Source organism: Staurois parvus, unplaced genomic scaffold (assembly GCF_062004578.1).
Source record: "Staurois parvus isolate SC_StPar_1 unplaced genomic scaffold, SC_StPar_1.0 ptg000438l, whole genome shotgun sequence".
NCBI lineage: Eukaryota > Metazoa > Chordata > Amphibia > Anura > Ranidae > Staurois > Staurois parvus.
The window spans coordinates 7,511,700-7,796,197 of record NW_028318234.1 but is presented as its reverse complement, the minus strand read 5'-3'; the positions used below and the strand labels follow the sequence as shown (position 1 = coordinate 7,796,197).

General features: G+C 41.9%; 1 protein-coding gene across 4 annotated transcripts; it reads left to right on the top strand.

The window, feature by feature from the left end:
• The first annotated feature begins 88,728 nt into the window (after positions 1-88,728).
• Positions 88,729-281,571, top strand: NIPBL (NIPBL cohesin loading factor). 4 transcript variants are annotated; one of them, XM_089687841.1, is made up of 48 exons: positions 88,729-89,267; positions 157,070-157,213; positions 159,687-159,852; positions 162,315-162,445; positions 164,387-164,486; positions 167,503-167,654; positions 167,756-167,916; positions 170,946-171,039; positions 175,439-176,050; positions 181,876-183,807; positions 207,505-207,687; positions 209,260-209,439; positions 211,245-211,316; positions 211,829-211,918; positions 212,354-212,457; positions 212,542-212,628; positions 213,894-214,125; positions 217,799-217,950; positions 220,615-220,695; positions 221,065-221,165; positions 222,100-222,232; positions 222,322-222,404; positions 222,491-222,623; positions 225,581-225,724; positions 227,978-228,067; positions 228,181-228,392; positions 228,469-228,571; positions 229,692-229,790; positions 229,872-230,018; positions 234,707-234,841; positions 235,211-235,309; positions 235,399-235,452; positions 235,538-235,646; positions 235,752-235,888; positions 238,955-239,095; positions 244,079-244,172; positions 248,385-248,551; positions 248,750-248,840; positions 250,850-251,023; positions 251,145-251,335; positions 253,268-253,375; positions 253,458-253,658; positions 255,869-256,015; positions 262,651-262,931; positions 264,358-264,532; positions 277,753-277,938; positions 279,765-279,825; positions 280,168-280,305. In XM_089687841.1, the coding sequence occupies exons 2-47, from the start codon at positions 157,150-157,152 to the stop codon at positions 279,804-279,806; spliced, it is 8,370 nt and encodes a 2,789-aa protein (XP_089543967.1). In that variant the 5' UTR covers positions 88,729-89,267; positions 157,070-157,149; the 3' UTR covers positions 279,807-279,825; positions 280,168-280,305. The 4 variants fall into 4 exon arrangements, with proteins under 4 accessions (XP_089543967.1, XP_089543966.1, XP_089543965.1 ...); XM_089687840.1 differs by lacking the exon at positions 279,765-279,825 and having other exon boundaries at positions 88,735-89,267; positions 248,385-248,539; positions 280,168-281,571; XM_089687839.1 differs by lacking the exon at positions 279,765-279,825 and having other exon boundaries at positions 88,737-89,267; positions 280,168-281,571.
• Positions 281,572-284,498: the final 2,927 nt, after the last annotated feature.

The window sequence follows — 284,498 nt, the reverse complement described above, 5'->3', positions numbered from 1 at the left end:
ACAATTGGCGTTTCAATTCTTCTGTAAGGTGTTCAGTAGGGTAGAGGTCTGGGCCCTGTGCAGGACATTTGTGTTCCTTCACACCTAGTTCATCAAACTGTATCTTGATGGAGCTGAGTTATTGTACAGAGGGGTAAAGTCCTGCTGGAACAGAAAATTGTCCTCTCTGGTAGGTGAACATACTCCAGCCAAGTGGTGGCGTACCTATAATAAAAAGCTTTATTTTCTGTAATGTTAGTCTGTTTGCATTTGATTTTTTTACTGTAGTAACAAAACATCCTGAACGCACATTGATATGACTAAAAAACACTGAAAGCAATTAAGAAATAGTCTGTGGTTTGCAGTGATTAACAGTGTCATTTACTAAAACCGGAGAGTGCAAAATCTGGTACATCTGCATGGTAGCCAACCAGCTTCTAACTTCAGCTTGTTCAATTAAGCTTTGACAAAAAAAACCTGGAAGCTGATCGGTTTCTATGCAGAGCTGCACCAGATTTTGCACCCTCCAGTTTTAGTAAATTAACCCCAGTGTACATGGTCATACAGTACATGCATCCATTATTTAACATATTACTTTAGCCTTTCAAGTGCTCATGTGAAACCAAAACACAGGCGCAAAGTATACATCATAAGATTTTAAAAGAATTGTAAACCTTAATGGTCGTCTCACAGCAGGAATCACACAGGAACACGCTGTGCATTCCTGTGTGATTCACATGCAGTTCTGTGCGTTGCAACTTCAGCCCATGCATTTTGAATGGACTGAAATCACATTGCACCAAAGGGAATGCATGCATTACTTTTGGAAAAACTCCTTTGTACCATGCAACTTCCTTTTTGGGCAAACGCAATGTATTTTTGACCTGTGTTTGGGGTGTCATTAACTTAAACACTTCAGAACCGGCCACTTTCACCCCATTTCTGCCCAGGTCAATTTTCAGCTTCCAGCACTGTCGCAGTTTGAATGACAATTGCGCAGTCATGACACGCTGTACCTATATTACATTTTTGTCCTTTTTTCACACAAGTAGAGCTTTCTTTTGGTGGTATTTAATCACTACTGGGTTTTTTATTTTTTGCTAAATAAATTAAAAACAACCGAAAAGCTTGAACAAAAAAAGTGTTTTTCTTCATTTCCGTTATAAAATTTTGCAAATAAATAATCTTTCGTCATAAATTTAGGCCAAACTGTATTCTGCTACATTTTTTGGTGAAAATAACTAAAAATCAGTGTTTATTATTTAGTCTGTAGGAAAGTTATAGCATCCACAAACTATGGGATATATATATATCTGAAAATCGATCAATCCTGATGTACTGGTGGCCTCATTCAGATCTCATTTCTTGAGGCACTAAAATGCCAGGACAGTACAAATATCCCCCAAATTACCCCTTTTTGGAAAGTAGATACTCCAGGGTATTTAGTAAGAGCCATGGAACATTTTTTCCATGTAATTTTGTTTGTTATAATTTTTTGGGGAAATAAAGGAATTTAAAAACAAAAAAAAAATCACAATTCTTTTTTACATACTGTCACCAGTACAGTACCTTGTCATCATAACATTCATGTGTCAGTGATCGGGGAAATTGGCTGGTGACAGTATGTTAAAAAAAAAGGTTTTAATAATGTTTACATTTTATTACATTTATTATTATATATTGCTCTGTAGAAGTGATCAGGTTTTTTTTTTACAGATTATGATTGCTTATACCTGTGATATTCACTGTTATTTATTTCAGGTACTTATATAGTGCTGTCAATTTACACAGCACTTTACACATATATATTGTACATTCACATCAGTCCCTAACCCTCAAGGGGTACAATCTAAGGTCCCTAACTTACATTCATACATATATTAGGGCCAATTTAGACAGGATCCAATTAACCTACCAACATGTATTTGGAGTGTGGGAGGAAACCCACGCAGGCACAGGGAGAACATGCAAACTCCAGGCAGGTGGTGCTGTGGCTGGGATTTGAACCAACGACCCTAGTATTGCCAGGCGGAAGTGCTAACCATTTAGCCACTGTGCTGTTATAAGCAACTATTTTTACTGAATGAAATTGATTTATTCAGCATTTTCTATTGTGGTTAGCTGTGATCAGCCGCAGCTAATCACATAATGCACATGGGCTGTGATTGGCCCTGTCTGTACCATGTGATCACTGTGACCAATCACAGAGATCAACACAATAGTACACAATGGATAGCATGAATGAAAGCCATCCATAATGTACAATTGTCATGCGATCTGATGGTGATTGAACAATCACAGCAGATCACATGGTACTGGCAGTGTCCAGTGGACATAGCGGGTGACAAATTGCGCCACAGCGTAGCCCATGGGGTGAGGCGTGTTCCGGCAGGACATTTTATGATGTCCACCTGGAAAGGTCAATGTCCCACCCGGCTGTCATTTGTCTATAGGCTGGGTGGAAACTGGTTAAAATTGATACCCTCACAACTGCAGTGCGTTTTGAATGTGGTGTGGGAAATGCGGCCCTAAGTAAAAAGTAGGTGAACAGTCTATAAACCTTTCACAAATATATATGTAAAAGTTTTCTTATCTGCAGAGAAATTACACTTTTTCTTTTTAATTTGGAAATTAGATAAATAAACTTGGCATGTAAATTTCTAACATCTCTCTGTGATATGATTTCCTTATAGCAGGTCAAGACATCAGGCAAGGATTGGGAAACAAAGAAATTTCCCAGAACAGGATATCAGACTGGGAAATAAAACCACAGGTCCGCAAGTATTTCCAAAGCAGAAGGATATCAGTATCCCTGCTCATGAATCACATTTTCAGCTCTGCACATTAATTACCATAACATTCATGCATCCATGTCTTTAATGAATGGCAAAACATTACGCATGGGGAAAAAAAAAAATACAGAATGGACATGTTCATTAATTACCATAACATTCAGGCACATTAATTACAATGCACATTAATTACCATAAAATTCATGCATGCCATGTCTTTAATGAATGGCAAAACATTACTCATGGGGAAAAAGAAAATAATTATAGAATTGACATGTTCTACAGGAAGGCACAATGTAGATAGTACCGTTCCTTAGCTAACGGAATATATTTTAGGAAACCTTCAGGGCCCCATTTTTTATAACAGTGGTATGGTCTTACCATGGTCATACTGCTGTTTTAAAAAAATGAACAGGCACATTTATAAAGAACAGCTCTGTGCTTTACGAATGTGAATTATGGTCTACGTACTTCAGAACTCAAGCAGAGCACCATTCAAATTCATGAATGGAATTTTCAAAAAGCCAAGAGAGCATTGTCATGTGACTGGGATCTCTTCCAATTACCAAGTTCTCTCTACAGTTTTAAGCAGAGACACTGGGACACTGCAGGCCCCACACCACAGGCTGCATATTATGAATAAATGGTAAAATGTGGGCACAGTGTGGCGTAAACACTACAGTATTCAGGGGAAAGGTATCCACTCTTTGTTGCATCTGCCTCTCCCAAGACCAGTTCCTCCGCTATGGTGGAGGTAGACTGTTTTGCCCACCGATAATTATTTGAGGCTATACTTAGGTTTCGGTGGCAACAAGCAGTGTGCAGGGCAGGTTCCTACTGGTATTACAGGTTATCTGAATTTCTGTGGCCTTCAGCTTTGTGTTTTTGCATTTTTGTGGCAATCACCCTCAGAGCTTGCAATCTGTGGTTGGGGAAGGACCACATTTTGGGGAATTTTTGCAGATAACAGCCTCCTGAAGGATATTATAATAGTAAAGCGCGTCACAAGAATATTAATTACACAAACGAAAGTGCAGCTCACAGTCCAAGTCTTTGTTATGCCAACAGAAGCGCACCACTTCATGCTCCAATCCTCTTATATTCCCATTGTGATCTCCTTTTATCCGAATGTGTTGTATAAATTGGTTGCCTATGAGAAAGTCGATCTATCCTGCCGTCAGCTAATAATAAAATCTACTACTCTTCCTAAAAGTCCATCCCCCACAGTTACTACCTTTTGTACCACTAGCCCCTCCCTCCTAGATTGTAAGCTCCGAGGAGCAGGGCCCTCCTAACCCTCTTGTATTGAACTGTACTGTTGCTGTATTGTCTCCCGTTATATTGTAAAGCGCTGAGCAAACTGTTGGCGCTATATAAATCCTGTATAATAATAATGTCCAAGGCGGATGTGACGTCATACGCAACCGAAAGTGCGGCCATTTTGAGTATTGGAAAAATCAAGCTGCTTGTACTCCAAACACATGTAAGCACAATTTTGATATTATTAAACTGGATTTTAAGCAATGTTGCACTATGGGAGTATGTTTATTTTACATGGTCCCTGAGAATTTGTGAAGAGTTTAGGAGGCGATTGGGCACGTTAACATTTGATTGTGTAAAGGCTATTTACAAGATATGCAGGGTAAAGTGCTTGACTGAAGAGGAAGGGATCGAGCACATTCGTTGTATCTTGACACACTGGTGGTAGACAAAGGACGGTGACACGTGTTGTGGATTTGGTTCACGGTTAAAAGTGAAATGTACATTTTTCACCCATAGAGGGTAAGAGTGTTTAGGGGAGGAGTGGCACTCATTTTGTTTGTTGCACTTTTATTGCACATAGTTACATATGCAATTCTTGAGTATAAGAAATAGTACACTACATTAGTTTCTTTTTTTTTGGAGCTTTGGATCAGCACATTGGAAGATCACAGGAGAGAGAGAGATTGTATGGCATACAACACATACGGATGAAAAGAGATCATGATGGGAATATGAGGATTTCGAGCACGAAGTGGTGTGCTTCTGTAGGCATAATAAAGTCTCCTGAGGTAGACAGAGAAGAGACAAAAAACTGTATTCATGTTGTTGGGGCTTTGGAGTTGGGACAGGGAAAGCTTGGCTGAGTTTGGTTGGGTTACCTGGCCACCATATTAATCCAGGTGTTTCACGTGGCTGAAGCCTTAGGATACTTGTTAGATGAAGCCTTAATCAAAATGCCAGGCCTGTTTAACATATCAGGCTTCTTAACCCCAACCTAAAACGTGCGAAGAAAAGGTGGAACACATACAGTACTTACTTTCCACCCAGCTTTTGGTGAGATCCTGATAAAGTTGAATATCCCAAGTTTCACACTGTACTGGGTTCTCTTCATTCCCAGGGTCTTCTGGAGGAATCGTGATGTCACTTTCACCTAGGCAGCATGGATGGAGGCTGGGTGGTAGATAAGTATGTTTTCTAACCTAGCTTTACAGGTTTTTTTAAAGCATATAATGCAGAAATGTTATCAGTTTAGTTTGTGACCTCTAATACTTTCATGTTTTGCAGCACAGAGTATTAGTATAGCGAACACTTAATGAAAATTAAAGTATATGTAATTCTAATTACTAAAACCTCATATAAGCGCTAACATGCTCATGCAATTTTTTTTTAAGAAGGCTGATTTTAGAATCTACATTTAATTTTATTTAATTTCCAGAGATTTTCCCTCACTTCCTATTTTGGCTATGGGAACGGAAGCAGGTAATATCTCCCCATTGGGACACAACAAAACAACAATGATAGCAGGGGCTATAACCCTCCATTACTCTATCCTATAGTTCTACTTTAAATTGGTGTAACACCCTGCTATTATTCAGACTGCAGGCTGTTAAAAGAGATGGTTTGGATTTTGTAGGCTGAACTGCATTAATTTGTTAGAAGACTGCTAATTGGGAGACTACATTTCCCAGATGAGCTGGCGTGTGGGCGGAAGCATATAAATGTAGAAGCCCTGGAACAGAGGTGGAGGAGAGCTGGTAGGAAGGTGTGAGGAGAGAGCTGTATGGAATGCCAGAGGACCAGACCAGGTCGCAGAGCTAGGGAGGAGAGAGACTAGTAGGAGTCCCTGTCCTCCAGCCATGCCACCCTGTTCAGAGAGACATTCTGTCAGCAGGTGACCTGGAGCGCTGTGTCTGGAGGGAACTCTGCTGGAGGGACCGGAGAACCTGTGGGGCCCCCATCTACAGAGACCTCCGGGACTTGAGTGATGCCACAGATTGGGTGAGAGAGTCCCATATACCAGCCAAACAGGTGAACACTGATATTCCTTTCAAATCTGCCACTTTCCTGCACAGTTGTGGAAATTGCATATAGTTAACACGTAGTTGAACACATTTGCAGCATAGTTCAATCACCAGAGCTGACTGCAGTACACACCTTCTGCAGGATAGATAACATCATTGCTCCTTTAACCATCAGCCTATCCTCATAAAAGAACATCCACCACCATTGCCATTAGTTACTGCAGCCCAGAGAGGAGTTGCCCTTTGCCAGCCAGTGCTTCTGCTAACTTCTGACACCTTTTTGCCTAAAATTTTCAACCTGCTCACTGCATTAAAGGGGCACCACCCAAGTCAAGTGCCACTTAAAAGGATAGTACTTGTTCTTTTTTTTCCCCTTGTATTCATGCTTTGAGGGGCTGCCACCTTCATCTCTTCCCACATAAAACGTCTGGATCATTGTAGTGTACCAACTGGGCCCCAACAAGCGTGCAGAAGATTCCTCACAACATATAAAGGGACATGGACTACCTTATTTAAAGGAGATCCTTTCTATTTTAGATTTAAACCTTGCCATCAGATCCTGAGGGCCCAAAGTGAGCTAGTTCAACCTTTGATAGTGTTCCTTGCTCATTTGGGACTAGAAACACCTGGGTTAAATTCTGAATAGCAGGCCTGCCAAAGCTGATCAAGATTTTACTGTATGTGTTGTTTTCTTTGCTTAGAGTTGCTAAGAGTGGTAATTTCCATTATGTACACATATGCCACTTTATGCTGTTTGACCAAGCCTGCAGCCAAGATTAACCACTTTTATGTACATGGGCCAGACGGGAGCAGTGCTGAATCGGGTGGCCGATTATAAACGGCCCCCGCATGCACTGCCTGTGGGCACTCCCTGGGAGCGCGCGGCACCACTATCCGGTGCCCGCTGTGTCCTCCTCAGTGGAACACCGATCGCTGTACGGGACCTCTGTGTGAGGTCTCAATCATGTGATCACTGATTGGCCAGTAGTAATCAAGATGTCACTTCCTGACATCATTGCTTACTATTTGTGAAATCTGTGAATGATCACAGAGTTCTCATGGTACAAGGCTATTCACAACAGCCTTGTACCATGTGACAAGCTGTGACCAATCACAGCTCTCACAGTATTTCTCAATGACTGCAAGAATGCAGCCAGAGAGAAGGAGAAATGATTGCTTTTACAAAAGCAATCAGTGTAAAAAAAAAACCTTCATCACCCCCCACAAGTAGTACAGTGTCACTATGGTGACACTGTACTGCTAGGGTGACAGTATGTAAAAGAAAAAAACACATAAATAATAATATAAAAAAATAAAATAAAAATGTAAAAAAAAATTTTGAAACATTATAATATTTCGTTATAAACTAATTTGGGTTTTTTTTTAACTAAAAAGATAGCTGAATACATTTTGGCCAAGAAAGATTATTTATTTACAAAATTTTATAAGAAAAACACTTTTTTTCAAAATGTTTGGACTTTTTCATTTATATAGCAAAAAAATAAAAATTCCAGTGATGAATAAATACCACCAAAATAAAGTTTTATCTGTCTCAAAAAAATGCAAAAAAATTCATATGGGTACAGTGTTGCATGACCGTGCAATTGTCGTTCAAAGTGTGATAGCGCTGAAAGTTGAAAATTGGCCTGGACAGGAAGGGGGTAAAAGTGTCCGGACTTGAAGTGGTTAATATAAACATCATATCAGTTCACTCTAATTTGTATGCAAGTCTATTTTCTGGTGATAACATATGGTGGTGTCATCAGGGGTTGGGCTTTCAGAGAGGGTCCAGGGCAACAGGGAGCCGAAAATAACTCGGCGACTCCTAAAGGGGTAGTGCTACATTGGTTTTAAATCCAAAATTAAAAATGTACTATATTGCAGTCAGTAGATGTGATGGTTGCATTAGTTTTCTTTTTACCCCTCTGTTTTTACCTGGTGATCTGGCCAGTTACACACCTCCTGTATTAGAGGGCCCCCACTCTGGGTGAAGATGATTTTCACATGATTGGATAACTTTGGCAAATATTCACACAATTTCAGCAGTGATCCTGCCATGAAAGTCTTTGGTTGGGCACTTCCTGTTATGGTTTTTCAACACTCTTTCTCTCAATTGTTCTCCTGTGTTGTCACCCTTTGGATGGAGACTACAGTTATTAGTATGTTTAACATACATATTATACAGGTATGGGTGACTGTTGTCACCATCAGGAAACTTGCCCTGCGAAATGCCATACAGTCATCGCTGGAGTACATGTAGACATTAAGTGGCTGCAACATGGCTGTAGCAAATCAGAAGGAGCAAAAAAAAAAGGGGAAATCGGCAATTTTGTGCTTGGAAATAGTCTATTATACTGCATTAGAAAACTAAGTGCCATCGGGTTAGTGTTACCATCAAGTTTAAAAGACTGACATGAAAGTCTGTAGTTGCTCCATTACATCTACAGTAATTGGTGTCAGTTCTGCAATGCTGAGGGTCATATGAGTGCGGTGTGTATGTTTGTCAGGCACAGGGCAAGCTGTGATCTCATGGCTACCTGCTGAGCACATTTTACACAGACTGTGGCTGTTTCTATAGAATTTATAATAACTGACTTTTTTCCCACAATGGGATGACCTCATACATTCCTCCACATGCTGTCACTATTGTTAGTATTCTACTATTCTGCCTTCCCCTACAGAATATTTATTTTTGTTCCAACCTTAATTTCCATTAAAGGGGAAATCGACTTATAATATGCTGTTAAGAAACAACCAGATAAGGTCTGGACTTTTTTCTAAGAAATGAACTGCTTGTGTTCAGGTACCTTCAATCCTTTAGATTGGAAGCTCCATGAGCGGGGCCCTTCTATTCCTTCTGTGTTGAACTGTATTGTAATTGTACTGTCCCCCTTTATATTGTAAAGCGCTGAACAAACTGTTGGCACTATACAAATCCATTATAATATTAATAGTCACACACAGAGCCACAATGTAGATTTACTGCTGGTTTGTGAGAAATAATAGCATGATCAGTGAGGTGGTTTAGCTGTTAACATCTGAAATGAAGGCGGTGGAGGCTCTGCTTTTTTGAGCTGCTTGGCTACCAACCTTTGGGAAAATAAAAAACATCAAAACCTGTAAATCCTGTGCAAAGTAGAACTTTTATTTTCCAATACATGGAACAAACATTTTAATTATACAGAAGCGTTGGGCTGGATGGAATTAAAGGGAATATATAATGGGTTTAGTTAAATGTAATGCTAAACCTGGATTTCCTGGCATCTCATAAAAATGAAAAGGCAGCTCTGGCTACTACACTCCTTCCAGGAGCTGCCCCCCATGGACTCAACCATTATAAGTAGCATAAGTACTGGCCTCGGTTGGCCAATCCATTTCCAGGGCATGAAGGCTCTCCAGCCCCCTCCCTGGACACAGAGGAGAATGCTACACGAAGCTGTTACATAGAGCTGTTTTCTGCGGCATTTAGGATCTGCCCACCAATGGAGGAAGAAGTGATTGAGCAGGACCTGAAATGTCATCAGAATGGGCTAAAGGCACATGCAAAAAAAAGTTATGTATATAATTTTTTTTTAATGCTACAGGGGTGCTTCAATGTTGGAAGGACAGAGGGGTTTTTTAAATGTATTATTCTATTTCAATGGTTTTTATTAATTTTTAAACAGTATAAAAGAGAGGCAATAAAACACGCCCACGCAGGGGCTATCAATTGCACAGATAAAAAAAATGCAAAATAAAAAAAAAAGGAAAAACGGTGCTCTAATGCCAACAGGGCAAAAGGTACGCCCACGCAGAGGCTATCAATGGCACATAAGTTACAAAACATTACTGTAACTGACTATAACAACTAAATGCAGCAGTCCAGTCACACCAAAACAGAGAGAGAATGAAAAAAGAAGAAAGAGGGGAAGAAAAAAAAAAAGGGGGGGGAGGGGCAGGGGTCCAAGAGCGCCAATACCGAACGCCATTACATCCCCAGACTAGCCGGGGAGAGTGTGGGAAAGGCATATTGCAACCACGGCTCCCATATTTTCAAAAATTTATGTTGGGAGTCGTTGCGGATACTTGACATCTGTTCATTGAGCATCATAGTGGTCATACGATCCCGCACCCCCTGAAGAGGGACAAACGGACTCTTCCAGGCCTGAGCAATTGTTCTAGTGGCCAATAAAAACAGATAGGAAGCCAACTTCTGCTGATGAGCCAAGAGGCCCGGTATGGGGCAATGAAGCAAAGCATACCGAGCATCCCGACGGATGGAGAGATGGAACAAGGTGAAAAGGAGGCCAAACACACGAGACCAATAATGAAACAGTCTCGGGCATGACCACCAGATATGCAATACATCTCCACGATGGCCACAACCCCGAAAACACTGATCACTACAGGCAGGGTTAGCCCGGGCCAACCGAGCCAGAACCCAGTACCAGCGAAACAATACCTTATAGGCTGCCTCCAGCGTGGTCGTATTAAATGTATTATTAAAAATATTTTAATCATCACCAGTATTCAGTTTTTGTTTTACAGATTTGTATTTATTTACAATTATAGCAAACTTGTAGGCAGGTGCAGTTAGCTACATTGCCACTACGTGGCACTGTACCAAAACAGTGTCAGGTTACAGCAGATAGTGTCATCAGGTGCTGGGCCCCTTTTAGGTAGAGCCCTCCTGCAGCGATGTCAAGGGTGAGACAGGACCTATATTTAAGTCAGGTGGGTGTGTGAATGTAACCAGCAGGTGTAGGCCCTAGACAGGGCAGGAATCCGGACGGAATAGACCGGTGCTTGGGAAGAGCTGGCTGTGGTCCTGGGAGAGATGTACCCAGTAAGGAAGTGACTACTGAGAGCACAGTCTTGTGAGTACTAATGACCCTGGGCAGAGGAGAGACTGTGTGAGGGACCTCCGAGCGGCACCACTAGCACTCCACTGGTCAGGCGTGCCCAGAGCGAGGAGTCTAAGCCCCAGGGTACTTGTTCACCAGGGCCCCTGATGGTGGGGATGGACTTGTAGTACCCCGAGACCAGGTCGCCACTACTGAGCACACCTGTCAGTGGTAGGGGTGTTTGCCAGGGGCTTCAACCAGGGAGAGCCAGATGTGAGGAGGTCGGGTGACCCCGATGGGATGGATGGATGGATGGCTGAGCAAGTGCGAAGTCAGACAGGCCGAGTTGGTAACGTAGAGGACGGTAAGGTACAAGGGAGCAGGCAGAGAATCGTCGGGTCACACGCCAGGTCAGCAACAGTAGGTCAGATCTAATGAGGGGCATCCAGGGAGAGAGGTCAGGCAAAGCAAGGGTCTGGGCAGGAGAAATCAGCAGGTCAAGAACAATCCGGGTCAATTAACTTACAAGGCACAGGTTCAGAATCACAGGAAGCAGGTAAGACCAGAAGGCAACGAAATGACAGCTCAGGGACATTTAAATATCCCGCCCTGCGCTGCCATTGGTGCCCAGCGGGCAGCCGCGGCTTCTACTGCGCATGCGCGAACTCGAACGCCGCGGCCGGCCCGGACCTAGTGCCCGTGTCCCTGCACAGGGCGGAGCAGTGCGCCTGCGCCGGGACCATCGCGGCAGGGATCGAGGGGATCCTTGACAGACTGTATGGGAGAATGCTGCTGAGGTGTTGCAAATGCTTTCACTTGTGACTGCTGCTGACTATCCACTAAACGTGATTGACTGTGTAAAGTCAAGAGACTCCAGAATGTATATACTTGTGATTTAACTCTTATTCCAATTTCGGTAAAGCACAGCAAAACTACTTACTGTATTTGGACATGGGTTTTTAAATGTCAATGGCCGAGAATGTTGCATGGAGGCCACTGGCATGGAGCGGGGCACAAGTTTGTGGAGGGTTCACCTTAGAGGGGGAGGGCAGTGTTCTAGCACCACAGGAGCAAAAGGTAGGGGCTTGTGCTTTTGGCACCTTCACTAGCCAGTAACAAAGTCTCTCTTACAAACTCATGGGCCAAGATTACAGAAGGGAATAGTACTCAATGGTGGTTAGCTCAACCTCCTACCAAATCCCTACAGCCTTTTTCTGGCATTTACTAAGTTGTAAGTAAACAATCAGTAAACACCCAGGCTAAATCCGACTAGCAACACAGAAGCTGCCACAATGCTAACAAAACAGACTTTGAAAACGTAACAAGATATTACTGGACTGTGTTCTAAATGCTTTACACTGCTGTCCAGCCCTCACAGATCCAAAACCCTCAGCTGGTATAACACAATTTAAATCTCATGTAGGAGTGTTCTCCCTCTGCTTGTGTGGGTTTCCTTCGGGTACTCTGGTTTCCTCCCACAGTTCAAAGACATGCTGGTAGGTTAATTGGCTCCTGTCTAAATTGCTCCTAGTATGTGTATGTATGAATGTGAGTTAGGGATCTTAGATTGTAAGCTCCTTGGGGGCAGGGACTGATGTGAATGTATAAGATATATATATATATATATATATATATATATATATATGTGTGTGTGTGTGTGTGTATGTATGTAAAAGCGCTTCATAAAATTGATGGCGCTATATAAGTACCTGTAATAAATAAATGGTAAATAATGTAACAAATACAAAAGGTTGCACTTCAATGACATCACTGACAGATCAGTTTAATTAGTCCACAGCAACATTATCCACCTAAAGACTGTTCCTCTTTTGCATGTTTCATCCAGAAGGCCTTAATCATACACATAGGAGATAGGAATGGTCTGACAAGGGGTGTTTACATACAAGAAACAATCAAAACAAGGAATTATATTAAAAGGTACATACATGACACTGAGGAGCATGACCGGATATAGGACGCTCCGGGCAAGAGATCCAGCCATCCTACTGCCTAACTCATCCTGAATCTCACTGTTGGGCGTTTTTAGCTTACCCTATCCTCCTGGCTGGTGTTGTGGCTACAGAGGTGTCTCCGGGCATGCTGCCCAAGGGCAAATCTTCAGCTCCCACACTGCACAAAAAGAATCCCACTGCTTCAGCCGCTGTTGCAGATGCCATCTTGACCGGAAGACTCCATGTGCTGCTAGATGAGGTGGAAATGGCGGACAGCCTGGAGCAGTCTGCTGCTACATAGGAGCCTCCTGTTGTGGCAGACATGGCCATTATCCTATTGGCGATCGAGGAAAGTAAGTCCTCACTGCTCTTCTGCCTAGACCGCCTCACAAAGGAATGTAATTTTTTAAGGGCAGATCTTGACAAAATCCGGGGCTGCCTAACAGAGAGACTGAGTCTTGTATCTCATCTGCTGAGGATGTCACTGCCACCCACACCCAGGAAATTTCCAGCCTAGACAGCACCATCAAGACCCTACTGGAGAAGTCAGATGATGCAGAAAACTGCCTTAGGTAGAACATTGTGAGGGTGCTTGGCCTACTGGAGGGCGCTGAAGGGGATCATCCAGCTGAGGGCTTTTTCAAGAATATCCTAAACTAGCAATCGGTTCCCCCTATTTATGTGGTGGAGCAGGCATACCCTGTTCCTATTAGCCAGTGGCCTCCTGGAGCCCATCCGCGCCCCTTCCTAGTGCAGTTCCTCAATTATTGGGATAGGGAAGGAATTCTAAGTGAGGCTAGGAAGCATCCTACTTTGTGTACAAGAACACAACCATGACTTCTCTGCTGAGCTCCAACGAAAATGGAAAACCTTCCAGGATGTACACAGACAGCTCCAGAAAAAAGAGATGCCCTAGAGCATGCTATATCCTAGCCGCCTAAGGGTCCCCCATGCTGGTACAGTAAAATTTTTTGATTTTCTAGAAGATGCTGAGGCCTGGATCTCCACGTTGCGGTAAGAGGGCTTTCACTTCTGGCTGATGTTGGTAATGGTCCGGCCTGTGGACCTACTGCCACCCTTCACCTTCTATGCTTACCGCTGTTTCCTTTGCAGTGCCCCTGTCTACATCCCTCTTTCTTGCTCATGGGCAAACGCTTGTAAGGGGCCTACAGTTTATTGTACTGCCTAAGATTGGGCCTGTTTAACATCCTACAAGACCACAGTGGAATCCTGGTGCTGGAGCCTGAATTGCTACTTTGTCTCCCACTTCTTCTACCATCTGTGTTGGCCCTTGTGCTACATATGTTTTCTACTTTTTGATTATCCTCTGTGAGGGTGCCAGACACCAGCGGACCTTCTGCTGTTGAGCGGTTGAGCCCTCCCAAGTCCGTCTTTGGCTTATGAAGATTTGAGAACTTCACTTCTACATTAACTAGTTTTCTTTTGTTAAGTTGAAGGTTTGACTTTCTGAAGACGAGGACTCTTTGATTCTTCGTTTCAGGGATGAGACTGACCTGCTTGTTCTTGTTAAGTGGGTTGGTAGGGAGTTTTTTGCTTGCTACTTACTGGGTTTATCCCACTTCTTGCTCTGTTCATAGATTCAATATCTTGTTAGGGTGTCCTACTGTATATCATATTATTTTATAATATATGTCTGTTAAGGAACTGTCCTATGTGGCGTGGTTGGCCCACCTCTGACTCCTCCCATTTCATTGATCATATCAGCACCATAGAGCTTAAATTGATATGGAATTTACTAATATCTTACTACCAATCAGTTTATTCCCAGGTAATCATAATAAAAGCATAATTTTTTTTATATTCAAAACATTTAAAAACATTTTAGAATTCAGCCACAAGGCCAATTTTGAACATAGTGGGAAAACCAAAAAAAAGAATTTCAGGGGATAGAAAGGGTTCTGCCTCCAGCAGGGACATTCAGCCTGCAATATTAATTCTGGCCGCTACATGGAGCCCAGAATAAAGTTACTGTTTTGTAAAAACCAGAATCTATTTGGTTAATGAAAGCTCTCATCATCTTCCATTCTGGGAAGGGGAGGCAGGCGCACCCTGGAAACTCAGACACCATCTTAAAGTGGTTGTAAAGGCTCCAGGGTTTGTACCTTTATGCATTTTATGCATGAATATAAAAAACCGTCTGTGTGCAGCAGCCCCCCCCAGCCCCCAATAATACTTACCTGAGCTCCCTCTCCATCCAGCGATGTCCACGAAAGCCTCGGCTCTCTGGGAAATCTCACTGCTGATTGGCTGAGGCAGCAGTGGGAGCCACTGACTCCCACTACGTTCAATCAAAGCCAGTGAGCCAATCAGGAAAGGGAGGGGATGGGGCCGAGCCACAGCTCTGTGTGTGAATGGACACACAGAGCCATGGCTTGGGAGCGTGCCTGCTTGGGTGCCCCCATAGCAAGCTGCTTGCTCTGTGGGCACTCAGCAGGAGGGAGGCGCCAGGTGTGCAAACGGGGGACCTGAGAATAGTAGGATCCGGGCTGCTCTGTGCAAAACCACTGCACAGTGCAGGTAAGTGTAACATGTTTGTTATTGAAAAAAACAAAAAACAAGACTTTAAAATCACTTTAAGAACCAAGGGAAAGTAAACAGCCATAATTCTCTGCAACACATGTCATGGACTGAACTTACATCCCTTACAGGCAGCATCGCTAGTGAGCATGGACTTATTGTCATCTACAGCCTAATCATTTTATTGTGTTTGTATATTTCATATATTGATTATATACACTTATCTGTGTTTTCCTAATAGTTTCACCCCACCCTGTTTTGTTAGCTTCAAAATTACATTACGTCTGGCTTATTGCAAAATAGGAAGGATTAGCTCCATGTCAAGTTACACACAGTAAAACATATAGCGAGGACAGAAAGGAAGAAACGAAAAGGGGGGACAGAAAGAAAGGGGAGGAAGAGGAGTTTTTGGGGAAAGTATTATGGAAATGGAATTATGGTGAACAGGTGGGGGAGTGGAGTGAAAATGTAGAGAAGGAAGGAAAAAAAACAGGGTGATAATCTTGCTCCTCTACAGCTCTTCATTACAATGGGTCTATCATAGCTTCACTCTAGGATCCTCTCCCCCATCACTGCCACTTTCCTATCAAAATCCTGCAGAATGAAACAATTGCTTCTTACCCTGATAAATTGACTAATGACATCATCGGAGTATGACCTTTGGTGTTTCTTACATGCGTGCAGAGCGCGAATAGATTCCCGGGATCAGCATCATCCACTGTTTACACACATACATTAGAACAGCATCAAAGTAAAGCTAGTGCCTTAAAGTTTAGTATCTCAATCTCCTTTCTAACCTTATTAGTGATTAATTATTATTTATTAGAAGTAGCAAATAGTCGCTAAGCAGATGGAACAGATGTTCTCTATGGAGTAGGTTACATGAACTGCAAACAGAAGCATCTTGTACCGATCAAGTAAGCATGGTTGGAGGATTGTGTGATAATTAACCACTGCACACTGTTACCTGCTATGTGTGTAGCTTGCTCAGGAGAAGACATTTGTTTCTTCTGTTTAATAATCTGAATGAACGACAACTGGATCCTAAATTAGGGTTTATAATAATAATTCCAAATAATATATTTTTTAGAATTATTCTAATAATTTATAAAAGGTATAGCACCCTCTTAGCTAGCCAGAGCTAGCTAATTATGTTTTTTAATTAGATGGCTGAATAGCAGCCTGTGTGATAATTAGAAGGTCAAAGTTGGGTCAGGGCACAAAGGCTCTGCAGATCAGCTCTCTGATATCTCCCCCTGATCAAGAGACTTAGAGAAGTCTCTAGAACTCAGTGGGTGGGGGTTAGGAGGAGCTGGTCTGCACTGTTAAGGGATCCTTACCAATCCCCAAACAGGAGGCTTGGCATGGGGTCAAGACAGCCCTTAAGAGTGACTGAGCCTGCTCAGAGGCAGGAGAGTTCGGGTGGCAGATGGAGTGTGAGGAAGAGCTGTAGGAGCCTGGGAGGGGGTCCAGTGGTTAGGAGCGTACCTGCAGGCAGGAAGCATGAAAGGAAAATCATTCAGACCTCAGTGCTCCCCAGAGCAAGGACCACCCGTGGAGCAGTGAAGGAGCCAGCCCAGCGGAAGGCCCGAAGGCAGCTACCAACCCACCAGTTCACAGGAAAAAAGGGATGAGTAAGTAATCCTACACCCCCTGGACCAGTTAGGGGGAAAGGAGCATTAGTTGGGAAACTTGACTCGCTCTATACTCAGGACTGTTTATCTGGAAACAGCAGGCACTGGATCCCCTTACCCAGGGATTCCCTCAGGCAGCTGGGTGATGAGAAGATTTCATATGGAGTCAGGGGTGGTACACCTGAAGGGCTGGAGAGCTCTCCCAGAAGAGTTTTGCTGTCTAAAAGACTTGTCAGGAAGCTGTCCTAAATTTACTGTTCCTTGGGCATCCCATATACCCCTCAACCCTATCCAAGTTCAATACCCCTTAATAAAACTGGAAAAAAAACAAGCTCAGGGACTGTTTACTGTCTCCAGTGTGCAAGATCTAAAGCAGCGGTTCTCAACCTGGGGGTCGCGACCCCTTTGGGGGTCGAACGACCATTTCCCAGGGGTCGCCTAAGACCATCGGAAAACACATATTTCCGATGGTCTTAGGAACCGAGACACCGCTCCTCCGTCTCAGGCGATGTGTGGGTGGGATGATACGCTGCTCCTGTCACCTGGCCACACCTCCGGGATCGCTCAGCAGCTCCGCCTCCTCGCCGCTGATTTGCCACCGGAACTGTAGCTCAGGAGAGGCACACAGGCGGCCAATCACCGGCGAGGAGGTGGAGCTTGGAGAGGAGGAGCCGAGCGGCAGCGCGCGTACATCAAAGAAGATCGAGGGAGCTGCCGGAGTGAGTGAAGAGGAGAGCGGCCAGAGAAGGAAGACAGCTGACAGGTAAGTGAGAGAGCGAGCCCAGGCTGGAGCAGGGGTCAGCAAAGTAAGTATCATTGGTGTCAGTGGGAGGAATAGTGCCCCATCATTTGTGTCACTAATACCAACGATGGGGCACTATTCCTCCCCCCACTGACACCAACGATGGGGCACTATTCCTCCCACTGACACCAACGATGGGGCACTATTCCTCCCACTGACACCAGTGATGGGGCACTATTCCTCCCACTGACACCAGTGATGGGGCACTATTCCTCCCACTGACACCAGTGATGGGGCACTATTCCTCCCACTGACACCAGTGATGGGGCACTATTCATCCCACTGACATCAGTGATGGGGCACTATTCCTCCCACTGATACCAACGATGGAGCACTATGCATCCCACTGACATCAGTGATGGGGCACTATTCCTTCCACTGACACCAGTGATGGGGCACTATTCCTCCCACTGACACCAGTGATGGGGCACTATTCATCCCACTGATACCAACGATGGGGCACTATTCCTCCCACTGATACCAACGATGGGGCACTATTCCTCCCACTGATACCAATGATGGGGCACTATTCATCCCACTGACATCAGTGATGGGGCACTATTCCTCCCACTGATACCAACGATGGGGCACTATTCCTCCCACTGATACCAATGATGGGGCACTATTCATCCCACTGACATCAGTGATGGGGCACTATTCCTCCCACTGATACCAACGATGGGGCACTATTCATCCCACTGACACCAGTGATGGGGCACTACTCCTTCCACTGACACCAGTGATGGGGCACTATTCCTCCCACTGACACCAGTGATGGGGCACTATTCATCCCACTGATACCAACGATGGGGCACTATTCCTCCCACTGATACCAACGATGGGGCACTATTCCTCCCACTGATACCAATGATGGGGCACTATTCATCCCACTGACATCAGTGATGGGGCACTATTCCTCCCACTGATACCAACGATGGGGCACTATTCCTCCCACTGATACCAATGATGGGGCACTATTCATCCCACTGACATCAGTGATGGGGCACTATTCCTCCCACTGATACCAACGATGGGGCACTATTCATCCCACTGACACCAGTGATGGGGCACTACTCCTTCCACTGACACCAATGACATGGCACTACTCCTCCCACTGCAAAATTACAGTTATGAAGTAGCAACGAAAATAATTTTATGGTTGGGGGTCACCACAACATGAGGAACTGTATTAAGGGTCCCGGCATTAGAAAGGTTGAGAACCACTGATCTAAAGGAAATGCTTGTTGCCTGGCTGTGCAGGACTATAGAGGGACCCAAAACTCAGAAACTCCTAAGGGGGTAATGCTACAAAGGTTTCTTTACAAATAGGGACAGACATAAATTCTGATTACAAGTCAATCATAACCATTCTTATTATTACCCACATACCAGGTCTCTGTCCAGTCTGGGAACACTGCTATAATATGGGTCCCAGAGAATCACATCCATGTGTAGCACTCCACTGACCCGTAAGCCAATCAGCAAGCTAACATTTTATCCCAATGGCTAAAATGGGAGATTTAGACAGAAAATTGGGAGCCAGTCACTTTTTGACTTTTCAAAGTTTTAATGTTGAACTAATGAGGAGGTAAAGGGAATGAGGGTTAGGGGTCCAGATACCATGACAGATCACTTACAGACTCTATAGATCCAGATCAGAATCCAGGTTCACAGTGAATGAACCTTTTAGCCAATCCAGTCTGGGCTGGGCTGGGCTGGGCTGGGGTGGGGTGGGGGGGTTGTGGCATTCAGGTTTTTTTCCTCTCCCCAGCTGAGAGGAGGGAATCTCTCATTGGGAGAGCCCGCCACCAAGTACATAGAGGGCTAGCTTCAGCAGGTCTCTCCAAGGAACGGTGTCCACCTGGCTTCAGCCTTGGTAGACCATGGAGTACCTTGCCCCTGTCAGGAGCCTTGCTCCCCACAGGGTTCAGGGTCCGAGGACCTTCCTCTTTGGAGGTTTACTCATTTCTGTAGCATTCTGTGTGCGTTTTTTGGGTGCTGTGATTTCACAGTTCACTTTTCCCAGGGGTTTGAGAAACAGCACTGTGGAGCTCCAAAAAGAGAAAAGAAAAAAAATACCTATAGGCCCATTCTGTCATGGTTGGACCCTCCCAACTACAATGGGCCCCAACCACCTGCCAAAGTCACCTTATGGAAATATGCAAAATATGTGCATACTGTCAGCTGGACTACTTATACATAAAAAAATATATGAACCCTCACCTTGTTAAACAACCCATTCAATTTAAAACAGAAATGAAAAGTAAAACATTCATGTATAGATATAAAAAAAATATAAGTATCTTTTTTCCCCTTTTTTATAAATGATTACAGAATCTCTGTTCTCAACTGCATGAGGAGTTTAGGGAGGAGAAACAGCATAAAACTGATCTTCCCAGTGAATGGCTGTGCAGAGGAAGTGTGTGAGCAGAAGTCTGATCACACTGAGTTTCCAGCACAGCTAGAGAACTGACCACGTTGTGCTCTCCTGCCCAGTGTGCTCAGTTTTTAATAGCAGAGCAGAGGGAATGGCAGGAACATCAGGGATTTTACACAAAGGAAGCAATACAAAGAGAACAGGATACTTTTTCATACAAGTACATGGTACAGCAGACACATATCAGGAATATGAAATGTTGGGTTTACATATTCTTTAACCACTTCCCGTCCGTATATAAAGGCTGGACGGGAGCAGTGCAGGAACAGGTGGCCATTTATAAACGTCCTCCCCGCTTCACTGCTTGTGCGCACTCCCTGGGACTCAGTGGAACACTGATCATTGTACGGGACCTCTGTGTGGGATCTCAATCATGTGATCACTGATTGGCCAATCAGTGACCGCATGAATAGTAGTATGCAAGATGTCACTTCTGACATCATTGCTTACTACGTGTGAAATCTGTGAATGATCACAGAGATCACATGGTACAAGGCTATTCACAACAGCCTTCTACCATGTGACAAGCTGTGACCAATCACAGCTCGCACAGTATTTCTCAATGGCTGCAGGAATGCAGCCAGAGAGAAGGAGAAATTATTGCTTTTACAGCTTTTATGGGTGTAAAAGCAATGTGTAAAAAAAAAAAAATCTTCATGACCCCCCCCCCCACAAGTAGTACAGTGTCATTATGGTGACATTGTACTGCTAGGATGATAGTATGTTAAAAAAAAAAAAAATAATAATAATAATAAAAAAATATATTTTTTTTTTAAATTATAATTTTTGGTTATAAACTAATTTGGGTTATTTTTTTTGTTACTAAAAAGATAACTGAATAAATTTTGGCCAAGATTTATGAAGGAAGATTATTTATTTGCAAAATTTTATAAGATAAACACTTTTTTTCAAAATTTTTGGACTTTTTCATTTATATACCTGTAGCAAAAAAATAAAATAAAAATCCCAGTGGTGAATAAATACCACCAAAATAAAGTTTTATCTGTCTCAAAAAAATGCTAAAAAATTCATATGGGTACAGTGTTGCATGACCGTGCAATTGTCATTGAAAGTGTGATAGCGCTGAAAGCTGAAAATTGGCCTGGACAGGAAGGGGGTAAAAGTGTCCGGACTTGAAGTGGTTAAATATGCTTTGCTTTTGGGTGCACTTGCTTTGTATAACTTTATATATAAATCGTATTCTTTAAGAAGACACTGTTACATTTAAACATCCTCCCAAACACAACATCCTCTATCCAGGTTAGTCTGTGAAGTGACCCAGAGAAAGCACAGCCAAATGCAAAGCCCAAATCCAAGCATGCTAATGTACAGCACTATAGCTGTGGGCAGCGCCATTGCAGCTCATAATAACATCCCGTATTCCCCACTTCCCATGGGACACTAAACTCTGCAAAATTAACCAAGCCTCCGGTTTATATAGATAATAGGAAGCTTGTATTTTTCAAACAAAGTGACCCTCTTCTGCAAATCTGAAGAACTGGGAGGTATAATTTATTATAGGGAGGCTCTGAAAATGCTCCAGCCAAAGAAAGCAGAACAATCGTGTGTGCCTGATCATTAGTTTTATCTGGCAAAACGAAGATTGTGGCAAACAAGCCTGTGATATGACATAAATGTAAAGTGTCTGCTTTCCCTCCCATTATGTATCCTAATGATGTTACTGTTATGTCACTGTCACGGCTGACCCTTGTGTCCTTAGTATGCCTTACCTGCTGTTTTGTTGGACAACACTGCCATCTGGCCGTGCACTAAAGCAGGGGTAGGCAACCTTAAAGTGGAGTCTCAGCTGAAAAAAAAAAAAAAAAGTCAGCTGCTACAAAAACTGTAGCTGCTGACTTTTAAAATACAGACACTTACCTGTCCCTCGGTCCAGCGGTGTCCTCACCACGGCTGATTTCACCGGCCATCTTCTCTCCCTGGCGCCAGCATCTTCAGTATGGGCACCCGGCTGTGACAGCCTGCGGCTTCACAGCCGGGTGCCCACTGCGAGAAGTACTGCGCTTCGTGAATGGCCCCATAGTCTTCTGGGACCTGTCACGTGTCCCAGAAGACTACGGGGAGGGAGGGGGGAGGACAACTTTCGCCTCCGATCGCCTGTACAATCGCAGCGGAAGTGGGAGCGGGTACCTGTCCAATTTGGGTACCCGCTCCCCCCTGCTCCCTAAAGGTGCCAATCCTTAATGGGGAGCCGGGAACAAAGCATTAAAGTGGAACTTCCCCTTTTGGGTGAAACTCCGCTTTAAAGAGGATGAGATCTAATTGAACAACATGGGAGAAGTCAGAGATCACAGTGTCACCTCGCCACAGCTGATTTAAACCTCTAAATGTCGTACTACCATGTCACAATCGTGTGCATTTCATGGCAATCATGGGTTTAAATCAGGTGGTGAGGAAGCAACATATCACCTCCTCACCACCTGTCAAACATTCTCGGATTGCTTTGCAGAGGATCAGCAGTGCCTGCTGCACTTGTGAGCCCTTATAGAGAACTCTTATGCAGGCCATAGACGGGGAGAAAAATCGGTCATTCAAGCAGCCGACGTTACCAGCAATGGTAAAAAAAAAATCGGCCGATTTTCATCCCGTCTACAGCCGGCAAAAAGTGTCCCTGCAGAGAGCTCTGCTATTTCTTTGACAGTTCTTTGACATTTATAGCGGTTGCAACAATGTATCTATTTGTATCCGTTTAGGATACAGATGTTTTTATTCGGAAACAAATAGATACATTGTTGCAACCGCTGTAAATGTCAAGGAACTGTCAAAGAACTGTAAAAGAAATAGCAGAGCTCTCTGCAGGGACACTTTTTGTCGGACTGGAATTCCTCTTATTTTTCATCCTTCTTCTACTTCTTCTTCTTCTTCATCATCATTATCCTCTTCTTCTTCCTCATCATCATCATCCTCATCATCCTCTTCTTCTTCTTCATCATCATCATCCTCTTCTTCTTCTTCTTCTTCTTCTTCTTCATCATCATCATCATCCTCTTCATCATCATCATCATCATCATCCTCTTCTTCTTCATAATCATCATCATCCTCTTCTTCTTCTTCTTCATCATCCTCTTCTTCTTCATCATCATCATCCTCTTCTTCTTCATCATCATCCTTTTCTTCTTCTTCTTCATCCTCTTCTTCTTCATCATCATCATCCTCTTCTTCTTCTTCTTCTTCATCATCACCCTCTTCTTCTTCTCCTTCTTCTTCTTCATCACCCTCTTCTTCTTCTTCCTCCTCTTCTTCATCATCATCCTCTTCTTCTTCTTCTTCCTCTTCTTCATCATCCTCTTCTTCTTCTTCTTCTTCTTCTTCTTCTTCCTCTTCTTCATCATCATCATCCTCTTCTTCTTCTTCCTCTTCTTCATCATCATCCTCTTCTTCTTCTTCTTCTTCTTCTTCTTCTTCATCATCCTCTTCTTCTTCTTCATCATCATCATCATCATCTTCTTCTTCTTTTTCATCATCATCCTCTTCTGCTTCTTCTTCTTCATCATCATCATCCTCTTCTTCCTCTTCTTCATCATCTTCTTCTTCTTCTTCATCATCATCATCCTCTTCTTCTTCTTCATCATCATCATCCTCTTTTTCATCATCATCATCATCCTCTTCTTCTTCTTCATCATCATCCTCTTCTTCTGCTTCTTCTTCATCATCATCCTCTTCTTCATCATCATCCTCTTCTTCTTCTTCATCATCATCTTCTTCATCATCCTCTTCTTCCTCTTCTTCTTTTTCTTCTTTTTGTCTTCCTCTTGCAGGTCACTGCTCATGCGCAGATTTTTTATTGGTAAAAAATCGGCCGATTTGCCCATCATTGCTGCGAAAATCGGCCGAACAAATAGCCCACTAACGATCCGAAAATCGGCCGATTTTATTTTAGGCCGAAAAATCGGCCGATTTTCGACCCATCTATGGCCTGCATTAAGGCTTGTTCAAATGTAAATTTGGGGGGTAGTAAAACCCTGCAGTTGAGTCTTGGTTTAACCGTCCCCAATCCCTACTCCCTTTAGCTGCTGAGGCAGCAGCCAAACGTGTACACATGCCGCAGCGGGAATTACACTGCCTGTTGCTTGTGGTGGGTGCTATCGCCTGTCAATAGAGACCCATTCAAGTAAATGGGGCCACTCTACAAGTGCCCCATAACTGCATGCTTCTGCGGGGTTAAAGCAGCACTACGGAGGAGGCATCAGCTTATGCGGCTCTTGCTCCCTACTACAGCTCCAACTTTACAAGTAGTCCCTCAGCGTTGCACTCTGATGCTCTGGGATGGCGGGTCAGTAAGCCCAGACTGTGATCTACCAGACACCTGGCCGAGATCTAGTGGTAGACCATGATCGATTCTACTGGCTGCTGACCCCTGTGCTAAAGTAAAGCAGTTGCAAATTGCATTAGGCTCAACTGACAACAACCCAGCAGGATAAGGGTTCTTATTCTTTTAAAAAAAAAAAAGCAACAGGTTTTTCCAGCTAAAGCTCCATTCAGATCTGTGCGGCTGCGTTCTGTGTGTAAAGCAGCCCATTCGTTTCAATTGGCTGCCCTACCCACATAGACATGGAGAAAGAAGTCCATGACCCTTTTTTTTAAACATGCTGCACCAAGATGTATGGTGCTGTGTTGTCATATGGTTTAGTGCCCAAAAAAAGTGTGTCGCAGGTGCCGATGCATAGAGGGGTGCCATTAGGAATTAATGGCACCCTTGCTCGTGTGCTAAAGTGCAGTGTGTCTCTCTGTAGGTCGTGAACACGTGCAACTGTGCATATGCTCCCAATCCACATACAGTTGCAAGAAAAAGTATGTGAACCCCTTTGGATTACGTGGAGTTTTGCATGAATTGGGCATAAAATGTGCTCTGAACGTCATCTAAGTCACAACAATAGAAGAACACAGTCTGCTGAACATAATACTACACAAACATTAGATGTTGCCATGGTTTAATTGCATATAACATGTAAACATTCACAGTGCAGGGAGGAAAAAGTATGTGAACCTTTGGACTTAATAACTGGTTGACCCTCCTTTGGCAGCAATAACCTCAACCAAACGTTTCCTGTAGTTGCAGATCAGACCTGCACAACGATCTGGAGTCATTTTGGACCACTCCTCTTCACAAAACTGTTTCAGTGTAGCAATATTCTTGGGATGTTTGGTGTGAATCGCTCTCTTTAGGTCATGCCACAGCATTTCAATCGGGTTGAGGTCAGGACTCTGACTGGGCCACTCCAGAAGGCGTATTCTGTGCTGTTGCAGCCATTGTTTTGTTGAATTACTTGTATGCTTTGGGTCATTGTCCTGTTGCATCACCCATCCTCTGCGGAGCTTCAGTTGGCGGACAGATGGTCGTACATTTTCCTGCAAAATGTCTTGATAAACTCTGGAATTCATTTTCCCATCAATGACAACAATCCATCCAGGCCCTGAGGCAGCAAAGCAGCCCCAAACCATGATGCTCCCTCCGCCATGTTTCACAGTGGGGATGAGGTTTTGATGCTGGTGTGCTGTGCCTTTTTTTCTCCACACATAGTGTTGTGTGTTCTTCCCAAACAACTCAATCTTGGTTTCATCTGTCCACAGTATATTTTGCCAGTAGTGCTGTGGAACATCCAGGTGCTCTTTTGCAAACTTCAAACGTGCTGCAATATTCTTTTTGGACAGCAATGGCTTCCTCCGTGGTGTCCTCCCATGTACTCCATTCTTGTTTAATGTTTTCCTTATTGTAGATGTGTCAACAAAAATGTTAGCATGTGGCAGATATTTCTGTAGGTCTTTAGCTGACACTCTGGGATTCTTCTTTACCTCATGCAGCATTCTGCGCTGTGCTCTTGCAGTCATTTTTACAGGACGACCACGCCTAGGGAGAGTAGCAACAGTGCTAAACTTTCTCCATTTGTAGACAGTCTGTCTTACCGTGGACACAGGAACATCAAGGCTCAAGGAGATACTTTTGTAACCCTTTCCAGCTTCATGCAAGTCAACAATTCTTGATCGTAGGTCTTCTGATAGCTCTTTTCTGCGAGGCATGGTCCACATCAGACAGTGCTTCTTGAAACCAGTAAACCCAAAACAGGTGTGTGTTTTTTAAGGGCAGGACAGCTGTCAGCAACACATCCAATATCACCACACTGATTGGAGTCAAGGTTGGCTCACTCCTGGCTCCAATTAGCTCTGGGAGAAGTCATTAAGCTAGGGCTTCACATACTTTTTCCTCCCTGCACTGTGAATGTTTACATGTTATGTGCAATTAAACCATGGCAACATCTAATGTTTGTGTAGTATTATGTTCAGCAGACTGTGTTCTTCTATTGTTGTGACTTAGATGACATTCAGAGCACATTTTATGCCCAATTCATGCTAAACCCCATGTAATCCCAAGGGGTTCACATACTTTTTCTTGCAACTGTATATGTGAATCTAGCCTGAGTCTAAGTTTGAGATGTTATATTTATCAATGATTTATTATTTATTGAGTGCTACAATTAAAATTCCCCTTATATGTTCTTTCTTGAAACATTGTTGGGATGATAGGACTGTGACATAATTATACGTCTATATACCATTCCTTTTAATTATAAAAAAATATATTTAGAATATGTATAAGCTTCATATAGAGATGTAAGCAATCTTAGCTCATAGAACATGGCTGTACATTGGAGTTGTCCTGGGATAGCCTCAAGGTCACTTCTGCTCTCAATTTAGCAATTTCTACACATGGTCTGTAGGCACACAAGAGGTCTTCAGCTGCCCTGGGCAAATGTCAACCTCAAACATGTCACAGTACGTTGAACCCCTTCCCAACTGTTATCTGTAGATTAAAGTGATACTAAAGGTTCAGCTTTAAAAGAAAAAAACAAACAAACATGTCTATACTTACCTGCTCTATGTAGTGGTTTTGCACAGAACAGCCCTGTTCCTCCTCTTCTTGGGTCCCCCACCGGTGCTCCTGGCTCCTCCCCCCTGCTGAGTGCCCCCAAAGCAAGCTGCTTCAGTCCATAAGACACACAGAGCGTGTCTTGGCCCTGCTCCTGCCTCACTGTCTGTAAATTGACAGCAGCGGGAGCCAATCACTCCCACTGCTGTGTCTCAGCCAACGAGGAGGGAGAGACCCAGGAGAGCCGCTCCTCTCATGCACATCGCTGGATCGGGATCGGGCTCACGTAAGTAATAGGGAGGCTGAGGGGGTAGCTGCACACTGAAGGGTTTTTTTACCTTCATTCATAGAATGCATGAAGGTAAAAAATCTTCAGCCTTTACCACTTTAAAGAAGAATTCCAATCTAAACTTAACTAGTCTTACAAATGCTCACTCCCCCATCCTAACACCTTTTCTGGCTAGTCTGTGTAAATATAATATATATAGTTAGTCTGGATGAAAAAAGACAAAAGTCCATCTAATTCAACCAGTAAAAGGAAAAAAAACATTATAATCCTATATCAGTATATATACTTACCAGTCTTCAGGCTGCTTTGGTCCGGTCACATGACCCAGCTTTCTTGTGTCAGCCATCGGCAGTAGTGTTTGGCTTTATGTTCGAGTCGAACATTGGCCGTTCATGTAATAGCTGAACACACGAACGGTAAGGGCAGACTATTTGCCACTGCGCCCTGACAGTGCATTGTGATTGGTCAAAGCAATCCACCTGACCACATAATGACCACCTGACCAGCTGATGTCATTACAAGGGGATGGGGAAACCCCAGCTGATGTCATCACAGTATTTAAGAACTTGTCATCACAGCTCATGGGGACAAGGTGCTGTGGTGGGGGAGCTCCCTTTTCCCCAAAGCACCCCTCCAGTGTTGAGGGCATGTGGCCTGGTATGGTTTAGGAGGGGGGGTGCTCACTCGCCCCCCCCCCCTTTCCTGACCTGCCAGGCTGCATGCTGGTATGGATTTTTTTTTTGGGGGGGTACATAATTTTTTTTTTATTTTAGCATGGGGGTTTCCCTCAAAATCCATACCAGACCCAAAGAGCTTGGTATGGATGGAAGAGGGGACCCCATGTCGTTTTAGAAAAAAAAAATTTAATTGTCAGGCAATGCCAGGAATTGTTTTGATATTCAGCTGTCAGTGGGGAACTATTAAAGAATGTTCACTCCAAAATACTGCATTACTTAATAATATAACTCATGCTGGATTTTAGTAACTGAGCGGTATCTTCCCACATAAAATCAGATGCAGTAAGATACCGCTCAGTAAATTGTCCCTGTTCAAAGTCGAACCTTTGGCAGGTTTGAATGTTCATCCGCGAACCGAACAGGGGGGTGTTTGGCCCATCACTAATCGGCAGCTGCAAGGGAGAGGAGGGAGTGCTGTCAACAGATGGGAGCCTATGAGTGACATTTCAGCCATTGTATGCACTCTCTCCTCTCCCCTGCAGCCACCACTGGCTGACACAGAGGATCCTGTGACTGGAGCAGACTAAACGTAGGTGAGTATAACATCTTTCTTGCACAGGTTAGCCATCAGCATAGGTGTTAGGAGGGGGAGGGAGCAATTTTAAGTTTAGCCTGGAATTCTACTTTAATGATTCTCCACATGATGCCCCAAACTGAGTGAACATATTCGTACACATACTATATTGCCAAAAGAATTGGGACACCCCTCAAAATCACTGGATTCAGGTTTTCCAATCACCTCCATGGCCACAGGTGCATAAAATCAAGCCCCTAGGCATTCAGACTGCTTCTACAAACATTTGTGAAAGAATGGGTCGCTCTCAGGAGCTCAGTGAGTTCAAGTGTGGTCCCGTGATAGGTTGCCACCTGTGCAATAAGTCCATGCGTGACATTTCCTTGTTACTAAATATTCCACGGTCAGCTGTTAGTGGGATTATAACAAAGTGGAAGCAACTGGGAACAACAGCAACTCAGCCACCAAGTGGTAGGCCACGTAAAATGACAGAGTGGGGTCAGCACATGCTGAAGTGCACAGTGTGCAGAAGTTGCCAACTGTCTGCAGAGTCAATAGCTAAAGACCTCCAAACTTCATGTGGCCTTCAGATTAGCACAACAATAGTGCGTAGAGAGCTTCATGGAATGGGTTTCCATGGCCGAGCAGCTGCATCCAAGCCTTACATCACCAAGTGCAATGCAAATGCATTGGATGCAGTGGTGTAAAGCACGCCGCCACTGGACTCTAGAGCAGTGGAGAAATGTTCTTCCAGTGAAGGGAACTCTTAAGGCATCAGCATACTAAGAGATTTTGGACAATTTCATGCTCCCAACTTTGTGGGAACAGTTTGGGGATGGCCCCTTCCTGTTCCAACATGACTGCGCACCGGTGCACAAAGCAAGGTCCATAAAGACATGGATGAGTGAGTTTGGGGTGGAGGAACTTGACTGGCCTGCACAGAGTCCTGACCTCAACCTGATAGAATACCTTTGGGAGACGGTGAGCCAGGCTTTCTTGTCCGCCATCACTGCCTGACCTCACAAATGCTCTTCTGGAAGAATGGTCAAACCTTCCCATAGACACACACTCTTAAACTTTGTGGACAGCCTTCCCAGAAGAGTTGAAGCTGTTGTAGCTGCAAAGGGCGGGGCCAACTCAATACTGAACCCTACAGACTAAGACTAAGATGCCATTAAATTTCAAGTGCGTGTAAAGGCAGGCGTCCCAATAGTTTTGGCAATATAGTGTATGTTCTCTGTTTGACAGCTAGCAGTGTGCACCGAAGCCCGCTACTGTCATATCACACTTTGTCTTTGATCTAAGGAGACAGTCCGGTAGATGTCTTCTCTGAATAGACTGCAATGTCACCCTTCTGCCTTCTCCCCTATGTTTGTGCTACAATGTAAATTACAATTTCAATGAGAATAGAGTAGTGACTGTTTGCCTAGCAAAGTGAATGTTCACTTAGCGAATAAGCCAAAAATTTGTCATTAGCAAGCTATTCTTGTTTTTAATTTCCTTTGCACGCTTGGGTGTTTGAAGCGCAACTCCATGTTTGGTGGAGCAGACAGCTTCCCTTATTTATAATGCTACATATACAGTATTATATATATATATATATATATATATATATATATATATATATATATATATATAATACTATATATGCATATATTTTTATTGTGAACAGTCTCTGCTTTCACTAAGTCATAGTTTGTTGTCTAAACCCCTACAAAGCACCTATGAGTTGATTTTAGTTATACTTTGGGAATGTATTGATGCTATCGAGAATTGATTTATACATGGTATAATATGGGCCAAGTAAAAAACAAATCAAATATCTAGTTTAGTGTCTGTGTTACAAATAATAAGCAAGTGGAAATATTATTTTTTTTTTAAATAAGCAAATTATGGACACAATTATATATGTGGTGTGATTGCACCATCTTGTGGCTAAGGTATTAACTGACATTTGACATAGTATGATCACACATCTCCATGAAGGTTAAAGTCCTGCATAACTAAAGACTTTTTTGTGGAGGGGAGATGGATCAGACCCTCTGTCAGATCTCTATTGCTGTCTGTGCCCGTTAGGGAGATTTGCTCTCTCTATTTGTCCTGGTTACCGTTATCATTGAAAATGAAAGCAAAAGAAAATCTAAAATTTTGGGTTGCCATCAGAACACTAATGGAGGGAAATCTTTCAATGGGGATGGCAAAAAACTGACAGCGGTTATATCCCTCCCTTACTCTATCCAAAATTTAAAAAAAAAAACTTTAGAAATCCATTCAGCCTTTACCATGTTTCACATACAAAGAAAACAGTAGAAATAGAGCTTTACATATCACACAACTACATATGTTAAAGCCAAACTACACTGTATCTGAGAACCACAAACCAAAAGCTATTTCATTTATTTTTAATATTAAAAGCAAACTCTGTGTTGAAAAGAGAGAACGAACAAAGGGAAAAGATGTGGATTGGTGTTACTAAGTGCACTGGGACCATCAGTAACAGAGGTCAACGTCTTTTGGTGAGTTATGTCTTTCAGAAGGAGCACTTTTGGTGGTGGTCATCTCTAGGCCTGTGGTTTTGGGGCACTCTTGAAAGAAGCACTTTTGTACTTTATTTTATGTTTTTGCACTGAAGTTTCATTAAAGGAGTGATTGCTTGCTGCTATCATATATTCCCTAAAGGATTGGTTATGCACTATTTCCACTTTTGTTGGTATTGATGAATTTTTCCTGGACCTGTTTGTGAAAAAAAAAACTTTTAAATAGCAACAAGATCAATAAAAATGAAAAATTTTAAGCACATTAAATGATGTTACAGTAATAGAAATGTTTTTAAATATAGAGTTTACTATTACTCAAAGACCTTTGTGTGTTCTACCCAGAGGAGGAAGATTGGAAGATGAGTTGGGGACAGTGGAAGAAGGGGAGGATCAGAGAAGACAGGATTAAACATCCTTTTTACACAATGCAGAGGATTAACCCCTAAAACTACCAATAAATGGTGTATTACGTGCTGTTCATACGCACTCATTCTCTATGGTAGGGTAGGGCAACTGTGGCCCTCCAGCTGTTGGTGAACTACAAGTCCCATCATGCCTCTGCCTTTGGAAGTCATGCTTGTAACTGTCAGTTTTGCAATGTCGTGGGACTTGTAGTTCTACAACAGCTGGAGGGCCACAGTTGCCCACCCCTGCTCTATGGGATTCGTTTCCTGTATTCTGCAAAAAACCTCTTTGATCCTGCTGTTCTCTATCTCCCTCTTCTGTCCTTGTCCCCAATGCAGCTGGGGATTTTTCAAAGCAGTATTGACAGCTACTGCACATGCTCAGTTTTCAGTGAGTTTATATGTTGAGCATTTCCTCCCTATCACATCTGAGCAGCCCATGTGACTATAGTCACATATGTAGGTGTATACACGTTGGTAAATTACAGCCCACTCCCTCCCTCCTCCTGCTTTATGCCTACTAACCAGCGAAACACAACAGGGGCAGGATATTACATCTTGATTAACAGAGGCTTCACCTCCGGTTATTCTAAGACACAGGCTGGAGGGGTGTGATACAGTCTGTGACTGGTAGAAATCCACCCTCACCGTGCTATTGCCAAAAAATAATAAAGATTTTATTTCAAGCGTATATTTGTATGACAATTTAAAACAGTTTATTGATATTATTTATTTATTTTCACTCTGTATCCCAAAAGTTGTTCATTTTATTTTGAACATGTGACAAGTAGCAGAGGGCTAGACTAGACTAGAACTCCTCCTGCTTATGTTTCCCTGCAGACATGATGGGAAAGAGCTGGGTCATGTGACAGCTGTATATTGATTAGGAAAAAGGTACTTAGATTTTTCTTTTTAATTAAAATAATTACAGTGCCATCAATCACATAGAGAAAGAGAAAGGAAAAAGATAATTTAACAGTGTGTGTTTAGCATCATTTTAATAATTTCTGGTTTAATGAGTTTCATACGAAAGTATATAACAGCATAAAGCAGTGTATGAACAAAAAGGGCCAACAGAAATCAAAAATGAAAAAAACCTAAGACAAGCTCTGCTTTTTTCAGTACAATGGCAATGTGAGTGCTTTCCAGCAGACGTACTATAACAGGAGGGCAAGAAATATAAATGAATGCCATTGCCATAAAAATAAAATCAACATAAAAAGGTACAAACCCGTGTCAGTTCTAAAGAATCACAGAATATGAGTCATGAAACAATGTAATTGAGTACACACCCAAAACTGCTGGTAATGGAGTATGTTCAGTGACCCTTAACGGGGTGAAAGAGGAGAGCCCGTGGTCACCTGGGCTTTCCACCCAAGGGTGTGTCTACTTCAAGACTCAGCAGCCTTGCCAGAGTACTCCAGCCACGGAGACCAAACTTTGTTAAATTTAGGTGTCCGTTTATGACACAGAGAATAGCTGCGATTCAACAGATCTCAGCTATTCTCCGGTCATTCACAGTTTATGACACTCAGGAGATCATGTCAGCCCTTCTCTGGAGATCTGTGTTCTCCCTCCAGATTCTCCAGCCCAAAGCTGGAGAATCAGAGGGACCGAAAACTAAGCAGAGATAATTTACCTCTGTTTAGTAAACTGATCTTTTACTATAATCTCGAGAGATTATAGTAAAATCAGCCGTTTTCCAGAGTTTGTAGACCGTTCTCCAGCGTTTGGAGACCGCTCTCCCTTCGTTCGGAGAATTGCTTCATAAACTGCATTCACAGGAGAACTGTGTTCTCCGAGAATGCCGGAGAACTGAGCAGCGATCTATTACCGCTGGTTCATGAACGGACACCTTAGTCGGGTATCCTCAAGTGTTGTAGGAAGCTCTATGTAGAGGAAGGTCAGCGGTAACAAGGGATCTCCATTTATTCAAAGATGGGTGAGTGGGAGGTTTGCAGAACAGGACAATCGCTTTCCTAGCATGGTATAACATTGCACTTAGAAGGATTCTCACAACCTTTTTGGGAGCTAGAGGTTCCACCAAGTCCAATAAGTAGACATGCAAGTCCTGAGGAATCTGAATATCCGTTATGGCTGTAATAAATTGTATGATCTGTGATCAGTAACTATCAATCGCTGGACAAGTCCAGAAGATATGGAGAAACTCTGTCCTTGAGCTGGAACAACGTCAACATAGCCCAGAATCAGTAGTTGCAAATGTCCCCACTGTATCTGGTGTAAGGTAAAAGTGGTGAATTACGAGGGGCGTTCGAGGACAAGAGGGCACTCTCTATGTCTGGAGGAAAAGAAATTTAATCTCCAAATACGGAAAGGTTTCTTCACAATAAGAGCTGTGAAAATGTGGAATAGACTCCCTCAAGAGTTGGTTGTGGCCAGCTCAGTGGATTGCTTAAAAAAAGTCCTGGATTCTTTCTTGGATACACAGAATATAACTGGATACTAACTTTTATAAGTAAAGTTGATCCAGGGAATATCCAATTATCTCTCGGGGGATCAGGAAGGTATTTTTTCCCCTGCAGGAGCAAATTGGATCATGATTTGCTGGGTTTCTTTGCCTTCCTCTGGATCAACTGTGGGTATGGGACTATAACTTTTTTTTTTTTTTTTAATGGTTGAACTGGATGGACTTTTGTCTTTTTTCAGCCAGACTAACTATGTAACTATATAAAGCTTTGGCATAGAAAGATTTGTCAGTACACCTGAACCATCCTAGAACAGCTTGCTTCACTTTGTCATTAGTGCTGAAATGCTGACCTCCAAGGAACAGTTTTAAGGGTCCAAACAGGTGGAAATCACTCTGAGCTCATTCCAGGCTGTAAGAGGGATGTGGCAATACCTAGCAGCCAAGTTGCTGTAATGTGCACCTAGTGTGGTGAGCAGTATGAGCTCATGCATTGTTCTGGAGAAACAGGACACCCTTAGTGATCAAACCAAGCCGTTTTTTCCGTAGACGTGTATGCACATCACTCAGAACTCGACAGTAATATTCACTGTTGATAGTGGCACAGACCAGCATGCGCTAATTTTTCGAAAATGCAAATGGTCATGAATGATTGTGTTCACCGTTCCCAGAGAAAGATTCATGTCTTGTGCAATTTTAGGACAGGTTATGTGTCAATTATCCAGGATCAGTTGTTCCACGTGCTGAATGCTCACTGGAATGACTGCTGTGAGCTGGGAACCACCATGCCCGGGATCATCATTGACGGATGTACAGCTATCTTTGAAACGTCTACACCAAGCAAATGCTTTACTGTGCCTGAGCGTCTCATCGCCGTAATGTTCTTGAAGTCTTCTGTAGATATCTGCGGGTTTTACGCCTTCGTTCACAAGAAACTTCATCACCACACGCTGTTCCATGCTCGCATTACACTGTTGTCTGCCATATTGATTAACGGTCTCTGGACTGGCCCATAACATGTGCGCCGCCTATCAGTAATAGGACACACTTGCCACTTACTACTGCGTGTAGTACTGCCACGGTAGCATCCCTTTTATACCTGTAAAATTAAAAGTCCCAGTTTGACTTGAACTCCCCTCGTATTATGAATTGAATCAATCAGTCCTTCACAGGAATAAGATATTGGAAAGGGTAGTCCGAGACATCCTCCCAGTCATCAACACAGGGGATGCCTAAGTCTAGGTTCACACATATGCAGGTTGTGTTTGATGCGTTTCTGCATTGCGTGTTGCATTTTTGCACTTGCCATTTTGCCGCATTTTGTGGTTTTTTTTTTCATTTTTTTTCTTGTTACTAGGCAGATTTTAAACACAAAATGCATCAAAACCGTGGCAAAACACATCAAAAACACAATACATGCTTTTCTGCAGCGTTCCCATTGAAGTCTATAGAACAAAAAATGCAATGTTTGGCATTCAAAAAAGTCCCTGAGCCTTTCCAAAAGGAAATCATGTTAAATGGACTGTACTGCATTTCTGGAAAATGCGGCAGAAAAACGCTTAGGTGTGAACCTAGGGTAACAACCACCGCTCTCTACATTTGCACAATCCTTGGGATAGCGGGGGTTGCAGGGCCTAATATAATGTAGAATATGCTATAGCAAGGGTTGCAGGATAGAGCAAGACTTCCAGGACCATAACTTGAAGAGTGACATTGACAGAGCCAAATTGTGACAAGCAAAGAAAAACCATTTGGGTAATGGTTAGCTTGTAATACTGCAAATGATGGAAGTTGTCCATCAGTTGTTATGTCATCCAGCTTCCTGAGGCCCCTAAGCACCCAAATGACTGGCTCCCAGAACCAAAACAACTGTGGAAGGCTGTTGAGGTAGAGTTCGACCCAAACTTTACACTTTTGCAGTTTGAGGAAAATTGTGAACTGTTGAGTTTGTTTACCACTGAGCCAAAACCTGATTAACCATAGTGCATTTCATAAATGGTGAACTGTGGTCAGGTGGCATAGTATGACCTATAAAAGTCAGCTCTCCCATATAAAGTAGTTGGAATATAGGGGCAGCTGACAGAGTGGTTTCAGGGAAAGGTAGTTGCTGTTGTATAGTGCTACATAGAGAGCTATACCGTGCTATATACAGTGATGCATAGTGCCACTGCTACATTACTAAATTGCAGTGTGTTGGACTACAAGAAGTGGAGAGTATCATCTGTATTTACTGCGCTTCATAATTCCCCATTACTATGCATTGCATAGCAGTGGGTTACATATTATTATATTCTCATTGAATAGACCCAACAGAATAGACCCAACAGTCCTCTTTGGGGCTACCTTACTGTGTCAGCAACAACTTCTGCTGTTTAAATAGAGCTCCCCATTATCTTACAGCTTATAAGAACACAAGTATAGATACCTTAACTCGACTGTGAATTATTATTATTATACAGGATTTATATAGCGCCAACAGTTTGCTCAGCACTTTACAAAATGAAGGTAAGAAAAGACATGCTGGTAGGTTAATTGGATCCTGTCTAAATTGGCCCTAGTATGTATGAATGAATGTAAGTTAGGGTCCTAGTATGTATGAATGAATGTAAGTTAGGGTCCTAGTATGTATGTATGAATGTAAGTTAGGGCCCTAGTATGTATGAATGAATGTAAGTTAGGGTCCTAGTATGTATGTATGAATGAATGTAAGTTATGGCCCTAGTATGTATGAATGAATGTAAGTTAGGGCCCTAGTATGTATGAATGAATGTAAGTTAGGGCCCTAGTATGTATGAATGACTGTAAGTATGGCCCTAGTATGTATGTATGAATGAATGTAAGTTATGGCCCTAGTATGTATGAATGAATGTAAGTTAGATTGTACGCCCCTTGAGGGTTAGGGACTGATATAAATGTACAATATATGTATGTAAAGCGCTGCGTAAATTGACAGCACTATATAAGTACCTGAAATAAATAAATAATAAATTACAATACAATTTGGTACAAGAGGAAACAGACGGCCCTGCTCATTAGTTTACAATCTAGGAGATTAGTATCCCAAAACCATTTAGTGGAAAATTAATTCAATGTATTGGTACAAGCTAGAATAAATGGTGGTTTGAGCATAAATGAGCACACAGAAGGTAAGTTCAGACAAAGCACGCTAGACAGTATATTCACTATGCCAAGGTATTTTAGAATAGAGTTCTGTACCACTAGATTGGGATTAACTGGTGAATCAACAAAGTCAATAATGAACAGTGTATATAAGCATTAACGTAAAGTGTTACTAAACCCAGGACCCTGCATTCACTATATCTGGTCTCCCACAGTACACACTACATGGAAATGCAATTATTTTAGTAAATATAAACTGCTAAATACCTTTTCTCATCAGCAGTTAGAGCAGTCTTGTGACTTCTGTCAGTGTCCAGCACAGCACTGGGTAAAGCTTGTAGAAGGAGTTTTCTTTCTGCTCTAGGAGGATGCAGAACCCCTGACCTCTGTCTGGACAGTGCTGATTGGCCCTGTGCTCATCACATGCACTCTCCCAAGAAAAAAAAACCCTCTCTAGTAATACAAACCAGACTGAGCATGTGCAGAGTGTTTTTACATGATCAGCAGGTAAGAGAGGGGCATTTGAAGAAGGGGAGGATTAGAGAAGTTAGGATCAAAAAACCTATTTACACAATGCAGACTATTAACCGTTCCACAGTGAGTATAACAAGCATAACCGAGACTTCAGTGCACATCGCTGGATCAAGAGGGGGCTTAGGGAAGTATTAAGGGGGAGGGGCTGCTGCACAGAAAAGGTTTTTTAAGTTCATGCATAGAATGCATGAAGGTAAAAAACTTTCAGCCTTTACAACCACTTTAAAGTGTTATTAAACCGAGGACCCTGCATTCACTATATCTGGTCTCCCCAGACCCTGCATTCACTATATCTGGTCTCCCACAGTACACACAACATGGAAATGCAATTATTTTAGTAAATATAAACTGCTAAATACCTTTTCTCGTCAGCAGTTAGAACAGTCTTGTGACTTCTATCAGTACTGGTTAAAGCTTGTAGGAGGAGTTTTCTCTAGGAGGATGTAGAACCCCTGACCTCTGTCTGGAGAGAGCTGATTGGCCCTGCGCTGATCACATATACTCTCCCAAGAAAAAAAAAAGCCTCTCTAGCAATACACACCAAACTGAGCATGTGCAGAGTGTCTCCACACATATGTCTTATCAGGAGATCAGAGGGAGACACTGGAAGAAAGGGAGGATCAGAGAAGTCAGGATCAAACATCCTTTTTACACAATGCAGAGGATTAACCCCTTAGGTTCCCCAGTGAGTATAACAAGCATGCTTTACTGCATATACAGACTGATTTTACTGTTGTGGGTTTAGTAACACTATAACTATACATGGTCTAAAGTGCATTCTAGGAGAAGATATGGTGCAATGTCCCCTGAGAGGTACCTCTTAGCAAAAGCAAATGATAAAGGTCTCTGTGTAGCAGCGGTAAAGGGACAGTCTTTAGTCCTAACTCTTGAGCCGGCTAGCCTTGGGGCCCATCTGTACCGTTGATGCACAAGAGAATAGTCTTAGTCAAGCCTGCTGACAACAATAAGGCTATTAGATGGCTGTATGGCCAATTCCTAAAGGGCTCTCTCTCTAGCAGCAGATGGGAAATCCCCACAGCAGCAGCTCACCAGTGATATTGCAGCTCACCATCTGGTCACACACAGCGATTAGTCTACTCTCAGTCCCAGGTGACTGTCTATCAGCACCCCTGAACTCAGCACTCCAGACTGCATTTAGACTGCTGATTTTTAGCAGTGGTGATGCATACAGGTCAGTGATGTGCACTCTCCAGTCTCCCTCATAGCAAGCGGAAGCTGTGTCCTGTACAGCCTGGGAAGATGCAACTCTTTCCCTTCGTCCCTGAAAATTCCTCTCTGGGGAATGTAGTTCAAAAGCTCTTGATTACAGTAGAGTCTTTCCTCATCTCCTCATTTCTCCCAGTGCATTGCTGCCTGACTCAGTCTGTTGGACTCTTCCTGCTCCACGGCTCCCCCCTCAGCTGTAACCAGTGTTTCTCTCATTCTCATTGTTAACCAAACACTTGGCCACAAGTATAACTGTTGTCAGAAGAACAGGAAGTGAGGGCAGATCCCTAGATTGCAGTAGATTCAGGCGGGGAATCTAACCTAGGGAACTGCTCTATCCAAAAATAGGAAACAAGATTTTGGCTTGACATATGTACCAATAAACCTGATAATAACTGGGCCATAACCAACCAATCAAAGACCATCATCCAAGATTTAGACCCTGTTCACATTTTCCACAGCGGGAACCTCTCTATGTGCATTTGAAGCGCACTCAGCCAGGTGCTTTTTGGCATTATTTTTGCGTGTTTTGTTGTGCAACAATTGCAAGCAAAATCGCACTGCGTTTGAGGTCCTATCTAGATTGAATGGCACCCAAATGAACATTGCACGTTTTGCTGCAATTTTAGGTCAGTTTGGAAACGTGGGCAGAATCAAGCTGATTCTGCCCACGATTCCAGATCGCTCAGATGTAAATGGAGCCTTACAGTCCAAGCAATTGAAATTCTACCAGCAACACTGTCATTGTCATATGATATTTAGTAGCTCTAGGTCTCGGTTCACACTACCGCGACCTGAAAGTCGCGCAACTTACAGTGCTACTGTGCCAGGCGACTTCCTGGCGACTTGAGTACTACTTTGATGCGACTTAATGCGACTTTGAAGCAACTTACAGGGAATGTCTGGGTAATCTTCCTGTAATGTCAGACCCAAATCACATCAATATAGATGAGGATCTGACTTGGAGGCGGCTTCTATTAAAGTCTATGGGCACAAGTCGGATAGACGTCACCTTGAAGTAGTACAGGAACCGTTTCTAAAGTCAGACTTCAGTAGTACTAATTAAAACAGCTCTCATTGACTAACATGGGACTTCACATGTCATGTGACTTGAGGTCTTACAATTTGGATCTCAAGTCGCGGCAGTATGAACCGAACCTAATACGTATCTTTCTAGTTGACAGACTGAAGCATTTGAAACAAGTACCAATGTTTACCACTAGAGGGCAATAACATTCCTGTATGAAATGACTGTCACTGGTGTATGTGCAGGATATGTATGGTCAGCATTGCATGGACAGACACTTACGGGCAGACACTAATGGGCAGACACTGATGGGAAGACACTAATGGGAAGACACTTACGGGCAGACACTTACAGGCAGACACTAATGGGAAGACACTTACGGGCAGACACTAATGGGAAGACACTTACGGGCAGACACTTACAGGCAGACACTAACGGTCAGACACTTATGGACAGACACTTATGGACAGACACTTATGGACAGACACTTACGGTCAGACACTTACGGACAGACACTTACGGACAGACACTTACGGACAGACACTTACAGACAGACACTTACAGACAGACACTTACGGGCATTTTTTTGCCAAAGCTCCTAAACTCAACTCCATAAAAGCCTATGTGTCCATGTACACACAGGCATTTAGCAGAGTTTAGGAGTTGCTGCATTTAGGTGAGGTTAAACCTCCCTCTTCTGAACGTGGAAGAATCGCGTTCAGGATAGGAACCTTTTCACCGGTGACGTGAAAACGCAGCAACCGCGGTACCGCATTTTTGCCACGATTTGCATTTTCCTGCAGCTGGCAGTCAGGGTAGGCTTGTGTACATAAAGCGTAATATAGATGAACAAAAGCAGAAGTGCAGCCAGTGTGACAACCATGGATCCTTCCATATATACAATGGAAGATTGAACAAAGCCACCCAGGCACAGAAAGCGTGTTATATTATATGATTTACAGGTGAATATACAGAGAAAAGCGGGGGCAAAGAAAACGAATGCAACCACCACACCTAAGGACTGGTAAGCAGAAATAGATTACATTTTAGTTTTTTTTTGTTTTAGATAATCTTTAAGGTGTTACTACACCCCAGACCCTGCATTCACTATATCTGGTCTCCCAGGACCCTGCGTTCACTATATCTGGTCTCCCAAGACCCTGCGTTCACTATATCTGGTCTCCCAGGACCCTGCGTTCACTATATCTGGTCTCCCTGGACCCTGCGTTGACTATATCTGGTCTCCCAGGACCCTGCATTCACTATATCAGGTCTCCCAGGACCCTGCATTCACTATATCTGGTCTCCCCGGACCCTGCATTCACTATATATGGTCTCTCCAGACCCTGCATTCACTATATCTGGTCTCCCCAGACCCTGCATTCACTATATCTGGTCTCCCACAGTACACAGAACATGGAAATGCAATTATTTTAGTAACTATAAACTGCTAAATCCATTTTCTCATCAGCAATTAGAGCAGTCTTGTGACTTCTATCAGTGTCCAGCAGAGCACTGGTTAAAGCTTGTAGGAGGAGTTTTCATTCTCCCCTGACTGTCCTATGAGGCTGCTGGACCCCTGACCCTCTCTCCGGATAGTGCTGATTGGCCCTGTGCTGATCACATGCACTCTCCAAAGAAAGAAAAAAACTTTTTAGCAATACACACCAAACTGAGTATGTGCATGTGACTACAGATTCAGTCTGTATCAGGTGGTCATTTCAACAAGAGCAGGATCAGAGAAGAAAGGATCACACGGCCTTTTTACACAATGCGGGATTAACCCCTTAGGTTAAAACCTCTTTAGTAATACACACCAAACTGAGCATGTGCAGCTTGCCCTCAAGATTCTGTTCTATCAGGAGATGGATTGAGGACAGTAGAAGAAGGGGAGGATCAGAGAAGACAGGATCAAACATCCTTTTTCACAATGTGGAGGATTAACCCCTTAGGTTCCACTGTGAGTATAACAAGCATGTCTAGGTTCACACTGATGCGTTTTCTGTTGCGTTTTGCAGAAATGCACAGCAGTCCAGTTAACATGATTTCCTATGGGGCAGGTTCACATCTCTGTGTTTTCACTGGTGCATTTTTTGGAAAGGGTCAGGGACTTTTTTAAAAGGGCAATACAGTGGCTAAATGGTTAGCACTTCTGCCTGGCAGTACTAGGATCATCAGTTCAAATCCCAATCACAGCACCACCTGGCTGGAGTTTGCATGTTCTCCCTGTGCCTGCGTGGGTTTCCTCCCACACTCCAAAGACATGCTGGTAGGTTAATTGGCTCCTATCTAAAGTGTCCCTAGTATGTGTATGTATGAATATGAGTTAGGGACCTTAGATTGTACACCCCTTGAGGGTTAGGGACTGATGTGAATGTACAATATATATGTAAATTGATGGCGCTATATAAGTACCTGAAATAAATAAAAATATGTATAATTAGTGCATGTGTGAAGTTGTACTTTGCAATAAACTATTGAGTTCTAAACATAATCTTTTATAATAAAATACATCAGATTATGCAGAGCATGAACATACATTATATTGATGTGGAAGGATCCTGTTATTGTTTTTCTTTCTACATTTTCAACATTCAATGAATAAAAGTGGAATACACTTCTTCAGTATATTTCAGAGAATCTTGCCCCTGCAATCATAGTCCGTCCCCATGCCTCCTGTCCATGGTACTGAAATGTTAGGAGTATATGCTAGCTGTCTGTAACTGTAGAGCATCAGTGAACCATTGCTCCAGGTTCACACCTAAGCCTTTTCTGCACTGTCCATTTAACATGACAGTCATGGCAGTCCATTTAACATGATTTCCTATGGGACATGCTCACATCTCCGCGTTTTCACTCGGTGTGTTTTTTGGAAAGGATCAGGGACTTTTTTGAAAGCAAAATGCTGCATTTTTGGTTCTATAGACTTCAATGAGAATGGTGCAGAAAACCATGTATTGCATTTTTGCTGCATTTTTTACGCATTTTTTCCCCGTTTTTTATGCTTTTTTTATGCATTTTGTGTTTAAAATCTGTCTAACAACAAGAAAAAAATGTGGCAAAAACGCAAGTGCAAAAATGCAACACAAAACGCAATGCAGAAACACCTCAAAGGCAACCTGCATAGGTGTGAACCTAGACTTAAAGTTCCACTTACCCTGTCAAAAAATAAAAGTCAGCAGCTACAAAAACTGTAGCTGCTGAATTTTAAAAAACAGCCACTTACCTGTCCCTCGGTCCAGCGGTGTGTCCCTCACAGCCCGTTTCACTGGCCATCCTGTATTCCAGGAGGCCAGCATCTTCAGTGTGGGCAACCAGCTGTGATAGCTTGCGGCTTCACAGCCGGGTACCCACTGCGCATGCGTGAGTAGCGCTGCACTTCATGAATGGTCCTGTAGTCTTCTGGGACCCGTCACGTGTCCCAAAAGACTACAGGGAGGACACCTTTGCCTAGGCGATTGGACTGGAAGTGGGAGCGGGTACCTGTCAAACTCGGGTACCCGCTCCCCAAAGATGCCAATCCTTAATGGGGAGCGGGGGAGCAGTCCTTAATGCAGAATGTCCCCTTTTGGGTGGAGCTCCACTTTAAAGCTGAACTCCAGACAGATATAAAAGATACAAATGAATGGAGCCCTGTGTTCATTACCCTAGCATTCACTTGAGGGTTTTTCTGCTTGTTTTCCTACGCCTGACTACACTTAACAGAATCCCATTCTTTCTAATTGCCTGTCTCCGCACCTGTACACCCAGGCACCCTACACTCTATGCCCTACGCTCAAAACGTACTTTTTTTTCTTAGCGTATTCAGGCATTTTTGGCCCCATGGCAACATAAAAGTTGTAAACATGCAATACAAGCGCCTGAAGAACTGCTCTCCTCCTATTGCCCAGCCCAGTATTCAGCCCAAAACAAAAATGTCATATATTGCAGCTTGCCTATCCTTAGATGTGGTGGCTGCATTAGTTTTCTTTTCTTTTATTTTGAGCTGTTGATCTGGCCAGTAACACACTTTGGGGAGGTTTACTAAAACTGGAGAGTGTAAAATCTGGTGCAGCTGTGCATGGCGGCCAATCAGCTTCTAACTTCAGCTTGTTCAGTTAAGCTTTGACAATAAAACCTGGAAGCTGATTGGCACTCTCCTGCGTTAGTAAATCAACCCCTTTTTGTCTTAGGGGATCTTTACTCTAGATCAGGGGTCTTTCAAACAAAGGGCCGGTTCATGGTCCTTCAGACTTTAAGAGGGCCAAAGTGTGCCCAGTGGGGGTAGAAAATGTTTTGGACCCAGCATCAGTGAGAATAAACGTGGCCTCGGGGATGGTGGTCAGCAGGAGGAAGAGTAGTGCCCCATCATTGGTTTTAATGGGAGGAATAGTACCACATAAGTGTTATCAGTAGAAGAAATAGTGCCCCAGTGTTGGTGTCAGTGGGAGGAATACTGCTTCATGTTAACGGGAGGAATAGTGACCCAAGGGCCAGATAAAGGCTAGTAAAGGGCCACATCTGGCCCTCGGGCCGCAGTTTGGAGACCCCTGCTCTAGATGGAGGAGCAATGGGGACACCTTTGGACAGCAGCATTGTCAGTCTGGAGAGAGAGAATATTTATCTGTACTAGCAGAATACAGAGTACAGAGCAGCAGAATGTGGGCAGAGAAAATGCTTGAAGCTTGAAAATTCATCTAAATGCACCTAAACACGTGTTAACGCTAGATGCGTTTAGTGCTTGAGCGTTAATCCGTGTCAATGGCCAGAATAAATTATTTATTTTGGCCAATGAAATGAATTAATGCCCAATAGCTTGATGCCTGTAAACACACCTAAAAGCTTGTTTTTTTCTTCAAAATTGCTGCTGGATTCTAAGAGTTAAAAAAAAGTCCAGTGTGCACAAGGCCTTATAAGCAGTGACACCAAACCGTTGTTTTTTAAATTCTTTATTTATAAACAAGGAAATTAGATACACTCCATATACAGAGTCAAACAATATAGAAGAAATCACCAGAGGACAGGGCTTGAAATTTCCACTCGTCTGCTCGCCAATGGCGAGTGGAAATTATGGTGGGGGCAAGTGTGTCCCCCAGGGCCGTCTTGCTGAGCAGGCTCAGAGCTCAAGCTGGATTTGTCATTGGCTCTGGGAGCCGTCAGACTGCTCAATAGCTGAGCGCAGTGTGTGCTGTGCTCTCTGCCTCCCCCTAGAGGGCAGTACCCGGATTTGTGAGTGAACAGCGAAGTACTGCAACTTTTTATGGGGGGGTGTACGTGTACATGTGTGTGTGTCTGTGCATGTACAATTGTACATGTGTCTGTGTGTATGTACATGTGTATATCTGTACATGTGTCTGCGTGTATGTACATGTATGTGTGTACATGTGTCTGTGTGTGTGTACATGTGTCTGTGTGAGTGTGCATGTACATGTGTGTGTGTGTTTGTGTGTATGTACGTACATGTGTCTGTGTGTACATGTGTCTGTGTATGTATGTACATGTGTCTGTGTATGTATGTACACGTGTCTGTGTGTATGTACATGCGTCTGTGCGTGTGTATTTCTGTGTATGTACATGTATCTATGTGTATGCGTGTCTGTATGTGCCTGTGTGTGTATACATGTGTCTGTATGTGTGTGTGTGTGTGTGTGTGTACATGTGTTTCTATGTGTGTGTGTACATGTTTCTGTGTGTGTACATGTCTGTGTGTGTGTACATGTCTGTGTGTGTGTGTGTACGTCTGTGTGTGTACATGTCTGTGTGTGTGTGTGTGTAGATGTGTTTCTGTACGTGTGTGTACATGTTTCTGTGTGTGTGTGTGTGTGTACATGTCTGTGTGTGTACATGTGTTTCTGTGCGTGTGTGTACATGTTTCTGTTTGTGTACATGTCTGTGTATGTATGTACATGTGTCTGTGTATGTATGTACACGTGTCTGTGTGTATGTACATGCGTCTGTGCGTGTGTATTTCTGTGTATGTACATGTATCTATGTGTATGCGTGTCTGTATGTGCCTGTGTGTGTATACATGTGTCTGTATGTGTGTGTGTGTGTGTGTGTGTGTGTGTGTGTGTGTGTGTGTGTGTGTACATGTGTTTCTATGTGTGTGTGTACATGTTTCTGTGTGTGTACATGTCTGTCTGTGTGTACATGTCTGTGTGTGTGTGTACGTCTGTGTGTGTACATGTCTGTGTGTGTACATGTCTGTGTGTGTGTGTGTAGATGTGTTTCTGTACGTGTGTGTACATGTTTCTGTGTGTGTGTGTGTACATGTCTGTGTGTGTACATGTGTTTCTGTGCGTGTGTGTACATGTTTCTGTGTGTGTACATGTCTGTGTGTGTGTGTACATGTGTGTGTGTATGTGTGTATGTACATGTCTGTGTGTGTGTACAGGTGTCTCTGTTTGTGTGTGTTTGTTGGTGGCGAGTAACTCTAAGGCCTGGCTAGTAGCTCAGGACTTGAAATTTTAAGCCCTGCTAGGATACAGAAATACCAGAAAGGCAAAGGGGGTGGGGGGGTTACTAAAACTGGAGAGTGTAAAATCTGGTGCAGCTGTGCATGGTAGCCAATCAGCTTCTAACTTCAGCTTGTTTAGTTAAGCTTTGGCAATAAAACCTGGAAGCTGATTGGTTTCTGTGCAGAGCTGCACCTGATTTTTCACTCTCCAGTTTTAGTAAATAACCCCCAAAGTGCCATTCAGATACATCCTGATATCTGAACATTATATATACACAGTAACATTATTACAATCCGCTGTAAACATCACAACTATTTATTTATTTACGCCTCGGGAGAAGGTGTCATGGTGGATGGAAAGGTTTTTTGAACAATGTTACAGTGAGCTTGTCCCAAGTCTGTCTTCATTAACATACAATGCAAGAAGCCCAGCCTCTAGAACTGTAACCCTTTGTTAGGACATTGACTGTTCAAATGTGGTTACAATTTATTTATTTCAGGTACTTACATAGCGCCATCAATTTATGCAGCGCTTTACATATATATTGTACATTCACATCAGTCCCTAACCCTCAAGGGGCGTACAATCTAAGGTCCCTAACTCCCATTCATACATACACATACTAGGGGCAATTTAGACAGGATCCAATTAACCTACCAGCATGTTTTGGAGTGTGGGAGGAAACTGGAGTACCCGGAGGAAACCCACGCAGGCACAGGGAGAACATGCGAACTCCAGGCAGGAGGTGCCGTGGTTGGGATTTTGAACCGACGGCCCCTAGTACTGCCAGGCGGAAGTGCTAACCACATAGCCACTGTGCTGCCCAACTATCCCCCCCAAGTCACATAAAACCCGACTTTGAAATTGTGCGACTTACAGTGAAGTCACGCGATTTCAAAGTCGGATGACTTGCTCATTTCAGGTGCGATTTGCAAGACACCTGACACAGATGTCTAGGCAAATCGCACCAAAAGTAGTGCATGCACTTTAGAAATTGGTGCGGCTCTGACCAAGTCGGAAACGCACCGATATGAGCGCTCTAATTGCGGACAATAGGGTGTGACTTGGCATGCGATTTGAAAGTCGCATGGCATGCAAATAGCATGCCAATTCACATCCAGTGTGACCGGGGTGTTATGCCATTCTACATGGAAAACAGGTACGTACTTCCAATTTTAGCCACGTGCCCTCCAGAGGATTTACTCCCTTCACGACCAGGCCATTTTCTGCGATACGGCGTTGCCTTACTTTAACTGAAAAAGGCGCAGTCATGCAACGCTGTACATAAATAAAATTTATGTTCTTTTTTTCCCATCAATAGAGCTTTCTTTCGGTGGTATTTGTTCATTTGTGTGTTTTTTATTATTTGTGCTATAAACAAAAAAAGAACGACAATTTTGGAGAAAAAAACCCCACTATATTTTTGACTTTTTACTATAAAATATAGAATAAAAAAATTTTAATATCAAATTTGTTATAAATTTAGGCCAATATGTATTCTGCTTCATATCTTTGCGAAAAAAGCTTCCAATACGTGTAAATGAATTGGTTTACGGGAACGTTATAATGGCGGTATATATACGTGAATTTTTTTTTTATAGTAGTAATGGTGGTGATCAGCGACATATAGCGGTACTGCGGCGGGCATTCTGACACTGGGGGGGGGGGGTGGCAGGGGCAGACGACTCACCATTTGGAAACTCGGGCACTGCCCGAGGGCCTGGGCTCAGTAGGGGGCCCCATGCGATGCCCCTGGTACCTTTTTCATAGGCTTTTTTGAGTTTGGGCAAGGACACAGGGGCCCCATGATCCCCTATTGCCTGGGGGGCCCCATGAGTTGTCAGTCCTCCCCTGGGGGGGGGGGCTGACTAACTGCCACTGACACTAATACAATGCTAATAAAAAGCACTAACACTGTACTAATGGCACTGGGCAGTAAGGGGATAACATGTGGGGCGATCAAAGGGTTAACTGTGTGCTGTTTTACTGTGTGAGATGTGTGCTGTTTTACTGCAGAGACATGCTGCTTTGTTTTCCTCTGCTGTGCAGAGATATACAAAGCAGCATGTCCTTGCTGGCAGGAGAGAGACTTGTGTTGTTTACACACAGGTCTCTCCTCTGTCAGCTTTACTCGGTGATCGCCAGTGGTCGATGGGGAATCTCTGGCAGGGACCCGGTGATTGACATCCCTAGCTGCCAATGGCAGCACAGGTAGGGCAGAGCGAGCGTGCGCCCCTTACCTAGAAATGCAAATCACATATATATACTTGATTATGCACAGCTCTGCCACCCTGCAGTAGTACTTCTACTATAGGGTGGTGGGCAAGTGTTTAAAGGATAAGTTCACTTTTTTACAAAAAAATAATAAATGCATATTTTTTTGCAGGTATAAAAATGTGCATTTATTATTTTTGTTTCTGGAGTCTCTAAAGCATTGTATCAGCGATCAGCTGGTGCCATGTAGATCTCCTGCAGACCTGTCAGTCAGGGGCGGACTGACAACTCATGGGGCCCCCGGGCAATAGGGGATCATGGGGCCCCTATGTGCTCGCCCAAACTCAAAAAAGCCTATAAAAAAAGGTACCAGGGGCATCTCATGGGGCCCCCTACTGACCCCGGGCCCTTGGCCAAAATTTATTCCGCTATCTTTTTAGTAAAAAAAAAAATAAACCAACTTAGTTTATAACCAAAACTTATAATTTTTAAACATTTTTTTTTACATTTTTTTATTTTTTTAATAAAATATTTTTATTCACTTTTTATCATCCTTTGTTGCATCCCAGTGCTGCCAATCCCCTGCAGCTTCTTTGCAGTCACTTCATCTCATCATGCTTTTACAGTCTTGGCTGCATGGCATTTCTCAGGATAGGTTTCCTGATGGTGACAACAGTGGACCATGGCTGCGTAATTTGTGTTAAAAACATTCACTAGTAGTCTCCATCACAAGCTGATTTCACAACTTAGGAGCAGTTGAAAAAAATAGAACAAGATACACTCATTTTACAACAGCAAATGCCTGAACAAGGACCTTCATGGCAAGATCATCAGGTAAATATAAATGATTGGTGTAGCGCTTTACAAAATCTTTCCCTTATTTATACCGTGAACAAACAATATAATCAGGACCAAATCACAGTAGGTCAATCATACAGTGATAGAAAAACACAAATTATATATATAGTGAATAACCACAACTATATCCCAGATCCTGGGAAACATATAGAATTAGTGTTAAGTGCTCTGTGTCAAACCACTTGGATACACATGTGTAACACACTAAAGTGAAAATTCAAAGTACAATCGTGAATAACATAAAACAATTTATAAACCCATAAGTAACATAAATTCATATAAAATGTGAGAACAGTGTCCACTGCAATGCATTAACACACACATGCAGGTGAATTTTGTGCATGGCAGGCTCAGGTGCTGACTCCACTTGTGGCTAAATTGGCTCCTCACCTCCTTGCTGCGACCCAAAAGGGTCTATAAGCCTTATGGATCTCACTTGAATCCTTCCTGGGTCAGCATAAATCCTCCAGCAGAGATTAGACAAGTTTTCCAAATCAAGGTACCAAGATATCCCCTTTTCCAATGGCTCTTACTCAGTGGATCAGCTCTCAAAATAATCCGCAAAGAGAAAAAATCCCCATAGTGTAACACCGTTTATTATGCAGGGTATAAATCAATAAACATAAAACTCACATTGCCAAACGTCTTGTACATAGCCTTTTAGAACCTCATGTATGGGTGTATCTGCATGGGCTCATCCGAGAGTACAAAGATGGCGTCCGCGCTGGAAATGACGTCACCTATGCGTTTCGTCACTAGTCACGTGACTTCATCAGGGTCCAACAAGGAAAGGGGCCTAGTTTTCACCCTAAAAATGGATATTCCGCAAGGAAAGGTTTCAAGATCATCAGGTAACATTTAACCTCTTCCACTCTGGCCCATGACGATAAACAGCCAGACAGGAGTGCTGCCGATGCGAGTAGATGCTTCTAAATGACCCCCCGCATCCATTGCCTGTGCGTGCTCCCTGGGAGCGCGCAGCACCGTGATCGGTGCCCACTGTGTCCTCCACAGATCGCTGTACGGGACCTCTGTGTGAGGCCCCGATCATGTGATCACTGATTGGCCAGTAGTAGTCAAGATGTCACTTCCTGACATCATTGCTTACTATTTGTGAAATCTGTGAATAATCACAGAGGTCACATGGTACAAGGCTATTCACAACAGCCTTGTACCATGTGACAAGCTGTGACCAATCACAGCTCGCACAGTATTTCTCAATGGCTGCAGGAATGCAGCCAGAGAGAAGGAGAAATTATTGCTTTTACAGCCTTTATGGGTGTAAAAGCAATCAGTGTAAAAAAAGAAAAAAAATCTTCATCACCCCCCACAAGTAGTATAGTGTCACTATGGTGTCACTGTACTGCTAGGGTGACAGTATGTTAAAAAAAAATATTTTGAAAAATTTGAATTTTTGGTTATAAACTAATTTAGGTAATTTTTTTTTTACTATAGAATTCTGTGGCCAAGAATTATGAAGAAAGATTATTTATTTGTAAAATTTTATAAGAAAAACACATTTTTTTCTAAATTTTTGGACTTTTTCATTTACATAGAAAAAAAATTAAAATCCCAGCGGTGAATAAATACCAACAAAATAATGTTTTATATGTCTCAAAACAATGCTAAAAAATTCATATGGGTACAGTGTTGCATGACTGCGCAATTGTCATTCAAAGTGTGATAGTGCTTAAAGCTGAAAATTGGCCTGGACTGGAAGGGGGTGAGAGTGTCCGGACTTTAAGTGGTTAAAAGAAAGCATTATTCAAATTACTTTGGGAATGACTGGACCATGTTCACATTTAATTGGGAGTTTATTGATTGGTTTTAATATACTCTCTGGGCCGGTTCACACCGTAGAAACGCAGTCAAGATGCTTTCCAGATGCATTTCCACATGCGCATTTTTGATGCGTTCCGGTTAATTTTTTCCCCTCTCTTTTTCTTTAATTTAAATAGGGACTTGTGTGTTTTTGGTGCGTTCCGGTGCATTCTGGTGCATTTTTAATGCATTTTACCACGCTCCAGTACAGTTCTGCGCAGGAAAAATGCAGCCTGTTCTGCTTTTTTTCTGAATGCAGTTGGTGGGTGTTTGCAGAGTGGCCCTATGTACTTGAATGGGTCGCGATTGACAGGCGGTAGTGCACACCAAAAGCGGCAGGGGGTTAATTCCTGCCGCGGCATGTGTACACAGGTTTTTATCACCCCCCCAACTTTATGTGTAAACGAGCCCTAAAGGCGCCATTGCCGAATGCAACTAAGGTCGGCCATACATGGGTCAATTTTTCGTTCGAAAATTGAACCTAAGAATAATCAACCGATTTTCGCTCTTTTAGTGGGGCAATGGCCAATGTTTGTGGTTCCTCCCCATTTTGTTTATCGGGCATGTTATGAAAAATGACCGATTTCCGAAATCCTTGGTGGCACCATCGGATTACAGAACGAACAACGTTTTTGATTTTCAATCGAAAAATCGTTTGGAATTCGACCTATGTATGGCCTGCTTAAGGGCTTGTTCACAAGTGCAGCAGGCACTACTGCTCCTCTGAAAAGCAATCCAAGTGTGTTTGACAGGTGGTGAGGAGATGATATGTTGCCTCCTCACCATCTGATTTAAACCCATGATTGCCGTGTAATGCACACAATTGTGACATGCTAGTACAGCACTTAAAGGTTTTAATCAGGTGTGAGGAGGCGACACTGCCCAGCGATCTTTGACTTCTCCCATGTTGTTCAGGTAGATCTCCACCTATTTAGGCTGCATTCACACTCAAGCGATTTTTAGCTTGAAGCTCCAAAAACTTAAAAAATCAATTGTTTTCTATGGTGCCTGTTCACACCTGATCACAGGAGCAGACACCATAGAGAACAATTGATCTTTTTTGGAGCTTCAAGGTACAAAACACTCAAGTGTGAATGCAGCCTTACAGTAGTCTAGGTTCACACTTCTATGTTTTCCGCAGGGTTTTTCAGAAAGGCACTACAGTCCAATTAATATGATTTCCTATGGGACAGGTTCACATCTCCGTGTTTTCACCCCGTGCGTTTTTTGGAAAGGGTCAGGGACTTTTTTAACCCCTTCACGCCTAAGGGTAAAACAAATCTAAATGCCTAAGCACACATTGACATGTGTTAGTAAAACTGTCCATATCATCACAACTACTTTGTACATCCAGGTGGATTATACCACATTTTTTTCAGGACAAATTGGGCTTTCATTTGGTGGTAAATTGTAATGGATATCTCCTGATTTTTTTTTTATTATCAAAGGAACACTGGCCCAAAATAGTAAAAAAAAAATATTTTTTTTATTTAGCTGTGTGTTTCTTGTTACTACCATAACCTACCACCAAAGAACAACCCAAAATAAATTCTCCAGCTCTTGACGATTGCAGTGATACCATATATGTGTATGTTATTTATTGTTTGTACCCGGAGTACAGCCCAGAAACAATAGTGTGCATTTTGTTTTTGTTTTTGTTTTTTTACCTAAAACACACTGATACTGACATTGACTCTAATGTCGGCCATAGACGGTTCAAAAATCGGTCGATTTTCGCACTGTTAGTGGGTTAATTGATTGGCCATTTTTCGGGTTTTTTGCTATTTTAGATTATCGGTCATGTTGGAAAATTCATGGCCATTTTGGACGATCTGCCGATTTTCCTGGCAATGATGGCAAAATCGGCAGATCGTTTTAACGATAAAAAATCGTCACATGAGCAGTGACCTGCAAGGGACAGAAGTTATGTGGTGAACTTTATGATTTAGTCGGCCGATTTGTTTACTCGGTGGTAACGTCGGCCGAACGAACGAACGATTTTTCGTTTATTGTTCGACCAGTCTATGGCCTGCATAATTGACACTGATACCAATTTTTTTTAAATCCTGACCTTTGACCTTGACCTTTTTTACCTTGAACTTTGATCCTGACCTTGACCCAAACAATAACCCTGGCACTGAACTAGATCAAACCTTGATCTAGGTATTTTTTCTTTATTTTTTATTTTATTTTTGAATATTTATCTATTCTTTTTTTTTTTTACAAACATTTTTTTTTCCTCTCTATGCCAGGAGTCAGAGAGATACAATGTATCTCTCTTCTCCATTCGTGGAGAGAGGGAAAAAAACAAGGGGGCCGGGCTGTACAGTGACTGATCACTGTGAAAGCCAATCAGAGGCTATCACAGGGATCATGTGACCCGGAATTGGGAGTCCCGGGTCCCAATTGTTAGAACGGGACTCGGGGCTCTCAGTGACACTGCGGTCTCTGTGCTGGGAGCGCACTAAGCGACGCGTTCCCGGCACAAAGGCAGGTACGCAAATATGCGGCCCCACGGAAAAAAGCCCAGTTCTGTGAGGCCGCATATTTGTGTGATGTCGGCGTCAAGGGGTTAAACGCAAAATGTTGCATTTTTGGTTCTATAGACTTCAATGGAAATGCTGCAGAAAAGCATGTAGTGTGTGCTTGATGCATTTTTGATGCGCTTTGCGTTTTAATCTGTCTAGCATCAAGAAAAAAAAAATGCAAAATGCGTTAAAAAACACATGTGCAAAAACGCACCGCAAAAAGCACTGCAGAAACTCATCAAATGCAAACTGCATAGGCGTGAATCTAGCCTAAAGGTTGCCTACCCCGGATCTAACTGGATTGGAGGTTTTTTGCTTGCTGTATTTTCTTGCAGTTCAGCTTTTAGCCCTAATTCACACTGATGCGGAGCGGAATTTGCAGCGTTCTCTGGCGAATTCCGTACAGCATCAGAATCGCACCCCATTCATGCGAACCTCTGCGGGTGTGTATGTCAAGTTAACCTCCCTGGCGGTCTGATTATGTCCATATTTCTCTGCTGAAAGCGGTACATTTTTTTGAATGGAAATATGTTGTTTTTTTTACTGTAGGCTGTAATTTTCAGGAATAACTCACTGAAATCTGTCCGAACAAGAGTCTAGTAAACATCCCGGGTAGGATAAAATTTGAAACCCAAAATCATAAATTATAATTTAATAAATATTCATAAAAAATAATAATATAATGATAATAAATGTAATTCAATAATATAATCAAACCAAAAACACTGAAAATTGAAATAGAGCACCAAGTTCGCACATCGCTGAGCAAAGTCGCAAAATCGTTTTCAGTGTCTGATGACGAATTTCCCCACGAATCATTATCACTCAATTCTGCAAGTGGTTCTAATTTACTATCGCTGTTCTCTAGCTGGTCTAAAACCGCTTTTGACCTAAAGGGATGCTTTTTGGACGCCATGGACATTTCTCAGTTTCCAGGCAGAAAGAACAGTAAAAATGCAGGCAGGGCACAGGACAAAGCACTCGGGACAAAATGTATGTGAAATGGTTTGAAACTATGTTATTTTAGTTTATTAGAAAATGACATTTTTTAAATTTTTAAATTTGCCGCCGGTTCCGGCCTCCGTGTCAATCCCAGCCAGTGAGCCAGTGAGAAGAGAGAGGGGGCGGGGCCCAGCCACGGCTCCATGTGTGAATGGACACACAGAGTAGCAGGTACCCCCATAGCAAGCCGCCTGCTGTGGGGGCACCTGACAGGAGGGAGGAGCCAGGAGAGCCTGCGGGGGACCTGAGCAGAGAAGGATCTGGGCTGCTCTGTGCAAAACCACTGCACACAGCAGGTAAGTATAGACGTGTTTGTTATTTTTAGAAAAGAATTAAGTATACACTATGCAACTGCTAGATGTCCACTGAAATTAATTCTCAAACACTAAGTGCTCTTTCATATTTGTGGTGCCCTCTAAAGAACAATCCACATTCAAATCACTTTTCAAAGGGCATTTGACCACCTGATTTAACCCTGCAATGCAGTACCAACATGTGTGCTTTGGAAATGGTTGCAGCATGGCCCCATTGAATTCAATGGGTGAGTTTGACAGGTGGTGCCCTTGTAAGTTTTTGTGCCTGCCTGTGTCCCCAGGGGGTAGATTTACACTCATTTCCTGCCCCAGTGATAGGAGTCACCAGGACAGCAAGTAATTGCAAACCTCCCGGATGGGGTAAATCTATAAAATACTAATGTTTTAATCTTTCTGCATTCTGTCCAGAACTAAACATTTCTAAGAAGAATGCAGACAGCAGCAAGAACATTGTTTAGTAGAAAGGATTAGAACCTCTGGCAGGGTTTTGCTATTCTCACTATCAGTTCAGATGGCAGGTACCATGTGGTACTGTAAATGCATAGAAATCTTTTCCATGGGGACACAATGAGAGTGCTGGATTTACATGCCTTCCATCTACTAATACTGTATTGATACTGGCACTTGCTCCTCTAACACCAGATAATACATTGTACACACTTTATTCCCGATGAGCAGAGCCATGGATAAGGGGGTACCACCAGTCCTCCTGTACAAGGCCCGTGCCAGCAGGGGGGCCCAGACAGCTGGGTGAATCAGATGTGAGCAGGGAGGGTGATTGGCACGGCGGGGGGGGCAATTGCTGGAACCAATCCCCTGTATGGCTCTCTCTGCAGCAGCTGAAAACTGGCTTCTTCTTCTCTCCCTCCTGCTAGCTTTCAGCTGCTGCAGAGAGAGCCATACAAGGGATGGGTTCCAGTAACTGCCCCCCTGCGGCACCCATCACCCATGCGTTTCCCCCTGCTGCTCAGGCCCCCCTGTGTGCCCCACCCCCACAGTGCTGCCAGCTTCCCTCCTCTGGCAGCTGCAAGCACACAATAGAATCCTTCAGGATGGAGAGCGGGGGAAGGGTCTGGTAAATATGCCTCCTTCCTTTCCTAAATGAATACAATGAGTGATCAGTACTAATCACTCACTGTGTTCATAACTGAAGCATAGTAAACTGTTTATTTTTTGGGGGGGTGCTGTCAGGTTGGCTGTATTGGGCCCCGTGGTTTCCAACAGCAGCTGTGCCAATGAGCACCACTATGTTTCTATAAAGTTTCTGTACCCTTTTAGTTCCTAACACTGACATTTTATTTATATTTAGATGTAGTATTACAGTAACAGTAATAGCAGTAGTAGTATGTAGTATTAAAGTACCTAGAAGACATTTAGTTTACTAAAGGACTGTGTTTGTATGTTGCTATATTTTGTTACAGTTTTCACCTGTTTTATCCTTTGTTGCATCTCGGTACTGCTGATCATCTGCAGCCTTTTTGCAGGCACTTCCTGTCTAACCGCATTCCAGCAGTGGCTGCATACAATTTCCCAGGACGGGTGCAACTTGTCATGCAATTTGGATTGGTCATATCAAATGACAAGTTGCAGCGGTGTGAACCAGGGCTTAAGGCAGAAGGTTTTTTTTACCTTAATGCATTATATATATCCTGATGGGGCCATGTCTGTATAATGTGTAATGAAACAACTATTCCAGTGGAAGCCCTGTGAGAGGGTGACAAAACAGGAGCACAGTTAGTAGACCAAAGCAAAGAGTTTTCACCCTATAACAGGAAGTGGCTGAACCAGGGCTACCATGTGTTATTTTAATGGAACCTGCAGATTTAAAAATATCGAAAATTATATTTGAATTTATAATAAAAAAAAATAGTGATTGGATTACATATATTTTAAAACAGTATTTTATCACAAAAAAAAAGAAATCTGACAAAGTTTTAATGACAAAAAGGAAAAAATGTCATCAATGCTTCCTGAAAGGTGAGTGTCTTCTATCTACACCAGCATTTTTCAATCAGGGTGCCTTGAGGTTTCTTCAGGGGTGCCTTGGAAAAATGCCTAAATTTGCCCAAAAATAACCTTCTAGCTTATGGCGTCCTAACCACCAGTGACTTAATCAGTTGATAAAGAGGACATTGGGTGCCTGCATAGCATCCTTGTTTGCCCCAAGCTGTCACTGTTTTTCTAACACAGCCTCAGACTGCATATATATTTGTATATTCATGAAGAGGTGGGGTGTTGCACACAGAGTTGGAGAGAACAGGAAGGAGAGAGAGAAGCCATGTTTTGGAGCAGGGTGAATAAGGGGCTGTGTGAGCTGAGAATCTGATGACATCCAGGTGTGAAAGCGTCCCTCAGTAACCAGAGATTGCTGCCAGGAATGCTGATGAGATTGCTGCCAGGAATGCTGATGAGATTGCCGCCAGGAATGCTGATGAGATTGCTGCCAGGAAGCTGATGACATTGCTGCCAGGAATGCTGATGAGATTGCTGCCAGGAAGGCTGATAAGAGCAGAGGAACTAAGCAACATATACGGCAAGACCACATGGTTGTTGGAGAGACATTTGTTCTGTTCAGAGTCACCAGTGGATACAAAGCAGACCCGGGTCGGTAAGATCGTGCACGCACCTCATTTCAGTGTTGGCGCCTTGAGACTGAGTCCAGGCCTATAGTTAGTTAGTTAGGCAGGCCACAAGTGTTGTTACTGATTATTGGAAGGACTCCACAACTTAAAGTGACATTTCACATTGGAGAGCTGATAAAATCCTACAAACTCAAGCCAGACTGGCGTTTTGCTCAGAAGGAATACTCAGGCATGTGCTACAGCACCAGTTATGGGAGGGGGAATACTGTAGATTTGTGTAAGATTGTAAGCTGTTGTGCTGCACCGCAGGCTAGCCCATACCGTACACCCATACACTGATTCCTTAGGGTAATAACAGGTAAGGTGTGGCAGCTTAGTTGTGCCCGCCAGTAGGTAAATTACTTCACTTTCTACCTTCAGAAGGCGCCGTGCTGTGCAGCACAAGGGTCTCAGCCTTTGGGCTGGGTGTATGTAAATTTATTGTATGTTTCCAGCATTTGTGGTTGTGTTTATTTGCCAAAAAATCAGTAAAATTCTGTTGTGGCAAAAGCTGGTGTTGGGGTTGCTTTCCTCGTTCGCGACTTCACTGTATGTTGGGGAGCCCACCCCGGTACACGGCTTACACTGTGGCGAGATCTGTCACCAGCTGTGTACCTCGGACACGGCCAATGACAGATCTCTGTATCGGTCCCATTGCCAGTACCATGTGACCTGCTGTGACCAATCACAGCAGACCACATGACAGTTGTATACAATGGATGGCTTCCTTTCATGCCATCCATTGTATACAAGTGAATCTAGCTGTAATCACATGCACAGGCTGGGCCAATCACAGTTCATCTGTGTCATGTGATTAGCCGTGGCCAATCACAGCTAATCACAACAAAAAAATCTGAATGAATCGATTTTATTCAGTTAAATGTTTGCTTAGAGCAAATAAATTCTTTGCTATAAGCAATCAAATTGTATAAAAGAAAAAAAAACAAAATACTGATCACTTTCCCAAAGTAGCACAATGGTACTATGGTAACATTATACTACTTTGGTCATAGTATAATATGAAAAAGAAATCTTAAAAAAAAGAAAAAAATTTATAAACAAAATAATTGAAAAATAGAAACTTTTTTTTTTTTAATTATCAATTTGTTTTTGTTTTTTTCGTACTGTCACCAGTCAGTGTCCCTGATCACTGCCACACCAGTTATATGATGACGCTGTACTACACTGGTGACAGGATGTAAAAAAAAAATTGTGAAAATAATTATTTTTAGTTATTCATTTTCTGAAAAATTATGACAAAAAAAATTACTACTTCAAAAAACTCGCCATGCCTGCTATGAGATATGTCGGACTGTCTACTTTGCAAAAAGGGGTAATTTGGGGGATATCTGTACTGTTCTGACATTTTTGGGCCTCAAGAAATTAGATTGTCTGTCAGTACTTCAGGATTGATCAATTTTCAGATCTATACCATAGTTTGTGAACTCTATAACTTTCCTACAGACTAAATAATAAACACTGATTTGGGTTATTTTCACCAAAGAAATGTAGCAGAATACATCTTGGCCTAAATTTATGAAGAACAATTATTTATTTGCAAACTTTTATAACAGAAACAAAGAAAAACATGGGGGTTTTTTTTCAACATTTTTGGTCTTTTTTTGTTAGTTTATCAAAAAATAAAAACCCCAGCGGTGATTAAATACCACCAAAAGAAAGCTCTAGTTGTGTGAACAAAATTATAAAAATTTAGTTTGGGTACAGTGTAATTGTCATTCAAAGTGTGACAGCGCTGAAAGCTAACAATTGGCCTGGGCAGGAGGGGGTATAAGTGCCCGGTATTGAAGTGGTTAAAGGGTGAGTGACTGAAAAAAGGTTGAGAACCACTGATCTACACAACTGTCACATCAATACTAAGAATGTCCAGCAGAGGTCTCCACTAACTGTTGCAGAGCTCAGGCCGTCTGCTGATATCAATGATGCTGTGATACTGGTACCAAGGGGAGCGAATAACATCATTAGAAAAATGTTCTTCTGCTTTGGAGTTACATTTACCAAACTACAAGAATCATATCTGCTCTATACAATACCAACAATAATTTTCAGGGTATTTCCACACACCAACGTTTATGTCTTTCATTAATGTTGGTACGGATTGCAAAGATATGCAGTATCCATTAAAGCTGAACTCCGGAGAAAGTAAAATTGCTCCCTTAGAGAGGGGCAGCCCCTGCACATCAAGGGTTAAGTGCTTCTTTAGGTCTAGGGGACCAGAAAAGCACTTTTACTTGCCCAACTGACTACTCCTACAGGCTCCCTCCGAGGTCCCTGTAGCCTCTTCTGCCTCTACTTTGGCAGTCACAGGTCCTCTGATGTTATCTAGTACAATGCAGAGCCCATAGCCCTGCAACGGATGTGAGAATGCTGAAGGACAGTCCACTGCTGGAGCATAGGGAAGAAGAGGAAAGTGCTGGCAGCCAGGGGAGCGGAGGACTGGGTAAGTAAAGCTGCTTTTCCTGCTTCCCTAGACCTGAACAAGCATTTAATTCTTGCGGTGCAGGGGCAACCCCACTTCATGAGAGAGTGTTTACTTTCTCTGGGGATAGACTTTAATCCCTTATAACTGTAATATGCCTTTTTAAAATGATTCTAAACGTTGTTTTTAAAAAATAAAATAACAAACATGTTATACTTACCTGCTCTGTGCAATGGTTTTGCACGGAGCAGCTCTGATCCAGGGGTGGACTGACCATGGAAACTCGGGCACTGCCTGGGGGCCCAGGGTCAGTAGGAGGCCCCATGTGATGCCCCTGGTACCTTTTGATAGGCTTTTTTGAGTTTGTGCAAGGACACAGGGGCCCTATGATCCCCTATTGCCCGAGGGCCCCATCAGTTGTCAGTCCGCCCCTACTCTGATCCTCTTCCTTTTGGGTCCCCCGCCGGTGGTCCAGGGTCCACCCCTCTGCCGAAGGCCCCCAATGGCAAGCCTCTTGCTATGGGGGCACTCAAGCAGGCTTGTTTCCAAGCCGCAGTCCTGTGAATGGACATTGTCCATTCACACACAGAGTGCGGTTCAGTCTCTGCCCCTGCCCTCTCCTCATTGGCTCATTGGCTGTGATTGACAGCAGTAGGAGCCAATGGCTCCTGCTGCCGTGTGAGCCAATGAGAGAGAGAGCCCCAGGAGTGCCACAGCTCTCATGCACATTGCTGGAGCAAGATGGGCTCAAGTAAGTATATGGGGGGGGGCTGAGGGGGGAGTAGCAGATAGAAGGTCTTTTTACCTTCATTCATAGAATGCATGAAGGTAAAAAACCTTCTGCCTTAAGCCCAGGTTCACACCGCTGCAACATGTCATGCGATTTGACAAATTGCATGACCAGTCTCACCCTATTGCCGGCAATGGAATAGTTCAAATATTTATGAAAGTAGTTCCTGCACTATTTTCAGCCATATCAGGTGAGACTTCCATAGACATCTGTGTATGAAGTCACACAGATGTCAGACAATCGCACCTGAAATCGCACCGGTCCGTGGTTTTGAAATTGCGCTACTTCAAGTGAAGTATCATGATTTCAATGTCGCATGCAGTGTGAACCTAGTGTTAGAACCACTTTAAGGCCCCTTCCACACGGGCGTTTCGTATGTTCATTTTTCATCTGTCTATTAACAGATGGAAAACGGACCCCCATGTATTTCTATGGACTAGCGGATGTAAACGGATGATCAACTGTATACATCAGTTAATGTCCGTATCTGTTAACATCCTTTTTTTGAACAAAAGAAAGCCCTATTTTCTTCTGTAAAAAAAACCCAGAACGGACAAAAAACAGATGTAAACGGAGGAAAACAGATGAAAACGGATGAAAACAGATGAAAACAGATGTAAAACTGATGAAAAAATGGATGTAAACTGATCGGAAAACATTTGACTGAACTGATGAATAAAATGGAACGCCCATGTGAAAGGGGCCTAAGTCCTCATGCAAAAAGCTGCCTCCCAAGAGAACATGAATTAATCATGCAACAGAGAAGCAGGAATGTGCACCTGTGTGCGCTCTTAGTTCTCAGAGCCTCTGTTGAACAAATTAGTCAAAATATTAGGTATATAAGCTTCAATGAACTCTGGTATTATTAATAATAAATCAGCACACTTAGCCTGGGTTCACATACATGTGCGGTGCGGTATATCACGTGATTCGCACAGGAACTGCACCATATTCCTGTGCAAATCACATGCGAATTGTGTGCAGTGTGATTGGATCCATGCATTTTGTATGGCTCTAATCGCACTGCACTCGCACCAAAAACGTGCAGGACCCTTTTTTTCGTCCACACTAGAATCAGATCACATGCGTGTTCACACACATGCGATTCGATTCTGCACATCGCACTGCGTTTTGTGGACCACTTTCGGGGTGCTATTAACTCAACATACACACCAATATCGGTTTGCATGAACAGGGTGTGATTCTGATGCGGTGCGGAATTCACACAGAAATTGAACTTCATCCTAAAAGGGAAGTTCCACTTTATGTCCTCCCCCTTCTTCTTTTGGAACTTTTTTTTTTGGGGGGGGGGGCGGGTACCTAGTTTTGGTAGGTTCCGGCTCCCACAGCCGTCTAGGACACATCACAAGTCTCAGCAGGCTGCGGGACCATTCACTCAGCGCAGCACGGCTCACTCATGCACTGAGGGAAGCCGGCTGTAAAGCTGAAAAGAGTCACAACCAGCTTCCCACATTAAACCTGCAAGCACGGGGGCCCGAAGAACTGGACCCAGCGAGGATGGTGTTGGATCCCTAGACAAGTAAGTTCTCTTTTTTTTTTAAAAGTCAGTAGCTACAGTATTTGCAGTTGCTTACTTTTAGTTCTTTTCAATCAGAGTGAGGAACCGCTTTAAAGCTGAACTCCAGGGGCAAACATTTTAATTTAAATATACGGTATACTCCAATAGCCACAAAGAATATGAATCCACTTTGTGTGCACCAAATGCCTATGCAAACCCAGATATTACATTGCAATAGTAGTGACATCATCACTGTGAGTTGTGTGAGGGATCTAGCAGGTTGCACCCACTACAGGTTGCCTGCAGAAAACGAATGGATGAGGGCAAATACCAGACCAGAGAACATTAAGCTAACTTCAGGCAGATTTAAAAAGCACAAATTAATGCAGCATTAATATGTTATTAAATTTACTTTTTTAATGGAAGAAGTGTAAGTGCCTGAATCAGTTTCTTGAGTCTGCTTTACAGCAGAGCTTAGCCAGGGTTGGGGGAGAAGCAGCACAAGGAGCCAACCAGCTGTGCTGCAATTCAAGGAGCACACTGACGGGAGGAGAGAGCAGAGTGACTGGGAGATGAGCTCATTAGTCTACTGCTTCTCCCTTTACTGTCACAGAGCAGGGAGGAGACCGGGAAGCAGAGAAAGATCAAATCCCATGCCATGCCATACAGAACTGGGCTTTGTAACAAAGCCATGTAAATTGTAGGACTGGATGGACAAAAATACAGATCATTTGGCAGGTAAAACAGCTCCCAGATGTAGGTGTATTTCCCATATGAACTTACCTGTTTGCCTGAAGTTCAGCTTCAAACTGCATTGCAGCCCCCCGCCTACAGACCTGGTAGTGACTCCTAGGATTTAATCTGCATGAAGTTGGCATTCTCTCCCTGTGTCTATGTGGGCTTCCAACAGGTCCTCAGGTGCACAGCATAGCAGTGACCAGGGGCAGACTGATCATTTGGAAACTCGGGCACTGCCCGAGGGCCCGGGGTCAGTAGGGGGCCCCATGAGATGCCCCTGGTACCTTTTTCATAGGCTTTTGTGACTTTGTGCAAGGACACAGGGGCCCCATGATCCCTTATTTCCCGGGGGCCCCATCAGTTGTCAGTCCGCCCCTGGCAGTGACATCACCAATTCCAGACTAGTGGTGAGAGGCAGCAGAGGTGGCCTAGGAACATTCACAAATATACTCAAATACACTCACTCAAATATAGCTGCCACCATGTACATACAAACGTACAGATTAATAAAAAATCACAGGTTAAAAAATACAGCACTTATGTTTTATGGATTTTTTTTTACTTTAAAGTGTATTTCCACTTTTGCAGTCAAATTTGAGAAAACGCCACCATATGTTTGTGTTCCCATTCACACAGCACGCCTAGGGAGAAGGTGTCATGGTGGATGGAAAGGTTTTTTGAACAATGTTACAGTGAGCTTGTCCCAAGTCTGTCCTCATTAACATACGATGCAAGAAGCCCAGCCTCTAGAACTGTAACCCTTTGTTAGGACATTGACTGTTCAAATGTGGTTACAATTTATTTATTGCAGGTACTTATATAGTGCTGTCAATTTACGCAGTGCTTTACATATATATTGTACATTCACATTAGTCCCTAACCCTCAAGGGGTGTACAATCTAAGGTCCCTAACTTACATTCATATATACACATGCGAGGGCCAATTTAGATAGGAGTCAATTAACCTACTAGCATGTCTTTGGAGTGTGGTAGGAAACCAGAAAACCCACAGGAAACCCACGCAGGCACAGGGAGAACATGCAAACTCCAGGCAGGTGGTGCCGTGGCTGGGATTTGAACCAATGACTGCCATATAATAATAAAGATTTGAGATTCACCTACATAGTACAGACAGGGTTAATTATTGCAAACACAGCTGCCCAGCCCTCCCATGAACAAAGAGTAGCAGGAGATGTACATGTCAAAGCAATCTCAGAGAAGAGGACATTAAAGAGTGTACCTAACAGGGGCGGACTGACCATTTGGAAACTCAGGCACCGCCCGAGGGCCCAGGGTCAGTAGGGGGCCCCATGAGATGCCCCTTTCATAGGCTTTTTTGGGTGTGGTTTGAGTGTGGGTGAAGACACAGGGGCCCCATGATCCCCTATTGCCCGGGGGCCCCATGAGTTGTCAGTCCGCCCCTGGTACCTAATATACCTTTAACACCTACATAAAGTATTAGAGCAGGGGTTCTAAAAGAAGAATTCCATTTATGATCCAGCTTGGACCAGAGTAACTATGCATAGTCTGTGCCTATGAGATCCCTCTAGAAGTGGTGCCTACTATAGTGGATTCCAGTCTCTCAAGCTGCCTCTCTCAATCATTGTAACATGCGGGAACCTTTTAAATAACTTTCTGTCAGGGAGCCCTTGCTAATGAAGTTCAGAGCACATTAGTGTGGTGATTACCAGGAAGAATGCTCCTTACATTTGTGGTCATTGGGAAGAACCCCCTTTCAAATAGCTAAAAAGATCATTGTGGTCAGAGGTTACTTATCCAAGAGGCAGAAGTTACTTATTGCTCAAGGAACCCCTGGAATCTGTGGTGTACCCCTGGTTGAGAAAAGCTTCTTTAGAGAGATCCCACAGGTATGGTACTTACATAGTAAGCTGTAAAAATATCCATACCTGGAATTCTTCTTTAACCAGGGTATAGGAACTAAATAATGGGAGTATGGGCCTGAATTCCTGAATTATTATTGAATTTAAATCGAATTGGAAAACAGATATATCAGATGACTGATTGCATTGCAAAAAGCAACTAGGAAATAGACCACTCAAGGGGAAATGAAGCCTACAGCAAACTTAAGGGAACAAAAAAAGATCCAACAGGGACTAACCTGTTTTCTCCACTGTAGGTGGAGCGCTGAGGTGAAGGTTATTCGTCAGGAAATAGCAGGAGGGTGAGAACCTCACCTATTACTAGCTATGCAGAACCTATGGAGGCACCTGGAAAAGTAGGACATGCGTGGCTATGCTGACACCACTGACTCTGACCACATACTCATGAACCAGTTCATACCAGGCATAAAGCCTGACCCAGTCTGGTGAGCACTGCTTGAGTGGGTCAAAGTGCAACCTACCACTACCTTTCACAATGCGGTAGTAGACACAGATGCGCGGGAGCAGGAGGAGACAGATGCAACTGTAGCAGTGACCTAAAAGTATGAACCTGTGTACCTCAAGGAGGAGGCCCTGGCACCTTCACCATTATCAGCTAGCCCTGAAAACTACACTGAGGGAGTTGGCGCAAGATGTGGCCACTTTAAAGCAGGAAAGGACCTTCCCCAAAATGGACTCTTTTCAACTCCAGAGGGGCGAGAACCCGTTGCGCAGGGATCCCAAGAAGGACTGGAAATGTTGGCGGTGGGCCATTTCCAAGAACTGTGGGTGGTCTGGATTTAAAAGCTCCTCCAGGCCGATGTTAAACTAGTGGCTCCTGGGACAAAGGGACAACCCCGGGACCAGTAATTCAGAGTCCCAGCAAGCCAAAGTTAATGGCCACACCCAGCACAGTGGTATCCGCCCTGGTTAACGGCCAATAATTCCCATGCTTGTGTGACACAGTGTCAGAGGTCACTAGAATGGAATGTGACTTTTATGTACATGAGATTTGTGGCAGGGGAACAACTGGACCCTTGCTGGTCTCTCAGAGTGGCCAATAATCTGCCAATCCTGGTTGAAGGGATCTCCTGGGTGAGAATACAAACTGAGGACCAGCTGGTGGAACAGGTGGGAGTAGTAGTCACCCGCAGCCCAGTGAACTTGGCAGTGCCTGTTGTGTTAGGCATGAATGTTTTGAAAGACCTGGACTTACCTTGCCTGCAGACCAAATACAAACACTCTAGTTGGAGCGCCTGAGGCTCTAGACTGCAATCAGTGTGGCTCAGAGAGCTCCAGGCCTTTGAGACCCAACAGAAGGCAGCTAAGAAACAACTGGCGCAAATAGGGGTGGATCACATGCTTTCCAAACAGAAACTACTACTACTGACACCCCTGCAAGTGGTGGTCTGGTCACTCCCCATCAGGGGCGGACTGACAACTCATGGGGCCCCCGGGCAATAGGAGATCATGGGGCCCCTGTGTCCTTGCCCACACTCAAACCACACCCAAAAAAGCCTATGAAAGGTACCAGGGACATCTCAAGGGGCCCCCTGCTGACCCTGGGCCCTCGGGCAGTGCCCGAGTTCCCCATTGATTAGTCCGCCCCTGCTCCCCATCACAGCCCATGGGGAGTTACAGGGGGCTACTGTTATGGTCAAGCCCCGTGAGGACCCTGCAAGGACAGGGGTGTGCCTGGTAGGCCGAGAAGGGTATGCTAGGTGATTGACACTTCCTGAAACAGTCAAATTTTCACACAAGTTCAAAGGCGCATTGCAAGTGCATAAAAATCATTTATGGAAAGGAAAACCCTACAAGTAAGCATTTGCAATACACGGTTTGTATGTGGTTTTACCTACAGTGTTTCAGATGGTGACACTTTGACATATACATTTTTGTGTTTTGAGCTCCACTGTGGCACCAGATATGCAGCCTGTCATATTCTTTAAAAAATAAAGAGATGTTTAGATGTACTAAATAACTATCCCAATGCAATCTTCTTTTATTTGAATGTATGTATATATACCTGGTATATCTTACTTTCAACACCATCTCTAATCTTCTCAGACAAGAAGGTAACGCAAAGATGAAGTGTATTTCTTATCCTAAGACATTAAAATAAATTGAAAAGGCATGTGATGTATGAGCGGGGAAATAAAGTAAAACGCCGCCTAGCACATTTTTATTAAGCTGTTTAGTGTTAAATGGTTTAGTTATTACAGAAAACAATTTACTCCAATACTGTAATATTACTTACTGTGAAGGACTCTATAATAACACAAGAGCTCTCTGACAGTTATATTTTTATGTGTGCCTAGAAATGTAAAATTGACTCATTTTAAGTGCAGTTCCCGAGCACTTAAACACTGACACTCAATTTCCTACAAGATGTTGTACATTCAAATAATGGAAGTACTGAAGACCAAAAATAAAGAGCAAACAAATGGGAAGCAATATTAAAGCTACCTCCAGGCAGATTTAAAAGGCACAAATTAATGCAGCATTAGTATGTCAATAAATTTACTTTTTTAATGGAAGAAGTGTAAGTACCTGAATCAACTTCTTGATGTCTACTTTACAGCAGAGCTTAGCCAGGGTTGGGGGAGAAGCAGCACAAGGAGCCAGTCAGCTGTGCTGCAATTCAAGGAGTACACTGATGGGAGGAGAGAGCAGAGTGACTGGGAGATGAGCTCATTGGTCTACTGCTTCTCCTTACACTGTCACAGGGCAGGGAGGAGACCAGGAAGCACAGAAAGATCAAATTACCTGCCATGCCATACAGAACTGGACTTTCTGACAAAGCCATGTAAATTGTAGGACTGGATGGACAAAAATACATATCATTTGGCAGGTAAAACAGCTCCCAAATGTATATGTATTTCACATATGTACTTACCTGTTTGCCTGAAGTTCAGCTTCAAACTGCAGTGCATCCTCCCCACCTACAGACCTGGTAATGACTCCTGGGATTTAATCTGCATGAAGTTGGCATTCTCTCCCTGTGTCTATGTGGACTTCCAACAGGTCCTCAGGTGCACAGCATAGCAGAGACATCACCAAATCTAGACTAGTGGTGAGAGGCAGCAGAGGTGGCCTAGGAACATTCATATGCAAATATAGCTGCCACCATGTACATACAAATTATTAAAAAAATCACAGGTTAAAAAAATACAGCACTTATTTTTAATGGATTTTTGAAAATTAAAGTGTATTTCCACTTTTGCAGTCAAATTTGAGAAAAGCCCACCATATGTTTGTTATGCGTTCCCATTCACACAGCAAGCCTCGGGAGAAGGTGTCATGGTGGATGGAAAGGTTTTTTGAACAATGTTACAGTGAGCTTGTCCCAAGTCTGTCGTCATTAACATACAATGTAAGAAGCCCAGCCTCTAGAACTGTAACCCTTTGCTAAGACATTGACTGTTCAAATGTAGTTACAATAATGAAGATTCACCTACATTGTACAGACAGGGTAATTACTGCAAGCACAGTTGCCCAGCCCCTCGTGAACAAACAGAAGTACCTAGGATTTTTTCCTACTGTAGGGTCCAGATTAGAGCATTTTAAAAACTGCAATTTGAAATATCTTTTTTTCAGTTATGCTATGTGAATGTAAAAAATATAAAGTAGGTGTTACCCTAATTTGACTGCAAAAGTAGAACTACACCTTAGGTTTTTAAATTGGTTATATACTGTATATAGATTATGTATACACAAGGAAAAAATATATTGTATGTCTTCTTTTCTTTTTTGTTTTTAGCACCCTAGGTGTTGGGTGAAATCTGTAGGTTACTTCCATTTACTCTTCACAGTCAGTTTTAGTTTAATTTCTATTGCTATATTGGACGTTCTGTTGCACTATCCTCTCCAGTCAGCAGGGGGAAAGCTAAAGCCAGGAAAGCCTATGGACTTCTATGCAGGACTCATAGGATCATGGAAATTGAAGTCCAGGACAGCAACCGTAGAATGGGACTCTTGGACCCTTTACACTACAGTTCTCATATGACATTGAGGGACAGGTGGAGTGGTGGAATACCTTTTACTGGTCTGCAATGGAAACCTCTTACTATTGGCAGTGCGGGAGTTTATGTGAGCACATCAGTATGTGTTCCCTCATCTCTGTGGGAGACCAGACCGGCGGGGACCAGAGCTTAAGGCCTGAGAGCAGTGACACAGGGTTAGCTCTGCAGGAACAAAGTGATCCCACCTATCCCGCCCTTGTTGCAGGAAGACCGGAGCATCCTCTCACTCTCCCCTCCTTAATTTTCCATCACTGGAGTCATCTGAGGAAAAGGGACCCCTGCCTACAGCGGGAGTCTACAACTACACAACAGGGACTGGTGAGAGGCCTCCCTGCCCATTATTCACAAACTGATACTGATAAGTGACATACCCGTATGGATGTCACATCACTTCATCAAACTCAATCTTTCTAAAACTGAGCTTGTAATATTTCCTCCCCTCCGATCCCCTCCCCATGACTTTACCATTGAGATCAACGGCACAAACGTTGGTCCCTCCCCACATGCCAGGGTGCTAGGTGTTATCCTAGACTCTGATCTCTCCTTCAGCCCCCACATCCAATCACTGGCTAAATCTTGCTACCTCAACCTCCGCAACATTTCCAGAATTCACCCCGTCTTGACTAATGACACCAAAAAACAGCTTATTCACTCCTTGGTTATTTCCCACCTTGACTACATCAACTCCCTCTTCACTGGCCTACCCCTACACAGGCTATCCCCCTTCAGTCTATTATGAATGCTGCTGCTAGACTAATACACCTAACTAACTGATCAGCAACTATCACGTACCTGGTGTTGGAGGTCAATGGAGAGAGGGCTTCCCTTGCGGCTAAGTTCCAGACTCCCCTGGATATGGGACAGCAGGCATCGGACCCAAAGTAGCATGGATCGCCTATAGGAGTACTGGTCAGAGGTACACCCAGGAGCACAGATGACGCACTGGAATGGAGTCTGCAGACAGGTGGCACCTGTGAGAGGTATGCCAGCCTTCAGGGAAACAGAGGACCACAGGATAGTCGGTTCAAAGCCAGGGTCAAGTGCCAGGTGGAGATTGGAGCAGACATAGTCAATAGGATAGCCAGGGTCATACACAGAGGAGCGGGGGAGAATATCCGTTAGCCAAGCCAGGGTCAGGTCAGGAGTCAGGCAGAGAAGACAGGTCCAAGAGCAAGCCGAGTTGGTAACAGGAAATCACGATAGCAAGGGAACACGGACAATGGTACTGGGGAGCCAGAGATCAACCAGCAATTTGAGGGCGTGATGAGCCTCCTTATAAAGGCCATCTGGTGCCAAACTGAGCCAATGAGTGCGCAACTATGCGCCAGTGCACATGAATGTTATGGCTCGCGTCCGTGCACCAATGCGCATAGATTTTCGCCAACGTGCACTTCTGCGGCCATGCAAGGTACTGGCAGGAGTGCCAGGTCTCCTAGTACTTTTGCTGTGGAAAGAACCCAGACAGCAACTGCTGCCCCTCTCTGCCAATCTCTGCTCGAGCTTCTACTAGCCCAACGAATAAAATTCAAAATACTAACCACACCATACAAGGCCATCCACAACATCGCCCCCAGCTACATCACCAGCTCCATCTGCAGATATCGTCAAACCATCCTCTCTGCTCCTCCAAAGACCTCCTGCTCTACAGTTCCCTTGCTACCTCTTCTCACGCTCGCCTCCAGGACTTCTCCAGAGTCTCTCCAATCCTCTGGAACTCCCTGCCCCAGTATGTCCAGTTAGCTCCTATCCTGTCTGCCTTTAGGCGATCCCGGAAAACTAATTTATTTGGGGAAGCCTACCCCACCTCCACCTAAGAACTGTACTTGAGTCACCTCCATCAGATCATCCCCTGCAGCTATTACCTTTTGTACTACTTCCCCCTCCCTTTTGCTTGTAAGCTCCATGAGCAGGGCTCTCCAATTCCTTCTGTATCAAACTCTATTGTAATTGTACTGTCCCCCTTATATTGTAAAGTGTGAGTAAACTGTTGGCACTATATAAATCCTGTATAATTATATTAATAAGTGCACCAACGCTGCTTATGGGCCCCAACTATAGGTCAGCAGAAGCACACAGTAAAAGACTGCCCCCTATTTATTATTTATTTGAAGGGCACCTCTGTCCAGTTAGCCTAGGTCTAGCATATAATTACCAATAATGCAGTTTGGCAATGTAGTCACCTGAATGCAGTTAATTCAACCATATTACTGTGGGGAATATAGTGGACCAAGTCCTCAACCTGAGGGGTTTAGTATGGGATCTGTGGAGTGTGGTGCTTTATTGTTTTGTTTTGTATGTTTTTAAGATGTTTTTCATTAAATAAGTTGTTCATTAATTTTTTGACCATCAGCCTGTTTATCTATGTTAATACATTATGAATAAGTATACAAAAAACCCATGAGTCCTGGTTGAATCCATAAACCAATTCTTTTAGTTTGGTATGCATACAGGTGTTTGATTGGGGATTCCCGGACCATCTTATTGAGACTTTGAGGCTTTCTTTCTGGGAAATGTCAATGTATCTGGTATTGCCTTCAATAATTTCTATGATATTGCAAGCTCTATTCACTTAAAGTGTTACTAAACCCAGGATCCTGCATTCACTATATCAGGTCTCCCACAGTACACAGAACATGGAAATGCAATTATTTTAGTTGATATAAACTGCTAAATACCTTTTCTCATCAGCAGTTAGAGCAGTCTTTCATTTTGCTCTAGAAGGATGCAGTGCCTCTGTCCTCTGTCTGGACAGTGCTGATTGGTCCTGTGCTGATCACCTGCACTCTCCCAAGAAAAAAATAAACATCTCTAGCAATACACACCAAACTGAGCACGTGCAAAGTGACTCCACTCGATCATGTCTTATCAGGAGATAAGAGGGGGGCAGTGGAAGAAGAGGAGGATCAGAGAAGTCAGGTTCAAACAGACTTTTTACACAATGCAGAGGATTAACCCCTTAGGTTCCACAGTGAGTATAACAAGCATGCTTTACTGCATATACAGACTGATTTTACTGTTGTGGGTTTAGTAACACTTTAACCTTGTGTGTCAGAGAAGCTGGAGTCATTCAGGAGGTCGAGGCAAAGAACAGAGAACTCATACTAGCCAGCGGCTCCTGCGGAAGGTAGTGCAACAACTTACAAGTATGTTTTACTTCAATTATAAGCATTATTAATATAATATATACATAAAACATCTACTTATATATCTATTCAGTTAAAGGTTACCTGTGTAATAGCGTATTACAAATTGTTAACACTATACTATCCATATTACATTACATTACATTACATCGAGTTTATATAGCGCCAAAGGGTTTGCTCAGTGCTGTACAATAGAGGGGGGACAATACATGAAACATTACAGCAACTACAAACAGCACACGAGGGGTTATAGGCCCTACTCTTTCGAGCTTACAATCTAGGAGGGAGGGGGTAGTGGTACAGGAGGAAGTGGCTGTGGGGGATGGAGTGGTAGGAGGAATGAAGGAGAGCAGCAGTTACGTGAGGGTGGGGTAGGCTTCCCTGAAGAGGTGAGTTTTCAGGGAGCGCCTGAAGGTGAGGAGGGAAGGTGACAGTCTGATGGATTGGGGTAGTGAGTTCCAGAGGATGGGAGAGGACCTGGAGAAGTCTTGCAGACGTGCGTGTGAGGAGGAGACCAGGGAGCAAGATAGAAGGAGGTCCTGTGAAGAGCGAAGGGTACGGGTAGGGTGGTACTTGGGAATCAGGTTGGTTAGGTAGTTAGGGGCAGTGTTGTGAACGGCTTTGTAGGTCAGAGTGAGTAGTTTGAATTTGATGAGTTGGCCGATAGGGAGCCAGTGGAGTTATAGGCAGAGGGGGGTGGCAGAGGTGGAGCGGTTGGTGAGGTGGATGAGTCTAGCCGCTGAGTTCAGGATAGTCTGAAGCGGGGAGAGCCTGCACTGGGGTAGGCCGGTGAGAAGGGAGTTGCAGTAGTCAAGGCGTGAGATAATCAGGGAGTGTACGAGTAGTTTAGTGGTGTCTGGGGTAAGGAAGGTGCGTATTTTGGCGATATTGCGGAGGTGGAGCCTGCATGTGTTTGTAAGTGATTTGACATGAGGTTGGAAGGAGAGGTTTGAGTCCAGAATGACTCCAAGGACTTTGGCTTCCGGGGTGGGATTGATGGTGGTGATGTTAGTAGTGATGGATAGGATGGGGGGGGGGCGCGGGCAGGGGGGAAGACGAGAAGCTCGATTTTGGAGAGGTTAAGCTTGAGGAAATGGAGCGACATCCAGTCTGAGATGTCGTTTAGGAGGTGAGTGATGCGGGCGGAGAAAGTGGAGGTGAGGTGGGGGGTGGAGAGGTAAATTTGAGTGTCATCAGCGTACAGGTGGTAGTTGAAGCCGTGGGAGTGTATGAGTTTGCCAAGGGAGGAGGTGTAGATGGAGAAGAGAAGGGGTCCAAGGACAGAGCCCTGGGGGACCCCAACAGAGAGGGGGAGGGAAGGGGAGGTGGCACCATTGTAGGAAACGCTGAAGGAGCGTCGGGATAGGTAAGAGGAGAACCAGGAGAGAGCGGTGTCTCTGATGCCAAGGGAGAGTAGTTTATTAAGGAGGAGGGGGTGGTTAACTGTGTCGAAGGCCGCGGAAAGGTCCAGGAGGAGGAGGACAGAGTAGTCGCCTTTGGCTTTGGCGATTAGTAGGTCGTTGGTGATTTTGAGGAGGGCGGTTTCGGTGGAGTGTAGGGGACGGAAGCCGGACTGTAGTGGATCAAGGAGGTTGTTGTCAGTTAGGTGGGCGCTTAGGCGGTCATAGACTAAGCGCTCCAGGAGTTTGGAAGTGAGTGGCAGCAGGGAGATGGGTCTGAGGTTGTTTGGGTCAGAGGGGTCAAGGGAGAGCTTTTTGAGTATGGGGGTGATGTGCGCATGCTTTAGGGGGGAGGGGAATACGCCGGTAGAGAGGGAGAGATTGAAGATGTGGGTGAGGGAGCAGATGAGGGAAGAGGGGGGTGACCGGAGGAGTCGAGAGGGGATAGGGTCCAGGGGGCAGGTAGTGAGGCGGGCTTCTGAGAAGACCCTGGAGACTTCCTCAGTGGTAGCGGGGCTGAATGAGTGCAGAGCTGGGGGGGTTACGGTAAGCGGGGTCTTGGGTGTGGAGGGGGGCAGTGCGGTTGCGAGGTCAGAGGAGGGAAGAGATGAGGGGGAGATGGGGGGGGGGAGGCTAGGTGGGGAGGTAGATTGCGAGTTGACTATGTCCTGACGGATTGCATCAATCTTGTTGTGGAAATGAGTGGCAATTTCGTGGGCGGTGAGTGAGGTACTGAGTGGAGGAGGGGGGGGAGAGAGTTGGGAGTTGAAGGTGGAGAAGAGTCGGCGAGGGCAGGAGGAGAGGGTGTTGATCAGGTTTACGAAGTAAGCCTGCTTGGCGGCGTGGAGGGAGGAGGTGTAAGTGAGGAAGGCAGATTTGTAGAGGGAGAATGAACGGGGGGACCTGGTTTTGCGCCATAGTCTCTCTAGCGCGCGACTGCGGCGTTTGAGGCATTTAGTGTGGTCGTTCTGCCATGGTTGGAGCGGTCATACATCATATAAAATGATGTTTTGGAAGTTGGTATAATAGGCATTATTTGTAGGAATTATGCAACCCACATCTCTGTATTTCTACATAAAATGTAGGAATTGTATGTTTCCATTAGTGATAAAGTGATCTCAGAGATGGATAGGGATCTTTTAGGATATTCCTTCTGTTTGCAAAGGTAAACATAACAGAGAAAAGGGATAATTTATGAGCCTCAACGAAAAGACGTGCCCAAAGCCATTGCTATGCACCAATACCAATGTAAAAAGAAATAACCAATACCAATGTAAAAAGAAATAACCAATACCAATGTAAAAAGAAATACGCTTATTGCCACACTTTATTCTGGCCACTAAAATGAATGAACGCGTAAGCGCTAAATGTGTCTAGCATTTAGATGCTGAAAAAAGCCCCATCAGACGCCCATTATTTACGCCCATTGTGCATGAAGCCTCATAGTTTTATGAACTTTATCCACCTCCATGCATAGCAAAGCAAAGGCTCACCTGAAGTTAGGCCTCCCCATCAGCATTATATAAAGCCTGGCTGAAGTTTCAGTTGAAATCAGCTAAACGCATTTCAGGAGCATCAAAATAAAGGGTGTCCAAACACTTAGGCCCTCTTCACATATAGCGTATTCCTCAGTTAATTGTCCTAATCACACTGCAACACAATCCGGAGATGCATTGCAGTGAGTTGAAATAACATACAATAAGATAAATGAAAAACCAGTTAACTCCTATAACAACAGAACATCAACCTCCATATAAATATATCTTCAAACATTTCCAATCCCTGGTCGTCAAGATGTTACTTCCTCCCAAGGAAGTTCAAAATATACAGGCGTACCTCGGTTAACGTAATTTTCGGTTTACGAATGAAAATCCGTTGAAAATAATGCCTCGGTTTACGAATTTAAATCGCAATACAAACTGATTAATTGGTTTTCAATGCATTTACGATTTTTTTTAATCATGTCCCTGTACAGTATGTATGCCTTTAAAGTGCACTTTATCCTAGATTGTAAACTCGAAAGAGCAGGGCCCTCAATCCCCTCATGTTTTGCATTGTATTGGTATTGTTCTGTCACATGTTCTGTCCCCCTTTGTAATGTACAGCGCTGAGCGAACTATTGGCGCTTTATAAATACTGTATAATAATAATAAAGAGATTTGAACAAATAAGACTTTTTTTTACTTTTTACTGTCCTCCGGAATGGATTATTTGGTTTTCAATGCATTTATGAATGCTTCTTTTAATCATGTCCCTTTATGCCTTTAAAGTGCACTTTATAAAGAGTTTTGAACAGATAAAACTTTTTTTGACTTTTTTCTGACCTCCTGAACGGATTAATTGGTTTTCAATGCATTTACAAATTAATTTTTAATCATGTCCCTGTACAGTATTTATGCCCTTGAAGTGCACTTTGTAAAGAGTTTTGAACAGATAAAAGACTTTTTTTTTAACTTTTTTCTGACCTACAGAACGGATTAATTGGTTTTCAATGCATTCCTATGGGAAACTGTATTTCGGTTTATAAATTTTTTGCAAAACAAAACATCCCGGAGAACGCATTAAATTCGTAAACCAAGGTACGCCTGTATAAGGCTTTTTGACTGATAAGTCTGGTAAGGTGCATGGTTTTTAAAGTGGTGGAACACTTTTCTTATTGGTGGTCCCAATCTTTGGAGGATAAGGAGCACAGAATGGCACTATATGGCACATATTGATTAATAGTATTACACTATGTGTAATTTGAATATAATATAAGGCGAACAAGATATATTCAGAGGGTAGGAGTAGGAATTTCAGATAACACAGGATGACACTTGGTGGATTATGGCACGGATTTGAGCACATTTTTGGAAGTGTGATTTATTAGGGGTGATGCATTATGTGCAGTTTATATGCATTTTTTTAGGGTGAAAGATAAAGAGGAAGATTTTGAAAATTAAACATCTAAAGAGTTAGGAAGGAAAGAAAGATCACTCACGGTTGTGAATTGTTTGGACACTGAGAATGATTTATATATGAAATAAAATACAGACATGCTGCAATTTATCGCATTGTTCTGGGCGGCATTACATGTCACGGTACAACAGTGCAGTGCACTGCACTGCTGTACAGTGTCATGAATGAAGTGTCACTTTGTACACTTCAAATAAAGCTGAGTCACAAAAATGGAGCTATGTTATGTGCTGAACTGTGCATCACATCGCCCCCTACTGGTGGCTCACTGCAGCAGGAACAGACAGCTGTCACACATTAAACCACTGCAGTTTAGTGTGCAGCAGCTTCTTGTTGCTGTGTGAATGGGCCCAAGGACAGACTGACCATTTGGAAACTCGGGCACTGCCCGAGGGCCCGGGGTCAGTAGGGGGCCCCATGAGATACCCCTGGTACCTTTTTCATAGGCTTTTTTGAGTTTGGGCAAGGACACAGGGGCCCCATGATCCCCTATTGCCCGGGGGCCCCATGAATTGTCAGTCCGTTCCTGAATGGGCCCTTAACAGTTTCTTTTTTTTTTAGAAAGAGTCAAAGTGTCTGTCTCCTACCAGCATGCTTCAGAGATGGACCCTTGCTCTATGTATGGAAACAGTGGTCTCTCTCAGAGGTCTGACACACCCCCTACTGAGTCAAACCTACAGCTCTGTAATCAACAAAGGACAGGATATCTGCAAATTGAAAAGTTCTACCTCTGAGCAATCAGGGGTGGGTCTGATCTATGCAAAGAGACTTCTGCTTCTACAGAGAGAGCAGGGGTCCCTCTCTGCAGTATACTGGCAGGGAATAGACATTTCTACTCTGGCTGTAGCTATTTTTTTACAGAAAAGAATTGTAAATCTTTGCAAACCATTTGTTTCGATGCTCCTATTGTATTTAGCTGATTACAAATATAAGTGCAATCGGGCTCCCTTGTCACTCCATTCAACCATTGGGAGTGAAAGAAATTCATGTGCAAGCTACAATTTGCTGGGGTCATAACTTAGAGAGGGCTACAGATTCAAAGTTGCTCCCAGAGTTGAATGCTGCAGTGGGGGAGAGATGAAAAAGTAAGTATATACTGCTTTAGAATAGTGGGGGATTCATGCAGTGCTTCTGCTTTGAACGTGAAGGTGAATCGCTTCACAGTGCCTGCAGCTACAGAGGTCAGTGAAGGTCATTTTAAATCTCCTTTACTGCTTGTTAAGAATATGTAAAGACTTGTCAATAGCTTGGCCACAGAATTACTTCAACTACCTCTAGAGTGAAGCTGAATTAGGACTCCCATTATACCTTTCCCAATTTTCTTGATTTGAATTGCATTTGAACAAAGATTGGATCCACAATGTCACTAGTGAGTCCCCAGATTTGGGTGACAGATGGGACATGGATATAGGCATGTTGCCAGCATTTATTTCCCTGTTGGGTACCGTTCTTTGAGGATTCAGTCTCATGGGAGCACAAACACACTGACTTCAGACCAAGAGGTGACACTGGAAGAACAGAATGTTTTAAAAATGGTCCCCAGGCTCCTCTATTGTAACCAACTGTCTCTGACCTCAAGGCACACACATTTGTCCTTAAGCAGTGTTGTCTCAGCAAATGTCTCTGGTCTTCAATACTAAGTAACCGTAAAATAATTCTCCTCTTTTAGCGCCTATTAGAGGCAATCTTTTAATCTATTTTTTATAAATTATTTTTATGATGTTTTATGAAATATAAAAGTTGTATTGAGAAGTAACATTCAAATATGCAAAAAGCAATTTATGTTTCAATTAAATAAACATCATCATAATGAGGTACTCGGTGTGCCAAGGTCCTGTGAGACTGCATTGTGAAAATCATTTTCAAACATTGACGACTGGAACAAACGTAAACTGAAATGATCCATTTGTAAGTGTATTCTCTCACATATAATAGCCCAAAGAAAACTAAAGCTGACTATACACATTAAAATAGAACTATAGGCAAAACTTTTTCATCCAGTCAGATTTATGTTTTGGTGATCTGTGACCCATTGGGGAGATTTACCTTCACTTCCCATTTCCAAAACAGGAAGTGAAAGGAAATTTCTGCACATTGATCCCTTGCCCCCCTCCCCCTTCCCCAGGTCACCAGAATGATTTCCCCTCTATGACTTTTCTGAAGACAACACAAAATTTGGGATTTTCTTTTAATTTCACTTTCAATGATAACAGTAAACAGGACAAATAGAGAAGGTGAACATCCCTAAGGGGGACACAGACAGCAATTAAAACCTAATAGGTGTTCTAGTCCTTCTTCACTCTGTCCAAATCTAAATAAAAGTTTTAGACTTTAAGGTTCCTAGGGTTCAGTGCCACAGGCTGAACGAAAGAAACGATTCGACTTTCCATGGATTGATGAATATGCAGTGCCTGCTATTGTGTTCTGACAGCCTGCACCGGTGGCTGTCAGAATACCCGAAGAGTGACTACATCTGATTGGACACAGGTGCTGTTTAGGTAAAAATGTTCTGCTCCTTCAACAAAAGTCGACTTTTGTTGAGCCTGGTGGTCCATTTCGGCTGATTTAGCAGGAATCAGACGAAACTTCATCTGTGTATGGCCAACCTGATAATCTGTGTATGTGTGAGTAATCAGCAAAAAAAAAAAAGATAAAAACAAATGAATATTTTTTTTAAACCCATTTTTGATTGCACAGTGGGGGAGAGTAGAGTGATGCCTCGTGCATCAACTAAGTAAAGGTCCGCTTCAAAGAGACTCATGATTTCCATTCAAGGGACTTGGACGATGTTTCCTTGTAACGCAGTGATTGCTTTTTAAGGTAAGCCAAGCTCTTTACAAAAGGAGTAACTTTGTATGCAGAACTATTACAGAGGCAGCTTAAGTGCTTTTATAGCCCAACTTTGGGTACCCTTGCTGTGGGGCCCGCCTGCACGGGTTCAATATACTGTATGCTACTGCTAGGGATAGAGGAATAAGCTGTAATACTGACCTTACTCCTTCCTGTCATGCTGTACATTATGCCTGCCTCCATGCTGTGTGACCAGGCACCTGCAGCCCCTCTTCTCAAAGGTGCTCCTGCCGGCGGTTGCGTGCTGATGTCATCACATACAATGCAGGGCCCATAGTCAATAGTCCTGTATGTAAGCACAGCAAAAACTTGCCCATAACCTGGAACATCGGGGAGAAGTGCGGGGGGCCCAGGGAGTGAAGAATAAGGCAAGTATTACAGTCTTTTCTTCTACCCCCTACAGACCTAAAAGAGAAGTATGACTAAGGCTTTTGTGGCCATACAGCTCTTGTCAGTCACAGACGTGCCCTTACTATTGCTCTCCAGTGACCCAGAGTCAGCTGATACTGGGCTATTGCCCTCTGTTAGCTGACTTGGCAGAGCTGCTCTAATCTGTGGAAGGATCCCGACAATATTGTCCTGGTCGACACAGCTCCCTGATTGATAGCTGGCTCCACCTTTAGGCGTGCGAGTGAGAGGTGGAGCCAGCTGCGCCCTCCCCAGCCTGGTGCTCCAGTGGGCTCTGGAGGAGCAGAGCTGAGAGTGGTGACTGACAATCACTGCTCTCTGCTCAGAGCAGACTGAGAACTGAGTGATCAGAAGTTATGTGATCGCATAGTTCTCGGGCTTAGAGCCGACATGGGACACTTGCAGCATACTGGTGAGTATGGAGGTTTGTGGTTTTAAAAAACCCAAACTTCTCCTTCAATGAGCATTTAAACCCAGGACCCTGCATTCACTATATCCGGTCTCCCAGGACCCTGCATTCACTATATCTGGTCTCCCCGGACCCTGCATTCACTATATCTGGTCTCCCCGGACCCTGCATTCACTATATCTGGTCTCCCAGGACCCTGCATTCACTATATCTGGTCTCTCTGGACCCTGCTTTCACTATATCTGGTCTCCCCGGACCCTGCATTCACTATATCTGGTCTCCCGGGACCCTGCATTCACTATATCTGGTCTCCCGGGACCCTGCATTCACTATATCTGGTCTCCCAGGACCCTGCATTCACTATATCTGGTTTCCCACAGTACACAGAACATGGAAATGCAATTATTTTAGTAAATATAAACTGCTAAATACCTTTTCTCATTAGCAGTTAGAGCAGTCCAGGGGCGGACTGACCATTTGGAAACTTGGGCACTGCCCGAGGGCCGGGGTCAGTAGGGGGCCCCATGAGATGCCCCTGGTACCTTTTTCATAGGCTTTTTTGAGTTTGGGCAAGGACACAGGGGCCCCATGATCCCCTTTTGCCCGGGGGCCCCATGAGTTATCAGTCCACCCCTGGAGCAGTCTTGTTACTTCTATCAGTGTTCAGCAGAGCACATGTTAAAGCTTGTAGAAGGCGTTTTAATTTTACTCTAGGAGAATGCAGAACCCCCTGACCTCTGTCTGGACAGTGCTGATTGGCCATGTGCTGATCATTTGTACTCTCCCAAGAACAAAAAAAAAACCTCTCTAGCAATACACACCAAACTGAGCATGTGCAGAGTGACTCCACACAATATATCTTATCAAGAGACAAGAGGGAGACACTGGGAGAAGGGGAGGATCAGAGAAGTCAGGATCAAACAGCCTTTTTACACAATGCAGAGGATTAACCCCTTAGGTTCCACAGTGAGTATAACCAACATGCTTTACTGCATATACAGACTGATTTTACTGTTGTGGGTTTAGTAACACTTTAACCATTACAGTGCTTGGGTGAACCCACTGCAAGCCGCTGCGTCCCAATTGACATCAATAGGACTGTCTGCACAGAAATGCAAGGAACACCTATGCATCCATGTACGGGTAAACACAACCCATACATGGAGTACAGATTGATATGAATTATGTGAACCGTAACAAACAATCCCAGTAATCACAAGTAAGCTGCAAAATAACACTTGAAGGGGTCATGCGGATTTCTGAAAATCTACAAAATAGATAGAGAGGGAAGTTGAGAGTTCAACAAATATTGGTGAATCCAGCTGGTGAATGTCCACAGTGAAAGATTACAGTGACAGCTGCAAAATAATACAGAGCACCAATCTAAAGTGAGGACTTACCCTAGGTTCACACCTGAGCAGGGGCGGACTGACACACATGGTGCCCCCGGACAATAGGGGATCATGGGGCTCCTGTGTCCTTGCCCAAACTCAAAAAAGCCTATGAAAAAGGTACCAGGGGCATCTCATGGGGCCCCCTACTGACCCCGGGCCCTCGGGCAGTGCCCGAGTTTCCAAACGGTCAGTCCGCCCCTGGCATGGAGCCTTTATTACATGGAAAGGTTGTTCAGTAAAATTCCTTGTCTTGTGGCTAGCACAACCCCATCCTAACCCCAGGTTCACACCTAAGTGTTTTCTGCGTTTTGCAGAAACGCAGTACAGCCCATGTAACATGATTTCCTATGGGACAGGCTCACATATCCATGTTTTCACCCGCTGCGTTTTTTGGAACGGGTCAGGGACTATTTTGAACGCAAAAAATTGTGTTTTTGTTTCTATAGACTTCAATGGAAATGCTGCAGAAAAGCATGTATTGCGGTTTTGCTGCATTTTTTGCTGTGTTTTTGATGTGTTTTAAATCTGCCTAGCAGTAAGAAAAAGAAAAAAATATGAAAAAAAACAAAGTGCATCAAACACGCATCAAAAACACAAGTGCAAAAACGCAAAACACAATGCAGAAACGGCTCAAACGCAACCTGCATAGGTGTGAACCTAGACTAACACAATGCACGTTAAGTCTAGGTTCACACCTATGCAGTTCGCATTTGATCCGTTTCTGCATTGCGTTTTGCGTTTTTCTACATGCATTTTTGCCACTTTTTGATGTGTTTTTCTTCTTTTAAACATTTTTCTTGTTGCTAGGCAGATTTAAAATGCAAAACGCAGCAAAAATGCATAAAAAAAGCAGCAAAAACGCACTACATGCCTTTCTGCAGCATTTCCATTGAAATCTATAGAACCAAAAATGCAACTTTTTGCGTTCAAAAAAGTCCCTGACCCTTTCCAAAAAACGCAGCAGGTGAAAACGCTGAGATGTGAACCTGTCCCATAGGAAATCATATTACATGGACTGTAGTGTGTTTCTGCAAAATGCTGCGGAAAACGCTTAAGTGTGAACCTGGGGTAAAGTAGAACTAAAATTCCGCTCTTGCTTGGTGGTGCAGTCTACTTTCTTCACTGCAGGTGACGCTCAACCGCGGCAGCATGTCAGAGGGAGAGGCTGTCAAGAGGAACAATGCTCCTCTATGGTTTCCTGGGTCACTGAGGAAGCTATCTGGCTGGATGCTGCCACCCCATGTGACTCTGGCAGCCATCTTGGGTCAGGCAGAGTCTATTTAACCACCTCCCTTCCGACCGTTGTATATAAACGGCCTCCCCGCACCCTGCTTATGCTCTCTCCCTGGGAGCGCGCAGCACCGCGATCCGGTGCCCGCTGTGTCCTCCAGACACCGTGGAACACCGATCAGCGGATGGGACCTCTGTACGAGGTCCCTATCATGTGGTCACTGATTGGCCAATCAGTGATCACATGCAGACAGTAAGCAAGATGTCACTTCTGACATCATTGCTTACTACGTGTGAAATCTGTGAATGATCACAGAGATCACATGGTACAAGGCTATTCACACCAGCCTTGTACCATGTGACAAGCTGTGACCAATCACAGCTCACTCAGTAGTTCTCCATGGCTGCAAGAATGCAGCCAGACAGAAGGAGAAATGATTGCTTTTCCAGCCTTTATGGGTGTAAAAGCAATCAGTGTAAAACAAATCTTCATCACCCCCCCACCATAGTACAGTGTCACCATGGTGACACTGTACTGCTAGGGTGACAGTATGTTAAAAAATACATTAAAATTAATATAAAAAAAGTTAAAAAAATTTTTTAAAAATTATAATTTTTGGTTATAAACTAATTTGGGTTATTTTTTTTTTTACAAAAAATATAATGGAATAAATTTTGGCTAAGATTTATGATGAAATATTATTTATTTGCAGAATTTTATAAGAAGAACACTTTTTTTCTAAATTTTTGACTTTTTAATTTATATAGCATAAAAAAAATAAAAATCACAGTGGTGAATAAATACCACCAAAATAGCACTTTATCTGTCTCAAAAAATGTTAAAAATTTCATATGGGCACAGTGTTGCATGACCGCGCAATTGTCATTCAAAGTGTGATAGCACTGAAAGCTGAAAATTGGCCTGGACAGGAAGGGGGTGAAAGTGTCCGGACTGGAAGTGGTTAAGCCCGTGGCCCCTGAGTATGGCATGCATGCATTTGTGAGTGAGTAGTGTAGGGACAGGTCACGTGTATATATATGTAATTTTGCAGTTCCGGGTAAGGGGCGTGCGTGCGCCCATTTGCGGCCTCGGCTGTTAATCACTGGGTCCTGGCCGGTGATTCCTCGCAAGCTCCAAGGATTTCCGATGGGAGAAGAAACCTGTGTATAATCATTAGCCGCCCGGCGGCGTGCAAAATCCATTAGCGTTCCGGGTGGTCGCCTGCAGAGCCACGCAGAGGCGCGATCTGTCACCGGCCGTGTACCTCGGACACGGCCGATGACAGATCTGAGTACCAGCCCCGTTTCCGATACCATGTGACCTGCTGTGACCAATCACAGCAGGTCACATGACAATTGTATACAATGGATGGCTTCATTCATGCCATCCATTGTATACTAGTGTGTCTAGCTGTGAATGGTCACAGCGATCACATGCACAAGCTGGGCCAATCACAGCCCAGCTGTGTCATGTGACTAGCTGTGGCCAAATCACAGCTAAGCACAAAAGAAAAAAAAAAAAACCTGAATGAATCAATGTCATTTAGGTAAATGCTTGCTTACAGCAAAGTAATTCTTTGCAATAAGCAAATTGTGTAAAAAAAATAAATAAAAATACTGATTACTTCCCCAAAGTAGTACAATGTTACTATGGTAACATTGTACTGCTTTGGTCATAGTGAAATATGAAAAAAAAAATCGTAAAAAAAAATTCAATAAAAAATTAGAAATAATAATAAAAAAATATATATTATATATTTTTTTTTTCATACTGTCACCAGTCAGTGTCCCTGATCACCGCCATGCCAGTTATATGATGACTCTGTACTGCACTGGTGACAGTATGTAAAAAAAAAAATAGTGAAAATATATTTTTTTATTTTTTCCTTTTCCGAAAAATTATGACAAACAAATACAACTTCAAAAAACTCGCCATTCCTCTCATGAAGTACGTCGGACTGTCTACTTTATAGAAAGGGGTCATTTGGGGGATATCTGTACTGTCCTGACATTTGGGGGATATCTGTACTGTCCTGACATTCTTGGACCTCAAGAAATTAGATTGGCTGTCAGTACTTCAGGATTGATCAATTTTCAGATCTATCCCATAGTTTGTGAACTCTATAACTTTCCTACAGACTAAATAATACATCCTAATTTGGGTTATTTTCACCAAAGACATGTAGCAGAATACATCTCGGCCTAAATTTATGAAGAACAATTATTTATTTGCAAACTTTTATAACAGAAACAAAGAAAAACGTGTTTTTTTTCAAAATTTTCAGCCTTTTTTTGTTAATTTAGCAAAAAATAAAAACCCCAGTGTTGATTAAACACCACCAAAAGAAAGCTCTAGTTGTGTGAAGAAAATGATAACATTTTAGTTTGGGTACAATGTTGTATGACCGCGCAACTGTCATTCAAAGTGTGAGAGCGCTGAAACCTGAATATTGGCCTGGGCAGGAAGGGGGTAAAAGTGCCCGGTATGGAAACGGTTAAACAACACAGATCTCTCCCCTGTCAGCTCCTGCACACTGCTTTGTATGGCTCTGCATAGCATAGCCATACAAAGCAGTGTGCTTTGTATGGCTTTTTATTAGCACTGATGACTGTATTGGTGTCACTGGAGATGTCAGTGACACCAAGCCAGTTCCCCCCATGTCAGAATGCCCGCTGCAGTCCCGCTATAAGTTGCTGATTGCTGCCATTACTAGTATAAAAAAATGTAAAAAAAACCCCAGTATATATACCGCCATTTGTAGGCGCTATAACTTTCATGTAAACCAATTAATTTACACGTATTGGGAATTTTTTTTAGCAAAGACACGTCGCAGAATACATTTTGGCTGAAATTTATGACGAAATTAGATTTTTTTAATTTTTTTTGTTGGACGTTTCATAGCAAAAAGTCAAAAATATATATTTTTTTTCTCAAATTGTCGGTCTACAACGCAACATATAAAAATTGCACATGTGACCAAATACCACCGAAAGAAAGCTCTATTTGTGGGAAAAAAGGACGTAAATTTCATTTTGGGTGCAGCGTTGCATGACCGCGCAATTGTCAGTTAAAGTAACGCAAAAAATGTCCTGGTCAGGAAGGGGGGAATCCTCTGCAGGGTGAGTGGTTCCGCGTCAGCGTGCGAGCAGTAATGCCCCGCGGCAGCGTGCACCCAGACTCCGCCTCTTATAAACAGGCATCACAATGGCATACACATTCACTGCATTCTACACCTATGAACCTATCAGGAACCAGGGGCCCCATGAGTTGTCAGTCTGCCCCTGGACTGAACTGTGACAGCTGGGAACTATGGCGGGAAGAGGGTGGGGACTCTGGTGAATGAAGGAGAGGAATCCAGAGGATCAGCACATCATGCAGGATGATGGGGGGGGGACAAACAGGGTCACTCTCTAGATTTGAATATGAATGTAACGGGTGAATGTCCATAGCAACCACAGTGAAAAGCAACACGCAACTGTCTGAATGATGTCTGAACTGATCCTTTGTATCGGTATAAATATAAAAAATATACAGAAGGGGGAGGGGACATTAATTCCCGGTTATGGATGTAGCGCACACTGCACGCCCCTCTCCTAGGGCAGAAGGGGGAGGGGACATTACATCCTGGTTATGGATGTAGCGCACACTGCACATTGTATTTCCTGGTTCTGATGAAAATAGATTGCAGAGTATAATTTATTTCCTGGATATAGATGTGGTGCTCAACATACATATGTACAGTATATGACAGATATAGCGCACACTGTGGACGGTTTTATGGATGTAGCGCACACTGTGGACGGTGTTATGGATGTAGTGCACACTGTGGACGATGTTATGGATGTAGCGCACACTGTGGATGGTGTTATGGATGTAGCGCACACTGTGGGCGGTTTGTTATGGATGTAGCGCACACTGTGGACGGTGTTATGGATGTAGCGCACACTGTGGACGGTGTTATGGATGTAGCGCACACTGTGGACGGTGTTATGGATGTAGCGCACACTGTGGACGGTGTTATGGATGTAGCGCACACTGTGGACGGTTTGTTATGGATGTAGCGCACACTGTGGACGGTTTGTTATGGATGTAGCGCACACTGTGGACGGTTTGTTATGGATGTAGCGCACACTGTGGACGGTTTGTTATGGATGTAGCGCACACTGTGGACGGTGTTATGGATGTAGCGCACACTGTGGACGGGGTTATGGATGTAGCGCACACTGTGGACGGGGTTATGGATGTAGCGCACACTGTGGACGGTGTTATGGATGTAGCGCTCACTGTGGACGGTGTTATGGATGTAGCGCACACTGTGGACGGGGTTATGGATGTAGCGCACACTGTGGACGGGGTTATGGATGTAGCGCACACTGTGGAAGGTGTTATGGATGTAGCGCACACTGTGGACGGTGTTATGGATGTAGCGCACACTGTGGACGGGGTTATGGATGTAGCGCACACTGTGGACGGTGTTATTGATGTAGCGCACACTGTGGACGGTGTTATGGATGTAGCGCACACTGTGGACGGTGTTATGGCTGTAGCGCACACTGTGGACGGTGTTATGGATGTAGCGCACACTGTGGACGGTGTTATGGATGTAGCGCACACTGTGGACGGTGTTATGGATGTAGTGCACACTGTGGATGGGGTTATGGATGTAGTGTACACTGTGGATGGTTTGTTATGGATGTAGTGCACACTGTGGACGGGGTTATGGATGTAGCGCACACTGTGGATGGTTTTATGGATGTAGTGCACACTGTGGATGGGGTTATGGATGTAGTGTACACTGTGGATGGTTTGTTATGGATATAGCGCACACTGTGGACGGGGTTATGGATGTAGCGCACACTGTGGACGGGGTTATGGATGTAGCGCACACTGTGGACGGGGTTATGGATGTAGTGCACACTGTGGATGGTTTTATGGATGTAGTGCACACTGTGGATGGGGTTATGGATGTAGCGCACACTGTGGACGGGGTTATGGATGTAGCGCACACTGTGGACGGGGTTATGGATGTAGTGCACACTGTGGACGGGGTTATGGATGTAGCGCACACTGTGGATGGTTTTATGGATATAGCGCACACTGTGGACGGGGTTATGGATGTAGTGCACACTGTGGATGGTTTTATGGATGTAGTGCACACTGTGGACGGGGTTATGGATATAGGGCACACTGTGGACGGGGTTATGGATGTAGCGCACACTGTGGATGGTGTTATGGATGTAGTGCACACTGTGGACGGGGTTATGGATGTAGCGCACACTGTGGATGGGGTTATGGATGTAGCGCACACTGTGGACGGGGTTATGGATGTAGCGCACACTGTGGATGGTGTTATGGATGTAGCGCACACTGTGGATGGTGTTATGGATGTAGCGCACACTGTGGATGGTGTTATGGATGTAGTGCACACTGTGGATGGTTTTATGGATGTAGTGCACACTGTGGATGGTGTTATGGATGTAGAGCACACTGTGGATGGTTTTATGGATGTAGCGCACACTGTGGATGGTGTTATGGATGTAGCGCACACTGTGGATGGTGTTATGGATGTAGTGCACACTGTGGATGGTGTTATGGATGTAGTGCACACTGTGGATGGTGTTATGGATGTAGCGCACACTGTGGATGGTTTTATGGATGTAGTGCACACTGTGGATGTGATTTCCTGGTTCTGTCAGGACTTGGCGGCCGCCTGTCGCTGACACACCGGAAGTGGCCGTTCCTCTCACACACAGGGCGGCCCGGTGATGACCTAGTTGTGTGTGGAGGAGCCCGGCCCGCGGGGTGTCCCAGTCAGACACACACACACCGGAAGTGTCCCTGGCTGAGCCTGTGTTGTGTCACACACACACCGGAAGTGGCCCTGGCTGAGGGTGCTCGGCGGTTTGGCGCCGGTGGAGGGAGTCCTTTCGTGCAGCTGCACTTCCGGTCGGCATTTTGTTCTGTGAGGGAGAAGCGGATTCCCGAATATCGGCGGAGTGGCGCGCCAACCCGGAGCGGACTCGTCCCCTCTTTCCCTCCCGTGACTGCTCGGGCCGCCGTGTTCGCGCTCTCCCCCGGGCCCCGGAGGGCTCTCGGCCTACGCTGACTGGCTGCTTCCCGGGGCGGGGAAGGCGGCGCCTCCTCCTCAGCTTGTGTCGGCGCTCGGGGCCTGCTCTGTGTCCGGGCAGAGGGAGAGCAAGCGAGGGAGGGGGGCAGGCCCGGGGAAGGAGGAGGAGAACGGATCCTTCCCCTCCCGCTCCCCCTCATGTCCGGATTATCCTGCTCGGCCCGGAGACATTGAGGATCGGCTCCCCCCAGCGGCCCGGACTGGAGGCCGCCGTCAAAGCCCGCCGCTCAGGTAAACACAGCGCCGGGGCTGAGGAGAGAAGATGGACGGCCTCTGTGTGTGTGGGGAAGAGAGAGGGAGGTGGAGGCCGGGCTCTGTGTGACCTGAGGAGGGAGAGGAGAGCGCAGGCCGCGCTAGGCCCGGGATTAGGGGACGAGCTGCGGGGGCGGCCCGACCTGTGACAGGCCGCGGGGGACCGGGGGCTCTCCTGCATCCCGCCCAGGGGACAGCTCACCTCCATAGTGGCAACAGGAGAGGCCCAACTGTGGCCTGGGCCCAGGAGCTCACACTTCAATCCCCTGGTTTAGCATGCAGTAAGTGTTGGAGGGTTCACAGTGATCACTGGTCTGTGTGTCCTTCACAACTTGTCACCATACATCTTCCCCGTCTGACAGACCACACACAGCCCTTGTCCCAGGAGCTCACACTTAAATCCCCTGACATAGAATGCAGTGTGAGTGCTGGAGGGGTCATAGTGACCACTGGTCTGTGTGTCCCCTTCACTACTTGTCACCATACATCTTCCCCGTCTGACAGACCACACACAGCCCTTGTCCCAGGAGCTCACACTCCAATCCCCTGACTTAGAATGTAGTGTGAGTGCTGGAGGGGTCATAGTGACCACTAAAATGTGTTTGGTCTGTCTGTGTGTGTTCTTCACTACTTCTCATCTTACATGTTCCCCGTCTGACAGACCACACACAGCCCTTGCCCCAGGAGCTCACACTCCAATCCCCTGGTTTAGCATGCAGTAAGTGTTGGAGGGTTCACAGTGATCACTGGTCTGTGTGCTCTTCACTACTTGTCATCATACATCTTCCCAGTCTGACACACAGCCCTTGTCCCAGGAGCTCACACTCCAATCCCCTGACATAGAATGCAGTGTGAGTACTGGAGGGTTCACAGTGAGCACTGGTCTGTGTGCGCAGTTCACTACTTGTCACCATACATCTTCCCCGTCTGACAGACCACACACAGCCCTTGTCCCAGGAGCTCACACTCCAATCCCCTGACTTAGAATGCAGTGTGAGTGCTGGAGGGTTCATAGTGACCACTAATCTGTGTTTGGTCTGTCTGTGTGTGTACTTCTTCTCATCTTACATCTTCCCAGTTTGACACACAGACCACACACAGCCTTGTCCCAGGAGCTCACACTCCGGTCCCCTGACATAGAATGCAGTGAGTTCTGGAGGGTCCATAGTGATCACTGTTATCCTGTATTTTCTGTGTGTGCAGTTCACTACTTCTCACCATACATCTTTCCAGTCTGACACACAGACCACACACAGCCCTTGTCCCAGGAGCTCACACTCTAATCCCCTGACATAGAATGCAGTGTGAGTGCTGGAGGGTTCATAGAGATTAATGCTCTGTATATGCACCTCACTACTTCCCATCATAGTTTTATTAATCTGATACACAGCCCCAGAACAGACCGCACACAGCCCTTGTCCCAGGAGCTCACACTTCAATGGCCTGACTTATAATGCAGTGTGAGTGCAGGAGGGTTCATAGTGACCACTGCTCTGTGTATAATGTGTGTGACTTCACTACTTCTCATCATAGATTTCCTAATCTGATTCTGTTAAACCAGAGCGGACAGCACATAGCCCTCAGTCCTAATCCCCAGAGCTCACACTCTAATGGTCAGTGATATAATACATTGTGTCAGTTGGAGATTTCCTAGTGAACACGGCTCTGTTTATATACTCATCACAGCTTTCCCCAGTCTTGATAGCACAGCCCAGAACAGACTACACACAGCCCTTGTCCCAGGAGCTCACACTCCAGTGTCCTGTCCTATAATGCAGTGTGACAGCTGGAGATTTCATAGTGAACCTGTGTGTACACTTCACTGCTTCCTATCAGAGCTTTCCCAAATTAACAACCCAGAGCAGACCACACCGCCTTCTGTTCTAGTCCCAGGAGCTCACACTCTGTTATAAATGAGTGTGTCAGATGGAGTTTTCATAGTGAATACAGCCCTGTGTTATCCTGTATTCGCTGTGTGTATATATCACTGCTTCTCACCAGAGCTTTCCCAAGTTAATTCTGATATACAAACCAGAGTAGACCGCACTCAGCCCTCAGTTCTTGTCCCAGGAGCTTACACTCCAATGGCCTAAACACAGGGATTATAAATCCATGTCCGCTGAAGTGAGTTGGTTATTTCATAGTGAACACAGCTTTATTATTCTGTGTTTATAGTTTGTTTACATTTTACTACTTCCTGTCATAGCTTTCTCAGTCTGATATACAGCCACAGAATACACTGCATGCAGCCCTCAGTCCTTGTCCCAGGAGCTCACACTCTAATGATCTGTGTTATAATATAGTATGTTAGTTACCCTGTTATCCTTTATTTACATTTTGCGTTCACTTCATCACCCCTCATCATAGCTTTCCCAATATGATTCACAACCCCATAGCAGTCCACACACAGCTCAGCCCTTGTCCCAGGATCTTGCGCTCTAATGGCCTAAACTCAGGGATTATCCTTCTGTGTCAGCTGTAGTGAGCTTGGTTATTTCATAGTGAACACGGCACTTATACATTTATAGTGCGAGTACACCTTACTACTTCCCATCAAAGCTTTCCCATTATGATTTTGATATACAAACCAGAGTCCTTGTCCCAAGAGCTTGCACTCTAATTGCCGTTATTATAACTCAATGTGTCCCCAGTGTCAGAGATTTCATCATGAACACGGCCCTGTTGTTCTGTATTCACAGTGTGTGTTCCTACTTCGCTACTTCCTGTCATAGTTTTCCCAATTTAATTCTTATACACAGCCCAGAGCAGACCGCACACAGCCCTCAGTCCTTGTCCCAGAAGCTTACACTCTAATGTACTGCAGTCAGGGATTATATCAAAAAGTGAACAAAGCTCTGGTATTCTGTGTTTACAGTGCGTGTTTCACTACTTCCTATCGTAGCTTTTCCAATCTAATTCTGATACACAAATAAGAGTAGACCACACACAGCCCTCAGTCCTTGTCCTAGGAACTTACACTCTAATGGCCTGTGTTATACCAGATTGTGCCAGCTGGAGATTTCATAGTGAACACTGCTCTGTTAGGACCTGTTCATGCCACAGTTTCTGCGTTCTGGATGTGTTTCTGTATGTGTGTTTTTGATGCAATCCAGCCCGTTTTTTTTCTATTTTCTTTTCCTCAGCTCAATTGAGGACATGCATTTTTGATACTTTTTGTAGCATTCCAGATGTATTCTGTACATAAAAAATGCAACATGTTGTACTTTTGTTGATTGCGCTGGAATGCACTGCACTGGTGTGAACTTGGATCATTGCAATCCATGTTAAACCCTGTCCATGCATTTCTGATGCAGAATAGAAATGCGTCTGGACTGCATCTGGTGTGAAGCAACCCTTATTCCACATTTATTGTTTGTGTGTGTGTGCACTTCAGTACTTCTCATCATAGCTTTCCCAATGTGATACACAACCCCAAAGTAGACCACACACAGCTCCCTGTGCTTGTCCCAAGAGCTTACACTCCCAACGGTGAACTCGGGGAATAGAACTCTGTGTCGGCTGTAGTGGGTTATTTCATAATGAACATGGCTCTTATTGTTTATAGTGTGAGTACACCTTATTGCTTCTCATCATAGCTTTCCCAGAGTAATTCTGATACATTGCCCTCGGTCCTCGTCCCCAGAGCTTACACTCACTTAATGCCCTGTGCTCAGTGATTATAACTCATAGTGAACACTGCTGTTCTTCTGCATTTAGTCTGTGTACACCTTACTACTTCTCATCATATCTTCCCCTGTGTAATACTGATATATAACCCAGAGTAGACCCCAGAGCTTACACTCTAATGTCCTGCTCTCCGGGATTATAACTCGGTGTCCCCTCAGTGTCTGTGAGCTGGAGGTTTCATGGTGAAAATTGTTGTTATTCTCTATTTAGTGTGTGTATGTATATATCTGTGATATATATAATCACACTACTTCTCATAATCGCTTTCCCAATGTAATTCTTACATAACCCGGTGCAGACCGCACACAGCTCAGCCCTTGTCCCCAGGACTTACTCTATGGCCTAAACTCAGGGATTCTAACTCTGGATATCTCATAGTGAACACTGCCCCTTTATCCTGTAATTACATTGTGTGTACACTGCACTACTCATCATAGCTTCCACAATCTACTTCTGATATGCAGCCTAGAGTGGACTGAACACGGCCATAAGTACACGCTGTACTCATGGATGTTGTGAACACTGTACATGTTATGAAGAATGTAGAGAACACATTATTTATGATATATGTAGTACACACTACAATTTATTTTGGATGTGGTACAAACTGTACGTTTTATTTCCTAGTTAAGGTTGTCCCCGGAGCTTTCACTTTAATGGCCTGTATTATAATTCAGTGTGTCCCAGGTGTGTGTGAACAGGGTCTTTCATAGTGAACGCAGCTCTGTTGTTCTGCATTTAGTGTGTGAATTTATCATTCTACTTCTTGTCAAAGCTGTCCCACTGTAATACTGATACATAACAAGAATAGACCGCGCACAGCCCTTTTGTCCTTGTTCCCAAAGCTCACACTTTAGTGGCCTGTATTATAACTCGCTGTGTTCTGGGTGTCCGTGAACTGGAGATTTCATTGAGAACACTGCTCTGTTATTCTGTATTTACATTGTGTGTAAGTCTTTCTTCATAGGATTCCCAGTGTAATACTGATATATAACCCATAGCAGACCTTACACAGCCCTTTATTCTTGGCTCCAGAGCTTTCACTCTAATAGCTTGCACCCACTGGCTATAACTCAGGGGGGTTGATTTATTAAAACTGGAGAGTGCAAAATCTGGTGCAGCCGTACATGGTAGCCAATCAGCTTCTAACTTCAGCTTGTTTAATTAAGCTTTGACAAAAACAAAAAAGACTGAAATCTGATTGGGTTAAATGCAGAGCTGCACCAGATTTTGCACTCTCCGGTTTTAGTAAATTACTCTAGTGTGTCCCTATTATCAGTGAGTGGATATTTCAACCTCTCTGTTATTCATCTGTCCGTACACCTTCTTGTTATAGCCTTCTCAATGTAATTCTGACATATAACCCAGAGCAGACCACATGCTGCTCTCTTTGATCCAAAAGTTTACACTCGGATTGCCTGAATTTAGGGATTATAACCCAGTGTTTGTGTCCCCAGTATCAGTGAGTTAGATATTTCATAGTAAACACTGCTCTTCTTCTGTTTACTATGTGCATGCTTTAATAGTGTTACAGCTTTTCATTCTAGCTTTCCCAATGTAATTCTAACATCTAACACAGAGCAGACGGCACACAGCTCTATGTCCCGATCCCAAGGAGCTAACACTCTAGTGTCCCAGCACCTGGCAATGCGAGGTATAGCTGTGTGTTTGTGTCTCCAGTGTCAGGGAGTTGGACATTTAGTAGTGAACACAGTTGTAATATTCCACGTGCAATGTGTACACTTTACTACACTCACCATACCTTTCACAGTAATTTCTGATATATAGCTCAGAGCGGACCTCTGCCCTGACTCAGAAGGAGCTAGCACTCTAGTGTCCAGGAATCGGAGTTATAGCTGTGTGTTTGTGTCCGCAATGTAAGTGAGTTGAATCTTCTATCATCAACTCTATTTTGTATTATATGCTCTCTATATATTAGCCCACTACATAACTGCAGACGTCATGGTTAAGGCGATTGTAGCCATATTAATGCACTATTATAACACAGTTCAGTATTGTTCGTGATAGTTAACAGTAGTGGTGCATCAAAATGAAAATTCTTGGACCAAAACTGAAAATTCAGGATGCATTTGGCCGAAAACTGAAATGGACAGGTTTTTAAAAACAATGTTTTATATATAATTGTATTATATTTGAGTTTTTAATTATCATGAATTTAAACAAATATGAATATATTTTCAGCACTTTTCGGCCAATAGGCTGCTTTAACACTGAGCAGTTTTTGAAGCACTTTGTGTAAAAAAAACAAAAACATACCAAAAATTCACCTCCTCATTGAGGTCTAGTTCACACCAATGTGTTTTTTAGGGCTTTTTGCAGAAACACACTAAAGTCCATTTAACATGGTTTCGGATGGGACACGTTCACATCTATGCTTTTTTGAGTTACTGTGTTTTTGGATAGTGTCAGGAACTTTTTTTTAAACGCAAAGCATTGCGTTTTTGGTTTAACAGACTTTAGTGGAGATGCTGCAGAAAACGCATGTATTCCTGGGTTTGATACGTTTTCACACCTTTTTGCTTTTTTAAATTTGCCCAGCTACAAGTTGGCCAAAAAAACCCATGTAAAAAACGCAAAACACCTCAAAACGCGTCACAAACGCACATGCAAAAAAGCATTGCAAAACTGACAACACACTGCACTGGTGTGAACCAGGCCTGAAATGCATTGAAAATGCATCAAAAATGCATGTGTTAAGTTTTTGTTGCGTTTTGCATTTTCAATCTGCCCAGCAACAAGTTGGCAAAAAACCACAAACCGCATCAATAAACGTGTCAAAGACAAGTGTGCAAAAAACACAAAATGCAAACTGCATTGGTGTGGAAACAGGCGTGAAATGCTTTGAAAATGCAGCAAAAGTGCATTAACACACGTTGCATTTTGATGCATTTTGCGTTTTTAATGTGCTTGCAAAAATGCAAAACGCACTACAAAACCGACAAAATGCAAACTGCAGTGGTGTGAACCAGGCCTGAGAGCATTAAAAACCCATCAAAAATGCATACATCACGGTTTTTGATTCACATGGCAAAATGCCGATAGCCCTAATTTAGGTCGGTAAATTTCGGCCGCCGATATATCCGTGCATCTCTACTTAACAGCAAACATTCAGGACAAGCATTCGGGAATCTCCCCCTTCTTCTAAGGTCCAAGCAATACTGATACAAAATGTTAGGAGGAAATCTGCAAATTGTGGAGGCATTATGCATTGTTCCTTTTAGCATTTTGCTTAGTCTGTGTGTAACAGATGTCATTTTGACATATTATGTAGAGTAGACAGCACATAGCTCTGTTACTGACCCCAAAGGAGCTAACAATCTAATGCTATGACACTGAGGTGTAGCTCAATGTTTTTGTCGTCAGTGTTGGTGTTTGTGAGTTGGATGTTTCGTGGAAATCTGCTTCAAACATTTTACCTTGGACAGGAACCCTTGACTAAGGGCGCATTCTCACAAACCGTGGTGACATGCATTTTACTGCATTGTAAAACGCCTGTCACTGCAAGAACACACAGAAAACAATTCATTTTTGTGTGTCCCTCTCACAGTGGAGCTGCACTGGGATACAATACAAACATGCTGCATTTTATTACAGCACATTGTATGAACCGAATGGCACTGCTGTACAGCACCATAAATGAAGTGTACTTATGTTCCTGTCAAAAAAAAGTTTGTACAAAAAAAACAGGAGAGCTGTGTGATACGCCGGATGGCGCACCACACTGCCCCCTACTGCAGCCGGAGATGGACAGCTGCCAGAGAGGTAAATTGCTCAAACAGCTGTCCGTTCTAGTGTGAATTCGGGTTAGATGTTTGGTAGGGGAGGGGGTGGAGTTGGGGCAATGGGGAACCCCTGCTAAAAGTTACCTACAGTTCACGGTATATTACTGTGATCTATAACTTGTACAAAGTATTACAAATGTGATGTACCTAGAGTACAGGGCAGTCAAATAAGTTATTTATAATTTGCCTAATTGACAAATGGATTATCACTATTGTTGAACTAAATAATAACAGAAAATAAAGGAAGGCAGTGAAAATTGGCGTTTCTTTTAACATTAGTGGTCCATGTAGCACAGAACCCCCCCAGCATTGGTGTAGTCACCTCAACAATGGTCAGAACCCTCAGCAACCTCCGATTAAGAAAAGCTGTTCTACACCGAATACTTTTTTGTTTTTTTTCATTGAAGTGACCGTGTAACAATAAAAGGATATGCTGTACAAAATGTGAAACATTCTTACAATAAAGATATAACAAAAGCAGATTCAAGTATGTAGTGTTAGATCCATTGATATATGACAAATAGTAGACACTAAATTGTCAAGGCAAGTTATCTAGACTATTAAGGGCCTGTTCACACTAGAATGCAGTGCTGGAAACCCGCGTTTGTGCACGTTTCCCATACTGCATTCAAATGCATTTGCGATCTGCAGCAGGTGTCACTGTTAAGTTAACAAGAACTTAAATGCAGAGAGTTTGCCTGCACTGAATAGCATGGTACAGAAGTACCATGCAATCCGATTGCAGTGCATTTCCAAAAGTAGTGCATGGACTGCTATTGGTGCAGTGTGATTTGATCTCATTCAGAATGAATGGACTCATTTTACAGCACTGAACTGCATGTGAATCGCACAGGAACTTACAGCATGTTTTTGTGGGATTCCGAGTGTGAACTAGCCCTTATGCAGGCCATAGACGGGTCGAACATCTGACGATTTTTCAAAAAAACAAAAAAAATCGTTCGTTCGGCCGACGTTACCACCAACGGTAAAAAAAATAGTTTGACAAAATCATAACGTTCACCCCATAACTTCTGTCCCTTGCAGGTCACAGCTCATGCGTGGATTTTTTATCGGTAAAACGATCAGCCGATTTGCCCATCATTGCCAGGAAAATTGGCCAATCATCAAAATCAGCCACAAATTTTCCAACATGACCGATAAACAAAACTGCAAAAAAACCCGAAAAACGGCCGACCAATTAACCCACTAACAGTGCGAAAATCGGATGATTTTTTTGGGCCCATTTTTGACCCGTCTATGGCCGGCATTACTGTTGCAATGTGTTGATAAATTTTACATAGATTGTGTTATGTGCAATGGGGTAGGTTATATGAGGATGTGGGAGAAGTTATTTTAACCGCTTGCCCTCCGCCCCATAACAAATGTACTACTACTGGGCAGCTGCGCTGTGCAAAACCACGTAAATATACGTGATTTCTCATTTCCAGGTAGGGGACGCGCGCCCCTCTACTCGTGCTGCTATTGGCTCCTGAGGATGTCAGTCATCGGGTCCCAGGTCGGGACTCTGTGATCATCTGCGAAGCTGAGAGGGCAGAGACCTGTGTGTAAACAGAGATCTCCTGTCAGCATGGACATGCTGCTTTCTATCTCCCTGCACAGCAGAGAGATAGAAAGCAGCAGTTCTCAGTAATACAATACACAATAAAAACTCCCTAACCGTTAACCCTTTAATTGCCCCAGATGTTAACCCCTTCCTGCCCAGTGTCAGTGCTTTTTATTAGCACTGATCACTGTACTAGTGTCAGTGGCAGTTAGTTACCACCCAGTGTCAGAATGCCGCCACAGTCCCACTATAAGTCACTGATCGCCGCCATTACTAGTATAAAACAAAAAAAATTCCAGTATATATATCGCCATTTATATGAAGTACTTTTATTTTTTGTTGGATATGTTTTATAGCAAAAAGTAAAAAAAAAAGGGTTTAGTTTTGTTTTTTTGTTTTTTTTTTCAAAATTGTCAGTTTTTTTATTTTTATTTTTTTTATAGCCAAAAAATAAATTTAATTTATATACAGCGTTATATGACCACGCAATTGTCAGTTATAGTAACGCAGCGCTCTATCGCAAAAAATGGGCTGGTCAGGTAGTGGGGTAAATCTTCTGCAGGGCAAGTGGTCAAAAGGTTTCTAATGAATTGGTGAGCTGTGGTGCTAAAAAGAGCAGGTTAAAAGAAAAGCATGGACAAAGAATTTAGTTTTTTTTTTTAATTTTTTTTTTTAGCCATACTGATCTCTTGTGCGTCACAGAAGTGCATTTACTTGTGCTCTCCTGTAATCCAGAATCAATGTCACAGAGCTGCTCCAGGCTCTGGAAGGATCTTGACAATATTTTCGGGATCCACCCAGATGCCTAATTGGCAGTTGGCTCAGTTTCTCAGTGTGCTGCTGAGAGCCTGAGCCAGCTGTTCCTGCTCCCTTCCCAGCCTGTTGCTCCAGTGAGAGCGCTGGAGGGTCAGAGCAGACCAAGAACTGAGCGGTCATGTGATTTCTCAGTTCTTGGGCATAGAACCAATAAAGGGCAGCTGCAGCATTGAGGTGAATATGCATGTTCTTTTTTTAAAAATTTATTTTTATTTATTTTTTGGATCCCCAAACATTTCTCTTAATGAAGTAATAGGGAGTGGTAGTAGTTACAAAGTTTGTGTTTACAATAGACTTTTTTTTTTTTTTTTCAAGCTAACATGCTACAGCTACCAATTGTAGCTCTCCAGATGTAAGCATAGCTTCTTTTTTTTATGTAGGCGGTCCCTAGTCACGTAAAATAATTGCAACAAACATTTTCTTGTATGATCCCCATGAGTAGCACTACTGATACTCACACAGCCAATGTAAGTGGTGGCCTCTTGTGGAAGAGGATCTCAGCTTCAGGTTATGTAGAGTTCTCAGCAATGGTTGTGTTCACTAGAGAGAAAGATGATACGCCGCGTCTTTCTCATGTCAGCACACCTCTGTGAGTCACTATTGTCCCAGGACATGGTGGGGGCAGTGCAGGCTGCGTATACTCACATGCACAAGGCTGACATGAAAACTACAGCGAGGAATTCACAAGCAGGAGTAGAATTATTAGCTCTAACAGCTAAATGGAATCTTTGTTTTACTTTTACATTGACAGATGAACTCTGGTTAAAGGGTCAGTTTACCCAGGCTGCTGTTTTTAGTTTTAAATAGTTACCTTCCAGCTTTGTATCTTTCAGGGGCTCTGGTTTCTAAGTTTCATCCACCTGCCATGGTGCTTGCAAGGGGATATTACTTTATTACGGGTATTTCTGAAAAGCACTGCGTAAAATGTTTGTACTTTATACACTACGTGTATATCAATCCTGCCTTTAATAAGCTCACAGTCTTAAGGGCCCATTCACACTGTGTGCAGTTAACTGCATTTTCTTTCTCATGGAAAAATGCAGATAACTGTAATGGCACATAGTAAATAGGTTTTCTGTGTCATGTTCACACCAGAACGCATTGTTTCTCTGCGTCCCAGGGCAAGGTGATATTATGCAACATGTTTGCATATTTTTAGCATATTATCACATTGCAACACACAGAAGAGTGTGTAAAATCATATAACCACAACACACCTCTCACTCAAAACAATTGAGTCAGAGGAAAAATGCTTAAAAACACATAAGCAGGCACACAAAAAACGCTGAAACGCAGTTGACTGCAGGCGTGTTTTTCTCTGTGTTGTGGGAATTGACCCTAAGGACACACGCTCCCGCGCGCGCTCTCCCCCGCGCGCGCTCTCCCCCGCGCGCGCTCTCCCCCCTAAGGACTCGCGCTCTCCCCCGCGCGCTCTCCCCCCCGCGCTCTCCCCCCTAAGGACTCGCGCGCTCCCCCGCGCGCCCTCCCCCGCGCGCCCTTCCCCCCTCGCGCTGTCTCACTCACTCTATAGACAGGGATCAATTAATCTACCAGCATGTCTTTGCAGCATGGAAGTAAAGGAAACCAGAGTACCCAGAGGAAAGCCATACTGGCATAGAGAGAGTGTGCAAACTCCATGCAGATAGTGTATTGGTTGAGATTTGAACCGAGGATCTTTTTTGTATTAAATTGAGAAATGGATAAGAAAGTTCTACGACACAAAGTCATTAAAGGGTAAATTCACCTTTTATAACATGTTTCACCCATATCCATAATGTAACAAGTTACTAAATGAGCATTTTCCTCTTCCCCCAAGCCCCCGTTGTGACACAGGCCGGGTATCCTCTCCACACACCCGCTGACACAGTTAAAAAAAAAAAACAAAAAAACAAATGTCCAAGTGGGGCTCCGCCCACCTGGCCACGTCATTTATTCACAGAGTTCTATGAAGAGAACTCTGGCAGAACTACAACTACTGTAAGCCTTTGTAGCTGACAGCTTGTAGTTCTCAGTGAACTACCAGGGCACTAATGAGTGCTCTAGGTAGTCAGTTGGCTTTTCCTGCTATTCAGTAATTGCCTGCCCTAACAGCTACACTGACAGTCTGCAGGAGCCTTGTTTTGCACCTATGATCTGCTGATTGCAGATGCAGTGCGGATGCTGTGCTTTACAGGCTCCGAATTAAAAAAAAAAATGCACTTTTTTTTTACCTACAAAAAAGATGTGCATTTATTATTTTTTTTAAAAAGGTAAACTTATCCTTTAAGCCTCAGTAGGCAGAACTGTGCGTTTGAACAAGGGAGTCTATCCACTTGACTGCCCTGAAGATAAGAGGAACTAATAGGTTATAATATTTCACAGAAATCTATCAGTAAACAAATTATTGCTGTTGGGTGGCTTTGTTAGGGGAGCAGCTGTACATTTGCATTAGCCATCTTTGCCCATTGATTATGATTTGTGTATACTTCTCCTGCAGATAGGCGCATCTACCTACTCCTTTCCAGATGGACCTCAGTGCCACAAACTGACCAGGTGCTTATTGGTGTAGGACAAGCAGCCTGTGTCCACGTTTAGGGTAAATACAGACCGTAATGCTCAGGTTAGATCTACAACACGTCTAGAAGCACAGGGGAAACACCTGTGTGGACTTTGTGGTTGATGTGCACTGCAGCACTGAACTGTGCTGTGTCCCCATTGCAACAATCATTTATGAAACTTAAATCCTAGGTATTTATGAACATTTTTTTTAATTCCACATAAATTGTCCAGAATTGTTTCTTATTCTTAGTTACTGTGTGCTTGAGTCCTAAAAGTGTTACTAAACCCACAACAGTAAAACCAGTCTGTATATGCAGTAAAGCATGCTTGTTATACATACTGTGGAACCTAATCCTCCACATTGTGTAAAGGCTCTTTGATCCTGGCTTCTCTGATCCTCCCCTTCTATTGTCCCCAATCCATCTTCTAATATTACGAAGCTCTAGAAGTCAATCTGCACATGCTCAGTTTAGTGTGTATGGCTAGAGAGGATTTTTTTTTTTCTTTGGGAGGGTGCATGTGATCAGCACAGGACCAATCAACAGTGTACAGAGAGAGGGTCAGGGATTATGCAGCCTTATAGGACAGTTATAGGAGAATGAAAACTCCTCCTACAAGCTTTAACCAGTGCTCAGCTGGACACTAATAGAAGTCACAAGACTGCTGATGAGAAAAGGTATTTAGCCGTTTATATTTACTAAAATAGTTGCATTTTCATATTCTGTGTACTGTGAGAGACCAGATTCAGTGAATGCAGGTTCTGGGTTTGATAACACTTTAATGAACTGGAGCAAGGAAAAGATGAGCAAATATGCAGCTGCTAATCAGTGCTTGCAATAAATCGGATTTCAGTGGTCTGAAGGTAATATCTTTGGTAGGTTTGCATGTATGTTCTGCACTTGAAGTTTGTTTTTCTCTGCATAACGCCTCTTGGCAGCAGATGTATGAAAAATGATGCAGAAGTGTTGCACATAGTTGCCAAATGAAGTGCTGAAAAGTGTGAAAATGGACTGAAATCGCTGGCTGCTCTAACAGCTGACTGACCTTTGCTCCAGTTTGGTAAAGCAGCAGCAAAGTTGCTGAGTTCTGAAAACTGGAGCAAAGAAAAGAGAAACTGATAACCACAGTCATTGGTAGCGTGAGAAAATTGAGGTCTTCAGTTAGCTGCAGGTATTTCTCACCATGTTGGAGAGACTCTTAAAACTGGTGCATAGCAGATTTACAAATGATTGATTCTCTTCCTGTTATTCAAATTGCTCGATTTTTGCTAGTTAGCTCATGTTCACAGTTCTGGTAAAAATGATTCATATTTGCAGATGCTGAAGGTTCATTTTGTTGCTTTTTATCAGCCTTCCATTTGCACTGTTTTCTGAAATTGCCCAGAGCCACACAGAACAATTTTTACAAATCATTTCTAATCATTTTTTTTGTAAAGGCTTACTCCAAATGTAACTCATTTGATCTGAGGATAGTTGTGATAGAGTGGAATACATTGCTGTACAGCTGCTACAGAACTACAAGTTCCAAGATATTCTCTGACAGTACCAGGGCGGACTGACAACTCATGGGGCCCCCGGGCAATAGGGGATCATGGGTCCCCTGTGTCCTTGCCCAAACTCAAAAAAGCCTATGAAAAAGGCACCAGGGGCATCTCTTGGGGCCCCCTACTGACCCCGGACCCTCGGGCAATGCCCAAGTTTCCAAATGGCCAGTCCGCCCCTGGACGGTACCTAGTGGATCGCACAGTACAGTTGTGGTATTGCTTGGTTGACGTTTTCTGTACATGTTGTTTCTTTGAAATACCAGACCTAAATAATTTCTATTTCAATGGTTTTTATTAATTTTTTAAACAGTATAAACAGAGGCAATAAAACACGCCCACGCAGGGGCTATCAATTGCACAGATAAAGACCTAAATAATTTCATGCAGATTGTAGCCTTTTCTAACCTCTAGGTTCCTAAGTGTGGCTATTTTAGCTGTGGCTTGAACACATAACATATGCTATGTCTCTTGGTATTGACAAACCCCTTGATTAAATATTAAAAATATGTCTAAGAAACTGGAGTAATATCAGGGCTTTTCATCTTTCTGAAAATGCTAGTTGCCTGCCTGTCATGAATAGCCCCTGGCCTCAGAACTTTGAGTCATTAATATGGACCAAGTAAGCAGTAACTCAAATAAGAACCTATGATCTGCATACCTGTTCAAAATCAGTGATTCGGAAAGTATTGAAGCCACTAGATTAGCCTGACAGCCAGGCAGCTTGCATTTTTTAAAAGGAAAGGTTAGCAATGGAAGGCTCTGTATTCTCCGTGTTTTATTTTTTTTAGACTGCAGTGCACAGTGTAGGTCATCAAGCAGAATTTGCATCTTTGCTGTTCGCTTTAAGCCTCATGTATACAGGGCATCAAAAAAAATTCTAAAGCGATAGTAAACTTTGAAACAACAACAGAAAAACTTTTATCCCTGCAAGGTAAAGGCATAATGTTCTAGTATGGAATACTAGCACATTATGAAAGACTTTCCTTGAAACAAAGCCTTTCAGCGGCGCGTTGTCACTGTTGCTTCCATCTTTACCTGGTCTTTTCTGTGTTCGCGGGCTCGTGCCGTTTGAATGGTTGAGCCGCAAAGATGTCACTCTCGCAGCACAGAGGTCTGAAGGAATGGCATGGGTATATCCTTGTGCATGCGCCAGTGACATCACCAGCTGCCAAACAAATGAATATCTCCTAAATGGTCACGTTTATGAGAAATTAATTTAACCCGAAGGTAAGCTTTCATTATCGGCTTACTTGTAGGTAAAAATCACAATGCAGAGTTCTATGTGGAACTACAAGTCCACCAGTATTTCCAGTCTAATTTAGAGTTCATTTTAGTTTGTAATAAATGCGTATTACTCAAGTTTCAGTTTATTAGGTCAGGTTTGTTGTTTACATTTTTATGTAGAGGTTTATTTGCAGTGGATTGTTGTTTATCGAAAGTGAAATGGCTTTTGCAAATGCTTAGAAATATGTGGAAAGTGGTCTTCCCTGTGACATATTGTAGCTTGATTATTTGACAGTCATTCTGATGTTCTGTATTTATAAGTGATACACATGGAGAAAATTCAAGACTGTTGTAAATGGTGTTAGAAAGTTATGGAAGAGCTGTGCACGCATGACCAAGCTGTGTACCGTGCTCATTATTGTGTAGTCTCCGTGTCCTGCATAACCAGTGATCTAGATCTAATAAAATCACTTTATGTAGAGACAGCAACGCACCCTCTTGTCTTCAGTTGTGTTGTATCTGTTTTGTCTCCTTTTATCTTGTTGAACGCTGCGCAAACTGGCTCTATATAAATCCTATATATAAAGAAAATAATCATTTTGCTCTGTGTCGGGAGTTGTTACCAAATCTGCTTTGGGCAGTTACACCTTTTTTCACCTTGAATGTTCTTTTTATTCTCCTGCCAGGGGAGGTGGCCCCTTCTTTTAGGGACACAACCGTGGACAATGCAGATTAATCCACGTCTGTGGATGAAAGCTGGCAGTAAAGCTACGGAGCAGGTCTCATTGTGTGTGCTGCTTGTTAGAAGTGCTGATAAATCACAGCTAGCATGGAGGGGACAGGAATTGTTTGCCATCGCAGTCTCTCTCGGTCAGTGGTTTGGAAGCAATCTCCACCCACACAGTTTGTTTTCTCCTGAATGTTCTCCTTGTGCTGTGCAGAGGGAATACTCACTGCCATTCTAAACTGTGCACACGTTGTGGACAGTTTACCTCTTTTCCCTGGGTTTGAAATGGTCACAGCCTGACCCCCTTCTCCGCCCCTGTAACCCGGCCTCTCTGTCTGGGTCTCCTCCTCTCTTCCCACTAATCTGCTTGTCTTTGTGCTGCCTGCTCCAGCTGGGCTTGCTGAGGCCTGGGGCCTAAATATGCATTTAACTGCGACTAGAAAAAAGCAGCAGCTGCAGCTCGGCCTCCTTAACTCATCCACTGCTGACAGAAGGAGGGAACAGCAGCACGACCTGTATTTATGCCGGTAACCAAGGGGTTACGTCGCTATTCACACCCATGTCCTTAGATCTGCCTCTCCCTTCCCTGCCTCCCACCCTCTTGTGCATTCCCAGATCAGGACCTGGCTGGGCTCCAAGTTGACGAAAACAGAATAAAAAAAGGAAGCCCTGGGAAAGGAGAAGCCAGCCCTCCCCCTTTACACAGCCTCCTCCCCTGGAAACTCACTGCTGTTTTCATCATCAGGCAGCGACAAGGGGCTATGATGTGTCGTGCGTTGGGAGAAGGTGGTTTTTCTGTGCCCCTTGTTATTTACAATCACGTGATCTTCGCGTATGTGACTACAATCTCTCCGTCTCCTTGACGTCTTTTGTGCCTGCTGTAAGGATGCAGCTTGTGTGTGCTGCTAGCCGTCCCTGTACATTTGTACGTCTGATCCAACTTTTATCTGCCTTGCTTGATAATTTCTCCAGCAGTGAAAGTGTACGTACTGATACCACGTTTTAGAATGTTGACAGAGGTTTGTACACAAGCATGACATGTGGGTCTGTTTAGAAAATGATTAGTTGCTAATGTTATTATAAAACCGTTTGTGGTTTCCTATCCCTTCTCAAAGTGCTCTCCCTGGAACCCTTTGAAAGTGAAACTTGTGCTGGTGGTTTCAGAGGTATTTTATGTTAAGATATTTATTGCAAACATTTTTGTAGTTTTTATTTTTGTCTAATATGAGGTGATTTTGCATTTTGGAAGTCACCAATTGTAAAGGAAAATGTTTAGTTATAGTTAGAGCTAGCAATAATAAACACAATATACACAGAAATAATTCTGTTATGAATATTTGGATTTAAATAGTTAAGAACAATATAAGTGACGTGTGTCCTGGTGTTATCCTCACGATGCATTTCATTAATACTCATATATTTTGCTTGCTCCCCCAAAAATTCTGGCTTTTAGAGTGCCCTTGGTAGTATGGGCACAATTCATCAGCTTGTAGGAAAGAATATATACTAAGAGTTGTGGAGTGCTTCCCAAACTTCCTGGGTTGCCTCTGTCATCCCAATAGGTCTATGTAAATGGAGTGGTAAGGGGCAGAGTAATGCTGGCAGATGCTGCTGGTGCTAGTGATTGACAGAGATTTTTCAACCTGCTTTATTGATTATTCCTCCCACAATAGCCCTTGGCTCATGGAGGACCCATCAATGAGATCATTGCTTCATCTGGCCAGACTGGGCAACTTTTTGTGTGTGTGGTTTTTTTTTAATGCATATTTATCCTATTAAGTTGGCCGTTGATGGATTTTAAAAAAATTAAAAAAAAAAAAAAAAGAACAGATCCCCTCACCCACACAAGTGAGGTGGACGTAAGAATCTCTCCCCATGGTACATTGTATTCTGACAGTGGGGAACTCCACTTTCAGAATACACTGATTAGCGGCTGTAGCCACTGATTGACAGAAGTTTTCCGATATTCCATTTGACAGAAGAGGAGTATGTGAGACTGGACAGCAGTTTGTTTACCTTTTATTAACTTTACAAATCTGCATGAGTTCCAAATGAGTCAGAGCATACAGCAGTGTGTGTATAAATGTGTGTGTGTGTGTGTGTGTGTATATATATATATATATATATATATACACACACCTTTTATTTATTTCAGGTACTTATATAGCACTGTCAATTTACGCAGCACTTAACATATATATTGTACATTCACATCAGTCCCTAACCCTCAAGGGGTGTACAATCTAAGGTCCCTAGCTCACATTCATACATACACATACTAGGGACAATTTAGACAGGATCCAATTCACCTACCAGCATGTCTTTGGAGCGTGGGAGGAAACCGGAGTACCCGGAGGAAACCCCCGCAGGCACAGGGAGAACATGCAAACTCCAGGCAGGAGGTGCCGTGGCTGGGATTCGAACCAACGACCCTAGTACTGCCAGGTGGAAGTGCTAACCATTTAGCCACTGTGCTGCCTGTTTTATCAGTGAAAAGTCAAAACTCCAGTCAAGAGGTTACACCTAGTCTGAGGTCATGTTAGTGTGCTACAGGCAGGAGGAAGCTTTTTCTCCTGCAGTGATCAGACTGCAACACTGTAATTTTGAAGCAAGATAAGAGGTTTCAACAGGTGCTGATCTGTGTAAGACCGTTGTGAACACAGCCATAATTGCACAGGCACCAGCGTCTCTATAACTGTCATCTTCGTCCATTGAGTGGATGCCCCCTCATTGTACAGTGAAACAGAATTAGGCAATCAAACCTGTCCAAAAAGCAGCAAACCTGACCCAGGAACAGAAGAACTACATTGGAAAGTTGAATAGTGGTCTTAAAGACTATCAGAGCTGTGGGTATCACAAGGTTGACAAATAATGTAGCAGGTAAAACCGTAAATAAATATGATTCAGCCTTGTAATTCAGGCCATTGAGTTGTGGTAATGTGCAGCAACGTGAGTACTGTGACGCTTTGCAGGGCACAAACCATGCAGTATTTCATTACCATGTGCTATGTTGGGAACAAATAGTGCAGGTCCAAATCTAGTCCCGTTGTGGTGAATTGGCAGTCCCTTCATTTGAATGGACAGACTTACAGGAGATCTGTAGTCACAGCATGCATTTTACTTTTACAACATCAACACTGTAAAAACAATATAAACAAAAAATATATATAAATATGTAATTTTTTTTTTTTTTTTACAATCCAGTAAAGTTAGTGTGCTACCTGTCTGCTGGTTATATCTTTCAACAACCTCCTTGATTCCCTGTGTGCTTTGCTGCTCTGCTCCTTTGTTGTGCTGTTGATTTTTTAAGAACTATATATCCTATGGTACCTTGCTGCATGCAAGCAGTGATTCCTGTTCTGCCTCCTGAAACTTCTCTCTGTAGTTCAAGCTTTGTAAAGCGTGACACACTGCAGTGCCTACTCACAGGGCATAGTGAATGTGTTACAGATTTAAAGTGATTTTAAAGTCTATTTAAAAAAAAAATAAGAAACATACTTACCTGCTTATTTTATTGCACAGAGCAGCCCTGATCCTCCTTTTCTGGGGTCTCCTAGTGGTGCTCCAAGCTCCTTCTCTTCTTAGTGTGCCACCATATGAAGCTGCTTGCTATGTTGGCACACCTGTGGTTTTGATACCAAGCCACGCTGCCTGCTTCCATAGACACAGACAGCGTGGTTAGCCCCCCTGCAGCAAAGCCTGTGAGAGCTGCTATAGATGGGAACAGCGCATGAAATGAGTGAGGACATAGGTAATTATAAGGGGAAGGGGGGAGGGGGCGATACAGGTACTGGAGCATTTCTTACCTTAATGCAGTTAATGCATTAAGGTAAAAAATATTTAGGCTGTAGAACCACTTTCAAGGAAGTAAATGTATGGAACTCTTAGATTAGTAAGTTTCATACTTTATGATCAGATTAGAATTTAATCAGGCTAGAATTAATTGAAATAAAATGTGGAAATATATGATCTAAACTGACCATAAATACACTTTTGACTAGCAACTTGATGAACGTGGTTTATGAGGGTGGACAGCATCAGTGCAAGAATACTATATAATAAGTCCATGTACTCAACCATGCATGTACCTGGCAACTATCGAAAATAAACAAGATTGCAACACAGAAAGGGTTATCTATTGCTTATTAAGAGGCACATATATATATATATACACATACATACACACGTTACACAAAAAAAAATGGAAACACTACATGATTTGCAGGTGTGAAAGTGATAACATGTTTCATGTTGAAAGCGGAAGTGATGTACCATTCTTTTGCTTCTGCTGTGTGATGAGACACCTAATTAACAGGTGGAATGTCTCCCCTGAGCAGCAGTAAGTCTAGGTATAGGCTGTCAGCAGATCGGCCTCTATATTTACGGCACTGTACCAATAAATGGTACAACTAAGCATGTGCAGAGCAAGATGAGACCGTGTATTACTGCATTTTAAACAGTATAGGCACTTCTTTTTAATGTTTTGCACAGATATACCTGCAGAAGGGGCCAACATAAAGTGATCTGCCAGCACTTCATTTTCTGACTAAAGTTCCACTATAAAGCAGAACTTCACCCTGTAAACAAAAAATGAAGTCAGTAGCTACAAATACTGTAGCTCGGGTATCAAACTGGTGGCCCTCCAGCTGTTGTGAAACTACTAGTCCCATCATGCCTCTGCCTTTGGGAGTTGTGCTTGTAACTGTCAATCTTGCAATGGCTCATGGGACCTGTAGTCTTTTGGGACACGTGACAGGTGCCAGAAGACTATGGGACCATTCATGAAGCGCAGCACTACTCGCACATGCGCAGCGGGTGCCCACACTGAAGATCCCGGCCTCCTGGAATACAGGACGGTCGGTGAAACGGGCTGCGGGACACACACCGAAGGACAGGAAAGTCAGCAGCTACAGTTTTTGCAGCCAGCTGCCCACTCTGCATGCGCAAGCCCTGTGATTGGTCTTGCAGTCTCTTGGGATCTCTTTCATGTCCTAAGAGGCTGCGGGGGCAGGGAGGAGGGGGAGGAACTTCCTCATCATTCGCTTAGGTGGCTGGAGCAGAAGTGGGAGTGGGTATCTTACTTTTTGACAGATAACCTCCCCCCCCCCTCCAAATATGGGGAGGGAGGAGAAAAAGAAAAACTTCTCCTTTTTCATTGAAGTTTCACTTTAAGACTCGTATATGAATTTTACTATTTTGTTTTGTAAGCGCTATACTGACTATACATTTGTATTATACATAAAAGCTTGAAGTGCTGCATAAATTGAGAGCGCTATAGAAGTACCTGTAATAAAAAAAAATAATTTTACTTGGAAAATGAATAAAGGGCTCTTTATAGACATTTGCGACTGTTTACTGTGGAAAATTGTTGGGGGAAAAAACCTTACAATTGGGTTAAAAATTGTTGAAATGGTTTTTAGAAACACCTCTAGCTGTATGTTTTTGTTGTTGATATTTTGCACCATTTTAAGTTCTAGGACATGCTGATTTTGAGTTGTTTGCTTTTTTAATATGCAGCTTTTCTCTTGCATTTTTCTTCGTGGAGCATTGTTTTCCTTAATCCCTAATTTTGGTTAAGACAGGTCTTTACACGTCTTTCTTGCCTTTTAGGTATGTGCATGAGCTAATCTTTTGTGTTTAATCAAAATATCGTTTCTGTTCTACAACCCAAAAGGGGAAGTTCTGCTTTAAGGCTTTGTCCCCCGCTCCCTGTTAAGGATTAGCACCTTTGAGGAGTGAGTACCCAAATTTGACAGGTACCTGCTCCCACTTCTGGTGTGATCGCCTAAGGCATGACCAGGCCCAGAAGACGACGGGACCATTCATAAAGTGCAGAGCTACTCGCACATGCGCAGTGTGCACCCGGCTATGAAGCCGCAAGCTGTCACAGCCGGGTGCCCACACTAAAGATGCCAGGGAGAGAAGGTGGTCGGTGAAACCAGCGATGATGTGGACACCAGTGGACCGAGGGACAGGTGAGTGTCTGTATTTTAAAAGTCAGCAGCTACAGTTTTTGGAGCTGCTGACTTTTTTTTTTTTTTTTTATTCAGCTGGAACTCTGCTGTAGTTTAGAAGCTTTTCTTCTTTACACTTTTTGTCTCTTCCTCTTTATATCCTTTGGTGCATTGTGATTGCAGAGCATTTAAAAAAAAAAAAAAAAACCCAGCTATATCTTTGGTGGATTGGCCCATCAGTGTTCCAGGCAGTCATGCCTCATACACTCAATGAGAAAATTGGACGAAAAAAGTTTTTGAAGCAATGTTCCGCTGGTCTATTCGTTAGTACTCATCTTTCGAGGGCCGATCACGACCGTTTATGCACACTTATCTGAAGGGACAAGCACAATTTTTCTCATAAGATAACAGAACAAACGATTTTCATTTAATCAGTACAGTATGCTTCTGTAAAAAAATAAAAATTGAGTGACAAAGACCGCACATGCTTGGAAATGAAAGAATGCATTACATAATCACGGGATGTTTTATTCTGAGAATATACATAACTCTAGTAACTAATGATGCACTGGCATATCAGTCGCTGGAAATAGGGTTATCGCCGTTCTGACGATTAGAAGGAAAAAATAAAGTGCCGATAATTAGTGGTGCACCAAAATGAAAATTCTGGTGCCTAAACCAATACTGAAAATTCAGAATGTATGTGGCCAAAAACCAAACCGAAATGTCTGCGTATATAGGGGTGGGGAGGCTCCAATTTTATTTTTCATGTATATTTTTATTTATTTTTTTTTAAACTTACGATTTTATTGCTATCACATAGGGGACCAATATTCCTCTATGTGATAGCATATAAGTGACAGGTCCTCTTTGTAGAGGGCAGTGTGTACAAGGAGGGGGCAGGAGAGGAGCAGTGTATACAGAGAGGGAGCAGTGTATACAGAGAGGCTCCCTCACTGGCTGTCACTATATGTCGGTGCCGGTTTTTAAATGCAGTTCCTGGCTTTTTTTTTCCTTCACTATATCTCACAGAATTAGCTGTCACTTTCCCCAGAGTTAAATTAAACTTTGTTTCTTTTATCTGGGGAGAAAACTAAAAGGAAACTTTGTTTATTTTAACTCTGGGAAAGAAACTAAAAGGAAAATTTTTTTCTTTTAGCTGGGGGGAAAGTGACAGCTCATTCTGTGAGCTATAGTGAAGAAAAAAAAAAGCCGGTAATTACATTTAAAAACTGGCACTGACCTGTAGTGACAGACAGTCACTGTATACACTGCTCCTCTCCTGCCTTTCTCAGCCGCCCCCCCCTCTCACATCTGCATTACCCACAGTCACCTGTATCAGCTAAATTTTTCCTATTGGCAAAATGCCGATAGGGCTATTTTCGGCCGATATATTTAGGTGGCCCAAATTTCGGTGCATCCCTACCGATAATAGACTTCAGTGCAAAGATATATCTATTTACGTTTTTTGACTTTATATACACTATATTGCCAAAAGTATTGGGACGCCTGCCATTATACGTGCAATAACTTTATCCCAGTCTTAGTCCGTAGGGTTCAATATTGAGTTGGCCCACCCTTTGCAGCTACAGTGGATATAAAGTCTACACACCCCTTTCAAAATGTCAGGTTTCTGTGATGTAAAAAAATTAGACAAAGTTAAATCATTTCAGAACTTTTTCCACCTTTTAATGTGACCTATAAACTGTACTGTCTGTTGAACAACAAACTGAAATCTTCTAGGTGGAGGGAAGTAAAAATAATAAACTGAAATAGTATGGTTGCATAAGTGTGCACACCCTGAAACTAATACTTTGTTGAAGCACCTTTTGATTTTCATTACAGCACTCAGTCCTTTTGGGTATGAGTCTATCATAGCATAGCACATCTGGACTTGGCAATATTTGCCCACTCTTTCTAGCAAAAACACTCAAAATCTGTCAGATTGTGAGGGCATCTCCTGTGCACAGCCCTCTTCAGACCACCCTACAGAATTTCCATCGGATTCAGGTCTGGGCTCTGGCTGGGCCATTCCAAAACTTTAATCATCTTCTGTTGAAGACATTCCTTAATTTGCATGTATGCTTTGGGTCATGGTCATTCTGAAAGATGAAGTTGCTCTTCACGTTCAGGTTTTTTGCAGATATTGACTGGTATTTGGAACTGCAAGTACAGTTCTCCTGGAAACTGCTAAACCCAGACACATCCATCAGATTGCTAGACAGAGAAGTATGATTCGTCACTCCAGAGAACATGTCTCCACTCCTTGAGTCCAGTGATGGCGTGCTTTACACCACTGCATCCAACACTTTGCATTGAACTTGGTGATTTAAGGCTTGGATGCAGCTGATCGGCCATGGAAACCCATTCCATGAAGCTCTCTACACACTGTTGTTGTGCTAATCTGAAGGCCACATGAAGTTTGGAGGTCTTTAGCTATTGCCTCTGCAGACAGTTGGTGACTTCTGCACACTGTGCGCTTCAGCATGTGCTGACCCCGCTCTGTCATTTTATGTGACCTACCACTTTGTGGCTGAGATGCTGTTGTTCTCAGTTGCTTCCACTTTATTATAATACCACTAACAGTTGACCGTGGAATATTTAGTAGCAAGGAAATGTCACGGATGGACTTATTGCACAGGTAGAAACCTATCACAGTACCACTCTTGACTTCACTGAGCTCCTGAGAGCGACCCATTATTTCACAAATGTTTGTAGAAGCAGTCTGAATGCCTAGGGGCTTGATTGTATACACCTGTGGCCATTGAGGTGATTGGAACACCTGAATCCAATGATTGGAAGGCTGGCCCTATATGTTTGGCAATATATTTATTTTGTGTCCAGTTTTTGTGTTATATTCAATTAAGTCTTTTTATGTTACTGGATTACATTTTTTCAATTCATGATCTTATTTAAGAAGTTGAATATAATACAATTATATATAAAAATATATTTTTTTAAAACTTAATTTCTGTTTTCAGCCAAGTGCATCCTGAATTTTCAGTTTTGGTCCAGGATTTTCATTTTGGTGCACCACTACTAATAACCTATTCATTCACACTAGCATGCAAAAAAAGGGCAATTATTAATCCGATATCCTCATGTGTACTACGCGTTAGTCACATGATCCGCCATACAGATGTATCTACTTTGGCTCCTGACTGAGTGGGAGAGGAGTGACGGAAAGGCTTTAGCTCTAAGGCTTCATTCACACTTGAGTGTTTTGCACCTCGAATCTTCAAAACGCTTGAGCGAAAATCAATTATTCTCAATGGAGATGGTTCACATGTCCACTCCAAGTAACCTGAAGCTCAAACAAGTTCTGGAGCTATTTTAGTAGCTCAAATTGGGCAGATTTGCTCATTTTTGGCATACTTTTATTCACATAGATATGGGTGGACATTTTTGCCCGATTTTCTACTGAATTCAAAAAAGTAATCAAAATAAAATAGTACTATATGAATAAAAGGATGTAAAATAAACCAATAAATAAAAATATTCATAAATAAAATAAATCAATACCCCCAACCCCCATAAAATGAAACCATATAATAAAACTCCAAACAAAAAATAAATTTTTTTATTAATAAAAATAATTTTATTTTGGGTTAGATTACTTATTAATATTTTTTTTTTCTTAAGAGTTTAGGGGGTTAAGGTTAGGCGTTAATTATTATTACATAGTATTCATTTATTGTATTTATTTATGACTAGTTTTCTTTGTGTTTATTTTACATTCATTTATTAACACCCCAACAAAAAACAAAAACGAATATGAAGACTATTGCATAGTATTCATTTATTGTATATTTATGACTAGTTTTATTTGTGTATTTATTTTACATTCATTTATTAACACCCTAACAAAAAAGAATATGAAGACTATTACATAGTATTCATTTATTGTATATTTATGACTAGTTTTATTTGTGTATTTATTTTACATTCATTTATTATTAGTATTAACACCCTAACAAAAAAAAAAAAAATATGAAGACCATAAACAATATTAACCTCTACCCCTAACCTTAACCCTAATTCTAACCCTAACCTAACCTTAACTAATATTTTACCCTAACAAAAAATAAATGAATAATAAGGCCTCATGCACACTGAATGTTGTGGTGTTTTTTTTTTTTTTTTTTTTTACAGCTGCTGCTTTTGGCGTTTTTTTTTTTCTACACCCAGTAAACTCCCCAGCATGTTATTTAATGTGTCTATGTACACATAGGTTTAGATCAGCGTTTTTTGGCTGGAAAACCCCCTCCAAAACTAGTTGGTTTCTAGAGGCGCTTTTTAGCTGTAAATATGCTCGAATGCTGGAAAACATGTCAAAACAGCGGTTTTTGAGCCAAAATGAAATTTGTTTAAGTGTAAAAAAATGCGGAACACTAAAAAACTGAAAAAAACCTTTTATACAGCTAACTCTACAGGCGTTTTTAAAACGCCCAGTGTGCATTAGGCCTAATAAAAAAAGAAATAAAATTTGATAAAAAAAAGCCTAAAAACCTAGCAACAAATGATGCAACAGATATTTTTCTCTGGTGACTATTAAAAAAAGCCAAAGCTCAAAATGTCTAGAAAATGCGCAAAATCACGAGAAAACGTGTGCAAACGGCTCAAATTCGCTACGCTGAAGTGTGTATGCATCCTCATAGATTCTAGTTGCTAGTCCTTCTTGATGTGATGGTGTAGTGTGTACTGTGTGGTTAGCTCAGAGGTTGGTCATATGTTGCTCACTATCTGCAAGCATTCAAGAAAATGTGCACCTTGCTTGTCGTAGTCTTGACGCGAAAGGTTTTACTGGAAGAATTACCTAGAACGTCATAAAGAGCACTCTCAACGTTTGAAAGTCCTTAAATTGCACAGTTTTTCCAGTATGTTGTAGAAAAGGGAAAAGCCCTTTACTATGTATGTGCTGGATTCAAGACAATTTGTCCTGGAATTCAGTAACCATAGTGACTGATAATCGGACATCTTATCACTTGTTTGGTGACAGATTTGACAGTCTATGGCTAACCCCCAAGTCTCTCCACCTCTTTTAACTGATTGCTCCATAAAAATAAAAATGCCAAATGCCCTTTTTGCTGAAATCTGCAGTTAGGAGACATTTCAGTCCCTAGTTTTCACTTTCTGGTGCCATTGTAACAATATAATCAAAGTTGATCACTTGTCAGAGGTCATAATGTTATGGCTGATTTGTGTATATCACATAGGGGACTTTTTTCCTGTATGTGATATAAAGTCTTAATGAAAGTAAAAAAATAAAAGTTACATTGAAGCACCTAAACCCCCGCCACCTACCACCTACATACAAAAACGTCACTTGTGATACACATGTTACATATCGCTGAGCATGTTGGAGTGAGAGCAATAATTATAGGGCCATTATTCATGGTCAACTTTAAACTGATGACCTGTAGAGGCTTTTTCCATGTTTCCTTTGAAAAATATAGGGTACCGAAGTTTGTTGTTTTTTGTGGGCACACACAGATTTAAAGCTTAACATTTTGGGTATCTATTAAGAATAACCTAATCATTTATATTTTTCCCCAAAATTGTATATATTGCTATTGTGTTTTCTAAAATGTAGTATATTTTTTGCAGAAATTTTGTGCATGATAAACCTCTGCGCTAATATCTTGTGTAATAAGTTGGAACTACCGACATTTTATTATCCAGGGTCTCCGCTTTCAGAAAATGTTTGGGGGTTTTAACTAATCATTATACCTAAAATTTTAAAATATGTATGCAACCTAAAAAAAAAACTCTGGCAGCGAGAGGGTTAGAACAACCCTGTCATTAACCTGACCTGTTCAAACCGTGCCTATGAGGAAATGCTACATATGTGAACCTGCTGTACAGATTTCCAACTTTCCCTTTAAGCCCTGGTTCTCACCAATGCGATTTGGCATGCGATTTGACAGTTCAGAATTGCATGACAAGTCGCACCCTATTTTTGGCGAAGGAACCATTCAAATCGTTGCTACTCAAGTTTTTGAAAGGTTCCTGCACTACTTTTTGCGATTTCAGGCTTGCATTGACTTCTATTATATGAAATTGCAAGCTGCAATGAAATTGAGCATCCGGTTTGCACTGATTTGCGTTTTGAAATCACGCTGAAGTAGCGCAGTTTTGAAATCGCACTGAAGTAGCGTGACTTCAAAGCCACACTGGTGTGAACCAGGGATAAAGCAGTATTAAACTCCAAATCAAAAATATATTTTGGTTTACTAATCCTTAAAATCTGTGTTTTCTATTTTTAGTGTTTTATCTTTTCACCCAGCGATCTTACCACTAACACACTTCCTGTCTTGGAAAAAAATGTGGTGTGTTATCTCATCATAAATAGAACCATAAGCTGTGGAAACATAAAGTTACAGTTCAAAAACAATTTAACAGATAATAAACGTCCAGTATATGTTGCGTTATCATCCAGCCATAATCAACACCGTGCTGGACTTGTGGCTCCCCTCCCTGCTCTCCTTCACCATTGACCTATAGATTGTAATAGGCCAAAAACACGCTTTATAAGGAAAATGTGTCTCCAAATTTCTGATCCGTGACTTGTTCCTTCCACGTATTATGCTTCTTTAAACTCCAGATCCATGCAAAATAAAAACAAGAACATACCATAGTGCAACACCGTTTTGTATAACCAAAAATTAAACTTGTTACAATATCCACTCACATTAGACAAATTATATGTAACTTTGAATTATGGGGAACATATATGCATTACTCCACCGTGATGACTATATTGCAGGGTTTCCCATCACCGGATAGGTGCGCCATGCACTCATTATCTTCCCTGAGCAAACGGATAGGTCATACATGCTTAGGGATGAAACCAGGTTCTGCTTATCCATTGCCGATCCTTCGTAGCTACTTCATTAGTTCTGGCCCTTTAAGGGAACATGCTCTTGGATATCCAGTGGAATTAAGGTGTATATAATCAAAGATAAAGGGAATAGATCATCGTGGAACCCCATAAAATATGAACACTTTATTCAAGTAAACAATGCACTCACAAAAGTAATGAATCAACAGCATGTCATAGCCAACAATCAAAATGATTCCTAACATCACTCGTGCCAATTTTAGCATGACCGGAAGTGACATCTCTAGGTTCCGCCCAACATCTTCTGTCAAAGGTCACGACCCTGAGAAGTCATGTGACCTGTGATGCAACTCATCTTTTTTCCCTACTCCTCTTTTCTGACTGTTTTTCACTAGTTTTGCATTTGGCTGGACTCGGTGTCACTACAGGTAGCATGAAGCGACCTGGACCCTACAGAGGTTGCACAGGCAGTCCAACTCTTCCAGGATGGCACATCAATACGTGCCATTGCCAGAAGGTTTTCTGTGTCTCCCAGAACAGTCCAAAGAGCATGGAGGAGATTCTAGGAGAGCTTGACAGGGCCATAGAAGGTCCTTAACTCTTCAGCAGGACCGGTATCTGCTCCTTTGTGCAAGGAGGAGCAGGATGAGCCCTGCCAGAGCCCTACAAATTGACCTCCTGCAGGCCACTGGTGTGAATGTCTCTGACCAAACAATCAGAAACAGACTTCATGAGGGTGGTCTGAGGGCCTGACGTTTTTTAGTTGGCCCTGTGCTCACTGCATGGCACCATAGAGCTTTATTGGCACTTGCCATTGAACACCAGAATTGGCAGGTCCGCCAGTGTCACCCTGTGCTTTTTACAGATAAGAGCCGGTTCACCCTGAGCACATGTGACAGACATGATAGGGTCTGGAGAAGCCGTGGAGAACTTTATGCTGCCTGTAGCATCGTTCAACATGACCAATTTGATGGTGGGTCAGTGATGGTCTGGGGAGGCATATCCATGGAGGGACATACAGACCTCCACAGGCTAGACAATTGCACCCTGACTGCCATTCGGTATCGGGATGAAATCCTTGGACCCATTGTCAGACCCTAAGCTGGTGCAGTAGGTCCTGGGTTCCTCCTGGTGCACAACAATGCCTGGCCTCTTGTGGCCAGAGTATGCAGGCAGTTCCTGGAGGATGAAGGAATTGATACCATTTTATGGCCCCCACGCTCGCCTGACCTAAATCCAATAAAACACATCTTGGATATCACGTTGCAGTCCATCCGATGCCGCCAGGTTGCACCTCAGACTGTCCAAGAGCTCAGTGATGCCCTGGTCCAGATCTGGGAGGAAATACCCCAGGACACCATCCGTTGTCTCATTAGGAACATGCCCCAACGTTCCCAGGCATGCATACAAGCACATGGGGGCCATACAAACTACTGAGTTTGACATGTTTATTAGCTACTTCCTGTCTGCCCTATAGCAGAAGTACTGCTACCGGGTGGCACGGCTGTGCAAAATCACGTGTGTGTGTGTGTATATGTATATATATATATATATGTATGTGATTTTACATTTCCGGGTAGGGGGTGTGCTCGCCTTACCCGCGCCGCCCTCCGCGGCTGTCAGTCACTGGGTCCTGGCCGGTGATTATTCGCTGGCGCCCAGTGATTGCCAAGCGTCTCCGTCAGGGAGGAGAACTGTTTGTAAACAAAACAGTTCTCCCTATCAGCTCGTGCACCCTGCCATGCAAAGCAGTGTGATTCCAGTGAAGCACATGGACACAGCTTATAATGAAACGGCACACTGTTAACCCTTTGATCGTTCCTCGTGTTAGCTCCTTCCTGCCCAGTGCCATTAGTACAGTGTCAGTGCTTTTTCCTTTTTTTTTTTTTTTTTGTTTTTAGCACTGATCACTGTATTGGTGTCACTGGGGATGTAAGGAAAGTCGCTAATTGCAACCATTACTAGTAATAATATCCCAGCATATATACAGCCATTTATAAACGCTATAGCTTTCACGTAAACAAATTAATATACACGTACAATGTATTGTCGCAGAATACATTTTGTCCTAAATTTATGTTGAATTTTGATTTTTTTTTTTTTTTTACTGGACAAGGCAGCGCTGTAACGCAAAAAAATGGCCTGGTCAGTAAAGGGGGTAAATCATCAGGAGGGCAAGTGGTTAACTTTATTCTGCTTGCATAGTCCTATTTCCTGATTAGAAAGTAACCACTGATATAAAGAATTGTATTGCTTGATGGCTGGCTAACGTAATTAAAACTGAATACATTCATTGAAAGGAAAGAAAGAAAGAGGTCTCCTGAGCTGGATTGTTGTGCTTGCTAAATTAGTGTATATGTTTTGATGCTTTCCAGATTAGAGTATAAAAATAAACAGACAGAATGTCACTCTTACATATTGATAAAAGGACAATATGTAAACCTTTCCTTTTTTGAGTGTTTATGAATTTAGTGTTTTACTTGGCTTCACGGTGTTAGTGTGTATACCGCATAGGTTTTTTCTGAAGTTTTCAAATCCCTAGCGTCAAGACAGCTGTGTACATTGAGGTTTAAAAAAAAAAAAAAAAAAAGGTTGGTGCGATGGGCATCAAACATTTTTTGAAGGCATTTTTTTTATTTTCAGTGGGAACTTCTATTCAACCAACTCTCTAAATGGTTTCTAAACTCAATAACAAAAATGCAATATATTGTAATTTACCAGCCCTTAGACAGGGTGGCTGCATTAGTTCTACTTTTCAGGCTCTTTTTTTCACCTGGTGATCATTTCTGTAAGCCCTAATCACACCTAATGAATTTCTATGGCACTGTCTTAATCAGTGCGATTTGAAGTAGCGTGATTTCACAAATAGTTCCTGCACTATTATTTTCCAATTTTAATGCGACTTGCATTGACTTCTGTTAAATGAAGTTGAAAGCCACAGTGAAATCTGATGTACAAATCGCACTGATCTGATTTCAAGTGAAGTAGTGCGCTTTTAAAGTCCCACTCAGTGTGAACCAGGGCTAAAACACTTCCTGTCCTAGGGCGACAATGTTCCCTGAGGGCTAGTTCACCCCATAAAAACTCGAAATACTCCGGATATGTTTTTTGCTTACAGTTCATGCCACACACTGTTCCGGTGCATTTTTATGTGGTTTACTGTTTTCCAGTAGAGTTCTGTGCAGAAAAAATGCAACATGTTAATTTTTTCTGCACTGGGAACTGACTGCACTGGTGTGAACTACTGTCATTAGAATACATGGAAAACACTGTGCATGCATTTTTGATGCAGAAAAAAAATGCACTGGACTACATCTGGTGTGAACCAGCCCTTATTGTATTCATCATGGAGCAGCTTTGTCACCCTAGGACAGTACGTGTTAGGAATACAGAAAACTGGCCCTATCCTCATCTATAAATGGGGGGAGATGTTCTGTAGTAAACAAATCATGAAAAGTGAACTAAACTTTGGGATTAGTGTAGCACATGCTCACTGGATTTCTGTCACTATAAAAGGTATTAAAGGTATATTTTGTATATTAAGATGTAAAATGTGCATGGATTGGAAGGGTGTACTGAGTATATTTCTTTTTTAATTTTACTTTAATGAGAAGTAAAGAAGGAAGGTAGCGGTAGATTATCACAAAGTATAGCGTGTATTTGTACTGGATGCATACAGGACTGGCAACTGTTGCTTCTGTGAATCTTTACATTTTCATGTCTGAGCCACAACATGGGTTGCAGTTTCATTCCTTATTACAATTCAGAATATATTTTCCATGGTTGTTTGGAAATATACATGTTTTATATGTTTTTATTAAAAGGACTAGAATGCAATCAACTAGTGAGATGGAACCTGATGATTGCATATCATGTTGTTCTGAACACATGAAGGTGTGGCAAGTTTCTTTGTTCTTTTGTCTCATCATCCTGACATGATATTTCTATGTAACTACGGTAATCATTTTTATGGTCATGATGTTTTCAATAGTCTGTTTCATGCAGTTGCTTCCACAGCATGTGTTTGGTATGTCTGTGCTGTTCATTTGCCAGTTTAGCTTTGTGCAAATTGTCGGCTGTATAATAATTTCTGTCATAAATAGTTAAGTTTAGTATTCATTAGTGATATCTAAAAAAGATGTATAAATATACAGTACGTTTAGAAAGTATTCAGACCCCTTTCACGGTTTTCAGTTTTGTTATGTTGCAGCCTGATACTACAGTTGTTGGAAGTTCATTTCATTGTCTATTCTCAGTACCCCATAATGACAAAGTAAACACAGAATTTTAGAAATGTCTGTGCATTTATTAAAAATAAAAAGCTGAAATATCACATTGGCATACATATTAGGACCCTTTGCTACAACACTTGAAATTTAGCTCAGGTGCCTCCAATTTCAGTACCTTTGACAATGCCTTGATGTGTTTTTGCAAACTATTGTACGTTCTACCAAGGCACACCTGTGCAGCGGCAACAAACCACGTACATTTTACTATCCATAGGTGATGATTTGGAAGTCTTTACAGGTTTCCACCTTAGGTTTACAGAGGAGGTCTGGTGCTGGAATTACTGCCCATGAGCTGAAATCCTCGGTGATGCATCACATGTGTGGACCGAATGCTGTTTGCATGTGTGCAGGACCGACGCATGCATTCCCCTTTGCGTACGGGCTAGGGGGGTGCTTTAAAACATTTTTTAAAATTATTTTAACACTGTCACTTTAATTTTTTTTTGCTTTTTTTGATCATTTTATTGCTTTCACAAGGAATGTAAACATCCCTTTTGACAGCAATAGGCAGTGACAGGTGCTCTTTATTGAAAGATCTGAGGTCAATAAGACCCCAGATCCCTCCTCTGCCCTTAAAAGCGTTTGATCACACAAGATCGGTTTGATCCAATGCTTTCCTTTTTTAATAATGGCACCATTTACATCCAGAGAAACCGGAAGTGATGTATGCTCATCGCTTCTTATTTCCTATATCAGAGCGGAAGCACCAGATGGTCGATTGGGTGTCCTGGTGTGATAGGACAGCCTGTGGAAAGGAGGGATGTCCCCTCCCACTGCTTGTAAAAGCAATCCAGTGGCTAGTTAGCTGCTTGGATACCTTTTACATGAAAGCCGACTGTTGGCTCTAATTCCTGCTGCATGCCTGAAGCAGGGCTAAATAGAAGGACAAACCTCTTGCCCGGTACCTGGAACTGCATGTCCCGGGCATTGGGCTGTAAGAATTTCCCATCCCTGATATTTGATTGGTTAATAAAATGCACCCCCCATTAAGGCCTGGTTCACACCTTTGTTTTTTTTTTAGTGCTTTTTGCAGAAAGGCACTACAGTCCACTTAACATGGTTTCATGTGGGACATGTTCACATCTATGCCTTTTTGCTGCATTTTTAGAAAGGGTCAGGGAGTTTTTTAAATGCTAAACATTGCATTTCTGGTTCAATAGACTTCAATGGAGACGCTGCAGAAAATGCACGTAGTGTGGTTTGTATACATTTTGTGTTTTTTAATCAACCAGTTGGCCCTCCCAAAAAAGCGTCAAAAATGCAAACGCACTGCAAAACTAACGGAACGCAAGCTGCATGTATTGCAGTTTTGAAAACGCAACCTAAACATTGGAAAATCACAGGTTTGTTGGTGCCCATTATCAGCACATTTTTTCCTATTGGCAAAATTCCTATAACAGTATTTTCGGCCACCGATATATCGATGCATCCCTAGTTGCAAAGTCTGAAAACTTATGCTAATGGGACAATTACGTTTTTTTTTGTTTTACAGTCATTTCTAAAATTCTGTGTTTTGCTTTGAACAACTGTAGTATCAGGCTGCAACATAACAACTGAAAAAAGTGAAAGGGGTCTGAATGCCTTCGGAAACAAATATTTTTTTTTTCTTTTTTTTTTTTAATTCTGGATGTTGAACACTTTATAATACTGCATGGTGCACACTCCCACCTGGTTCTTGTGTTCCAGTTCTTGGCATGAGTTATCAGTCTCGGTCCCAGGAAATGTCTAGTTTTATTTTGGGGGGCTCTTGGGGTGGATAATGACTTAGAATGTTATCAGTAGATACAGGTGGGAGAAAACAGAATATGGCCTGCATGATAGGAACGTGTTTGTGCGTGGACACATATGTTCCTCTTCCTGAGATTACACTGCTTTATGAATTACATTTGACATGGTTTTTATTGTCTTTCTATTCTGTTTATTTCCCTGTGTTGCTTAACCACTTCCCGCAACTACAGGCAAAGCAATGTTAAGGGTACGTTGCTCTGGCTGTACTAACTGAGTGGGGGCGCAGCGCACCTCACCTCACCCGCAACTGCTGTGTCCGGCGGAATGAAGAGCCCGGTGAACGGGACCCGGTGTTCATGTGATCGCTGTGCGATCACAATGTTAGCAAAGCTGTTGAGACTCAATCTCATTCATAACAGTGCTGCTTCTCTTCCAAATTAGCTGTGATTGGTCCACAGCTATCACATGATACATGGGGCCAATCACAGCACCCTGTACCATGTGACCAGCTAATCACAGATCACTATCTTGAGCTGTCAAAAAAAACCTAACTCATTCATGACAGTTCAATTAGTACAATGTTACTATGGCAACATTGTACTATTCTGTTAAAAGTATTAAAAAAAATAAAGTAAAATACTGTATTGAGAATTTAAAAAAAAAAAAAAAAAAACATGTAAGGTCTGGGCAAAGCGACGTAATCTTGCGTTGCTTTCTATTTTGGGCTGTAAACTCGCCTGCACCCCCCCACATTAACATTGTACTTTTCTGGTAAAAGTATTAAAAAAAAAAAAAAGAAGAAAAGTAAGGGTTCGCTATTTCGGGGTGGGAACTCGCCTGCGCCCCCACTACATTAGATTGTCCGCACACTATCGCACTCATGCTATAGGTTGCTGATCACCGCAATTACTAGTATAGTGTTTGTACGGATCAATATAATCATGAACAGAAATATACTAGTGCCTCCTTTTGTATAGTGACCCCAAAAACACAGCGTTAGCAGGATCAGCCCGCTCACTGCCAGCACTAGCATTTAGCCCCTCTGCTGTTTTTCATAGAAGATTTGTACCAGTTGATTGTAGAGTGGATTTGATTTAAATTGAGTTGATTTAAATCATGATATAAATCATTATTTAAATCAGTAGTGAAAAGGCTCGATTTAAATCATAATTAATAAAGTGCAACTGTCATCTCTGTCCCACAGCAGCTCCTCCTGTAATCCTCTGTTGACTCACTTTATAATGGGACGGCTGGTGATGCGGCAGTGACACAAGGTGAGGGATGTGGGGACAGCAGGTTAGTGGATGCCCACTAACAGGCTCTGCCATGATGGATCTAAAATGACAGGTGCTCTTTAAATGTAAGGAATCTGACTCTTGCTGGTAGTTAGAATCTTTAATATTTGCAAACCAAATGAAGGTTTCCTTTTTAGAATAATAAGCTGTCAGATTAGTAAAACAGCGATATCAGAACCTATTTTAGGGTTAACACCCTGGTCACATTGATCTTGACTTTGAAATCGTGCGACTTCACTGTAAGTCGCACAATTTCAAAGTCGGGATGTCATTGTGATTTGAGGTGCGATTTGCAAGACATCTGACACAGATGTCTATGCAAATCACACCAAAAGTAGTGCATGCACTACTTTAGTAATCGGTTCAGCTCCGACCAAGTCGGAACCACACCGATATGATTGCTGTGATTGCAGACAATAGCATGCGACTTGGCGTGCAATTTACATTTCGCATGGCATGCAAATCGCATGCCAAGTTGCACCCTGTGCGACTGGGGTCTAATAGGTTAATCACACATAGCTGGAGCAGTACCCAAAATCTTTTATTTGATGCTTTTTCTCATAATTACTGTGAAATTGTGTGAATGCATCAATGCAGTACATGTTATTTTAGCTCTCAGAGCTTGGATTCATTGAATGAGTTTACCAAAAATTAGTGATGCACTGAAATTAAAATTCTGGTGTCGAAACCGATACCGAAAATTCAGAATGCATGTAGCCGAAAACCGAACCAAAATGCGTATGTGGGGGTGGGGAGGCTCCAATTTTTTTTCTACTTTCATGTATATATATATATATATATATATATATATATATTTTTTTTTTTAAACTTATGATTTTATTGCTATTACATAGGGCAGGGCTTGAAAAAGCCATATACAGTTTTATATTTTGGACTCTTTATTCTAAAGAAAAATGTAATTTCATAAGCTTTAAGGGGGTGTGGTTGGGGTGGGTCGGGGGTGGGTCGGAGGCAGACTTTGGCAAGGATGGGTGGGGCAACTGGTGGAGAGTAAGGTTTGTGCCTGGCTAGTAGGTCTAGACTCGAAATTTTAAGCCCTGACATAGGGGAACAATAGTCCCCTATGTGATGGCATATGAGTGACAGGTCCTCTTTGTTGGGGAGGGGGAGCAGTGTGTGCAAGGAGAGGAGCAGTGTATACAGGGAGGCTCCCTCACTGGCTGTCACTATGTCGGTGCCAGTTTTTAAATGCAATTGGCAGCTTTTTTTTTTCTTCACTAGCTTACAGAATTAGCTGTCCCTTTTCCTGGAGCTAAAGGAAACTTTGTCTCAGGAAAGAAACTAAAAGGCAACTTTCTTTTAGCTGGCGGGAAAGTGACAGCTCATTTTGTGAGCTATAGTGAAGAAAAAAAAATAAAAGCTGGTAATTACATTTAAAAAACGGCACTGACATATAGAAACAGCCAGTCACTGTATACACTGCTCCCCTCCTGCCTTTCTCAGCCCCCCCCCCCCCCCCATCTGCAGTACACACAGTCTGCTGTATCGGCACCTATATCCGCTAAATTTTTCCGATAGGGCTATTTCGGCCGATATGCTTTGGTGGCTAATATTTCGGCGCATCCCTACCAAAAATGTAAATATTGCAGAATATACAGCATCATGCTACATATAACTAAGCTCCATTGCATGCTGAATGAACCAAATTATTAACGTATCTTAAATAGAAAACTATTTTTATACATTTTTACTCCAAAAGCATTTTATAAAAAAAACTTGATAAAAATAAAAAAAAATCATATTTACATTAAAAAAATCAGATTTTAAATAAAAACAAATCCAATTTTAAATTAAAAAAATCGATTTTAAATAAAAAAAAAATCAGATTTAAATCAAAATAATCCAATTTTTTTTTTTTAAATCATCAATTTTTATCCACCCTGATTGTTTGTGGGCCAAAGCAATTCACATGCACAATACATGGCCGCCCACCAAAATTCAGCTCTTGCCAAGCAATTTGCGTGGAAACCTATCACGGTTTCTGAATGTAAAACTTTTTTTGGGCCTAACCCTCAACATGGGCATTAAAAATAATGCGGTCATATTGATCCACAGACCTGATTCCTCGTATCTACGTGTTCTCTACAGTTACATATATGCCCCACATGGACCAGCAACGTACTGGTACTTTGCTGGACTTCTAGTGGTTATACCTGGATGATGCCTGCAGCTACAGCCATCATCCTGGTATCGGTTTTTTCAGCGGGTGGTCTGCTTTCACGTAGAGACCCCCCCCCCCCCCCCCCACACCACCTTCCACAGTTTTCTTGGGCTCGCTTGTCCCACTGGGGAACCCAAAAATGCAATCGGCAGTTACGCTGGCTGACCATAGAGATGATTAGAGACCAGAATGGCTCCAAATCATCTCTATGGTCTAAGAGAAGCTATGAGCATTTAGTCATTTTTGTTTCGCCGGACTTTATCAGCGCCATTTTTAAATTGGGAAAGCATCTGATCACACTGATCTTGGTGTGATCAAATGCTTTAAGGGCAGAGGAGATATCTAATCCCAGATTTCTCAGAAAAAAGTACCCGTCACTGCCTGTTGCTATCACAGGGGATATTTACATTTCCTGTCATACCAATAAAAGTGATCAAAACCAAAAAAGGGACAGTGTAAATAAAAAAAATAATCACCCCTGCCCCTAACCTCTTCCCATGCTCATGTGAAGAGGCGATCGCAAGCGTTGATTCCGTGTCGGTATGTAAACAGAGATTGCACCATGCATGTGAGGTATCATCGTGAACGTCAGATTGAGGGCAGTAATTCTAGCACTAAACCTGTGTAAATATAAATTGGTGACCTGTCACCCAGGGTGACGTCAGTCCAGACGCACCACTCAGTTTCCTTACCGACCAGTTGCCCCGGTGACAGGCTTGAGAGGGTTGGGCTATAGTGGCGATGCAGGAGGATGCACCATCAACATGAGCCGGAGGCCAGGGCTAGCTATCCACCACCTGACCACCAGAGAGGGAGCCTCCATTACACCCAGTGAGCTGCACCCATCCATCCCTTAAGGGGAACTCTGGAAAACCCTGATTCATCATCTTAAAGTCCCAGGATCCATCCACCTTAAGAGGAAGTTTACTGTACTCCTGTCCTGCCCAGGGATGACCATTAAATGACATCAGGATTTAATACAAAACGCACATTACTTTGCGCGATCTGGTGAGTGCGCATTTCGTATACTCCTGATTGCACAATCACCGTCTCCAGGAAGATATAGGATTTATGAGCACTTATAGTCACCTTACGAACTCTTATATGTCTTCTGATATTTTAATTACATGATTGTGATTTTGAGAATTATTTTATGACTTTACGCCAGTTTCTTTATACCTTTTTGATCTTTTATAACTTTAGCGCTGCACACCATTGTTTATATTTCTTATTTTAAGGTTTTATTTGGTTACCTTGTGCATAGCGGCTTATATCTATTTTGTGACGTTTGGAAGGCTGTTTGTACTATCCTGGTATTTTAAAGCCTCCGAAAGGGAAATAGGTAGGGGGGAAGTGATATGAGGAAATATGACCTTTGAAAGCCTGGAGGTGGTCATTGGATTTTGGGGGCATATATGTAGCTAGGCTGCCAAAAAGTCTCTCACGTGGTATCCCCATACTTGGGAGAAGTAGCAGAATGTGTTTTGGGGTGTTATTCCACATATACCCATGGCATGCATGAGCAATATATCATTAAAGTGACAACTTTGTGTAAAAAAAAAAAAAAATTAATAAAAGTAAAAAATAATTTGTCATTTTCAAAAAATTTGTGGCAAAACTCAACATGACTCTCTGCAAAATCCTTGGGGTGTCTACTTTTCAAAGGGGGACATTTGGGTGTGTGTGGGGTGGGGGGGTTGTACTGCCCTATAAACAAACCAGTTAATATACATCTATTGAAATTTTTTCGTACCAAAGACATGTAGCAGAATACATTTTGGCCTAAATTTATGACTGAGTATATTGGATATTTTTTATGACCAAAAGTAAAAAATATTTTTTTCAAAGTTTTATGTATTTTTTTGTTTATAGCGCAAAAAATAAAAACTGCAGAGGTGCTCAAATACCACCAAACGAAAGCTTTATTTGTATGAAAAAAGGACATAAATTTAGTTTGGGTACAGCATTGCACGACCGCTCAATTACCAGTTGAAATAGCGCAGTACCGAACAACAAACAATGGCCTGGTCATGAAAGGGGGGTAAATCCACTGAAGGGCAAGTGGTTAAAGTATGTTTACCTTTGGGAACACGTTACACGTTCCACCCTTTTTTTTAGAGGGGAACATGTTACATGTTCCACCCCTTTCCTTAGGGTGGATCATGTTCCCAATGCTGCAGCCTCTGCCCGATCACAACCCCCCCCCCCCTCCGGTGACAGACGTGCGGGGAGATGTTCCACGTACTAGCTGTCAGTTTTTAAAAACAGCCCAGCTGTGTAGGTGAAGTGTTCTGTGAATGAATGTGGAGCACCGTCGTAGTTAATTGAATCTTACTGTCAGTATATCTGCTTGCTCGTGCATCCCATACAGGCAAGCCAATATACTGACAAGTCTGCAGGAAACCTGCATGGCACCAGAGATCTGCTGATCGTTGGTGCAATGCTTTAGAGCAGGGGTCCTCAAACTATAGCCCGCTAAAGCCATTTATCTGGGCCAGCCGGAAAGAAAAAAAAAAACGACTGGCAAATAGCTAGTCTTCTCACTGGGTCCTCGGCCGCGAGGACCCAGTGAGCGACAGCAGCCTGGAAGTCCCTGATTTCACCTGTTGCAGCCAGAGGAGCAACAGGAGTGGAGAGTACACCAGGCACTAGGTACAGTGCATTGCGGTGTCCAGTGCGTTAGTGTACAATGCATTGCGGTGTCCAGTTTGTCACAGAGTACAGTGCGTTAGTGTATAGTGCATTGCGGTGTCCAGTGCGTTAGTGTATAGTGCATTGCGGTGTCCAGTGCGTTAGTGTATAGTGCATTGCGGTGTCCAGTGCGTTAGTGTATAGTGCTTTGCAGTGTCCAGTGTGTTAGAGTACAGTGCATTGGGGTGTCCAGTTTGTCACAGCGTACAGTGCACTGCGGTTTCCAGTTTGTCACAGTGCATTGCAGTGCAGTTTCTAGTTTGTCACAGTGTACAGTGCATTGCGGTGTCCAGTGCGTTACAGTGTATAGTGCATTGTGGTGTCCAGTGCATTACAGAGTACAGTGCAATGGGGTGTCCAGTGCATTACAGAGTACAGTGCAATGGGGTGTCCAGTTTGTCACAGAGTACAGTGCATTGCGGTTTCCAGTTTGTCACAGAGTACAGTGCATTGCGGTGTCCAGTTTGTCACAGAGTACAGTGCATTGCGGTGTCCAGTTTGTCACAGAGTACAGTGCATTGTGGTTTCCAGTTTGTCACAGAGTACAGTGCATTGCGGTGTCCAGTGTGTTACAGTGTATAGTGCATTGTGGTGTCCAGTGCATTACAGAGTACAGTGCACTGCAGTTTCCAGATTGTCAGAGAGTACAGTGCATTGCGGTTTCCAGTTTGTCAGTGTACAGTGCATTGCGGTGTCCAGTTTGTCACAGAGTACAGTGCATTGCGGTTTCCAGTATGTCAGAGTACAGTGCATTGCGGTGTCCAGTGCGTTACAGTGTATAGTGCATTGTGGTGTACAGTGCATTGGGGTGTCCAGTTTGTCACAGAGTACAATGTATTGGGGTGTTCAGTGAATTACAGAGTGCAGTGCAGTGTCCAGTTTGTCAGAGTGCAGTGCATTGCAGTGTCCAGTGCGTTACAGAGTGCATTGTAGTGTCCAGTTTGTCACACAGTACAGTGCATTGGGGTGTCCAGTGCATTACAGTGTATAGTGCATTGGGGTGTCCAGTGTGTCACAGAGTACAGTGCATTGCGGTGTCCAGTGCGTTGCTGTACAGTGCATTTGTATTGGTTTTTCCTGTTTTATTTATTGCACTACAAATAAAATATGTGCGGTGTGTATAGGAAATTGTTCATATTTTTTCGCACTATAGTCCGGCCCCCCAACAGTGTGAAGGTCCGTGAACTGGCCCCCTGTTTAAAAAGTTTGAGGACTCCTGCAACCAAACATAACAAATGCACAATTTTTTTAACCTGCTAAATATATGCATTTGTTGTTTTTGTTCAAAATGTGAACTTATCCTTTAATATCACTTAGAATGTAAAAACTTAAAAGTATCAAAGTTTACTTTTTGCTCTATCTTCCTTCCTTTTAAAAAGTTCTTTTCATCTGCCTATAAATATGGCCAAATCTTTAAAAAAAAAAAAAAAAAAAAGTTTCACAATTGTACTAAGATAACAGAAATCAATAGAATACTAGAGGAAAATCAATTGGTTAGGTGGAAAAAAGCAAGCGAAAAATGAAGACAACTAAGTTATTGTTATGAATGATCCACTTGTGTGTATAGCTGGTTCCCTGCATGAAGAGTCCTTCCTCCCAGAGGTATTTACCTCAGTGATCAGATTCATTTTTCTGGCATGTAAGCTTTATAGCACAAAAATGGTTGCAAACACTTCCCACATTTGTATGGGAGAAATCAGGGTAAATCTTTATTATTTCAAGCAAAGTGAACCTTTCAATACAGAGTCCACATAAATTCAATAAGTTGTGGGGTTATTGGTTGGTAATACAGGACTAGCCATCCATCCCTGATAACTGATAGGTTATTGCAGTAAAATGATCAGAAGGAAGAAATCTGGTTATCTGTAGATTCTGAAGGAATCATTGCTATAGTTATGAACATGATTCTTATCTTCTCCTTGGTGTGTGAACATGACCGGCTGTAACACTACACTGCTCACAATAATTACAGGAACACTTTGAAAACACATCAGATCACAATGGGGGAAAATATGCTGGATATCTATACTGATATGGACGGGGTAATGTGTTAGGAAGGTAAGGATGCCCCATCATTTGATGGAGATTAAAATGATCAACCTACAGAGGACTGAATTCAAAGACTCCCCGAAAATCAAAGTGAAAAAATGATGCAGCAGGCTAGTCCATTTTGCTGAAATTTCATTGCAGCAACTCAAAATGGTCCTCAGTAGTTTGTATGGCCCCCACGTGCTTGTATGCATGCCTGACAATGTCGGGGGAGGCTCCTAATGAGACGACGGATGGTGTCCTGGGGGATTTCCTCCCAGATCTGGACCAGGGCATCACTGAGCTCCTGGACAGTCTGAGGTGCAACCTGACGGCATTGGATGGACGGAAACATGATATCCCAGAGGTGTTCTATTGGATTTAGGTCAGGCGAGTGTGGGAGCCAATCGGTGGTATCAATTCCTTCATCTTCCAGGAACTGCCTACATATTCTTGCCACATGAGCCTGGGCATTGTCGTGCACCAGCGTAGGGTCTGACAATGGGTCTAAGGATTTCATCCCAATACCGAATGGCAGTCAGGGTTCCATTGTCTAGCCTGTAGAGGTCTGTGTGTCCCTCCATGGATATGCCTCCCCAGACCATCACTGACCCACCACCAAAACGGTCATGGTGAATGATGTTACAGGCAGCATAACATTCTCTACGGCCTCTCCAGACCCTTTCACATCTGTCACATGTACTCAGGGTGAACCTGCTCTCATCTGTGAAAAGCACAGGGCGCCAGTGGCAGACCTGCCAATCCTGGTGTTCAATGGCAAATGCCAATCGAGCTCTTTGGTGCCAGGCAGTGAGCACAGGGCCCACTAGAGGACGTCGGGCATTCAGGTTACCCTCATGAAGTCTGTTTCTGATTGTTTTGTCAGAGACCTTCACACCAGTGGCCTACTGGAGGTCATTTTGTAGGGCTCTGGCAGTGCTCATTCTGTTCCTCCTTGAACCCTTAGCCATTCTGCACATGCTCAGTTTAGTGTGTATTGCTAGAGAGGTTTTTCTTTTTTTTTCTTTTTTTCTTGGGAAAGTGCATGTTATCAGCACAGGGCCAATCAGCACTGTCCAGACAGAGTTCTGGGGTTTTGCATCCTCCTAGAGCAGAAAGAGAACTCCTCCTACAAGCTTTAACCAGTGCTCTGCTGAACACTGATAGAAGTAAAAAAAACTGCTGATGAGAAAAGGTATTTAGCAGTTTATATTTACTAAAATAATTGCATTTCCATGTTCTGTGTACTGTGGAAGACCAGATATAGTGAATGCAGGATCTTGGGTTTAGTAACACTTTAACTGACCAGATCAATATCCCAGGAGTTTAATTGACTTGATGCTGTACTCTGATTAAGAAGTGTTCTTTTCATTTATTTGAGATACAAAAGACTTTCTTTACATTCGACCATAGATGCAGGAATTGACAAGGACGTGGGTCTACTCCTGGCAGCTTTGTTGAAACAATATTATCCACAATTATTACATTCCATTTCACAAGTATTGTACCGAGATACTTTATAATACCTGTATTGTGTGAAAACTACTAGTGGTAAATTTTGCTTTTTTTCTTGTAGAAATTAAAATTTTTTAATAAAAATATATTTGGTAAAAAAACAACCAATAAAAGTGTCAAAAAATTATAACATCTGGTCACCTTGAAGAAATGTTCCTTCTCCACTGAAAATACCTATCTGCTTAGCAGTGCCATAAATAGCTTTATTTTGTTTAATAAAATCAGAAAGTCTGAAAGACCGTTTTCGTTTCATCTGCTTGTTGATATACTGTACCATTGTATAGCAGCGTCTTCTCTCACTGCCATGTCAGACTCCATTCAGACATGAGCATTTTTCAGCTCAAAAACAAGTAAAATTCCATGATTTCCAGTGGCCCCTGTTCACACTTGAGTGTTTTGTAGCCTGTAGGAAAACGCCTGTATGTACTCGCACAACTTTTCAGGCAGATCTGTGCATTTTGTCCCCTAGATGTGAATGGAAATTGCTTGAACAGTGGGAATGAGTGTTGTTTTTTTTTTTTTTTTCAGGCATTTTCAGCTCAAACAGCAGCTATTTCTATTGGCCACAGCAAAAATGCCTAACTTGAATACGGATGAAAAAACGCGATATTTGGCAAAAAAAACCCACCTGAAAATAGTGTTTGAAAAAAAATGTCTGAAAAACGCTCGGCGTGGCTGTAGCCTCAAAGGGAGATTCACTTGTCCAGATTCTCCCAATGTTTATATTCCTTTTGAATTCAGTTTTTTGACCTTCTGAATAGCAGACAGTTATGTGTTCTTTGTTTTTTTTGCAGCAGTTATTAGGGTGTTGCTGACAAGCTGTATGTCATTGTTACATTTATTTGGTAACAGGCTGTGCCTGTATGCAAGTTGGAAAATTCCAAGGTGACACCTTTTTCTGTTTGCCCTGTTGAGCACTGTGCCTTTTCTTGAGGATTCGTATTTGCAATGAACAACACATCTAAATTTGTGCTGAATTTTTTCCCTCTGTTTTGATCTAGTCCTCATGTACACGGAACGTTTTTACAGCGGCTGTTTTTGGCTTTTGATGTTTTTTTTCTACAGCCAGTAAACTCCCCAGCATGTTATCCTATGTGCCCATGTACACATAGACTGCAATCAACATTTTTTGGCTGGAAAAAACCCAGAACTAGTGGGTTTCTAGAGGAGTTTTTAGCTGTAAAAACGCTTTAACGCTGAAAAATGCAGTAAATCGCGGCTAACCAGCATTTTTGTACTTTTGTTTGACACATATTTTTTTTTTTTCTGGTTAAAAAAAACACTCTAAAAAATGTGGCAAAATGCTAATACAAAAACGCTAAAAACCACTAAACTCGCGTTTTTAACATGACTTTACACAGCTAACATTACCTGCGTCATTAAAATGCCCCGTGTGCATGGAGCCGAAATTGGCTCCGTAGTGTGAAGCTATTTTATTATAAAAGTGTACTTACTGTGTATTTCCATTCATAGACAATGTTTTGACACTCTTTTGTGCACACAAATTAAAATTAGACAACAAAATGCGTGTATGTTTACAGTGATCTGAGGTTAAAAAAAATCCTCAGGCTATGGAAACTGTGGTTCTGTACATTGGCATGTACTGGCTGATTTTAGTCAACTTAGATGTCATCTGTTGAGTTGGATCCTTCAGGATCCTCATGTTTGATTAATTGGCTTTATGTGGATTTGCCTCGGGTAGACAGATTTATTTAAGAGATCATGAGCCAGTAAATCAGATATAGGAGCCAGATAGCCCTTTTGAAGTGCCTATTTTAATAGCAGGGGGGTCCTTATGGGTGATGATAATGGCATAAAACAAAGGCGTGACTTATGAGGCATTTGCCAATCTCTTGAAAACTGGCTTTGAATGATTATGTATTGGTAGGATGTGTTCTTTGTATTATGGGAACGACTCCATTTTAAAATTGTTGGTCTTAAAGAAAACTGTTCATAAAAACTAAATCCCACACACCCTGTCTCACCCCACCCCTTTTTTTGTTGTTACTTTATCAGGTTGGTTTTATGCCTATTTTTGTCAGTTATCTTCTCTTTTAGCGGATGGAAGATCAATTGCTGAATTTCTGTTACCACACGGTCGTGCAGGAATTCCCTATTGCTTTCTTTTATTAGCTGATTATGGTGCTGTGTTACGCAGGTTTCTATCATGCTCTGTTGCATGAGTGAATGTAGTTGCCTTTCTATGGTTTGTTGTTTTTCTGTGACCATTGTAGAATGCCTTATGATAGACCTGGGCACACTGTTAGAAAAGAAGTAAAGAGATTGTTTGGAATTTGAAACATTTAAGGCCGTCTGTTAAATATTTGCAATTTAGTTGTAGAAACTGGTGCATGCACTCAAGAACATTAATTTTGCTTTTCTGTTATCAGGCTGTTTAGATATTGCAAACAAAGCAGTTATGGGTCTTTTTTATTTATTTTTGGTGCTTGCTATCATTAGGGTTGAAAAATAAAAGATAACTAAACCCATGAGAAAAATGCAGTGTAGTGTAGCTTACTGTCCTAGATGTGATGACTGTTTGGTTTTTTTTTTTCCCCAAAACTAAAAATATTTTCAACAAATACAGAAAATACTGGCCAGAAATGCAGTGCCCTTGTCACTTCTTGTGAGCCACGGCAAAGAATATCTTTCTATTTTTCTTCCTATCTTCTATAAACTACCATAAACTACCAGTTGCCTTACTCCCCCAACGTCCTAGATTGTAAGCTCGAAAGAGTAGGGCCCTCTAACCCCTCGTGTGCTGTTTGTTGTTGCTGTACTGTTTCATGTATTGTCCCCCCCCTCTATTGTACAGCGCTGAGCAAACCCTTTGGCGCTATATAAACTCGATGTAATAATAATAATAATAACGTAATGGCAATGAAGAGATACAAACATATTTGTATTCCGTATCAGGAAAGCAGCCTAGAATGACAACTATGGCTCCTTCCATAGATACAGTGGCAGAGTGATGTAGCTGCCCACGGACAGGAAATGTGTTATTTGCAGGATTATCTGTGAAAATAAAGCAAAAGTTGCTTTTAAAAAAAATAAACAAATGTGGTCACCACACCAAGAACTAGTCAGTTACATTACATTTTGTTTTTGGGTTTACATAAACTCTGTTAAATTCAACTCATTTAGGTTTTTCATGGTTTGGGCATAGTCTGTTCAGCAGTAATGGCTGTTCATTTAGCAGAGTGAATGGTAGTAATGAAGGTGAACTGTGTTAACTTTCAAAACCCAATTTTGTACAAGAAAAATGAAAAATAAGAAGAGAATGTCTTATGCTTGATGTGAATGCAGCTTTACCTCATTTAGATCAGAGCAGTCTAAAGTGCTTTTAGTAAATCATTGTTCTTACTGGATTTAAAACTATTTTTTATAGCATAGGAAAATAATGAAATCTTGTCAGTTTTAGTTTCATGGCTTCTTGTCAGTGCAGCGATCTCCCCGCTGTGCTGTTGCGTTCTGACAAGGGGACTGCCCCCCCAACACACTGATAGCGCTTACAGCCGTTGGCTGAACGTGCTGATCGGATGCTGCTTTTCCAGCATGTTCCAACAAAACCCGGACGTTATAACGGCGTTTGTCAGACAGGCTGATGTACACGCGACACATGTGCCGGTCAGTTTCTCTTGAACCGGCCAATATTCATTCAGCCTGTGTCCTCCAACCTTTAGACATCCCCCCCACTTCCTGTTCAACAGAGAGGATGAATTGCCTCAGCAGAGACATAGACAACAATAAAAACCAGTCAGGAATTGTAACTCCACTTAATCTAAAAGTATAAAAAAATATTTTTAACTTTACTGCTCCATATACACTAGAAGCTGAACAAATGCTGGCTGAAAAAAACGGTAATAGTGGTTTTTGTGCTGTCTTGCTGGCGTTTAGCTAGTTGTTAAAGTGGAGTTCCACTCAAAAGTGGAAGCTCCGCTTGTTTGCCTCCTCCCCTCCTCCACTGCCATATTTGGCACTTTTTGGGGGGAGCAGGTACTTAGTTTTGACAGGTACCCGCTCCCACTTCCAGGTCAATTCACAGCGGCAAAGTGAGCATGAAGTTCAGCCCCCACCTCCCTCCTGCAGTCTCCTGGGAACCTTCACAGGTCCCAGAAGACTGCTGGACTAATCAGAATGCGCAGCACGACTCGCACATGCGCAGTGGGCACCCGGCTGTCATAGCATGGTGCCCACAGTTGTGAAGCCGGATCAGAGGATAGAAGAGGCAGAGGAGATGTCAAGAGTGAGCACATCGCTGGACCCTGGGACAGGTAAGTGTGTGTTTATTAAAAGTCAGCAGATACAGTTTTTGTAGCTGCTGACTTTTCATAAACACAGAAGTGACTGGAACTCCGCTTTAAGGAACGGTCTGGCAAGCCGGCCGCCCATGTCCCTTACCTACAGATGACTTATCAGCTTCCCTGCTGATAGCTGAATGTAAACAAAAGAATTGACACAATTGAAATTGGAGAAAAAAACAGCGTAGGGTCCCCCCTCCCCAAATCTATACCAGGTCCGTCTGGTCTGGTATGGATTTTAAGGGGAACCACACACCAACAAAACACGACATGGGGTCTCTTCCCCCAAAGCCATACCAGACCCTTAAAAGAAAAAACACTGATGTAGAGCATTTTTGTACACAGTTTAGGAGAGTTTAGAATTTTTTTTCTGCCAAACAGCTCCATTAAAAAAAAAAAAGCCAACCAGAAGGGGTTTTCTTTTTCCCTGCCTTTAAACGTTGAGCTTAAAATCTGCCTCTTATCTTCCTAATGTGTATGGACACATAGAATAACACAGAGCTGCTTCTACAGGCAAAACACAAACTCCTGCAGAAGCAGCCATTTTTAACCTCCTTGGCGGTATGATTCTTTCCGATTTTTTTTGTGCTGAAAGCAGTAACATTTTTTTTGCATGGAAATATGTAGTTTTTTTTATTGTAGGCTGTAATTTTTAGGAATAACTCACTGAAATCTGTCCGAACAAGAGTCTATTAAACATCCCGGGTATGATAAAATTTGAAACACGAAATCATAAATTATAATTTAAATAATCATAAAAAATAATATAATAATAAATTTAATTCAATAATATAATCAAACCAAAAACACTGACATTTGAAATACAGAGGCAAATTCACACATCACTGAGCAAAGTCGCAAAATTGTTTTCAGTGTCTGATGATGAATTTCCACACGAATCATTATCACTCAATTCTGCAAGTGGTTCTGATTTACTATCGCTGTTCTAAAACTGCTTTTGACGTAAAGGGACGCTTTTTGGATGCCATGGACTTTTCTCAGTTTCCAGGCAGAAAGAACATTCAAAATGCAGGCAGGGCGCAGGACAAAGCACTAGGGACAAAATATGTGTGAAATGCATTGAAACAGCAATGCCAGCAAAAATGACATTTTTTTAAAATTTCAAATTTCCCGCCGGTTCCGGCACCCGTACGTCCCGACGTCACAGGGACCGGAACACAGAAGCCGGATGCCGGCATCGGCCGGAGGAGATGGCCGGGGACGCTGCAGGGGACACATCGCGGGAGCGAAGGACAAGGTAAGTGCTGCAGGGACCCCCAGAGCAACGCCGCATGGTAAGCCCGAGTGTAGCTCGGGGTTACCGCTTTTGGTATAGAAATTTTACCCCGAGCTACACTCAGGATAACCGCTAAGGAGGTTAAGCCAGTGTGCATGGAGCCGAGTAATGTTATCCTATGTGTCCAATCACACTATTTTAGGCTAGTAGCGTTTTTCCAGCTTCAGTGTTTAGGAGCCGAAAAAAAAAAAAGTTTTTGTATAGTTTTTGGGAGCGTCTTTCCAGCAGAAACATACCTGCTTAAACGCTCCTAAAACAGATTTTTTTTTCCCCTGCTTTTTTTTTTTCTACATGTACTGTAAAAACACTATTAAAACACAAATGCTCCTAAACGCTTCAGAATGCTACTAAAACGCTACTACAAGCCGGCAAAAAAATGCTATTCGCATTTGTCATCCGGCTTTTTTTTCCTAGTGTTTTTTGAGGTTATAAAAACACTAGTGTGCATGGATTCTTACTGTTTGCTTTGTTCGCTGAGTGAAGGATTCAATTCTCTCTGTATGTAAATTGAGCTTCTCTTACACTGTTCTTTTACTGGCAGCAAGAGCTGATAAATCAACTAAAAGTGTTGTGTCTGTGTATGGGAGATGTTGGAGCGGTTGTTGATGTAGATTTGTATAGTGACACATTTCCTTGGGCAGTATTGTACTACAGTGGTATTAGCCGGCTTCTGTCCTTACAGAGGTTGACTTCATAAACCTATTCTGGCATCCATGCGTCTGAGATTTTGTAACGTTCCTAGTAGATTGTTGTGGAAATGTTTCCGATTGTTTGCCTCCATTCATTCATTCAGCTTGGTGCAGTGTAATTTCCTATACAATATATGCCTGCTGTGTTTGTAATTCTTTATTGCTGTCTGCATCACCCTGAACTTGGTGCCTTTGGTTTGGGGGGTGAATTGCCTGAGTTGGCACTAGTTTATGTGCACCTTTTTATTTTGTGTTCCTTAATATTTTTTACTTCTAAACCCAGGCAAGTGTTACGTTAGAAGTCATATGTGAATATTTTACGTAAAGGATTCAAGAGCTGAGCGGAACTGAAGAACACTACCTGACTGTGAGAGAGCATACTTTATTGTACTCAGCATATCTGCAGTCAGTGTTTCCATTGAAGGACACTGCAGGCAGCTTGTTTAACAGCTTCTATCAAAGAGTTCAGAAAAATATAAAATGATTAAGTTGACCTGTATTATCCATTGATCAAATGGTTTTAACTTAGTCATTCTTGATGACAATCTAACAAGGAAACTTCACTACGCATAAAGGACTACTACTACTGCTATGTGCTATACAGAAATAAAATTTTATATTTTAAAAAAAGAAATTGCATTATATAATTGTGAGGACGTTTGTAAAGATTTTATTCATTTTTAATTAGTGAATGAACAGCTCCTAAATGTATAAAGTTATTATAAACACCCTCTTCTTTTAAGAAGAAACAGTTCAGGTTTTATCATTGTGAGATCGTTATTACAATTAGCTTATGACCCCCTCAAGTAAGTTTCTCTTGGAGTGGGGGGGAGGGGGTTGAGAGGTGTTCGGAGATTAGTACTCCATCCAGGTTCTGCGTTAGTTTCACTTTGCCTGCTGTGTAAAAATTGACTGATCTTCAGAATTCTAGTGACTTGGAAAGTGAGACAAGAGATTTCAGAACCTAAGATTGTTAGTTCATTAAGGCACTGTTCGCACCTATGCAATTTGCTTTTTGTCCATTTTGCCGTGTTTTTCGCAGTTTGTCTTGCGTTTTTCCACATGCGTTTTTGATGAGTTTTTACCGCGTTTTTAAGTTTTGTTTGGCTCTTTTTTTTTTTTGCACTACCATGCATGTCAGCAGATTCTCCATCGAACTCTATTGTAGCAAAAACTCTGCTTTTTAATTTTAAAAATGTCCCTGACCCTTTCCAAAAACGCAGCAGCTCAAAAAAGTATAGATGTGAACATGTTCTATAAGAAACCATGTTAAATGGATTGTAGTGCGTTTCTGCAAAAAGCACTAAAAAAGGCATTGGTGTGAACGAGGCCTAAACTGTATACTATAAATAAAACATTTATGAAGACTTAAAACTGAACTTTAGATTTCATTTTTATTGCTTAGTTATATTGATCTTGCTTGAACCAATATAAGTATGCATATCTCCCTACCTGAGGGATTCCTGTGACAGCAGCAAATTACTGTAGTATCAGGCTTGCTTTCTGCATAGTAATCGCTGGGTGTTGCTCGCTCGACGCTGCTGCCAGACAGATTACCTTGGATTTATTTCAATGTATGCAAGATGTTCTCTGATTGGATGAGTGTGATGTCACCACCCTTCTGCTCTGCCTTATCCAAGCAGAGGAATACTAGGTATGTCTGTATTATACATACAAACATACATACGTTAGTCCAGCTTTGTCCAATGTAACTGTATGTACAGCGGGTAAAATAAGTATTGAACACGTCACAATTTTTCTAGTTAAATATATTTTTAAAGGTGCTATGAAATTTTCAGCGCATTTCGTTAACATTCCATGCGATCCATACATACAAAGAAATCAAAACAAATAAGTTCAGAAATTAAGTTATGTGTAATAAAATGGAATGACTCAAGGAAAAAGTATTGAACACATGAAGAAAGGGCGATGCAAAAAGGCATGAAAAGCAAAGATATCAGCTAAAGTTTATCAGTAGTTAGAAATCAATCTTGCCCCTTGTCGGTGGAAATTAATATCAGCTGGTTCAGTCTCAGAGAATGGCCTATAGAAAAAGGTGTCTTATTACCAAGGTGTCAGGCAAGAAACATCTAGTAATGGGTAAAAGCAAAGAGCTCTCTCAAGACCTTCACAATCTTATTGTTTCAAAACTTACTGATGACATTGGTTACAGAAGGATTTCTAAACTTCTGAATGTTCCAGTGAGCACTGGTGGGGCCATAATCCGGAAGTGGATAGAACATAATTTTACCATAAACCGGCCACAACCAGGTGCTCCTTGCAAGATTTGTGGATTGAGGAGTGATCAAAATTATCAGAAGAGTTGTCCAAGAGCCTAGGATCACTTGTGGAGAGCTTCTGAAAAGCCTGGAATTAGCAGGTACAATTGTATAAAAGAAATCTATAAGTAATGCACTCAACCACCATGGCCTGTGCGCACACTCACCACACAAGACTTCATTGCTGAAAGCTCATTTAAAGTTTGCTGCACAACATTTAGACATGCCTGTTAAAAACTGGGAGAATATATTCTGGTCAGCTGAGAGCAGAATTGAACTTTTGGATGCCATAATACACACTATGTTTGGAGGTCAAATGGCACTGCACATCACCCCAAAAACACCATCCCAACAGTGAAGTTTGGAGTTGGAAACATTATGGTGTGGGGCTGTTTTTCAGCATACGATACTGGCATACTTCGTTTCATTGAGGAAAGGATAAATGGAAATAAACATCTGCTGCCATCTACCAGGATGATGAAAATGAAATGAAGGTGGACATTTCAGCAAGACTCTGATCCCGAGCACAGAGCCAAGGAAACTCTCAATTGATTTCAAAGAGAGAAAATAAAGATGCTAGCATGGCTCAGCCAATCACCTGACTTGAATCCAATAGAAAATCTATAGAAAGAACTAAAGATCAGAGTTCATAGAAGAAGCTCACGGAACCTTCAAGATTTGAAGACTGTGTAGAAGAATGGACCAAAATCACACCTGAGCAATGCATGCGACTAGTTTTTCCATACAGGAGGCTTTTTGAAGCTGTCATTACCAACAAAGGATTTTGTACGAAGTATTAAATAGATTTCAGTTAGCGTGTTCAATACTTTTGTGTGTGTGCATTTTTTTTTCTCATGCCTGGCAGCTGAAAATCAATGTAGTACTTTGTTTTTAACTTCCTGAACCTAAGCCGAGTGGCTGGCCTAATGCGTTGTGAAAACAGGAGGTTGGCTGTGCAGCACAGGTGCCATTCAGACAATGTTTTGTATTCTCTGAATTGAATGCAAAGCGTTCTGTAAATGGATGAGGCAGAGTGTGTGATACCACCTCTCTGCTACATGTACTCAGTAGCCGATGACCTGTGTTCGGTAAGCAGGAGTGCTGCCTCTCAATGCAGGACCTGGAATCAAGTGGTTATCACTGGACTGATTTCCAGCTTCCAGGGGCTTTTGCCAGGTATGGTATTTTCATAGTTCTATTGGTCCAAGCTGAACCGCTCTATCTGCAATGAAGTCATAACTAGAATTCAGTTTCAAGCCCCTGAGTTAGACAGTTTGGCAACAACACTGATTGTCTTCAATATGCAGTCTCCCTAAAGTCAGTGCGTCACGAAGTTGAGTGCAAGGAGACACGCTGTACAGTCCTCAGACAGTTAAGGAGCCCAAAGATAGCATCTATGTATCTGCAAACATCTATTGCTCTTAAAGTGGCGCTCCACCCAAAAGGGGAAGTTGCGCTTTAAGGACTCCTCCCCCCGCTCCCTGTTAAGAAACCGGCTGCGATGAACTCACCACTGGATCAAGGGACAGGTGAGTGGGCTGTCTTTTTAAAAGTCTGTAGCTACTGTTTTTGAAGCTGCTGACTGTTATTTTTTTTTTTTCGCAGAAGACTGGAGCTCTGCTTTAAAGTATAACTGAAGGCAAAACTTTTCTAGTTTTTGATAGAGTAGAGAAGGATTAGAACCCCTGTCAATTTTTATTGCTGTATGTGTCCCCATTAAAGAGATTCACTCTCTCTATTTCTCGTGTTTACCATTATTAAAGTGGCGTTCCAGCCGTTTTTGTGTTTATTAAAAGTCAGCAAATACAGTTTTTGTATCTGCTGACTTTTAATAAACACACCTTCGTCTGTCCCAGGGTCCAGCGATATACTCACTTGAGCTGTCCTTTCTCTCCTTCTCTCCCCCGCGCCGGCATCTCAACTGTGAGCAGGCTTTGACAGCTTGCGGCTTCACAGCTGGGTGCCCACTGCGCACGTGTGAGTCGCGCTGCGAATCCTGATTGGTACAGCAATCTTCTGGGACCTATGAAGTTTCCCAGGAGATTACGCGAGGAAGGAGGGGGGGCAAATTTCCGGCTCACTTTGCCACAGCGAACTGACCCGGAAGTGGAAGCAGGCACTTGTCAAAACCATGTGTAAGCTCTGCTTGTTTGCCTCCTCTCCCCTCCATGGCCATATTTGGCACCTTTTGGGGGGCGAGGGCAAACAAGCAGAGCTTACACTTTTGGAACTCTGCTTTAAAAGTGAAAGTATATGAAAAATTTGGGTTGTTCCCAGAAAAATATTAGAGGAGAAGTCTTTCAATGAGGACACTATTTCTGGTGACCAGGGGGTCCCCAAGGATTTCCTTTAATTTGGAGGGATTCCCCCTCACTTCCTGTTTGGCTCTGGGACAGAAAGTGAAGGGAAGTCTTGACAATGGGACACAGATGGTGAATAAAAAAAAAAAACTGACAGGAATTATAACCCTCCCTGGCTCTATACAAAAAAAAAATGTTGCATAAAGTTCTAATTTAATGTCTGTTGAATGCTGAACAAAAGTGAGGTTAATGGTAGCAACTTCTCCAGTTCTTTATAAAGACAGCAGTGGGATGATGCTGATTCCTAGTTCAGTGAGAGGAGATGAGTGAAGTGAAACTGGAAATTGCAGTATTACTTGTATTCCCTTACTTGGAGCAGCCAGCAGAGGGATACACGGGAGACGAGAGTCACACAGACTCGCAGTAACTGTTGGGGCCCTTTTAGGCCTCAAGATTAGTGTTTTTCTACAGAAAGGGTTGCTGGTTCTGTAAAACTGCAGTTAAAATGACAGTTCAGTTTATATACACATTACTATAACTCCAGGAAGCAGTGTTTATAACTAAAGACTAAATTGCTGCTTGTCAGGTTTTCATTATTGATAAAACTGAACTACAGGCTTACCTTCAGTGCTTCATAGTTGTACAGGCTATTCTCCTGTACTGAAATAGCTTACTCTGATTTCACTGCACGCTGCAATTCTCACAGTGTGCATTACAAGCTGCATCAAGTCAGAGCCCACTACATTTCCTTGCTGAAAAGCGTCCAACATCATCTAGCTCCTTCCTTCCCAGCCTTCTTGTCCTTGACCCACCCCTTTCTTTCATTGGATTTCAGTTCTTTCATTCATGGAGGCTCACCAACATACATTTGCATTACATATGGCTGTTTGCATGCAAATGTATCCTGCCTAGAATCCTCCAGACTGTTGTGGTCAAGACATTTTTGATATTTAACTCCTCCCAATAGCCTTTCAACTGCTTGCATCCTTGCTGAGGTCTTATGAGAGGATTACTGAGGGCAAGGTGCCAGGATGTTTTCAGGAAGCTATGTACAGCACCATGTCGGCCCCTCCCACCAGCCAAAATCTGCCTAGGTGTACCATATCTTAGCAGAAGTTCTACCTCATGTTACAGCCTTTTGCACCCCAGGAGAAGGTGACATTTTTTTCCATGGGGCTTCAGGGTTATTCTGGAAGAAAGCTGAGCTTCCTCCTGTGCTTTCCAGCTTGTGCATAAGCTTCTGTAAGTTGGAGGCATACGCAAGGCTCAGGGCTACCTGGACAATTTGCCTGCTGGGGGGGATTTTGTGTTTATCAATAACAGTTTGAACAAGGCTTTTGGAATGGGAAGTATAGTGTTTTTTTTTTTTTTTTTACCCTTAAGGCCCCATTCACAAAACACTTGAGGAGAAAAGAAAGCGGTTATTCTCAATGGAGATGGTTCACATCTCCACTCCAAGTGTCCTGAAGCCAAATGACTGAAACTAAAACCGTTTATGGAGCTTTTTTTTTGTCACTCAAATCGAGCAGATTTGCATGTTTTTGAGCATTTTTATTACCATAGAAATTAATGGAAACGCGCAAATCACGTGGCTTTGTGCATAATCGCACGTTTTTCTAAATAAAAAAAGTAATATATGAATAAATATAAAAGAAATAAAATACACAAAAAATAATTAATAAATAAACTGAATATGTAATCATAAATAAACCCCTAACCTTAAAGTGGTTGTATAGTCTCAAGGTTTTTTTTTTACTGTCATGCATTCTATGCATGAAGATAAAAAAAATCTGAAAACCTGTGTGCAGCAGCTTCCCCAACCCGCTCATTACATTACTTTACCTTTGCCCCATCGTGCTTTATCAATGTGCACAACAGCCTTGGCTGTCCCGGGTCTCTGCCTTTTCATTGGCTGAGACAGCAAGCGGGAGCCAATCACAGCCAGCCAGGAGGAGAGAGAGGGGACAGGGCCAAGCCAAGGTGAATGGACACATGGTGCAGAGGATTGGGAACAGCCTGCTTGGGTGCCCCCATAGCAAGCTGCTTGCTACGGAAGCACCCGACTGTTTAGGTAGCAAGCAATTTTATTAAATTCTTTTGTACATGAATATTCTATCCAGTAAGGAAACACAATTTATACGTCATTACACAGGTATTAAGACCTGTGTCAGTGGCATCAGTGTGGGATAAACAGCCCTTTGACACGGGCCCTTATACTTTCCTGTCCTGTGGCCCGTTAGCTGAAACGCCACTTTGTAGTAGAGCTCCCAGCATTGATCCGAATTGATTCCCAGACCTGGTCAAATAGCGGGTCCACCCACTGGCTGTGGTGGTTCCTCCTGCTGACCCTTTGTCACTGCATGACACAATAATGATGTAGAGCTGGGCCATATAAACCACAGTAGCCAGAAGGGGACTTGCTCATTTCACACATCCAGAATACTGTGCTACAGCAAGCAGGCCACTGGACATGCCACTTTTGTTACAGAATGCTGCCACTGAAATTTTGTTAACCCCATCAGTCACTCCAAACCCATTTCTAAAACAGGATTTTCCCCCCAAAGAGAGACCCTAAGAAATGACTGAATACAGCTAAATTTATGGTTTTACGTTTTTGTTTTTTTTTTCTTCCAAGGTAGGTGTGCAAATTATGCAAATCCAGTGTTCTTAAACCTATTCTACATCACACATTACCTTCTGAGCCATGGCATTGAAGCACAATGCAAGTTATTGTACATGCCTTTTACCTCTGTCTGAGTGTGGGAAGCACTATTGGGAACACATACTTTTCTTAGTGCATGTAAACGCAACATCTATTTTTCAGTATGTTTGGCATGACATTTCACTTTGTACAGTTTTTAAGAATTTTTTGAACCTGACAATGCTAAATTGCTGCCAATTTGAAACAGCATTGTCAGCCTAGGTTGTGTGCCTTGATTTGGCCATTGGGCTGCTTATCAATTCTAGTGGATAGGCAGTCCAAAGGTCAACTCAAGGAGCTAGCAGGCTGATAATGCTTGGTGTTGTCAGCCAAATGTTTCTGGCAGAATCTCTAGGTAAGAAACTAGCTTGTCAGTATGTATGCCTTCCAAGGAAAAGGGTGAATTCATTTTGATAAATAAAAATGTGTATAGTAAAAGAAATATCCATTATAATGATCCATAATAATAAATGTCACATTTATCTTTATAAGTTGATGTTTTGTGTTGGTGATGAGTACGATAGGAAGCACTGCTGCACATTGTTAGCTTTAGCGCAGACGGTTGTCTTCCTAGTTCACATTCTCTGTCTTGGTTACAATACAAATACCGTTTAGGTATCATACTTCCTATTCTCAAATTCTAATGCTGCTGGTTTTTTTATCTTTCAACAATTCTCAGTTTAAAGTTACTGTAGCCATAGTCGTGCACAATCAACACAGTCCTGTATGTTGATGCCGATTTTATTTATATTTTCTTGCATTAACAGTTACATCTTCTTGACAAGCTTTCAGGGTGTGCCCTCCTCTAAGATCCAAGCAGCTTGTACCTTACAAGAACAAGGTACACCCAAAAGCTTGTCCTGAAAATGTAACTGTAGAAGTAGTTCTCTGAATATCAGTAAGCATTTGCTGTGATGGGCAGATTAGTTCAGGAGGTTAGGACGCACCTTGTAATAGAAGCCATATTCTGTGAAGCAATACCACAGCATTGTATAACAGAAAAGATGATGTATGCACATTTGTAGACATCTTTTTGGGGCCAGCATCTCCCAGTTCTCTTGTGTTTGGTAAACGGCTGCACAAACATCTTGTGACATAAAAAAAATGACAACAGCGACCATTTTATTCTCCTGGGCCTCTGCTTTCACAAAATATGTTTGGGCGTCCTAAGTAATTTTCTAGCAAAAAATGTTGAAGTCAATGTAAATATACAAGGATTGCCCTGAAAAGCAGGTGGTTAGGGGCAAAAACTTTGGGGCGTATTTATTTATGTTTGACCCAGAACAGGCATATTAATATCACGTGTCCTCTTATCCGATAGTTCATGGCTATTTCATGTACAGTGACATGTCAAGCAGTGAAGGAAGGAAAGTTTACACCTTAAAAAGCACTTTAGCAGTCCCTAAATTTGTATCCTGACCAACTCATTTTAGGCAATAAATCAAAATATCTGTTTTAGATGAAGTGGTTCTAAAAAAAAAAAAGTGTGAGATTGAGTGTGGAGAGATGGTTGACATAACTGGAAGCACTACACTTCAGTGAAGTAGGACTGTTGAATGCTCGCAGGATCAGTGTTTTGCAGTCCGCACAGATGTGATGTGCCCAGTATAACAGGTGCAGCCGCAGGAAGTTCTGCTTCCATTACTCGCAAGATCACAATTCACACTTATTAAAGACATCTGTCATGTTTCAATGTTTCTTGTGATGTGTGTGATTTCTGTGTCATTTTTATGAAGTTATTTGTAAGCTTAGGTTTCTTAAATTGCGCGGTTTGATTAGCACAGTAGTGACGGCGGTTAATGCTTGAGCAAGATTTAAAGCAATTACATTAGTGCTGTGAAGGATTCTTAGTACTGCTGTCCTTACATGACTTTAGTCGGCTCTAGTGCTTGCGTTTTCTTTGTGGTTGACAGTAGGCTGAAAAATCCATATGTATAGTCAAGATATAAGCCTTTTATACCAGACATCTGTCCGTTCTCAAGGCCATTGGATACTGGATTGTAGTTGTACTGTTTAGGGCTTGTACAATCTGTGTCCCATCACAGGCTACACTTAGAACAATGGCTTGTTTCTTTGTCACAGTTTGTGTCTCTTTTCCCCTTTGCCTGTGTTATCCATAGTGGCTCAAATTAGGGTGTTCTATGTCAATTGATCCTTTTTGTTGTAATAATATCCTGAAGCAGACATACTGCATTTGCATTTTATTGCAGGTGGGTGTTGCTGAACTGTTCTCTGGCTGTGTCTTTTCATAATGCTCTTTTTAAAGCAGTTTTACTGTACAGTTGGTTATTTATACGATTCATAATGTTGATTTTACAATCCAGGATTGTGCATTTTGACATCTCATTGTACTGTAAAGTGATTCGTTTGGCCAGGTATATTTGCTTTTCCTGAAGCTATCTGTTTGTTAATGGATATGTGCCCCTATACTTCCTACTTATTCTCTGACATAAAGTAATCCACCCTCCCCCTGCTCAATGTATACTTGCCTGCATCCCACAGCTGAAGCCTGCTGCAATCTTTACATCCTGTGGCCTGTCATCTATGTGCTGGTCCATCTGTGCAGTCAATCCTAATAGACGGCTGAGTTTGGAGACATCCATGTAAGAGTTTCTTGGGAGCAATACCAAGTGTTTCAGTCCTTTTGACCTGGATGGCACACAGATTTTCCAACTTGTGGATGTCAATGGTTCTTGGTGAACTAAAATAGAACACTGTCACTGTGGTTGTACAGTATCTGCTTGCAGGCTTGTTGATAGAGAACATTTGCACCCGATGTTGTGGCAGCACTTCAAAGGTTGTGCAAAGGTCTTCCCACCTTTCGTGCTCAGTGTGATGTCTGCCCATGGTCAGCCTTTGGGTTGGATTACTTGGTGGATTTCCCATTTTGCTGCCTAATTAGGATATCTACTTTGTTACATCGTCCTATTAACATTGCAGAACTTTACATGCCCTCCCTTCTGTGATGTTTGGGAGATTTGGACACTCTGCCTATACAAAGGGCTAAAAATGTTATAAACAGCCCTCCAGCATTGTATGTTAATAAGGAATACCTAGAATCTGTATGGTGACAAGACACTAAATCTGGCCATAGGTGGTTCAAAATTTGGCTTCTTCAGCAGGGACTGGACAAATTTTGATCCATTTATGGTTGTTCCTGTTCAGGAGGAGTTGATCTAATGATTGACTCCTTGTAGAACAGGAGTGTTGGTAAATATTTGATTGGCTGCAGCGCTGAGCAGTGTGTCTGACAGAAGAGGAGTCCCCACTGTCTGGATACAATAGCATAGTGGAGAGGAATCATTCCCCCAACCACCACACATAAGATTGTTCAGAAATTCTTAGAATCAGCCATGATGCTTTCTCTTTAGAAACACCTAAAAGGTTAAATGTTTAAAAAAAAAGTGTTTTTTTTTTTTTTAAGGCATGCTCTGTGAATGGCAACACATAGCAAACATATAGTGTGTGTTTTTCAAATGTGACTTCAAAAGTGGAAATACCTTTTAGCATAGTCCATCCGATTCAGTTAATCGGAATTGTGTGACAATATAAAACACAAAAAACTTGATGTGTCCACACATTTAGTAATAACTTATGTCTAAACTGGTCTTGATTATAGTTCCAGAGTTTTTTTATTCCATGTTTTTCCCTGCAGCACATAGTAAACATTATGGACTTTAACGTTTGTTGTGCAATTTGTTAGTAAAGTTAGTTATTTGCCATTAACTGCAATCGACAAAGATCTCTCAATATGCACACAAGAAATCTTTTAGCTGCCAAAAAACACAAGATTGTGAGCTTCTAGAGTTCTGCCTTAGAGATCTTGTAGAGATCTTTATTTGTTTGCTTTGGTGTTTGTACCTTTGGAGACTTGTGACATTCAGCTAGACTGTCTGCTATCATTGATGCTAATGATGTTGACTTCTGATTCATTCTCTGGGGGTTAGCTGTTGGCTTTAACCAAAACAGTTAAACTTTGTGTTGCTAAGCACAACGTGAAGACACCAACATTTTCTAGCTCATTCTGCAGTTTTCAATGAATGTATAGCTTGTATTATATTAAAAATAGACATCTACGTGGTTTCCTCCTTTGCGTGCTTAACCGGTATGTAGCGGGTACCCGTACACAAGGGCTTCTCATGTATTGTCAGGATCCTGAACTTCTTAAAGTATTATTTTCTGCACAGGCTGTTCATGGGAAGGCTGTAACTGGCTTTCATTTTTCTTTATTGGTGAGAAAAAAAGAATTCACCTGACAATTTTCTAAACCATCTTTGGTGTCTCATTTGCTTGGATCGCTTTCTGTCAGAACATGGTCAGGTTGTCCCATTACTTCACAATCATTATTGTTTGTGTCTTTTTTTTTTTTTTTACATTTGCCAATTATTGTATCCAGAATTACTGTACAGGTTTTCATTTTCTCAACCCATTTAGAAGTATATGTCTTCTAGGCAGAATGAAACTCGGTCAACATTAACCATCTGTAATCCTTGTGCTATTAGCATTTGCAAATAGAAGGTTTTTTTTTTTGTACATTTTTTTTTTTTGTACATTTCTTCAAATGCTTCCTGATATCTGGCCTATGTCAAAATTATGTCATACATCCCAGAAGTCTTCATGGGTGTTCTTTTTTTTTTCTTTCAAGGGATGGAGGAGCTTTCTCCTTGAAGCTCACCCTCCTTGCCTGTATGCCTGAGCTAAGAGCAGATTGATTCCTGGAAGTAAATGCTACATCATCTGCTCTTAATCAAAATAGCTGCAGCTAGAAATGCTGCGATTTTATCAACAAAATAAATCATGGAGACATGGATGGATGGGTGAGTTTGCTTTAACCACTTATCTACCAGGCACTTTCACCCCCTTACTGCCAAAGCCAATTTTCAGCTTTCAGTGCTGTCGCACTTTACATGACAACCATGCTGTCATTCAACACTGTACTCATATGAAATTTTTATCATTTTTTTGAGACAGATAGAGCTTTCTTTTGGTGGTATTTAATTACCTCTGGGTTTTTCATTTTTTGCTAAACAAACCAAAAACAACTGAAAATTTTGAAAAAAAAAGTTTTTTTCTTGGTTTCTGTTATACATTTTTTTAAATAAGTGATTTTTTTTTCCTTCACTGTTGTGCGCTAATGAGGCTGCAGTGATGGGCACTGACAGGCATCATTGATGGGCACTGAAAGGCAGCACTCATGGCAATGTTGGATGGCACTGATGGGCAGCTCAGATGGGCACTGATGTGGCATTGATGTGCACTGGTAGGTGGCACTGATGGGCAATGACAGGCATCACTGATGTATACTGAAAGGCAGCACTCATGTATGGCACTGTTGGACGGAACTGACGGGGCAGCTCAGATGTGCACTGATGTGGCATTGATGTGCACTGGTAGGCACAGATATGTGGCACTGGTAGGCACTGATATGTGGCATTGATGTGGCACTGGTAGGCACGGATATGTGGCACTGGTAGGCACGGATATGTGGCACTGGTAGGCACGGATATGTGGCACTGGTAGGCACGGATATGTGGCACTGGTAGGCACGGATATGTGGCACTGGTAGGCACGGATATGTGGCACTGGTAGGCACGGATATGTGGCACTGGTAGGCACGGATATGTGGCACTGGTAGGCACGGATATGTGGCATTGATGTGGCACTGGTAGGCATTGATGTGGCACTGGTAGGCATTGATGTGGCACTGGTAGGCATTGATGTGGCACTGGTAGGCATTGATGTGGCACTGGTAGGCATTGATGTGGCAGTGATGTGGCACTGATGGGCACTGGCAGGTGGTATTGATGGACACTGACAGGTGGCAATGATGGTGCTACACTGATCATCAGTGCCCTGATGATCAGTGTACATGTCCCCTCTGAGGAATGCCAATTACCGGCTCTCCTCACACGCTGTCAGCATGACCGCTCATGAGGAAAGGAATGCCGATAACCGACATTTCCTTATTTACATGTGATCAGCTGTGATTGGACATAGCCGACGTCATCGTCTCTTTTTGGTGATCCGCTGTACCCCAGGATCATTTCCTTATATGGCGGGCGGGAGGTGGTTAATATTAAAATTGAATTAAATAGCGTTTTCAGTTTGTGGTGCTCAGATACAGTTAAAGTATTACTAAAGGCTAGATTTTATAAAAAAATATAAAAAAAATAAAACTGTTTTACTCACCTGCTCTGTGAAATAGTACTGCACAGAGCTGCCCCAAACCTCCTCTTCTTGGCTCTCCTCCATTTAGTGTGTCCCCATAGCAAGCTGCTTGCTGTGGGGGCACAGGGTGTCTGCTCGCTCAAGAGCTGTGTCTCTATACCTCCCTCCCCCTCCTCCTCACTGCATTTGATTGACAGGCTGCTGCTCAAGTCTTGTGCAAAGCGGAAGAGAGGGGGGAAGAAATGAAGCCATGCATAGCGCTGGATCTCTCCTCTGCCGCCCCCCTTTTTCCCTCCACACAGGGAAGGGGGAGCACAGACAAATATAAAATGTTATTTTATACCTCAATGCATTGCTTACGTACATTTTTTGCTTTAGTATTACTTTAACCCGCATTTGTGCATAGACTCTCCTGTACACCGCTCCATGTAACTGTTGGGATTGAGCTTACACAGAGCTTTGAACTCTTTCATTGATGAGGTTTGTCAGGTGGAGCGGGGAAGAGCCTTTCTTTCTCTAGATTTTGTTCAGCACATGACAACACAAACTAGAAAAGTCTCTAAAAAGAATGCTCCTTTTGTGGTTTAGGCTAGATTCACACTGCTGCAATCTGATTTTGATCTGGTTTTCATTGTGATTATGTAGAGCAATTTAGATGTGGTTTACGAATTCTGTGGAGTTAAAATCATGCTGGAATCATACCGAAGTGGTACAGGAACCTTTTCCAAAATCATGTGGAGTTGCAGTTGATGTGAATGGGCACCACTGAAAACAATGTGATATCCATTGTCATCCAGTTCTGTGAGAACCTGAAAATGACACTAGTATGAGCAGAGCCTTACTCTGTAGGCGTAAGGCAAGGTCAGATTAGGCCTCTTGTTTCTGTGCGAGTGTAAATACTGAAAGAGAAAAGTGAAAGTGAAGATTCAAAAACGGAGTAATACATTTGGAAAAATGTCAGAGGTGTGAAAGTAATGAAAAAATTGTAAAAATGTAATGCGTGTGTAGCCAGGCTTGAATATTTAAATGTTTTTTTTTTCTGCTTGTGTGTCGTTGCTTTAAATTAGAGTTGCTTGATCCATGTGGGTTTATATAGTAATACCTCTGGGACTCATCAGCCTCTACAGTTCTTAAAATGTATTTATACCTTGACTGTTGTGATTCTTTTATTTTTTTTTGGTGTGTGTGTGCCAGCTGTTACTCTAGTTGCTTATTTTACAGCAATCCAAATGTATTCCATTCATAGGCTTCATATAAAACAATAATTTGGAGGCCAGATCCTTATGCCGCAAATATTCGTAAATAGTTAGGATAGTATATTATGTTTGCTTGTTTGAAACTTTTATTTCTTTTTTTTTACACATTTCTTCAGTCACTTCCTGGTTTCCATGCCTAGGAATATTCTATCATACATCCCATGAGTCTTCAGGGGAGGAGGGGTTTTCTCAGTTTAGCACACCCACCTGCATGCTGGCCTGAGCTAAGGGCAGATTATTCCCAGAAGTAAATTAATCTGCCCTTATAGTGGCCATGGCCAGAAATAGGGGGTGCTTTTCAAAGTGATTTCTCAGCAAAATAAATCATGGAGGAGTTTGCTTTGAATATTAAAAATGAATTAGTGTTTTTGGCTAGTGCTCACATGCAGTGTAGTTCCGTTTTGAAGCACTATTAAACCCAAAAGCGAACATTTATTATATTGCAACTTACCAATTCGTGGATGTGATGGCTGCATTAGTTTTTTTTTTTTTTTTGGCTTTCTTTTCCTTATTTTTACCTGGTGATTTGACCAGTAAGTCTGTTGTTTTTCAAAAGAACAAGCTTTCTTGCAGATGTAGCAGTTAGAGATGACGCAAACAATTTAACACTGACAGGGGTGCTTGAAATGCTCAGCTTTTATATTTATTTGTGTAAACCCTGTATCCCTAAGGGAAAAAGCTGTAACTGCTTATAACGTGAGCTGGAGATTGGCTTCAGTTTGTTAGTGTATCTAAATCTGCTAGAACATTAACACCTCCTCCCCCCAGGTAAACTGTGGTGTTGTCAAAAGGTGCCTTTGTGCTCCTTCATCCAGAATGGGCATGCTCTAATGCAGAAGGTGTATTACTGACCAGATCACCAGATCAAAAGCCTAACAAAAAAGAAAATTAATGCAACCTCCACATGTAATGATTGGTAAGCTGCAATATATTTTTTGTTTTGGGTTTAATACCTTAAATCTTTTAAGGGTTTTGCTTTAGGTACAAAGCTTCTGGATGTTCATGTAACGTAGAAAGCTTTTTATTTTCGGTTCAGGTCCATTTTAACTTTGCACAATGCAGATGATTTCAATTCAGCATATTCTGTACTTTAACATTACTTTCCTTTCAAGCAGCACTCTGCACTTGGGTTTGAGGTCAGCCTAGTACTTGTAGGCAGCAGTTAAAATGTATCCAGCAATACTCTAAGATGCTCATATACATTGGATTACAGCCACCGAATCTGGCCATTTCATCCAGATTGAGGGACCACCATAGCACCAGAGATCCCATAATGAGTATTTTCAGGGAATAGACAGTTAAGCTGGCATTATCTCTAAGAGATTCCTCCATCTAAACGAGATGCATTGGAGGTATCACACACACACCTACACACACACACACACCTACACACACACACACACGTTTTCCAGCATTTCGCTTTGAGAGAAGAGGATCACTCAATGAGCTTCTGTCAAGCAGGGACGGCCACACACTGAATGATATTCAGCTGGTCCATTGTTAATCAGTTTATGACCAGCTTAGGGCTATAAAAATGATCAATTAATTTTGAGTAAATGCATAATGTAAAGTGATTGTAAAACTTAATTTTATTTTTTTTTAAATTAAAAGTATAAACACGTTATACTTAACTGCTCTGTGCAATGTTATTGCACACTGTGGCCCCCGGACCTCCTCTTTTCAGGTCCCCTGCTGGTGCTGTTGGCTCCTCATCTCGATGTGTCACTGTAGGAAGTCACTCCTTATGGGTGCACTCCCGCGGGCTTGCTCCTAAGCGTGACTGTGTGCGTCTTTAGACACATAAAGCATGGCCTGGTCCCACTCCCTCCTCACAGGATTTGATTGACCACAACAGGAGCAATGGCTCACGCTGTTCTCACTTCTGTGAGGAGAGGGGGAGAGAGCAGCGCTGATGCACTGGGGCATAGTGCTGGATCAAGATACTTTACTCAGGTAAGTATTCAGGGAGGTGAAGGGGCAATATAACCGGTGGGACATATTTTTTTACCTTAAGGCAGGGAAGGCATTAAGGTAAAAAAAAAAAAAAAAAAAGTCTTGCCTTCAGAACCACCTAAAACCAAGCTCTATCTAATGTCTCTATCTAATATCCCCCTTCTCAAATATTCGACTAGTAGGCTTATTTGTTTTGGTGGGAACACTTTGCCTGGTTCCTTGAACAGCGCTTGCTGTCTTCCAAGCTCGACTGTGTTGCTTTTAAATTCTGGGTTGGTTTCTCTGCATGCTTATTACTGCCAATTATTCAAACATCGGTATAAGAAATGGGCTACAGTTTAATCTCCTGGTTACTTATTTTGATGTGATTGTTCAAGATCTCCTTAACTGTGCTTTCTTTTTTATTTTTCAGTGCGTAGGAGATGGGAAGTAATGACAGGTGGCACCTCCAGTGAAATACCTACATAGATTCCACCATCCTACAGCTTCAGGATGAATGGGGATATGCCTCATGTTCCCATTACGACTCTAGCGGGAATTGCTAGTCTCACAGACTGTAAGTATCTCTACGACTATTATTTTTGCTTTTCTCACATTTTGACTTACTTTCTACTTGACCATTTCTACTATAAATGCTGTAAATTTGGTAATGTTCTCATTACACGAGGAGCAGAAAATTTCTTTACAACACCACCAGGCTAACATGGCATCACTCCTTGGCCCCACACACACACACAGCGCGCACAGTCCTTTCCAGTTGCTTCAATCCTCTTACTGTTAGACATCAATCACTGAAACTCCTCTCCTGTACATATTGCCTGCCATGATGCCCTCTTCAATTTTACTAAGTGCCCACCATCATACCCTTTGCACGCCTTACCTGCATTACTGTTGACCATCATACCCTGCCCACTGTTATATCTTGCTCAGTCTCCTCTTGCATATACTGCCCACCATCCTATCCTGCATTTTCTTTTCCTGCACATACTGTCTGCCTTAATACACATTTTTCTTCTGCACACATTGCCCCCTAGTCAAATACTCCGCACTCCTCCCCTGCACATACTGCCCACTGTCATACACTTCACAGTTTTCTCCTCAACATACTGCTTGTACAGTACAGATCTGCTTTAAAATATAACGAAAGGCAAAACTACAAAAAAATTTTTGGATAGAATGGAGAGGGGTTAGCACATCTGTCAAGTATTTATAGCTTATTTAGGGAGATTCACGCTTTCTGTTTGTCCTGTTTACCATTATCACTGAAAGTGAAAGTAAAAGAAAATCCCAAATTTTGGGTTATCCCCAGATTAGTAATTTTGGGGACATCTTGCAATGGGGACGCTACTGACGGGTTTTAACCTTCCTTTACTGTATCCAAAATTAAAATCGTTTTTTACCCTAAGTTCTACTTTATACTTTTCAAATGCAGGTTCACTTAACTACCTTCCTTTCATCTTTCTTCAGCTTCTCATATTCAGCAATTTTGTAAGAACAATTGGATTTTTTTCTACCAGATTCAAGCAGGGCAAATTAGATCCCATCTCCTTATTGAAACCAACTAATATATTTTTTTTTCCTTGTTATTTTGACAAAGCAAGACAGTATAGTGATATAGGTTATGGTGAGAAGGGTTAATTTAAACAAAATATTGATGTTAGATTGTGTCATCAGTCTAACGTGTATGGCTTCCTTTTAAAGCAATGTTTGAACTCCAGGCAAATGGCTAAATACACAGATGAAATGCATATATTGAGACCTTCCAAACAACTTACATTTTTGTCCATCCAATCCTGAAATGTACACCGCCTCATCACACATAGCACAGCCCTGTTGTGTTATTATGTTATGGTTTATATGTCTGTCTCCCAATGAGGTTATGACCCTTCCCCTGCGTTATACAAACCTTAAAGGGGCAATACTCACAAGCCCATACTTCCTATCTAATACAGCAGTGAGAGCAGGAGCCCCTCATAATGACCACAGTTGTTGTGCAGAAATCTCCTCAAAAAAGATGAAGCTGTCTTCTGAGAGTTTAAAGTAGTTCAATAGCCAAACTTTTATTTTTATTTTGGATAGAGTAAGGGAGTTTTAGAACCCCTGTGTGGTTTGTTTTTTTGCCCTCTGTATCCCATTGGGAAAAATTCCCTTTACTTCCTGTCCCATAGCCAAAACAGAAAGTGAAGGGAAAACTATCCAAAGTGAGGGAATCCCTGGTTGTCATCAGGGTCAACAACTAGTGGGTCCCCTTTGAAGGACTTCTCCTCTGTTACTGTTGTGGGGAATAACCCTAAATTTGTGTGGGTTTTTCAATTTTAGTTATAACAATAAACAGGACAGAGAGGGTGAATCACCCTAAGGAGGGACACAGACAGACGTAAAAACCTGACAGGTGTTCTAATCACTCTCCACTCTATCCAGAACGAAAAATATTCTGTGCCTTTAATAATACTTCAACTTTCCAACATCTGGTCAACGGTGAAGTATCACATTTTGGTGCATTTACCCTTTACCTCCAAGAGATAGCAATCGTATCTATGCTCCAGACAAGCATCTGCTTTAACTAAACTTCCTAAACAGCAAAGAAATTTGTAATGCTGTACGGCTAGTCTAGTGATTAAATTCCATAGTAGTGGGCAACTAGCTAAATGGCTAAAAATTGTCTGCAAAAAATGTGCTTGGAATAAGGCTGCCCTTGCTCTTCCAGTTTTAACTGTTGCTGTACCAGAAATTGGTGTTTATCGAGACATTCACGTTCTAGTTCTACCTATTATTTGTGAAAATATTGCCTTCTAATCAATCTGTGTAAAACTGACTTTTCCTTTTATTTATTTTAATCAGAACAGTTGTGTACATTATATCTTTGGATGGTGAACAATCATTGTTGTGATGTCAGTGTGATAGGACAATAATTGTGTACATTATTCTTAGAATTTATTAAGATGGTTGTATTTCTACATTATCTTCTAACCTAAGTTACTGTTTTATTCTGATTCTGTTTTTTTGTTTTGTTTTTTCCCTTTTGACAGTGTTGAACCAGCTGCCTCTTCCATCCCCTTTACCCGCTACAACGACAAAGAGCCTCCTCTTTAATGGACGAATAGCAGAAGAGGTCAACTGCCTTTTGGCATGCAGGGATGAACCTCTGGTGTCACAGCTTGTCCATAGTCTCAACCAGGTGTCAACAGATCACATGTATGTATGACAATCGAAAATAAAATTTGATATTATTTGGGCTTCCTTCTTGATTGCCTGTCCTTTTATCCAGTTGTTGGAACTGTTGCTGTGGTTGTAACACTGTAACTCTGTTTTCTGTATACGTCTGCTTTTCTGCAGTATGTTGCCTGGCTCATAAAAATATTTGCCAGTTTGTGCAGCAGTAACATTTGCAATGGAATGAATAGCTGTCCAGGTACTGAAATGTTGCTAGAGAATGTGAAATTGAGTAGTGAAGGTGGAAATGTTGAGACAAATTATATGTTCATCTGAACTTTTTGCAAGTTGGGAATTTTAAGAGGTTTGCCTTGTGTATTTGATGTTTGTTGAAGTGCATCTTTAGTGTAAGGCCTCATTCACATGGATGTTTGGAGGTGCAATCAGGGTCTGGCATAAAAATTCCTTACATAGGACCACAGCCAGCCAACAGGCCACAGTTTTGGGACCACTGGCTTAAGGATTATAAAGCTGCTGTATATATTTTAGCTTGCTTTACTAGTCTATGCTTGTTTACTCATTCCTTTAACAGGGTTTTTCAGTATTGTTGTTTCAAGGCTGCTTTTACACTGATCCGTTTTTCTTCCACTTTTGCGTTAAAATAAGCGGAAGAAAATGTGTGACCATGTATTCCTATGCATCTCTTCATACTGATCTGTTACGGGTCAGGTGCGGTTTTTAAAATCCCGCTTGCTGCATATTTGGTGCGGTTAAAAAAAAAAAAACGCACCAAAACTGTGCCTTCCTTTTAAAATCAATGGAAAACATCCATTAACATTTTCGAGTCACATGTCATGTTCAAAACACACCGCAAACACATTAAAAACGCATATGCAGATCAGTGTGAAAGTAGTCCTAATGTTACATGTTACACACCTATTTAGGATGTAAGGTGGTGCTATTGGGACACCCCACCCCTCCGACAGATGGACTTGGATGGGACACAAGTGCGGTGATCTCTGTACTTGTTGTCCATTGACACTTCTTCTAGCAATCTAACTGAAAGTCCATAACTCAGTAGAGACGAGAAGCTGGAGGAAGCATCTGAAGGGTCTAGCATTACACACACGATCCACTGACTGTGGTTGCAGTGCTTTGTGTTTGATTTTCAAAATATAAATACACATTTTTTTTCCAGCAAATATATGTGCATTTTTCTTTTTTTTTTTTTTTTTTTTTTTTTTTTAAAGATTGCCTTAGCCTTTATTAGCGTTAACCTAGGGTGCCCAAGCAGAAGTCCGTGGTACAAGTTAAAACTCCACCAAAGAGGAGGTACCACTAGGTTCTTGTATTACCTGGAGAACACCCTGTTCACCGGTTATAGGGGCTTAACATCTGGGGTAAGCCCAGGTAACTAATAAGCTCCTATTCAATGAAAATAAATCCGTGGGGCACGTGAAGGAGTTTTTACTGACTAATAAAGATAATAATTGGCCTACTTTTGTGCCTGCTCTTAGGAAGCACTGTTTAGCCCTTGATGTGATCTCTATCATTGCTAAAAATGTTTGTCAGAGATAAATGTTGCTTTTTGACTTACTATGCTCTTCTGAGAAGTTTTCAGTGAGATATAATAAAACAGTTTTTTTCTCGAGGAACGGGAGAAATGTTATTCACTTAAAGTGTAACTTTACCCATAACAATGAAAATAATGAAGGAACATACATTCCATTTTGATGATTATGCTGACAAAATTAGTTTGTGTTGTAAATTGCCTCCAGCATTGCTCCTGTTCTTCTTGCTGGAGGTTGCCATTTTGCTGAAGCCCAGAGCCTCTTAACATAAGTAAATTTTAATGGTTCTTTCATTCTTGCATGATGTTCTTTATGACAATAAAGATCCTGTAAGTATAGACTGTGCATATGAAATGTCAACTTTATTTTCCCCCCAGTCATAAAGTACAGTACACAGGATCGTAATCTTAAATCATGTGTTGTATGCAGCTACCTTCAGGTGATTGGGCAAAAGCTGCAGGGATATCCCCCCTATAAAACGCCTTCCACTCCCAACTAGCCTAAGTTTTTGCTAGTGTCCTTGAGTGATAGAACTCCTCTCTGGGGCATATAGACAATGCATAGTGGTTAGATTGTAAATAATGGAAGGCCTGTAGGCAGTCAGATCTATGCAGTAATTATGTGCTATATCTGTGTAAAAGCAATATTGGGAAAAAAAAGTCTGTATATGTAGTTACTATGGAAACAAAGTGGCATCTTATGGATTTTAGTGCTTTCTTTTCCTGGACAGCTTATATGATGTACTTTAAGACTATTGTTAGAATGAAAGATGAGCACATCTCTCGCTCTCTGTATGTATGTATATACATATATGTGTGTGTGTGTGTGTGTGTGTGTGTGTATAAATAAAATGGGTGGTTGCTAGGTGTTCTCACAATCTGTACTTTGTGTTATTTTACTTAGTGTTTTTTTTTTCTTTGCATTCTTTAACAGAGAGCTGAAAGATAACCTGGGCAGTGATGATCCTGAAGGAGATATACCAGTCCTGTTGCAAGCCACCCTGGCCAGAAATCCCAATGTCTTCAGGGAGAAAAGTATGCAGAACAGATATGCAGTGCAGAGTGGTAAGAACCATCCGCTAGAAGGCTCGTCACTTCCTGTTTTGGTAGTAACTCAGAGGTGATGAGTGGTGTCTGGTCGAAGCTGCACAGTTTGTTTTCATCTACACATTTGAATAATTCCCGTGTAAAAGGGCACTCCTGTGATGGTGGAAGTGAACAATAATAGCTGGGAATCTTAGCAATGTCCTAGCAATAAGGCAGAATAGGATGATGCCATCTCTGGGGTTTTTTTTTTCAGGCAGTCTTCGGAGGTACTGTATGTAAATAGCCTACGCCAATAGCAAGGGCATTTTTGAACTTTAGTTAAAGCTGAAGTTTGTTTTTATCTACAGAGGCCCCTTACTTGCACAGGCAGCTTCTTATTAAAGGTAAACTATGCTTTTAATTTTTACATCCGATCTTATTTTGTGATAATGAGATCTGATTAAGTTGTACAGATAAAGCTCTACATATTTCCACTCGCTTTGCTGTCCCTGAACCTCTGTACAGTAAAGGGTGCAGGCATCAGAGGGACAAGGCACAAACAGCAAAAAAAAAGAAAATGTTAGAAAATCTACCGCTTACTCACTTCAGTTGCCTGTGTCTAGGTTTGAAAGACTTTCCATCTTACTGTCCCGAATCCCCAATAGTGGCACAGATGACAGAAAACTGACCGGGATTCTGAGGAGAATTTATTATACTGAAGAAGCTTGTATCTGGAGTAGCTCTGTATGGAAACCAGTCAGTTGCTTCTTCATTTTCAAAGCTTGTGGTTGTAAAGGCTTAAGGTTTTTTATTGTTATCTTAGAGTGTTACTAAACCCACAGCCGTAAAATCAGTCTGTATATACAGTAAAGCATGCTCGTCATACTCACTGTGGAACCTAAGGCGTTAATCTTCCACATTCTGTAAAAAGGTTGTTTGATCCTGTCTTCTCTGACCCTCCCCTTCTTCCACAGTCTCCAATCCATCTGCTGATAGTATAGAGCCGTAGGAGGCACTCTGCACTCTGGTGTGTATTGCTAGTGGTTTTTTTTGGGAGGGTGCATGTGATCATCACAGGGTATATCAGCACTGTCCAGACAGAGGGTCTTTCAGTCTCATAGGACAGTCAGAGGAGAATAATGAAAGCTCCTCCTACAAGCTTTAACCAGTGCTCGAATGGACATTGATAGAAGTATCAAGACTGCTATATACTGCTGATGGTCCCCCCCTTGCCAAGTACTTACCCTAGCCCGATCTCAATCTAGTGCTCTGCTAGAGAGCAGTGGTGCAGCTCTCTTCTCACTGGATATGGAGGCAGCAGCGAGAACCATTGGCTTCTCCTGCTATCAATCAAATCCTGTGATGGGGGAGCGGGGCGGGGCTGAGCCGTGTGTGTAAAAGACGCACCCAGCCTGGCTTGGGATCAAGCCCACACACCGACTGACACAAGCAGAGGAGGGGACAGCATCATCGGAGGACCCTAGAAGATGAGGTTCAGAGACACCCTGTGCAAAACTATGGCACAGAGCGTTTAAGTATAACATGTTAGTTTAAAAAAGATAACTGAACAAGCTGAAGACAAAAGTGGATTGGTTGCCATGCACAGCTGCTCCAGATTCTGTCTGTTCTAGCTTTGATAAATTCCCCTCTCTAAGGCCGGCCATAGTTCATACAATTCTCTTGTATAAATTTCCTGTAGATTTCCCAAAACCATATGAGGTCAATCCTAAACACTTTCAATTTGTATGCAATCAGACAGGCCCTTGCACTACATAGTTGAAGGTAAATCTAAGGAAGCAACTTAAATAAGAAAATTGTATAATGTATGGCCAGCTTAAGCCATCTCCTCTCTACAGTGTTGAAAAGTAAATAAAGCTTTTTGGAGTTGAGTTTTAATATGTTTGGTTTTCTCAGTTACTCTTTGATTCTTACTTTTCTGTTCTAGTTTAAGCTAATGGTGATTAACTGTTTTCTCCTTAGGGATGATGATGCCTCAGTATAAGCTTCCCCAGAATTCCATGCATGGTAGCCCAGCATCTACCAATTATCAACCAACCACTATCTCTCATAGCCCTTCCAGGTAATGAATCTCTGTGGTGTGTCTATATACCGTACCTAGCTTATAAGCCTTATAAACCATGTTCTCCCAGGGTTTGGCTCTGTTTCAACATAGTTCTTTTTATGCCATAGGGCTTATAATTTATCATGTTTAAAGCACAACAAAATGCAGTGTACTGTAAAAATCTGCATACAGTATCTCCCAGAAGTGAGTACACCCCTCACATTTTTGGGAATATTTTATTTGATCTTTTCATGTGACAACACTGAAGAAATGACACTTTGCTACAATGTGACGTAGTCAGTGTACAGCTTGTATAACAGTGTAAATTTGCTGTCCCCTCAAAATAACTCAACACACAGACATTAATGCCTAAACCGCTGGCAGCAAAAGTGAGTACACCCCTAAGTGACAATGTCCAAATTAGCCATGTTACCTCCAAGGTGTCATGTGACTTGTTTGTGTTACAAGGTCTCAGGTGTGAATGGGGCACAGATGTATTAAATTTGGTGTTATTGCTCTCTCATACTGGTCACTGGAAGTTCAACATGGCACCTCATAGCAAAGAACTGAGGATCTGAAAAAAAGAATTGTTGCTCTAAATAAATAGATGGCCTAGGTTATAAGAAGATTGCCAAGACCCTGAAACTGAGCTGCAGCATGGTGGCCAAGACCAGTTTAACAGGACAGGTTCCACTCAGAACAAGCCTCGTCATGGTCGACCAAGGAAGCTGAGTGCACGAGCTCAGCATCATATCCAGAGTTTGCTTTGGGAAATAGACGTATGAGTGCTGCCAAGGTTGAAAGGTTGGGGGGTCAGCCTGCTCAGACCATACGCCGCACACTGCATCAAACTGGTCTGCATGGCTTTAGTCCCAGAAGGAAGCCTCTTCTAAAGATGATACACAAGAAAGCCCACAAACAGTTTGCTGAAGACAAGCAGACTAAGGACATGGATTACTGGAACCATGTCTTGTGGTCTGATGAGACCAAGATAAACTGATTTGGTTCAGATGGTGTCAAGCATGTGTGGCGGCAACCAGGCGAGGAGTACAAAGACAAGTGTGTCTTGCCTACAGTCAAGCATGGTGGTGGGAGTGTCATGGTCTGGAGCTGCATGAGTGCTGCTGGCACTGGGGATCTACAGTTCATTGAGGGAACCATGAATGCCAACATGTACTGTGACATACTGAAGCAGAGCATGATGCCCAATTTGGACATTGTCACTTAGGGGTGTACTCACTTTTGTTGCCAGCGGTTTAGACATAATGGCTGTGTGTTGAATTATTTTGAGGGGACAGCAAATTTACATGTTATACAAGCTGTACACTCACTACGTCACATTGTAGCAAAGTGTCATTTCTTCAGTGTTGTCACATGAAAAGATAGAATAAAATATTTACAAAAACGTGAGGGGGGTTCTCACTTCTGTGAGATACTGTATACCCAAAGTTAAGGATATTTTCATTTTTTTTGACATGTTAAAGTAAATCTGTAGACTTGTTCCCGCCTCCCTCAAACTGATTGTGGGAAGAATAGAAAGTTAAGAATGAGGTTTTACAACCTGTTGGTATGTTCTGTCATTGACATGTCCATTCAGGGTTGTCTCTGGTACCCATAGACATTAAATCAGTGGTTGTCAACTTCTGAGCTAAAAGGGCTTCAAATGCAACCCCTGGCATCACCAAAGGACCACACATAATGTTCAGTATATGTGTTTCTGAAGAGGACTGTCAGAAACTGCTGACCTAATAGAGGAAATGAGGATCAGAGAGTGTGAACATGATACATTTTTGGCTGGAGATTTGCTGCAGAAGATAATATGAAACTGGGAACATGTTACATGAGGCTATTAAAGATCAATGCTATTATGCTAATTAACTTACAGACTGGTGAGGTCCGTGGGCCACAGATCCTATACCAAAGGGGTGCAGGTTGGGCACCAGGGCATTGGATTATTTTAGCAGACTTTCATGTGTGTCGGGAAGTTAAAATCTGAGTTGAATTGATTTTAATGTAATCATAGTTACAACCTGTTTAAAATGGAGCGGCAAGCTCTCCCCAAAAAATGAAAAGCTACAAATTAGCTGCTGACTTTTAATATAAGGACACTTGCCTTAAGTTGGCTTTGGGTTCCTGGTTCTGTCATCTTAAGTAAGGGAAACCAGCAGTAAAGCCTTCTGGCTTCAAAGCCAGGTACCTACTGTGCAAGCATGAAGCTCCCTGCTCTTTGTGAATAGTCTCGCAGTCTTCTGGGACCTGTAAATGGGGGGGGTGTGGTATGTGAACTTCCAGCTCAGATTCCCGCTTCACATCTGACTGGAAGTGGGAGCGGGTACCTGTCAAAACCAAATACCCACTCCCCCCTCCCTCCTTTCCCCCAAAAAGTGCCAAATGTGGCAGTAAAGGGGCGAGATGCATACAAGCGGAACTTCCCCTTTTGGGTGAAAGTCTTCCAATCCCTCTGTATGTCTCTGTGGAGACCTTGGATCCTAGGACCAGGCAGTTGAATGATAGTGGTGTTACTGGCCCATTCTACAGTCTGGGCCTAGGATCCAAGTGGCTCTATTGGAAGGAAGAAGGAATGATTTGGAAGACTAAAACAGGTTTTTGCTGACACCAGAAAGGTCCTCTATTGCTTAATTGTTACTTAAAACCCATTTTAGTTCAAATACATTTCCCTTTAAAGCTGGCCACATACCAGTTAGACAACCTTATATCTCTAAATCAGCATAATTTACCAATAAATATGTAGTTTGGATGAAAATTTATAGTTGTAATTCAGAAGCCTCAAGCCTGAAAGTGAACCAATCATTTCTGTACGTTTTTGCTAAGTTTCATAAACACACTTGCACAGGTATTCTGAACTTGCAAAATTAAAATTGTACTATATGTATGTGTTCTCTGCTTCAATTTCATAGCGTGAAATTCTTTTTGCATTATTGCAAAATAATGGAAAAACTGAACAGCAGGAAAGATGCCTAAATAGGCGTATGGGTTTCTGCATGTACTTAATTTTTTTTTTTCCCTCTTACAGTCGATTTGTACCACCTCAGACCAGTTCAACAAATCGGTTTATTGGCCAGCAAAACAGCCCTGTTCCTAGCCCTTATGCTCCTCAAAGCCCTGCAGGCTATATGCCATATGCCCATCCTGGAAGTTACACACAACATCAGCAAATGCAGCAAGGTATGTAGGGATCATGCTTTCAGTTCACGTGTATTTTGTTTACACCTATAGAGATGAACACTTTGTAACTTTATGATACTTGCAATTTTTCTTTTTTGTAGCTTCTGTGTCCAGTCCTATCGTGGCGGGAGGGCTGAGGAACTTACATGAAAACAAAGTCTCTGGTCAGTTAGCAGGCAACTCTGCAAACCACCATGCAGATAACTCCAGGCACAGCACCAGTGAGGACTATCTGCAGATGGTACATAGGCTGGGCAGTGAGGTATGCTTTTATGTGACAAGCTACTATGAAAATTTAGCTTTCAACAGCCTGTATCTTTATTTTAACGCATATGAATGCTTTATCGGGACTCGGTATATAGATAGGATATATGTATGTGTGTGTGTGTATATGTGTATGTATATATATATATATGAAAGTATTGGGTTTGTTTCCTGTATGCTACATATGTTACTGTGAAATGGCATTTAGAGAAAATATCAGCCTTTCAGACAGTTTTTTAAATTCCAGCGGAGACTTGAACTTCCTGCCACACTTGTGGTAAAGGTGCAGTAACTAACTAGCTCGTACACCTTGGCTTTTCTTTTCAATCCATTCTACATTTGCTTGTTTTGCTTACTGAACATGAAAGTTTAAAGCTGAACTCCGCAAAAAAAAAAAAGTTTTCCATTGGAGTGGAGCTGTGCCCTCACTGCAAGGGTTAATTGTTCATTTTTGTATAGGGGAGAGATTTATTTATTTATTTCAGGTACTTGTATAGCGCTGTCAATTTAGGCAGAGCTTTTTTACATATGTGTTGTACATTCACATCAGTCCCTAACCCTCAAGGGGCATACACTCTAAAGTCCCTAACTTACATTAAAACATACAAGGGCCAATTTAGACAGGATCCAATTGACCTACGAGCATGTTTTTGGAGTGTGGGAGGGAACCGGAGTACCCGGAGGAAACCCACGCAGGCAAAGGGAGAACATGCAAACTCCAGGCAGGTGGTGCCGTGGTTGGGATTCGAACCAACGACCTTAGTACTGCTAGGCAGAAGTGCTAACCATTTAGCCACTGTGCTTCCCAGATGAAGGGAGATATACTTATCCTTCCCTCAGTTCCTGTACCCCTGCGCTTTAGCGATCTTGAGCAGAGGACTTTTCCTGACATCAAGTTCATAGTAGGGTCCATAGACCTGTTCTGGACTTGAGATCGCCAGGAACAGTGCACCGCTGGATTGTGGAGGAGCGCCTTTGCCGGTGGAGTGTAGGATCAGGTGAGTATAAGGCTTTTTCTTCTCCCCTGGACAAAACAAGCTCTTGACCCTTGCAGTTTGGGCACACCCCCACATCAAGAGAAAATGTTTTTGTTTGTTTTTTTTTTGCCTGGAGTTCGGCTTTAAATTAAAAAAAATAAATGAAGAAAGGTAAGACGTGCTCTGTGCAAGATTATTCCACAGAAACATTGCTTGCATTCTCTTCTAGGAGTTTCCTCAGCACTGTAAGCTCCAACCCTCCTTTGGGTGTTTCTTGTAGCAAGCCAGGTGGTTTGCTGAGAGGTATGTGTCCGTAGACCAGTGCTTCTCAATTATCTTCTGTCATGCCCCCCCTAGGAAGAAGAAAACATTTCGCGCCCCCCGCGCGACTGTAAATAGTATCATTTGTCTATAAAATTGTTATAAGTACACCTCTGCATAACACTGTATCCTTATTAACGTATAAGAGAATAAAAAAAGAAAGAAATGTGGATCAATTTACAACAAAGAATAGCTTTATTAACTGTAGCAGAAAAGATTTAAAGTGCATTAGAAATTCAAAAAAAATTAAATCCTTAATTAAACTATAAACATTTTTTGATTGGACATGTCAAACAATATGATACTGAAAAAATACATAAAATCAATAAATAATAATGAATTCAAACCGATCACCAACATTTACTTAGGACCTAATCATTGGCGCCCCATCATTGGTGTCAGTGGAAGGAATAGTGCCTCATTATTGGTGTCAGTGGGAGGAATAGTGTCCCAACATTGGTGTCAGTGGGAGGAATAGTGTCCCAACATTGGTGTCAGTGGGAGGAATAGTGTCCCAACATTGGTGTCAGTGGGAGGAATAGCGCCCCATCATTGGTGTCAGTGGGAGGAATAGCACCCCATCATTGGTGTCAGTGGGAGGAATAGCGCCCCATCATTGGTGTCAGTGGGAGGAATAGCGCCCCATCATTGGTGTCAGTGGGAGGAATAGTGTCCCAACATTGGTGTCAGTGGGAGGAATAGTGTCCCAACATTGGTGTCAGTGGGAGGAATAGTACCCTGTCAGTGGGGAGAGGAATAGTGCCCCATCGTTTGTGTCAGTGGGAGGAATAGTGCCCCATCGTTTGTGTCAGTGGGAGGAATAGTGCCCCATCGTTTGTGTCAGTGGGAGGAATAGTGCCCCATCGTTTGTGTCAGTGGGAGGAATAGTGCCCCATCGTTTGTGTCAGTGGGAGGAATAGTGCCCCATCGTTTGTGTCAGTGGGAGGAATAGTGCCCCATCGTTGGTGTCAGTGGGAGGAATAATGCCCCATCATTAGTATCAGTGACACCAATGATGCGGCACTATTCCTCCCACTGACACCAATGACACTTGCTGACCCCTGTTGCAGTATGGTGCTGCTGCAGCCAGCATATGTGGTTGCAGCAGCACCTCTGTACTGCACACTTACCGGCTTTTCCCTCACTCGATTTTCGCGGGTCCGCTCGGCTCCGCCTCCTCGCCCGTGATTGGCCGCCTGTGTACCTTTCCTGAGCTACAGTTCTGACGGCCAATCACCGGTGAGGAGGCGGAGCCGAGCGACAGGAGTGAGGGAGTGGCCGGAGTGACGGAAGGAGCAGTGCTTCCTGGATGGATCATCGTGGGAGCCAGGTAAGAGACAGCAGCCCTCTGCCCACCCCTGTACTTGGTGTCCCTTCTGTCGGAAGGGGGGGGGGACGGCGACGCGCCCCCCTTGACGGAGCCTCGCGCCCCACTATTTGAGAAGCACTGCCGTAGACGCACACAGTGTCAGAAAGCTACACCCCTGCTCCCTTCTCAAAGAAGTTTTATTGACTTCAGGAACCTATAGAGGAAAGGGGTTAGGACTGGTAGTGGGGTTTTCATTACCTTAATGCAGAGTATGTTTTCTGTTTTTGGAAAAAAAAAAAAAAAGTTTAGGGACTACTGCAGCCCAGACTAATTCAATATAGAAAAAATACATGGTAATGCTTATATACGTGAGGGTGAGCTATGTATTTTTTGTTCATGCATGTTTTTATGTGGTTACAGGACAGTGATTCTTCAATAAGAAATGCTGCCTCCTTTTCCCTACGATCCCCACAGTCAGTATGTTCTCCTGCCGGTAGTGATGGGACTCCAAAAGGTATGTTATTTTACTAAATATATCTGGCTCTACTTAGTTCAGTATTTATTATACATCTTTTTTACATGCTCAGGTGTGTTTGGATCCTAGTCCAAACCCACCTCAGATTTCCTGCCAGGAAGCTTTCACTGCACACCGCCAGTTATAAGTAACAGATGCATTCCCCGCCCCACATCTGCACATATACAAGGGGTGTGTATATGTGCAGCTGCGTGGTGGGATTTGCCTCTGCTTAATGCTTGGTGGTATGCACAGACAGCTCACTGGCTGGATACCTCAGGTGGGTTTGAACCTGAACTGGAACACATCAGAACTCATCACAGGTAGGAAACAGTTGCTTAGAAATGTAGTATTTTGGCTTTGGTTACTTTTTGTGTGATTGCAGTCATTGCATTCTCTGCATGGGGTATGCACGTGTTGAGTGTTTGAGTGGGCTGTCTTTTTCCCTGTGCTCCAGTTCCCTCCTCTAAGGCAAAAACATATTGGTAGACTTTAACCCCATCAGCACCAGATCATATTTTTACTTTTAAGCGCTCTTTCAGGCTAACGATTAAAAACGTTTATATTCTGCAATAGAGCTTTCTATTAGTAGAATAATGAAATGGGTATTGGCAGTTTTTTTTTCCCCTTTTTTAATTATTGAAAACAACAAAAACACAAATGTAACTATTTCCACCAAAAAAAAAAAAAAAAATAACTCCCCTTGAACAAATTACCCAATATTCAGCAAAATATATTTTAAAAAATAAAATAAATAAAATTATATATAACAGGAATAATTTTATCAACCCCCTTCAAATTCTTATAGTGACTATATTAACTACCTGTTTTCTGGGCCAATTCTGACATTTCTCACATACATGTAAAAATCTGCATTTTTTTTTTGTGCTAGAAAATTACTTAGAACCCCCCAAACAATATATATTTTCCAAAAGCAAAGTCCCTGGAGAATAGAATAGTGGGTATTGCAGGTTTTTATGTGATAGGATATTTGCACAGCGGTTTATCAAACGCACATTATCAGGAAAAAATACACTTTAATGAACTTTAGTGCACACACCAAATATACTGCCCAATTCTTTTGTGAAATATAAAAAATTTTACGTTGAGTAAATAGATACTTAACATATCACACTTTTAAAATTGCGCATATCCACGGAATGGCGACACACTGTGATACATTAAACTATCCATAGGTGATGCTTTAAAGCCTTTACAGCTTACCAGTTTAGAGTTGCACATGAGGTCTGGTTCTAGAGTTAATTCTCTCACTCTGATGTTCGTGAGAATACCTCACGTTTTTTGCGATCAGCGTTTACATTTGCGTTCAGGACCTACATTTCCATTTGAGAATGGGGGAATTGGGACGCGTTATTTTATTTATTTTTTTTATTTTATTCAAACGTTTTTTTTCCACTGTTTAATTTTATTCTTTTTATTAAAATGTATTGCTTTCACAAGGGAAGAACATCATCTCTTGTGATAGCATGAGCCAGGACAGGTCCTCTATGGCTGCTTTACAAGCCTGTAATGGCTTGTAAACAAACAAACCAAAACTGGAAGTGACAAAATCCTTGTTGCTTTTGGTTTCTAATGTCACAGAGGTGGAGGAACACGGAAGTTTCTCCCATTCTTCCTATAGCATCTGATGCAACAGGTCACATCAGTCCGTGCTGCCCACTGGGATGGGAGAGGCTGAGAAGGGGGGGGCCTAGAGGAGGTGATCTGATGGCTTTATAGCCAACCAGATCACTTTTATTCTGTAGTTAATTGCCAGCTGAAAAAGACCAGTATTCCAGGATCACGTCCAAGGACATCTGTATATTCATCCAGTGGACAGGAAGCAGTTAAAGTTCACAAAATAATTAAACTGGCCTACCATCCGATGCTAACTTCTGAATGCTGTTTCACATCTTGGCAGATCGAACAAAAACAGTTGTAATAATGAGCTTTATACGTAAACTGAAAAGTTACTGTGTTTACTGTGGAGCAGGCTTGTCACAAAATGGGTAAATATTTTCCATTTTTTTTCCTTGTGTACCTGCTTGTATTTTTTTGAATGAGCAGTGCTCAACTATTTCATCTTCGTTGATAGGGCAGGAGCAGGGCATTATGAGAGGTGTCACAATGAGACATGCTTCTTTTTGGCACTTGACAATGCTGTAGCAAGGGTTTATAAGTGAGCACTGTGGCATGTCAAGCATAGGTACACTCATCAAGACTACCAAAGAAATCCCAATCCATGCAATGAATGTATGCCTTGTGTACAGGAAAACAGCAGGGAATATTTTATTGTACAAGACTTTTTGGGTTAGCAAACCAAAACTACCCAAAGCTGATATTTCTAGTTTGGGTGGATATTGATCACCTGCTGGCTTTTTGCAAGGCTACTGCGGTCTCCCTGTTGGACTTCACCAACCTTTCAAGTTCCTATGAAGCATTCATTACTCCGGAAACATTCAAAGAACATCCTAATTTTAAAAAAAAAAAAAAGTTTGCATAGATTTTGTTACATAGTTAGTCTGGCTGAAAAAAGACAAAAGTCCATCCAGTTGTTGCAATAGCTTATGCAATATAAATGATTGGTGAGCTAAAGGGATCCTGACACCCAATACATTCCCACAGTCTGATGGACGGGCAGGACATCCCGCCCCTTTGCCTTATGGATTGACATACACAGTGAAAGTTAAAGCTGCAGCACTTTTCATTGGGAAAGAAATAAGCAAATATTTGCATCCACTAAAGTGCGTTAATTTGGATCTTAATTCATGTTTTTGTCCGTTTCAGAAGCATAGCAAGACAGGTTTGTAGTTTTCAAAGATACCAAAATGTAGTTCTTAGTCTTAAAACGCCATCCTTACAGTGCTTTCAGTTCAGGGCCCCAAATTTTTATTTTCTTTTTGTTACAAGTCCTTTATTAAAAAATAAATATCCCTCCGAGGTAGATCCAACAACTATCACAACGAATGCCAGCCACGCCTCACATAAAAAAAAGAACAAAAAACAACCCCCACTCGCCGAACACATCCGCTCCCAAAGGTAATTGATATTTAGGTATTTGACCATTAACAACGGTGCCTTGTGGGTGCTGCTATCAGCAGTCTTCATGTTCTCTTTTACTGATGTAGCATGCCTCAACTCCGGGACACATGACCCAGAGTTGCAGTGCCATGGGGACCTACTGTTTACAGCTGACAAAATAGTTTAAACTTTGGATACTTGCTTCTACACGGTTTCACTTTATGTTGTAACTGTGGCCAGGCTAAATAGATTCAAATATTTACTTATTCACAATAATGTGATTTAAAACAGGCCCTTGGTGAGCTCTGTTACTGCAGACACTGGAGCAGTGATCAGTTTCATAGCAGAGGCTCTAAAGTCTATAGCTATTCAAACAGTTCCTCCTGCTCACTCCTCCCAGCGGTTACTCTGCAGTTCAGCTTACCCCTCCCAGCGGTTGCTCTGCAGTTCAGCTTACCCCTCCCAGCGGTTGCTCTGCAGTTCAGCTTACCCCTCCCAGCGGTTGCTCTGCAGTTCAGCTTACCCCTCCCAGCGGTTACTCTGCAGTTCAGCTTACCCCTCCCAGCGGTTACACTGCAGTTCAGCTTACCCCTCCCAGCGGTTGCTCTGCAGTTCAGCGCACCCCTCCCAGCGGTTGCTCTGCAGTTCAGCGCACCCCTCCCAGCGGTTGCTCTGCAGTTCAGCGCACCCCTCCCAGCGGTTGCTCTGCAGTTCAGCGCACCCCTCTCAGTGGTTACTCTGCAGTTCAGCGCACCCCTCCTGGCGGTTACTCTGAAGTTCAGCTCACCTTGCCAGCCCCCCCTCCCAGCATTGACTTGGCAGCTATCCCAAATGCAAACAGAGGAGGTTCTCTGTGAGGGAGATGGGGGTGGACACAGTGAGCTGCTGACTTGTAAGATTTCAGTACTTCTGCTTCTGTATTGAAATTTCAGGATGAATTGTCACACTGCCTGTTGATCGAGTTCAGTGAGGTTGTGTTAAAGCTGCTTGTTATGAATATGTAAATATTTGAATGTTCATAACCTGACCAGAGGTTGACTTTAAGTCAGTTTTAAAATAATTTTAATGGGGACTGTCCTGCATGCAGCAACACCACACAGTGTGAAGGATTGTTCTGCATTTTGACACCCATGTGCCTGTGTCCTAAGGCTGACCATACATTATACAATTGTACAATTTTCGTTTAGATTTATTTTTTATAATATGAGGTCAAACCTAAACACTTTAAATTTGTATTCAATTAGGCAGGCCCTTGCACTACATAGTTGAAGGTAAATCTAAAGGAAATTGAACAAGAAAATTGTATAATGTATGGCCAGCTTAAGCCTTCACAAAAAAAAAAAAAAATCTGTTCTTACACCTGTTCTCCTTTCTGTAGGATCACGGCCATTAATTCTTCAATCCCAGCCTCCTCCCTATGCCTCCCCACGAGACGCTCCTCCTGACATACTGCTGGACTCACCTGACAGAAAGTTGAAAAGACAGAAAAAGTTAAAGATGAGTAAAGATGAGAAGGAGCCAAGTGAAAAGTCAGCTATGTATGACATAATCAGCTCTCCTTCTAAAGACTCCACCAAGCTTACTTTAAGACTGTCTCGTGTGAGATCTAATGAAATGGACCAGCAAGGAGACATGCTCCCTGGCATGGAGAACAGTAATGTCAGTGAAGGTGATCCCTCATTCAATGTTCAGTACCCTGGGCACCCATCAAAAACTCCAGTCACTCCACAGGACATAAGTCGCCCTTTGAATGCTGCTGCTTGTTTTCAAGAGCAGACTGAGTTCCTGCAAGTACAACAAGTGCCCGTCCTACAGCCCAACATGTCTGCAAAACCGTCTCAACCTCCCGTGGCTCAGTCACAAACTCAACCAACAGGAAACATAACGCCATACGACGAAGTGGAACTGGATGCTCTGGCGGAGATAGAAAGGATAGAACGGGAATCTGCTATTGAGAGGGAGCGCTTTTCTAAAGAAGTTCAGGATAAAGGTAGTGTGGGGTTATTTTCTATTATGTTTTCTACAGCTGGAAATCCCCTACGTGAGAGATTTTTTTTTAATCACTTATTAGTATAAGAAATCCCTTGTTGACAAGTCCTGATGTTAACGTGTTTAATAATCATAAAAAGCTTAGAATGATTCTGTTACCGACTGATAAAGTAGTGAGAGAGGCTATAAAAAATAGCTCTGCTGAGGGTACTTAGCAGCTCTGGGGAGAAAATTGGTGATTCAGACAGAAAAACACTCCCTATCTCCACACTCCACTGAGATAAACATTGCTGGCAGCATCTTTCTGCGCTGTTTGCTTCCTCTTCTCCATAAACTTAGTAGGGTGGCAGAGCTGAACATGCACAAATATGTAGAGCTCTGCTGCTTTTGTCAGATTTGCTCCTCTAAGCTTCCATTCACACCATATGCGGTAGGAATGCACTGAACGGTTATTTCAGTGCAGTCTCACTGCATGACAAGACAAAATGCCTCATCTCCTGTGTGCCCGATTCACACCACTGCATTGTAGTAGTGCCCTGGCAATAGGATAGTGCATGCACTAATTTTTTGCAGCACACCGCAGTGCGAGGCACCTCCTCACACTGCACGGCAGCCAGTTGAACTTACCGGAACATTTGTGTGACATTTTAATAAAGTTAGCTTAAAAAAGGAACGGTGTGGTACACAGAGATGATTCCCGCTGAACCACACCACACACCAGCCACTGCGGTATAAAGCGGTTGCTGGTGTGAATGGACCCTAAATGTGGGCAGATCGTGCTTTTACAATTAAACTGCTCCTTAAAGCGATTGTAAATGTTTTTTTTCCTGATAATGAGCATGTTATACTTATGTGCTCTGTGAAATGGTTTTGCACAGAGCAGCCCTGATCCTCCTCTTTTCGGGTCCTCTACTGGCACACGTGGCTCCTCCCCCCACTGAGTGTCACCATAGTGCCACCATTTGGGTGTGATCCTGAGCTGCGGTCTGTATTTCCTTAGACACACAGCACGGCTCGACCCCACCCCTCTCTCTCTCTCCTCACTGGCTGTGATTGACAAAAGCAGGAGCCAATGGCTCTCGCTGCTGCCTCCATGGAACATGAGAAAAAGTAGCTGCTGCTCCTGAACACAACGCTGGATCGAAATTGGGCTCCGGTAAGTATTTATGGGGGTAGTCCTGTTTAGAGAGGGTTTTTACCTTGATTTCAATAAGATAAAAGAAAAAAACCACCTACTTTTACAACCACTTTCACGCTTATGGGCAATCAATGGCCTCTTTCAGCAAAAGCCAGTTGCTTGTACAACATCTACAACACAGCTTGGCACATCTAAAGTACACGGGAAAGCACACCATGAAAGGGTACATAAAATGTGAGTTTAAAATGAATAGGTGTGAATGGGTCCGAAACATAAACTCTACAGATTGATATTAATCTGCTAGAGTTTATTGGTTTACTATATTTAGTTAAAATATCCAAGGCTACATTGGTGTAGTAAATCTTATCAAAGGGAATTGGTACGATAAAATCACCTAGATGAAGAGGTCTTCAAAAACATAAATTTCCTGACGTGGTTGGCATCCAGCGGTGTCCTCACCCCGAGCCAATTCTTCAGTCAGGTGTTGGAACCACCATCTTGACTAAGGGAAGCCAGTAGTGAAGCCTTGTTGCTTCACCGCCGATTTCCTACTCCGCATGCTCGAAGCAAGCTGCAGTCCTCTTGGATCATGGAAATGTAGGCTGAACTTCCGGCTGAGTTTGCCGTGGGTAAGTGGGAGCTGGTACCTGTCAAAACCAGATATCAGGTACCTGCTTCCCCTCTCCCCCACCAAAAGGTTCCAAATATGGCAGCAAAGGGGGGAAGGAGGCAGAAAAGCAGAGCTTCCACTTTTGGGTGGAACTCCGCTTTAAGCTTTGCTTTTTGGCTTTTTAATCTTTTAACCCTTTTGCTGCCAACCTAGTTCCTTCCCCTAGCTTGCATGCTAACACCGTTTATGGACATGCCTTACTCCCAAACATATGTTTTTTGAAAGCATAGGTCCTTTAGAAATACAGTGTAGTACCTTCCATTTGATACATCCTGCAGTGCATTTATATTTAAAATGTTGATTAAAGCTGTAACACCCTGTTGCCCACCCTGCTGCCCTCAGGGCGCCTGCGGACTGCAGTCTTCATTTTCCTCACCTAGTTTCTTAGGCCAGACAAAAACATTTTTTGGACTGGGTTATAGTCATTAAATGACTTGCTTTGTTTCTTTCACATTTACTTTTGATGTCCGTCACTTTCCTTCTTATGTTTTTTTTTCTCCTCTGCTCTTATTTTTAATAGATCTTGCTGAAAGAAATATCAGTTATTATTACACAGGATTTATGTAGCGCCAACAGTTTGCTCAGCGCTTCACAATATAAATCAGTTTAAAGGGGTTCTAGGGAGCACAAATGCGAAAGTACTGAATTGTAAAGAAGCAGTAATAGCAGTGACCTCTAGCATTCTAATAGAATGTGTCTCCAGTTTGTGGCTTTCTTCTGAAGTATATCTCCAGCCTCCAACAACTCCTGCAGCAAATTTTAGGCTTTGACCGTCTTTTAGCATGCTCAAAGCCTTTGACGATCTCTGGTTCATGTCTGCAGTTTCTGTCAGCTTTCTATAGCATAGGATTCACTAAGCCCTTGTTCACACAAGGTGCAACTTTATATACGCAGATTTTAGTGCAAGTCGCACATGATAGTGCACTAAAATAGTTCAGGAATCTTTTTCAGTCGCTTAGACTTAAGTTGCTCCGATTTGAGTGGTTCCATAGCAGCAAGTAGAGTGCGGTTTGTCATGCGACTTTTATCTGTTAAGTTGCTTGACAAGTTGCGCCAAGTGTTAGGGCTAAGTGTTATTTGTGGCCCTTTGGTAATGTCAGTGGCCGCACTTGAGTCCCCCTATATTAACCATTTGCCCTCCAGAAGGTTTACCCCCCCCTTCCTGAACAGGCCATTTTTTTGTGTTACGGCACTGTTACTTTAACCGACAATTGTACAGTCATGGTATTTGATCGCCTGTGCGGTTTTTATTTTTTGCACTATTAAAAAAAATAAAAACAGATGAACAGTTTTCAGAAAAAAATATATTTTTGACTTTTTACTATTAAACATGTCCAGTAAAGAAAAATTTAAAACATCCAATTTCGTCATAAATTTAGGCCAAAATGTATTCTGCTACATGTCTGTGCTTAAAAAAAAAATCCCAATACGTGTAAATTTAATTTGTTTACGTGAAACTTATAGCGTTTACAAATTGGGGTATAGATACTGGGCTTTTTTTTTTTTTTGGTGCTAGTAATGGTTGTGATCAGCGACTTATAGCCAGACTGCTGCGGGCATTCTGACACTGGGGGGAACTGACTTGGTGTCATTGACATCCCCACTGACACCAATACAGTGATCAGTGCTAAATCACTGACACTGTGCTAATGGCACTGGGCAGGAAGGGGTTAACATCTGGGACGATCAAAGGGTTAACTGTGTGCTGTGTGTGTTTTACATTATGTTCTGTGTTTGTGCTTTACTGTAAGCACACTGGTTTGCATGGCTGTGCAAAGCAGTGTGCAGGAGCTGATAGGGAGGAGAACCAGTTTGCATACTAACATATATATATGTGTGTGTGATTTTGCGCACAGCTGCCGCCCTGTAGCAGCAATTCTTCTACGGTGTGGAGCTAAAGCGGTTAAGAAAGTTGGCCACCACTAACGCAGTTTAAACTCCAAGCTTTCCAATAAAAAATTTTAAAAAAAAAATGACTGTCCATTTAGTAAGTAAATACTGATATGCTCCTTGTATGATGGTAGTGGGGTTGACAGGTCCCAATTTGCACCCATATAAGTGACCATTTGCCCATTTTTAGGTTTCCCCAATATTTCACATAATGTGACCCTGGTTGCCACTTTCTGCATCATATAGTACCATAGTTTGTGTACAAATGGGGATGTGTATGACTGGCTACATTTTTTTATTCTTATTATTATTGCAGAATTTGTGGTTAGGCTCCATGCACACTAGCATTTTTTATAAGCTCAAAAAAAAGATAGAAAAATATTGCTGGATGAAACATGCTGTTAGGAGTGTTTAGTGTTTTTTTTCTGCTGGGATAACACTCCCCTAAACTCTAGGAGCAGAAAAAAAAATTTTTTTTCTTTGTAGAGTTTTTGGGTCTGTTTTTCCAGCAGAAAAAAAACGCAAAATGCTCCTAGCAGCTTTTTTCTAGATTTTTTTTTTCCTGTGTCTATTTTTCTACATGTACTGTAAAAACGCTAATAGAATGCTAGCTCTCCTAAACGCTCCTGGACATTCCTAAACGCTACTACAAGCCGGCCCAAAAACACTAATAGTGGTTTTCATCCAGCCTTTGTTTCTAGTTTTTTTTGAGCTTCTAAAAAACGCTAGTGGGCATGGAGCCTTAAGATGTAAAATAAGTTTACAGGCTTATTTAGCAAAGGCATTTAAGAGCCCATTCACTCCATGCACATTGAGCTGTCAGATGCTTAGACAATTTGCCTCTGGCCCTGTGAGTTCAGTTCACACAAGTGCACTACTGTGCTGTGCACTGGAAAAAGTGAAACATCCTTCCCCCCCCCCCCCCCCCCCCAGTGGAGCATTTTGCGATGCAGTTTACCACATCACAACCTGCTGCAGTGATCAAAGATTGAAACCAATGCTTCATTTATAAAGTTGGGGGGGGGGGGGTATTGTAAACCGAGTGGTGCATTATTTATAATGCGTTGGCAGTGGTATACCGTGGCTACTGGTGTGAATGACCCTATGAGCAGTAACCTAGAGCTACTAGTCAAATTTCAGCTTACTGTAATTACAATAGTTAAGAAATGAGTTCTGATTGGTTGCTATTGTTTCACTCTCTGCATACTGTATAGGCATACAAAAATTGCTTTGCATTATAAATACACTTCCTTGTTGGAATTCTTTTGTAGTATTGATTATAGCTGTTCATTTACTTTGATTATACTGTTTAGCTAAAACTACAGTATATCCAAGTTGAAGACCACAAACTAAATGAAATGTATTTTAGTGGTTTTATTTAATTGATGAAATAATGAAGTAGCCCACACCTGGCCATGAAACAGCTTTTGATTCAATTGTCCAATTACTTTTGGTCCCTTGAAAAAGGGGTGATGGCTACTGTTAAGAGCTGTAATTCCTAAACTCCTCCTCCAATTTGAATGTACAAACCCTCAAATTAAACCTGAGATTGTGCACTTTCAGCCCATATTCATTATATAGCTATAGCTTGAATATGTTTTGGTCAATACCTGAGAAAAACTAAAATTTGTGCCTGTGTCCAAATATATATGGACTTCACTATATATTAATATCATTCAAGAAATATGTCGGCTGCCATTACTAAGTTCTAGTGCCTGGCGAATGCAACAGGTTTAATATGTTCTGAACTACTTGCCCATAAAAGTATAGGAAAAAGCCATTTTTTTCCCTCCTGATTTATTTGCGATTTGGTTGTTCTGAGTTAGGGACTTAAAAGTATAGACACCAGACATAGTGGTTGTTCTGGGTTATGGACTTCGAAGTATAGAAACCAGACATAGACTAGGCAAATTGGCTATGTGACCTCTTGGGTTGTCTATTTGCATATCGTGCCTTGTACCCTAGTTGCTGTAATTCCTGTCCTAATTTTTTGTGACTTTATAAATCAATAACATTGTATATTGTGCTGAGGTTTCGTTTTAAAAAAATTGATGCCCAGGTTCTAGTTATACATTGTAACCGTTGTATAGTTCTTCATACTCATATGATCCTCTCTCTCTATTTTTAGATAAACCCTTAAAAAAGAGGAAACAAGATTCCTACCCATTAGAAGCTGGAGGTGCTACTGGAGGAAACAGACCAGCTTCCCAGGAGGCGAACGTGGCAGGAAATGGGTCACGGCCAGCTTTAATGGTTAGCATTGATCTTCTGCACACTGGCAGAGGGGACTCTCAGGCAAATGTAACTCAGGATTCAGACTTTGTAAGGAAGCCCGAAGAAGCAAAATATTGTAATGATGGATTTGTTCCTGCAGCACCAGAAGACCCTACTGGAGTTATAAAAAATGTCCCGGAAAACCATCCGGAGACACCAAAAAAGAGGTCAGAGTCTGAAACTGAGTGTACGGAGAAGCCCGTCAAGAGCACACCTGTGTATTCCAGCGAAAACTTGCAGGAAGAATTACAGGGAGAAAGTAAACCATGCGACATCAAAGCCGAGCCTCCTGAGAGCGCAGAGGAGGCTATGGTTTGTGAAGATGGCAAAAGTGAGGCCAAACCTGAAATATGTAAGGAGAACAGCGAGCAGCTGGAAGAGAGTAAAGCAGCAGAGTGTGCAAGTGAGGATGTAAAAACGGAGGCAAACCATGGTGACATCACTAAAGAATCCAAACCATGTGACCAGGTGGAGGAGATTAAGCTAAATGAAAGCTGCAATGACTCTAATGAAGAGGAGAATAAACAGGAAGAGAAACAGACCCCAAGTACTCCAAAGCTGCGTAGTGAAGGAAAGTCTGACACTCCTAAGCAAAAAACTGAGGGAAAGCCAGAGACAGCAAGACAAAAGAGTGAAGGTAAACAGGAACAAGCGAAACAAAAGAGTGAGAGCAAATCTGAACAACCTAAACAGAAAAGTGATGGCAGGACTGATGGACGTACTGATAATCCTAAACAAAAGTCCGATGGACGTCCAGAGACTCCCAAACATAAAAGTGAAAGTCGGCCTGAAACACCTAAGCAAAAGAATGATGGCAGGCCTGAAACACCACGACAAAAGAGTGAGAGCCGTCAAGAGAGTCACAGAAAAAGTGATGAGCGCCATGTGTTGACTAGACAGCGAAGTGAAGGGCGCCCTGAGACCCCAAAACACAGACATGACAACAGAAGAGACTCCCTCAGGCTTTCTTCCGACAAGAAGTCTGATTCATCCAAGCATAAAACAGACTCAAAGCCTGATTCTCCCAGGGTGAAATCCGAAGGTCGCTCTGATGGGACAAAGTCAAGAGTAGATGGAAGGCCAGGCCATGAGTCTTCAAAGCGAGATTCTGAGAATCCAAAGCAAAAATCTGATGACAAGGGGGATGCTTCAAAAGTTAGGAAGCCCGAGTCGCTAAGATCTTTCAATAAAAATGAACAGGATACAAAGCATGGGAATAAACCTGATCCTTCAAAAACGGATAGAAGTGAAAGAAAGCATCGTCATGATTCAGATGAATCAAGGGACAGACTTTCTTCTGGAGAGCAGAAGTCAAGATCGGGAAGCCCACGGGTTAAATCTGACAAACAGGACACAAATAAACCTAAATCTGATAAGCCTGCATTGAGATCACCCTCTGGTAAAGATAGTAAAGATGAGAAAAGGACCGATGGTAACAAAAGTAAGGTGGATGGCAATAAGGCCCATGGTGACAACAAGGCTGGGTTTCCAAGTTACTTGTTGGGTGGGAGTCAGGGTTCCCTGAAAAACTTTGTCATTCCAAAGCTCAAACGGGATAAGGATGGCAATGTTACCCAGGAGTCCAGACGGTCGGAATTAAAAGGGGAACAGAAAAACCAGGGGGATAAAGTGGGCTTTGTGGAAGATCTTAATAAAGGTGCTAAGCCTGTTGTGGTTCTTCAGAAGCTATCTTTGGATGAGGTACATAAACTAATTAAAGAACGAGAAGACAAATCCAAGGGTTCATTGAAATCAAACAAAAACAAGCCATCAAAATCCAGCAAAGGTAATTTTAAAAATGTCTTTTTTCAGCTCATTGATGTTTCTTTTTGCAGGCTCTTAGGAATTGAGCTCCTTAATTTGTCGCCTTTGTGTGAGTACGAGGTCCTGACTTTGTAGTACGTTTTTTCCCCAAATGTAGACTTCCAGCTTTAATATCACTCTAAATAGATAGCCCAACCATATCCATTACAGAATGATGCGGCTGCTGTGCGTAATAAGAGACTGTAGAAGGATGAGCTGCATACAGTAAGTAGCGCTGTGAATATGCAGCAATATGGGCGGCTTCCTGTCTGCTGCCGGAATTAGAGAGTTGGGTTAAGTGCATTTCTGCCATTCAGGAGCAGGCTTGTATTTTTATTGAGTGTAAGGTGTCATTTGCATGGATGTCATCCATTCACACCTCCACCAAGAGGAAACATTGTAGGCAAATCAATTGGCCCAAATCACTTATACTAGAAATCCAAATTGTAGATGTTTTAGTGGTTGGAAATCTGTTTAAATGCTCTTGCTGCTGACAGGATAGCAGCAGTGAAAGAGTTAAATAACGGTCTGTAATACTTTAGCATTTAGACATGCATATTCTGAGGGATGCTGATTTTGAGGAGACTTCGTATTTGACTGTTTGTGTCCAGACTGGATATCCAGTGTGTGTAAAATGCTGGTGGCTCAATCTTCTGTTTCACATATTAAAGTAAACAAAAATGTACTTGTTGGTACTTTCAGTACTTATTACTGCTTTCTTGCATTGCACAGTGTATATCTTTTAGTTGGAATGGTTCTATGTTGTTTTGAGATTTGGTGCATTTTCATCTTTTAATGTTGGATCAGTAAAATCTCCCAAAACATCAACCTCAAACTACATTAATGTAAGCCAACAGACAAAACGTTTGTTACGTAAAACTGGTATTATATTTTGTTTAAAGCAATATTAAACCAAACGCAAACATTTGCTATATTGCAACTTACCAATTCTTAGATGTGATGGCTGTATTTTTTTTCTGTTTTCAGGCTTCCTTTTATTTATAGCTGGTGATCCAGCCAGTAAGTCTGTTGTTTTTAACAGAAAAGCCCTCTTGCAGTTACAGGGGTGAGATAAATGGAAAAACCAAAACAGCTTTCATTTATGTAAAACCTTTACACCAAAGTATTAGAAGTACTGTCAGATTTAAATACAGTAACAAACTGAAGCCAAACTCCAGCTAACACTCTCCTTCCTCAAGACTGACAACGCTGCTATCCAATTCTTCCCCCTGTGCGCCTTCATCCAGAGCAGTGTCTGTAAAATACAATTGTGTTACTAGCTAGATATCCAGGGGGAGAAACAGAGGGGAAAAAAGCCTAAAAAAGAATACTAATATAGCCACTACATCAAATGATTGGTAAGCTGCAATATATTATATTTTCGGTTTTGGATTTATTGCTGTTTTAATGGTTTTGAGGCAAAATGCCTAAAAATTGCCCATAAATTGTATACAAGCCAGCAGGTGGATGAAGCCTGCCTTTTAAGTTACACAAAGCCAAAGGTTTTCATTGTGCGCTATTACAGCCCTCTAGCCACTGGCGTCCTGATAACCAGTGATGTTGTCATAGGTTGGGCACCTGCGCAGCATCTGTGTTCGCCCCCCCCCCCCTCCCCTGTTCCTCTACGTCAGCACTGGGGTCAGTTTTTTTACATTTTAGACTGGGATGCCTCGAGATTGAGCATAAACTTAAAAGGTTGAAAGACACTGGGGGGGGGGGGGGGGGTTACTAAAACTGAGGATACAAAATCTGCGTAGAAACCAATCAGCTTCCAGGTTTTAATGTCAAAGCTTAATTGAACAAGATGAAGTTATAAAATGTCTACCATGTACCAGACTCTGAATGCACCACTTTTAGTCCTCATGCACAGTGGACTTTTTTTTTACAGCGGCTGTTGTTGGCATTTGGCATTTTTTTTCTACAGCCAGTAAACTCCCTAGCATGTTATCCTATGTGTCCATACTCACATAGGCTCTAGTGAGCATTTTTTGGCTGTAAAACCCCTCCCAGAACTAGTGGGTTTCTAGAGGAGTTTTTTAGCTGTAAAAACACTCTTATGATGGTAGAACATGGCAAACCGGCATTTTTTTTGAGCAACATTTTTTATTTTTGTGTTAAGAAAACCCTTAGAGGCGTAAAAATCCAGCTAATCGCTAATGCAAAAAATGCTAAAAAATGTGTAAACGTTTGACTTTATACAGCTAACACTACCAGCGGTTTGAAAACTAAGTATATCTCCCCCACTGTGTTAGATTTATCAAAATTTGGTACAGTGAGCTCAGCTGGAAATTGCAGCTTCCTGCACTCCACTCCACAAGTCTAAAGGAGTGTTGCAGACTCCAACAACCTTGTCACTGCCATGTGAAATCTTCAGTTTTGTAGGTGGCCTACTTGTACTACCTCCAACACAAAGGTGCTGGAGATGCTCTGTAAAAAAAAAAAAGTGCCTTCTGGATCTTAGATGGACTGGTTGATTTGGTGGACTCTGTAGCTAAAGGCCTGTTTTATGTTCTGAGTGTCACATTTTTAATTGGCAACAAATTGATGACTTTGTGTAATGTGCCAGTCAGGACTGTAAAAGTGACAGTGGGAAATTGATTATTTGCTATGAACTGCAAGAAATGTGAGATTTGCTCACTTTTATACAACAAACCTATTTTGTTACCTCTGGATAAAATACAGTAACGTATTCTGCACTGGTGGACACTATAGGGGACCTGCTGTAGCCTTGTCTAGGCTGATGGTCTGATGTATTGGGAGGTGCATAGGTCTCTTTATTGGTTCACAGAGATTTGTTTATAAAAGGTTAAGAATTTGGTATGAAAATTCTGTTTTTAAGATTGTTCTGAGCAGTTTCTATTATCTTCAAAAAGGGTGAACATTAATGACATATGATTGGTGTTTAGGTCCTCTCATCCATTAATGTACGCAAGTAAGCACTCGGATGTGCAGTTACCAGTGTATAGCCCAAGCCTCTCATTGATTTATACAGGCAGCTGTACTCAAAACACCTGTCACTCCCCATGTTACTAAGCCTAACACATTTGCACCATGAAATATCTCTACAGTAATACCTTGGTTTACGAATTTAATTCCTTCTGCAGGACTTTTTGTATAGCGAAAAATTTGTAAACCGAAATACAGTTTCCCATAGGAATGCACTGAAAACCAATTAATCCGTTCTGGAGATCAGAAAAAAGTAAACGCTACTAAAATTATTATTATTATATAGTATTTATATAGCGCCAAAGGGTATGCTCAGTGCTGTACAGTAGCAAGGGGGACAGAACATGAGACAAGACAGTAACAATACAATACACGAGGGATTCGAGGGCCCTGCTCTTTCAAACTTACAATCTAGGAGGGAGGGGAAGGTGGCACAGGAGGAGATGGCTGTGGGGGATGGAGTGGCGGGAGGAGTGGAGGAGGTTAGTTGTTAGGGGAGGTCGGGTGTTAGGTGAGGTTGGGGTAGGCATCCCTGAAGAGGAGGGTTTTCAGGGTGCGCCTAAAGGAGAGGAGGGTAGGCGACAGTCTGATGGATTGGGGTAGGGAGTTCCAGAGGATGGAGGAGGTCCTGGAGAAGTCCTGCATTCGGGCGTGGAGGAGGAGGAGACCAGGGAGCTAGAGAGTAGGAGGTCCTGTGAGGAGCGGAGGGCACTGCATGAGTTATTTTTATCAAGTCTTGCAGTATTTTATTAGTGACAACCATGTGTTATGTTTCAGCTGTCTGCGAGGTTCCCCGCTGACAGCTGAATGTAAAAGAATTGCCGGCAATTTGAAAAAAACAATTTAAAAAACGCAGTGAGGTCCCCCCTCCCAGCCATACCAAGCCCTTGGTGTCTGATATGGATTTTGAGGGTGGATGTCACATGGGGTGGGGTCACATGCGTGATGTTCCTGGGTGGCCCCGCCTCTTGCATATTTAAGAACTGTCAAACCACCGGAGCAGGCAGAAAGCTGGAAGCCATCGTCTGAAGCAGAGCATTTCTTACTTTTTTTGGGTCAGTGGCAGTGACAGCGGCCATCGTGATTGATGTTGGATCTTCTGCGGGGGACATTCTTTTAGTTTTTTCTTTTAATATATGTCTTGTCAAAGACCATGTCCTGTCTTTTTTTTTTTTTTTTTTTTCACTACACTTTGTTTTTTGTGAATGAGTAGGGATACTATGTACCCCAAACTCATTCACATGGGGGGGGCGCTGGGATCTGGGGGCCCCCTTGTTAAAGGGGGCTTCCAGATTCCGATAAGCCCCCTGCCCGCAGACCCCCACAACCAACGGCCAGGGCTGTGGGGAAGAAGCTCTTGTCCCCATCAATCGCTTGGTATGGATGGGAGGGAGGACCCCACTCCGTTTTTTTTTAAATTTATTATGGTGCCGGTTTTTAAATGTAATTACCGCTTTTTCCTTCGCTATAGCTCAGAAATTCAGCCGTCCTTGTTCCTCCTTTTTTCTGCTGCCTAGCCCCTCCCCCAAGTGCCCTCCCTTTCAACAGGGCTTCTAAAGGAATTTTGAAAAATATATAAAAAAAAATATAAAAATAAAAACTACTGACACCGTCCACTGCCCTGCTGACTGACACCGTCCACTGCCCTGCTGACTGACACCGTCCACTGCCCTGCTGACTGACACCGTCCACTGCCCTGCTGACTGGCACCGTCCACTGCCCTGCTGACTGGCACCGTCCACTGCCCTGCTGACTGGCACCGTCCACTGCCCTGCTGACTGGCACCGTCCACTGCCCTGCTGACTGGCACCGTCCACTGCCCTGCTGACTGGCACCGTCCACTGCCCTGCTGACTGGCACCGTCCACTGCCCTGCTGACTGGCACCGTCCACTGCCCTGCTGACTGGCACCGTCCACTGCCCTGCTGACTGGCACCGTCCACTGCCCTGCTGACTGGCACCGTCCACTGCCCTGCTGACTGGCACCGTCCACTGCCCTGCTGACTGGCACCGTCCACTGCCCTGCTGACTGGCACCGTCCACTGCCCTGCTGACTGGCACCGTCCACTGCCCTGCTGACTGGCACCGTCCACTGCCCTGCTGACTGGCACCGTCCACTGCCCTGCTGACTGGCACCGTCCACTGCCCTGCTGACTGGCACCGTCCACTGCCCTGCTGACTGGCACCGTCCACTGCCCTGCTGACTGGCACCGTCCACTGCCCTGCTGACTGGCACCGTCCACTGCCCTGCTGACTGGCACCGTCCACTGCCCTGCTGACTGGCACCGTCCACTGCCCTGCTGACTGGCACCGTCCACTGCCCTGCTGACTGGCACCGTCCACTGCCCTGCTGACCGACACCGTCCACTGCCCTGCTGACACCGTTCACTGTCCTACTGACCGACATTGTTCATTTTTAAGGTAGGCTAAGTTTGTATTTTTACAGTGACATTTGTTTTATTTTATTTTTCTACATTTTCCTTGCTATTTAGTTAGGCTTTGCTAGTTATTTCTTTTTGTTAAATGGCGCTGAACCCCGGTGAACTTTGATCTCTTTCATGATCAGGTAGATTTCCCACCTCTCAAAGTTTGCTTACCCCTGCTCTAAAGGGACAGGCAACTACTTCTGGGTCAGACAGCATCCAATCCATACCTCGCCATCTCCTCCGTGTTGCGTCACAAATATGAGAGTGCTAATGTGATAAAAAGCAGGGTGATCTCTGTTAATTGCTCTGCCTGTTTGTGTCTCTCAGATCTAATTACTGTGTATCTCTCACCTGCTGAGCACTAGAATAAAGCAGCTCATAGATAAGTCCTTCCCAAACACCCCCCCTTGACCAGGAGTTTGAAGGGGGAAAAAAATGACCCTATTCCCCCATCCATCCATTTGAAGTGGATGGGGGAAATCCTCCCCACTGAGCTATTGTATTTTGACAGCGGTAAGACTTCTCTAAGTAGTCACAGGAAGTGTCAGTATTTAGACTACAGACAGAGGTCATGCATTAACCACTTGCCATCCACACTATAGCCTAATGACGCCCTCCTGCTCACCCAGCGATCTCTGTGATCGGTGTGTCCTACGGACACAGCTGAACACGTGATGAGGTAAAAGGCCAATCACCACGGCCTTTTACCATGTGATCAGCTGTGTCCAATGACACAGCAGATCACCGAGTAAATACAGTTGCCGGTTATCGGCTGCACTTTCCTCACATTGTCACAGCAGGAGGAAACTACTGCCAATAACTGGCAGTTGTCACAGAGCAGATCGGCACTAATGATCAGTGCCCTGTAATACTGCCCAGCAGTGCCACCCTCCAGTGCTACCAGTCAGCGCTGCTCAGCAGTGTTACCCATCAGTGCCCATCATTGCTGCCTATCAGTGCTGCCTCATCAACACACATCAGTGAAGGAGAAAAATTACACGTTCGCAATATTTTATAATAGAAACAAACTTTTTTTTTTTTTTTTCAAATTTTTTGCTTTTTTTTTGTTTTGTTTATAGTGCAAAACATAGCCCCCCAGTGGCAATGAAATACCACCAAAAGAAAGCTCTATTTGTGTGAAAAAAGGATAAAAATGTCATATGGGTATAATGTTGCATGACCGCGCAATCGTCATTCAAAGTGTGAGAGCACTGAAAGCTGAAAATAGAACTGGGCACAAAGGGGGTAAAAGTGCTCGGTAGGCAAGTGGTTAAAGTAGAATATTTATGCCTTTTTTTTTTTTCTCTATATGTGTCCCATTGGAGTTATTTCCCTTCACTTCCTGTCCGAAAATAGGAAGTGAGAGAAAATTCTTCCATGCTGGATTACTGGTAGTCACCAGGACTAGTGTCCCCCTATTGGTAGATTTTCCCTCTATTCCTGTTCTAGTGACAACCCACATTTTCTTTTACTTCCACTTTTGACAACAGTAAATAGGACAAATAGGGATGGTAAATCTCCCTAATGACAGACATCAATACATATCTGACCAGGTCTGATGAAGGAGCTTACTGCGCATGCTCCGAAACACTTTACCGCCCCCACCTCCTGTCACATCCGACGCTGCGCTCCTTGCTTCGTTTTGGAAACCGGGTTATCCCTGCTCTTCCTGACTGTCATGGACCGCGCTGCCGCTGGACGGCTGGGTGTCCTACCAGGAACTACAGATATTATACGATGAGCCTTTTAACACTTTTATCTTGTAAGTGCAATTCATAAATTGCCTATTAAATTGTCAATACTACACTTAGAGGCGCCTTCCTTTTCTTTATGTTCAGTGCATTAGAGCCTTACCTCCACTCTAAGAAGAGCTGCCTCAATGTTATTGCTTCCATCCATCCCTGCTATCCATCCGGCACCTTTATCCCATAGCCACAGAGGTTGGTCTCTAACAAGAGCGCCTATGGAACATATATTTTCTGAAAAACACAAGGTGCAGATAGAAAGGTTTATAATGCCTTTAAATTACCAAGTCATAGTATAGAAGATAAGGTACGAATGCTGGGCTCTGGAGGTCTGTCCTAATAGTTATCTAGAGAAAAATTGTATACCAGCCCATTTCAATATCCTATTGTTATAGGGTTGGTTCACACTGGGAATCACATACAGTTCTATGCAGAGCAATTTCAGCCCTTTAATCGTGAGTGGGCTGTAATCACACCACACTGCACCTAAAGTAGTACATGCACAATGTTTGGAAACTCCCTGCAACTGCATCACGTGGAACTTCTGTATCATGCCATCTGGTACAGGCAAACACACTGCCTTTGGGGTGTCATCAATGTGATATTAACACATGCTGCAAATCACAGCTGCAGTGCATTGTGAATGTGGTGTGAGAAACGCACATGGAATGCAAGTTTCTTGCTGTGTTCTGGTGTGAACCAGCCCTTACATAGGTTGATTATTAACAAGCTGTCAATCAAATGCAACAAATGTGTCAAATTATGAGCTTTTTGTAATTGTGTTTCACTCTGTGTCACTGTTGACATTGTGTATCTCTTCCATTATGTGGTTTCTGTAAAAACATAATCCACTTAATTTGTTTTCATGTAACTAATAAGGTATCTGTGTCAGGAAAGCCCCAGCTCTCTGATTGTTGGTTACCACCCCATATCAGTTTGAGGATAGGTAAACCTATTTCTGTGGAGGATTTGTCAGCTACCCAATAAACCTGAACTGTTGAAATTGTTCAGTAAGTAGATTGTAATATTTTTCCAGGTGATGTTATAAACTTTTGTTATGTTTTCTTAGATATGTACGTAAATGTGGCACACTAGAAGATATGAGGATTATGTATTAGTAAACTGACTTTATTGCTGTGCCCATACATCTAGACAGACATTTTGTGTTGTATACCAGATTCACAAGTGCCTTTTACAATGTCAACATGTCAGGATTGAGCTGCATTGGGTAGGTTACGAAATGGTGTAGCGTACATGATTTTGAGATGTGTTTTCCTTGCATTCGCATTGTATGTAATGAGCTCACAATGCCTATACAGCTGGCGTAGCATTGCAGAGATTTGAAATTCTCACTCTTATCTTGCGTCTTTCTGCACAGCTTCCAGGATGTATCAGAGCGCTGCTCTGTGCTGGCGCTGACCAGTCAGAATCTCTCTGATCCATCCTGAAAGCACTACAGAAACAAGAGGTAGAAGAATGCAAATTTTAGATCCCCAGACTGCTAAGCTGGCTGCGTGGGCACTGTGACAGCTTAGCTCCAATGGAGAGGAGTACATCAGGGGCATGCAGGGTGTATGGTGGGTGTTAGTTCGCCCTTTTAAAGCAGAAGGCAAATTTTTTTTTTACCAATTCAGTGGGGCTGTGCCCATGCATTGGTTAACTGCTTGTTTTGGTCTAGGGGTTCAGAGAGCTGAGATATACTACCCTAATCCTCCGATCATGCCAGTGCAAGACTGGTCCCTTTTGGCTCCTGCTCCCCCCTGGTGTCAGTGGGAATAAACAACATATCTTTGGTATTTGGGTGAGGAATAGTGCCCCATTGTTGGTGTCAGTGGGAAGAATAGAACCCCGTTGTTAATGTTAGTGGGAGAAATAGTGCCCCATTGTTGGTGTCAGTGGGAGGAATATTGCCCCATTATTAATGTTAGTGGTAGTAATCGTGCCCTATTGTTGGTGTCAGTAGCAGGAATTGTGCCTCATTGTTGGTGGTGTTCACAGGAATTATGGCTCATTGCTGGTTTCAGTGGGAGGAATAGAGCCCTGTTGTTGTCAGTGGGAGTGATAATGCTCCATCATTAATGTTTGTGGTAGTAATTGCTCCATTGGTGGTGTCAGTAGCAGGATTTATGCCCCATTGTTGGTGTCAGTGAGAGGAAAGGGTCCAGAGGGATTGGAACTTTCAGATATCTATTGCTGTCTGTGTCTTTGTCCTATTTACTGTGAAAGAGGATCTCAAAATTTGCGTTGTCTCCAGAGCAGTAATAGAGGAGAAATCTTCCAATGGAGACACTTGCTCTGGTGCCAACCAGTGATTCCATCACTTCGGACAGATTTCATCTCGCTTGCTCTTTTGGCTAAGGGAAATCTCCCCAATAGGACATAAATAGCAATAAAATAGAGAGGGGTTATAACCCTCTTCTACACTATCAGATATGAATATGTAGGGCTTATGGCTAGGAATTACTAGAGGGACAAATATTTTCTGAATGTAAGTCTGTTTGTTCTTTGTAACCATTTTCTTTTTGGCTACTACGAAGGTTGCCTGTGCCCGTTTATTACATTTTACTAAATACCAAACGCTTTTCAGTTTTTCTGGCTGTTTCATATGAACATTAAACTTTGTTGGCATCTTGGTGCATTCTCCTTATGTTTGAATGTGAAATAAATGTGTTACCTAATCTTGGTTTTAATTCTAGCCATTGAAATGAAAATATTTTTCAATAGATTAAAAAAAAAAGTAAAAAAAAAGTAAAAAAAAGCCTTTTCGTAGAACTGGTAAAATCTAGCAGTCTGTAAAGCAGTAAATGAATGGCAGCATAGGACATCTACAGTCAACAAGAGGTTAAGCCAAATGAAAACTTTTTTTTTTTTCCCTCTTTCTGGTGTGTTTTGATTATAACAGCTGCCAGAAGGTGGCGATATAGCAGAAGCCGTGTAGCACGTGTTTTGCACTGTCTGGTACTTTTCATTGATAAAAATAAAAACACAACCAGTTCCTCCACTGATTAGATAAGAAGGAAGTAAAAATAGCACAGCTTGCCCTAGGTATCACCAGTGTGTGAGCGTACAGCAAGTTGTGCTTTAGTCATATATTTTGTGAATTCTAAGCCCATCTCGCAGGATGAATCTGACACATCTAAAACAGCTGTCATCTTTCACAAGTGGTTTATTAGCTGCAGGTCACATATCTTGCTGAAGTAACCATTTCCATTTGACAATAACCATAATCATTTTTATTATCACATTTCACCGAGGACAAACCATGCTACAGGGTTTTTCCTTAATTAAATTACATAAAAGCATAGAATGTATTTCTTTTAAATTCTTAAAGAGAATGCTGTGCTTGCAAAGCATCAATGAGTTTTTCATCTTAAAATGTACTGCATCAAGATGTATGCATTATTTTTGGCTCTTTGTTTTAAAGAAAGCAGTTTCTGTGCCTTTAGAACAAATTGCAGAATGGCCTCATATTTAGGAATCATTGTAACATTATACACATTTTTTTAGACCACTTTAGAGCTCATATTCTCTCTGTGTCCTGGTTCTAAAATAATTACACATTTCAAATATAGTAGCTTATGGGAAGATGAGAATTTCCACTTCCATATCTACCTAGGTACAAAGACGTGTCTATAAGGTTTGGTCCAAAGCAAGGCAAACCTCAACTGTCCGGTGCATCTCTAATCCAATTTTATTGATGGGGAGATTTCACTCTGACCCCACAAGGGCAGTCATAAGGGCATATGTTTTGTGCATTAAAATGTTTTGATGCTTCCCTTTGAACCCATTTGCACAGGCACAAAAAAGTCACCTCAGCTTTTAGATCCTTAATGCATTATTTTTCTTTTTTACGTACCAGAACACAGTCATATTGTATCCTATAGTCCCATACACCCAGCTACACAGAGCTCTGTAATCTGGAGCTGTGTAAAAAAAAAAAACACACAAATAAAAAAAATCTGTGTCCATGGTACTGATTTTGAAATATTTTTTTGTGAGCGCATGTAAAGGTCCATGCTAATGTTTACATGCATCCAACATAGTCTGCTTGCACCTTATTGGCCGTTATATCAACATTACTATGTAGCCAGTGCTGTGGACTACACACTATTGGTATTGACATGTGGGCCCTGAATGAATGACCTTGGTCGTCAGTCAGAATGACTGAAGGCATACTGTTTAATCAGCAGGCTCCACCCACTGATTACTTTTATTTACATGTCTACCCTCAGCAGCAGCAGTGCATTTCAGCTCATAGAGAAACATACAAGGGTAATCGTTCATAAGAGTTCAGATTTAGAATGGACAACTTTTTATGTAGGATCCTGCTGCTAACTAAAATGATAAAACAAAATAGAACAGTACAGCAGCTTTAAAGTGATCATTGACCTTAGGCTTCATGCACATTAGCGGTTTTTTAAAGCGATTCTAAAGGTTCATTTTTTTTATTTTTTTTTGTAAAATAACGAACATGTCTATACTTATCTACTCTGTGTAGTGGTTTTGCACAAAGCAGCCTGGATCCTCCTCTTCTTGGGTCCCCCACATGCTCTCCTGGCTCCTCCTGTCTGTCGGGTGCCCTCACAGCAAGCAGGTTGCTATGGGGGCACCCGCTGCTCTGTGTTTCCATTCACTCACGGATCCTTGGCTTGGCCCCGCCGCTCTCTCTCGTCATTGGTTGACTGGCTGTAATTGACAGCAGTGGGAAGCCAATGAAGAGGTAGAGACCCGGGGCAGCTAAGGCTGCCATTTATATCGCTGGATCGCGATGAGGCTCAGGTAAGTATTCAGTGGGCTGGGGGCACTGCTGCACATAGAAGGTTTTTTGCCTTCATGCATAGAATGCATGAATGTTAAAAACCTTCACTTTAAGCTCAGTGGGTTGATAGGTGTACTGGCAATGTGGTATTATTACAGTATCTCACAGAAGTGAGTACACCCCTCACATTTTTGTAAATATTTTATTCTATCTTTTCATGTGACAACACTAAAGAAATGACACTTTGCTACAATGTGACGTAGTCAGTGTACAGCTTGTATAACATGTAAATTTGCTGTCCCCTCAAGATAACTCAACATACAGCCATTAATGTCTGAACCGCTGGCAACAAAAGTGAGTACACCCCTTAGTGAAAATGTCCAAATTGGGCCCAATTAGCCATTTTTCCTCCCTGGTGTCATGTGACTCGTTACTGTTACAAGGTTTGAGGTGTGAATGGTGAGCAGTTGTGTTAAATTTGGTTTTATCGCTCTCACTCATACTGGTCACTGGAAGTCCAACATGGCACCTCATGGCAAGGAACTCTGAGGATCTGAAAAATAGAATTGTTGCTCTACATAAAGATGGCCTAGGCTATAAGAAGATTGCCAAGACCCTGAAACTGAGCTGCAGCACGGTGGCTAAGATGATACAGCGGTTTAACAGGACAGGTTCCACTCAGAACAGGCCTCACCATGGTCGACCAAAGGAGTTGAGTGCACATGGTCAGCGTCATATCCAGAGGTTGTCTTTGGGAAATAGACGTATGAGTGCTGCCAGCATTGCTGCAGAGATTGAAGGGGTGGGGGGTCAGCCTGTCAGTGCTCAGACCATACACTGCACACTGCATCAAATTGGTCTGCAATGCTGTTGTCCCAGAAGGAAGCCCGCAAACAGTTTGCTGAAGACAAGCAGACTAAGAACATGGATTATTGGAACCATGTCCTGTGGTCTGATGAGACCAATAAACTGATTTGGTTCAGATGGTGTCAGGCGTGTGTGGTGGCAACCAGGCGAGGAGTACAAAGACAAATGTATCAAGCATGGTGGTGGGAGTGTCATGGTCTGGGGCTGCATGAGTGCTGCCGGCACTGGGGAGCTACAGTTCATTGAGGGAACCATGAATGCCAACATGTACTGTGACATACTGAAGCAGCGCATGATCCCCTCCCTTCAGAGACTGGGCCGCAGGGCAGTATTCCAACATAACGACCCCAAACACACCTCCAAGACGACCACTGCCTTGCTAAAGAAGCTGAGGGTAAAGTTGATGGACTGGCCAAGCATATCTCCAGACCTAAACCCTATTGAGCATCTGTGGGGCATCCTCAAATGGAAGGTGGAGGAGCGCAAGGTTTCTAACATCCACCAGCTCCGTGATTTCGTCATGGAGGAGTGGAAGAGGACTCCAGTGGCAACCTGTGAAGCTCTGGTGAACTCCATGCCCAAGAGGGTTAAGTCAGTGCTGGAAAATAATGGCGGCCACACAAAATATTGACACTTTGGGCCCAATTTGGACATTGTCACTTAGGGGTGTACTCACTTTTGTTGCCAGCGGTTTAGACATTAATGGCGGTGTGTTGAGTTATTTTGAGGGGACAGCAAATTTACACTGTTATACAAGCTGTACACTCACTACGTCACATTGTAGCAAAGTGTCATTTCTTCAGTGTTGTCACATGAAAAGAATAAAATATTTACAAAAATTTGAGGGGTGTACTCACTTCTGCGAGATTCTGTATGTGGTTATATGGAGCCAGTCCTTGGACAAAGCAACATGCAAATAGTCCTCATTGTAGTATATTAGGACAGGTAATTGTGTGTAATAGTCCTATTGAGTCCCCAGAAGTATCTGCTTCCTGAATATTACATTCACATCCATAGCCAAAAATTGGCCCCTTAGGCTGGTGGCCAGTGAGGCGCCCTTTTGGGCTGGTGGCCAGTGAGGTGCCACCCTTGTTTCCCCAGTGAAGTTCCCTCTTGACGCTGGCGGCTGATGAAGCTCCCCTTACAGTGCTGGTAAATATGTTCAAGCTTTTTGGGTTTCATCAGCATATAGTAATATATGAAAAACTACATCTGCAGCATTTTTGGAGACTCAACACACCACATACATGTGTCATGCATGTACATTGGAAGCTACCGTCCAAATGCGTTGGTGTAAAACTGTTTCAATCAGTTGTATTGTAACTGAATGAGACAGCTGCCCTTAAAGCGGAGTTTCAGTTGAATAAAAAAAAAAGTCAGCAGCTACAAAAACTGTAGCTGCTGACTTTTAAAATACAGACACTTACCTGTCCCTCGGGCCAGCGGTGTTCTAACCACGGCTGGTTTCAGCGGCCGTCTTCTTGCACCAGCATCTTCAGTGTGGGAACGTGTCTGTGACAGCTAGCGGCTTCACGTTTTGTGACTAGTCCCACAGTCCTCTGGCACCCTTTAGAATATGTAGTGTGAAAATCTTTAGTAGAGCTTATTTTCCATAATTTTGGGTTCTATTTGTAGATCCGCTGTTGTCATCAATGAGAGCTGAATAATAGATTTCTTTATTGATCTAAGGAATTAAGGCCTCATTACCACTGGCAATGTCGGTCCTGCATTTATATGTGCAGGGGTGTGGACATCAAAAAAAAAAAAAAAAGACTTGTCCGAGGAACTAAATCGGGGCCTCAATCTACTTGTCCCTCATGACAATCTACATGTCCTGATAAAAAAAAAAAATATGAAGGGTTGATGTGGTTTTTTTTTTTATTAGGCAGAGGTGCTTTTAGGAATGTCTGGGGCTTTTTAAAATTAAAGGGGTTTTATAGCGGCTTAAACCTTTTATGTTTTTAACATTGCGCTGTTTGTCCCCCAACTCACCTCCGTGTCTTCAGCAACGCACCCAGGGACTAGCAGGGAGGGGAGAGACCTTGCCGTGAGACCAGCACTGATTGTGTGCTGGTCAGGAAAGGGGAGTGTTGGGCTCTTTTAACGTTCAGCAGAAGAGCATCTGCTAAGTGAGTAAATAAGGCGCCAGACCCAATTGGGGGGGCGCGACTTTATTGCTCTAGGTTATCCTCGCACATGGAAGCACTTGGGTGTTCAGTACTAGAGCCGGCTAAGCAGCCAAATCAAGCTCCAGTATCTGCTCCATTACGCCCTGTTCACACCTGGGAGTTTTGGGATTGCGGAAGAATTGTTGCGATTTTGCCCACAATCTCAAAACGCACTACACTTGTAAAATGCAGGTTCAGGTGTTATTTTCAATGGCACCTAAAACGCGGTGAAGTTTTGCAGCAATTGTCGTGCGATTTACTGTGCGGCAATTGCTGCAAATTGCATCGTGTGAAGCTTGTTGCCCAAAAAGGAGAAGGAGCTTCTTTTGGGTAACAAGCTAGCTTCACACGATGCGACTTGCTGCAGGGCAATCATGGCAAAGCTGCACTATGTTTTAAGTGCCATTGAAAATAAAATAATGGCACTTGAATCTGCTTTTTGTGATTGTGGGCAGATTTGCAGCGTTTCTGCCATGATTCTAAAACGCCCAGGCGATTGGAGCCACCCTGTTGCACATACATGCGATTCTGGTATTTTTGTAGGTGTTTCCATGGTGCAGGTCTGTTGGCCGCCAGCACCATGGAAACTCATTATGCAAATCCAGGGTTCATTGGCGGTATTGAGAGGAGTCCCAGCATTCAGAAGGGGATGAAAATGCGCCTCTGCTTATCCTACTTCGCCTTCCATCAATTGCAATGTTGTTGTGAAAATTAGGCGTTTGGTCTCTCATGTGAAAAGTGATAGTTGTCTTAGGGCTCTAATGTAAAAGGAGGGGGTAACTGAAGATTCTGGTTTAAGGGGGGGAGGGGGTGTGTGCTTATGATACAAATACAGGGGACCCCATTGTAGACTGGGGTTCCTGGTCTCTCTGGTGAAAAATGATAGCAATTCTAGGACTCAAGTGAAAGGAGGGAGTAACTGAAGATTCTGATGTGAAAGAGAGGGGTGGACGGGGAATTCTGATATGAAGGGGGTTGATTATGATACAGGGGACCCCATTGTAGATTGGGGTTCCTCAAGATTTTGCATATTTTCAAAAGGTGCTGTTAATGAAAAAAACTGGTTTATAAGACCTATCCTAAGGCATATAAATGCATGTAATGATTTTAATGGTGCCATTCACACTAAGCACTTTCCTGCATTTAGGTGCAGTCAGTTTAGGGCCAGTTCACACCAGACTTACAGGGGAATGCAGTACCCGTCCTTGTGTATTCCCATGCAGTGTGATTTTTGCAGCCTAGGAACTCGCAAAAAGTAGGGACACAACTATACCCTTTTTTGATCGGCGTGTACAAGTACCAATACTTTCGGTCAAGTACTTGCTGATGCTGTGTACTGATACTTTGTAGCGTGATTTGCGCAATACAAAATGTATGGACACAAATTGCACTGCAAAGAATAGCATACGATTTAAATAGGAATGCGATTCCAGTCCAAACGCAAGCAGTCTCCCCACTGTTCCAATGTGAACCCAGGCTTGTCATAGCCACACAGGAGCAGTGTAGGGAGTTTTCCCACAGCAGAGAATGGGAGAGAAGGGCGTGTGGGGATGTATACCTTGATGGCAGATTCTCCTGATTCTCAGCTGAAGGAGAGGAGAGAAATCCTCAGGGATTTGAAATCCCACTACTTTCTCTCATAATAATAAAAGGTAGTGCTATATTCAAATTAAATAAACAACTTCTGTTTGTGATATAAAATAAATGTGAACAAAAATGTATCTGAGATTTTTCTTTCCATCAATTGTGAAAAACGTCCATCACCAAAAACAATTGTGCAACTCCATCACCAACAGAAATGAATAAACTCACCAGAGCAAGTTGCCAGTTAAATTATAAACCAGCAATTGCACTTCTTTGCTCTGGGAGCAATACTCTGCAGGCAGACTCGGCGGTGACCAGATTTTCCAATCAATTCACTCTCAGCTAATGATGCAATACTCTGCAGGTCAGGGGAACCCAAATATCCAGACACTTATTATATATATCCTCCTTGGGAGCAATACTCTGCAGATCTATGAACTCAGCAGTGAAATCCTCCAAACAGAATTCCAGATACTTTATGCACAGGCTCAGAAGAGAAAGAGAGAACAAAGCAGATGATCGTGTGACACCGTATGACACATTCATAAAAGCTCATCAAAATCGACTCACATGGAAAAGTGTCTAGCCCACATTAGCAACAAACACATTTAGTTAAAATCATCACAGAAAGCCGGGCACACTGGCCGCTTACAGAATGTAGTGACGTCAGTCCGAAGCTCCACCCAAGGGGGAATATAGCGCTACCTTTTATTTTTATTATTATTTCCTTTATTTTAAGGGTAAGGTTTAGCAGCTTTTGTTAATTTGGGTAAAATTTTTTGGCGCTTTTTCCACTTATATGCTTTTTTTTATTACTTTCTCCCCTCTCCTTGCATGGATGACAGTTGGAGCTGGAGGGCTTTTGATTGGTCAGCACCTTTACATGGACAATGCTGACCAATCAGAAGCCATCTAGCTTGTACTGTCATCCCTGCAAGGAGAGGAGAGAAAGCTGCTTCACAGGTCAGGGGATTTGAAATCCCTTCGGCTTTCTCTCCTATCCTTGCAGGGATGACAGTATGGGCTAGACGGCTTCTTATTGGTCAGCACGGTCCAAGTGACTGTGCTGACCAATCAAAAGCCCACTCTCCGGTTAGTATGGGATCAGTGCAGGGAGGTTTCCCGCACCGCTCCTGTATGAACTCAGGCTATGACGAGCGTGGGTTCACACAGGAGCAGTGGTTAAAACCGCATGCGATTTGGACAGGAACCACATTCCTGTTCAAATCGCATGCTATTTGCAGTGCAGTTTGCCTTTTGTATTGACGCAAATCGTACCACAAAGTATCGGTTTCCGGTATTGGGAGCATTTTCACGAGTACTCGTGAAAATACTCGGTATCAGCACCGATTTCACTAGTACTAGTGTCCACAAACACACTGCGGTTGCATTTGAGGTGCCATTAACTGCTGAGTTGAGGTGGGTGATTTTCAGATGATTTCAGGCAGTTTTATTTGAGTGTTTTTATGTGTTTCTTGCACACGTAATCACACATTATATGCATATTTCAAACCTGTACGTGTGTTTTAGCCAATATAAAACAGCAGGGGATAGAAATCCGTTCTTACAGGCTAAAAGGAACCTGAAATACATTTGGGGAAAAAGTCCCAAGTCTGTTGGGATGAGAAAAAAAAACAAAAAAAGCCTCAAAAGCAGCTCATGTAGCTTTTGGAGCCTCAGGCGTCAAGGTACCGGCAGATGAGTGCTCATATGTGAACGGCCATCATTTAAATACATGGAAATTTGTTTAGAGTTTTGTTACTTTGAGCTTCAAGCTACAAATCGTTTAGATGCGAATGGAGTGCTAAAACCACATTAAAGCAAGAACTTCTAAATATGGGAAAATGTTATCTGGGAAGCACAAGAGTTTATACTTCCCAAATCACTTTTCCTGCTTTTAGAAATGTTAAACACAGGAGTGCTTGTGTGAATGAGGAGAATAAGGAGAGTCATTCTTTAATCTGAAATACCTGGTATTTGTAAAGGTGCTCAAACACAATTGTAAACAACCTGAGTGCTTCACTGCAATAGTAAGTTGCCTGTAAAGCTCAGGTCTGCATTTATTACTACATTTAGTCAAGTTTAATTGGGCTGTAACCATTTTGCTGCCAGTGCCATTATAAAACTCTACAGACTTGGGGGTTCTTGCTGTTCCCAGCATGGGTGCAGATTGGAAGCACCAGTCTGTTCTGGTCCAACAATAAGTCTAGGAACTGAAACAATCATCACTTGGGCTTCTAATGCTTTTACAGATCACCTAATTGGGAGCTCTCTTTTCTCGACAATATACACCAATCAACCATAACAATATGACCACCTGCCATAATCCGTCAAGGCATGGTCTCCACTAGACCTCTGATGGTACGTTGTGGCATCCGTAACAGATCCTTTAGGTCCTGTAAAATGTGAGTTGGGACCATGGATCAGATTTGATTTTCCAGCACATCGCACAGATGTTCAATTGGATTAAGATCTAGAGAATTTTGTGGCGAAGTCAACGGTAAAAGAAAATCCAAAATTTTGGGTTGTCCCCAGAAATGTAATTGAGGGGAAATCTTCCAATGGACACTAGTACTGGTAACCTGGTGAGCTAACCAAAGGAATCTCTTAATTAGCAGGAATTTTCTCTCACTTTCTGTTTTGTCTGTAGGACAGGAAGTGAAGGGAAATCTCTCCAATAGCGCACACTATTTCTTTTTCTTTTTCAAATGAGCTCAGCTAATTTAGTTTTTTTTAGAAACCTAGAATAGCAATATGCGTGTATAGGCTGTACTACTTGTGTGTGTTGTAATAAAAAGGTATTTGGTAAAATCAAGTTAAGAATTGCTAATCCAAGGCACACTGTGTATCCCACTCTTAATATGTTGACAGCTATGGAAGTCTAATGGAAAGCTTCTCAAATAGGGATGCAAGGAGGGCGGGAGGTGGAAGTGTTTTACGTGGAATAATGTTGGTCACATTGAGTTACAAAAGGGCATAGGGCCAAGCTGGTCTTCCTTTCCTGTAAGCCTTCCTGCAGAGTTAAAGAATAAGTCTAGTTGTTAATCAGATGGTATATGGGTCCATTCGCACGGGCTTTTTGACGTGCGTGTCCCCGAACTCACTCTGTGCACGCAGTCCAGTTCCCCATTGAAATGGACCCTTAGTTTTCCAGGGAAATAAATAAACCACTCTGTACATTCAAATTTACCCATGTTTACCTTTAATGGCCTTGCAAGTATCTGTTGATCTGCCAGAAGTTGTCCCTTTTTCACATGATTGCTGCAATCTGGTCCGTCTGTCAGTTTTTCCGGTGGACCTGATCGGACCCTCCATTCATAGCTATGGAGCTATGGGTGTATACAGACGTGTCTGTTTACACCCGCCTACTTCCAATTCAATCCACTAAAAAGAAAAGGAAAGTGATCCATTCCCCTTCCATCTGATTGGATTGTCCATTTACGCCAGACCACCCATAGAGCAGAGCGGGCTGTGTCAATGTCCACTCTGCATAAACGGAGTGGACATGGACCTGTCCATCTCCCCCTGCTTGAAAGGGCCTCTACAGTGGACTCCTGATTTCCTCTTGAGTGCAGACAACAGTATTTTGGGCACTAAAATCACAAGGAATGGTGTCAAGACTGCCCATCTGGCTTTTGCTAAACCACGGAATTCCTCTCCCTCTCATGTCCTCAACATTGAGAATAATTGTTCTGTAGTCCAAGATGAGATCTGGGGGCATTGATTAGGCTCCTTGAGATAACAACCAACACAGAACAGCACTGATTTTTTTTCTGACAACAGGTATTTTTTGTACTTTTTAACCATTTGCCCTCCAGAGGATTTACCCCCCTTCCTGACCAGGCAATTTTTTGCGATACAGCGCTGCGTTAATTTAACTGACAATTGGGCAGTTATGCAACGCTGCACCCAAATGAAATTTGTCATTTTTCCCCACAAATAGAGCTTTCTTTCGGTGGTATTTGATCATCTCTGTTTTTTGTTTTTTTTTTTTGCGCTATAAACAATAAAAAAAAAGACAATTTTGGAAAAAAAAAACCAATATTTTTGACTGTGCCATTAAACATGACCAGCAATTTTTTTTTTTTTTTTTTTTAAATCAGGCCGAAAATGTATTCTGCTACGTCTTTGCTTTAAAAAAAAAATCCCAATATGTGTAAATTGATTTACGTGAAATTTATACCATTTACAAATGGCGGTATATATACTTGAATTGTTTTAAAAAATTATTATACTACTAATGGTGGCGATCAGCGACTTATAGCGGGACTGCGGCTGGCATTCTGACACTGGGTGAGAACTAACTGCCACTGAGATCCCCAGTGACACTAATACAGTGATCAGTGCTAATAAAAAGCACTGACACTGTACTAATGACACTGGGCAGGAAGGGATTAACATTTGGGTGATCAAAGGGTTAACAGTTTGCTGTGTTTTACTGCGTGTGCTGTGTGCACTTTTACCTTGGAGACATGCTGTTTTGTATTTCTCTGCTGTGCAGAGAAATACAAAACAGCATGTCCTTGCTGGCAGGGGAGAGACCTGTGTGTTTACAGGTTTCCACGGCGATCGCCAGGTGCCGGCAGGGAATCTCCAGCCAGGACCCGGTGATTGACATGCTTAGCCGCCAATGACGGCACGGGCAGGGTGGTGAGCGCCCTACCCGGAAATTCAAATCACGTGTATATATGTATGTGTGTGTGTATATGTATATATATATATATATATATATATATATATATATATATATATATATATATGATTTTGCTCAGCCCTGCTGCCCTGTAGCAGTAGTTCTACCATGGGGCAGCGGGGAAGTGGTTCAGCAGATATACAAAACATTTTTTTAGATAATTAACAGAGCATGTAGGAGAAGTTCATTGAAGTGACAGTCACTTTTTGAAACAGAGCTGCTATCAGGTGAAATGCATAGAGTCCTGCAGCAGCTCTAATTGCCTCCTGCATGCTAATCTGCATGGTAATCTGAATGGGCAAAGTTCTGTCACTTGGAAGTAGTGTCAGAGCTTAGCTGTTCCTTCCCATCTCCCCACATGGGCTGCAAGTGGTAACCCTTGAGAGTGGAGGGCAATAAGAGACAGCCAGGGCTGTGCTGGTTTGGTCTGTTGCACATTAAGAATAAAGACAAAAGAAATTGAGGCCGTTAATATTTACTTGTATCGCTGGACGTATTTTATCTGCCCAGTCACCAAAAGCAGACAGCAAAAAAAGTGTGAAAAAGAATTCACAAGGAGAAAGTGGTTACATTATGGACAGAAAGCGATACCCAGGAAGTCATCACAAATTATGCTTTAGACATTAAGGTAAAGACCACAGTTAGCCATCACCACAAGATGAGACAATACCAAAAGAAACAACCTAAAACAATCATCGCCAGCATGCGGCCTGAATGCCTCACTTGGAAACAATATGCACGGGTGGTGAGTGGAACTCTATTTATACTGAAACGGAATCACGGCCCTAGGGCCTCCTCTACTTGAGGCTGTATAGTGACTGCCATATTGACTTTCTCTTATGTCACTTCTTTATCACAGGATGGGGACATTATGTCATACTTCCTAGATGGTGCGCAGCACCCTATCTCTACTATCCTGCGTGGATATTCATATTATTTCCATGTCTGCTATACATTAAGGGAGGCATTCAGGCCACATGCTGGCGGTGAAGAATCGTTACATCATTATCGGCAGGGCCCTGCCATTCCAACGTCAGATGACGGATGTCCTATGGAGAAGTCATTATTGATACCAAGTTTCTTCTAAGTTCCATTATCACCCCGTGTCATATTTTGGACACTCTTTTCAGTCATACCAGTCACGTTCTGCCTGAATTCCTTTCAAAAAGGCATATTATATTCACCTGAAGATTGTGTCTTTGAGTAATGGCATTAGTAGTCTCAATATTTCTATTGGCACACATATCAGCAGTTCAGTTTACATCCATGTGTTGCGTGCATTTTTTGTTTGATTCATGCCCTAAGCTGAATTTTTATCAGATCTCTAGCAATGTCTAGTTGGGCTCCTCAGTCCATATATATAATTGGTACAAGTGTGATGTATTTATATTATTGATGTACAGTCCTATAAATCAAGATTTATTGTGTACATCCCCTATGGGTGGTGTTTCCCATGTGCCTGTGCTGTATACAAATAAGACCTTGTGTCGTTGTCTTTACACCATAACTACATACATGGCCGGTCATGACGTCCTTCTTTTATTTTTTGTTTTAGGTTGTTTCTTTCGGTATTGTCTCATCTTGTGGTGATGGCTAACTGTGGTCTTTACCTTAATGTCTAAATATGTGCAAATTTTGCAATAAAGCATCATTTTTGATGACTTCCTGGGTATCGCTTTCTGTCCATAATGTAACCACTTTCTCCTTGTGAATTCTTTTTCACACTTTTTTTGCTGTTGCACATTAAACCTGCTCGATTAGCCAGTTGAAATTCACTCCATAGGGGTAGCCCTGTCTGCATCCTCCTGCACAATATCCTTCGATTACAAACTCAAGAAGTCAGATGAAAAATTTTCTGCTGAGCAGCTGCTGTATCCAATCAGAGCTGATCTTTGAATATTTCGACAGCTTCTGGTGCTGACTGTCGGAAAAACAATAGCTGCAGTAGCAGATTCATCCATCTCGGCTGTATAGTTTGGATAGAGGAATCAGTTTATTTTTTTTTTCATTCAGATTATTCCCAATAAGATATGGCCAAGCTTTATATTAAAATAATCTTGTCATGTGGGAAACATTGACTATTGACTGCAAATGCTAGTTGCCTTTCTTCTCTGTTTGCTTGCTGGCTTCAATATTTTCTGGTACCAAAAGAGCATTATTGGCACATCAAGATAAAATGTACTCAAGTATAATTTGCGTAGATATTAATGAATACAACATCCATGAAGTAAAGCAGCATCATGGACCCATGGGTCTCAAGCTTCACTATTTTCTAAGTCAACGATTAAATAACTGACCTTCTAATTGATTGCATTTTTGATGAAGAACTAATTGATGAGTGTTGTGGAGTTTTGTAAACTTTACAAAAGTGTAATTTCCTATTGTTGAACTAATGCAGTTAAAGGTATTTTATAGGTAGCATTTTATGTGTCATATAAGTTATCTCTTGTATCTGTTGCGTGGTTGAATATTAACTTTTCTTTATATGTGTAGGGGGCATTGATCAGTCTGTCCTGAAGGAACTTCCTCCTGAATTGGTAGCAGAAATCGAGTCATCGATGCCGCTTTGTGAACGCGTAAAAATGAACAAACGTAAACGCAGCACTGTAAACGAGAAACCCAAATATGCAGAAATTAGCTCAGAAGAAGACAATGAAAGCGAAGAAGACTTTGAGCGTGAGTAATTGGCTGCCATTGGATAGATCCTAAAGGAAGCTATCTTATGCAAAGACAAGATGTTTATTTTAAAAAAAAGTTTGTCTACGAACAATTCCTGTTTACTTCTATTCAGGTTGTCATAAAAAATTTTTTAAAAAAAGCCACATTTCTTAAGTCACATCTTTCCTAGATATACTAACAGGGTACCTGCTACTGCATCATGAGGTTGAAATCCCACTACATATTATTGACTTCCAAGATTAATGGCCACAGAGAGGTCTTTTAGTGTGCCTGTGAGAAGAAAACATGTAGTGATAATATGGGGGTCATCCCTGAAGACCTAGCTGTATTTACCTAGTTGTTCTATTACGCACTGCCTGGCTTCAGTACTTGAGTCCCTGATTTGGAAAGAATGTAAACTCAGAGGCTGCTTCCTGCATTCTTATTCTAAGCCAGGGGTTCAAAATATTCATCCCATAGGATCAACTTAAAGTGCTACTAAACCCATAACCCTGCATTCACTATATTTGGTGTCCCATAGTACACAGAAAATGGAAATGCAATTATTTTAGTAAATCTAAACTACTGAATAGTTTTTCAGCAGTATATAGCAGTCTTGTGGCTTCCATCAGTGTCCAGTCGAGCACTGGTTAATTTTGTTGGAGGAGTTTTCATTCTCCCCTGACTGTCCTGTGAGGTTGCATGACCTTGTGCTGATCTCAAACACCTTCCCAAGAAAAAAACAAAAACTATCCATACACACTAAACGGAGCATGTACAGAGTGACTCCTAGCGCTCCGTACTATCAGCAGATGGATTGGGGACAATAGAAGGGAAGGAACAGAGAAGACTGAATTAAACAGCCTATTTACACAATGCCGTGGATTAACTCCTTAGGTTCCACAGTGAGTATTACAGCATGCTTTAATACATATGTAGTTTGATTTTACTCTTGTGGGTTTAGTAACACTTTTAAGAAGACCTTCCATGCCAATCTAAAAGTTTGCCTTCAAACACAAATGGCTGTAAAGTCCCATCTGTAAACCGTTCACCCCTCCTAAATTACTTAGCACCAGGGCCATAACACCCACCCAAATGGGAAAGTTCTGCTATAAGTACTGGTCTACTGCCCCTGAGGAATTGGCACCTTTTGAGGAGCTGGTACCTAATTTAGACAGGTACCCACTCCCGCCTAGGCGATCGGAAGTTTTCTTCCCTCTCAATATTTTTTTGGCATGCGTGACAGGTCCTGGAAGAATACGGAACCATTCACAAGGCGCAGCGCTACTTGCACAGTGGGCACCCGGCTGTGAAGCCGCAAGCTGTCACAGCCAGGTGCCCACACTTAGGATGCAGGTGCTGAGAATAGCGAGCGGCTGGTGAAACGGGCTGCAATGAGCACCCCACTGGATCGTGGGACAGGTACTCGCTTTTTTTTTTTTTTTTTTTTAAAGTCAGCAACTATAGTTTTCCTAGTTGCTGGCTTTTTTTTTTTTTTTTTTAGGTTTTACTTGAGCTCTGCATTAAGCCTATTGTGTGATCCAATTATCTGCTACATGTATTAAACACTTTTACTTTTGCTTGTTTCAGCCTCCAAAAAGAGACACAAAAAAGAAAAAGCGGATGTGGAATGGAAATATGAAGAACGTGAAAGGCGAAGTTCTGGTGATCATAGGCGTGGTGGTAATGAAAGGCGCAGTAGTCGCTACAGAGAACGCAGTCCAGAAGATTCTGACATGGACGACTCTCCACCTCCAAGTCTAAGTGAAGGCAAGATTATATGCATGTTTTTATGTGTTCACTGAGATAACACTCCTTTTTATCTGTATAACCAATGGTAGGGATAAATTAATCAGTTACATTAAATTGTATAGAAGGAAAACGCTATTTTTTTTCCAATGTTCTGGGAGAGTTACACTCTTTATCGGGTTTTTACTGCTGTGTCCCCTTTTGGGGATATTCAACTTTGTTCTTATGACTTCTGTCCCTGAAACAAAGTGAGGAAAATCAGAAATTTTGGAGTTGTCCCCAGAAAAAAAGGTATGGGGAAATTTTCCATGGAGGAAATCTTACTTTGGGAGGTTTCCTCTAACTTACCTGTTGTGAATATTGGACAGGAAGTGATCAGAAATTTCCCTAGCGGTACACAATCAACAAACAAAACTGTGGTTTTAATTCCCTGCTCTATCTAAAACAAGAAATAGTTTTGGCTAGACCAGGGGTGGGCAAACTTTTTGACTTGAGGGCCGCAATGGGTTCCTATATTGGACCCGGGGGCCGGACCAAGAGTAGATGAATGATGTGTATGTGTCATCCATAGTAAGTATAGTAATATTCCCCCATAGTAAGCATAGTAATTCATCCCCCATATAGTAATTCATCCCCCATATAGTAATTCATCCCCCATAGTAATTTATCCCCCATATAGTAATTCATCCCCATAGTAATTCATCCCCCATATAGTAATTCATCCCCCATATAGTAATTCATCTCCCATATAGTAATTCATCCCCCATAGTAATTCATCCCCCCCATAGTAATTCATCCCCCCTATAGTAATTCATCCCCCCTATAGTAATTCATCCCCCCTATAGTAATTCATCCCCCCTATAGTAATTCACCCCCCATATAGTAATTCACCCCCCATATAGTAATTCACCCCCCATATAGTAATTCATCCCCCATATAGTAATTCATCCCCCATAGTAATTCATCCCCCATATAGTAATTAATCCCCCATATAGTAATTCATCCCCCATATAGTAATTCATCCCCCATATAGTAATTCATCCCCCATATAGTAATTCATTCCCCATAGTAATTCATTCCCCATATAGTAATTCATTCCCCATATAGTAATTCGTCCCCCCTATAGTAATTCGTCCCCCATATAGTAATTCGTCCCCCATATAGTAATTCGTCCCCCATATAGTAATTCGTCCCCCCTATAGTAATTCGTCCCCCCTATAGTAATTCGTCCCCCCTATAGTAATTCATCCCCCCTATAGTAATTCATCCCCCCTATAGTAATTCATCCCCCCTATAGTAATTCATCCCCCCTATAGTAATTCATTCCCCATATTAATTCATCCCCCATATTAATTCATCCCCCATATTAAGTCCCCAAGTCCCCCCTGTGTCAATTCACTTACCTTTGCTCCGCGCGTTCCTCTCGCCGTGTTCCCGTGCCGTTCCGGTGTAGCACGAAAATCTGTCTCCTATGAGGATCTGTCCCCCTCGACGTATCTGCGCATGTGCCAGTTTCAGGCATTAGCAGCCGATCGGCGATCTCCGGCACATGCGCAGATACGTCGAGGGGGACAGATCCTCATAGGAGACAGATTTTCAGGCTACACCGGTCTTCAGGGCGGACTGTGAGAGGAGCCTAGCGGGAGCCTAGCTCCGCGGGCCGGATTAAAAGGTCCGCCGGGCCGTAGTTTGCCCATTGCTGGGCTAGACACATGAATAAAGAGTATTGAAGTGTTTTACTCTAACACCAGGCTAGTAAAATAGATATCCAATGTCTATGATGGGACCAAACCTATATAATAACAATAATATAATTTTCCTCTTAGTGGCTCGGAGAATGAAGAAGAAAGAGCGGCAGAAAAAAAGGAAAGCTTATGAGCCAAAGTTAACGCCTGAAGGTAAAGATGGAGAATTTGTTTACATGGTATTTTTTCTTTTCTTTTCTTTTTTTTTTTTTTTTTTTTTAACCTTCAAGGGTTTTTATTAGAATTTTCATTCTTTGCCACCGATTCAACCAGTTCAATGCTGTCTGCAGTATTCGTTAAATATATAGATGTATGTTTCATTTATAACCTGACAACTGGGGCACTGCATGTTTGCAAAATGGATTCCCCATCTTCTTATAATTGATGCAGTTACCTCTATTTTCATATTTGCTCAGGGATACCTGATACTCTCTAGATGGTATGTGTTGTTGGTGCAGACAGTCAGCTTTCAGACTTTGTGAACCCCCACTAGTCTTCAGTTACAGTGCTGTGCTAGGTTTAAATTGCCTTCAAGGTCTAAGGTGTTGCTCTTCTATAATGGGACCAGAACATTTTAAGAAACAAAACAAAGACTGATTTGAAAACATAACTTGGCAAGGTAGCTAGTGTTTCCGAGTTTCACTTTTTTTTTTGGCATCTTTCAGAAATGATGGACTCCTCGACCTTCAAGAGATTTTCATCAGCAGTAGAAAATATTTTGGAGAACTTGGAAGATATGGACTTCACAACATTTGGTAAGATTTAGAGTGGTGTATTTAATCAATTACTCTAATACTACTACCTCTTTAAGCTGGCCAGACTTTGTACAATTTTTCTTGTTCAATTCCCTTTAGATTTACCTTCAGCTATGTAGTGCAAGGGCCTGCCTGATTGCATACAAATTGAAAGTATTTAGGTTTGACCTCATATTATATGGTTTTGGTAAGTCTAATGGAAAATTATACAAGAAATATGTGTAGTGTATGGCCAGCCTAAGTAGCAATTATTTCTTGTGTCTCTTGTGGCACTTTTTTTTTTCTCTTTTTTTTATTAAAGCAGGTGTATTGGGAGACATGCTGAACAGTGTGGGAAGGAAACCCATTGAGGAGCCAGTATTAGTTAGGATCTGATATCAGGACTTTGTTATCTAAGGTGCCTTCAGGTTACATGTCTGTTGCCTCTTATTACAGGAGATGATGAGGAGATCCCTGCAGACCTTCTTCTAGGTAAACATCAGCTCAATGAACTGGGCAGTGAATCTGCTAAAATCAAAGCTATGGGCATCATGAATAAGGTAAAATAAAATCATCCAGTTACTTCTCTGCTTTTCCACCAAAGTTAAATGTTCTAACACTTTGTTACTTTATCTTTATGACAGATCTCTTCTGAGAAACTGGTCAAATTACTGGGAATTCTTGAAAAGAATATCCAGGATGGTTCAAAGCTGTCAACTATGCTAAACCATGTAAGTGTTTTTAATTAGAGCTGTGAATTCAACACAGCTGTGAAAAATGTTATTTAGCTCTTAATAAATCTGCTAAAGTCTGCACAGGTTACCGTAAATGTTAACCTGGTATCACACAAGGGTTGTTTAACTTGCCCCTGAAATAGTATATACATCGGGGAAGCAGTACTACGACAATGCATAGTAACATCTGGATTGTGTTTCAGTGTATGTATGTGTATATGCATATCTGTTTGTCTCAAATAGAAGAACTTTGGTGTAGTCTATAGAATTGTGTCAATGGGGTTGATTCACTAAAACCGGAGAGTGCATGGTAACATCAGCTTCTAACTTCAGCTTGTTCAATTAAGCTTTGCAAAAAAAAAAAAAAATTAAAGCTAATTGGTTTCTATGCACAGGTGCACCAGATTTTGTACTCTCCCGTTTTACTAAATCAACCCCAGTGTGTATTCATGTGAAAAATGTGTATCGGGCCAGATTCTTCCCAAATTGTTAGGTAGCTGTGGATCTCAATTTTGGAGTCTATGATTTTTGTGTCTCTATAGCAATCGGTCACATTCCAGCTCTCCTTTCAAACCTGCATTGAAAACATTTGGACATCTAAAATTCTGTTTGTTTAGGGACAATGTAGCCCATACCAGACAGTTTGGTCAATTAAATAGTTTGTTTTTATGACAATCAACTGCTAGTTAACTGTGCTAACCCTCTGAGGGTTTTTTATTTCAGGAGAGAAAGTCCACACATACTTATGTGTACTCCTTTACTGAAATTTCCCTTTCCTCCTGTAGCTACTGTCCATTTGGGGATGTCTCCTTAGCTTTGTGCAAGGGAAAAACCTGGACATTCTCCCTCTCTGAGCAAGTTGTGTGTCCATGGACATACACAGCTCTGGCATGTCAGCAGGAGTCCTCAGTGTCTGCTGATCCATTAAGTTCAGGAAGCAGTGCTGATGGGACCCTGCAACCGGGGCTGTAATGAGATCAGCAGGTAAGTGTTTGGGAACAGTAGAGGGGTAGTAAAAGTACTGGAACTTTTCTACCTTAATGCTGTGAATATATTAGAGTAAAAAAAAGCATTTAGAACTACGTTACATGTAATAATTCTCTTTACCAATAAACCACAAGATTGCTTCAATACTGTGCGGAAAACACAAAATAGAAAGTTCTCCATTTGTAAAACATTAACGTTTAAGAGAATAAACGGAAGATAACATGTTCTGTTTGTTTTTATTTCTCTCATTTTTGGTTCTTGTTTTTGCCTCTTAGAACAATGACACAGAAGATGAAGAAAAACTGTGGCGGGATCTGATTATGGAGAGAGTCACAAAGTCGGCTGATTCCTGTTTAACAGCCATCAACATCATGACCTCTCCAAGCATGCCTAAAGCAGTATATATCGAAGATGTGATAGAGCGTATTCTCCAGTACACTAAATTCCACCTACAGAACACGCTGTATCCACAGTATGATCCTGTCTATAGGGTGGATCCTCATGGAGGTGAGCCACTATTTTATGATGTTCTTCATTGGGTGGTTATTTTAAAGTTTCACTTTGATTATACTATATTATATGAACATTCCTCGCAACAGATGCTCTTTGTAGTGGGATTAAATAGTGTTGGGATTAAAATTGTCTGGAGTGTCATTTTGAGATTTTTTTTTCTTCTTTTGGTTATGAAGCTTTACCTGCATTTTTTCTGGTTTTAGCTGTAATAAGCACAAAGATTGGGCACACATTTCACACCCGTTGGATGCTCAGCTATGTTGCATTTTTATGCGAGTACACATTTTAAGTGCACTTTATAATTTTAAATTAAGTCAACTGTATTTAAAGAATAGAATAACAGCCTCCCTGTTTAAATGGAGCTTGAAAACTTAAAGTAGAACTATACTCCTCTCAACCCAAGCACTGTGGTGTCCCAGAGCTGCCACTAACATTACTTGCCAATCCTCTTTCGCGTACCAATCTTCGGCCATTTGCATTGGCATGACCGAGATTTCATCACTCCCATGCATGTGCAGAAGATCATTCATCTTCGTACATGACAAAATTGTACACTACTCTGTATTGTGTGGATAGGTAGGTCAGAAGCTTTAATGCAGAAGATACATATCATGTCTCATGTGCAATAAAAACCTGCATGTTCACATTTTTCATTACATTTCAGTTCCACTTGAACTTTCTAAAAGGCAAAATAAATCTTTGTTGTATTGAAAAGTTGCAGTTGTAACTGTTATCTGACATTCTTTGGTGTGATGATTAGAGCATCTCCCGCAGTATTGTGTGGGTCATCCCACTGTCCGCTGCTCCTTTACAACACAGAGCAATAAGGGAGCAGTCAGCTGCAGAAACCACAGCTCTTAGTGCAGGTGGGCATTGTATATGACACACCCAGAGGTATCTGAAAGTAAATATTCTAAATCTTCCTTTTACAAAGTGGCTTCTTTTCATTTTCTACTTAAAAGGATGTTGCTATTTCTCTTTCTAGTTTGTCATCTGTATCAAACATTTATAGTTATATATAACATGCCTGATTAACAACTTCTCAAATTAAAGTATAAATTACATGGAAAAGCCGTTTCCTTCATTTTGTCTGATACATTGAGAGATAGACGTTAACTGTTAGCATTATTAAATATCCTGCAACCAGTCATGTAAAATAGCAAATACATCTAATGGAAATTGTTGACTTTCAACATCGTTTGAACAGGCAACCATTAGATCTTTATTCGAACACTGCTTGCAATAAAGGTGCATAAAACACAAAGAAATTTTGCCTTTTCAGTTATTAAACAAAAAATTAAATAAATGTTAATGATGTACTCTGGTAAAAGTAAGTAAACCCTTAGCCTCCGAAGCTGGTGTTGCTCCCTGGTTTTTGATAGAAATTACTTCTGGCTGCCTACCAGTCTCTAACGGTGGTGAAATCTTTGATCACTCTTTGTATGCAAAATTCCCTCAGTTGTAAGACGTTTGTATGTTTTCTTGCATAAAAGTGAAGGTTCCACATTTCAACAATGTTCAAATCATGACTCTGATTAGGCCAGTCCATAACCATCCATTATTTCTTTTTTTGAGCCAATTCCTTGGTGGATTTGCTTCAGTTTATTGTGCTGAAAAATCCCTTTTTGTGTTCATTCACTTTGATTATGATGTAGTATTAGTAGTTGACTCGATAACTGCAAGCAACAAAGGCTCTGAAGCAACAAACAAATACAAATCATAACTTTTCCAACCATAACTTTTACTCCATTGTGCTTCACAGTTGGTAAATTATTTTCCTGAAATGCCAGAAGGCTTTCTTTGCCTATATGTTCAGTGGCAAACTGTAGTCTTGCACTGATGGTTTTTTTTGGACATCAAAGGCTTTTTCCTGGCATACCACACAACACAGGTTAAATCAATGCAGTCTTTTTCTAATTGTAGATGTCTGCATTTTGACATCAACTGTTGCAAGGAATACCTGCAGATCCTGCTGCAATCCTTTCAGGTTATTGGAGATTTATTGTACCATCCAATGGTCAGTTCTTTTCAGGGCTGATTTGCTGAGCTGGCCAGTCCTGGACAAATTAGAAACTATTAGAAAAATTTGCCAGTGGTATATTTTCCTCGCAGTGGCATGAGTGATTTTGAATCATTTGACAAACGTTTTTAAATCCTTTATCAACCTCTTAAGGATCCACAATTTCCTTTGAGAGCCTTGGAGACCTTTTTTGTGATACTGCAAATGCTAATATTAAAGAGAACACAAGACCCTAGAGCAGTGTTTCTCAAAATTTTTCAGTCAAGGCACCCTCTAAAATTATGGACAGTCCCAAGGCACCCTCTAAAACAATAGATGGTCTTGAGGAACCCCATTCTAAAAGGTAAAAAACTATTATAGTAGTTTTATATAACGCCTCAACATCCACACATGTAGGACATCCAACATTAGAGGTAATTTATTCTTCCAAAGCAAATACACTTTTGCTCCCTGGTGCTGACTAGCATTCCATTGTTTCTCTTCTCCCTCAGTTTTTCTCCATCACTCAGCTAATGTGGCCCCAGTACTGATGGAGAGGAGCAGGGGAGGGTCAAACAAGGATGCTGTGCAGGTAACCGACATCCTCCTTATCAACTGATGATGTCATTGGTTGTCAGGATGCCGGTGGCTAGAAGGTAATGGTGCACAATGAAAACATGTGGCTTTGTGTAACTAAAAGGCAGGCTTGTTCCACCTGCTGGCTTGTTTGCAAGTTTTGGGCAATTTGTAGACTTTTTGCCAAGGCACCCCTGAGGAAACCTCAAGGCACCCCAGGGTGTCTGGGCACCCTGGTTGAGAGAGGCTGCCGTAGATGTTTGAGCTTAATCCCATTCCCACCGCCGTCTCCTGGCCCTTTTAAATGCTTTTAAATGCTGGGAGGTGGGCATTTGGGTCATGTGACCATTGTGATTGGCTGTCACAGCAGTCACATGATTAGAAGGCTTCTGATCGCTAGTATGCTTCAGGAGCAGTGTGCTCCCTGCTCTAAGAACGTGCAGGGCGTGTGCTCTCAGCACACAGAATTTTTTATTTTGGGCCGCATATGTGTGGCCTTTTGGTGTCAATGCCCACCTTCCAAGAGGCCACATATATATGCACCACATCGGCGGGAAGAGGTTATATAAGGTTCCACCTTGAATACTCACTAAGGAGGTTCTAATCATTGGCACCTAATCTGGAACACCTGATTCTCATTTCATGATTTTTAAGTTGTTTGTGTTTCATTTTTTTGAAATATATCACCTTGGAGTGTTGGTACCATTTGAATGAAGATTTATTTTTGCCTGTTCAATTTTTTTTTTTTTTTAATTAATTTTCATGGATTCTACATACGTTCTCACATGACATTGATCTATATAATGAAATTGTCACAACTTACTGTCCACATAGAAGAGAAAATTCAGAATCTCTGTTCTGACTTGTAAATCACTCAACAATTTCTTTTTTCATACATATTCTTGCACAGGTATACATCACACATGTATCATATGGCACATATTTGATGTTTCTGCTTGCCTCCAAAGCTTTAGAATGATTTTAGGGACTTTTTTAGTATGAGGTTAGAGATAAAGTACGAATTGCTTTTAATTGTTTCCAGTTTAATGGTACTGTTCTAAATGTTGCTCATGATAATATGTTTGTTTGCAGGAGGGCTAATGAGTTCAAAAGCGAAGCGCGCCAAGTGTTCAACTCATAAGCAGAGAGTAATTGTGATGCTCTACAACAAAGTGTGTGATATTGTGGCCAGTTTGTCTGAACTGCTAGAAATTCAGCTGCTTACAGACACAACTATCCTGCAGGTGAGGTACCAGGCTTATGCTCTCCATCCCAGAGAGGTTACCATTGGAATGTTTTAATACTTTTTTTATTTTTTTAATACATCCTTGGTGGTTCTATATATTAGGAGCACCTCTGTTGTAATAGGGATGTCGTTTTGCCTTCAAAGGATGGGTTCTGTGAGTTGATAAAGGGTCTTCTGAACAGGATTGGGTGGCAAGCATGTCACCCATGTTGCCTATGCCTTATAGGGCATATAAGCTTCGGATTGGGGGAGAGACTTCAACTTACCCATTTTCTAAATAAATGCAAAGCATTATTTGATTTGTACAAGGTGAAGTGTGACATCACTGCCTCGCTTTTCCTCATCCAATCAGTGTATGTGGTACATTTCTTCAAAGCATTCTCTGGAAGGCACCCATGAAGAGTGGCTGACCTCAGAATGCAGCAGGCAGCCACTCTACATGGGACCCGAAAGCTAATGGAGATCTTTGGAGTACCAATGTGTACTACAGCGATTTTCCAGCTTCTAAAGGAATCCCACATGTATGGTATATTGCATTTATATTGGCCCAAGCCATACCTGGTATTTCTCACATTTACATGTGCTTTTTAATTTCCATAGCATCATGCAGTTCCTGAAGATTATGAACCACACCTTCATTCTGTAACCCAGCTGTTACACATGATATCACAGGTTTCTGCTGTGTTTGCTAAATTATTACCATCTGTAATGTAATTCAGTTTTTTGCCACTCTTCAGTCATCCAGTTTTGAAAATCTTTTGCTCACTTTAGTTTGGCCTTGTTGATGGGAGTGGAAACCTGGTTGTGGTTTTCTGCTGTTACCTACTCTCTTCAAGGTTTAATATGTTTTGATTCCAAAGAGATGCTGTTACACACCTTTGTAAAAAGCCGTTATTTGAGTAGCTGTGGACCCCTGCCACTTACACCAGTCTGGTCATTTACCTCTTACAGCTCCCCTTAAAATGATGTTTTACAAAATGCCTGCATATTGAATGACTTTTTTGTTATTGTCTATAAACTCAGTACCCACACACAACCCCAAGTCCAAAAAAGTTGGGATGCTGTGTACAATCTACATAAAAACAGAATGCAATGATTTGTAAATCTCATAAACCACAATTGAAAAAAGAAGACATCAAATGTTTAAACTGAGAAAATGCACAATTTTAAGAATAGAAAAGGAAATTGTGAAATTGATGGCAGAAACATGTCTCAAACAATTTGGGCTGGGGCAATGTTTACTACATTGTATCTTTCTTTTAACAATACTCTGTACAGTCTGGGAGCTGAGGAGGTTTGGGAGAAGAATGTTGAACCATTCTTGCCTGACATTGGAGTCAGTCACATGAGTGAAACATAGACCAAGGTGTCTCTGCCCCAGTTCCTGAGACAGAAAAAGACTTTACTCCAACCTGCTCACTGTTGTCAAGCCCAGAGGGGGGCGTCCGCCCCATTTTGGATCTCTAAGTTCTGAATGTCTTCATTTCACCTCCGAAGTTCCAGATGGAATCCACCATATCTTTTATTATTATTATACAGGATTTATATAGCGCCAACAGTTTGCTCAGCGCTTTACAATATAACGGGAGACAATACAGCAACAATACAGTTCAATACAAGAGGGATAGGAAGGCCCTGCTCCTCAGAGCTTACAATCTAGGTGGGAGGGACTAGTGGTACAAAAGGTAATAACTGGGGGGGATAAACAGGTAGGAAGAGTAGAAGATTCCATTATTAGCTTACGGCAGGATAGGCTTCCCTGAAGAGATAGGTTTTATCAGCTCCCTTCAACAGGGAGACCTTCTGCTTTCTCTATTCCTTGTAGCCCCTGCCAGATTCAAACATAAGGTCCTTCAGGCAGTTTGAGATGCAGACAGTACTCTTTTTTGTTTATTCCCCCCCCCGTAGTTCTTTATTTAATACCAAAAGAAAGTGTAAGTAGTACAAGTAGTATTTCCCATCATATTATTGAAGAAATCTTTCTAACAATAGCATAACTGCTCGTAGCAGTTATATGTGGAAGAAATATTGTTGGAGAGAGCTGTCTATTTTCCCGAGACCCTGTACATATATGACCAGACAAGTCGCCAATAAGTTTTGATAGCTGGGCATTGCCACAAAAAAAAAAATTCATATTTGAACTCACCATGAAGGTGAAAGGCTTCTCTTGTCCCTCAATGGACGCAAAGTATTTTACAGTAACTACAAAAATCGTGTTTATCTGAACAACTGAAAGCAGGTCTGCATACTTTTATGTATTGATTTACAGCAGTATGATTTGTTTGTCTATTGGTAGTTTCATCTAATCGAGTAGCCTATGAGTTTTTCAAAGTTTGGTATGTGCTGGTGAGTTTAGTCACTTACAACCTGCTGCCTGTCTTTGGTACAGTTTTTTGTGGATTCTCCACTCTGCACCTAAGTTGCCAGGTCTGCACACCAAAATCCTGTTTCTTACTCTTCTCCTGTTCAATTATTTTATTTTATAAAGTGAAGAAAGCAACAGGATTGAAATTGCTTTTTATGAAGCAAGATGAAGTTAGTGTCAAAATTCTAAACTAGAGATATCTGTAGAGAGCAGGGTGTCCCAGACTCTCTCTCTACAATGAGGTGTATGTTTTTGTAGTTGACCCTTCAGTTGTAACATCTTTAATTTTGTTGGCAGGTTTCTTCAATGGGAATAACACCTTTCTTTGTAGAAAATGTCAGCGAGTTACAGCTGTGTGCCATCAAGCTGGTTACTGCGGTAAGAGGATTACATTTTTGTTTTATGATACTTTGTCATTTTGCATGATTGCTGTTTTGTTATACTTCATTCATTGTTTCCACACCTTCTAACATATAAAAAAAATCATGACCCTGGCTTCAGACTGAGCCTAACATTTCATCCTTAGCTCAGTGCAGACAATATATGCCATGTGTATGAGATGACTAAGCAACAGAATGGCCTTACTATTCTTGCTTTTGGCTCACCAAAACTTGAGTTTAGTTGTTTCATACATAACTTTGTACTGGATCCTTTTTCTTGAAGCTGAGATATACTCATGCTTTTGTAGACCTCAAAATCTTTGGTTGTATCGGTACCTCTCATTAGGATCATGTCTTTCTTTCACAGGTATTTTCCAGGTACGAGAAACATAGGCAGCTTATTCTGGAGGAGCTCTTCACCTCACTTGCTAGACTACCGACAAGTAAAAGAAGCTTGCGGAATTTTAGGTATTCAAGTTAATCTGGAGAAACCAAAATTACCTGCTTTCATGTTTGTGCCACATTTTAGATTATACACATTTTGGTTCACCTTTTCCAAGTGTTTTCAGCCACTGGTATTGTATGTATGAATAGTTAAACAAAGAAATTTGTTTCTGCATGTAGCAACCAATCATGTTTTCCTATTTTTCACTGGGAAATTAAAGAATTTCACTCTGCAGTTTCACTTTTTCTGCAATACACATCAATTAAGCTGTGTTGCCTCACCCTTAAAGTAGAATTAAAGTCTAAAGAAAAAACTTAGAGCAGACAGGCTGTTTGCTGCAGTAGAGACCTGCAATGTTTCCTTTGCAATAAAATAAACCTATCTGCTCAGTCTTCTGTAGAATATATGCTGAGCTTTGTATACACAGCTCAGTTTACATTCCACCACAAAATGATGGCACTCTGTGCATGTGTGGTGTTGACATCATCAAACACTGGCCAATCAAGATAGCCAAAGACTGCCACCCGCAAGAGACCAGAAAGAAAATGCTAGTGATGGAACTCACAAGCATCAAACTGTTGAAGCAGAAGGAAAGTATCTTGGACTTTAGTTCCACTTTTAAAAATCTGAAATGACAGTTGTGTTACAGCTAAGGCTTTTATTCTGTTTTGAAGCTGCAGTTGCCCAGATCTCAGAATCAGTGCAGTTACAATATTCAGAGCTCAACACTTCAGCATCATGTACACTAACATCACTTCCCTGGGACCTGCACTCCCATTGAGTTTTGGGCAAGGGAAGCCATGACCGTAATAAATCCCAGTTTTTCTGACAGGTTTTCTTTCAGTTGGAAGTATCTTCTGGCACTGTATTCCCCTATATCCCTTTAAAAACAATTTTGCAAGTTTTGTTGTAAACTGGTGTTGTATGCTGATTACAATTAACACTGTTTACAACCAGGTTAAACAGCAGTGACGATGATGGAGAAGCTATGTACATTCAGATGGTGACAGCGTTAGTCTTGCAGTTAATACAGTGTGTGGTCCACTTACCATCTGATAAAGATAATGCAGAGGAAGAGTCCAACAAAAAGGTAAGAATTTCCATCTTGCAATTCTGGTCTATGTAGTTAAAAATAGTATACTATGCAGTAGGTAATTCTTGTGTCCCGTGTCTTTCCAGGTTGACCAGGATGTTTTCATCACCAACTCGTATGAAACGGCAATGAGGACTGCTCAGAACTTTCTGTCTATTTTCCTCAAAAAGTTGGTGGACCTATACGTTTTTTACATACACTTTTTCTGCACAGCAATTATTTGGCTTTTGTTGTAATAACAATGCTTGTTCTTAGGTGCGGGAGCAAGCAAGGGGAGGAGGATTACAGGCCACTGTTTGAGAACTTTGTCCAGGACCTTCTGTCTACTGTGAACAAACCTGAGTGGCCAGCAGCTGAGCTCTTGCTTAGCTTGTTGGGAAGATTGTTGGTAGGAATTTGTATTTAATATGTATGTTTATTGGTAATATGTGGTAAACAGATGTCAATTGGTATATTTACTCTTTTTGGAACCTGTATGTGAAGTTACATAGAGAATGATGAACCTTACCAACCGCTCCGTATCCGCCACCCCCCTCTGCCAATCCCTCCACTGGCTTCCGATTGCCCAATGGATCAAATTCAAATTGCTAACACTGACGTACAAAGCTGTCCATCATACTGCTCCAAACTACATCACCGACCTAATATCCAAATACCACCCAAAACGCACACTCCGCTCCTCACAGGACCTCATACTCTCTAGTTCCCTGGTCTCCTCCTCCCATGCCCATCTCCAGAACTTCTCCAGGGCTTCCCCCATCCTCTGGAACTCCCTACCCCAATCCATCAGACTATCACCTACTCTCCTCACCTTTAGGCGCGCACCCTGAAAACCCATCTCTTCAGGGAAGCCTACCAGCCCTCTGCTAATTACTGAACTCCTCCACTCTTCCTACCACTCCATCCCCCACAGCTATTTCCTCCTGTACCACTATCCCCTCCCTCCTAGATTGTAAGCTCCCAGGATCAGGGCCCTCGAACCCCTCCTGTATTGAACTGTATTGTTGCTGTATTGTCTCTCATTTTAATGTACAGCGCTGAGCAAACTGTTGGCGCTATATAAATCCTGTATAATAATCATAATGATCCCCATACTATTAACCTCCTTGGCGGTATTCCCGAGTGTAGCTCGGGGTAACATTTCAGTACCAAGAGCGGTAACCCCGAGCTACACTCGGGAATACCATGCGGCACTGCTCCGGCATGTGTTCCTCACTTACCTTAGCCTGCGCTCCCACGATGTGTCCCCTGCAGCGTCCCCGGCCATCTCCTCCGGCCGATGCCGGCATCCGGCTTCTGTGTCCTGTCCCTATGACGTCGGGACGTACGGGCGCAGCCGGCGGCGGCGGGAAATTTTAAATAATGTCATTTTTTTTTTTTTACATTTTACATAGTAAAATGTCTCAACCAATTTCACATACATTTTGTCCGGCGCCCCGCCTGCATTTTGTCTGTTCTTTCTGCCTGGAAACTGAGAAAAGTCCATGGCGTCCAAAAAGTGTCCCTTTAGGTCAAAAGCGGTTTAGATCAGCTAGAGAACAGCGATAGTAAATCAGAACCACTTGCAGAATTGAGTGATAATGATTCGTGGGGGAAATTCGTCATCAGACACTGAAAACAATTCTGCGACTTTGCTCAGCGATGTGCGAACTTGGCGCTATATTTCAAATTTCAGTGTTTTTGGTTTGATTATATTATTGAATTAAATGTATTATTATTATATTATTATTTTTTATGATTATTTATTAAATTATAATTTATGATTTTGTGTTTAAAATTTTATCATCCCCGGGATGTTTAATAGACTCTTGTTCAGACAGATTTCAGTGAGTTATTCCTAAAAATTACAGCCTACAATAAAAAAATTACATATTTCCATGCAAAATAATGGTACCGCTTTCAGCACCAAAAATCGGAAATAATCATACCGTTAGGGAGGTTAAGTCCCTGGTTATCCACAAACAGGTCTGCAGTTACAGAGCTTACCATCGCCATCTGCTGGTGGTAGCTGTTAGTCCAGTTATATTAAAGTGGAATTTTAGTCAGAAAATGAAAGGATAATTTCACCTTTTAGACAAAAATAATAAATGCACATTTTTTTGCAGGTACAAAAACTTGCATTTATTATTTTTGTCTACAGGAGCCTGGAAAGCATTGCACCAGCGATCAGTAAATCGCTGATGCCATGCAGGTCTACTGCAGACTTGTCAAAATATCTTCTTGCCGTACAGGATGTATGAGCAAGCAGATATTCTGACAGGAAGTTTCAGTGAACTACCACGGCGCTCCACAGTACCGTGGTAGTTCATTGAAAACTACAAGCTGACAGCTGCTAAGTCCATGACTGAATGATGGGCAGAGCCCAGCACGGCCACGCTGTTTTCAAATTTGACAGATAGTACGGGGGAGGGGGCGGGCAGCAGCGGCTCGGGGTATGCAAACATGTTGCATGTTCCACCCTAAAACATGATGAACTTATCCTGATCACTTAAATTTGGCCCCTTTTGCAGAAATAGCTATGCAAAACATTAAAATAAGTGTCTGTTTTTAAAATCCAGTAATGAACTGTCTCACCCTGCTTCGCATATGCTCAGTTGCTCTATTTTTGGCACTGTGCCAGAGCTATTAGAGGCCAATCAGTTGACCATTTTAAACATTTTATATTGCCAGACTAAAGTGGTACACTGGGGTGATGCCTGCAACTACAGGCATAATCCTGGTTTGAATTTTTCAGCAGTCATTTCTCTTTCTTGCAAAAGCAATCCTAGTAGCTTATTAGCTGCTGGATTTCTCCCCAACCCCCTCCGCCACCCTCTGGTCCCTTTCTGGGTACTCCCATCCCACCAGGGAGCCCGAGACCAAAGCCAGCAATTCCGTCAATGTACCATAGAGCTGATTGGAAACCATATTTTCCCTGATCATCTCTATGGGATGAGAAACTGGAAGCAATGAGGATTTCATCACTTCCGCTTTCCCCAGCATGTAAACAAGCAGTTGTTTAGATGCTTTTAAGGGCAGAGGAAATATCTGGGATCTAATAGATCATGAAGGAAGTGACTGCTCTGGGCTTTAGCAAAATGGTGACATCCAGCAGGAAGAAACAGGAGCAATGCAGGAGGCAGTTTACAGCACACAGTAATTTTAGTAGCATAATTATTACAGTGGAATGTATGTTCTTTTGTTAAAGAACATTAATTGTTCTCAAACTGTCAAAATGGCCTATATGGGGTTATCTTTGCAGTCCCATGTATGAAAGTCCCATGTGGGTCACTTTGACTCCTTTTTAGTTTTGTTCAACACACTTTTTATGCATTTAATTTTTGTCCATTTTTTTTTTTTTTATAGGTTCATCAGTTCAGCAACAAGTCAACAGAGATGGCACTCCGTGTGGCTTCGTTGGATTACTTGGGTACTGTCGCTGCAAGACTCAGGAAGGATGCAGTTTCCAGCAAAATGGACCAAGGCTCAATAGACAGAATCCTCAAACAGGTACATTATGTATGGACATCACTTCCCATTACTTTCTTTTACTATACCTCACTACATCTATAAAGTTATATTTTATTGACAAATACAGATGTAATTCATTCCAGCTGAATAAAACTATTCAGTTTTATACACAGACTGAGTATAGTACTGCTTGCTTGTACTATTTAGACTTCGCTTGAGTGATGATACAAAAATATTTTACAATGAAAATGTAAGAACGTTTGATTGGAAGTGAACATTGTAAGATGTCAGCAGCTTTCTAATTACTAGAGTATATTGCAGAGGGCAGCACAGTGACTAAATGGTTAGCACTTCCGCCTGGCAGTACTAGGGTCGTGGGTTCGAATCCCAACCACGGCACCACCTGCCTGGAGTTTGCATGTTCTCCCTGTGCCTGCATGGGTTTCCTCCAGATACTCCGGTTTCCTCCCACGCTCCAAAGACATGCTGGTAGGTTAATTGGCTCCTGTCTAAATTGGCCCTAGTATGTGTATTATGTATGAATGTGAGTTAGGGACCTGAGATTCTACGCCCCTGGAGGGTTAGGGACTGATGTGAATGTACAATATATATGTAAAGCGCTGCGTAAAATTGACAGCACTATATAAGTACCTGCAATACAAACTCTTCAACTTATCTAATTACGGCTTCATATAACTGCAATTTTAATAAGCCCAAAACCATAAGGTTTTGTTTTGATGCTAATGTTCTCTGCCTTCTTAAAGGTTGGGTTCACCTTTGTAACGTGTTATATTCCCCCCATATTTAAGGTAGAACATGTAAAATGTTCTAGCTCCTGCCGCCTCCTCCCCGTATCCTCTCATCCTTGTGACATTGGGTGGGGGTCTTCTTCCCAAAACCGATTTCACGAGTTCTCAATGAACTGCGATTCCTCCTGTCATTCGGTAGCATTCTGCCCATACAGGAGGCATGAGCAGACAGTGTATTAAGAGTCTTCAGGAGTCTGGCATTGCACGTGTGATTTGCTGATCAGTGGTGCAATGCTTTAAAGGCTCCAGTGTAAAAAAAAAAAAAAATAATCACACTTTTTTACATGCAAAAAAAAATGTGCAATTATTATTTACTATTTTATATATAAGGTGAACTTCTCCTTTAACCCCTTCATGCTGACCGTACGCAAATATACGGCCCCACTGAACTGGCCTTTTTTCAGAGGGGCAGCTATCATGGCAGGCTCCCAGCACAGAGACTTGGGTCTCGCAGTAATGACGGGAACCTGGAACTCCCAATTCCGAGTCACCTGTTCGCTGTGATTGGCTATCACAGTGATCAGTCAAGGTGTTTTTTTTTTTTTTCTTTTGAGCAAGTTTTCCTTTGTTAATAAAACAAAATCAAGCGATATCTATTACCATTCACCACCAAATGAAAGCCCAATTTGTCCTGAAGGGGTATAATCCACCTGGATGCACAAAGTAGTTGTGATATGTACGGTTTTGCTAACACGTCATTGTTGCAAAATTGTGCTTAGACATTTAGATTTGTTTTACCCTTAGGTGTGAAAAGGTTAAAGTTGATCCTCCTTCAAAACATTTTTCTCATTTTGGGTATAGTGGGGAAGAATTATAATCTTTGTGAATTTGTCCCTTTTTGTTGACTTTACTGTCTTTCCATCCTGGTGACCAGTGTCATGGGAACAGAAATTGAAATTTAGAGCTATAGTTTTACAATTCTCAAGAATAGAAATAAACGGCAAATTTCACATGTGGATTTTGGGTAGATTGTTGTCTTTCAGACAGGAACTGACATAAGCTCTTATTCATTCTCACGATACCTAAAACTAGAAAACTTTTTTTTTTTTTTTTGAGTAATGCATAATATTGGAACTTCAGAGTTTTTCTTTGATAGAGTGGGAAAGGATAAAAATCGATGTTAGATTTTTTTTCTTTATTACCATTCACTCAATTGGAAAACAAAAAAATATGGCATTTGCCAACTTTCACAATGTTAGTACCGGTGGAAAAGATCTAGGAAAGTATTTTTTATAGCCTTTACCCTAGGGTATTGCCTCTGGCTTAATTATTTATAAAATGCCATTTCCTTCTGATAAGCTCCCCTCCATGTTGCCAATGTCATGGTCAATGCAAAACACTGCCTTGTCAAAATTTTCTTGGGAGAGAAGTGTAAAATTTCTCATTCCTAATCCATGTTAGTAAGATTTCCATTATCTGTATATTTGCTAAGGTTTTGTAGTTATTGTTTCATTAAATATGTTTTTTTCCTTGTTTTCTAAAGGCTCCTGAAGGAGATGATGAGATTCAGCAGCTCCAAAAGGCGCTACTAGATTATTTAGAGGAGAATACAGAGACCGATCCATCACTAGTGGTGAGTTTCACTTTGTGTTCAAATGTTAATGGGGACATCTCTGGCCCCCATAAGGAAATTTAGAGGTAAGTTAAACATAAATCTTATAACATATCCTGCTGTCTCCTCTTCAGTTTTCTCGGAAATTTTATATAGCACAGTGGTTCCGTGACACTACAATGGAGACAGAGAAAGCCATGAAATCCCAGAAGGATGAGGACTCCGATGGAGCCCAGCATGCAAAAGAGGTTGAATCCACCGGAGAGATAATGCAACGAGCAGAAAAAAGGAAAAAGTTCCTCCGTAGCATTATTAAAACCGCACCATCACAGTTTAGCACTTTGAAGTAAGGATGAAATAGTAGTTGGCTTTCACTGGATTCATTTTACTTCAGCACTCTAACATTCATCTCTGTCTTACAGGTCAAATTCTGACATAGTCGACTACGATGATGCTTGTTTGATTGTGCGTTATTTGGCCTCTATGAGGCCGTTTGCCCAGAGCTTTGATATTTATTTGACCCAGGTAAATATTGGAGTATTCTAATAAACTCTAATTGGTAATTATTAGCTGATTTGGGGAACACATATGCTTTGCCCACGAGTACTTCAATCAATCTGCTTTTGAAATCTCAGTTATCATGTAGTCTTCCCTTTTTTTTTTTTTTTTTTAATGAAAGCGTCATACGTATTCAGCCTAGGACCTGATTGCATGGAGAATATTGTCTCTGCTCACTTTCTCTATTTCATGGCTTACAGCACAACCCACAGGAGTGGTCTTTGAAGTATTCTATATGTATTTGATTGTTATTGGCATAGAAGGCCCATATCAGAAGGTTGTTCTAAAAGCAGTAATAAACAATCGCTTAAAAAAAAAATATATATAATTGTCCCCCTGTAGGTTAATGTCATAATATGCTAGTATTTGCCACATACTAGCACATTATGATAGATTTACATGCAAAGCGGATCCCTCCAGTGGCGCGCTGTCACTACTGACAGGGCTTCTATCTTTACCTGGTCTTCTTGATTCGCAGACTCCGGATGGTTGAATGCATACAGGAGTCATGATTGTGGTACATCATTCTGAATGAACGGCACACTTGAGTGTGCCGTCCATTCAGAGAGCAGTGTCCATGAGTGACTTTACTGGCTGCTGCAATGTGAACACCTTCTAAACGGTGCGCATCTAGGCTTGTTGGTTCAAGTGAAAGTGTGCACTTTGCTACTACTATAAGTTTATAAAGGATAAAACAATTGCTAAAACTTCCTTTGGCTGTCTTCAACATCTAGCTTTGCTAAAGTTCTCCTCAGCTTTTATCTATCCTGTCTTTTAGAGGTGTTAATGGAAATTCATTGAAAAGCACAGTGAAGGAACAGAGGTCGTTCTTTCATATACTATGGAAGTTCAAGAAGCTTGGTGTTCAGTAAAGGAGATGGAATATGTTCAAATCCAATACTACTATTAATAGTTTTTCTGAGATTTGGTATGAAACCAAAGGCTCAGGGTCTTTAAAGCTTTAGTACTCCCTAAGAAAGGAAGAGTTACTGTAAGGGATCACAAAGTAAATTACAAGCTAAAAAAGAGTTTGGTGTCTTTGCTTGTTTTAACATATAAGGGTGCTTATATGCATTTTTTTTTCAAGATTCTGCGGGTACTTGGGGAGAATGCAATTGCAGTCCGTACGAAAGCCATGAAGTGTTTGTCTGAAGTGGTAGCTGTAGATCCAAGCATTCTTGCCAGGGTAAGTTCTGCATCCTGTAGTTGTGGAATGCCATGCTTGCTCATTCAGTGCTGTAAATAACATTAGTCTTTGCTTCCGCAGCTGGATATGCAGAGAGGTGTGCATGGGAGGCTGATGGACAACTCAACTAGTGTGCGAGAAGCAGCTGTGGAGTTACTGGGACGTTTTGTACTCTGTAGACCCCAGCTTGCCGAGCAGTATTATGATATGCTCGTCGAGAGGATTCTGGTGAGTAATATGTTGTTCTTTGTAGGTTTTGTGCATTTCTCTGCTCTGATGTTTATAAATCTTTTTTTTTTAACCACTTGCCCTCCAGAGGATTTACCCCCCTTCCTGACCAGGCCATTTTTTCCGATACAACGTTTCGCTACTTTAACAGTTGCGCGGTCATGCAAAGCTGCACCCAAATGAAATTTATGCCTTTTTTCCCCACAGATAGAGCTTTCTTTAGGTGGTACACTGTAAGCACACTGCTTTGTGCTATGCAGAGCCATACAAAGCAGTGTGCAGGAGCTGACAGGGGAGAGATCTGTGTTGTTTATACATAGGTCTCTCCCCTGTTGGTAATACTCGGAGATCGCTGGGTAAACATCGGCCGGGACTCGGTGATTGACAGCTGAGGCCACGAACGGCTGTGCCCCCTACCCAGAACAGCAAAATCACGTGTGTGTATTTATATGTGATTTTGTGCACCCATGCTGCAATGTAGCAGTGTTTCTGCTATAGGGCAGCGCGCAAGCAGTTAATGTACACTTGCCTTCTATATTAAGATTGATAGTGATATATATATATATATATATATATATATATATATATATATATATATATATATATATTTATCAATCATGTTTGTACTTAAATAGATTACCAACATTTTGCTTACATTGTATTTTAAAATATTCAAATAACCAATTCTTGTTACTTTTTGCAATGATAGAGTATTTGGTGTATGTGTCTTCAGGGAAACTGCCATTTCCTAAAGTGGAACTAAAAGGGAGTTTTACTTACCTTTCCTCCAATAGTCCCATCCCGCTCTGGCATCTTTTGTGTTCCGGTCCCCTCAGCCATCTTGATTGGCCGGTGCATGATGACGTCATGCATGCATAGGAGCCAGTCACCCTTGTACACAGGGATAGGGTTGGCACTGTAAGCTGAGTTTTCTGTGTTCCAGAGCATCGGACCCAGTTAAAGGCTTTTGCATAGGATGTCACATGGATTGTTCCCTCCTGTGCTACTCCTTTTGTCTCCATGGGACCATAATTTGGTCTGGTCTTTTTTGCAGACTTCTCCTTTTGAGTCCTTTGAGGCTTCATATGCTTAGGGTTGTGTGCTTGGTTTCCATTACTTCGGCTTACAGTATTGGAATTGACTGTGCTTTCCTGCAAAAACATTTCCTGGTTTTCCACCAGGACAAGATGGTGTTGAGGCCCTGGTGTCAACACAACTTGATTCAGGTGGTTTCTTCATTCCACCAGAAATAGGGCAGTATGCTGACATCTTTTTGTGCTATTCCTAAACATCCTATGGAGAAGCTGCCTCATTCTTTAGATATTCAAATTGTTCCAATTTATCTGAAATTTACAGCTTTGTTTCAACAATCTGAGACCCCATTCTTTTAGCTGAGGGTCCTGGCAAAGGTCACATTGCTTCTCAATCCTTTATCTCCAGGTGAATTTTTCAGCTTGTTTCTGGTTTTGGGCGAAAAGTACTACTAGCAGCCTAGTAGTGAGGTTTTCCCCTATTCTAGTTTTGGGCCACAGGCTACCCTCCCTTCCTTTCCCTAGGTTACTCTGCATTGGTTGCTACAAAACTGAGGATTCGTGTGTGAGATAGGATTTTAGGAGAGGTGCCCCATGGGGAGGGGATTCCTCAAAGTTGTTCAGTCACCTGAAGGTATGTGCTTATAGCTCATGTTGTATGAATACGTTGCCTGTGTACTGTACTCCAAGGTATGGAACCTCTACAGTAAGTCATAATTTCATTTTTTTGGTTCATCTGTAAAATCCTCTCTTGGGAGTACATAAGTGATCCATCCCATCTCTTTGATTTCCTCATTGCTTGCTACTGAGGCTTGGCCAAGCTGGGAGAGGGGTTATGCCTGGGTTGGCAATTCCTGCATTTTTTTTACCAATGTCTATTGATCTGAAGGTGGCAGCATTACTTAACTTTTGAGACAAATAGAGCTTTCTTTTGGTGGTATTTGATCACCACTGGGTTTTTTATTTTTTGCTAAACAAACTAAAAAAACTCCAAAAATGTAAAAAAAAAAAAAAAAAAAAAAAAAGGTTTTTCTTAGTTTCTGTTATAAAGTTTTGTAAATAAGCAATTTTTCTCCTTCACTGGTGGGCGCGGATGGGCGGCTCTGTTGGGCGCCACTGATTCAACTGATGGGTGGCACTGATTGCCTGCACTGATGGGGCTACACTGATCACCAGGATACTGATGATCAGTGTAGATGTTCCCCTGCGAAATGCTGCTTACCGGCTTTCCTCTCCTCGCGCTATCAGCATGAGGAGAGGACTGCCAATAACTGGCATTTCCTATTTACCCAGTGATCAGCTGGGATTGGACACAGCTGGTCACATGTTAAAAGCAGCTGTGATTGGCCCATTACTTAGTGTGTCCAGGGGGGCGCTGTTCTGGGAGGATGTCCATGGACGCCCTCCCAGAACTAGCTTACCGCGCTGTGGCCGTCTTTTGACCCTATGTCCTTTGTACTCCAAATAAAGGATTTTTTTTGTAAACCAAAAATCCTGATTTAAATCATATTAAAAAAGCATAGAGAATATGTTAAATGAAAAAACTGATTTAGCGAATGGTACTGCTAAAGTGCAGACATAACAAACCTATCGGTACCTTATAATGAACTTCACTGGTGGAGCCCCTGAATTCAAAGCTCAAGCTGTAGAAAAGGTCCCCATCCAGCATTTCACAGTCCAGTAGCAGAGACCCTACTGACCATTGAAAATGTGACACTTGGCAGATGAATAGTGAGAATGGGGCTTTGTATGAAAAAAAAAAATAAAACTTTTATTCAGCTACATCCTAAAATAGGCTTGCACAGAGACTGCTTGTGAGATTACACAGGTACTTGCAAGGCAGCAAATGGTGACTACATTTTAGCAGCATTGCTAGCCTAGCCATTTTAAGATCCTGACATCATCAGTTTAAGGCCTAGTGTACATCTTCATTTGTGGTTTGCGGCAGCATTCTGACAATTGCGCGGTCATGCAACACTGTACCCATATGAAATTTATAGAATTTTTCACACAAATAGAGCTTTCTTTTGGTGGTATTTAATCATCCTGGGGTTTTTATTTTTGGCAAAAATTTGGGGAAAAAAACAATTTTTTTCTTTCTGTTACCAAAATTTGCAAATGATCTTTCTTCATTAATTTATCCCAGAATGTGTTCTGCTATATTAAATAAACCAAATCCGTGTTTATTATTTAGTCTGTAGTAAAGGTAGATCCCACAAACTATTTTATATATTTATGTATGTACTGACGGAGAGTTTTTTGAAGTTGTAATGTTTTGGAAAAAAATTTGTCACCAGTTCAGCACAGCATCATTGTATAAATGGTGTGGCTGTGATCAGGGAAACTGGTGACAGTACGTTAAAAAAAAAAAAAAAAAAAGTTTTTTTTTTCTCCCAGCTTTTTTTTTTTCCGTCTTTTATTGCGTTGTTTTTTTTTTAACACACTGTGACCAGAGCAATATAGTATTACCATAGTAACATTGTACTACCCAGGGGAAGTGATCAGATTTTTTTTTTTCTTTTTTACACATTGATTGTTTATACCAGTGGATTCCACTGGTATTAGCAACCATTTATACTGAATGAAACGGATTCATTCAGTGTGTATTGTTGTGATTAGCTGGCCACAACAAATCACATGGTACAGATAGGCTGTGATTGGCCCTGTCTGTACAATGTGATCACTGTGACCAATCACAGCTAGCAACACAATTGTACACAAGGAATGGCATGAATCTGAGCCTTTCATGGTTTATAATTATGGGATCTGCTGTGATTGGTCTCCGTTCAGCAGCTCGGTATAGTGATCTGCCATTGGCTGTGTCTTGTGGACAAAGCAAGGCGAGTTTCAGGAGGACATCATATGAGTGGTTTTTAGTGGTTAAACAACAGTTGGTTTTGACAGGCATGGAATGTAGTGTTTTTCAGTGATGCATCAGCCGCCGAAAATAGGGTTGTCGACAGTTTGCCAATAGAAAAAAGAAAGCAGTGCCGATAATGGCAGTGGCTTTTTTTTTCTTAAGTTATTATGCAGTATATTTAAGTTTTTAAATTTTATATTTAATTTTTCTGTCCAATTTATTGTCCATGATTGAAATTAAAAAGTCGAATATAATACAATGATATATGAAAAATATATATTTTTAAAAAACTGTTTTGGATTTCGGCCTAGTTCATCCTGAATTTTCGGTTTCAGTCTAGAATTTTAATTTCAGTGCACTACTAGTGTTTTTCCATGGAGCTTAAAACCATGTACACTCATTGCTCTCAAGTGCCTATGTGTTTGATTTTTAAGGGCTCGTACACACCATGGTGCAGAGACCTCAGCTTTTCTGCACGTGTTCGGCAAGGGCCCAACAAAACCTATTGTTCTCTGTGCCCTGTTCACACCACAACACTATTATCACATGCAGATCTTTTTACTGTGTAGGAATCTGCAACGTGTATAAAACTAACTGAAGAGTGCATGAAAACTGATGTACACTGATGTCTCTGCATGTGACATCTGCGTGTCAGTTTTTCTGCACGTATGGTGTGAACAAGGCCTAAAGCATCATTTCTTATGAGCATTTTTATGGTACTAAATGTTTTTTATTTTAAATAAATTCGACATTACATTTGATAAGCTTAATGGCTTCCCTTTTCTCTCATCCTTCAGGACACTGGTATTAGTGTAAGAAAGAGGGTGATAAAGATCTTGCGGGATATTTGTTTGGAACAACCAACGTTTCCAAAAATCACAGAGATGTGTGTAAAGATGATCCGTAGAGTCAATGATGAAGAGGGCATTAAGGTAAGACTGGTGAAAGTGCGGCCATCCTATATAGCCATGGACATCTTACTGTATGCATTGTGTTGCTTGCCATAAGCATTAGGTCCTAAGGTCACCTGCTGCTGCACTCCTTGGTTCCTTTCATAGACCCCTATGTCACTACTGGCTCCTTGGTGGCATAGGGGGCCAGTGGATGGAATCAGAGTTCACAACCAGCAGTGTCAAAAGATCTTTAAGCATGATTATTTCAGTTTGGTACCGCTTGCAGTGGGACAGCTGAGTTATGTGTGCTTTTCAGGTGGCTACTGTTTACCACTTTTAAAAATAGCAACAGGGTTACTTTAACATTATAGCGTCAAGTCACAATCCTCCTCTTACTCTTCCCTTTAGAAACTAGTAAATGAAACATTCCAGAAACTCTGGTTCACTCCAACCCCTCAAAATGATAAAGTAGCAATGACCAGAAAGATCCTCAACATAACAGATGTGGTGAGAGTTTTTTTTTTTTTAAGTGGAGTGCTTTTCTTCAGAGACGTATTCATTAGGTTTAATGGTGTGATCTGATGATTTTTATGCAGGTTGCAGCTTGCAGGGACACTGGCTATGATTGGTTTGAACAGCTTCTTCAAAATGTGAGTATAAATCACTTCTGTTCTCAATGTCATCATCACCTGCCTTTGCACTAAATCATTAATGGGGTCCTCTTGTGTTCCTCAGCTTTTAAAAGCGGAGGAGGATTCCTCATACAAACCTGTGAAGAAAGCCTGTACGCAGCTGGTTGACAATTTAGTAGAACACATACTGAAGTATGAGGAATCCATGGCAGGTACAATTACTTTTTTTTTTTTGCTTTCCTTTTAGTTTTGTGTTACACTGCAGGATGTCCAGCAGCAAAACTGAACTTTTCTCTGCAAACTTTCTCTTGTTGCAGACTCTGACAACAAAGGCGTGAACTCTGGTCGGTTGGTTGCTTGTATTACCACTCTGTTCTTATTCAGCAAAATCAGGCCCCAGCTGATGGTAAAACACGCCATGACCATGCAGCCATACCTTACCACTAAATGTAGTGTAAGTAATTTGTGCTCTGTTTTTTTAAAGTATGTATTTCATGGTAATTAAGTTCTTGACTAACACTGGGATAAAACTGCTGTAAGCATGTTTTTCTTTACACCTGAACTAGGGGAGAATGGGGATTTTTTTTTCTTTTTACAATGTCCTCCCTTGTCATATGTTTTTGCTTCACATTGCCCAGAGGTTTCTCTCCCACTGGGAGGCTGCAACCATCCCCTCAGGTGACAGGCTTAGTAAGTTGTCCTCCTTTTGTGGCTCGCAAGCTTATTTAATGTATTTCATGGTAATTTAAAGGGTAACTCCACTTTTATAGGGGGAAAAAAACACGTCATATTGTGATTGACTGTTGTTAAAAATTTCCCTTTTTCCTTTTCAATCTGCAGCGTTGTAATTTTTTGTGAAATGTAATATGGCTACCTGGAGGCGTTCTGTACACAGATGGTATACTGAACACCCGGCCAGAAATATCATTTCCCGCTTGTGTGACTGGCTTACTGATTTCCCCAGAAGTCTGCACTAAGATACAAGTCTGATTTGGGGCAACACCTGCACCAAAAATATAATTTTTGGTGAGATACTCCCAACGGGAAAACATGTCTAAAGAGATGCAGACCCTGTCACTTTCCTCATTAAAACCTGGCAGATGCAGCAGCTGATTAATTATGAAATCCCTCTTATGCAGATTCACTCTGCACATGGACACACAAACAGCTAGTTCTTCAGAATAACAAAAGGTAGGAATCTGCATCAGTTTGTTAAAATCCTTTCAATGTACATAGATCACCCTGAGGGGAATGCTGTTTTTCTCAACAAAAGTGGAGTTACTCTTTAAGTTTTTGTTCAACTCTGGGATAAAGCTGTTGCTGTAAGCATGAATGTCTTTATGGCTAAGCTTCTAGAAATCCTTTTATTGTAGAATATTGAGCATGTCATGACATGATTGTGACTTGTCACACTGGTTTTCATTATAAAAAAAAGTTTTGGAAAAGAGAGGTTTTCAATGGTACATATCTGCTGCTTTTGTGTGCCCACCATATATTTATGGTAACTCAAATTGACTAAAATATCCTCCAGTGAATATAAGTCTAAGTGGAAATAAGAGAGAATGAAAATGGAAAATATTTTCTAAGATTGGAGACAGTAAGACACGTCCATCAGGCGATGGGACAATGATGGCTTATTCCCTAAACCAGTTACCTGACAAACTTTTAGTTGGACAAAAATGAATTGGGTTGGTGAGAGAAGTGATTTTTATAGACTGCATAATCTTTCATCTGGTTGTGTTCCTCTGTCATTCTAATTTTCAGAAAAAAAAAACTAAAGCAGAAAGAATTAGCCTATGGTATCACCTTTTGCTAAACATTGAGTCCAAGGGGATATTTACAAAGGCAATTGCTGTGACAGAGCTTTTGTATTTTACCCCATCTAGTGGTCACATTTAGCACTGTGCTCATTTTTAAATTTAATGTGGAAGTCTAGGCAAAATGTATTTTCATCTGTAAGCCTTGCCACTAATCAGTGTTTGTAAACTCAAAATAATTGCTCTGCAGGCTGCATTTCTGATTATCTGATCTTTTGGTATTTAAACAAAAATGAGCTTTTGTGAATGTCTCAATATTCGTGCAGACATAACAAATAATGCCTGTAATATTTATATGTGTTTATTGGTTTCTTTGTTGCCTTTCGCCAGGTGAATGTAACATTCCCTAACATTCAAATCAAAGAAAAAATAGTCCCAACAACTATCGACCATGAAAATTAACATTCACCAATAGAAAAACATATCCGAGCACTGTAGGCTAAGAACATTTTCCCAGCAGAGGAAATAACGCAAGGGAGTCCACAGCACTGTGCACAGTCAGTGGATTATACCGTTGAAGCCGTATGCATCTTGACAACCAGTGACACATCCCCATCCAGCACATTCAGCTGTGTGATGGGTACAGTGTCTGGGGGTCCCCCTTATTTTTAAATAGGGCTTCCATATTTTGATTAGCCCCCGCAGATCCCCACTCCCATCATGCCAGGGAGGCCACCCACCAGCAACCCCCCCCCCAAGGTCCATGCATGTTTGCATACGTTCTGGTATAGATTTTGGGAAGGACCCCACAGTTTTGTTTTTGTTTGGGGGGTTTTTTGCGTGACATTCTCCTTTCATAATCCATACTTGTATGGAATTTGGGGGAGTGGACCCTGTGCCTTTTTTTTATGGGCTCCCTCTAAAATCACGGTAGAGCTAAAGGGCGTGGTGTGAATTTTGATGAGACCTCAATTTTGTTTGTTTTTTTTGCCCCCTGATGTCGCTGCCTCCTCGGAATGCAGCAGGGCAGCCACTCAACACAGGGCCCAGGAGCAAGTGGAAATCGCTGGAGTGGCAGAGTCTGCTTCAGTGATTTCCAGCTTCTGGGGCATCAACCAGGTATGGCATATGCATAGTTACATTGGTCCAAGCTGGATCAATGTAACGATGTCTAAAATATCCATACCAGGAATTCTTCTTTAATTCTCATGGTATGATGGCTAATTTTCTCTCAGGATTGAATGTTAAGAGAAAGTTATTACAAACATTATAGGTATTATCCATTACCCTTGCATGAATGTTGAGACCTTTGCAAACCAATTTTTTTTTTTCTTTTACAAATATACTACCTTATCCTCATTCAATTAGGGTAATAGTTTCATGTACTGTAGTGGTGGTACATAAAATGACATAGTACATAAAATTACATGGTCAAACACATAGGTTCTGGTGCCACCATTGCCTAGATGGCATACGGGAAGTGGAGTTGTTCGGTAACATCAGTAGTACTTAGCACCTTTCAGAGTTAACTTGTTCTTTAGGCATTCGTTCAAAAGAAGACATAATGTCTGTTAAATAGAGACGGTAGTAGGTAGAGTCCCAATCCGTCAATGGTTTTAAATTTTTTCTTAAAGTCCCCTTTGAACAAACCCCTCTCTTTTTAGTTGTTATATTTTAATTCAGACAGCATTTTGTACAGCAATATCATGTGTTTTATTCAAAGAAATGTTCTTCTACTCACGATACTTCAATTTATTTTTTAGACTCAGAATGATTTTATGGTGATATGCAATGTTGCAAAAATCTTGGAACTAGTTGTGCCATTGATGGAGCACCCTAGTGAGACTTTCCTTGCTACGATAGAAGAAGATCTAATGAAGCTCATCATCAAATATGGCATGACTGTAAGATGCTTAACTGTCTCACTTTTTTCACATTTTTCTCAAACACAAACTGATTCACAAACAATTTGTAGTTGTTTAACGCAAATATGATTGATTGATGAGCAGTTAAAGTGTTACTAAACCCAGGACCCTGCATTCATTATATCTGGTTTTCCACAATACACAGAACATGAAAATACAATTATTTTAGTAAATATAAACTGCTAAATACCTTTTCTCATCAGCAGTATATAGCAGCTTTGTGACTTCTCATCAGCAGTATATAGCAGTTTGTGACTTCTATCACTGCCCAACAGAGCGCTGGTTAAAGTTTGTAGGAGGAGTTTCATTCTCCTCTGACTGACCTATGAGGCTGCAAATCCCCTGACCTTCTGTGTGGACAGTGCTGATTGGCCCTGTGCTGATCACATGCACCCTCCGAAGGGAAAAAAAAAAACACTCTGCACATGCCCAGTTTAGTGTGTATTGCTAGAGTGACTCCTAGAGCTCTGTTCCATCAGCAGATGGATTGGGGACAGTGCAAGAAGGGGAGGATCAAAGAATACAGGATCAAACAGTCTTTAAGCAATGCGGAGGATTAACCCCTTAGTTTCCACAGTGAGTATAGCAAAGCATGCTTTACTGCATTTACAGACTGATTTTACTGTTGTGGGTTTAGTAACACTTTAAGTAAACTCCTTGTAGACATGCTAGAATAGAGATGGGAAAGGTTGACTAATGTAGGTCTAGTTCATGCCATGGTGCAGATACGGAGTTGAAGCACAGGGGACCCTTAGCCTGGCACCAAAGTGTACATCATTCTTTCCACAGCAGCTTCTACTGGCCATCAATAGAGGGGGCCTAAAGGGTAGAAGACTTGACTCTTTCCCTAAAAAGAGACCCATTTCAAAGCTTCCTTTACAGATCAGGAACAGCTGCTACAGGAAGAAAGGATGTAAACTCACTGCTTCAAGGCTGAAAGACCTATGTCTAAAATTCCTTGTTGATAAGCAAAATGAGTACTCCTGGCAATCAACTTTCTTTCTAATCATTGAGGGACACAGTAATTCAGATACATTTGTGTAATACTGCTGCCTACATGAGGATTGGAGACTGAATAACCGAAAAATTTTAAACCAGCTCTTGTAAGACCTTTCTGCACCCAGCATGTCTCAGTTGTTTGCTAATGTTTATTCATTCAAAGTTCTCCTTTGGATTCTTCTTCCATCAGCATCAATCAAGATTTCTCACTACACTACACACTCTAAATAGTAACCAACCAAAGCTGCTTTTCCAAAGCCTGAATTTAGAATGTCGTGTCCAGGCCTTGCTGGATTGAACATGTGGGGCTAGCCTGGAATGTGGCCTTCATGCATTGAGCTCTGCACTGTGGCGCTTTTCAGTCCTACGTGTGCAAGTAAAAGTTAGCCACAGAGAGTGGTCCAGGTCCAGAGCTGTGGCACTGCCTCAGCACTTGACCCTGTCTCTGATGACTCACTATTGGCACCGCTGGACACCCTTCCAATTTCCCACCACAACAACAGTTAAAACTGGGGGACTGAATGCTGACCTCATCCACTGGGCGGAATGCTGCATGTGTGCTGTCATTCAGCATAGAGGAAGCTTCATTCTACTGCTGCTCCTGCTTTACAAGCTCCACGTGGAACTCTGGCCTGTTTAAGGGTGTGAAACAAATGTCTGGAACCTTCAGTTGTGATGGCTTTGTCTAAGCTTATGTCCCGTATGGGTCAGTTGTCTATACAGCTTTGCAGAGCACTCTGATTAGGCTTCTGGGATACTGTCTCTTCGACCCGAAACTGTACACAACATTATGGGATGCACAGTCGACCTCCTGTGAATCCCATATGGATCGTTGTATTCAACACTTTCTTGAATGGTCTAAAGTCTGCAAGATGTGGCCAGATCTGCATTTGCTAGATTTCAGTGTTGGGAACTTGCTGTCACCAATGGGTTAGGCTGTTCAGCTTAAGCTCTCACTTAAAAGGTTCACAGTACTCGTACATTTTATTTCCCTTGCCATCATAAAGGGAACTTCTCCTCATGTGCAGGAGAATCAAGCATCAGGGGACTCCCTTTTTCAAGGTCTCCTTTCCTTCTAATGCTTTCCTTGCCATTTTCAGCTATTTCTGTATCTTTTTCAATGGGCTTGGTTTCTGGGTAGACCAATGGTCCTGTCTCCATGGACCAAGTAGTTCCTTGCCGGATCTTCAGCTGCTTCATGCAGAGCTGGGGGTAGTTCTGTCTCTCCATACCTGGAGGATTTCACTCATTTAATTACCTCTATCCCTGGATCTTTAAAACCGATAGTTCCCTCTACATTGGGGATCCCACTTTGTGCAGTGCCTTTGCCATCTAGAAGGCATGGGAGTCCCCCTTCTTCCAACAGAAGAAGCATGGTCCATTCACAAGATGTTGCCAAGAGTATTAGCCGTGCTTACACAGTCTCCCCTAAGGACAGTGCCTTCAGAAAATTGATTCTTCTATACTGGAATTCTTTGTGCTGAGAGAAGGTTTACACAGGTGCACCGTTGATCCTACATGGCGGATAGAGATCATTGCTAGAGGGCCCTGTGTCTCCTTGGATTTTCAACAGTTGAAGCACACTAGCTTCCAGTTTCCTTTACTGGGGACAGAGTAAGCTTGGAAGCCCTTGTGGGACCTAAGAATAGGTTCTCTTTATTTGTCTGATCGGCAGCCTTATGAAGAAGGTCTTCCTAATGCTTTCTCTTTTGGTTGCCCTTAATCAGGTGAATGATCTTAGCACTTCTGCCAAGATACCTTTGCTCCATAGCTGGTTACACTGTGCTGGACCTCGGGGAATCCAGAGCAGCTTAGACTTGTGCCTAATGGTCAGGATTTAAAAGGCTTTACAAAATTATTCTGTGAAGCCCCAGTGACATCTTGGAATGTTAGAGAGGACATTTGAGTTTCATCCTCAATTTCTTCTGCTGGTTCCTTTTACACCAGTCTGGAGCTGAGGTTTAACTTCCATTCCTGCCTAGCCTTGTGAGTCATTTCACACCCCTTGTGGGCTGTTGTGTTGTGCTTGTATCGTACATTCTTTGGTATACACCTTTGTCCAATTGGTTGTGTAGCTACGCAACCCCTTTTTGCCATGGGGTTTCTTTTTAATTTTAAGGATTATGCGTATAAGGCCTTGGTCCTTCCCATGTTGCTTGTAGACCAGCTGGTCTTGCTCACCTGGAACTGTGTTTTTATTCTTTTCCTAGGCCTGTTCCTTCTGGATGTTGTCCCCAATGTTTTCTGTTTACCACATTTTTTTTCTTTCCTATTTGTTGCAGTTCCATCTATTTTGGTGGGTTCTGGTTGCCTAGCCTAGGTTACCTAGCCAGGTACTGCTTTACCGCAAGACAAGCCGAATAGAGGAGGATATATGGGGGTTGTGAAAATTATGTAACTGTGCTAAAAAATATCCAAACAAATTGTGAGCCATAAAACAAACCAAACTGTGAAACAATAGCTGCACTCACAAATACCAATACAAATACTCAGTGATATCCAGTTGTTCCGCTATTGATAAAAAAAAATACTAACAGTGAGTCACTTATACTTTAAATGGGCGCCTCCCAATAATAAGTCTAAATATATGAATCACCAAACAATGAAAAAGTCCTTTGATGACAAAATTCCGATTATGATGAACAGTCGTGTCCACAATAATCCTCCACGTGTGTAGTGAAATAGAGACTCCCGTGCCCACAACCACAAAAAACACATTGCTCCTTACCGAATAATTAGACCCCAGATTATAGGTTGTCTAACAGAGCAAGATGCTGAACATATGTTGCTTATAGCATTCTAGTTGGAAAAGAGGTGTCACAGACTCTGGTATCTGTTCTCCTCTCTTCCTCCCTTATTGTGATTCACTGTGTACTTGGTCAAAAAGAACAATGCTCCAGATGATAAAATGATATAATAAAATGAATAAAAAAACACTTACAAACCTCAAAGACAAACGAGCATGCAAGTCATAAACATAGCTGGTGCTGGCTGTTAATCATAATCGGAATTTTGTCATCAAAAGACTTTCATTGTTTGGTCATTCATGTATTTAGACTTAATATTATTATTGATAGGAGCACATTTAAAGTATAAGTGACTCACTATTAGTATATTTTTTTATCAATAGCGCAACAACAACTGGATATCACATATATGGGGGCTGGCTTATAACTGTTCTGTTAGCCAGTGTCCAGACCCTCCTCTCGGCAGTAGTATAAACCCGATTGTATCGGAATACCTGTGTCCCTCCCTGGACTTCCATTGTTTTTCTGAGCAGGCTGCAGGGACAGCTAAGAAAGTCCGCTTATTCTTTTAAGCACACCATAGCTATTAACCTAAAAAGAAAGTCTGCGCTTTCCTCCGAAACTACCTCCTCAGAAACTTTAGTCAGCTTGTGCCCAGTTTTTGCCTTTTACAGTGGTTGTAAAGGCTCAAGGTTTTTTACCTTCATGCTTTCTATGCATGAAGGTAAATGGCTTATATATATATATATATATATATATATGTATTCTTCAAACCTTTAGAATGGCTTGAAGAATATATACGTTGCGCAGTACAGTTTATGCAAGGTCCACTTTACAATTACATATAACATTGTATTGAAAAGCTTAGCTATCCGAATCAGCTGATAGGATTTAAGCGTTCAGATTGTAGATAAATAGTAGCTGTACTTAATAGCTGTACTTTTTGGGTATCATTTCACTTTTATTCCCTGCCAATTTTTAGACTCAATCCTCAGCTGTTTATCTTATTTGCGTTTAAGTTGCACAATATTCATGTGGTTTGTGTTTGCATCTTGTCCTGGTTTTTTTTTTTAATTTTAATAACTTAAATGTGTAAGCCAATTTGTAGCTCGATAGACTTGTTTTAGTGCTTATGTGTAAAGCAGTATCACTTTTACTAGTATGTTAATCTTTGCTTTTGTCCTCTAATCTAAAATCTGCTCTGTTTTTACTTCAGGTGGTGCAGCATTGTGTAAGCTGCCTAGGGGCTGTTGTAAACAAAGTAACCCAAAATTATAAGTTTGTCTGGGCGTGTTTTAATAGATATTATGGTAAGTTTTTCCTTTTTCTATGTTCACATTTGAGTAATGCTTTTTGAAACAGTCTGCTCATTTTGATAGCAATTTTTGTAGAGTGTGAAAAAAACAGTGAAGCTGCTAAAGATTTCTGTAACTGCTTTTAGATTACGTAGATGTGGCAAATTGTAAGCTCTGCAAACAAAGGCCTTTGCCGATTATTACTTGTATACTGGTATCTAGCTTTGGGTCAAAATAAATCTTGTTTCCTGAATTGTTTATCCACTTGCCCTCCTGAGGATTTACCCCCATTCCTGACCAGGCCATTTTTTGATCGCCTGTGCAGTCCTTATTTTTTGCGCTATAAAAAAACAGTGACAATTTTGAGAAAAACAATATTTTTGACTTTTTGCTATTAAACATGTCCAGTACAAAAAAAAGTTAAAATCTAATTTTGCCATAAATGTTGGCCAAAATATATTCTGCTACGTCTTTGCTAAAAAAAAAATCCCAACACCTGTAAATTGGCTTACATGAAAGTTATAGCGTTTATAAATGGCAGTATAGATACTGGAATTTGTTTTCTTTCCCCCACTAGTAATGGCGGCAATCAGCGACTTGTAGTGGGACTGCGGCTGGCATTTTGACACTGGGGGGAACTGACGTGGTGTCACTGACATCCACACTGACAACAATACAGTGATCATTGCTGAAAAAAAAAAAAACCTGACACTGTACTAATGGCACTGGGCTGGAAGGGGTTAAAATGAGGGGTGATCAAAGGGCTAACTGTGTGCAGGGAGTGTTTTACTAGGGGACCGTGTCAATGTGCTTCACTGTAAGCACACTGCTGTGCACAGCAATCCAAATCAGTGTGCCCGAGCTGACACGGAGGAGAGCTGTTAGTAAACAAACAGTCGTCCTCCCCGTCGGAGATGCTCGGTAATCACCGGCCGGGACCCAGTGAATGGCGGCGTGCACGCCTCCTACCCGGAAATGCAAAATCACGTATATATATGTGATTTTGCGCACCCCTGCCGCCCACTAACAGTATATCTTCTATAGGGCGGCGGGAAGGCGGTTATATATACATCCAAGTACAAAAGTGAGAAGAATATTGACTTGACATACTTGATTAGCTTGCCTCCATTTCTCTAAGCAACGTAGCCCATTGGCTGCCGTGCTTGCACATAGTATGCAGCTTTGTAATTTATTTAACTTATGCTTCCTTTGGTAACACCTGTACTCTATTATAAATGTAACGGGGAATGTGCCATCTCTTGTTCTTTGAGATTGGATGTTCTCCTAATTGTACAGTACTTGTAGGCATAGACCATGGGCTATATGCCGCTGTCCTGGAATTATACACTGGAAAAAGCTTTGCTGGGAATATCCCCAGTGCTTACTCATATAACCCCATCCACTCTGTGGGATGCCAGCTTTTTGCCAGTTTCCTTAGGTGATGATTCTATTGAGACACTTTGACTATTTTGTTCTGAACTTCTTCAATTGACACATCTATCAAGATCCAGCTGCTTATTGCCTTGGAGCCCACTAGCAGTTACTGTATCGGCAACCCTTGATGTATGTCTTAGGAACTGTACCCGGATCCCACAGCAGCAGAGCCAGAATGTAATGTTTTTAGTTCAGGCACTGGATTCTGCATTCAGGCGCTCAGCACGCTTCGCCAGCCATTTTCAGTGAGAATGCAAGAAGCACGACATCTGATCTCCTGACTGCCTGCCTGCCTGCCCACCCTTCCAGAGACAGACGACATCAGTTAGTGGCTCCCTTTCCACACACGCATACAGATGGTTAACCTCCTTAGCGGTGTTCCCGAGTGTAGCTCGGGGTAAAATTTCTATACCAAGAGCGGAAACCCCGAGCTACACTCGGGCTTACCATGCGGCGTTCTCTGGGGGTCCCTGCAGCACTTACCTTGTCCTTCGCTCCCGCGATCTGTCCCCTCCAGCGTCCCCGGCCATCTCCTCCGGCCGATGCCGGCATCCGGCTTCTGTGTTCCGGTCCCTGTGACGTCGGGACGTACGGGCGCTGGAACCGGCGGGAAATTTGAATTTTTTAAAAAATGTCATTTTTGCTGTCATTGCTATTTCAAACCATTTCACATACATTTTGTCCCTACTGCTTTGTCCTGTGCCCTGCCTGCATTTTGAATGTTCTTTCTGCCTGGAAACTTAGAAAAGTCCATGGCGTCCAAAAAGCGTCCCTTTACGTCAAAAGCGGTTTTAGAACAGCGATAGTAAATCAGAACTACTTGCAGAATTGAGTGATAATGATTCGTGGTGAAATTCGTCATCAGACACTGAAAACAATTTTGCGACTTTGCTCAGTGATGTGCGAATTTGCCTCTGTATTTTAAATTTTAGTGTTTTTGGTTTGATTATATTATTGAATTAAATTTATTATTATTATATTATTATTTTTTATGATTATTAAACTATAATTTATGATTTCGTGTTTCAAATTTTATCCTACCCAGGATGTTTACTAGACTCTTGTTCGGGCAGAGTTCAGTGAGTTATTCCTAAAAATCACAGCCTACAATAAAAAACTACATATTTCCATGCAAAAAAATGGTACCGCTTTCAGCACAAAAAACCGGAAAGAATCATACCGCCAAGGAGGTTAAATAGGTATTGAGCACGTGACCATTTTTCTCAGTAAATATATTTCTAACGGTGCTATTGACATGAAATTTTCAACACATGTCAGTAACAACCTACACAATCCATACATATAAAGAAACCAAAACAAGTTTAGAAATTAAGTTATGTATAATAAAATGGAATGACACAGGAAGAAAGGGAGGTTGCAAGAAGGCATGGAAAGCCAAGACACCAGCTGAAATCAATTGGTAATTTGAAAACTATCCTGCCCCTTAGCAGTACAAATTCATATTAGCTGGTTCAGTCTCAACTGATGGCATAAAAGCTGCTTCATTACCAAAGTGTCACAAAAAGCATCTCATTATGGGTAAAAGCAAAGAAATCTCTCAAGACCTTTGTAACCTTATTGTTGCAAAACATACTGATGGCATTGGTTACAGAAGGATTTCTAAACTTGAATGTTCCAGTGAGCACTGTTGGGGCCATAATCCAGAAGTGAAAAGAACATAATTTCAACATAAACCGGCCATGACCAGGTGCTCCTTGCAAGACTTCTGACAGAGGAGTTAAAATAATTATCAGAAGAATTATCCATTGCTGAGGCTTTTTTTTTTTACTCCCACTGGTCACAGTTCGACCCTCCTAAAGTCTGGATGACAATAAACTGGCCCTGCGGCATAACCACCTGCTGGGAGATTCCTGAGGTCCTGTTTTTTGACATTCAAAGGACAATGCAGTTTCTTCAAACTTTCAGATGGGTGATCAACTTCAAGAAGTCTGCCCTCTAGTCTTCACCGTGATCTGAGTATTTGGGGCTGATCTTGGAAACATGGCCTAGGCAAAACTTTTCCTTTACTAACAAAAGATTGCTTTCTGAAGTCCTGCTGTGCTAGACTCTTGGGTCAACCAGACATCCCACTACACTCTTCTGTTTGAAGGTTAGGTGCCTCATGATAACCCCCTTCAAGGCAGTCTGCTTTGCTTAACTCCACTTGAGAGACTTTGCAGACCATCATTCTCACCAGGTGGGATAGATCGCTTCTTTTGATCGCCCACTACTGCTGTCTAGCCAGGCAAAATCAAAAATTCAGCCTTAGGATCCAAGAAATGCTCATTTCGTCTCTGTCGAGAGTGGTTATGTTAGACTCAAGTCTGACAGGCTGGCGGGGTTGGTCCCCACAAGGGTTGATGCTTCCATCAACATCACGGAACTACGAGTCATAAGACTGACTCCTGCATGGTCATCCAGTCAGGATGAAGCCAGACAATACCATGGTTTAGGCCTACATAAATCACCAAGGGGGTACCAGAAATCATGTCGCCCTGAAGGATGGAGAAAACGATTTTACGCTGAGTGGATAAATCCCATTTTTTTCACCTTCTATAGTTATATAGATACATAATTAGGTTAAAATCTATGTCCTAAAGCCAAGTCTTGCCCATCTGATGCAGTTGGAGCATTATAGCAACTGAAGATTTTGTTGCTTTTCAGCTTGATAACGTTGTGGCATTTTAATGTTTGGGGTTTTTTTTTCCTTTCTTTTCCCCTTTTATGTGGATTCAGAAGATTTCCTAATATTTATTCTCATTAAAATATTGGTATTTTTTTTCTTTTTCTTAGGTGCACTTATGAAGTTAAAAACGGAACATCAGGAGGACCCAAACAGTACGGTTCTGACTACCAACAAATCAGCTCTCCTGCGATCACTATTTACTGTTGGAGCACTTTGTCGTCATTTTGATTTCGATCAGGAAGACTTCAAGGGTAGCAGCAAAGTAAATATTGCGGTTTGTAAAATTCAATTTTTTTTATCTTTTGTTCGTCTATTTCTTTATTTATTTGCTCTGAACATTTATAACACACTTCACATTTAAATATACACACTGTATATGTATATTTACAACTTCCTTCAGCTTTATGTTTGTTCTTTTTCTTTTTTTAAACACTTGAAATTGAATCTCTGTATGTGTGGATTTTCCTGGCAGGTTAACATTAAAGACAAGGTCCTGGAGTTGCTGTTATATTTCACAAAGCATTCAGATGAAGAAGTGCAGACAAAAGCCATCATTGGTCTTGGTAAGAAAAATAATTTATTTTATTCCTTTTGCTTTGTATATTGAAGTGTAGCATATTTGTATGCTATGAATTTTTTTGTTTAGTTTTGCTGTTGTGATTCCGTAACTTTGAACTAAAGCCTGGTACACATGATGAGAATATCAGACGAATGATTGTCCGTTTTTATGTTTGTTTTTGCATGCTAGTCTCGCATAGAAAATTAAGACGTTACTTAAATTATGAAAATTCCTGTGTGACAGATAACAGCTTTGGAAGTGATGTCATTTTGTTGTGTTGTAATGTATTCTATTGTTTCTGCGAATGCGCAGTCTTGCTCTTCCGTTTTATTTCGGGTGAATGCTGTATTGATTAAACGAAAATCGTACGATCTGGTGTCGTACAAAAAAAATGTTAGTGTTTGTCCCTTCAAATAATTTCGGACAAAAGCTATGTACTGATAATCAGATGATGTTACGATTGCTTGGAAGCTGTATTTTTTTGCCTGATTTTCTGATCGTGTTTGCTAGGCTTTAGTCTGTTAATGACTTGTTAGCGTTTACGTTGTGCATAAAAAGATGAAATCAAAACAAAATGCTCCCAAAAAAGGCAGAATGAAAAAATGAAACCCTCTGGTTTGCCTATGGGATTGACACTTTCCATTCATCTACTTTTATTTATATTTACTCCATAGTCTTACTAAAAAGTCTGATTGCAGGATGTCTTTTTATTCAGTAAAGTCAGAAGTAGTGCTTAGTTACCCATGGTGACCAGTAAGAATTCATCTTTACCAGATCCAATGATTGTATACTGAAATATGTTTACCATGGACGGCTTCACCTTGCATTGCACTTTTTTTCCTTGCACTGCTTTGAATAAGCCTGCGGTTTGTCATCGTGTGAAATCGTGTAGAACAGAGAGCTGCCAGACAGGTAAAGCACTCCAGCAGCTGTCCATTCCTGTGTGAAAAGAGCCTTAGAAAGGAAAAAGGCCTAGCGAGTGGAAAAGCATCATGTAGTACAAATGGTTGTGAAGAGAAGTATATGCTGCTTTAGTCTGTATGAACTGAAAAAGTGAGCAGACAGCTATTATGAAAAGTGGTAGTCTTGGTATTGATTTCCTGACCACGTGGACTTACCGTATTTTTCGCCGTATAAGACGCACCTGACCATAAGACGCACCTAGGTTTTAGAGGCAGATAACAGGAAAAAAAAATTCTGAACTAATGGACAGCAGACACAGTACAGGAGATGACCAGAGACTGCGGACAGCACAGGGATGACCGGAGACTGCGGACAGCACAGGGATGACCAGAGACTGCGGACAGCACAGGGATGACCAGAGACTGCGGACAGCACAGGGATGACCAGAGACTGCGGACAGCACAGATGACTGCTGACCTTTGGGGAGCGGGTACCTGAATTTGACAGGTACCCGCTCTTACTTCCGCAGAGTTTTTGTTTGATCTTACCTGTTCCTCGATCCAGCCGCGCGTTGTCTTCCTGGCTTTTGTAATGGCGCTCGGCATGACAGCCGGGTGCCCAGTGCGCATGAGCGAGAAGCACTTGCGCTTTGTGATTGGTCCGGCGGCTTCTGGGATCTGTCATGTGTCCCAGGTACCGCCTTACCATTCACAAAAAGCAGCGCTTCTTGCGCATGCGCACTTGGCACCCGGCTGTCATGCCCAGTGCCCACACTACAGAAGCCGGGAAGAACCGCACGCCGCTGGATAGAGGAACAGGTAAGGTCCCGCTGCAGAGCTGAGCGGCCGACCCGGTATTCTGACACGGCCGCGGTGGAAATACCGGACCGGCCGCTCCATATTCACCTTATAAGACGCACTGACATTTCCCCCCCTAGTTTTGGGGAAGAAAAAGTGCGTCTTATACGGCGAAAAATACGGTAGTAGCAGTTGTTCCCACTCTGTTTCCTCCTAATCTGTTCTTGATGGTAAATTTTGGTATAAATAGGTTACCTGTGATATACACCCCTAAGCCCTCATTTTATTAAATGTGTTAAATTTGTTATTTCAGGGTTTACATTCATTCAGCATCCTATTCTCATGTTTGAGGCAGATGTAAAAAACCTGTACAACAACATACTGTCTGACAAAAGCAGCTCAGTAAATCTAAGAATACAAGTTCTGAAGAATCTCCAGACCTATCTGCAAGAGGAAGACACACGGATGCAGCAAGCAGACAGAGACTGTGAGTAGTCTCCAGCTGGTCTATGATATTGATTCTAATGAGAATATTGCACCTGCTCTCCCAAAGCTGCACAGGGTAGGTGTTAGTGTCTTCTGTAACAACTTGCCTCTTCTTATTTCAGGGAAAAAAGTTTCAAAGCAGGAAGATTTGAAAGAGATGGGAGATATTTCCTCAGGGATGAGCAGCTCCATTATGCAGCTTTACCTCAAACAGGTCTTGGAGTCCTTCTTCCACAAGCAGTCCAGCGTGCGGCACTTTGCTCTCAATGTCATCGCTCTGACTCTTAACCAAGGTCTCATCCATCCTGTGCAGGTAGGATATGCCAGTAACTTTACTTACAAATTGGGGGACACAGCATGTTTCAAGCTGTATTCTATTTAGCAGTCCAGATTGTCTTGTGTTATAAGGCATTTACAGACAATTTAGTTTTCTTAGGGACAGAATTCTTCAGTTTAGACGCCATATACTTTTCAGTTTGTATTTGTTTTATTTTAAGATATTGGAGTACTTAGAAACACTAACCAAGGAAGAACTTATACCTACATGGAGGTTATGTATGAATTCAGTTCAGTCGGCTAAAATGCAGAGGTTCTAACCACTAAGCAACAGGGTTTTCTGATATCCTGCATATCCCACCGGATGTTAGTGTGTACTGAGGGAGCTGACATTGCTTACCTCTCCCTAAAATGTCCCTGATCTGGAACAATATAATGATCAGGAGTAAAATTTACTCCAATGTTCTTGACATGCTTGTTCTAGGCCAGGCATCACTAAATGGCGGACGGGGTTCCTGATGCAGACCAAGTCACTATCCCATATGGACCCCTGTGGTCCCGCCATTTAGGAGCCTTTTCCTCCCCCAGCCATCTCGCGTTTACCTCACAGAGCTGACAGTGGAGACAGGACAGTTCTGGTTGGAGGTCGGGAGCTGCCCGTGGTTAACAAGCAGGTGATTGGTTGCTAGGATGAAGGGCAGTCTTAGCAATCAAGCACTGTCTGTCAATCACTGTCTGTGTAAGGTAGAAGTGTGTGTGTGGGGGGGGGGTGAGGATTCGAAGTTAAATGGGCTTAGGACATTAGAGTAAAGGGGGCTGATGTGAAAAGGAGACAAGGACTGAATGTGGGGGGACTGAGGACTGAATGTTGGTCGGCTTAGAACAGTAATATTGGGGGACTGAGGACAGTAGGGTGGGAAGGGGGGGGGGCATTACAATTAAAGTGGAGGTGCTGAGAATTGAAATGGGGAGGGGGGGCTGTAAAAAGGGGTGTAGTATTCTGCACTGTAGGGGGCAGAGGACAGTACTGTTGGGAGGAGGGGGGTTGATGTCAAGGAAGTTTGAGAACACTACTGTGAAAGGGGTGATGTATAGGGGGAGCTGAGGACACTCCTCAACAGGGGATCTTGCTATGGACAAGGAGGGGACTGTGATGTACAGTGGGGATTGTTGACATTGATGTAAGAACAGGCTCAGATGTGTATATGTGCATTTGGTGCACACGTTGTGGGTAGGTCAGCACATTCATTTTAATGGGTTGCACTACCCGCGAGAAACACAAAGAAGTCCCCGACGCTTTTTTTCAAAAATGCACCGCAGCAACACGCAGTTTGGTGCACACGAAATGCACCACAGGGGCTTACTTGACCTCTGATGGATGAAAATGTTTACTGCCTGGACCTCGATGAATTTTAATTCAAAACCCCTGTTCTAGGCCAGTGATTCCAAAAGTATTAAATGAGAAGCAAGCTAGGTGAAGAAAGTTGATTGTGGCAGCCTATATTTACCCTGGTGTCAGATATGTTTTTCTGTGCTAAATGCATATATTCTAAGTAATGTGTTTAATATTTTTTGCTGTTTATTCTCGCTCACGGAGATTGCATCATCAGACAATTCTAACTTTCTCCTCAAATAACTAGTTCCATTTTTGCTCAGGATTATATCCTGGTCTGTTTTATATTTCTGCTCCAAGATGCTGGTTAGGAGATGACAGTCATACGTATATTCAGTGATCTTGATGATTGATTTATGTAGAAATATCTTGCCCAGTTCATGCCCTGCTGCTTACAGTATACAGTCTGAGTGAGGACAGGAGAGGATGTTGAGAATACCTATTGCTTGTAACAGATTCTCCAGGACTGCAGTTCTCAAACCTAGTTACATTTTCTTTTTAGAGAGTGACAGTAAAGAACGAGATCCTTCACCTCCAAATTATGTTCTTGTTTCCCTTGACTTTTAACTTTTTTAGTGTGTACCGTACCTAATTGCTGTGGGCACAGACCCTGAGCCGTCCATGCGGAACAAATCAGATCAGCAGCTGGTAGAGATTGACAAGAAATACACTGGATTCATTCATGTAAGTGCAGAGCAATGTAATTGCCTTGTGAAGTAATGTAGTGGGGTAAGTGGCTGTTCTATAACAATTTTCCCTGTTTCAGATGAAAGCGGTGGCTGGCATTAAGATGTCCTACCAGGTCCAGCAAGCTATCATTTCTGATGCAAAGCGCATAGTGCGTGGGTTCCGGCAGGACGAGTCCAATAGTGCTCTGTGCTCCCATCTCTATTCTATGATTCGGGGGAACAGACAGCACCGGCGGGCTTTCCTGATCTCGTTGCTTAACCTCTTTGATGATGCTGCGGTAAGCAAAACAACCTGCACCGTTGTTTGTGTGCCCTGTTGTTAAAGGAAATATTTAGTCTTTATTTTTTTACATATTTTTGTGACTATGCTCATCTTTAATACAAGATGACTCCTGTCAGAGTATGTTTCTGATTTAAAAACCTTGTTGCTGTTTCTAGTTTATGTACATGAGGGTTGCCACATATGCTCTTTACGTACGTTTACACATGTCCATTTACTCCTGCCGCTTCATAGAGGTTCTGATTGGGTCTGCCTGAAAAACGGGCAGGCGGACCCGAGTGGACCGTCTGTGTGAAAGGGTGGTACACTGCCTTAACCTACAGAGAGCTGCTGGAAGTATAGTCTACCAATCTTCGTTTTAAATGTGTATAAGCTAATTATGTATAGCTGACAGAACATGCTAATTGTACTATTCTATTTGCAGTGAAAATGTAGTTGAGATAAAGTAATGAAGATATGTAGCGTGTAAAAATCTGAGTCTTTCTGTTAGGTACAGGTGGGAGACACTCAACAGGTGAAAGTATATCTGAAGTCAGAACATTCATTTTGTATAGAATAGAATGTTTCTCAACCTTTTTTGTAGTTGCGGCACCTATAAAATGATGCACGTTCACGAGTTACCCCATTCTAAAAATGTAGAACTGTTAACTAATAGTTTAACATATCGAAGTAGCAACCACAAACATAAAACACCCAACATTCCTTTCATACAAAGAAAATAGTCTCCTTTGCACACACTGGTGCTGACTAGTATTCCAGTATTTCTTTTCTCCCTAAAGCTTGGGTATACACACTGATTTTATTTTTTTTTTCTTCAAACAAAAAATACTCAGATTCCTGCATCCACACAAGCAAAGTGGATGCAGGGATCTCCCCTGATGCATCATTGTACTGTGACAGAGGGGGCTCCCCCCGGAATATACACCGATCAGAGCTGCACCATCTGATTGAATGCTGATTTTCCAGCTGGACCGTTCGACAGAAGCTGGTCTAATGAATGGCTTATGTTGAATTTAAAGGACTTACACACTGAAATGCAGCCAGTTCCTGCTGAACCCAACGAATTTCGATACATGCATACCTGGCTTAAGTTTCTCTCCCTTACTCAAGTAACTGAACCCCAATACTGACACAGAGGGACAGGGAAGGGTTGGTTGGTTGTTAGGATGCAGGCGGCTGGGCCTACATAGTACTCAGAGTTGTAATGCTGCATAATGGAAACCTCTGGCTTTGTGTAACAAAAAGAGAAGCTTGATCCACCCACTGGTTTGTACACCATTTTGGGGCATTATTAGGTATCAAGGCACCCCTAAAGGAACCCAGAAGGCACCCCTTGGTGCCTCAGGACCCTGGATAAAAAAGGCTGGATTAGAGAAGGATTAGAACCCCTGTCAGTTTTCATTGCTGTCACCAGGATCAGAAGTGAGGAAAATTCAACATTATGAGTTTTTACCAGAACAGCAATAACAGGACATTGTTTTAGTGATAGCTGATAGGGCTTCTCCCTCGCTTTAGAGAGACTTTTGTTTCTGCTGGAAAAAAAATGAATGGAAATCTCTCCAATGGAACAGAGCTGGCCAAATAGAACTTGACTGGGTTTTTAACCAATTCTGAATTTGTCGAAATGTCACTCTTAATGAATTCCTTTACCTTATTGTTTCTGTGTTTAACCCTTTGGCTATCAAGGGCAAATCTAGTATGCCAAGGCACTGCATCATGACTTGTTTTTACATTTTATCTTATGTTGTTATATAATGAAAAGATTATTTGGACTGCTGGAAAGCTTTTGATCACTTCTGCACCCATCAGAATGTGTTCCCAAAAGAGTAATGAATTGGACACTATATCAAACTGGCTAGAATTTCCATCTTTGGTGTTGTCATATCTCTGTATGTTTCTTGCATCGGGCAGGAGTAAAAGAGACTTCTAACTCTAGCACCCTACCTGTGTGTGCCTCATCCATAACCGACCATTGCTCAGTTCATTGATGAAGAAGTCATTGCCTGTAACCTGTCATTCTTCCACCTCCAATGAGGTACATGCCAACTGCCCTCTCCTGTGACTTAAATATTAATTACGTTGTCCCATGGTGGTCAAAAAAGCCTAAGAACGGGAATAGAAATTTTAAATTTGAAAGTTTCTGATATTTATTTTCTACAGAAAGCTGAGTTTGTGTGTATTTAATCTGTTTTGTTTTTTTTTCTTCAGAAAACGGAAGTGAATATGCTCTTGTATTTAGCGGACAATCTAGCTGGTTTTCCATATCAAACTCAAGAGGAGCCACTGTTCATTATGCACCACATAGACATTACATTATCAGTTTCAGGTAGTAATCTCCTGCAGTCATTCAGAGAGGTGAGTGGTTTTCCCAGGTTTACCTTGTAATTTTGTTTGATTGATTTTTTTTAAACTGCTTATACTAAAAGTGGTTTTAAAGGCTAAAGGTTTGTTTTACCTTAAAGCATTCTCTTAATTAAGGTAAACACAACCCTTTCATCTTCAACTCCCCCCTAAATACTTACCTGAGCCCAAATTTGATTCAGCTCCCAAAGAGTGGCACAGATGACAGTAAAACTGTGAGGAACCCTTGAGAGGAATTTATTAAACTGAAGAAGCTAAAATCTTAAGCATCTGTACATGATATCCATTCAGCTTTTTTTTTTTTCACCTTCATGCATTCTCTGCAATAAGGTCAGAACCTTCCATGGTCAGCTCTTCTAGCTTTTTGCTAGCTTTTTTGTTTGATTCTTAATTTTTTTTTCAATCAGGATTCTTTGTTATATCTCTGCTTGAGTTTCTCTTTATGTGGCAGCTATTTGAATTATCCTTTTCCCAGCGTAGATATGAAGTGCCATACCCATACCCAGCTGGATTGGAAATTGTGTTTTTATGTTAAAAGCTTGCAATCAACAGCTCTCATAAAGAAAATGTACATATTTACAATCATACCAGGTGCCTCTGTTCCATCAGGGTTATAATCCAAGATTATGGTTAGGATTCTAATTTCCATCTCCTGCCTACCCTTGTTGGAATGCGTCTTATGCGCCCTTTTAGTCATGCTTACTTCATCAGAGCATTCAGCTGGCTCTTGAGATGCATACGGTCCCCAGGTCTTCTTTTTGTTGGGCCTGTTAGCATATGTTGCTGTTTGCCCACCCTTTTCATTTGCACTGCTTTTGGGTACCTATGACTTGCTTTGTACCTCAAAGAAGGAGAAAGATGATAGAAAATAGGATTTCATGTTCACACAGTAAAGGACATAGGGAGATTCAGAGATTACTGGATACAGGAACAGTTACCTTCAGGTGATTTAACACTGGCAAAAAAGCTGAGGCCACCCCATTAAACCCCTCCGTTCTTTGCTAGTATCTTTAGGTGTTTGACGGGTCCCCTCTGAATGTATGTTGTTGTAGTAGCACTTACCAAAATTCTTCAGTCAATATTGCTTGCTGCGCTGTAGCCATAGAGAGAATTTCTGCAGCTTCTGAATTGGTCTCCTTTGGGTCAGCACTCTGAGAACTGAACACTGACCTTGCCAGAAATTGACACTGGGCTGGCTTACAATGTTGCTCCAGGTGCTGGATACTGCATTAGGCGCACACCTTTTAGTGCAATGCTAAGATTCCTGCAGATAAGTCTCCAACCTCGACAAAGAGGGAAAGGTTCCTTATGTCCCTCACAGACCTCATCTTCAAAGTCTACACCAAAAAAGCATTTTTGATGCAAACCTTGGACTGCTAAGCCTAGCTCCAGGCCCTCTGCCCAGTGATGGAATACTCTCAGTTCTATGAGTAGACATATGTCTGTTGGGCTTCTTGACCATCTTGGTACAGGACATTCCAAATCTTTATGTTCAGTCACTTTTCACCTGAGGCAGCAAGATGGAGTTGCTCCACCCCTTCCCAGGTTCATTACTTCACACCTTCCCTACTTGGTGCAGCAAGCACAGGCTTTTCATTTTGTCCATCAGCTGCTTTCCTTGGTAGTAAGTGTACCAATGTTAATTTTGATGTCAAATTTTGATTTAGGTTTAGTCAGTCTTTTGACTAAAATGCCATTTTAGTTTTAGTCGTCCGTTCAGGAATCCCGACTTCCTGTCAACATCCTAGAACTAAGTATATAAGTGCTTGATAATAACAAAAATCATCAAATCAAACACCCAAAAGATGAAAAAACAAACACTTAAATCTATACGCATGTGCATAAATTACACATACATATAGTTACATCACACGTGCAAATGTGAAGTGAAATAATATTTACTTATTAAGCGCAAAAAAGTCCAATATATAGATGTTAAAGGTGAAAAAATGTAAACGGTGTTTCCAATAATATTATAAAGTGACCACAGGTGAAACAAATCGTGCAGGTATCTGAGTGTAGATAGAACTTGTGAATCCAACCACCTTCTGGATTAGCCTCTCACCTCATCACTTCGACCCTTGCGGATCAAAGAGCAATAATGGATCCCTCTCACAGATCCTCCAGGCACCACAGCACTCCAGAAACGCTTTTCAGAATTCAATATTCCCACTTAAACTCTTCTCCAGGTATAGATGAAATATCAATCTCTCAGAACAAAAAGAGGAATCCTCCCATAGTGTAGCATATTTATTATACCATAGGAACATAGGAACATAAAACTTGTTGGTAAAAAATTCCACTTACATAGCAGCCAGTCCACATAAGACCCTCATGCTCTCAGATGAGGATATATCTGTGTTTGTTGGGTGTACAGCTGAATAACAGGTGTACCAAGATGGCCGCCACGCCGGAAATACGTCACCGCGCTTAGGCGTAAGCGCGGTGACGTATTTCCGGCGTGGCGGCCATCTTGGTACACCTGTTATTCAGCTGTACACCCAACAAACACAGATATATCCTCATCTGAGAGCATGAGGGTCTTATGTGGACTGGCTGCTATGTAAGTGGAATTTTTTACCAACAAGTTTTATGTTCCTATGTTCCTATGGTATAATAAATATGCTACACTATGGGAGGATTCCTCTTTTTGTTCTGAGAGATTGATATTTCATCTATACCTGGAGAAGAGTTTAAGTGGGAATATTGAATTCTGAAAAGCGTTTCTGGAGTGCTGTGGTGCCTGGAGGATCTGTGAGAGGGATCCATTATTGCTCTTTGATCCGCAAGGGTCGAAGTGATGAGGTGAGAGGCTAATCCAGAAGGTGGTTGGATTCACAAGTTCTATCTACACTCAGATACCTGCACGATTTGTTTCACCTGTGGTCACTTTATAATATTATTGGAAACACCGTTTACATTTTTTCACCTTTAACATCTATATATTGGACTTTTTTGCGCTTAATAAGTAAATATTATTTCACTTCACATTTGCACGTGTGATGTAACTATATGTATGTGTAATTTATGCACATGCGTATAGATTTAAGTGTTTGTTTTTTCATCTTTTGGGTGTTTGATTTGATGATTTTTGTTATTATCAAGCACTTATATATTTATTTCCATATTATTGTCACTATATTGGATTTGTGTCATTGGATTCCACATTCACTTTGATTTGAATGTAGCGCAGCATTTATATGGTTTATATTCACTTGATCACTGGTATATGATTTAATGCTAGCAGCTGTTTTGGGGTTCATATATTTAATTTGTTTAATTGTTTAAACACAATATTTGGAGCGCAGGAGGGTCACACCACTAATCCTAGAACTAAGAGCTATCTGCTTTGCACTACAAAGGTGGGCAAGCTTCCTTTAGGGACTACCAACACAAATTCAGTCAGACTGGCTATGGCTTGCATCAATCACCAGGGCAGCACCAGAAGTTGTGCAGCTCTAGGGGAATCAGACTTAATTCTGTCACATTCTGGCCTTGTCAGCTGTGCACATTCAAGGTGTAGAATACTGGCAAACAGACTTTGTCAGCCACCCACAGCTAGGCTCTAGGGTGGTCTCTGTACCCAGAAGCGTTTCAGGACATTTGTCAGAAATGAAGGAATCTGGACATGGATCTCTTTGTATCACGACTTTACCACAAGGTGGAAAGGTTTGCAGTTCAGTCTTGGAATCTGAAGGCCTTCACTGTGGATGTGCTGGTGTCCCCGTGCAATCAGTAGCTGATATAAGCCCATTTTCTTCTAAAGATCCTTCCCCCATATGAACCATTGGATCAAGTCCAAAGGAGTTTCATGGATTCTCATGGCCCAAAACTGGGCAAAAAAAAAAATCATACTCCCACTTTGGTGGAAGTGTGGGTGGAACAGTACACACAAGGCTTTTATTGAATGGCAGGGATAGCAGAGTTCTGGTAGGAAAAGGGCTAATTCCTCAACACGGGGCTGGCACACAGCAGGGATAGCAGAGTTGTGGCGGGCATAGAGTTAAATCTGTAACCCAGGACTGAACACACTGCAGGGATGGCAGGACTCCAGCAGATAAAGGGTTAAGTCCGTAACACAGGCTTGACACAAAGCATGGATAGCAGAACTTTGACAAAGGGTTAAGTCCGTAGCACAGGTTAGACATATAGCACAGATGGCAGAGTTCTGGCAGGCAAAGGGGTAATCCGCACAAGGAACTGGACACACAGCAGGAATGGACAGGAATCCAGCACAACAGGGGCTAAGTCCTTGGCACAGGGTGGCCCTCTAGCACAGACTGGTACAGCACAGTCCAGGAGCACAGGGCAGCAATTCAGGGACTCACCAGCCAACAGTGGTCTCAGCTGAGGAAGTCTAGGCAGAGTGGCCTGGAGAAGGAGGTCTAGAGGGCAGAGGTTCTTCACCAACTTATCACGGGTCCTTGGAGGGCTGTGTGTCCTGGCTGCAGCTTTAAGACCACACAGGCAACAGTTGACAGAAGAGTGGAGGGTAGAGGGAAGTCCCAGCATCCGGAAAGCCACACAGACAATGCAGAACTACAAGTCGCAACAGTGCAGAAAGCAAAGCACAGCCCATACAGAACTATCTGTCTCAGCAGTTCAGTGCATCTTCTAGCGAGACCTGCAGCCATGAGCTGCTCTTTCCATCACTGACTTAAGCTCTAAACGTTCTGCCTCTTTCTGCCAGCATAGGAACATTATATTGTCGCTTCAAATAAACCAAACCTCAAGCACCAGGTGCCGGCACGCCTGCCTTTTTCCAGCTGTAGGACACCTTGTTGTCTGTGCCTCCTGCTGAGATCTACCTCACCTCCCACCCCCTGGCGGCACGGGAACAAGCTGGCTGTTTGACACTGTTGATTTCAACAAAACAACACAAAATAAAATATTTCTGATCTCCGTCACAGAGGCTTTTACCAAACTGTCCAGATCTGTCTGAAGGTCCAGTGTTCCATCCTACTTCAGTTGCTCTATCACTGCACCTGGAAGACTTATTTTGCTAAGTTTGAACAATGGGAGGGCATTCCTTGCTAGGACTTCATGGGGCGTATCCTGACTTCAGATGGATCTAGATCAGCATGTGGACCTGAGTATGATCAAGGGCCATATCTTAGCCCAAACTATTCTTATTCAATGGCCATTGTCACCTCACACTCCGGTGAAAACCTTCAGCACTGCAGACGTCTCCTTTTGAGCCCATTAGATGTATACCTTTGGCTGACCTTTATTTGCAATGTGCCTTTTCTGATTGCTACCACATCTGCCAGGAGAGTTTCAGAGCTGGATGCCGTGACAGGTATGGAACTTTTCCAGGTAAACCCACAGGGATAAGATCGTCCTTTTGAGGTGAAAATGTAAAACCACCTTAGGCCAATCAGGACATCATACTTTCATGCTGGCTCCTAAACACCCTTGGGAGGTGGCCCTCCACTTGCTGGACGTGATTCAATCTGTAGGAGACTGCCTCACTAAGACAGGCATATTGCCCCTTTGTACTCCCAGATGGTTCTCGCAGGGTTCTCCTTGGTGTTTCATTTTACCATTGCTAAGTGGATCCATCAGGTTGTAGTTCCAGCCTATTAAGCGAAGGATAGGGATCCTCTTTTTCCAGTGAAGGCTCATTCTACTAGAGCTGTCAATGCACCCTGGGCTGCCCAGCATCCTTTTTCTGAATTGAAAATTGTCAGGCTGCCACCTGGTCTTTGGTTCACACATTAACTAATTTTGCAAAGTGCTTCAGGCAACTATTTTAAAATTATTTCTTTTTGGGGGTTGGGGGGTTCTAAGGGGTTTGCTGGGTGGTTTTGTTGCCATTTTTACTATCCCCTCATTGGTATTGCTTGGCCTTGTCCCCTCTGAATCTGCCTGTGTCCTGTATTCTAAGAACAAGAAAAATAGGATTTGTGACATGCCTGTAAAATCCATTTTTTGGAGTACAGAATAGAATACCATCTCCTCCATTGTCCTTGATTGCTTGTCACACAGATGAGGTGTTTTGGTAGTTGTATGGCTTATATTGTGGGCCTTACAGGTACCTACCTATATTCCAGTTATCTCTGTATCTGCCTGTGTCCTGTACTCCATGGAATGGTTTTTACAGGAAAGCCAAACTTTTTTTTTAAATTGACCAAAAATTATTTTCTTTGAGTCCATTGAGGGACATAGGTCCCACTCTTCTGTGTTTTATAATCATACTCTTCTACTTGCTACAGACTGAGACATGTTCAAAAGAGGGGTTAGCCTACAGTTTGCCCGTGTCCAGTCATCTTGTAGGCGGCAGTATAACAATGTATATGATGTCCTGTGTCCCTCAATGGATTTCAAGAAAAAGGATTTTACGTCAAGTAAACCTAGAATACATTATTTTTATTGCCTGTTGCAGAACAGAGAGAAATAGGGGAACAGAGCCCCAAATAGCAGTAAAACCTGACAAGCATTCTAAACTTCCCCATTCTATCAAAAGCTAAAAAAAAAAAAAAAAAGTTTTACTATAGATACATTTTAATGCAGTGGAAGCTTGTAGTTTGTGATGAGATTAGCAGAAGATGTTAATTTTTTGGGTTTTTTTAATTCTTGAAGTCTGACCTTTTTTTAAACAACTAAGCAATATTTTGTCTTTCTTTCAGTCAATGGTAAAAGCAGCAAAGAACAAGAACAAGAAAAAAGCAAAAGAATCATCAGCAGAAAGTAGCAGTGAAAGTGAAGAGGAAGTTGTTCGGCCGAGAAAAACAAGACGACGAGCGGCAGCGGAATCTGATTCTGATGATGAGGATGACGTAGATTATGTTCTCAGCTGTCTGCCAACCGATGCTGCTCCACTCATTGATTTTGCAAATGCTTCACAAGGAATCCTTTTGCTTTTGATGCTGAAGCAGCATTTAAAAAACCTCTGTGGTTTCTCAGACAGGTGTGTGAAGTACCAAGTACATTTCTGGTCATTTCATTGTCATGGGGTGGCTCCTTACCATGCTGTTTGCTATTGCAGTTTCTTTAGTCTCTGATTTTCAGGTTTATTATTCTTGTGCAAAACAGGGGTGTACCTATTAATGTATTTTTAAACCCAGGACCCTGCATTCACTATATCTGGTCTCCCACAGTACACAGAACATGGAAATGCAATTATTTTAGTAAGTAGAAACTGCTAAATACCTTTTCTCATCAGCAGTTAGAGCAGTCTTGTGACTTCTATCAGTGTCCAGTCGAGCACATGTTAAAACTTGAAGGAGTTTTCAGTCTGCTCCAGGAGGATGCAGAACCCCTGACTTCTGTTTGGAAAGTGCTAATTCACCCTGTGCTGATAACAATGCACTCTTCCAAGAAAAAAAAACCTGTAATGATAACCAAACTGAGCATGTGCAGAGTAGAGTGTCTCTACACGGTATGTCTTATCAGGATAAGGGGGGGGGACTCTGGAAGAAGGGGAGGATCAGAGAGGTCAGAAACAATGCAGAGAATTAACCCCTTATGTTGCACAGTGAGTATTACAAGCATGCTTTACTGCATATACAGGCTGATTTTACTGTTGTGGGTTTACTAACACTTTAAGGTCCCTGAAAAACAAAACCACTTTATTCTTTATGCTATAAAGTCATAAAACCACCGTGTTTCAACCAGTAGAATTGTTTGAAACTCTGTCTTTGTGAGCTGATAATTAGAAAAGGGATAGTAATATTAGGCGTTGATTTCTCCAATGTGATTTTTACTAGTTGACAACAGTAGTTAGCAGCTTGGAGTGTGGAGGTGGGATGATGATGTATGTGTGAGTGTTTGTTGTTTAGTTGGAGCTGCACTGTAACTACGGCTGTTTGAAAATATTTACCATAGATTTGCTTATTCTTTAAGCTGCTGAAAGTAAATCTCACTTTATATTATGTATTGCTTTTGTGTAAAAATGAGCTCCAGGCTTTTGTACAAAACACCAGGTAATATAGTAACTTAGTCATTTAAAAGAAATTGTAAATGCATGTTGTGTTCTGAGCCATTCGCCTTCTGCTGCATGCACGTGTGCTGACATTAAACATGTAAATTGAAGGAGAGCAATGTTGTTTTTAGACTGCTGCTCCATCTTTATCCAGTGATAAGGCTGGAGGTGTGTTTTCAGCCATTGTTAGTACAGTTGTGCTGCAAAAGAAGTCAGTTATTTGCGCTATGTGGTGGAGGTTTACTCTCCTGGATCACAAGACCGGCTTTTGTTCGCAAATGTTCACATTCTGTTATTCTCAGCTTTTTAGCCGCTTGCCTGTTATTCAGCTTATTCCCAAAGTGAAAATACTTAAAACGTTTTCTACATGATTTGAAGCATTTAAATATATGTTTTGCATTTTGTTACTTAGTAAAATCCAGAAGTATTCGCCATCGGAGTCAGCAAAAGTTTATGACAAGGCCATCAACCGGAAAACGGGGGTCCACTTTAGCCCTAAGCAAACGCTGGAGTATCTGAAGAGGGATATGACCAGCGCAAAGATTAACGACGACATCAAGAGGAGTATCGCGAAACAATACCTGGATGTAAGATCTATATCTTTGATACTTAGCAAGGGGCTGCGTTTCTTTAACCTGCTGGCTAATGATTATTTTAAATGTAGCTTGGTGCAGCAGCTTCAGCTATTATATCAGGTTGCGCAGAAATACGTAAAACACTTGAACTTGCCCCAGAAACAATTGAGTAATGTCTGTGATACTTTTTTTTATTTGCACTAACAAACAATTTTGAGGACAAGCTTTCGGGGAGTGTCCCCTTCTTCAGGTCCAAGCAGTACTGATCACAAAGGTTTAGCAGAATGTTAGAAGAGATGTAGGGGATGGGAAAAAAAAAAAAAAAAAGAACAGAGATAAGACACAGCAAAAGCAAACTTGCCCCAAAAGAGTTTGTAGCTTAATAAAGGAAGCAACAGCTCAAGAGAGCTAGGTTTATTCTGGTGTAACATGTTCAATCAGAAACACCCTTTTCCTTTATTCTCTAGCAGGCACTGCGGTCCTGTGGTGTACAGGCTCCACCTGTAAGATGATCTACAAAGTTTCCACTCAGCTGAGCATTAGAAAATCAGTTGTTGCTTCTGCGGTAGATAAAGAATAATTTGCGGGTTAAGATTGTTGCCCACAGTCTCTATATATTAATGTTCTTTCTTCAAGCTACTTTCATTTCTCATCTATTGCGGAACACAGGAAGTCTTTCACTGTTATACTGGCACCTAAAGGACTGTTGGGAACTAGCAAACAGAAAAACTGTAAGCCTGTCCAGGTTAGCTGCTCGGACTTGCCAGCAAGCCTCTGTTTATAGCTAGTGTCCTAGGAGGATGGACTTTCTTCAGCTCAGCTAGGTAAAAGATTAACATGTTTTTTTCTTGCTCCATTTTTCATCAGCATTTTTTCATCAATCAAGACTTCTCTCTGTACTGCTAGAGCAGGTTTCCCAGATTGCAGCTAATCCAGCATAGCTGTCCTCAGCCTGGCTTCTCGAGTAGCACTACTGGACCCCGCTGGAATTTGTGGAACTAGCCTAGATGTGACCTTTGGGCACTGGGTTTCACATAGGGTGCTTTTGAGAGTCTGTCTTGGTAAAAGTTAGCCCCTGAGTAGTTTCAAGGGGCACTGCCTCTGCCCTTGCCATGTCGTTGAGGTCTCACTTTGTGAATTGGCCTTTATGTACCAAATCACCTAATGCTGACTGTCTGCAGAGGCCACTCTGCCTTCCACTGTAAATTCTGTATCTGATCTGCTTATGTCCTCATCAGACAGACTTGCCTCTGAGCAGTCACAGTTTCCTGTATTTACTCCTAAATTAAGAGAAACCAGTTTGAAGCGGTGCACACCATTCTGAAATCAGAGGCTCAGCTTTGTTGGTTCTATCAGTGCTACTCCCATTCATGCCACCTTTAAAGCTCAAAGACTTTCTCAGTGCAGCCATTTTTAAGTCTTCCTTTTCCTGTATCTTACCACTGACAGGCCCTTATCGTCTTCCCATTTTGGCTATTACACTGCTTTGCCAAGCCCTCACTGACTGGTCGGAGTCCATTAAAAGGGATCTGGCCACTGCTGTAGTTGAGCTCTTGGTTATAGAACATTTGGAGCAAGTGGTTGTAGCTTTAACTTACAGTTGTGAGGGCCTGTTGTCTCTCCATAAAGTGGAACTTTAGTCAGAAAATTAAGTCCTGCTAGATTACTTCAGTTTGGCCCTTTTTGCAGGTATAGCTATGTAAAACTTTAAAAATAAGTGTCTTTACTGTTTAAAATCCAGTAATACACTGTCACCCTGCTCTGCACATGCTCAGTTGCTGTCTGTTTTTAGGCACTGCCGAATTTGTAGAATCTGATCTGCTGGCAGTCTGACTAAGTTCACACTCATGCGATGTGGGTAACTCTACAAATCCTTTGCACTTTCCTGCACCACATTGACAATTGCACTAGGTCGCATGAACGCAGTGCGATTGCAATTTTAAATTAAACACACCCCGAAACAGATCGCAAAGCGCAGTGCGATTGCCAGCAATTGCATTGGTGAGAACACCCATGCGATGCAATTCAGGTGCAAATAAAAAAGGATCCTGCACCACTTTGCGGATGTAGTGCAATTCGAGCCATACCAAATGTATGGCTCAAATCGCACTGCATAGACATTGCATGTATTTCATACAGGAATGCGGTGCGATTCCTGCGCAAATTACATGCGGTGTCCTGCACAGCATTAGTGTGAGCCCTGTCTAAAGATTAAAGTGGAATTAAACCCCTTGATTTGCAGTTTCAAAAAACAGGTCACGTTCAAACCATGGTGCAGAGAGGTCAGTTTTTCTGCATGTGTTCTACAAAGGCACAACTCCTTCTGTGCAGGAATCTGCAAGGTGCATAAAACTCATTGAAGTGCGCATGAAAACTGGCGTAAAATTATATCTCTGCAAGTGAAATCTGTGTTTCAATCTTCCATCAGTTTTTTTGCATGTATGGCGTGAACGAGGCCTTACATTCCCGGCATGCCAAGAATGCTGTCAAATTTGCTTGTGTTCTCAGCCAAACTGTCAAACCATCAAATGACTGGTGTTCTAACTGATCACAAGTGCAGCACAATCGCAGTTGCAGAATAAACAGATGGCATCTTCCTTGGCTGTAAAGGATAGGAGGTAGTAGTTCTTTAACTGCTCTTCAGGGGCTCTGGTCTTCAACAAATGCTGGAGGCAATTTACAGCACACACTAATTTTGGTGGCAGAATTATTAATGTGGAATATATATTCCTTGCTAAAGAACTTTTTTTTTTTTTTTTGTTAAGCAATGTGTCTCCTGTCTGGACATGTGGAGGACACTTTGGTTAAAGCACTGAACTGTAGAACCCACATCTAAGAAGTGTCTGATCCACATGGCTTTCGAGATGTAATGTCTCATTGAATCTACAATGGATACCATTATCAAGGATTCCACATGTGGCAAAAGCACACATCTTCCTTGACAGAAAAAGCCTAAGGAACAGACTGTAAAGTCTTCTCTTTAGCTGTCGATTAAGAAATGGCCGTTTTTGTTTCTCCATTTCTGTTTTGCATTTTTGAGAGCAGTTCTCTGGCAGAAAGCAGTAAATGCGCCAAAACACTTGAACATTCTTTTTGGACCCAAGCTTTGTGCATAAAAATCTGTGCAAACCAAATCATGTAAAATCTCATTTGCAGGTCTTAAGTGCGTCTTCCCCTTTAGGGGGCACAACCATGCTGGTTTCTTCCCCAAATCCTCCTCCTCTGCTTTTCCATCCTATTTGGTAATTGCACGCTCTTTCCCTTTTAAATGGTAGCAGCTCCACATTGAGCAAATAAAGATCCGCCAGACACAGCTCAAAAGTAAAGAGATCATAGGATCAGAAATTTCTATGCTTTTCCTATATTAAATCAATAAAAATACACTCGTTTTGGCTATATGCGCTATTCCTGTGCATTACAGGTAAAACCATGTACTGTGCTCAGCATAAATGAATACAACCCTTTTGAAAAGTAAGACTTTAATCAATATCTCAATGAACACAAGAAACCTTTCTAAAATTTTGAGTTTTATAGAACATTTGTTTGGCTCATTACATGAAAGTAAGGTTAATAATAGAATTTAGTTTACAAAATCTTCAGTTACTCAAATTCGTTGTTGCAAAAATGAATACACCCCACAACAAAAATTTCTACATTTAGTATTTTGCATGAACTCTATGATTTGTAAGGACAGCACCAAGTCTTCTAGGCATGGACTGAACAAGCTGATGACATATTCCAACATCTAGCGTTTTACTTTCTTCAAGAATTTTAGAGCCTGGATGCTGGATGGAGAGTGATGCTTAACTTGTCTCTTCAGAATTCCCCATAGGTGTTTGATGGGTTCAGATCAGGAGACATACTTGGTCACTGAATCGCTTTCACCCTGTTCTATAGAAATGAACAAATGTGGCCTTAGATGTGTGTTTTGGATCATTGTCTTCTTCTTTTTCAGTATGGGCCCTGGCAAATTCTAGGCGGGCTTTTTTGTGCATGGGCTTTAGGAGAGGCTTCCTTTGTGGACGACACCCATGCATGCCATTCCTCTGCAGTGAATGCCGTATTGTGCCACAGGAAACAATCACCCCAGTTTGGCTTTCAACTTCTTTAGCTAACTGCAGTGAACTTGCATGGTGATTTTCGTCAACTCTTCTCATCAGAAGACGCTCCTGTCGAGGTGTTAACTTCCGTGGATGACTTGGACGTCTCTGTGAGATGGTTGCAGTTCCATCTTTGTTACATTTTTGTATCGCTTTTGTTGCAGTATTCTGACTGATAAGTAAAGCTTTGCTGATCTTCTTGTAGCCTTCATCTTTCTTGTATAAAGAAATTATTTTCTTTCTCAGGCCTTGTGACATTTCTCTTCCATTTGGTGCCATTGCTGACAGCATGAAATGGGGAGGGGTTTTCTTTAACCACTTGCCCTCCTGAGGATTTACCCCCCTTCATGACCAGGCCATTTTTTGTTACGCCGCTGCATTACTTTAACTGACAATTGCGCAGTCATGCAACGCTGCACCCAAATGAAATGTATGTCCTTTTTTTCCCCACGAATTGAGCTTTCTTTCGGTGGTAATTGATCACCTGTGCGGTTTTCATTTTTTGCGCTATAAGCAAAAAAAGTCTGACAACTTTGAGAAAAAAACTATATTTTGGACTATTAAACATGTCCATTAAAAAAATGTTAAAAAATCAAATTTAGTCATAGATTTAGGCCAAAATGTATTCTGCAACATGTCTTTGCTACAAAAAAATCGCAATACGTGTAAATTGGATTACGTTAAAGTTATAGTGTTTACAAATGGCGGTATAGATAATGGGATTTTTTTTTCCCCTGCTAGTAATGGCGGCAATAAGCGACTTTTAGTGGGATTGCGGCGGACATTCTGACACTGGGAGGGAACTAACTTGGTGTCACCGACAGACCAGTGACACCAATACAGTGATCAGTTCTGAAAAGCACTGACACTGTACTAATGGCACTGGGCAGGAAAGGGTTAATGTGAGGGGCGATCAAAGGGTTAACTGTGATGGGAGTGTTTTACTGGGGGGGGGGGGGGGGGGGGGTGTTCTTCACTGTAAGCACACTCGTCGTAATAGCTGTACTGTGCACAGCCATCCCAAGCAGTGTGCTCGAGCTGACAGGGAGGATGATTGTTTGTAAACAAAACAATATTCCTCTCTGTCGGCGATGCTCGGTAATTACCGGCCGAGACCCGGTGATTGGCAAATTGCGACGCGGGTGGGATGTGCTCCCCCCACCCGGAAACGCAAAATCACGTATATATGCATGATTTTGCGCACAGGTGCCGCTCTGTAGCAGTATATCTGCTATAGAGCGGTCCTTAAGCGGTTAAGTAATGCCCTTTTATGATCAACGGTCTGCTGGACACCTGTTTAGTGAATAATTAAACTCACCTGTAGTTGAATTCTTAGGAGCAAAGCTGCATTTTAGACAACAAAATCCTAAGACTTTTGTTGGGGTGTATTCATTTTTCAACATGGTCTTGAATGCATTTGTTAGGAAAAATATATTTTTGTGTGTGCCTATGAACAAATCTTGGCCCGCATTTGTGGGAGTATTTTGTAGTATAGTGTCCTATAGAAATATTCGTGTCCTGTAGAAAATGTTTATTCTGAAAAGAAAGTAAAGGTTTTCTGACAAATCTGTTGGGGTGTACTCCATATTTATATGCCGAGTACTGTATATCCCCCTTAAGAACTGGTCAGATCGTGAGCAGCACCACTCAGCCTGGAGCCTGCTCACTTCCAGTATTTGTGTTAGAACATCATTTTACCCCATCCTTACACTTTGTCACAACACAAGTGGCTTTCTTTTTGAGAAAGTTGTGTGTTGTGGAGCTCTTGGTGCATGCCCCTGTGACTCAATGGGATCAGAATCTGGTTCTCTCTGTCCTTCAAGCCATTTGAACCCATTAAATACATTCCTCTTTCTATTCTCACCCACTAGGTAATATTCCTTGTAGCCATAACATCTGCAAGGCAAGAGTGTGAGGTGGCAGCTATATCCAGTAAGGGAACATTCTGGTTTTCCATAGAGACATGGTGTTGATGCCCAGGACTGCTATTTGAATTATGTAGTTTCTTCCTTTCATCTCAACAAGGACATTGTTCTTCCCAGTCTGGTTCCTGTACTTAAAAGGAAATTAACTTCCATTGTCTGGATGTGATCTGGGCTATGAGAGTGTGTCTGTCACTGCTTCTTTCCAGAAGACTGATTCCCCTTTTTGGTATCCTGAACGATCCCCCGTAAAGGTGCATCAGCTTCTTGTTCAGCCAGTTCTAAGTGACTCTGCAGACCATTATCCAAGGTCTCAAGGATCGTCTTCTGCCCTTTCTTGTCGAGGCGCACTAAAAATGTAAATCGTTTTTGGGCCCTTTAAGCATCAAGCTACAGTTTCCCCAATTTACCGGATGACAACTTAGTTTTCTGTCCACAGGTCCTACTAGGTCGGTGCTTCAGCCTCATCTGATCTCAGCTTTGGACATAAGGTCCTTCAGGCGGCTCTTTAAAACTGCACGTAATCCCAGTTTTCTGTTGTAATTTTGGGCCTGTTAGCATTTATTTGCTTTGTTGCCAAGTCTTGGTTGGGCTGTATTTGGACACCCTGAAAGTGATGTCCAATGTGTACCCTAATGGACGACAGAATTTTTGTACTCAGATTTCTTTTTCTTGAGGAACACAGGTCCCATCTCTGTTTTTAATCATCATCTGTGTACTGCCTGCAACAAAACGTACATATACTGAGACATACGGATAGTGGAAAGGGTTGTCCTGAACTGAACTCTAGTTTTGCTTTGCCTGTGTCCAATCCTCCTGTAGACAGCAGTATACCTGAAGGTGAAAGACTTCCTGTGTCCAAGTGGACACAAAAAAAAAAATGTTTACAGTGAGTACAAATGTCCATGTCCAATGTAATCTCCGCTACATTGTGAGTAAGGGCACTTAGAGGTTTTATCCTTTTCCCCAATGGTTACTGATGGCACAAAATAGTTCTTCAAATCGAAAATGCCTGCATTATACATGACACCAGAATACTTGGTCGTAAACTGCATTGGATCATTCAAATAGCTAAATACTTTGGCTGCTCAGGAAAAACTAATGGTGGTGCCTGGTTAAAGGGGGCGATTTTTACAGACAATGGAGTTATTTACTAAAAGGAGAATCACGTTGAAGGAAAATTAGAAGGGAAAACAAACAATAGATTTTTTTGCTTGCGCATGATTAGACATTTGATTTCAGCACAGCTTCACTTCTTTCACTAAATAAGTGAAAATTCACTTGCTAAGTGAACATGCACTACTCTTTTACTAAATCTCCAGTTGTTTTAGATCCATAGAGGTTCCTTAACTGATAACGTTGTCAAGACTTTGACAAAAAAAAAACACTGCTCCTGGTCGGTTCCCTCTTCCACTACCATATTCACACGAAATACCGGGTGTTGGCTCTGTCCACAGGAGACTCCAGTATACAAATGAACATTCAATGGCCACACATCCAGTAAAATCACCTTTATTTCTTCTAGCATATTCCACAAATATGACAAGGATAAATGACTCCAGCTAACCCTTTTCATGCTCCACTAGCACTATGAAAATGCATATTCACATTTTAGGCTTAACCATTTGCTAACCGCGCTATAGCTGAATGACGGCTACAGCGCGGTTATCTAGTTCTGGGAGGGCGTAATATGACGTTCTCCCAGAACGCACCCTCCCGTGCGCCCCCAGTGATCTCTGTGATCGCTGTGTCCAATGACACAGCAGATCAGAGTAAATACAGTTGCCGGTTATCGGCAGCACTTTCCTCATGCTGTCACAGCATGAGGAAAGTGACAGCTGTCACAGAGCAGATCCGGCACTGATCATCAGGGCACTGCAGTGCCGCCCATCAGTGACCATCATTGCTGCCTATCCGTGCAGCATCATCTGTTCCTCCTTATCAATGCCCACCAGTGCAGCCTCGTCAATGCACATCAGTGAAGGAGAAAAATTACCCGTTTGCAAAATTTTATAATCGAAACAAAGAAACTTTTTTTTTTCTTTCAAATTTTTTTGTTTTTTTTTTTGTTTATAGTGCAAACAATAAAAACCCCAGTGATGATTAAATACCACCAAAAGAAAGCTCTATTTGTTGTGATAAAAATTTTGTTTGGATATAGTGTTGCATGATCACACAATTGTCATTCAAAGTGCGACAGCACTGAAAGTTGAAAATTGGCCTGGGCAGGAAGGGGGTAATGTGCCTGGTAGGCAAGTGGTTAAACCCCCCCAAAAAAGGCCTTGATGAAATATGAAATGGTAGTAGGTGTGTTTTGTCACACAAAATTAGCATAGCTATTTATCAAACCCATCTTTTCAGTAAAAAATACACTAAAGGTGAGGTTGTGTCAAGTAAATAAATACAAAATATGTTTCATAGTTAGTCTGGCTGAAAAAAGACAAAAGTCCATCCAGTTCAACTATTAAAAAAAAAAAAAAAAAGTTATAATCCTACACCCACAGTTGATCCAGAGGAAGGCAAAACACCAGCATAGCATGATCCAATTTGCTCCTGCAGAGGAAAAAATTCCTTCCTGATCCCCCGAGAGGCAACTGGATATTCCCTGGATCAACTTTACCTATAAATCTTAGTATCCTGTTCTATTCAGTGTATCTAAGGAAGAATCCAGGCCTTTTTTAAAGCAATCTACTGAGCTGGCCAGAACAAACTCTTGAGGGAGTCTATTCCACATTTTCACAGCTCACTGTGAAGAAACCTTTCCGTGTTTGGAGATTACATTTCTTCTCTCCCGATGTAAAGAGTGCCCCCTTGTCCTCTTTGATGACCTCAGGATGAATAACTCTACACCGAGTTCACTATATGAACCACTGATGTATTTATACATGTTGATCATATCCCCCCTTATATATTATACATGGAGATCATATCCCCCCTTATGTATTATACATGGAGATCATATCCCCCCCCCTTATGTATTATACATGGAGTTCATATCCCCCCTTATGTATTATACATGGAGATCATATCCCCCCTTATGTATTATACATGGAGATCATATCCCCCCCCTTATGTATTATACATGGAGATCATATCCCTCCCTTTATGTATTATGGAGATCATATCCCCCCTTATGTATTATACATGGTGATCATATCCCCCCTTATGTATTATATATGGTGATCATATCCCCCCCTTATGTATTATGGAGATCATATCCCCCCTTATGTATTATACATGGAGATCATATCCCCCCTTATGTATTATACATGGAGATCATATCCCCCCCCCCTTATGTATTATACATGGAGTTCATATCCCCCCTTATGTATTATACATGGAGATCATATCCCCCCTTATGTATTATACATGGAGATCATATCCCCCCCCTTATGTATTATACATGGAGATCATATCCCTCCCTTTATGTATTATGGAGATCATATCCCCCCTTATGTATTATACATGGTGATCATATCCCCCCTTATGTATTATACATGGTGATCATATCCCCCCTTATGTATTATACATGGTGATCATATCCCCCTTATGTATTATACATGGTGATCATATCCCCCCTTATGTATTATACATGGAGATCATATCCCCCTTATGTATTATACATGGAGATCATATCCCCCCTTATGTATTATACATGAAATCATATCCCCCTTATGTATTATACATGGAGATCATACCCCCCCCCCCCTTATGTATTATACATAGAGTTCATATCCCCCCTTATGCATTATACATGGAGATCATATCCCCCCTTATGTATCATACATGGAGATCATATCCCTCCCTTATATATTATACATGGAGATCATATCCCCCCCTTATGTATTATATATGGAGATCATATCCCCCCCTTATGTATTATACATGGAGATCATATCCCCCCTTAAGTATTATACATGGTGATCATATCCCCCCTTATGTATTATACATGGAGATCATATCCCCCCTTATGCATTATACATGGAGATCATATCCCCCCCCCTTATGTATTTTACATGGAGATCATATCCCCCCCCCCCCTTATGTATTATACATGGAGATCATATCCCCCCCCCCCTTATGTATTATACATGGAGATCATATCCCCCCCCCCCTTATGTATTATACATGGAGATCATATCCCCCCGCTTATGTATTATACATGGAGATCATATCCCCCCTTATGTATTATACATGGAGATCATATCCCCCCTTATGTATTATACATGGAGATCATATCCCCCCTTATGTATTATACATGGTGATCATATCCCCCCTTATGTAATATATATGGTGATCATATCCCCCCTTATGTATTATACATGGAGATCATATCCCCCCTTATGTATTATACATGGAGATCATATCCCCCTTATGTATTATACATGGTGATCATATCCCCCCTTATGTATTATACATGGAGATCATATCCCCCCTTATGTATTATACATGGAGATCATATCCCCCTTATGTATTATACATGGAGATCATATCCCCCCTTATGTATTATACATGGTGATCATATCCCCCTTATGTATTATACATGGTGATCATATCCCCCCTTATGTATTATACATGGAGATCATACCCCCCCCCCCCTTATGTATTATACATAGAGTTCATATCCCCCCTTATGCATTATACATGGAGATCATATCCCCCCTTATGTATTATACATGGTGATCATATCCCCCCCTTATGTATTATACATGGAGATCATATCCCCCCCCTTATGTATTATACATGGAGATCATATCCCCCCCCTTATGTATTATATATGGAGATCATATCCCCCCCTTATGTATTATACATGGAGATCATATCCCCCCTTATGTATTATACATGGAGATCATATCCCCCCTTATGTATTATACATGGAGATCATATCCCCCCTTATGTATTATACATGGAGATCATATCCCCCCTTATGTATTATACATGGAGATCATATCCCCCCTTATGTATTATACATGGAGATCATATCCCCCCTTATGTATTATACATGGTGATCATATCCCCCTTATGTATTATACATGGAGATCATATCCCCCCTTATGTATTGTACATGGAGATCATATCTCCCCTTATGTATTATACATGGAGATCATATCCCCCCTTATGTATTATACATGGAGATCATATCCCCCCTTATGTATTAATAATGGAGATCATATCCCCCCTTATGTATTATACATGGAGATCATATCCCCCCTTATGTATTATACATGGAGATCATATCCCCCTTATGTATTATACATGGAGATCATATCCCCCCTTATGTATTATACATGGTGATCATATCCCCCCTTATGTATTATACATGGAGATCATATCCCCCCTTATGTATTATACATGGAGATCATATCCCCCCTTAAGTATTATACATGGAGATCATATCCCCCCTTAAGTATTATACATGGTGATCATATCCCCCTTTAATCTCCTCTTCTCAAGAGAGAATCAATTCAGTTCCTCTAATCTTTCCTCATAGCTGAGCTCCTCCATGCCTCTTATCAGTTTGGTTGCCCTTCTCTGTACTTTCTCCAGTTCCCCAATGTTCTTTTTGTGAATTGGTGCCCAAAACTGAACTGCATATTCCAGATGAGGTGTTACTAATGATTTGTACCGGGGTAATATGATATCTCTCTCTGGAGTCTATACCTCTTTTAATACAAGAGAGGATTTTGCTCGCTTTAGAAGCCGCAGCTTGGCATTGCATGCCATTATTAAGCTTGTGATCTACCAGAACCCCCAGATCCTTCATTGATTCCCCCAGTTGTACCCCCCCCCCCCCCCCCGTATGTATGATGCATGCATATTCTTAGCCCCCAAGTGCATAACCTTACATTTATCAACATGTCAAGCTTTAAAATCCATGAAACCGCAACAAACTATGACACCCAAAACTGTCTATAGGCAATGATTTTTTTTAAAGCCCTTACAAGCTTATTAGTTTAGAGTTGACTATGAATGATGGCCCTAGAATTATGAATGAATGATGGCTCTAGAATTATGAATGAATGATGGCTCTAGAATTATGAATGAATGATGGCTCTGGAATTATGAATGAATGATGGCCCTAGAATTATGAATGAATGATGGCCCTAGAATTATGAATGAATGATGGCCCTAGAATTATGAATGAATGATGGCCCTAGAATTATGAATGAATGATGGCTCTAGAATTATGAATGAATGATGGCCCTAGAATTATGAATGAATGATGGCTCTAGAATTATGAATGAATGATGGCTCTAGAATTATGAATGAATGATGGCTCTAGAATTATGAATGAATGATGGCTCTGGAATTATGAATGAATGATGGCCCTAGAATTATGAATGAATGATGGCCCTAGAATTATGAATGAATGATGGCCCTAGAATTATGAATGAATGATGGCCCTAGAATTATGAATGAATGATGGCTCTAGAATTATGAATGAATGATGGCCCTAGAATTATGAATGAATGATGGCCCTAGAATTATGAATGAATGATGGCCCTAGAATTATGAATGAATGATGGCCCCAGAATTATGAATGAATGATGGCCCTAGAATTATGAATGAATGATGGCCCTAGAATTATGAATGAATGATGGCCCTAGAATTATGAATGAATGATGGCCCTAGAATTATGAATGAATGATGGCCCCAGAATTATGAATGAATGATGGCCCTAGAATTATGAATGAATGATGGCCCCAGAATTATGAATGAATGATGGCCCCAGAATTATGAATGAATGATGGCCCTAGAATTATGAATGAATGATGGCCCTAGAATTATTACATAGTGATACCGAATATGTGTAGTGCTAACGTTGTCGCATGTAGGTGCACTCTATGCACGCTTTTATATTCTTATGGGGGTGGGGACTTTAATCTTCTTTTGGGGGAATTTTATTGCCCTCACATAGGAGGCTGTGTTCCAATGCTCTTTTGCCAATGATTTAATCCTTACACCAATGGAAGCGAAAAGGGTTAATGGATAGATTGGTCTACTAATGTATTGAATCTATTAAGTCTTTATTGAATTGATAAGAATACAACATAGAAATGGCTTTCTGTTGTCGTCTCCTGCTATAATGATCTGCAGTCTAGGGTCTATAAGAGCACATTCTCGGCATAGAAATGATTTTCTTTTGTTTCATTGTAGTGGTGTTCTGAGGTCTTATGTCAGCTCTTCTTTGTTCTAATCCTTGTTCTAGTTCAAGCTGTTAATGGAACACCTAGACCCTGATGAAGAAGAGGAGGAAGGCGAGGTCTCGGCAAGCACAGATGCCCGAAATAAAGCCATTACCAATTTGCTTGGGGGTAACAGCCCTAAAAATAACGTGGCTGAGACTGAGGAAGAAGAAAGTGATGGGGAGGAGAAAGCTGGGGGCACATCAGGGGTAAGTAGCCATGTACTAACGTATTTCCTAAATGAAGTAGTCTAACGATGTTTAACACTATGGTTACCTGCATCTAGAGTAGCTGGCTATTTTGTGTATAGTCGTGATTGTCCAGATATGGGCTGATCACAAGATGGCTGTCTGCTCTGTAAGTGACTCAGGTCCTGTAATGAGCCATATTTGTCAACATATTTTAGTAAAGACTGTCTGATCCCCATAGCCATCATTGTCATTCAAAGCTCTAATAAGGGGTGAAGGTTTGCTTCTGACTGGTGGCTGTGGTGCCTCAGTTACTAAATCTGTACTCAAATGGTAAACTAAAGGGTTTTTTTTGTTGCTTGTCTTGATGGAATGGATAGATTACCGGGCTGTAATACTTACCCAGTGTATGTGGTCATGTTATCTGTTGGCTGATCCTCCCATTCAGCAGAGGACATGTGTCCAAATATTTAGGCCTTCAGACATGACCAGCAGTAAAGAGAGCTTGGAGCTTCATTTTAAATTCAAGAATGGCAAGAAGTTCCTCCCTTTCATATTTTATTTTTCCTTCCCAGCAAGACATTTTAGCATCATATTAACATTTGAGTACTGGTCTACTTTGAGTAATGGCTATTTTTGCTGGAGTTGGCACCATTGTGCACTCTTCCTGATGTGAATGTGTCATAGTGGTCTGTAACATCACCATATAATATTTGTATGATGTATAATGCTGGGTTGGGGATTTGCATGCAGAAAATGATTTGGAATAATTCAAGCCGTTTGGGATGCCTTGCTGCTCTGTATCCTGAGTGTATGAGTCTCGGTCTTTAAAAAAAACAAACAAACCCTTGCTCTTTCCGCTTCGTCCTTCCTACCTCTTGGTCTGTTGCTAGCTTCTTACCTCCTAAGCTATAAGCCTCCTTGCTCCTCTGCCAACAGCTGCCTGAAAGACCCTTTTGTGTTTTCTCCCTACTAATTGTAGTATGTTGTATGCATGGTCAATGGACAAGGCTTACATTTACTTCCAAATTACCTCTTACCTGGCTCTTCATGATTAGTTTGAAGCCTCTGTTGCTAGGTCAGCCTCTTGGCTGGATATTATAACAACAGAGGCTGTTGTTCAAACATATCCCTTGCCACAGCACTGATCATAATCTAGATTGGGGACTAAAATCCATTTTTTTTTTCAAATTATTGGTCTGCCTCTGGCTTTTCTTTTTTTCCATAGCGTATTCCTTACATTTTATGGAAAGCCTTCATTGATCAAGAGAACAGCCTGTCCCATACCATCGCTTTAGACTGTAGTGTTCTGTGCCATGATTATGTTAGGGTTTATGAGAGCTTTCGTGGTTACTTTATTGCAAGCCCATACCTTGGGCTAAGAGGAATAAAACTCTTAACTTCACGTGATTGGCTATTCCGAAGCTCCCATTAGCTTAACATTAATTTAATTTGTGCTGGAGGGATGTCGATCACACAGAAGTGACCTACTTTCCTGTAGCACCCAGCGTTTTGCCTTCAATGCATCAGGTGTAATGTATTATCAGTATGTAAATGTACTTGTTTAAAAGCAATGATTTGTTTTTGTTTTTTTTCTTTTTTTTTTCTCCTAACTGAACTGGGAATTTTGTATAAGCTTTCCTACTAGCCAAGAAAAGAAAAAAAAAAAAAACCTGATGTATATTTACTATGCCTGTGTTTTATTAGGAGTGACATGTGATTTCTGATTGTTTGGTCCCTGTGCTGTGGTCTTTTTTTTAAGTCAGGAGTATTTGAATACATTTTGCTGTGGGGGTAAGAAGCGGTTCCATAGCTAGACTTAACCTTTTATACATCTTTTTTTGTAGAAAGGGTTTAGCGGAAAAGGCAAAAAAAAACGTAGACATTGAGATTTATCCAAAGTAAAAGGTAATTTTAATTTAGATTTCCTCTTTTTCTATTCTGTCCCTATTTTCTTGCTATATATATTTATACCTAATTTTTTGTAACACGTTTATAGATTTTAATTTTGAATGCAATTGCAGTAAAAGTTGGTGGTAAATCGCACGTTATAAGACCTGACGCTCCTTAGGCACTGGTGGTTAAACTGCATCCCGCGGGTTGGATGGTGTCTGTGTGGGCTGTCTCACTGTGGTGCCAGGGGTTTTCGACTCTTAGATGTTTTTGTTTTTTTTTTCCAAAGATGTTAGCTTTGCAGCTAAATCCACCTTTCCTCTTTCTTTTTTTTGTTGCTTCGCCCTCCCTGCGCAGTTAAGAAAATCAAAACGATTATCAGACTCTTCAGATGTGGCAGCGCAGATGAATGAAACCGTCGATGTTCAGGATGTCATTGCAATTTGTTGTCCAAAGTACAAGGACCGACCACAAATTGCAAAAGTTGTTCAAAAAACCAGCCACGGATTCAGTGTTCAGTGGATGGCGGGCTCCTACAGTGGCACTTGGGCTGAGGCCAAACGCCGTGATGGACGAAAGCTTGTGCCTTGGGTCGATACTATCAAAGAGTCGGACATCATTTACAAAAAAATAGCTCTAACGAGCGGAAATAAGCTGACTAATAAAGTTGTTCAGACTTTACGATCGCTGTATGCAGCCAAGGAGGGAACTTCCAGCTAATAATATGTTTGTATATTTGCAGCCAAATTTACAGGAGAGCAGACAAAAAAACTTGAAATATCAACATTCTGGCAAAAATTTAAAGAAAGAAACAAGAATTAAAAAAATCAATTTTATGGAGCGTTAAGGATGGAGCTTAGCCGCCTGAAGGAAATGTTTGGTAAACATTGTTGTGGGAGCTTCCTTCGCTGTTGTACAGCAGAAACTTCTCAGTACATTTTTACTCCCACTGTATTATAGTTTAACAAAAATTTGTTTATATCTTGAAAAATACTTTCTGTTTAAAAAAAAAACAAACCAACAAAAAAATTACAAAAAATAAACAAGTGAATGTTGAAAATTAGTCTGTTAATGTTCTTAATAAAGTGTTCTTGGAGTTTAACCTAGCAGCGGATGGCTTTCTTTAGTTTAGCCCGGTTTCAAGGGAAGTATCAAATTTTATTTTAATATTTTTGTTTTGTTTTGTTTTTTTTTTTCTCTTTTTTTTTCTTTTTCCCAGGCTGTAAAATGGCAGAATTTCCGGACGTATATAATTTATTCTGTTGGGGTTAAAAAGCATGCAGTATCTATGACCTATCTGCAGGAGTTGTTTTTAATTTTTACTTTCGTTTTTATTTTATTTTATTTTTTTTTTGTAAATGTAGATTTTGATGTATAAGGTCACCCTGAAAATAATACACGTAAAGGGATCCCGAGAATACCTGCTGGCGACAATACTGCAATAAATTTTTTTACTTCTTTGTTACCTGTCTGTTTCCATTTGAATTTCTTAAATGTAAAGCTGTTTTAAGAACCAATTATATTATTTTGCAGTCTTTTATGTAAAAGTTACGTTTTTGGACGCAAGACATAAAATATTGTTTATACATTTTGTATAGCCTGAAAATAACCGGTATCTTTATTTTCATCCCTTTTAAAGGGCATAGACACGATTTAACTCCCGATTTTATTGTATCTTGAAATATTTAGTGTTAACTATATGATTTAGCACTGTGCCAAACGCCTTTTCAAGAATGTTTGATATAAAAAGAAACTAGTTTATTCCTTGTATGTTTGAATTTCTTTCATTTTTTGATCACACAGAATGTCATTGATGAAAACTTTCTGAGTGGAAAAAAAAATGATCTGGCTGTTGGTTGTTTGCAGATTCAGAGTTCGGGGGGAGGGGGGGGAATCACCAACACTTTCTAAAAGATAAAATTGGAAACAAAATCACCCAGCAGAAGTATAGACTTGCCTCTCTGCCTCCTGTTGTTTGTGGAATCTTCACTTAAAAAGCAAACCACATGAAAGTTCTTCATATCTGACACTCTTTCAGGAGTGTCAGATGGCTGTGTCCCGTGCCACTCACTCTGATTTCACCAACCAGCCCTTTATTATTACACACAGTAGTGATATAAGAGTTGGTGGGTGATCCACAAAAGGTGGCAAGGGGATGCAGACATCCGACAAGCCCAGAAGTGTGTCAGATTTGAAGATTCTTTGGACGAACTTACTCTTCAAAGGGCCGGGGTGGGAGAAGGTAAGTTGTAAAATCTACGGTTGCTTTTGTTTCCACTTTTCTTTCAACAACAAAGTTTCTTTAAAGTGAGCTGTAAAAATAACAGGTACACCAACTTCTGAAATTTTCCATGCTAAGTTCTAAATAGTATACTGTACATGGTATATTGTATGTCATGCCTGTACACATTTCATGTGCTTTGGGCCCTGTTATGATGTTTTTCATCATTGGGTCCAAATCGATTGGGTCAGTGGTTGTGAGTCATGAGCTGTGGGTAAATTACCAAAGTAATGAGGTTTCACAGAATTTTTTTGATTCTTCTAGACTCATCTCCACTGCTGGCTGAGTCATCTGGGAACCCTGGAATATCTTGGAACTGAACCACCTTGAAAGTTCAGTTCAGAACCAGTATACACAGAATTAGCACGTGCAGAACACTGTTAGAGCTTTACAGTTATATGCCTTAAAGGTTAAGAGGATGACTTTATAGTTAGCGCTCATTTCCCAAAGGATGTTATCTTTACGTTCCTCTTTTTAATCTCAGAACATTAATGTACCACTGCCAAAATAATGTAATATCTTTCAGTGCAAATCTTGATCATCTGGAGCTGTTTGAAGGATATTACTTTACAAGTTATCGCTCATGCAATTTGTGACTTCAGTCTGTCAACGGTATGCTTTAAAGGGTTAGTTCACCTTTATAAAAAAAAACAAAAAACTGCCTTTACAGATGAGATGTCTGTAGATGAAAACAAACTGCAGCTTTGACTAAAGTTGAAAAATGCCCTTCTCATAGATGTAGGACGGTTAGTTGCCTCATGAAGCCTGACCTGAAAACTCCCAGAACTTTGATAAGTAAGACCTAGCTATTACTGTTCACCTTCACTGTCACAGGAGTGAGCTCTTAAATTCTGAACTATTGCATCAGGGGGGAGAGAGAGCATACAGTACTATGCAAAAACTTTAGGCAGGTGTCAGGAAATGCTGTAAAGTAAAAATGCTGTCAAAAATACATAAATTGTGTTTATCAATTTTCAGATTGGAACGTGAGAAAAATCTAACTCATTGGGTGTGACACCCCTTTGGCTTCAAACCAGCATCAATTCTTACACTTGCACACATTGTACACCATTTTGTAGGATGTCAGGTGTATGATTAACCAGTTTTTTCAAGCAAGGGGCTAAATAACATCAATTTCATAGGTAGGTTGAAACAGTCATTAACTGAAACAAAAACAGCTGGTGAGAAACAGGTCAGATTGTGGCAGTTTCATGTCACAGGCATACACTGTGGCAAGACTGAGCACAACAAAGAGAGACATAGTAGTTATACTGCATCAGTAAGGTCTCTCCCAGGCAAAGATTGCAAAGCAGACTGGGGTTTCAAGATGTGCTAGTCAAGCTCTTTTGAAATAGCACAAAGAAACGGGCAATGTTGAGGGCCATAGATGCAGTGGTCGGGCAAGGAAACAATACAGCAGATGAGACACATACTTACTTTCCTTTCAAAATTGGAAGATGTCAACCATGCCATCAGCACAGAACTAGTGTGAAACCCAAGAACACCCATCTACTGTCTTGAGAAGTCTGGCCAGAAGTGGCCTTCATAGAAGAATTGACCAAAATGCCATACCTCTGATGTGGAAACAAGGCTAAGTGACTCAACTATGTATGAAAATATAGGAACTGGCATGCAGAAAAATGGCAGCAGGTACTCTGGACTTGAGTCAAAATGTGGCAGGAGGAAGTTTATCTACTGAAGGGCTGGGGAGCCGTACAATAATGAGTGTCTGCAGACAACAGTGAATCGTGGAGGAGGTTCCTTGCAAGTTTTGGGGCTGTTTTTCTGCAAATGCAGTTGGAGATTTGGTCAGGATCAATGGTGTCCTTAATGCTGCGAAATACTGGCAGATTCTTATCCATCATGCCATCATGGAGGCATGTGATTGGCACCAAACGTTTTCTTTGGCAGGACAATGACTCCAAACATACAGCCAATGTCACAAAGTACTATCTTCATTGTAACGAAGAAGAAAAAAAGTCCTGAAGTGATAGTTTGGCAATAAATTGATTTCTTAATAGTCTGCAGTGCCACCAATCCACTTAAGTGTAGTTCTATGTAACCAAAAAAGTACTACAAAAATATTGTATTATAAGAGATGAGAAAGGACCCCCCTAAGAAAAGAAGGTTACGATATAGAACGGAAATAGTGTGTAGCCAGACGTTTAGATTTTTTAGTATCCAAAAAATATTATAAACACTTGTACACTGTTGCATTATGTATCGAAATGATAAACATGTACACACAACCAGCACCACCCCTCCAACAACGTTGTCCTACCACTAAATAACATAAACAACTACACACAAGTGGCCACTTGGGAGAGGACAGACCAAAATGTGAAACCTCACTAAACTCGTCAGTTCCTCAGTGATCGCTCATGGGAGGTCAAGTAAGAAGGTCAGT

Excerpts from the sequence above, each read along its gene's own strand:
- NIPBL (XM_089687839.1), top strand. The coding sequence starts at position 157,150 with ATGAATGGGGATATGCCTCATGTTCCCATTACGACTCTAGCGGGAATT. Across the intron at positions 229,791-229,871 it reads ATCCAAGCATTCTTGCCAGG|CTGGATATGCAGAGAGGTGT; the intron begins GTAAGTTCTGCA and ends TTGCTTCCGCAG. Across the intron at positions 256,016-262,650 it reads TCCTGCAGTCATTCAGAGAG|TCAATGGTAAAAGCAGCAAA; the intron begins GTGAGTGGTTTT and ends TCTTTCTTTCAG.